General features: G+C 31.2%; 7 protein-coding genes across 10 annotated transcripts; 4 read left to right on the top strand and 3 right to left on the bottom strand.

Annotated features, from left to right (window-relative positions):
• Window positions 1–3,846: 3,846 nt before the first annotated feature.
• Window positions 3,847–5,945, top strand: LOC134723416 (uncharacterized). Its single transcript, XM_063587032.1, has 2 exons — window positions 3,847–3,980; window positions 5,463–5,945. Exons 1-2 carry the CDS (start codon window positions 3,896–3,898, stop codon window positions 5,852–5,854), a joined length of 477 nt encoding a protein of 158 aa, XP_063443102.1. The 5' UTR covers window positions 3,847–3,895; the 3' UTR covers window positions 5,855–5,945.
• A 27,080-nt stretch (window positions 5,946–33,025) lies between these two features.
• On the top strand, window positions 33,026–70,930 carry LOC134721289 (uncharacterized). 2 transcript variants are annotated; one of them, XM_063584171.1, is made up of 7 exons: window positions 33,026–33,270; window positions 50,493–50,601; window positions 53,846–53,968; window positions 62,423–62,520; window positions 65,094–65,229; window positions 68,204–68,259; window positions 68,876–70,930. In XM_063584171.1, exons 2-7 carry the CDS (start codon window positions 50,513–50,515, stop codon window positions 69,604–69,606), a joined length of 1,233 nt encoding a protein of 410 aa, XP_063440241.1. In that variant the 5' UTR covers window positions 33,026–33,270; window positions 50,493–50,512; the 3' UTR covers window positions 69,607–70,930. The 2 variants fall into 2 exon arrangements, with proteins under 2 accessions (XP_063440241.1, XP_063440240.1); XM_063584170.1 differs by lacking the exon at window positions 33,026–33,270 and adding an exon at window positions 49,606–49,719.
• Window positions 70,931–79,119: 8,189 nt separating this feature from the next.
• LOC134721291 (uncharacterized protein F13E9.13, mitochondrial-like) lies at window positions 79,120–110,408 on the bottom strand. The gene is made up of 6 exons (XM_063584174.1): window positions 110,285–110,408; window positions 106,532–106,614; window positions 95,079–95,265; window positions 93,750–93,900; window positions 80,581–80,708; window positions 79,120–79,331 (listed from the first exon to the last, which is right to left on the bottom strand). Exons 1-6 carry the CDS (start codon window positions 110,358–110,360, stop codon window positions 79,135–79,137), a joined length of 822 nt encoding a protein of 273 aa, XP_063440244.1. The 5' UTR covers window positions 110,361–110,408; the 3' UTR covers window positions 79,120–79,134.
• On the top strand, window positions 108,484–121,736 carry LOC134721290 (G1/S-specific cyclin-E-like). Of its 2 annotated transcripts, none has more exons than XM_063584172.1 (11): window positions 108,484–108,514; window positions 111,520–111,564; window positions 111,685–111,772; window positions 111,901–111,954; window positions 113,524–113,844; window positions 114,098–114,244; window positions 114,657–114,752; window positions 115,105–115,251; window positions 115,538–115,649; window positions 116,083–116,240; window positions 116,565–121,736. In XM_063584172.1, the coding sequence occupies exons 1-11, from the start codon at window positions 108,504–108,506 to the stop codon at window positions 116,757–116,759; spliced, it is 1,374 nt and encodes a 457-aa protein (XP_063440242.1). In that variant the 5' UTR covers window positions 108,484–108,503; the 3' UTR covers window positions 116,760–121,736. The 2 variants fall into 2 exon arrangements, with proteins under 2 accessions (XP_063440242.1, XP_063440243.1); XM_063584173.1 differs by lacking the exon at window positions 108,484–108,514 and adding an exon at window positions 110,997–111,142.
• Window positions 121,737–134,341: 12,605 nt separating this feature from the next.
• On the bottom strand, window positions 134,342–151,270 carry LOC134721292 (unconventional prefoldin RPB5 interactor-like). The gene is made up of 9 exons (XM_063584175.1): window positions 151,122–151,270; window positions 146,264–146,342; window positions 143,285–143,420; window positions 139,068–139,153; window positions 138,506–138,566; window positions 136,562–136,715; window positions 135,698–135,914; window positions 134,923–135,135; window positions 134,342–134,530 (listed from the first exon to the last, which is right to left on the bottom strand). Exons 1-9 carry the CDS (start codon window positions 151,199–151,201, stop codon window positions 134,396–134,398), a joined length of 1,161 nt encoding a protein of 386 aa, XP_063440245.1. The 5' UTR covers window positions 151,202–151,270; the 3' UTR covers window positions 134,342–134,395.
• A 202-nt stretch (window positions 151,271–151,472) lies between these two features.
• On the top strand, window positions 151,473–182,600 carry LOC134721293 (phosphorylase b kinase regulatory subunit beta-like). Its single transcript, XM_063584176.1, has 23 exons — window positions 151,473–151,760; window positions 153,609–153,753; window positions 155,493–155,592; window positions 156,055–156,162; window positions 159,629–159,688; window positions 160,411–160,547; window positions 161,258–161,417; window positions 161,687–161,884; window positions 162,033–162,090; window positions 164,256–164,333; window positions 165,252–165,401; window positions 165,734–165,837; window positions 166,119–166,349; window positions 167,100–167,204; window positions 169,796–169,878; window positions 171,250–171,340; window positions 172,330–172,497; window positions 173,583–173,858; window positions 174,405–174,607; window positions 177,212–177,479; window positions 178,471–178,578; window positions 180,457–180,531; window positions 182,002–182,600. The coding sequence occupies exons 1-23, from the start codon at window positions 151,562–151,564 to the stop codon at window positions 182,203–182,205; spliced, it is 3,309 nt and encodes a 1,102-aa protein (XP_063440246.1). The 5' UTR covers window positions 151,473–151,561; the 3' UTR covers window positions 182,206–182,600.
• Window positions 182,601–194,170: 11,570 nt separating this feature from the next.
• Window positions 194,171–199,924, bottom strand: LOC134721294 (tumor protein p53-inducible nuclear protein 1-like). Of its 2 annotated transcripts, none has more exons than XM_063584178.1 (3): window positions 199,703–199,924; window positions 198,713–198,841; window positions 194,171–197,682 (listed from the first exon to the last, which is right to left on the bottom strand). In XM_063584178.1, exons 2-3 carry the CDS (start codon window positions 198,834–198,836, stop codon window positions 197,243–197,245), a joined length of 564 nt encoding a protein of 187 aa, XP_063440248.1. In that variant the 5' UTR covers window positions 198,837–198,841; window positions 199,703–199,924; the 3' UTR covers window positions 194,171–197,242. The 2 variants fall into 2 exon arrangements, with proteins under 2 accessions (XP_063440248.1, XP_063440247.1); XM_063584177.1 differs by having other exon boundaries at window positions 194,171–197,868.
• Window positions 199,925–211,890: the final 11,966 nt, after the last annotated feature.

Here is a 211,890-nt window from a genome sequence, read left to right on the forward strand (position 1 = left end):
TGTATGTTATACCTATAAATATGTCTCAATAAGTGAGAATTCTACGATAGATACATCCATTGAATCACCAGTGAAGGTATATGTATACATACATGTTAGAAAATTGATAAAAGATAATGACCGTTTCATTTTCTGAATACATTTATTTTAGATCATTTAAGAACACGTATGTTTTGTTATGAACACACAATATCTTCCAATTTAATGAATAGATTTAGAGCGTAGTTGAGACATATGCTATTTGGCCCTTTAATTTTCCTATAGTATTTCATCTCATATCTAAGGCAAAGAGAATTGATAAAAAAGTTGAAGTCAAATTATCCTGGAATAACTTCATTACATTTGTCTAAAATGTTTCAGAATGTATTCTTGAAATGTTCACACAACAACCGTTATAAATCTGTTACCGGAATGCTTTCTATCAAGGATATGTGAACAGATATATGTACATCTAATGAATAATTAAATGTTTGTCAATGAAATTTCCTACATGTACCCAAGTCTGAATTAAAAGAGGGACACATGATACTAGAGAGACATTCAAACCCATTGATCAAAAATATGCTGACAACACCATGGCTACAAAAGACAAACAATATTACACACGACACAACACAACATAGAAAACTAAAAATAAAGCAACACGAACCCCATCAAAAACTTGGGTTGATTTCAGGTTCTTCGGAAGGATAAGTAGATTCTGATCCACATGTGGCACCCATTGTGTTGCTCGTGTTATTACAAACCCGGTAAATAGTATAATTTCGAACTGATGTTTACTATAACGCATCAAAAGCGAAGATTTAGACATTCTGCATCTTCGAATGCAGTAAATAAAATTCATGAACACGTAAGCTCATTTTAAGAACCTAACTTCTTTTCGGTTTTTCTTTTCTCTTTTTAAATTATTCTATTTAAACTCCTTGAAAGTATGGTAAAGCCCTGATTTCAAGGTTTACTTCTTATCATACGTTTGCACTATTTATACCGATTTATAAACAGCTTTTAAATTTATCACGAAATTAAAATTCGTGACAAACAGACAAAATGATCGATCTATTACTGTATCTTTAAGTTAGATCATAGAAGGTTCACGGACAAGTGATAAGCCGATGCAAAAAATTAAACAATGCGTTATCATATTTATCATTTCTGTTTAACAGTAATAAAATTAAGACGTCCGTCATTTATTTTCAAGGGGGCATTGTTTTTTAAGCAATTATATGTTTTATGATCGTTAATTTCGTATGTTTTAAAGATGACTTTGTAGCTTTTTCAATATGTTTTTTCATGCTTGTATAAAAACAAATAACTATAACATTAAAGTTTTATTTACTTATGCATCCTTTTGCTGCTATTTATTTGCTATCTATGTACCGATAGTTTGAATTTCTGTTTTTCAAACACTCATTCTACAAGAACAAAAATCAGCAATCTTTTGTTGACATCTATTGAAGGGAATTATAGTATATTTGGTTTGTAGAAAGATAACGTTCAGTTGTAGCATGTTGTCAATGTAAACACCTGCCGTATGGTCACTTCCTATTTCGAAACTTTACAACACGCATTATTCTTCAAAGTTTTTCTTGACTTCAATGACTCTATGAAATATTTTGATATGCGTCAGTACATAAAACCTCAATCAATTGTATTTATTGACACAGGTCCACCACCACCGCAAGAAGTGGCAGTTGTGTTGGTGGTTTGAAATGAAAGAGATGCATACATACTGGTGAGGATGATGGTAGTAGTAGTAGTAATAGTAATAGTAGTCAGGATGGGGGTAATACGTAGTAGCTGTATTTGTTTTTTGTGGAAGAAAATGTTAGTACCTGGTTATGATAATGGTAGCACAGTGAAGTGATAGCATATATAAGTAGTAGTAGCTGTTGAAAAGAGGAAGAAGATACGCATGCTGTGACGATATTGGTAGTTCTAGATGCAAAGAAGAAATATCATTTGTAAGTGGCGATGATGGACGACGGATGACGGACGCCAAGTGATGAAAAAACCTCACTTGTACCTTTGTACCAGGTGAGATAAAGAAGTTTACCGCTAAATTAAGTAAATGTAGAAATACACTGTACTCAATACATAGAAAACATAGTCAAAATGTGTTTGCTACTACTTGAAGATCGTCGCGGTTTTGCAAAAAACACTTAGACAGTAGCGCAATTAAAAAAAAATGTCAATTCTGTTCATGCTCCTTTGTTTGATAATATAATGATAAGGACAGGCCTTAAAAAAATATCAACACAAACAATTCAGAGATACATTTGATAAATCTTTAGTACAAGAGTTCTTTTGTTGAATTTAATAGGACCTAGTTATCAGGTCTATTTGTCCAGAGTTATTTCAGGACAAAGGTGTTTACCAAGAGATAAACTAATTATTACAAGTAAGACAATACATTTAAAAACATGGATCTAGTACAAGTACTAAGATTTGTTCGTCGGTCCTTCGGTTTTTAACTCACCACTAAGGATTCGGACTTTGTCACGTCATTTGGGATAGCAATTCGGTACATTTGAACTAGTGATCCTTTTTTGTACTGAAACGACAATCTTCATCAGAACAGCTATTAACACTTTATTGTCTGACTCTTTTCACAAATAATCTTACGACTAAAATTAGTGTTAGTTATACAAAAATGTTCATGACTAACGTGTACCTTTTTGATTTTCTAAATTTATTTCACGATATGACGATATGTCAAATTCATACGAAACTTATTGTCAAAATGTCAAATTCTTTAATACTTAAAAGAAAGGCGAAAGATGCCAAAATGACATTTGTTTTTTACTAGGGGTCAGCTGAAGGACGCCTCTGGGTGCATGAGTTTCTCGCTACATTGAAGACCCATTGGTGGCCTTCGGCTGTTGTCTGCTCTATGGTTAGGTTGTTGTCGCTTTGACACATTCCACATTTCCATTCTCAATGTTATGTACAACAATTCCAAAACTTTGGTTTCATTTGGTTATATAAATTACAAAATAATGTTCTTTTTTTTTTTACCTGTATCAAAAATAGCTTTTTTCAGTTAGCATCTGCTGGCCAATGCTGTCTTCTTAGTTTCATTTGTTCTGCTAACATTCTGAACCCCATGCACAGTATATCTCTATCGTAGGTTACATCATATATTGCAATTGACCAGGTCCGAAACGTTGTGGAATAAATGTCTTGTAAAACAAAAATTCATCAGCGAGGTGTTTTAGCTTATTTAAACAAAATTTTACCAAATTGTTTGCTAACAGCGAGATATTATTTTATGATAATACCGGTAGCATATTTTTTTCATGATATACATGATATACCGCCGTTTTAAACCTGTTCCCTAAAGGAAATTACCGTAGGGTTATCTATCATTAAAATATAACCTGATGCAGGGTACCAGTATCAGTAACACTTTTAATCATCAGTATGAAATTTTTAACATTTACATAGCAACAGAGATTTTTTTCTTAGAAAACAATTAGATTTGAATTATTTCAAAATAAATCCAAAATTAATTTACAGTCAAACGAAATCGTGATTCGAAGAATAAAATCTCCCTTACAATTTATTAATCAATGTATATGCATATATTTCAATGAATAACCATAATGTTCACTGTATTATTTATTAAATTGTTATATTTGGTGATTAATTTGCTTGCAACTATTCACATCCCACTGTTTGGGTCTTTATAGATACAAACTTCAACTTGAAACTTGTAGCAGAATATATAGGTTGTAGAAAATTTCACAATAATTTAGTCCTTCACATTTTCAAGGTAACTTAAGGAATGTAGAAAGCGTTTATCAATCATGCCTTATCATATCTGAGATAAACTAGTTTTATGTTATATATAAGCTTGTTCGTTTGCTTAGTATAGACAAAATCAAAATATTACAACATGAATTTCCTCCAGTTTGTAGTTCTTGGTAGTTTGGCTGTAGCATGCTCGGCACATTTGTGTTTATTGAGCCCTCCTCAACGAGGTAAGTAGTGAAACGTATTGTTTTATTCAGATTTTTTTTTCAAATTGCAACTGTAAAATTGGTCATGCCTTACTTTAAGTTTAAAACATTTTAATCGTTTACAATAAGCAAACTAGCTAGAACGAGCTATGGGTGCTTACTATAGATAGATGAGTATCTTTGACTATTAATAAGCTACAACTTTATAATTGTGTCTTATTTATATTTATCATTCTAAGCATTAATGATGTCTCGTTCTCTTTCAATTTTATTTGTTGTGCCAAATTTTACAACGAAAATTCTGCATGCTAATTCTTTCCATCTTTTTCCACGAACCTTTATCAAACTTTTAAACAAGTAAAAAATAAAAAGCACAAAAGCAAACATTTACCCATTTTAGTCTTTACAAGTTTGTTTTTGCCTTGTTTTGCGCTCTTTGGAAACTACCATCCGAATGAAATTAAAAAACAGTCCTTTCAAATCCAATTGATTGAAAAATAAAAATAAAAATACGCTCAATACATATTTTATACGACGAGATAACTATAACTGAACTTTTTATGTTCAGGTTTAGAGAAAAAAAAACCTTCTTGTTTTGTCATCCGATTTACAAAAATCGATCTTTTCATAGTTCGCCAACTATAAATATTGAGCAATCTTAAACGATACAAACGATATAAAGTGTTCCGGAAACAATACATTTCGCAGTTCCTGTTTCGCTAGTGGAAACCATTGAATTTGTCTAAAACTGTCTTAATACAATATTCTTTATTAAAAAAAACCAATGACGATGTATAATGAAATAATCAAAATACAAATGTATCAGCTATCTGTACTTCTGAATATAAGTTCAGACGATAGTTTCCAAGAATAGATATACGAGAATTATTTTTTTGCTTACTTAGTCATTTTCATCATAACCTATATATTACTAAAATTAAGACGAGACAGTTATCAATAGAATTTATATATGGCCTATATATTTAAATAAAATGTAGCTAACCATTGTTGAACTGTTCTGATGTTGCATATAAAGTCAAGAAAATGTGATATGATTCAAATTGAGACAACTTTCCAAAATGATTCAAATGACGTAGATTGTCCACATGACTTTTTATTTTATGGTCCACATTTTAGTATTAGTATACTAGTATTCGAGTTATTTTTATCGTTGAAAACCGTATGGTCACGTATAGTCCATAAAGCTATGTCGTTTGTTCTCTGCTAGACAATGGTCCCGTAATATTAACATTCATATGACAACTCTTATTATTTCATTTAGGAATATCAAAACTGACAAACGTGTTAAAAACCGTCACATTCCTTCCCATGCTTTAGTTTTATGACTGTGTTATTATTTGGTTCTCTGCTTGATCAAATATTGCAACATTGCTTACTTACGTGGATGTGTGTCTTATAAGAAAAAAGAAACAACTCCTCAGCTGAAAATAGAATGGAACATTTCTTTTAAAGCCTTAAGTTATTTGTTGTTGCTTTTTATAGGTACAATGATGGGTATCAACAAAGCCGGTGCTAATGATTGCGGTTTAACTGCTTCACCATGTGGAGGTCGAATGGCCGGAATGAACCCAACTTACTTCAAAACAGGGGAAAATGTAACAGTTGTCATTCAGAAGAATCTTGATCATTATTCAAAACCTACTCCAGGAAATTTTAAGGTAAACCTTATGATGGACAACGCCTCCACAGCAACAGCTACTGCGACCATAATGGATATGGGTGAACCATCTCTGTCAATATATTCTACTTCAATGATGATTCCACATACAGCATCGAAAGGAAAATACATGATCCAAGTAGTCTACAATACGATGAATCCAGATACAGGGGTTCCACCACAGTTTTACCAGTGTACAGATGTAATGCTTCATTGAATAACGTTTTTTTAAATGATAATAGCCTATTAGTTTACAGGTGTACCGAGGGAATTAAATATGAAATAAAATATATAGTATCAAATAGTCATTAATGTTTTTGTTAGTCCATGGAACACAAGTATTACTAGTATCCATCTAGATCTTATTAGGTGCTCATGCTTTCAAAACTAGGTAGACTAAGATGGCTTTCTTTTTGTTTTTAGTAGGATCAATTTTGCTAGTGGACAATTAGCTGTAAATACGAATTCGACATATCTTAGATATTTTACCTGCGATATTATTCTGCTTGGTCAAAACGGTTGTTGAAATTGAGAGTTGCTTTTCTTTAGTAGCTAATTTGTTTGTACGTGATTACCAATCATTCTGTAAAAGGCAGAAGATTTCTAATTCAACTTGTTTATAATCAATGTTTTAATTGGATGACTTCACATATTTTTATGGCATAAAATCCATGGTGTACCAGTCTGAAATCAATGAAAACTGGAATTATAAGTTACAGGATTTATTTGTATCAACAATTGACAAAAAACCAAGCATCTAACATACAATTATCCTTCATTTCGAATTTATTTCATTTTGCGCGTGTTCTTTTTAAAAAATGCAGAACGACATCAAAGTGCATACTCATACTTGAAACAAATTTCCGTTCATTAAAGAATGGCCTTGTGGTGAGTTTGAGTGGTTGAACTTTACCAAACTAATTTGAAGAATTTGTTCTGAGTATATTACACGACCATGATTGACGTTACAACAACCAATCAGTGAGTGTAAAATGACATGTCTTGCATCAGCAGGTAATAATTTTGTGAAACTGTTAGAATACTTAAATACGTTATTCTTTTTCATTGTTTTGCTTGTACTTGTTTTTCGATATACTTTAATTATAAAAGTCCAGGTCTGAGTTATTTAGATTAAATTCATTGAAAGTATGAAAAGGCCTTGATTTCCCAGTTTATTTCCTATCAGACTTTTCCACTATTCATACCGAATTATAAATAGTCCAGTCATTCTAGCCAAAATATGACCAAACCTCAAACTAATTGCAACAGAATGTTCTTCTATTTTTTCAAGCTGATTTAGGTGTACTGTTGAACATAAAAAAAATCGAGAATGATTTGATGAAGGGAAATTGTTAATTTTGGATGAAAACCTTGATTTTTGGTGAAAAATCGCTGAAAACTGGTAATTTGCCGTAACTCAAAAACAAAAATAGCAACTTGCATAATTTTTAATGAAGTCAATAGGTATTATTACAGTAATGATTTATTTAAACGTTGATGAACTGCAAAGATCAGGAAATTGAAAATTTTGGGCGAAAACCTTGAAATTTGATGAAAAATCGCCGAAAACTGGAAATTTGTTATAACTAAGAAACGAAAATAGCAACGTACATACTTTTGAATCAAGTCAATACATCTTATAACAATGATAAAACATATTAAACTATGATGACTTTTGAAGTATAGGAAGTAATAATTTTGTGTGAAAATGTAGTATTTTTGATAAAAACTGGGAATTTATGTTTTCTTAATAAAAATCAAATTATATTATGAGTCTTCAAATTAATTTAAATATATATGTTAAGTGTTTAGATCGATCAAATAATGACCAATTCGTAAATTCAATAGATCTTATAACAACAATAAAAAACGATTGACCGGTATGATACTTTTTTTTAAAACCAAAATATTTACTTAATATGATAACAAAACCATGCAATTGTTTTACCGAAAGCCCTTAATTATGCTTATTATGTTTTTGCGTATTCTACATAAATCTTTAGAAGTTGATTGTCACTTAATCGTCCATATCAACTGTTTTGCACGAATTTGTACAACCAGTTCCTTTACATTCGCCACAAGCTACTGAACATTCAAGTCCGTTTTTTCTACAAGTACATCTTTTGGTGTCACAGTTTGTTTTAAAACCGCATTCAACGTTATCATGATATTTAATTTCGTGATAAACAGACAAAACTGTCGATCTATTATTATATCTTAAAGTTAGATCGAAGATAGTTCATGGACAAGTGATAAGCCAATACACAAAATTAGAAAATGCTTAGTCATTTTAATCAGTTCTAGTCTACAGTAACACATTTTACACACCGGTCATTTATCTTTAAGGGTACATTGTTTATTAAGCAACTAAAAGTTTTATGATTTATAGTTTCGTATACTTTTAAAAAGATGAAATTGTAGCTTTTTCAATTTGCTAAAAACATGACTTTAAAACAAATAACAAAAATTTTACAGTCGTGTTTTCTTTGTTCCTTTTGCTGTTATGTTTTACTCCCGTTGCAATCAGTAATTCTGACCGTCATTATGTCCGCAAAACACTGGTAGAACAGTTTCGGAATGTATTCTTTGCTCCTATGGAAGGCGATGACAGCGCCATTGCTAAAAAAAGAAAGAGAATAAAAGAAGGACGAAAGATACCGAAGGGACAGTCAAACTCATATAATGATATTCACAAAACTCAACATAGAAAACATAAAGACTAAACAACATGAAGTCAACCAAAACGTTGGAGTGATAGCAGGTGATCCGGCAGGGTTAACAGCTTCTGTTCCACATGTGGAACCCTTCGTGGTGCTTATGTTAGTACAAACCGGGTAACAAGTCTTGTTCGATAGGTCACATTCGTGAAAAGGGGCGCGATTAGAGTTACGACATAAGGAAAAAGTTAAATCACAAAAATACTGAACTCAGAGGAAATCCAATCGGAAAGTCCATAATCACAGGCAAAATCAAATGACAAAACAAATCAAAAACGAATGGACAAGAACTGTCATATTCCTGACTTGGTACAGGAACATATACGCTATCATCTGTGAATAGGTTATTCCCTAATGGTCAAACAACTCGTGATGATGTCCGTAAAATTTACGAAGGAATTATTTCAACCATTTGGAACTCTTGGTTTAATAGCCTCCTTGTGATCAACAATCCTCTCTCTATCATACCAACCCTGATAAAAATTACCCGGAAATATCGAATCAATTAGGTTAAATTTACTCCGTATGTGGTCGCTGCTGGAATCTTGCTACATAGAAATGGAAAGTTTGCAATTGGGAAGCTTAAATCATCTCTTAAGTAGTTTATTTCAATCGAACCTTGTTGTCAATTTCTAGGTAACAGTCAAGATACGAGGAGGACTTAACTGTATCTAATGTATCCTTTATCTCAAGTGCGATTGTAAATATGCGTTCAACATAGTCACCAGAATTTGAATTATTTAGTGAGAGAACATCATCAATATAGCGGGAAATAAAGTTTAAGGGTTCTTTAAATTCCTTTTTCGTCCTAAAAACTTCCTACATGAAGTCAGCCTCATAAGAATAAAGGAGCAAGCCGGCTCGAAAAAAGGCACAATTGGTTCTAAAAGGAATGCCGATAGTTTGTTGAAAAAAACGTCCTCCAAACGTAACAAGATGCTGTCAATCAAGAAAGAAAGCATTTTGATAGTGATAGTTTCAAAGATTTCTTTGTTTGAATCCGAGTTAATTTTTGCAAGGTAGAATTGATTCCTCCCTTAGACAATGTACTTGGATCTACATTGGTCACACCGCCATTTTTCTGAAAAGACGGCTTTGTTGGTTTTTAGAAAAAAGAGAAGACATGAAAGCATATTGGTGGTGTTTGTGATGGTAGTAGTAGAAGTAGTAGTAGTTGTAAAAGAAAAAGTAAACACTAGTGATGAAGGTAGTCCGAAGTAGTAGTAGTAACGTTGGCGTAGTATTGGTAAAAGTAGTAGTAGTTTGTGTGGTGGTGGAAAAAATGCCTATGACGGTTTTCATAGTAGAAGATTTGAAGCAGTTGTACTTGGAGTTGAAATTAATCACTCAAAGAAATGTTTTTATTGTATTACATGTTACTTTAAAAGAAATAATCAAAGATTGTGACATGCCCTTTTCCATAGTGGCCCTGGTATTATCCCGAGACTCCCATATCAGTCCGAAACTTTAGCCGAGGTCCGATATGGGTCAAGGGATGATACCAGGGCTAATACAGAAAAGACATGTGATAATCTATTTATCACATAATGTAAGTTCTGCAGATTATAACCATCTGATACACAACAAAATTGCTTGCCACAGATTTCAATTATTCACTCAACAACACAACTGAACCGCACCAAAGTATGATAGACTACATGAAAACATCAACGAATAGATAAACTGTCTTCTTACCATCTCTTCAAATGCCATAAGCAGTAGTTAATTTTTAAAAAGGTTAAACGCTTAATGAAACGTAGTCACTTGATGACTTAATCAACAAAGGCTCATTGAAACAACATCTGAAACATAAATCAAGTAACACATTTTGTATGAAAAATTTGCTTTCAATAATGACGAATTTTGTTTGTTCACTAATAAGATCTATCCAGCCTAGACCGTTGGTTTTCCCGTTTGAATGGTTTTACACTAGCAATTTTGGGCCCTTTACAGCTTGCTGTTCAGTGTGATCCAATGATCCGTGTTGAAGGCCGTACATTGACCTATAATGTTCTATTTTTATAAATTGTTATTTGGATGGAGAGTTGTCTCATTGGCACTCACACCACATCTTCCTACGTCTACTAACTGACTTTAAATAAAACTTTCAATTAACAGTGTCCGTGCCTGGATCTTGATAAAAAAAAAGATGTGGTATGATTGCCAATGAGACAATTCTCCACAAGAGACTAAATGACACAGAAATTATAACAACTATAAGTCACCGAACGGCCTTCGACAGGGTCTTATAAGCCGTTGTATATCTAACGACAACCTCTAATCAAAATTTACGATGAAAAATTAGTTTTCGTTTCCTATATCTATTATCAATTTTAAGACTGTGACATACCCTTGTCATCATCTCACGCGTGGTGTTTATAAATCTGAACTCGGTCGATTCGCTCAAGTATGTAACAACGTATTTGATTTTATCGAAAAGATCGATACAAGGAAATTGTTCGTAACTATAAATCATCATGCAGGCATCTTCTATATTCAGGTATTTCACATCCTATCAATATAGTTGTATCTTATATAAAACAAAATTTGTTAAAAAGCTAACTAAACCTTTAAACAGATTTATTCAGAAGGCATACAGTCGTAATGCTACTATTAAATAAAAAAAATCTGTACAGGCATTTGTTGATACAGTTTTATTATGTCGTCTTATCTTTTAATTACCAAACGTGACTTATTCCCGATTGTGACTGTTTTGCTGAATGTGAATTCGTATTACTATAAGACGTGTTTCTGCACTTGTTTATCCCAAATTAATGTATTTAGTTTATATGTTTAATGTTATATTTGAAATTCTCATCTTCTCATTTTGTCAAATGTGTTAACGTCTTTTTATTATATTTAGGTGTTACGGATAGAAAAATTAATCACCGCCTCTATTAATTATATTTAATTTTGTACGATTAATTACGTTTGAAGTTGGATTCATAACAAACTGGACATATATATATATATATTACAGTTAATTGCTATTAATAAGTATTGCAATATGCATTTTGTTTTAATGAATTATCAGTATTTAGTTCTAATATAATCTTAAAGCAATCCTAATTCTAGCTCACTTTTAAATTATAGTTTTTCATAGTTATCAAAAGTACCAGGATTCATGTGTGACGTCATGCTGTTTCTAAATTTCATAAATTCAAATGTAGCATAACGTTTGCATTTTCGCCATCGTATGTGACGTCATTTTTTTTAATTGCGTTGACGCCTGGACTCATTCTGGTGTGTCTATGCTGTATTGAACTTGGCATCATGTATTCGGGTTTAGTTTTCTGTAATAAGTTAATACTTCAGTTTCATTATGAATATATCTTTCACATTCATTTGTTAAAATTTACTGTTTGCAATAGCATGAATCGTTCTATATAATAGTGTTCTTATCCCGGGCATAAAAACAATGCCGTATTTAGCAAAACCTTTTCAACTTTTGATCTTCAGTGCTGTACAACTTTTTACTTTTTTCACTTTCGATCTTGTATATCTGGGCGTTATGTATTCGGGTTTAGTTTTCTGTAATTAGTATTTACTTCAGTTTCATTATGTATATCTCTTTCATATTCATTTGTTAAAATTTACTGTTTGCAATAGCGTGAATTGTTTTATATAATATGAATGTTCTTATCCTGGGCATACAAACAATGCCGTATTTGGCAAAACCTTTTCAACTTTTGATCTTCAGTGCTGTACAATTTTGTATTTTTTTCACTTTCGACCTTTTATATCTGGGCGTCACTGGTGAGTCTCGTGTGGACTAGACGCGTTTTTGGCGTATTGAATTTTAAACCTGATGCTTTTTGTTATTTATTAAGCATGCTTTTCTTTGTCTAATATGTTCTGCTTTTTATTTGTATTGTAGTCCTGTAATTTTTTGTTTTCATTTCAATGTTATATTTAACTGTGCCATTAAAGTGCGAGGTTTGGCATGCCATAAAACCAGGTGATACCCACCACTTTTATTCCCCTTTAAAAGTGTCCTGTACCAAGTCAGGAAGATGGCCATTGTTATAATATTGTTCGTTTCTGTGTGTGTGTTGCATTTTTACGTTGAGTCGTTTGTGTTTTCTCTTATTTTTGAGATAAGACGTGGCACGGTACTTGTCTATCCCAAATTCATATATTTAGTTTTGATGTTATATTTGTTATTCTCGTGGTGTTTTGTCTGTTGCTTGGTCCGTTTCTGTGTGCTGTTGCGTTTCGGTGTTGTGTCGTTGTTCTCCTCTTATATTTAATGCGTTTCCCTCGGTTTTAGTTTGTTACCCCGATTTTGTTTTTTGTCCATGGATTTATGAGTTTTGAACAGCGGTATACCACTGTTGCCTTTATTTAAGGACATGCAAATAAAAACGAATGAACTAACACATAGAATACAGAACTCATGACATAGGATTTTGGACAGGAACATTAAAAAACGGGTTTTTTTAACAGAGAAAATTGAGAGCTGAGTACTCTAATTGAAAAGTTTAGAAATGTAATAGGACCTAGTTATAAGGTCTACTAGTATTTGTCAAAAGGCATTTCAGGGCAAAGAGGTTTACAAAGAGATAAACTAATTATTACAAGCAAGACAACACATTTAGTACAATGAAACTAGTGCAAGTACTAAACCTTGTGCACCGGTCATTCTATTTTAAATCGCCACTTAAGGAATCGGTATTTGTCACGTCATTTGTGATAGCAATCCGGTTCATACGCACTAGTAAACCTTTTTGAACTGAAACGATAATTTTCATCTGAACAGCTCTTTAAAGATAGAACAGTACGTTATAATAAGTCATGATCATGCTCAGTCCTTAAGTGAATTCTAAAACTTAACCACAGTGAAATATTCTGTACTGTTTAAATAATTCTTCAGCAGCCTTTTGGAATATGTTCAGATAATTTTCAGACTATCCTGTTCACAAATACAACAACCTGAATTGTCTGCAAAACAACTGGAGCTCTATTTACAAATAATCTTACGACTGACATGATCGAAAGTTCTACTGAAACGTTTATAACTTTCTTTCATCGTGAGATTTTTGTTTTTTGTTTGTTAAATAATCAGCTGGATAGTACTTAATTTACTGCAAGAAATTATCTAAAATTATCCTTACAAGACATAATGTTTTAGTTTCAGTTTGTTTCAGTTTGTTGAGATCATGTTAAGACCAAACTTATGATTTATTGTCAATTTGTCAAAATAGGCTTTGTCACATATTTTGTAAAATAATTAAAGAACCTTAGTGAGCACGCTAACAAATACTCATAACTCGAACAAAATGCAAATAATAATAATTTCTTGTAGGTATAATCATCTTTTTATATTATCTACAAAGTTTCATGAAATTCTGTCGTGTAGATTCAGAGAAATTGCAATGACAAACTGTTACAGAAGTAAATTAAGGGAAAAATTCTAAATTCAAAGGGGCCATACTCCTGCAAAAAAATAATCTTTACGTTACGCGTATCTACAAAGCACTAGTATGTCAGACTTATCTTCACAGTTTCATGAAATTATATTGTGTGGTTTTAAAGGAGTTGCAATGGAAAAAAGGACTGTAGGACAGACTGACTGATAGACGGATGGACGGTACGACGGACGGACGGACGGAACAAAAACATTATGCCATACGAAACTTTCTTCCTCGGGTATAAAATTAGGCACATCGACTTCTCGCGGATTTAATTTGCTTGAATTTGGTCAATGTCAAATTATGTCATACTAAACAGACCGGCAAAAGATACCAACGTGAAATTAAAACCCGTAAGTCTTTATATACTGACAACGCAATGACAAAAATAGAAAACAGACAAAAACACCGGTTTGTCACAATTATAGTGTATTATGTACAATTGGAACATATCCGTCTTCAACTGTGAAGTAGATATTCCAGAATGGTCAACCAACTAATGATGGCGTTTGTCAACTTTAAGAAGGGGTGATTTCAACATCGATAACTTCGTAGTGAGGAGCAACCCTCTATCACGGTATCATATATGGGAAATGCAAGCCCTGGAATTTGGAATTAACTACCTATAATGTTTACTGCATTAATTGTTATTTTGTTAAAGGTGCTTATTATTTTTTTTCTATTTACATAGCCCTGTTTGGGTCTTTTAAAAAAAAAAAAAATTGTACTTGAAACTTGTACCAGAATATATGGGTTATAGAAAATTTCACAATAAATTTAGTCCTTCACATTTTGAAGGTAACGTAAGCAATGTAGAAATTATTAGATCAATCATGCCTTATCGTATTCGAGATAAACTGGTTTTTAGTTTATATATAAGCTTGTTCGTTTGCCTAGCATAGAAAAAAAACAAACATTGTAATATGAGTTTCCTCCAGTTTGTAGTTATTTGTAGCTTGGTCGTAGCAAATTCGGCACATGTGTGTTTATTCAGCCCTCCTTTCCTAGTTTGAAGAGTGCTTCTACATATATAAAATTTCAATCCTTGTATCTATGATGCGTGTTTTTACAAAAGTCAGCACTCATGTGTTAACATGAATTATTATTGGTATGGTAAAATGAACAAATTTTTTTTTTACAAATAAAGGCAACAGTACTATACCGCTGTTCAAAACTCATAAATCCATGGACAAAAAAGAACAAAATCAGGGTTACAAACTAAAACTGAAGAGAACAATGACACAACATTAAAATGTAACACACACAGAAACGGACTAAGCACTAGACAAAATCCTATGAGAATAAAAATATAACATCAAAACCAAAGACATGAATTTAGGATAGATAAGTACCGTTACACGTCTTATAGAAATGGGAATTCACACTCAAAATTAAGAGAAAACAAACAACACAACGGAAACACAACGCTAAAATGTAACACACACAGAAACGAACTATAATATAACAATGGCCATATTCCTGATTGGGTACAGGACATTTTTAAAGGAAAAAATGATGGGTTGAACCTGGTTTTGTGGCATGCCAAACCTCTCTCATTTATGGCCATGTGAAATATAACATTAAAATGACAACACAACATTACAGGACTACAATATAAATAAATAGGAGAACACAATTGACAAAGAAACACACGAATAATAGCTAACAAAAGGCAACAAGTTTATTTTGATACGCCAGAAGTGCATTTTGTCCACACAAGACTTACTAGTGACGCCAAGATACAAAAGTTTGAAAGCCGAAACAAGTATAAGTTGAACAGTATCGAGGACCAAATGTTCAAAAAAGTTGTGCCAAAAACGGCCACGGTTTTCTGTTAGGTACCAGAACATCCCTATTATTAAGTATAATTTATACTTTTGCAAACAGTAAATTTTATAAAATGACTATACAAAAGATATTCATGATAAAACTGAAATATTAACTAATTACAGGAAACAACCGAAATACATTACATAACCCGACAAAATGCAACACAAAAAATAGACACATCCAAATAAGTGAAAACCTTAACGCCAAGTGACGTCATATTTGAAATTGTAAAAAATGACAAAAAAATGACGTCACATTTGAATTTGTAAAACAGATCATCAAAAAATGAAAAATGACGTCACAATTGTATGAATAAGATAGAATTAGGATTTATTTAAGATTATATTGGAACTAAATACTGATATTTCATTGAATAACAATGCACATTTCAATTCTTATTAATAGCAAACTAAGGTAGCAATTAACTATATTATTAACTATATCCGGTTTGTTTTGAATTTTAACTTCAAACGTAAAACATCGTACAGATTACGTTGAACAAAAGCAAATCTACTAAATGAAGGCGGTGATTAATTTTCTTTAACCATTACACATGAATATAATAAAAAAAAAGACGTCAACACATTTGACAAAATCCGATGAGAATTACAAATATAACAATTAACATTTAAACTAAATACAAAACTTTGAATTGTTCATGATAAAAACGATGTTATACCTCAGGAATATATTATCTTTACTGTATTTGGCTAAGCCTTTTAAAATTTTTGGTCCTCGTTGATCTTCAGCTTGATCTTTGAGTTATTAGCCGGGCATAACTAATTATGTCTCGTTGTGTTTTTAGCTTTTTTGAAACTGGATTATAAAAATATATATATATGTTCAATACTTTCTTATAATTTTAATACGACGAGCTAATTATAATTATCCTTTTTCGTTCAATATTTTGGTTTTGTTAATTGCTGAAGGCCATACGGTCAACTATTGTTCATAACTGCTTCCTCATTTGCTGTCTGATGGATAATGGTCCCAAAGGAAATCATACGACATCTTTTTAATTTGATATAGTTTTATAAACTCTGACAAACTTGTTTAAACCCTTGAAAACATTCCAAGCTAGTCTTTTTCGTGTATGCTTTTCATTTAATGACTTAATGACATATTCGGTTATCTGCTTGACCGAATTTGTACTTTATTTGTTATTAATATAAATAGTGTCTTAAAATATTTAAAAAATGAAACATTTGTTAAGGCTTATTTTTTTTGTTTTTATAGGTACAATGTACAATGATGGGTATTAACAAAGCCGGTGATAACGATTGCGGTTTAACTACCTCACCATTTGGAAGTCGAATGGTGGGAATGAATCCAGCTTCCTTCAAAACAGGAGAAAATATTACAGTTGTCATTCACAAGAATCTTGATCATTTTTCAAAACCAACTCCAGGAAATTTTAAAATCAAACTTATGACAATGCATCCACAGCAATAACAATTGCAACCATAACCATTTAACCCCGCCGCAGTTTTGCGCCTGTCCCAAGTTAGGAGTCTCTGGCCTTTGTTAATCATGTATAGACTTTAACTTTAGTTTCTTGTGTGTATAATTCGGAGTTTAGTATGACGTCCAATTTCACTGAAACTAGTATATATATTTGTTTAGGGGCCAGCTGAAGGACACCTCCGAGTGCGGGAGTTTCTCGCCTCATGCGTCTGGCGTAAAGATAAAATTTAGAAGCTGATATCTATGATGAGATTATTTGCAATTACTGGGTCAATGCCACTGCTGGTTGAGATTATTTCCCCCTTTTTTGACACATTCTCCATTTCCATTCTCAATTTCATAATGAATAAGGGTTAACAATCTGTATCATTCTATTCTACTTCCATAATGATTCCAACTACAGCAACGAAAGGAAAATACATGACCCAAGTAATCTATAACACGATGAATCCATGCAGATACAGGGGTTCGATTACAATTTTACCAGTGTATGGATGGAATGCTTCATTAAATAATAGACAAAGGAGATAACTTAAAGGAATAACGACGGGAGAAAAATACAATGAAATATAATAATGGTATCAAATGGTCATGTATGTTACGTTTTTTTAAAGTTTTTTTTCTAGTAAATTTAAAGTTTGACATGCGACAATATTCTGCTGGTAAAACGTTTGTTAAAATTGAGAGTTGCTTTTCTTTGCTTGCTTCTATTTCACAATTTTACCATTATCATTAATTCTAATGCTTGTTGTAGTAATCAATTTTTTAACTGGATGAACACACATATTTGAGGGTATTAAACCCGTGGTTTACCAGTTGTAACTGAGGAATGCCGCTATTTTGAATTATGTAATTGTCATAGGATTTGTTCATTGGTCAGTAATAAATAAAAACGAATATATCTTATGTAGACGAAACGCGCGTATGGCGTATTAAATTATAATCATGGTACCTTTGATAACTATTTACAACACTGGGTCGATGCCACTGCTGGTGGACGTTTCGTCCCCGAGGGTATCACCAGCACAGTAGTCAGCACTTCGGTGTTGACATGAATATCAATTATATGGTCATTTTTATAAATTTTCTGTTTACAAAACATTGATTTTTTGAAAAACTAAGGATTTTCTTACCTCCAGGAGTAGATTACCTTAGCCGTATTTGGCACAACTTTTCGGAATTTTGGGTCCTCAATGCTCTTCGACTTTGTATTTGTTTGGCTTTTTAACTGTTTTGATCTGAGCGTCACTGATGAGTCTTATGTAGACGAAACGCGCGTATGACGTATTAAATTATACTCCTAGTACCTTTGATTACTATTTACAACACTGGGTCGATGCCACTGCTGGTGAACGTTTCGTCCCCGAGGGTATCACCAGCCCAGTAGTCAGCACTTCGGTGTTGACATGAATATCAATTATATGGTCATTTTTATAAATTTTCTGTTTACAAAACATTGATTTTTTGAAAAACTAAGGATTTTCTTACCTCCAGGAGTAGATTACCTTAGCCGTATTTGGTACAACTTTTTGGAATTTTGGGTCCTCAATGCTCTTCGACTTTGTATTTGTTTGGCTTTTTAACTGTTTTGATCTGAGCGTCACTGATGAGTCTTATGTAGACGAAACGCGCGTATGGCGTATTAAATTATAATTCTGGTACCTTTGATAACTATATTACCAAATTATCCTTTTTGGTGATTTCTATTTCATTTTGAAGAGTGAAGTACCTTAACTAACGAGCTACATCCAAGAGTATGCATATTTTCAACAGAAAAAAAAACACGTTATTTACTTAAATTAATTTCAGATCCCTCATAATGTGAGCTGCATGTCACATCAACCTTCCCTGTTCATTCGCGAAACTTCGTTTTTGGTGAGTTTAAGTGGTCAAATTTTCCTAAAATAGTTCTTAAGATCCTGTTTTTTCCAAAATATTGAAAACACTGTTTGCTTTTGTGCGAACTTTATAGTGTGTTCACAAGTTTGAAAAAGATTCTCTCCTAGTTCAGATTATACATAGATTTGTAATAACACTGCCAATTTCCTTCCATTCTGTTTCAGTGAAACTCTGATACAGAATTTCGACAAACCTTCTAATCCTACCAAATCTGATTGTAAAATCGATGAATCATTTTTAAAGAAAGTTTTCAAATACCTTGTAATATCATTGAAAACAATGTCCTTGTTGTTTTTGTTTTTTCGGAATTTAAATTCCAAAGAGTTTTGTCTGGGTATTACAGAAACCTTAGCTTTGTGTACTGATAGTACTGTTGTTGTTTGAAATCGAGGTCGGTATTTTTGTATCTTTACTTTTTATATATACAATTCTTTATGAAGACTTGAGGGAATTGCATTAGGAGCGAGCGTCGACCGCAATGCGAATACACATCTAGTTAAAATAGCACAATAGGTAATATTGAACAATTCGAAAATTTACAATTCAGACTTCTCTTTTGGTATCAAAACATCTAAGGTTGCGAATGCATAAGTATATTTACAGTATAGTTCAGGGATGTGTTTTTGCCGCTGTTTTTACTTGTCAATCCTGTTCAACTGTGAATTGAAGTGTCAACAAAACGAAAATGATCTGAGACAAATGTAACTGATATGAAAACACTAAGAAATGGTTCATCTCGCAATAAAGACCATATTTAGGTAAAAGTATAATGTTAATTCAAAGTTACTACCCAGATCTTAAATTTGCCATAACATAAGAAAAAGGAAATGGCATTCAGAAGTTAAACACATTGAACAAATGATAAGTTATAAAAGCATAAAACCATGTTGAAATGTATATGTTCAAAATTTCTTGATTTTCCTTGTTTGTAATTTTTTTTTTTGGCTCTATTTTGTTGATCACTTGTATTTTATAAATAGTTATGCTCCTAACTGCATAGCAAAAAATATTAAAGTTTAATTTACTGGAGAAAGTTGTAACCTGATGCCTTTTGTTAGCTATTATTCATGTGTTTCTTTGTCTAATATGTTCTCCTATTTATTCGTATTGTAGTCCTGTAATAGTATGTTGACATTTTAATGTTATATTTAACATTGCCATTAAAGTGCGAGGTTTGGCATGACACAAAAAACAGGTTCAACCCACCTTTATTATATGTCCTGTACCAAGTCAGGAATATGGCCATTTTTATATTATAGTTCGTTCCTGTGTGTGTTACATTTTAACGTTGTATTTCCGTTGTGTCGTTTGCTTTTTCTTATATTTGAGTGTGAATTCACATTACTATAAATGAATTTGGAATAGGAAAATACCGTGACACGTTATTTAGGTGTTGAGAACCGTTTGGGGACCCCACAGATTCAGTGTCTTTAAAAAGTACATAGTGAGCAGTGATTGTTACCGACAAACGTTCACCTAATCTGTCCCAGTCAATGGGATAATTTAGGTCGTCAATCAATGGCCAGGACCACACTGTTTTGAATATGATTCTATTCTCGTAAAATAACCAATACCTAAATAAAACAATTCGAAAAACGAATCCGGAATAATACGATGTGTTGATTTATAACAATAATATAAATCAAAACATAAAGTTATTCCTGAATAATTTTTCGAATTATTTTGTTATTAAAGGCGTTAAGAACCTTTGGTGACCCCACAGTTTAAATTCTATGATAAGTAAGAAGTGAGCAATGGTCGTTACAGACAAACGTTCACCTAATCTGTCACAGTCAATGGGATAATTTAGGTCGTCAATCAATGGCCAGGACCACACTGTTTTGAATATGATTCTATATCATAAAAATACCGATACGTTTTGTTCAAATTTTCAACCATATGGAATTTAGACGAGTGTTCACTAATTTGGCTCACTCTGCTATTAAAGGGGAGCGATTGATACCAAAAGGGCATTTGACACTTTCCATCGAGAAATTTTAAAAAGTAATGAATTATCAGTGTTGTTATATGAGGCAGAATACTGAAAGATAAGCAAGAGAGATAGAGAAAGACTTATGCTTTTAATGCTAGGAACTTGCGTTGAACAATAATTTCCAACGCAAAACTGCTGTGAACAGCAAACATGTGCAGCATTAAGACCAGGAGATGGAATTGGATGGGTCACATCCTGAGGATGGACCAATGCAATGATTGTCGAATAGCCTTGACGTGGACACCACCAGGAAATAGAAATGTAAGAAGATCAAAGGAAACTTGGAGACGAATGGTAGACAAGGAAAGAACAGAATTTGAATTGAGGACATGAGGAGAAGCACAACAACAAGCAGCAGACAAGCTCAGATGGAAGGGTTTCATCCTCGTCGTGTGCGAAGCATGGCGCAAACGGGAGATGTAAGTTGTAAGTAATTGTTACCCAAATACCAAGAATACATAAAACCTGTTGATAAATTGTATTGCCGAAATTTACAGATCTTTTCATCTCATCACCCCTCCCTTAAGTATATCCAGCTTATTGACCTTTCTCGTTAGAAAAGAAGGTTTATATGAGTTGCAGCAAATGCATTTGCAATCAGATTTTTCAAACGACCTTTATTTAAGTATGAAAACTTTTGTTTGATAACATTATGTGGAAGTGTAACTTTTAAAGAGTTTAAATGCCATAACTGTCAACCGAATGAAAGCATGCATTTTATCTCAAACACCAGAGAGTTTTTTTACTCATCAAAACCATTTAATTCAACTGAACAATAATTTCCAACGCAAAACTGCTGTAAAGAGCCAACATGTGCAGCATTAAGACCAGGAGATGGAATTGGATGGGTCACATCCTGAGGATGGACCAATGCAATGATTGTCGAATAGCCTTGACGTGGACACCACCAGGAAATAGAAATGTAAAAAGATCAAAGGAAACTTGGAGACGAATGGTAGACAAGGAAAGAACAGAATTTGAATTGAGGACATGGGGAGAAGCACAACAACAAGCAGCAGACAAGCTCAGATTGAAGGCTTCCATCCGCGCCGTATGTGACACATGGCGCAAACGGGAGATGTAAGTTGTAAGTAATTGTTAACCAAATGCCAAGAATACATAAAACCTGTCGATAAATTGTATTGCCGAAATTTACAGATCTTTTCATCTCATTACCCCTCCCGTAAGTATATCCAGCTTATTAACCTTTCTCGTTAGAGAAGAAGGTTTATATGAGTTGCAGCAAATGCATTTGCAATCAGATTTTTCAAACGACCTTTAATTAAGTATGAAAACTTTTGTTTGATAACATTATGTGGAAGTGTAACTTTTGAAGAGTTTAAATGCCATAACTGTCAACCGAATGAAAGCATGCATTTTATCTCAAACACCAGAGAGGTTTTTTACTCATCAAAAACATTTAATTCAACTATTTTCTTATGTGAAAAATCTGTTACTTGAACGTCATTTGGTCTGTGGTGTAGAATTGTCTCCTGTACAATCCTATCACATCTTCCTATTTTTTACTCAAAAATTGTCAGTAATTGTTCGGTGTTTTTCTTCACTGTAACCAGAGGCTACTTTTAATGGAGCAAAACATACTTTCATGGTATCAAATAAGGCATCAATAATTATATAAGTGCTTTGCTGATGCAAGTTAATTAGGCGTCAAATTAAGATAACTACCCAGCTTTGGGATGCAGTGAGATATTTTCAAACCGATTTGCTCAGATGATAATTACGCCTTAACAAGATAGTTGAACATCAGGCGTATGGCACAAGCAGAAACAACTTAAACAACCAAGGCATTGAGAGTAAAAATAAAAATGAATACGAAATTAAAACAAAGAATAAATCCGTTTATCTAGTTGAAAAAAAGACAATCTGTCACATAAGACACAAGAAAACGGGATATCAATGACCATAATATGAATGGTAGAACAGATATATATATTAAAAAGTAAAGGACACTGCCAGAACTATACATCTAAAGGCATGATAGACACATTTCAAACGTTTTACAATTCGTTGTATTAATTACTGTCGACACAGATGTATTTAAACTTTTGAAGTGCTTCTTCGATTGCATTTTTTATATTATATTAACTCTCATTTTTCAATGAATACATGTCACAAAAAACAGTCCTGTGTAATCGAGTACATTCTGGGCTGTTAGTTGATCGGCTGAATATCAAGATCTGTAAGTTTCAGTGTAAAACACTGAGCTAGAATCAGAGATTTTTTATCAAATTATAGATTTCTGCGACAACAACATAGATCTCTTTTGTATATAACTGAATAAAAGGACACCTCGCCTTTTATTTCATTATTTGTGAATAATCTTCTTAAAGGTAAATATAATAAAGCCGTCAGGCAGAAATAATCGAAATTAATGAAACATAATGTAGGATCCTTGCTGTTCATTAAAACATTAGCGATCTCCGCTTTGAACGTAATGGCATTTGGCTGTTAATAACTATTATGTTCGTCATGGATAAAAAATAAATTACTTAAGAAGTGCTAATGCTATTCCATGTCGACGAAAGGCTTTAAAAGCATCCTATAGATTTGTCATTGTTCAAAAATGAAATTTCTGTACATTACCAGTATCTTTTTAACAAATATCAAACTGCAAGCTTTCCTGAAATAAATCAAAAGGTATTAAGATTTATTTGTGGTTTTGAAGAATAAAATAAATCATTAGAGATTACCAGCAGCATACTACATGTAAGTCATTTGTTCGTGTACCATTACCTGTAATAAAATAGAGGCTGAACATAACAAAGGTAAACTGGCCCGCCATTCCATCTAAAATTTCCGCGCCGTTATTGTAGCGATAAGTGAAGACAATAGGGATCCAGTTAGAATTCAAAACACATAATTAGAAGTGAGACCAAGAAAATAAACTAATAAAATCTAAACTGTAAATTAACACGAATCCAACAAAATATCCAAGATTATATCAGGTGTTCAGAGAGAGAAGGAAACTCCTGCTCCGTATCTGTGACATCCGTCGTGATGTTTATAGTAAGTACAAAGTCGATGTTAAGTATCATTATTTCACAACCGAGAAGAACTGACAATTGGATTGCAACGACTATCAATAAACCCATTGACATATATGTGAAAAGGATAGTCCTGGTCATATCGGTCGACCATCTCATAATCGTGCCTATAAAACGTTTGTAGGGATTACTTTAAATTAACCAAAAGAATTCTTAGCTCAATAGCTTCCTTGTAGGTAGTGAGCCACTATCCCGGAAATCCTGACACGAAAGGAAGCGCCAGTTTGAAAATATCGTATCAATTTAGATAATCAAAATAAAAAAATACATAATGGTTGTCCAGCGAGTTATAAGTGTCTAAATATCCAAAAACCAATAACACACTGATATAAGAATATCCACTAATGATTTACTTTGCTGATATCATTTATTAATGTTAAAAGGGTCTGTCCACTTTGTGTACACATGTCGCTGTAATCTATTTTTATGGGGTTTATTTTTTCTTGCAAGTAGCAAAGGTGACAAGGAACCTATAATATTGCTAGTCAACTTTCGGGATACATTAACCAAGAAGTCATTGTGGTGGGTAGAACTTCCTCAGCAATATGGATTCTAACTGATTTAATTACAACAATGTTTTTATTCCAATACAAATACAGCATATGGCATTTCTGAAGGAACACAATATCATATTAAATGGAAAAAATTAACAATCGTATTTAAATCATGTTGCCTTTAAAAAAAAGTTATGGAGTGGCTTTACAAAACGAAAATGTTCGTTTTTCTATTGATTTGGTACCTGCTTTATAAACAACAACAAAAATAAAACTAATTTGAATTGCAATTAATCTAAAAAAAAAAAAAAAAAAAAGATCAAAGTGTGATATTACAACAAATGATGAAGCCTCACTTCAGTGGTACTTCCGTAACATCGTTAGTAATAACAGAAATACATTTAAAGTCGATATCACCTTTTGCAAATGCTATTAACCGTGTCCTATCTGCAGATCCCAAACGTTGTTGACGTTGAAATTCATCAGTCTCGAGTGTTTTTTCATGGATTCCGAGATTGACAATTTATCGGAAAACCCTGAATTCGGTCGATATTCGAGAGAGTGTTCGATGGAGATAAACAAAAAACTATTACATGTTATTCTTTAAAACAGAAAGGGTAATCAAAATGCTCTTCAAATTTGTATTGTCGGAGTAATCATATCATGTTCTTCTCACATTTTGTTTGTGTTGGGTAAACTATAATTATAAAATCATTGAAAAGGACATGGAACTTTTATGTATACAAGTATCATAATGAAATTCTAAGCAAGTTATATTATTCCAATTCAAACAATGGACGAGGAAACGTGCTATTTTCCTTTATAGAAAGTAATAATTATTTAAATTAATTTTTCAAATATGCTACAATCAATAAGACATTTTCATATAATTTTCAAGACAATAATTATATTGAATATTTTTTTTAGTATGACTGTGATGTTGGTTATTAAATAAGGTTTACTTGGTTATAAGTAATGTTTCATAAAATCTTATCGTCCAGCGGCAAATATTACACGTCAATCAAAGAAACAAAGAGACATCCTAGAGAAAAATTAGAGTCAATGGCACTTATCGAAAAAAGTGTTAAAAAATACAAAGATACCCACATGATTGGAGTCTGCTGACTTATAACAGGCAGGTATATTGGCGAGGCTTCTCATATGTATGATTCCTCATCTTCAAACAAAATGAGGTAGCGGTGTTTCAACAAAGAGATACGACTAAACTAAGATCGAAAAGACGATGCTTAAAACTCTCCTAGTCATGTACAACTTTTATTCATCGTCGCATTATTTAACTCTTGCTTTTCTGATTTTCATTCAAGCTTTTGTCGTAATAATGAAATGAATAAATAAATTACCATCTAAGCATTTTGACTACAAATTTCAAAAACAAATCGAAGATGAAATTCATTTATTTTTATTTTGACCATAATGATAAAAAAAAGTTTATTTTGATTTTTTGATAAATGAGAATATGTAGTTTTATGGCAATAAAGATTTGATTTGAATTGAATTGAATTGATTGTTTTGAAAACATAATCATACGAAGATTGACGTCTCAGACGGTCATAAATAGTATAACCCAAGATAATCGTTAGAATATTTTTTCTGATTTGTAACGCAAAGGTAGGACAAAGTCAACTAGCATTTAAAAGGTTACATTTTGACATATGTTTTCATTAGAAGTAAATAGTATTTCTCAAAAACTCAAAGTTCAAGTATTAAACATTATTAGGGAATATTTAAAAAAAAACACCACTGCCCTAAAATGAATTGCGAAACGTTACCGAGTTATTGAACACAGGGGTCAAATTTATTTTGCGGAAAAATGATTACAAAAATAGGCACTATATCAATTTTTGATATCTAATATGAATTTTTGGGTAAAAAATACGAATTTTAAATAACAAAATTTTTAGAAAAAAAACGATCGAGGAATCATAAATTTTCGCGTATTTGCCTTATATCAATGGTTTTGATCAAAAAAATAATACTCTGTACTTGATACAGTGTATTTAATTTCATTTATATGGAAGAGGGACGAAAGATACCAAAGGGATGTAGTCAAACTCATAAATCTAAAACAAACTGACAACGCCATGGCTAAAAATGAAAAAGACAAACAGACAAACAATAGTACACATGACACAACATAGAAAACTAAAGAATAAGCAACACGAACCCAACCAAAACTATTTTTCTTCATTTTCTTCAAAAATAATATTTTTCCGTCTGTTTATTTACCATTCTACATCAGAAATGTTTGGCATATACAGTGAAAATGGTATTTTAGGATCCGCACTTTACATACACTGAATATGTAGTTTTATGGCAATAAAGATTTGAATTAAATTGAATAGAATTGAATTGATTGTTTTGAAAACATAATCATACGAAGATTGACGTCTCATGCGGTCATAAATAGTATAACCGAATACCTAGAGGTGATCTCAGGTGCTCCGGAAAATGCATTGCCTTGTATCGTTTCTTTTGTTGACTTATATATAGTTTAACCCAGCTATATTTTGCGAAGAGTTTGACAGTTCTTCTTAAAACTTCTCGGGTAGGTCGTTCTAATGCCATTACAAAATAATTGATTAATGGGCTAGAGATACCATGGGGAGTTGCAATGCATTAGCAAATGCACCGATCCAATGGTACAAGATTCTTAGATACCGAACACAATCTTATTCCCCATATGTGCTCAATTCCTTCAGAAGAAAAGAAAAGCAACTTGAAATTGAAATTAAAGGAAAACGTTGAAAATCAATTATTTCATATGCTAGATCTACGAAACAGGACATCATATCAAGCACGTGCAGTGAAACAGAGGAAAACAAGAACTTTAACATCATTTTGTCAACGACAAATCCTTAAGTACATTACAAAACCGCGTCGGTATTTTCGTGGTAGATGCTTATTTTTAGTACCACCAGCAGAACATGGTTTCGATTATAAAACCAAAGATTTGTAATTGCTGCTTCTCATTTTCCTGTTTCCAAGCCTTATCCTTGTATCATTATTATATCTAGGTAATACATTAATGACTATCATCATCTAGAAACAATTCACTTTTTCAAATATTACAAATCTCTTCATCACCTAGAGACAAATAAAGAAACGAACTATATATGTTTCTTTTGTTAATTTCTTATTACGAATGCTTTTCTATAGTAAAGCTAAATCACAACCATTGTCTAATAAAACCATCACTCTAACAATAAATATGCAACGGTTTCTACAAACATATTATTTTATAGAAAACAGATGAATTTTCTAATTTGGATTTTCAATAAATCCTATCTTATTTCTCGTCAGTTTAGGATTAAAATGCAATTACATGGGAAGCAATAGTCACTCCAATTCTAAGCTTTGAACAAAATTAATTTCCGCTTAAATCAATTTCAATTTCACGTGTTCGTCTTTAAGCCGAAAAAACCTATATCCCATGTGTAACATCACAAAAGATCTAAAAATGAAGGGAACATTTCGTGTTTGTAAAATCCGATGATGTCAAATGTGTTTCATTAAGGATATTGAAATATGAACACATGACAATAAGGCACCTCATGCAAGTTGCTTATTACAGTACAAATCGTAATTTTGTAGCATTGTTGTCCAATTTTCCAGCACGTCACCAAGTAAACATCATTAACTTTTCCTCAAGATCTCATCTTCTTTCGCAGTTTGATTAATCTTGTGACATTTATCGAAAATGAATAGTATTCTCTGTCGTTTGGGTTGATGAATTCAGTGTTATCACTGATACTGGTAAATAAAAATAAGAGAAAGACAATACATAGCATAGCATCTCTTGGAACTATTTTCTGTTTGATATTTTTCGATTTTGATTTGAATTTGAATTTCTATTTTTATTTTTTATTACCTATTTTTGAAGAAAGAAAACACAAACATTTTGAAGCTATGTGGAATATTCCGGCATTTTTTGGGAATACCGTATAAGTCTTAAATTTGTACTAATCGAAAGGGTTCTTATTAATTAGAATCAGAGGTACGAGAAAACAGAAACGTATCTAAAACAAATTCTTTAAACAAACATGTTTTAACTTAATGTTCTCAATTGATTTGTAAATTGTTGTTTGATAAAAGTCCAGTGGCAAATATTTCATTTCATGTGATAGATCTATTGAGAATCGAAGTTCTAAATCTTAGATGTTCATAACAACACGTTCTCTTCAGAATCCAGATACAACTTTTACTTGATCAAATGTATTTAGAACCCAGAGGTTAACCGAAATATAAATAACAACCAATAAGGGAAAAAATTATATCACCTTTAACAAATGTTGTACTATGAATAGTTGTAGTTTCAGTAAAGATGGAGAAGACGATACTTAGTTGAAAAACTTGTGTCTAATCCATTTGTCATTTTTTAATAATAAAAAATGTTTAAACTAACTAGTAAAGATTATGTAATTTATTTGTTGTTTTCAAACAACATGCTTGTCTTGAATCAACATCTACGTAACAGAATGGATGACAAAATACAGTTTTGCGTGTTGCTGTTTACGAGAATGCAAGAATGATACCAGTTTTGTAATATAATGCAGTGCTCTAAATATCAACTTTAGCCTAGATTATATGAATAAATGTCGGTTACAACAAAAGCGAATTATAGAGTCAGTATTCATAAATGTTTAAAATGCAACCATATAAAAGTTGCTTATTCTCTATAGTATGGAATTAAATTATTCACTGATATAGTTCACATCAATATGATATTGTGGTAAAAACCAATATTCTGTATATGAAAAATTATAAACCAAATAGATCATTTTACAATAGGTGATACTGATAAGCAATTTTGTATATCAAATTCCAATAATCTGTATAAATTTTAATGTTAAAACGATTTACGTAGGAATAATCTTTTTGCTTTTGTAAAACACTGCAGACAGATCTTTTTAAAAAAACCACGGCAAAACTGTTTTTCAACAGTCAGCCGCACGAGCACTTATGACCACCAACAGTGTAATATTATGTATTATCTTACCCTTAAAGGCTCAAAATTTTAAATCAATGAGACAGTTTTAAAACATGTCTAGATGTTAACCACATTACCATATATACCATTATAGGCTTTACAGTTATCGTAACAAGATTATCATGGCAGTTGATCAGATGATTCAGTACAATAAACTAGGAGAGGAAAAGAAGCAAGCATAAATAAGAAAATTCTTGGACAGCACAATTCTGACGCAACAAATACATGTATAATATAACATCGTATTTGCTAAGAGTAATAATTTGACTCGAAATGCAGAAGTTGTCATCAATAGTAAAGTATGTTTTTATTGGTTTGCAAAACTCGGCCGACTCACTCATGATTGAATAATACACACTAAATGTGGCCTAATAAATAGCACTGAATTCATCTCACTGGAATATGGTGTTTCGATACGGGTTTGTACGTTTAAAAGAGGGACGAAAGATACCAAAGGGACAGTCAAACTCATAAATCTAAAATAAACTGACAACGCCATGGCTAAAAATGAAAAAGACAAACAGACAAACAATAGTACACATGACACATCACAGAAAACCAAAGAATAGACAACAAGATGCCTTAAAACTTATCAAATCCAATGGATAAAAGACTTCGAATAAAGAGAAACTTTTATTTTTTCGTTGATTTAACCAAAACTTGATTTTTTGATACGCCCGTCAAAATTTTGATGGGACGTATTATGGTATACAAATGTCCGGCGCCAGTTTGTCTGTCCGTCTATCTGTCTCTGAGTGTCCGGCGTAAACATGTTGCACCTTAACTTGAGAACAACTTATCTAAATTTCATGAAACTTAACATAGTTGTTTCTTATGAAAACAATCTGTATACTTTTTGGTGAAAATAAGATTAAAACTTTTTGAGTTACAGAACTTTGTAATTTAAACAGGGGGTGGTTTTTTTTCACATGTCGCGCCGTATCTCAGGCTAAGACGATTTATGATTATTGCTTAAAACTTTACACACTTCTTAGTTATATTAATCTGGAGATCTGTATACTTTTTGGTGATGATTCAAAATATTAATTTGGGGTTATTGAGTATTTTGTGTAAAAAAAAAAGCAGGTTTTTTTTTCATGTCGCGCCATATCTTAAGAAAGATGTATGCATATTGCTTTAAACTTTACACACTTCTTAGTTAAAAAGATCTGTATAATTTTTTGTGATGATTCAAAATTTTATTTTAGAGTTATAGAGTTTTTTGTTAAAAGAAAGGGGGTTTTCACATGTCGTACCGTATGTCAGATACTATTTATGATTATTGAATATTCACACACAAGACGACGGGCGTATCATGCGCTTATGGCGCAGCTGTTTATTATCTTTTATTATGTAAAGTCTTCACAAAAGATTTCAATTTTCTAGCAAACAAATGTTTGAAAGCAACAAATTCAGATCTTTAATTACCAACAGACAGTCATCATACTAGTACATCATAAAAACTTGCGCCTAAACGAACAGTTTCATTAACATCTTAAATCGAAGAGTTTGGTTATGAATTTGATGTCATAAATATGTATATTTGTACTTATATTAAAAGCTTGATTTTTGTTGCTATAATATTATGATTCTGCTTTGCTATACATGGGAATTTGTCGAATAATGCACAAACGACCATACATATTCCAACACTGAAAAGAAGGAGTGAAAAAGGTTTCTGGAGAATAATCGTACCGTATCTTACGTGTCACCCAAAAGATGTTAGGGCTGGCCCAAGCAGAAATATATTCTACCAGTACTGGGATTGTTTTTAGAAAAACTCTTAGAAAATCGCGAATCAATAATGAAATTCATTCTGAAACTGAGTCATTTCAAAACAAATTTAAAAACTATGTAAAACAATAGCCACGATTATAATGTAAGCCCTAGTTTTACAAATAAATTATGAATTTAAACGTTGTTAATGTCTGTCAATGTCTTTATCTTTCTCGTTTGTTATATGAGTAGTGATAAATTTATTGTGATATGCATTGCGTTTTATCTCTGGAATGTCATTAATAAGTACCTTATCAAGTGTGTTTATTAAAAATGTATGAAATATTCGATTTCAGAAGTGAACTTAGATAAAAGTATACAATATAAAAGTAGCATAGATATGTGCATCTTACTTTTTGAGAAATAAAAATAATCGATCACTGTCTAACTTAGTAAATTTAGTATGACATCTTTGAAAACATATACTATATAGAATTTGCGCAATATCTTACTGTGCATGAAATTGAAAAATAGTTTAACGTGTTCTGTTTTAAACAACTATACAAGTGGATGTAAGCAATTATAGGCAACCGTACGTCTTTCAACAATGGGGAATATCAATACCTTATGATCAGCTAAAAAAGAGTCCGACATGTAAAATATGAAACAATTCAATTTAAAAAACTGTATAACGGCCTACTGTATAAGAACACAAGTTTCGGTCAGATGTATGAAGCAGGTCACAGTTGGATTATCAAAAGTGCTATTTCGATATAATTTTGATTTGAGATTAAAAAGATGGACTGGATGAATGTAAATTCGGCACAAGTCTAATAAAACACTATGAAATACACAACATATTATTATAAATATGTCGGGGCTTCATTGTACAGTTTATTTTTTATTCTATATCCCTTATAGTAGTTTGCCTCAAAACTAAACCTGTATACATACAGAAAATGTTTGAATGAGAACAGTTTTATTTAATCGGCAGTTCAGTAAAAGACTATGCAATACATTATACCATTTCTCCAGGCAGAAATATTGTTTGTTAATCGTTCTGTCTTTTTGTCATGTCGATTGTTGTCCTGTACATCGATTTAACATACATCACTAATTAATTAGTTTCCTCATATTTTGCCCGTTATTTTCTTTAACAAGCAAACCTATAGAATTCTAAAATAAATGTAATTGCATTTGACTTTTGAATCGGGTGTATTGATAAGTTATACTTTATGGTGATTAGTCTGAACAAAGGTTGTGCTTGTTGGCAGTTTTTTGTTTCCTGGCATTGAATGCTTCCATTAGAGGCATTGCGTCCTGCGTAGATCTGTTGAATGTCTCGTTTCCCTCGATAATGACGAAGTCGTGTAGCTTTTGTATTTAATCAGCTTACGAACGAAGTAGACAATGGCCGATATTGAATATGATGTTTAATTATAAATTGGTAGGCAACACAATAGTGCTGCTCATGTGATGCCATTCGAGATAACTTGATTTGTTCCGAAACGAAAATGATAAGCTACGAGCTTTCAAACAATTTTGCCTTAACCAGAACAAATAGTGTCGGAAATTAAAAGGTAATTATTTCAGCACATACTTTAAGATATCACTAATGGTTTTCAACAAACAAATCAATGCATTTTTTTCTAGTGTCATTGTGCCTAACACTTCAATATAATCAAAGTCACTCGAACGTATTTAACTGCTAAAAGCCAAGCGACTTCTGCAAATGATCCCAAAATTCCAAACTGTCACGCAGGCGCAATATTCCAAACTGTAATACCATAGAATCAAAATATTAACCAAAACGTTCACTTTTAAAACATTCGGATGATTGAATTACGACACAAACAGCGGATATTAATTCCGATCGATATTGGATAAATGCACATGGTACTTCGGATATTGAGAGTCATTTAAAGAGATTCATCATTGGATGCTTGACGGAACTATTTAGTGATTTCAGTCTCCACGTTTATATTTAAAAACAATATCGCATATGACTTTGTAGAAAAAAATCTTTAATATAACAGGTAAGTCAGTCATGAATGTTGTTATTGTATATTTTTACCTTTTTTTAATTCTAAAAAGATCTTCAAAACGCTATGAAAACTTCCTGCTCTCTGTAAAAAAATATACTTTTCATGCTCTTTATTAAAATATTGTGTCAAAAAATGCTGCAGTTATCGTGAATTAATTTTAAAACATATGGCATATGATAATTTCCTTTTGCGGTGGAGTTATGAAATAGAAAATTTTAGCTTTTAAAGGAAAAAATGTTTTTTGACAGTATCGATGAATTCCAAACTGATTTCATTTTGTTATTATGGAAATAGTTTTTGTCAGTTTTACCTTGAATATGTTTAACATTGATGTCCAATTTTTGACGGGTACTTGGTGATAGGTATTAACTGATTTTTTTTTGTTTCAGTAATTGTGTGTTACAATTTACGTAAAGTTAGAAATGAAATTTATTCCGTGAGTTAAAAAGTAAATATATATGTATAGTTCACAGGTGATGAAACATTTTCTAATGTTAGTTATCTTTGCACTTTTTCAAATGTTTCATATGATGTATATGCAATTCAAATTCAAATCGCTTTATTCCTAAACAAAGGGCCCATAATATATTTCTTTTTTTCTAAAAAAAAAAAGTTATTGTGTTCAGCATTGTCATTACAAGATGGCCATAAACATCCAAGCAAAGCATTGGAAATCTTTCAAGAACTGAAGCAGAACAAACCATCGTCCTTTATCACTTTTCTAGCTTTTAAACAAAAATGAAGTTAGGAGAGATTTATCTTCTTTTTCTTTACTACAAGAGCATTTTAGCAGAATGTCGAACAGAGACCGCCAGACCTTCCACCGGAAGGAAGAAATGTTTAATACATCTATAACAAGAAAATGACTACTTGTGGTTCTGTGCTGATTGGAGTTAATGGAAAATCGCGGACCGCTTTAACTATGTATACTTAATTCAATATCGTCAGGAATTATACGCTGCCTTGATGTTCAATATGCAGTTATCTAATTAAATGTACATCGGAAAAGGGAATTGGAATAGGTTGGTCGAACGTTTCATTAATGTGTACAATTTAACGGTTAAACATGACATTTTATCATTAAATAGATGTGTAGCTGACTTCAGAGAGATCCAGGCTGCCGTCTCGGAACGGCCTTTGGTCGATTGCGAGTTTAAATGAAGTTTTAGTTGATAAAATTTGCATGGTTCCTCAGTATCATGATATGGATTTTTGATTGAGAAACACTTTGAAAACCAATCTCACAATTTAATTGAAATTGAAAATTCGCAATGTCGATGGGGTAACATAAAGGTGGTTAAAGAAATTCAAACTTGCACACAGACCCAAGATTATATACTCATCATCACATCATATTAATAGACATAAATAGTATCCTTATACACTTAAATTCGTTAATAAGCTTTATATAGCGAAATTTAAACAAATTCTTCAAATCTCACTATATTTGTATTCATATAATAACGACAATTCAGACTATAAGAGACTGACAATAAGAGTAACACATCTGCTTAAACTGTAGTAAATGTGCTTACTTTCTTTTCACCTCAAAAGTTTTTCAAAATTCGACAGGATTGCTAAAATGGTAAAACAAATCATAAATATTGCTTAAAAATGCAATTTGAAATGGAAATAGAAGTGTCTCCAAATAATTATGTTAAAATCATGCAATGCCTTCATCTTTCAATTCTTAGAATAAGGTATTATATATACAAGAATAAAATGAACAACTGTGAAAAAGATGCAACTAAATGGGGTTTTTTTTATAATTCAGCCAATTAAATGCTTGTCTGGCAAAACAGGTAATGCAGTTATTTCAATGTATGAAAAACAAGTTCTTGGTCTGCAAAAACTGTTGAAATGTTTTGGATTTGTTTAGATTTCTAATGGACAATTCAAAATTTAAATTGAAAATATTTCAAACCACGTTTAAATGTTGCCCTACACTTTCTACAGACACCTGCGCGTCTCTTATGTCAACTCGATTGTATTTCATAAAAGATATACCTTTGAAATAAAATCATAAAACGATTTCCGTTAAACGAAATGATTTAGTTAGCAATCGAATGCAGATAAAACATTAACACTACAAGGCCATGCAGCCAAGGTTTTAAAATAAGCAATATAATTTTAAAGGAGTTGATACAAATGGTATCATAAAACACACAAATAAAACAGTGCGTTTGTATGACTATTAAATCGTTTTTATAATTTTTATGATATGGTCAAATAAACAAAACAAATAATAGTTTAAGTTCAATTGAAACATGCCAGTTTATATCTAAGATATAGTCATGAATATTTATCCTACTTTTACGACAAGAGAAGGTTGTTGTAATTATGGTCTCCATCTTTGTATGGAAATATTTTTTACATGTTTCTCATTGAAAACTAAATAAAAGAATTGCGCCACCTACGTGTAGTATATATGAAGACGTATGAACATGCAAAAGCTTGTGTTTTCAGGGTTGTATAAGTGCATGTTTATCAATGTGTGCGGCGCTTGTGAGATCCGTTGTGTTTTAATCTGTCAGTCTTTTCATTTGGGTTTTCGATTTTTACGGTTTTTAATACATTTGGTTTGGTACTTTTTTATAAGATAAAGTTGTAAGCTTTGAACATTTCATGCCCTTACTTGTTCAATAGAAAACAAATAAATAAAACGAATACTAAGTTAAATTTTAGACATAACACATGCCAGTTTATATACGTGTATAAGATTGTATTGTACTGAGTTCTATATAGTGTTGTTGTTAAATACCTGAAAATGTTCCAAAATTACAGCGTTATGAGAAAAATCAAATGTAGAAAACCAACAACAAAAAATGAACAAGATCGAAGTTTGACTTGACACTGAGTTTTGATCGGACTCCTTTGTATCTTCAGTATTATTCTGCTCACGTCTTTTCAAACCTTTAACAGACCCCAAATACTGTGTAAAAAAAAGTTTGACCTGCCGCTTAACCTTTTAGATATTTAGTATTACCAAGTACATTCATGTCAAAATTGTTATTCCACAAAAAATAAACATAATAAACGAACTTCGAATCCAACGAATCCGCATTTAAAATGTAATTGATTTTTTTTTCTCTTTGACATATTGACTAATAGACTCTTTTATATTTCATAGAACAGGAAATCGTTTACATTGGTTTTAATTTCCACTATTATGACACATAAAAATAGCAGGACTTCCTCATTTATGCATCAAGCTTTATATTAATATGAACGACAAAACGGTTCGTGTCGAAGAAAAATCGCCTCTAGAAAAACTTATTCACAACATATCTTTTCAGATGCAAATAAAGCCTTTGAAAATATAAAATTTCCAGTTTATTGTAACAAGAAACCGAATGACAAATAGGATTTTTGATCAGCTTAGAAATTGACTACCATGCAGAAGAATTAGGCGAGTAAAACTCATCCAATAAAAATAAGGCTGTGAAATTAAATTCATCAAAAACGCATCCTTGGCTTGTAATTGAAATTAATGTAAAATCAGTTGAATCTTCTAGGCTATAATCCAATTATTGTAATGTTTACAAAATATGATGAATTGTAGCAGTAGTGGATTTCAGTGTAAGGTACTGCAATAGAATAACATGCAGATACATATCTTCACTAGCAAAGCAAGGGTTATAATCAAGTCCCTGTTACTTTCCAGATGGGGACTGGATCGTTACCCTTAGCTAGCAAAGATGGCAAATACCATAGTGTTAAATTTCTGTATATGTTCTCGTATAGTCTTATTGTGTTGAAAACTTCCAAGGAAGAGGCGGATTTAGAGGGGGACCCGTCCCCCCTTTTTCTGTTAAAAATTTGGTTGATTATATGGGAAATCACTGAAGCATGACTAGGGCGGGCCCCTCTTATGCAGTCAGTGGGCCCCCACTTATGAAAATTTCTAGATCCACCACTGCAAGGTACACGAGGAGCACATTTATTTTAGAATGATGAATAAAGGGGAACTTGGACCATATTTACTTCTTTTAACAACACAAAGTAAACCCTCCAGAGGCTAACATGTAATAAATGTCTTTTGTCTTCGAAAATGTATGTCATGTCTTTCGTCAATGCACGGTTCAGTATATAAAACCCTGCGGTTTGTCAGTTTGAATATTCAGTCTTGTTCAGGATATAAAACATATCAGACTGTAATAAGATAGTTTTACAGTCAGTAACAGAAAGAACTAGTATTGTGTTTCTATATGAAAAGTTTAAGGTACATTTTTCCAGAAGTGTTAAAATTCCTCACAACACAATGTCATGCAGTTGTAATATTTTTGAAAAGATTGAAATTTAGTTTTTCCACAACATTTCATCTCATCTTCAGCATAAGGTTCTAATAATCTCGTGTAAAGGATGACACAAAAGGCACCATTCAGAGATGTTTACCTATTTATTATAAGGAAGACGATGGACCCCACTGATGACAATGTCTTACCTTCTGGATCACCCATTGTTATACCTCCGTTCTTTTTGGTAGGGATGATCATAAAATAAGGAGATATATGGAATGATTTTGAATGAGACAACTATCATCCACATTTCGAATGAACTGCATGTTGCTGTTATATGTTTCTGTGCAATGTTTTATCGACTGCGGTTCGGTACCTCGTCATTTTTCCTTTGGCTATGATGTTGTATATCTTTTTAGCTTTTTACATCGATACTATTTGTTTTTTTTCTCACCTTTTCATTTTTTTTGGTTCACAACCTTAACTTGATGGTATTTCCAAAATAAGTCATCTGAAGTGGTTGGTCACATCAGATATTTTCGTTATAATTTGTTTGGCATTGGCTGTTGTTACTCTATCAATGAAGATCGCGAACCTATTTGGATGGAACATGCGGTTAAGGCAAATCAGAACAGTGAGTGAGTGTCTCTACTTTAGATTCTTTTATATGATAGCGTTGGAAACAGATAGAAATAGTTCTGGTCTGAACAATGCCAGACAGTGGAAGAACATTTATAGATATCACTTAAAAACGATTTGTCAAATTGATTTTGTCGATGGACATATCATTTCCTTGTGTCTTTTCGTAAGCATTCTTAACAGTTAATTTGAACATTAAATGATGCAAGAAAAATGCATCTGTTATCTTTGGAAAATGAGAATATGTATTGTTTTGGAATCTTTGGGTTTTAATGGCAGATCTTTGATAGTCTCAGTGTTTATAAATGAGGTTTTAAGACTCGTGTCGATTAAGTTAGCCCAAGACTGATAAAATTACCGTTGACCCCTGTGTCTGTGCATCTTAGCTTTCAAATAAGTCAAAGACTGGTAAAATGACCTATGACTCGTGTTTGCATCTTGGCTTTATACTGTGCCAAAGACTAGGTATAATGACCATTGACTCCTTCGCTCATCTTGGCTTTACACTAAGCGAAAGACTGATATAATGGCCATTGACTCCTACGTGTATCTTGGCTCTTCACTTTTTCGAAGACAGCTACTGAAATGACCGTTGACTGTAGTGTGCATCTTAGCTTTGAACTTAATCTAAGAAGGGCAGAATTGCGAAAAACAGAAGCACAACGGTAAGAAAGACAGTGAATGTGCAATCAACGTCGTAACAAGATTTTCAAACAGAAAACAAAATCACGAATTTCTCACTACAACAGACAGAGATATTCAATTTATCACTGTGGCATTCTTCACTTGTAATTGATCTAATTGAAATTGATGCGAAATTAGTAGGATCTTCAAAGCTTTAATAGAATTACAGAAAATTTCTTCAAACCATTAACGTTAAGCGTAAGCAATTTCAATTTATGATTATGAGTTAGGACCATAAAATTGATAATCTTTGAAACATGAAGAAAAGGGGATGCTTAATCTCATGGAAACTCGATCAGATTGACATTGTAAACAATACTTATGGTGGGAGATTCCTGTTTTCGAGGTATTGCATGATAATAAATTTTAATTGACGTGAAATGGCTTCTTGATTAAATCTTACTGAGGCAAGTTCTAGTATTTCCATGGTAATCGGTAACTGCATGTTCACTGTCTCTTTTTTTAATAATACATATTTCATGATGATATTTTTGCCACTATTTTTACCTATCCTATTACCAGTATATTCGGTAGTTACAGAGAACCAATGAGAACAACCATCAATATAGAGAAGTTGCTTCATTCTAGTACTAAACAAGAATGTGTCCAGTAACTCTGGAATTCCGAAATTCCCCCCAAAATGTACTGTGATTCCTCATTTTTACTGCTCAGTTATGAAATGTGCCCTATCTATGCACAGGTCTCATTTTGCTTCTGTAATACATATCAAGAGACTAAAAAAATACATGCTATCAATCTTTCTGTCGTTCATAGGTTCAACTGCACACGTCAGTTCTCATAACAACATAAGATTTGGTATAGGAAAACAAATGAAAACGATGTTGTTCAGTTTCGAAATTGACATGTTGTCACCGAGTTGCGTCGTTGTACTGTACTTAAGATTAAAAAAAAAAAAAAAAGTTACAACAAATTAGTCATCTATTCGTGAAATGGATATACTCAAGATACAAGATTAATTTAACATAAAAAAAATTTCGGTTGATTTAACATACTTAAATTGCTATCGTTTCTGCCAATTGTATTAAAATTTAAAGAACCCTACAGTTTAGTTCGAACATAATAGATAACTTTTTGTTTATCTTACCTTATTTTGATTTGCTTTACTAGATTTTTTTATCAGTAAATGGGCAATCATTTCTAAGGAGCGGGTCAATAAATTTTTAATTAAAGCTATAACTTGAATTTCCAACGTATTTTTGCAGATAAAAAGCAGCTTAGATTTAAGCCTTTTCCAGTATAGGAAATATATAACATCTTGTCATTTTTATCGGAGATAACGTTCCGTGTACCCTGATTGAAAAAGTTTTGTAAGTCTTTTCATATCAGGTCTTTGCATTTCTATGGCTTATCTTGTCTTTTTGTTCCTTAATTAAATCCGGTGGCTGACAAAAAGGCTAGCACTCTAGACACGACAAGGTAGCCTTTTACAGCTTTATAACATCCACAATATGTTTTAATTTTGAATGAACACAATTTAACCGCCATTACGCACGCCATCACTATGTAATTAATTAATGGAGCGAGAGACCGACTCGTATTTTAAGATTTTCTTAGTAATGAGTTCATTATGGAGTTATACGGAAAGCGGTTTTCCTTAAGATAGTGTATTAGTAACGATTTACGTGACATCCCATCCATAACAAAGTCAATCTCGAAGACATGTTTGGTATAATTGGACATTTTACATTTAAAGATTCTTGATTTTTCTTCCTTAAAAAGAACAATTAGCTCATCAGTTTTAACGAACGTGTTGATTTAAATTCTCTCAAACGTAAAATGTGCGAAATTTTATAGATCGATCGATGCAACCTCCCTTAAAAAATATCAGAAAATCAGGGAATTAACTAGTATTAACTAGTTTACAACAAACTGTAATTGAAAACTCATCGAAATGAATCGAGCAGCTTCTGCAAGATTCAGTTTAAAAAATGAAGAAAAATTGAATCCACCGTTGACAGTTTGAAAATGACCCAACAAAATGTCTATACCAAAATAAAGAAGTGTTGTGTGATTACCAATAAGACAATTATACAGCAAAGACCAAATGATATGGGTGTTAATAGCTACAGATCACGGAACAATGAGCAAGACCTTTACAGTTGACCGAGGATAACTATATCATAAAATGTTCATTGGAATCGACATACCAACAACCCGCAATAAAACATGTACACGTTACAATTGCTTTGTAGAGAAAATGCATATATAGTTTGTCAAATTATATGCATTGAGTGTCTAAGTAAAGGTAAAATCTTTGGTTTGCTTGCTTGCTCGCTGAACATGTACAGTGAAGGTATTATTAGGTTAGGTATACTATCCTCCTCTAAGAGAAGACTAACCAATATATCTGCATGTCTGTATGACTAGACTACTCCAAAAGAAGTGCAGTATACATAACCTTATAATGACTTCAAGGTTCAGCTAACAAGTAAGCCGAGCTAGCCAAAGAAATTACCTTAACCTACTCACTCCATGCATTTTGCAGTAATTCGATATATTTGCAAGTTTCAATTATAAGGAGATTTTGTAGTGAATTTTGCCTAGAAGCATGTCAATGCCTAAAAGCATGTCAATTTTACATATATGCTCATTGGTTTGCCATGTTTGCATAATGATTATTCCGTAAACGACTTAAACACTCGTCATTATATATTTTCTATGCTATAAATGCAATGTGAATGTATTATTTTCTAACCCCGTGATGCGCGTTTGCCTTATTTTTCCTATATTTAAACGTATAATTCCAGGATAATGGCGTGATGAAAAGCACTTGAACTGTATCTTTCAATATTAGATAACTAGGTGCAGAGCAGGTTTAATCAGATCAAGAGATTGATTAAAATCTTCCATATTATGTCATTAAATACCGCTTGTAAATAATTAAACATAGTCTGTGTTGAGTTCAAAATTCCCCGAAAGTTTGATGATATTTGGCTGTGTAGACGCCTTGATTTTCAGGTACACAACAAAGAAGAAATTTTAACACAAATGAAGTCTGTAAATGCAACTATAGATAAATTTATGCCGAATGGCCTCTTTTTACGAACTTCATGTAGGATAATGCTATATATATATATATATGTTCGTTTGATGCTGTCGTTAGTTCATAGTTCACTGGTTTGGACAGAGAGCGAGAGAGGGCTATTAACTGGCTAACGTATTTGTATCAAGCTGTTTGTTATTTATTGCTGGTTCATTTTAGAAAGAAGTTAAGAGACGTGTTACCTTAGATTGATTTGGTTATCATTTAAGGTCTTATTTGGTCTTACAGTTTGTTCTTATACATCTAAAATTGGAAATGATTCCTTAATAATAGTACAAATTAATGATTTTAATGAACTACAAAATAATGATTAAAAAAATATATGCCATTATAGCACTAATAATAATAATAAAAAAAACCATAAGAAATATAACAGAATCAAAGAGCAGAATGCTCTGAGGGATACGATTGCCATAGTTTTCATTGACACATGTATAGCAGTTCTGCCAAATTTTCATTAAACAAATGCATGAGATTTGGCCAAAATTGAAAAGATCAAAGAGGAAAAAAATAGATCCAAGAATACTGTTGCAAAAAAAGCATGAACATGCGTGAGTCTCAAGCATTTTTGGCCGGTAACCCTGGTACAGGGTTGGATAGTATTATTCTCTAAACTAATTCAACTGCACATGCAAAATGTAACAATCTGAATAGTCACTCAACTTAAAGAATAGCCAATCCCCGTTACAAGTGTATGAGCCATGTACTTATTGTGTTTTATCGAATTATAGTTATCCTGTACCATTGTAAACTCGTACCACTAAAAAAAACCTTGTACCAATGCAAACTCGTACCATTGCTAACTCGTACCAACTTATTTAAATGCATTCAAATGGTGTTAAATGATGAATATACATGATTTACGTTACTTTCACCCAATACCTCTTAAGTCTGTAAAATGTATATAATTTGAAAGTACAATGACCAATTTGTAGCTTATGTTCCTTGTATATGGGATAGAAAATACTGTTGCAGATGTAGATAATTAAGGTATATACATGTACAGTTTCACCTGAAGAAAATTTTTCATGAATAATTAAATCTTAGCAGTTAGTCAAAATGATTGCCAAAATTATTTTTACTGTCTATAAATAAATGTAACAATGAAATTTAACTGATTCCTGTTAAGGGGGTCCGCATTTTCCCCACCAAAAAAGCACATGGCTTTTAACAATAATTTATTGTAAACATAGCATTCAATTTGTGATCATGGATTACAGCTTTAATTAACTTAAATTGGATATATACATATTCAACATGTTCAATTTTAATAAGGTACAGTTAAAGCAATGTTTTAACTTTCCTCTGGATTAAGTTCTACAGTGGCGGATCCAGAACTTTTCCTAAGGGGGAGCCCGCTGACTGACATAAGAGGGGCCCGCTCCAGTCATGCTTCAATGATTCCCTTTATAATCAACCAAATTTTTTCCACAAAAAAAGGGGGGAGCTGGATCCGCCTATGTTCTAGTTTGAAAGATCAGTTACTAAAAAGAGTAAAACATTAATGCTTTAAAACATTCTTTATTTTTGTCTAAGTTTTCATTTAACTCCTGAGTAAAATTCAAGTAATTCAACTTTATTTCTATTAAGTTTACAAACAGAAACCCATAAAACATCATATTTGTTATATATTTTTCTGAATGTTACGACTTCCCAGTAGTACAAAATAACTTTTTTGGTTCCAATGCCGTGGTACGAGTTAACTTGCTTCCGTATCTTATCACCGTAATTCTAGGAGGAACCCTAAACTGGACCCCTGTTGTGTTCACTTATCGCTACACTGACCTTCAATGCGAAGCTATATATAGAACGGCGGACCAGTTTAGGAGGAACCCCATTTCTTACTCTTTAATTATTGAAGTTCCTTTGGGTCAGAGGGCATGACTCCTTTCCGTACACACTCCTCTGTTTACATTGAGATCGTTCTTAATATAATACGACGTTTACCGGCATTAACGAGTTAATTCTTCTTGACGAATACTTCGAAAAGGGAGACAACTCGAAACGATAACATGGAAGATTCCATTTCTGCTGAAGGGGTGTTATAGGTAATTTTTACGATGAAACATTTATTTTAATTTAAATTATGCATGTGATTTAAAATTATGCAACAACAATAGCCCTCCATATGCAGACAGACATAGAAAGAATCCCATGAGTTTCAAATTAATCAATGAAGCGGGGAATCACTCAATCTGATACCCCTTGAAATTAGGAAAACTACACGCATGTGGGGTCTCACTAATTACCGACAAAAAGCGTCAAGAAGCGACAAGAAGAACAATAATAAGTGACAAAAAGCAACAAGAAGCTATTTAGCGACAAGAATACATTTTGTTATCACATACATTAAAATAATTTTTTAGGATTATATTGAAAGATGAAGAAATAAAAAAAAATTGATGAAGAGATTGTGTACTTTTTATTATCATATTGATAGATGTAGAAATTAAACATGTGTTAAAGCAAAGGAAATGTAAACGCTATAAAATGAAAATAAAAACAAAGATTTGTCACCTTCCTTTTGAAGGATTTAATAAAACAAAAACATGAAATATTATTTCCTTCCTAACTGTACAATTAATTTTCCTGATAGGACCAACATTAGCTGTGGCTTCACTCTAAGGTAATACACAATTAAGAGCAACAAATGAGATTAACTAGGTGCGTGTCCTTTGTTTTATTGCAACAATAACATCCATTAACACCTTCATCAATTACACGCACCAGAATATACAATTATTGTACCGAATAGTGAACACCTGTTGAAAACTCAAGATTGTCATCAGATTCCTTTAATCTTCAATCTATATGCATAAACATGATAAATATCGTTAAATGAGACAATACACTAAATAAAATGATGAAAAATATTCACATTTTAATTATGTTTTCCTCTTGTTTGATTTCAGTTCTTAATTTGTATTTCACAATTTGTGTATGTATTTTCTGGACAATTATGCACAAATAATGCATTTTGCAAGTTAATTATATACATGTATTGTACAAAAATGGTTTTAAAAACAAACCAGATGCTTCGCAGGGCGTAGCTTTATACGACCGCAGAGGTTGAACCCTGAACGGTTGGGGCAAGTATGGACACAACACTCAAGCTGGATTCAGCTCTAAATTTGGATTGTGATTAAATAGTTGACACAGCATAGGTTTCTGACACAGAATGAATGTGTTCTAATGAACTTAAAATTTTTGTTTTCTCTTAGAGCAATTCACTATGCTGTTCAATATTAATCCTCTCAAAAAATGTTTGAAGAAATTTTCTTTTTATTTATGAAATTTCAAATGAGAAAAATTGAACCCAATATTTTAATCACATCCCCCTTTCCCTTATTCCAAAACTAATCTCAATTAAAATATTCTAATGGAGTTTGCAACAATAACTACTCATTTAAATACATCATAAAATATTAAGATGTAAAAAAACTGCTTGTTAACACTGAATGGTAAAGATTATTTAAATTTACCAGTTGGTAGTAAAAAGTGAATATACATTGTATATTGTATATAACAAAGATTTAAGTTGATTCTGGACAAAGAAAGATAACTCCAATTAAAAAGAATTCTTGCAATAAGATATTTCTTGCTTACTATTTTGGACAAAGAAAGATAACTCTAATTAAAAAAAAAATTGCTATTTCACAATATTGTGAAATAAGATATTTCTTGCCATTGCACAATACTGTGCAATTGAAAAGACTTGCTATTGCACAATACTTAATATAATAATTTTAGATCCTGATTTGGACCAACTTGAAAACTGGGCCCATAATAAAAAATCTAAGTACATGTTTAGATTCAGCATATCAAAGAGGCCCAAGAATTTAATTTTTGTTAAAATCAAACTTAGTTTAATTTTGGACCCTTTGGACCTTAATGTAGGCCAATTTGAAAACGGGACCAAAAATGAAGAATCTACATACACAGTTAGATTTGGCATATCAAAGAACCCCATTTATTCAATTTTTGATGAAATCAAAAAAGTTTAATTTTGGACCCAGATTTGGACCAACTTGAAAACTGGGCCAATAATCAAGAATCTAAGTACATTTTTAGATTCAACATATCAAAGAACCCAACCGATTCATTTTTTGTCAAAATCAAACTAAGTTTAATTTTGGACCCTTTGGACCTTAATGTAGACCATTTTGAAAACATGACCAAAAGTTAAGAATCTACATACACAGTTAGATTCGGCATATCAAAGAACCCCAATTGTTCAATTTTGATGAAATCAAACAAAGTTTAATTTTGGACCCTTTGGGCCCCTTTTTCCTAAACTGTTGGGACCAAAACTCCCAAAATCAATACCAACCTTCCTTTTATGGTCATTAACCTTGTGTTTAAATTTCATAGATTTCTATTTACTTATACTAACGTTATGGTGCGAAAACCAAGAAAAATGCTTATTTGGGTCCCTTTTTGGCCCCTAATTCCTAAACTGTTGGGACCTAAACTCCCAAAATCAATACCAATCTTCCTTTTGTGGTCATACACATTATGTTTTAATTTCATTGATTTCTATTTACTTAAACTAAAGTTATTGTGCGAAAACAAAGAATAATGCTTATTTGGGCCCTTTTTTGGCCCCTAATTCTTAAACTGTTGAAACCAAAACTCCCAAAATCAATCCCAACCTTTATTTTGTGGTCATCAACCTTGTGTCAAAATTTCATAGATTTCTATTTACTTAAACTAAAGTTATAGTGCGAAAACCAAGAAAATGCTTATTTGGGCCCTTTTTGGCCCCTAATTCCTAAAATGTTGGGACCAAAACTCCCAAAATCAATACCAACCTTCCTTTTATGGTCATAAACCTTGTGTTAAAATTTCATAGATTTCTATTCGCTTTTACTAAAGTTAGAGTGCGAAAACTAAAAGTATTCGGACGACGACGACGACGACGACGACGACGACAACGACGACGCAGACGACGACGCCAACGTGATAGCAATATACGACGAAATTTTTTTCAAAATTTGCGGTCGTATAATAAAAAGACAAAATATATTATTGTTCTAAAACACAAGTAAAAGTAATACCATAAAACAACAGGGTAAAGGTAATACTTCCTGTGATACCTTATAAAATATCATGTAAATAAATGTAGCAACTGAATTAGATTTACAAGTTTCATTTTTTCCCCTATCAAAATTAACTTTCCTGTCGTTGAAATTGTTTTCTTTTGCATATTTTTTTAATATTTATTTCGAATAAGTAATATAAATAAAAAATGTTTTCTTGTCGCTAAATAGTTTCATGTTGCTAATATTATTCTTCTTGTCGCTTCTTGACGCTTTTTGTCTCTACAATTCTTTTTGTCTCTAATTAGTGAGACCACGCATGGACATTAATACATAAACAAACCGCGACTTGCGATTTGGAACAAGAACGTTTATTAAATGATATGATGAATGGTTCTCCATTTCTTTATGAGAGTACAGTATCAAATATCAGTTTCATAACGGTAAAATATAGAAATACTCCACTTCAGTTCTTGTGACAGAAATAGAATTATCGATCGGCTTTCAGAGAACTCTCGCAAGTTATCAAAATTTGGGAATTCCCTCTGACGTGTTTCTAAATTTATAAAAACACTAAATATAAATACTGTTTGATTCTGATTTTCCGTATTGTTAAAAACACGCATATAAGTCAAGGAAAATATCACACATGAAGATTATGAGTAAAACATTACAGGAAAGTTGTTTATGATCAATTGTTTTGCTTGTTTTTACCTTTTAAAGCAAGACAATCATAAGAATCTGAGATGTTGCTGAATGTTTAGAATAAAACGAATGACGTGAGGGAGTGTATCATAGGGTCAATGGTAAAAGTCTACAGATTGCTTGACAGCAATCGTATCCCAAAAATAAAGACTACGTTTAAAATCGAAGAGGTTTCAGTCATGCATTTGAAGGCTCCATTGCGAATATCACTCACCCATCAATGCGAAGGTATATACCAGGGCATAGAAATGCGTCTTAGACTAAGAGCTATATAACTCCATGACAAAAGGCTGTGTGCTGTATAAATCCACAACCATTACCGTTCGTTGACATAAAGAGGTTAAAATCGTTGCTATTTTGACACGGTGGAAGGTGTCACGCTATCAAAATTTCGCTGCTTACATTTTCCCCTATCCAACATGGTATCATTTTCATATGGTTGTCCGAAGACCCACTTTGAAGAGACTATCTTTTGTAAGATATATTAAACGTATTTTTGTCCTCAATATGCATGAAATATTTTCGACTGAACGTCAAGAAAAAAATCATATATAGGCCAATCAAAAAAAAAAAAAAATCAATCAATGATCAATCAATAATTTTATAAAATATGTTTAGTAGATACTTCAAAAACTTCAATCTAAATTACTTTAATGATAATGCACCGAATTGATGTTCTACAACATGAATAATAAAACAAATGGTCTGATCCTTTTTCGAGATAATCCTTATCTGCTTCATCTTCGTCGCAAATTACAAAAAAATAATGTTGTGCACATGCAGGTACAGATTAATAATTCATTATTCTTTCACTCAGCTTCAATATAGCATATCTATGTACGCAGACGTTTAAAATATTCTACCTATAGTTTTTGTTAAAAATCGATGGTGGGGAACGAATAAGATTTTTTTATTAGAAATTTAACAAATTCCTATTGATTTTTATTGAATTTTAGGGTATTTAGCAGAAGGTTTCTATGACATAACCACATGCCACGGTGACAGGTCCTATCGCCTCTATAATTCTGTCAATACCCTTTTCTCTAAAACATTTGAAACTTATGATTTCCTGTTGCTAATAAAACATTGATAAAAATAATTACATCTTTTTTTAATGAATAATCGCTTCAGTGCTTGAAGCAAATGAAATTGATTTAGTTTTTAGAAATAATGCAATAACGGGAAATGAATTACTTTTAACACGTATGACATTAGAATATCTTCTTTTTGATCTGAAGTGAACTCGAATTTATTAGAGACTCCACTGTGCAGATACTTATCATTGTAATTACTTAATAGACCATTAAACAATCGCTTTGATTTCTGTTTTCACTAGATACATATTCAAACTCTCGACTTGAAAATTTTGAAAATAATTAGATCACACAAAGAAAAATAAGCTGATAGTGGAGGCTAGGATTTGCCAAAACAATCAAATAACAATTCATGAATACAATACCTATCACAGTGCCTAGCTTTCGTGGATATTGTAGCCCTACTTTCGTAAAACTGAAAATGTACCACGCCGTATTATATGACCGCGCCATAGTTTCCTTTGTACCACTGATAAGTTTTGTGTCTCCTTTAATTCATCAATATAAATCAAAATAATCTACACTGACATTGTTTTTTTATAAATTGTTCTACCCCTCGTTTGGTTGTATATTTTTTTGACAACAATCATATGAGGATCCAGGAAGAATACTCTAATCTAGGAGATTTATGTTTTTGAAGTTATTCTGTTGCTTTTGGTAATTGAGGTGAAAATAGTGAAACGAACATATTTCCCTATTGTTCCTCAATTACGTCAAACTACTAAATTTTTCAAGTTTATATTTTTTTTTTCTTTTTAAAATTCATAATAGAAAACTTTTAAAAAACAAACGAACACACCCGCCCACCATATCAATAACCTCCCCTTTCTACCAATCTTGTCAAAAGAGGTACGAATATTGCTATGAAGATGAAAAATCAATCATTTTTTTAGTTTTTGTACCCATAATTTCTATTTTATGCAAAAAGTCAAGAATATGAGACTATTGTATATGAAGATGCATACGTGCTTAGCAATGTATATCAATTTGGCTTAAAAAGTAGAGATACCAGATTACCTTGTTTTCCTATAAAAAAAAAAAACTTCATGCAGACGACACACAGGCACTTGTTTCTATCCTAGTCCAAATAATTATGACGTCTTGAAAGGCTATTATAATTTTTTTCTTTGATGCCTGACTTCGATGTAAGGCGTCAAAGAAAAAACATTATAATAGCCTTTCAAGACGTCATAATTATTTGGACTATTTCTATCCATACGTTATATGGATAGTCGACCTTCGTATGGATAGAAACAAGTGCCTGTGAGACGACATACAAACATCAAAAATAGCAACAGCAGCAGACAAGACATGACAGATAGAAAAGAAAACATACATTTGCCATATAAAAGAAATAGATTACTGCAAATTTCAATTTTACACTTCTATTCATTCTGTAAATTAAATTCTAAAGAGGTCATTTTTTCCCCCAAATGTATCATGTTATTTTACAACAAATATATATAAAAAAAACAAACGTGCAATGCCTTTTATAACTGCCAGTGGGCTGAATCATGAATGCAAGTTAAAAAATGCATATTTTTGGTCTGTCTTGTGTTTGACTTTAAACTTTCAGTCCCTTCACAAAGGGAAACTGGTTTCATGAGCAGTTCCCTGGAACAAAAAGTTTTGAGCTGCTGAAATTTCAAAAGAAAAGCAGTTTTGTACTAAATCTATATTAAAACAATATGTTGATAAGTAATAAAATAACAGGATAGACCATTACCAACACTTTTTTTATCTTTTTCAGGTGATAATATTATATGAAGAATGGTGTTGAAGATGGCAGTTTACAAATGCTTGATCATAGGATGCATTGTACATGTTATACATGCTCAGAGCTGTACACAAAAAGTTTTGTAAGTGTAATTAATTGAAACATACATTTTAATTATTTTTGTTTCAGTATACTTTAACATAAACTTTAAAATGAAACATTTTGTAACAACAATTGTAATACCGGTACATTACAATTTCAAAAATTTTCAAAAGCAAATCTGCTCTTTTCAGATTTGTTGAAAATACACATATATATATTTTATGTACAAGTTGCAAGTTTGTACAAATTATAATTACAATTAATCATATAGTGAGGGGGTAGGACCTTTATCAGGACTCCAGGATCGACTGTTTTTTAAGCTCAGGATTTCAGGATTGACCTTTCTGGGATCAGGGAATTTTTTTTTTTGAATTTCTGGAAATGAGGATACCTAAATGGTTTTAATTCTAATTTTGTTTTTCTCCTTATACCATATTCATATACATAAAAAGTCTTAAATGATTTTTGTATAATGCTCAACATAAGACTGTATCACGTAGTTGTGAAAATCTGACAGAAATGTGCGAAACAATAGACTGTGTGCTTTCATCATCCATTTGTGTTGAGCAGTTCATAAAACACTGATAATGTGTACAAAAAATCTGTACAAACTATAATTTGTACAACATTACAACTTGTAAATAACATATATATATATAAAAAGAAGATGTGGTATGATTGCTTATGAAAAAACTCTACAAGAGACCAAAATAACACAGAAATTAACTAAATAGGTCAACGTATGGCCTTCAACAATGAGAAAAGCCCATACTGCATAGTCAGCTATTAAAGGCCCCAAATTGACAATGTAAAACAATTCAAAAGAGAAAACTAGAGGCCTTATTATATATATTTGTTTGGCAGATATGTCAAAATCACATAGGGTTATTGAAAAAAAATTGGCAATTCTTGTCCAAACAAAACCCATATTTGTCAGACTCTTGTCAGACATGTCAGGTGATCATATTTTGAGACCTCTGAGGACAAGACATGTAGTTGAAGAAATAGACACGAATTGTACATAAAAAAATAGATACAAAATGTACTTTAATATCTACTTGACCCAAAATGTACATTGAAAGATAGAGCTAAAACATCAGAAAAATGATAATACACAGATAACGGTTGCCCCATCAAAAGATTGGCACTTAAAGTCAGAAAATGTTCATATTTAGATACTGTTAGCCGTATTTACTGCATCAGTGATGCTGAATTTGAGTTTAATCTGTATTAGGTTAACTCTAATGAAAATACAGTCAAATGACAGGAAATTTCTGTTCTGGATACTTGTCCTTTTTACAGAAATGAACATTAATAATCCAATGTTAATTAAAACCAGAGTCAAGCAGGGAAATTGAGGAATTGGTATTTACATCTTTCAATAATTGAGAACTCTGGAGATTTGTGTATTCCTTTATTAATTTCTAAGGATTAAAAGATTTTTCCTACCTGTAACCAGGTGTTGTTGGAAGGATTCATTAGTGTTTGGAAAATTGAGATGTTTTTTATGGTAATCAATTTTCAATAAACCCTCTTCAAATTAATCTTGGTATAATAAAAGTATTGAAATAGGATATTTAGTCTGTTCTATTGATTTGTACAGAATGTTTTAAAAGCTTTGGAATCATGGTTAATATCAGTCACTGTTTAAACAATTTGAACGTCAAGCTTTGAAAGAGAAAGCATGCACTGGCATCATTACATGCTTTGGTGATGGTTGAATTTTTCGACTCAATTTAATTAAGTTTTCCTGTGGGAAATAACATTACATGATAAATAAAATTCCTTACTCTCTTTGGACCACAAATTAAAATATGAATAATATCTTCGATGAAGTTCAATTAATGCATTTTAGCATATCAATTAATCATAATTTTATAATCTAGATACTTTGAATAATTTGTAACATGTTTTTTAATTATACATTCAGGATGCATTTTAATTTTGGGTGTTTTCAGATTCAAAGGTCTTAATTAAATATTGGGAAAATTTCTAATACATTTTATTTATTGATTTGTATAATTTTCGTTTGATTCTTGTTTTAAGCTTGATATCAGATATGGTTGTATTTAACTTGAAATATGTGAGTTTATTAATTAAATTGCAAAATTGCTTTTTAGTCAGAAAATCTAAAGTTAAGAGAGGAAATACCTAATTCTAAAACTTTAAAAAGAAAAATTAATTTAATATTACAATTTTATTTGTTTATTTGTGATTTTACCAAAAGATAAACCCTCACCATTAAAATTAAATACCTTTTTTTTACTCGATTTTTACAAAGTCCAATAAAATTTATCAGGTATTTGGTGATATCAGATCAATGATTTGGAAATATGCAGATCATTTTATGCATGTTTCTGATATTGTCTCTCAATTTTGATCAATGATTTTGATGGATTGTTGTTTAATTAAAGTCTTGGGTCAAATTAAATGCATATTCAGGACAACCATTTAAATGAGTTCGCATTGTACTTAAACAACATGCTTTTCAGATTTTAAACAAGCTAGTTCACAAGGTATAAGTCTGCATAGATCATGTAAAAATATGCATGTCACTCTTCCCAGACAAATGGTTCTGACTCCAGTCTTTGCTCTTACTTCTAAATCCTGCATCCTTGGGAGATTGAACCTCTTTGTTTCTAAAAAAGAAATCACTTATCCATAAACTTTGCAATGAGTTTTGGCATGTTACTACAAATCTCCCACAGCATTACTTATATCTTCAAAAATGCATTAAAATTTTGCAAAGGAACGTAGCTGTTTTGGTGTTTTGCAATAGAATTATAATATTGAGGACAGGCCGATTTTCTTCATAGACAGCCAGGGAATTTATATTTTCAAGAACTCTGTCCTCTCTAATATTTATTAAACTTAAAATAATGAAACATGTAATAATAATTCTTTATTTTCAATGTCCATCAGAAGTTATGTTTTGTTTTGTATAAAACTGTTCATGATTTGCTATAAAAAAAAGTCTAAAACGTTTTTATCTAGCTGTTTTATTAGGCAAAATGAGTATCCTTTTTTGTTTATGGAATGTCTTCATGAAAAACATTTTGATCTTCAAGCCCAAAAACCAGTCTATCATATTTATTTAAAATTCAAATGGCTTGCAAGGCTTCAATTCAGGAAATGTTTACCAGTCTGAAAACATTATGACTGGCCTAGGCTGAAGGACTTAAGGTAAATCATAAAGGCAACAGCAAAAGTTCCATTCTTTCAAGGAATTCTCTGTTTGAAAGTGTCACTATCTTTTATAGATATTTATCACATTAAATTTACAGGGTTGAAGAAGGTACTGGACGGCACAAGAAAGTTACCATGGTCAGAAAGATACCAGCAAAATGTTCTAATTGGGATAAAGCATGGGTTTGGATAACTGGAATGGACTGTGGAACAAAATATGTGTAAGAAATATTTCCATTAATTTATGATTCTAGGTTTAGTGCTTAGAGCTTATACATGTACCTTGAACAAATAGATGGGAGGATTGGACAATACATTATATAACTTTATTTGGATAATTTAGGTGAAAGCAAATAATTTCTGTTACAATTTAAATTAAAAAATGGGGATGGTGAGGTATTATAAAATATGTTGTCCAATTCCCTCATATATTTTTTCCTGGAATTGTCTGTACTTCAAACACTGTCTTAATGCAAAGTTCTTTGAGAAATAGATATATGGAAATTTTTGAACAAGTAGTTTTTAATATATATGGAAAGTTTAGAAATGTTTAATTTACACAATTAATAGATTTCAGTTATTTTAAAATCATAAATCAGCAAATATAAATATCTTGTATGCCTTTAGGTATTGAAGACATTTGAATTCTAACTTTGGAATAATAATTCCTAAAATACTACCAGACCTTGAAAAAGAATCTAAACACTAAGTTAAACTTTATCTAAAGGGCAAAAGAAAAATAGTTAATGTATGAATATTTAATAAAGTTTCAGAAGATTATGATTTCATCTTTGGGGGTCATAAAGTCAGTATTATATGTTTATATATATATGTCATTAAATTTGACAATACAGATTCAAATTTTTGGGATATATTTTTTATAATCAAGTGGTGCATTTTCTATTTCAATGTACCAATATTGTATGCATGTTTGTCGGATTTATTGTGAATTGATTCATTTTCTTGGATCCTTATTTTTGTGGATTATGGAATAATTGTATATTCATAGATTTATTTTTTTGTTTAAACAAATTCTGAATAAAATGCTCCCCCCCCCCCCCACACACAAAAAATAAATAAAATAAATAATAATAAAGTTAGTACCCCTGAATCCATTGTAAGTCATATGGTTTTCATTACAAAGTACTTTCAATTGCCATAAATGAAAAAGACAGCAAAGTTTAAGAATTGCTTCACTTTGAAATATAATGTAAACTTCAAAGTTGGTTTGTTATGAAACTTGGTGATACTTATATAAATGTATAATGTTAGAAATTCAAACATGGAAACGAAATACCAAAAGATGATTAAAAGAGGCAATATTCTAAGTTGTGGGTCCTAAAATTTATATTAAACCTTCACTCTAATATTAATGTGTCAAAAATGTCTTTTTGGTGCCATAAATTGAACAGATTTAAATAAATCCTTTATTCCGAAGTCATGGAACCATTGACAGTTTAATTGACTTTTATGCAATTCGAGAGAAAAGCAGAAAATTGAATCCTTTTGTTCATTTAAATGGGTTTTAGCATTTTACGCCTGTTTTTGCAAAAGAGCAAATGGAATGCTTATTTTTCTCATTCCAATTAAGCTTGATGGCCATGATATCAGTTGACTATTTGTGTTGGTAAAATGAAGTGCGGTTATTGTTTGCATGAATAGGCTGACAATCTTCTGTCGTACAGATATTCTAATACCATGTACTATCTGGGAATCATTTATCAGGGATGCTCAATCTAAAGTCTCATCAAAATGTCAACGATAAAACAAATAAGTCTCATCAGAGACAAAAGATAAGCTGGAAATGCAAATATTTAGTTGGAGAATAAAAAATACAACATCTCGCTCTTAAGGAATGACAGTGATATCACAATTTTATGTTTATTCAAGCATTATCTAAACTCTACAATGTCTATGACCAATTTTCACTGCCTTAGTAATGGCAGTGTATTTCGGAAAGAAAATCAATTCTCGGAATAAATAGTCAAACAATTTCCAAACTGGTTCTCTAGAGATAAAAGTTGCTGTAATGGAAAGGATATCTGGATTACATAGTCTCCCAATGGAAAGCTTTTATAATCTTTTCCCATTAATGACTATCTTTTTGTTTAGCAAACATTTTGGGTAACATTATAAAGATAATTTTATAGCTTTCAAAGTGTGCAGTAAAGTTTTATTCATTACTTTTAATCAATAAACTCTGTTCTAATGGGGATTCTTTAATACATGTGCTTCATTATAAAAAGTCAACATTAATGTCATTAATCTAGAAATAAAATCAGGGACTTGATTAAAAAGTAAATTGGTAGAAGTATAAATAAATGGTTGATTTGCTTGTTTGAACCATTACTTCATTTTTCAGAGGACTGTTAAACCAAAGTTAATTTTCCTTGGTAATTACTTTTGCGACAGTTTTCATACGAGTAGCCCACATAGCTGAGATTGTGATTAGAAATTAACAGATCTTCTTAACAAAATATTCTCGACTCATTTCACATTTATCTAAGAGCAAAATTGCTTATATAATGATACATTTCAGCACTCATTTTTTATTGAAAATATTTTTGTTGAAAAGGCCTTGACTTTTACCTAATATTTAAAAGGCTATACATAGTGTACAAACATTTGCATTTCCACTTATTGCCATAATATTGGAGACACTTTTGTGACAATTTTTCACTAAAAAGTTGATTTAGTTTGGTCAACTTGACAAAATGACATATCCAGACAATTACATCTTTCAGTGTTATGTCTAAACTTGCACTGTTCACTTCCTGGGTTTCTTGCATTTCATTATGGGCCGGCCCTCAGTCCATCCATCATATGATATGGGTTTGAGATTGTTACATGAGTTTCTGCGGTATATAAAAATCAAAGATTTTAGGTAATTGAAATAAATACATTTTTATTAATTTTTAAATGAAAAGAAAATTTCAAATTTTTATAACTTGTTAGCATATATTTTAAGTTGCCAGTTTAAGATCCCAAACTACCAGAAAGTGTGACAATTATCCCCCTTTTCAATAAGAGTACATACTTTTTCCATATTGATCAAAATATGGTTACTTTTCTCCATTTTATTTTTTGCTACAGGGAAAAAAAGTTGAATCTATTATCTAAACCATCCAGATGGATTTTCATGAAAATCGGGCTTGCTGTCATAAAATTGTGAATCCAATTATCTTTCTCAGATTTGGAAATCATTCTGACTAAATTTAAATTGATGTTTCATGCACAAGTTTTTAGTACTTTTAGAGTAAAATTTTACTGCTCATTTGTTAATAATGGAAACAAACTAGAGGCTTTTAGTTTAGTCATTCCAAGTAAACTTACTGCATCAATATTCATTCATTATTGAAGGTAAAAAATAAACAAATATCAATTTTTGAGTTTTTTGTGGTTTTCACAATATTTTTTTCTATTTTATTACAGACAAGCCTTTGTTTTTACCAATACTAGTTGTATGCTTAGCTGTAAGCACTAAACTTATAGTATAAATTCTGGTTTGACCTGGCTATGGATAGAACAACTGACCTTGCACAGTTAAGGAAAACACACTGCCATGACCGATAAAATAAAATGAATTTGATAAACCAAATTTTAAGTAAAAAGAAAAAATTATTAAAATCATTCTACAATTTTAGAAATTGAGATACAATGCAATTAAACTGAATTAATCTAAGATATTGGACACCATTTCATTATTTAATATTAATATTTCATATAATATTCTAAAAGCATTGATCTTCAGGGGTAAAACATTGATTATTAATCATATAAAAAAAGCTTCTGTATCTTTTAAAATCAAATGAGACAGTTATTTGAAATCAGCTGTTCAAATATTGTTTTGCTATATAATAAATAATTGATCAGGTTTACCAATTAGTTTCCATATTTATTTTATGCCTCATAAATTCTTCTAAATATCAGCTGTGATAAGGACTGGTTAATTTCACCAGATTTATGAAATTTTAATTTTGTATTTTATTTTATATTTGTGACAATAAAGGATTTGTTTTAGAATTTTTACATTAAGGGACTTTCCTTTCTGTCAATATAAAACTTTGCTAAATTAGAAGTCCTACAGACCATGTAGAATATCTGATGAATTGAGCTTTGAGATTTAATTCCTTTGAGAAACTGCTTTTATGGTCCTTCCATTTATGTTGTTACACAAAAATGTAATAACTTTTAGAATAAAATAAAGTCTTGTAGTATTAATTGAATGCAGGTTTTCCTCAAATCTAAATAATAAATTTAGCATTTTATTATAAAAATATGATGAGGTATAAAAAAAAGTTGCACTTACGGATACGTGTCTTTATGAATTTTATGGTTTATATGTAAATTTGTATTTGTTACAAGCACTCCATATCTGGTTTGTTTTTATTTCATAGACTAAAGACGCCTATGATGCATCTTTCAGGTTACAATAAAGAATTCATTTTTTATATGGTAAAGTTTCAAGAGCCATGCACATATTTTGACTATTTAGGTTGCTTTTTAAATTCGCCTTTAATATGTTATGTAAGCAATTTTAAAATGCCCATGGTAGATGTCACACCACCATCTGTTTTGTTTAAATTTAGTTATTTAATTAAATTCCAAAAAATTACAATAATTTGGGTTGAGGAAAACTTGTATATTCATACTTATTTCATTTCCTGAAGTCTGCATACAAGCATAAAGATAATTGGCCCTTTTTGAACATCTAATTTCATGGTTTAACTTAACCCACAAAATTTATTGTTAAGCAATTGTCGTCAAAAATGTGAGATTTATTGTCATCTGGAACTGCTGACAACACATAACCCTATAAAAATTTAAAATATGAGTTTAATTTTAGCGAATCTATGCTGTATTTTTTATTAGCTCACCTGGCCCGAAGGGCCAAGTGAGCTTTTCTCATCACTTTGCGTCCGGCGTCTGTCGTCGTCCGTCGTCGTCGTCCGTCGTCGTCGTCCGTCGTCGTCCTGCGTTAACTTTTACAAAAATCTTCTCCTCTGAAACTACCAGGCCAAATTAAACCAAACTTGGCCACAATCATCATTGGGGTATCTAGTTTAAAAATTGTGTCCGGTGACTTGGTCAACCAACCAAGATGGCCGCCATGGCTAAAAATAGAACATAGGGGTAAAATGCAGTTTTTGGCTTATAACTCAAAAACCAAAGCATTTAGAGCAATTCTGACATGGGGTAAAATTATTTATCAGGTCAAGATCTATCTGCCCTGAAAATTTCAGATGAATCGAACAACCTGTTGTTGGGTTGCTACCCCTAAATTGGTAATTTTAAGGAAATTTTGCTGTTTTTGGTTATTATCTTGAAAAATATTATAGATAGAGATAAACTGTAAACAGCAATAATGTTCAGCAAAATAAGATTTACAAATAAGTCAACATTACCGAAATGGTCAAATGACCCCTTTAGGAGTTATTGCCCTTTATAGTCAATTTTTAACCATTTTTTGTAAATCTTAATTATCTTTTACAAAAATCTTCTCCTCTGAAACTACTGCGCCATATTAAACCAAACTTGGCCACAATCATCATTGGGGTATCTAGTTTAAAAATTGTGTCCGGTGACCCGGTCAACCTACCAAGATGGCCGCCATGGCTAAAAATAGAACATAGGGGTAAAATGCATTTTTTGGCTTATAACTCAAAAACCAAAGCATTTAGAGCAATTCTGACATGGGGTAAAATTGTTTATCAGGTCAAGATCTATCTGCCCTGAAAATTTCAGATGAATCGAACAACCTGTTGTTGGGTTGCTACCCCTAAATTGGTAATTTTAAGGAAATTTTGCTGTTTTTGGTTATTATCTTGAAAAATATTATAGATAGAGATAAACTGTAAGCAGCAATAATGTTCAGCAAAATAAGATTTACAAATAAGTCAACATTACCGAAATGGTCAAATGACCCCTTTAGGAGTTATTGCCCTTTATAGTCAATTTTTAACCATTTTTCGTAAATCTTAGTTATCTTTTACAAAAATCTTCTCCTCTGAAACTACTGCGCCATATTAAACCAAACTTGGCCACAATCATCATTGGGGTATCTAGTTTAAAAATTGTGTCTGTTGACCTGGTCAACCTACCAAGATGGCTGCCATGGCTAAAAATAGAACATGGGATAAAATGCAGTTTTTGGCTTATAACTCAAAAACAAAAGCATTAAGAGGAAAACTGGCATGGGTTAAATTGTTTATCAGGTCAAGATCTATCTGCCCTGAAAATTTCAGACAAATCGATAGTCAATTTTTAACAATTTTCATAAAATTTGTAAATTTTTACTAACACTTTTAACTGAAACTACTGGGCCAATCATTATAGATGGGGATATATGTACGCAGCAAGAATGTTCAGTAAAGTTAGATATACAAACATATCACCATCACCAAAACACAATTTTGTCACGAATCCATCTGTGTCCTTTGTTGAATATTCACATATACAAATGTACCAAGGTGAGCGACACAGGCTCTTTAGAGCCTCTAGTTTCAATTACAAAACCATCACAAAAATTTCTCAATTCATAGTAATTTAAAAATTCCGATTTGAACAAAGTTTATCCTATTTCTTAGATATAATTTCAGATTATTTATAAATGTTGGTTCTATGACAAACAAAGGCAATTTTTTCCTGCATATTTGTAATTTAAATTAAAAACTCCCAACAAACACAGATGGACAACAACTTCTGACCATCAATGTGGTAGATAGAGAGTTTGAGTTTAAATGAGAATGCAAAAAACAACCAAACTATTTAATTGTCATGGCCTTAAACAACCAAACCATTTAATTGTCTAGGCCTTAATAAAGTGTCAAAAGCCAACTACATAGCAGTTTTCAAGCCTGACTTAATGTCCATTGGATAGATATTATGGGATAAAATTCATCTTTCTAATGGTTTTTAGGGAACATTGGTCTCAGAGCATTGATCTTGGTTAATGTAATTACTATAAACAAACTAATGTTAGAGTGTTTTGATAATTATTCTGCTGCATTAACTAATTAATCCAGTATTTCATTGGGACATAAACTTAAATTATTGAATGGAAGGATAATTTCCTAATGTAGATTTTACTGCAACAGGATGTATAATGTTTTTTGTTGGGCTGGATTGATGCTTAAGGGATTATAAAAAATAAAATAAGAAATATTCAGCAAGGATTTTGCAAGTTGGGGTTTAATACAGGATATCTTCTGTACTGTAAATTTGAAATAAATGAAAATTTATTACATTTTTTTTTATGATTGACAAAAAAACATTATTGAATTTTTAGTTAAACAATAAACATGCCATATTTTCTGGGTCAATTCTCATAAGGAATGCTCACAATCTAGATAAGATTTTTGAACATTTTAGGATTCAGGTTTCAGTGTAAAATATATTCAATTCAATTCAATATTTTATTGGAAAGAGCACAATAGAGGCGTGATCCAAATACAGACAATTATAATATTAAAACAACATATAAATGAAATAAAGATTCATGTAACAAGTCATGAGCCAATTCTATGTATACAAATACCTTATAGACTGATATTGATACCATAGACTTATATTTCAGTATTATTATAGATTTTCGTATATTTACTTAAAACACACAATACAAGATATTTATATATATATATATGTATATGCACAAACTACTGTAAAAGATTATTATCTGATGAAACGGTATGGTGGTCTCTCAAATCAAGAGCTTCTTCAATATACATACAAATAGATTTTAATTCCTTTTCAGACATAGGATTTAACATTTTGGTAAAATTTTCATCCAAATTATTTGAATTAATATCATTTATTTTATAATTAGATCTAATGTTTTTATATTGTGGACATTCAATCAAGAAATGAATCTCATTTTCAATTTTTTCTGTGCAAAATTTACAAAATCTCTCATTAGATGGTATTTTTGGTCTTGCATACCTCCCAGTTTATATATACCAATATAATAGCCAAAACCATCCAAGGTTAGGATATTGAAAACATAGTTTTGGAAAAACTCTTTATTCATCTGAATTAGGATTTTTGGGAAAGGAATAATCATAAAAATGTGCACAATTTTTATTCAAAAGTTCAAATTAGGATGTTCTTGAATCAAACTTAGAAAGAGGACAGCTGTATTTATGAAATTAAGAGAAGAATTTATAGAAAGGCTTTAGGTCTCAATGTCAATTTTGTTCCAGTAGGGTTATTGTACTAAAACTAAAGACTCAGAAAACAACCATAAAAAATACTGGAATTGGTGTTTTTAGCAAAAATTTTATACTCTGAATACTGTCAGCAAAGTTTTATGACTTAAAGTCTAGGCGTCATGAATCTTAACAATTACTAACCATTATGACAAGACATTAGTCTAGGAAATCAATAATAGTATATTTAATCTTAATGTTTCCTTACATATATGCTGTTTTAAAAAAAAATCATTTGGGGAAAAGGTTTTAGCTGCCATGCTTTGATGATGTCTTATCAATAGATATGATATTAGCAACTCATTCTAACACTATAAGATATTTTACTACAAGACTTCATTTTTAGGTGGCATTGGTTTCATTTTGCTTTTAATGTCTTAAAACTTGCCAAAAAATCACATGTTTTTTGCAGGGTGCATAGACTAGCTTTTGAAAAAGCGTTGATTAAATCCATTTTTTTACATTTAACAGGTTAGAAACAGTGAACTTTCCTAGTGCAAAGACTCAAGTATATAAAGAACAGAAAGTTTGTTGTCAGCATGAACTGAATTGTAAAAATCCTGGATCAGGTATGTATAATAAAATACATGGAAATAAATTGACCAGCACTCTCAGTATATTATGAATAGGACTAGAATCTTCTGTTCTTGCAAAACATTCTTTTGAAATTGCTCATAAAAGATCACTAGACAAAAAGTATAAACACACTCTGGTATTTTGTTAATAGACTAATGTTAATCAATAAATTTTGAGACCAAGTAAAAATATTATTTTTAAGGACATCAACTTTAAGTCTATGTAGAATGATCTAGTACCACAATATGAAGATGTTATAACAACAAAATCTGCTATTGATTTCCTTTGGTGCAACTGCATCATACCCATAAGAAAAAATCCTTTTATCAAAAGACTGACAAATTATGGTTGAAGTTTAAGGACGATAAAATATTTCTTTTAAATATTTAATGAGGATTAGAAAAATTCAATTTACTTGTTGTTTTTTTTTGTTTTATTAAATTATATTTTTTACACCAAAATTTGAAGGCAAATTGGTATAACACTTCTGTCATATGAAAGTTGATAATATGAAATTTTGGGAGAACATAAATACAAATTTGCTATTAGAAATTACACGGCACTCATCAAAGTGACAAAAGCAATCATTTAATGGAGCAGAATAATTGAATTTTGGTTTGAAACATAATAGTTGACTAGAGAATACAAACTAATTTTACACCATATAATGATATATTAATTTAAAAAATGAACTAATGCTTGGTTAGCACCCTCAGTTTACATGTCTGAACAAAATTTATGATGCAATCTTTTTGTTATTTTCTCCATAACCAATCATAAAAATGATACCGAAGTGACAAGATTCATTGCTTGTTTCAGGAAAAATTATTAAATTTACCCAAGAAACAAAACATGCCCTGTCGATAAAACAAGAAGATGTTTAATATAATAATGTTTTAGACTTAATGGAGGCAGAAAATTGTGTTAGGGAATGTATCATCAAAACTCCATCAATGGTTTATAACAAGTTTTCTTGGAATTTAGCCATTACTTCAGACAGATAGAATCCTAAGGGTCTGAACCTCATCCTCAACGGATTAGCTATTATTTAGATAATATTCAGTGATATTTCTGAGACAAATTACATTTCACAACCAACTAGAGTCCACAGGGCATTCAAGATTGACACGTAATTGATTATATTTTTCAGCTTTTACTTAATCTAGTAACAATTTAGGAAGTATTCTTATATCATTTTGTTCATTAAGGCTCTGTATGGGACATGTACATTAAATAGTGAAAACACACTTCTTTTTAACAACTTATATATATGAATTAAAGGTATGGGGTAAACACCAAAAGGACAGCAACCCAAGGGCTTACATACATTTTTAAAGTTATTTGCTTGCAATAAGCATTTAGTTTGTGATTTGTAAGTAAGAATTAGAAAGATAACCTAACAGGGAATTTAAGAGTTGAAGTTAATCATAATCAAAAACATGCACTGATGTAGAAAATAGGATTCAAATGAATCTCCTGAAATTAATAATAGTCTACAGGATTAAATACAGCTTATAGAAGCAATCTGTATGAACTTTTCTGATACCACCAAATGGAGTTCATTGTTGAAGACTGGTTGCTGACTATTAAATGCCTGAAGATTTTTAGTTGTTAGGTTCCTGTCTTATTGGTGTATCCCTCAATTCACTTTTTATTCATTAAAATGATAAAATTAGGTCCAACTGAAAATGATATTTACACCCTCACTAAATCTTTTGCTAAGTACTTTTTATATTTTCCAAGCAACCCCAATATTTATGTACCTAATCATTTGGTTGTCGTGATTTCATCAATCATATCATATCTCTACTGAAGGAGATAATACATAATTAGAAATTATTGGTAATAGAAAATGATGGAATGTCACAAGGGGATTATATTGTCACATCACAGGCCATTTAGTCAATACAGAATATAATATAGCTTCAAAAATACATTAAATCCTAGACAATACTGTGGAATTGTTCAAATGGACTTTTTCTTGATGTTTAATTAAGGAATGAAACCATGTGTTTGAAAGATATTTCAAGATTTATTTAATTTTACTTTATAATCTTCAACAGATACAATAAATCTTATTGGTACAAATGTACTTCTATTTACTGTTTCGAAAAGTTAATGATAATATCCTTTTTCACATCATCCATTTATTTTTTGTTTTTCAAATGTCTTAAGTACTCAGTTCTTGCAATTTCTGTTACTTGTATTGATTTGTATATGGTGGACTATTTCATTCATCTTATTCAGTATCTAACTTTGGTTTTAAAAGTAGATCACTATAAAGTTTTACTTTGCAATTACTAAGTAGATTTATTCGCCACTTTAGATACAGGCCATCTTATGACATCTATTACACATTGAAAGTAAATATCATACAGCATAAATACAGTGAGTTAGATGAATCAGCATATATCAAGGTTGCAATGATTTCAAAAATGAATGAAAACATTTATGGTAATGTTTATTTTAACATTTAAAACAAAATCCTAGTAGTCTCCCTTATTTTACTGTTTTTATTTTTTATTTAAGCTCATCAGAATAATGAATATGTTTTATGTCATTGTAGAAGCCCAAAAGGGAAAAAGTGGTCTAGATGAAAATGATCAGAAGTTCCTGGCTATAACATTTGGATCAGCAACAGCAGCTCTAGTTATCATATTGCTGATAATTGTAATAAGTTTTTGTCGTAAAAAACAACCAAGGTATGTTATTGTTACAAAACACTAAGTAAGAAAACTCAAGTACCATTTATAATTTAATTTAGTGATGGATCCAGCAACTTATGAAAATTGATTCAGCTTGTTAAAGAGGGGAAAGCAATCTGACTTTTGATGATTTTTACTTTAGTTACAAACAAGAATGTATCCCCAGTACACAGATGGTCCGAGACCACAATTGTCGTCCCTTGATTTTCATTGTTCACGAATATAGTCCCTAGTGTTAACAGTGGGTTACTTGCCAATAATTTTTATACCCCTTCCAAATTTCTTTCTCCGAGTTTAATGCCTCAAATTGTAAGTAAGGAGGTGAAATTACACTGTAAAAAAATTTGGGTCCAGAATTTTACAGGAAAGTAGTGATTTGGTCCAGCTAAAAAAGGTTAAAAATTAGCACTTCGGAAGCTGTCAAAAGATCTCAAGACAGACACCCTAAATACAAAATTGTCCATATTTTGAGTTAGAGGCAATGAAGTTTTCTATAATTTTGATATAATTTGTCCCAAAAGTAGTACAACACACTGTAAAAGTTTCATTGAGAAAGCGCAGGTGGGATTTTTTTTATTTTCATTTATGTTCTTAAAGAAATGTACTACGAATTAATTGTGTTCTCGGACCTAAGAGGTGAAGTCTGTAAATATAGAATCTGTACTTTGGCAACTTCCCTAAATGATTTGGTGGTGTCACTTTGTCAAATAGCATGAAACTAAAGGATTTAAACTTTTATTTTATAGAATTTCTGCAAAAATTACCAATTTTGGCATTTTATGGTCAAAATAGGCATTTTAAGGCTTTTTCAATATTGATGCATTCATGGCATCCTGACTTTCTATCTGACAGGTTTTCATTTGTCAATCCTTGTGTTTCTATGTCTTTATCTAGTTCTTTTACTTGTTTATGAACTCAGAATCTACAGAAAAGTAGATTATCTCAGAGAATATGTACAAAATGTGTTGTATAAATGACCCTTGTCTTACGCCCTGTTTGGATGAAGTCAAAAGTGGGGTTCTTGGTACATAAAATTTGAAGTCTACAATAAAGACCTCACTAAATTTGTATCAAAAGCACTTTACAATGTCTAATGTACCTGTTCCATTTCACATAATATCTTTCTTTTCTTCTGTAGGATAGCAAGTGGTTTAAATATAAGCCTGTTGAGACTAAAATTGCATTCAAGTTTTTCATTAAAAAGGCAAAAATCTTTGTATCAGACCATACTATCTGTAAAAAAAAGTTAATTGCAAGAGCCTTTTTGTGCTCAGATTTGTTGTATCATGTCACATGAGTATAGAAATGATAAAAAGGACACAATTTTTTATAGCCTCAATATGCATTTTTTAATGTAAATATGTGGCACAGCCTAAATTGACCCTTATTTTTTTCCAGTCTTGCTTGGCTTAAGATCCTTTTAAAGTAATATGATATGTTATTTGTAACTTTTCTTTCTATTTAAAGTACATTCAATACATATATGTAAGGATTATTTATAGCCAAAAAGCTTCACAAATTTAAAATTGCTGGAATATATTACTTCTTCATTTAAGGCCCCCTTTCATTGAAAAACTAAATTTTTAGGCCCAGACTGATATAATTTTGACTTTTGAATAATTATGCTAAGTCTGATAAATCAAATGAGTACTCAATTGCTTTTAGTACATAATAAATGATATTTTAGGGCATTTGAAAAGTATTTTTTTGCAAAATTTAACACACAAAGATGAGTATAGAATTTAACATATTGTCTGTAATATATATCCTATTGTTATGAAACTTTGCAAGCAGTGTTACAATTTATTAAGCTTTGGTCATACCAAGTTTTTTTAAGATTTGTCAACTCTTTCTATCCTATAAGGTCAGAGACCACAATTGTCGTCCCTTGATTTTCGTTGTTCACGAATATAGTCCCTAGTGTTAACAGTGGGTTACTTGCCAATAATTTTTATACCCCTTCCAAATTTCTTTCTCCGAGTTTAATGCCTCAAATTGTAAGAAGGGGGGTGAAATTACACTGTAAAAAAATTTTGGTCCAGAATTTTACAGGAAAGTAGTGATTTGGTCCAGGTGAAAAAGGTTAAAAATTAGCTCTTCGGAAGCTGTCAAAAGATCTCAAGACACCCTAAACACAAAATTGTCCATATTTTGAGTTAGAGGCGATGAAGTTTTCTATAATTTTAATATAATTTGTCCCAAAAGTAGTACAACACACTGTAAAAGTTTCATTGAGAAAGGGATTTTTTTTATTTTCATTTATGTTCTAAAAGAAATGCACTACGAATTAATTGTGTTCTCGGACCAGATGCCCCATCCGCACTGTTATTTTCTATGTTCAGTGGACTGTGAAAATTGGGCAAAATCTCTTGTTTGGCATTAAAATAAGAAAGGGAACATGTATACTAAGTTTGAAATTGATTGGACTTCAACTTCATCAAAAACTTCCTCAACCAAAAACTTTGACCTGAAGCTGGACAGACGGACAAATGGAACAAATGAAGGTTTTGAGTCTTTTGACCTCTTATGTTGCTCCCAATATTGCTCTGAAATTGATTATTACATGAGTGAAATTTTCATTAAAATGATGGAAACAAGTAAACTGTAGTGCATCATTTTCTCTTATCATATTTGATAGCCATGAAATAAAATAAATCTACAGTCCTTATCTTGACCACCAGACGCTTACAAAATCTTTTTAGGCCATTTCATAATACAAAGTTCCAACAGATTTTTTATATGTACATAATGAGAAGTAGAGTCAAGAGACTGCAAGTAGCAAGAGAATAAAAACAGGTTCAACAAAAAGAACTTATTGCATGTTTCAGTGTGACCGTCAACAAGTAAAGCTTAGTTTAAAGATTCAGTAGTGACAAAAGTTATCAGAAATCACCAAAATAACTAGAAGTGCTGTACATCTTTTTTGTTTAAAACAAAATGTTAATTTTTCCCTTCCTATTTTTTCTTACAGATTTATCGAAAATTTCTTTAACAGAAGACACAGAATGTATGAAGAAGATATAATAGGTAAAATAAAGTTTTTAAATTAGCAAAACAGGTACCTATATAGAATATAATAGCAGTTTACAGTAGTTGATAGTGTAACAAAAATTCAAAGATTTTCAGACCAAAAAATCAAGGCATACATTATATGTTGTTTAGGGTAATGTATGTCCAAACATGACATGATTTCTAATTTCTAGAGGTTGACAACTGTGGTTGGTCAGCAAATTCAATACATACATGCATAAAAGCCTGTGGTAGGGAACGTAGGGTAGATAATTTTGACTAAAACATTCACTTAAAAGCAAGAACATATTGGGTAGGTCATGAAAAATACTTGGTAGGTGAATTACATACTCTTATCTTCTAGGAGAAAGGAATATGACACTATTCTAACACATGCTTTGGATGTAGAATCCTAAGTATGACCAGGACCCGGTTGTTCATCCCTCGGTAAAATACAACCCTGCGTTAAACTCTCTGTTACATAAAACCTAATAACACTAAATATTAAATATAACCCAGTGTTAAATATTTTATCTGACAGATCAAATTGTCTTTTAAAATCAAAGTAAAGTTGATTGAAATATTTGATAATTTTTCATTTGATTTTGAATTGAAAAAATTGTTTCTATTGTAGGTGTTGAACCATCAGCTCCTTATTTAGAAGGACAAGGTGATTATCACTACAAAAATGGATGTTCAAGATTGATCGAGTCAGAATATGAAGAAATACCAGAATATCATGCCAAGGATAAGTACCCGATTGTTGATAGTGTGTCTGAAGGTAACGACTATGTACAAGAATTTCCACCACCTGAGCAACATTCAAACAATAACCATTATACAAGAGATGTGTTAATATCACTAGCTTCTGGGAATAATGAAAGTGAAACAATAGAGAAAACAATGGAAAGCATTGAAAAATGTCCTTCACTGGATAGTAATTCTGGTTCTTACGAAAATGCAGCCATTAAAATGCTACAACCTGTGCAAGAAACAGGTGCTACAGTTAATGGAAGACTTTCGCAAAATTCTAATGACAATATCAGATTAGATAGTTTGCAGCATTGTAATAGAGCTGATAGCTCTGTAAATAGCAATGTAGACATTTGTGCAAGAAGTGACACAAATGGATATAACAGTCCGTCAAAATGCTCAGAAAACAGTGTCTCAAACGATTATATAGATTTTAGCAATGTTGTTGTGCCGAATAATGAACAAAATCCAGCAGCACCACCAGCAAAAGTACATTCCTATGAGCAACTTGATGTGTCAGCTCGTGAAAAAGACAACCTTGAACAAACATATGATGCCTTAAAAGTGTCCGTCAACGAATGCAATTTGTCAACAACGGGAAGTGGTTCCTGACTTTCTTATCCTATGCCAGGTTGTGCTTTTATCTCTTTGTGCAAATCATACTGACTTGCCTATGGATTTTTTAACATGTTATCATATTAACTTTTAGAATGTAAATATACAAATAAGCTTTTGACATGCTGTGAATTCTGGGAAATTCAAAATCTGCTTGCAGAATTGGGGTCTTTTTATATGGTATTAAATTATTGTAGTGATAGATATTTTGGATTATAAAAGTCACCTTTACTGATTTTTCTAGAAAAATTTACAGAATTTAAAAATGCAGGTCATATTTGCAGTAAACAGGAATATATTCTACATCAAGTAGTGTTAATGTCAAGTTTGTTAACTTTTTATGTGGTAACATTGGTCAGTGATTGGGAAATAAGGTAAATATCATAAAAAATTCAATAACTCGAGCTTACATTTAAATGCAAAGAATTTGATATTTGAAATTCTATCTTTGGTATAAAAAATAAATGTGGTTATTGTTATTTGAGTATGATCTGAAATTAATGTGATTTTAAATAGTTTAACTTCTCAATACTGGTATAACAAACATCACCAATAAAGGTTTAATAATCATTAACATATACTGATTCTCAAATTTGCTAATTACAATAATTATTACCTAAAGCTGAGTATAGCTGTACTAGGTAATTGTATGCTTTGAAAAGGATGAATAACCAGATAATGGCCAAAATTGGCCAATTTCAAAAACATTTTTGCCAAATAAAAAAAGTTCACAAGTTTCAACCAAAACAATTTATGTCAGCAAGTTCTGGTAGATGACTATTTTACTGGCTTGAGCTACAGTCTGACATTCTCTATTGTAGGTCAATATAATTCATTTCATATCTTTCAGAAATACAAGTGCATATTAATTATTCATTAAGCATATCATAATGCAAATGTAATCAGATCATCATTTTGAGTCTGATTAGATGAACTTTTAAAGGTCGTAAAAGTGGATCATCATGGATGATCTTTGGTCTTAAAAAGATGAAACGATGGTCTTTGGGTTAAATGTAAGCCAAGCAATTATCAAAATATAATAAATAGTTTAATTACAACTGTCATGCATCATGTTTCTGAATCTTAAAATTAGTTAATCATTTAACTTTATTGAACATATTTTTTAAGGGGGAGGGGGAGGGGTGAAGCTATTATTATCAAGGGATAAATATTATATTATTATTGATCATTGATAAGTAACATTGTTTTGATGCAATACATGCCATTGTAACTAAGCAAAAGACCAGTTATCAACATTCAATTACACATTAAGAATTATTTATTTGTTACATCATTCTAATAAATAAATGGCATTAAATTAAATGTAACACGTACATTTATCCATATAATGGATGCAATATATCTTGCTTTTTGTACATATACATATGGTCTTTTTGAGTTTATTGGATTTTTTGGTTTTTTTTTCAAATATTCTTCTCTCTTAGTGACAAAACCATAATTTTTACATGATACTGTAGAAGTCTTTTTTCTTAAAAAAAAAAAAGTATTTTTTCTTTAAAAAAAATTAGTATTTTTTTAAAGATAAAACAGACTTTTTAAAGATAAAATAGACTTTTTATGATTCATAAACTTGTCTATTTCAAACTGTTATTATTCTTTCAACAGTGGTATTATTAATACAATTACATATACCAATATCTACAGATATAACTTGATAATAAAACTATCTGTGTACTTCTTATAATTTTATAGCTATATATAAAAGGTGTGGTATTAGTAATACATATAACAATATCTACATCTACAGATATAAAATGATAAAAAAAACTATCTTGTGTACTTCTTATAATTGTATAATTTAATAGCTATATATAAAAGGTTGCAAGCAGCTTTCATTTTACTGAAATCATTTTCAGGTTTCGTACAATATTTTGTGTTATAAAAACATTTAAAAAAATACATTTATCAAAAAGACATAAAAGATATTTAAGATCATATATAATGGTAAACAAAAGGTTCCTCAAATGATGTCATATATGTTCCATAGCAGGCAAAGTATTATAAAAAAATTTTATTCTATTTCAGCAGATATATGTTTAAAAATAATAAATAATTCCAGTTGAAGCAATTTCTCTTATTGATATTATATAGATATCAATTGAATATAATAGTAAAGCGACATAGCAAATCTATTTTTTAGGCAAACTTGAAAAGGTAATTTCATGTTTTCCCTCTGTTTTCTTTGCAAAATATTCACTTTTTACCTGGAAGGTAAAAACAAAAGGTTCACCATTTTTTTTTAAATGGAAGTTTTCAATTATTTTCATAGCATAAAAAGATGAATAAAAAGGATTTTCAGAAATAATATCAATTACCAGCCAATTGTAAATAAATTTTATAAATACAACTAAAATATAAAAAAAATAAAAATGACATGACTTAAATCTTTAGCATCAATTAGCTTTAAAAAAAAAGTCAACATTCTAAGGTAATCATTGCTGCGCTAAGATAACCTAAATTTTTTCAACCAAAATGTCTATATGCTATTGCATAAATTCTATTCAGTGTTTCTTTTGTATATCATGTTTTATTTTCATTTGCCTGTGATAAAACTATATTAGTTTATATTTGTTTATCTGTATTTTTTCTGATTATTTCTTGATGTTCATTACATTTATTGTTTTATTTATTTATAATTGTTGTTCAAATTTTAAGATATGAAATGTACAAAGAAAAGTGTTTTGCTTAAGTATGTGTCTTTATAAAAATAAACATAAATGAAAAATGTTATACTGTTCTTATTTGAAAAGACTAACACCTGCAGAAATTTCACAATATAAAACAATCAGTACATCTCTTCTTTTCACCATTATCTTCAACGCTTATACCGCTAACCCATAGTTAACCTGACAGGGAATGGCTTGATCAAACAATTTTTGAGAGACGTTATATTCAACAAAAGAAAAACTCACGTAAACTGATGTTAATTCATCACCATCAAAATATTTTATTGTTCTTTTAAACTTCATAAACATGAATGTTTCAGAGCAAACTCAATGTAATTCAAAATATAACTTATATTGCCAAGGGGAATAATTCTTTCAAAAATATTTTGATTGGCTCTTATACATTGCTTATATAAACCTATGATGCAAGTTTTATAAAATTCTGGTAAGAATTATACACATGAGAGAGCTGACGATGCAATTTTCCATGTATTCAATGTTTCCAAGGAGCATATTTCATAATTGATTGTCACTGATTTTCTGACTTGTTCAAGACATTGCTAATATAAACCTACATGAATAACAGTTTCATAAAATTCTGGCAAGAATTGTGTAAATAATATTGTTAATGATGCAATTTGTCATAAAATGAATGTTGCCAAGGAGCATAACGCTTTAATATTGTTTTTAGAAATCTTATCACCTACAGATTGAATAGTATTTTTAAAGGATGCCTTCCACATCTTTTTGCAATAGTTTTATCTTTTGAACCAGGAAATTATTTTGATTCAAATTAAAAATCACACGCATCAGACAAACCATAAATGGCATTCCCTATCTGTATAAATAAGATAATAAACTTAAATTGGCTGCATGTCAATCTTTTTTTAATCAGTTACAGTTACCCAAAGATTCGGGTTTCTAAAAATCAGGCGTTAAATTAATAAGATATCAAGTAAACTATTTTTGGTTGGTGTGATTTAATTCCCTGTTGGCGCTGCAGACTTTCTTAATATATTTCCTATGTTTATACAGTGTAACCTTTGCACCAAAATTGGACAATGTAATTATTTTTTCCAATAAATACTATCAAAGTTGGATCAAGTAATTTGTCAAGCTGGACACATGTCATTCCATTTGAGATCACATGACCTCTCTGTCATGTGGTAGATTAATCCTGTAAGAGAGACTGCCAACTGTATCTAGATGTGATCAAAATGAAATAATATCATTACTTGACAGAGCACTGTACCATGCTATAGGATTTTTATATGGCAGTTCTTAGTAGGGATCAATAGAAAAGTTTCCAATTTTGATTTTATGAATGAACTACCCCATGACCTAGGTTCATTTTGAGAAAATACATTCTAGGACATTTTGTCATGTAGATTTGTGCTTTGACACATCAAAATTTTCTGGGGAAAATACCAGTTAGAAGATCATGTCTTTTACCACTATATGACAAGAAAAAATCAAAAGTAGACTGAAAAGGTTAAATTTTTCAGTAAATTAAAAAGAAGAGATATAGTGCAATAATTCCTGACGCAGAATTCATTTTGCATATAACAAAACATAAACCAACGGAACAGCGTTTTTATTGCTATTCTTCATTTTGAAGTAATAGTGGAGACTGCAACAGAGGGCAAAAAATAGTACCAACAAGAATGTGTCCCTAGTCCATGGATGCCCCATCTGCATTATCATTTTCTATGTTCAGTGGACCGTGAAAATTGGGTAAAAACTCTAATTCGGCATTAAACTTAGAAAGATAGTATCATAAGGAACATGTATACCCAGTTTAAAATTGATTGGACTACAACTTCATCAAAAACTACATCAACCAAAAACTTTAATCTGAAGCAGGAGAGACGGGTGAATGAACCAACAAACAGATGAAACAGAAGCACATATCCTTAGTACCAGGTTAGTCTATTCTAGGTTGGATGTCAATATCATTTCATTTGTGTTAGTGTGTTTTGAGGAACACATGAGATTATATCAACTAATCTCCTATTCAAATTGTCAAAGAAGTAGTGACATAATGCTGTGGATTATATCACTTGTGTATCTGTTGGCAATTGGAATTTGATTGTTTTGATTGATTGATAGGTTGTTAATGTCACTATCAGCATTATTAGTTATTTTCGTGGCAGTCAGGTTTTCTCAGCAGAAGAAGCTGGAGCGCCAGGAAAGAACCACTGACCTTTGACAGGAAAACTGGCAATCCTAAGTTATTGATATTGGTATTTGATTGCAGGGAGGAGATACTGAACTGAGAATGTTAAATGGCAATCGAAAATCAACATCACAGTTAAAAATCAAAAGCAGAGAGAAGTGTACCAATAAATAAGGCATTTCCTCACGAAGTCACAAGAGAAAATTCAGAAGAAACAAAGAAAATTTGACACCATTATTAAATTTTAACCAATCAATTTTGCTAAGAACAGATAATTCCAGTGAAGAAAAATATCTCTCTCACACAGATTAAGAAATGTGAAAATGACACCTACAAAAATAGAAAAACAAGAAATATGTATACATAAATCTGCTATGGCAAGATACCTAAGAACTTGTTATTATCTTTCTGATTTAAAAATAAGCAAAATGATTGGTGAATCAGGAACTTTTTACCCTTCCTGAGCACATGAGTTTACAAAAACCTTCAGCGAGATTTGTGTTTCGCAATTCTTATTTTGGTTGTATGTTGTTGTTTGTCACATATGAAAGTGAAAGTTAGAGAACAAGAATTACCAATAATTAAGTTTTGTAGCAAATAGAACCAGATGCTCCGCAGGGCGTAGCTTTATACGACCGCAGAGGTTGAACCCTGAACGGTTGGGGCAAGTATGGACAAAACATTCAAGCTGGATTCCGCTCTAAATTTGGATTGTGATTAAATAGTTGACACAGCATAGGTTTCTGACACAGAATGAATGTATTCAAATGAACTTAAAATTTTTGTTTTCTCTTAGAGCAATTCACTATGCTGTTGAATATTAATCCTCTCAAAAAAATGTTTGAAGAAATTTTCTTTTTATTTATGAAATTTCAAATGAGAAAAATTGAACCCAATTTTTTAATCACATCCCCCTTTCCTTTATTCCAAAACTAATTTCAATTTAAATATTCTAATGGAATTTGCAACAATTACTACTCATTTAAATACATCATAAAATATTAAGATGTAAAAAAACTGCTTGTTATCACTGAATGGTAAAGATTATTTAAATTTATCAGTTGGTAGTAAAAAGTGAATATACATTGTATATTGTATATAACAAAGATTTAAGTTGATTCGGGACAAAGAAAGATAACTCCAATTAAAAAAATTCTTGCAGATATTTCTTGCTTACTATACTGGACAAAGAAAGATAACTCTTAATTAAAAAAAAAATTTGCTATTTCACAATATTGTGAAATTAGATATTTCTTGCCATTGCACAATACTGTGCAATTGAAAAGACTTGCTATTGCACAATACTTAATATAATAATTTTAGATCCTGATTTGGACCAACTTGAAAACTGGGCCCATAATCAAAAATCTAAGTACATGTTTAGATTCAGCATATCAAAGAGGCCCAAGAATTTAATTTTTGTTAAAATCAAACTTAGTTTAATTTTGGACCCTTTGCACTTTAATTTAGACCAATTTTAAAACTGGACCAAAAATTAAGAATCTACATACACAGTTAGATTTGGCATATCAAAGAACCCCAATTATTCAATTTTTGATGAAATCAAACAATGTTTAATTTTGGACCTCGATTTGGGCCAACTTGAAAACTGGGCCAATAATCAAAAATCTAAGTACATTTTTAGATTCAGCATATCAAAGAACCCCAAGGTTTCAATTTTTGTTAAAATCAAACTAAGTTTAATTTTGGACCCTTTGGACCTTAATGTAGACCAATTTGAAAACGGGACCAAAAATTAAGAATCTACATACACAGTTAGATTCGGCATATTAAAGAACCCCAATTATTCAATTTTGATGAAATCAAACAAAGTTTAATTTTGGACCCTTTGGGCCCCTTTTTCCTTAACTGTTGGGACCAAAACTCCCAAAATCAATACCAACCTTCCTTTTATAGTCATAAACCTTGTGTTTAAATTTCATAGATTTCTATTTACTTATACTAACGCTATGGTGCGAAAACCAAGAAAAATGCTTATTTGGGTCCCTTTTTGGCCCCTAATTCCTAAACTGTTGGGACCGAAACTCCCAAAATCAATACCAACCTTTCTTTTGTGGTCATAAACATTGTGTTTAAATTTCATTGATTTCTATTTACTTTAACTAAAGTTATTGTGCGAAAACCAAGAATAATGCTTATTTGGGCCCTTTTTTGGCCCCTAATTCCTAAACTGTTGAAACCAAAACTCCCAAAATCAATCCCAACCTTTCTTTTGTGGTCATAAACCTTGTGTCAAAATTTCATAGATTTCTATTAACTTAAACTAAAGTTATAGTGCGAAAACCAAGAAAATGCTTATTTGGGCCCTTTTTGGCCCCTAATTCCTAAAATGTTGGGACCAAAACTTCCAAAATCAATACCAGCCTTCCTTTTATGGTCATAAACCTTGTGTTAAAATTTCATAGATTTCTATTCACTTTTACTAAAGTTAGAGTGCGAAAACTAAAAGTATTCGGACGACGACGACGACGACGACGACGACGACGACGACGCCAACGTGATAGCAATATACGACGAAAATTTTTTTAAAATTTGCGGTCGTATAAAAACACAAAAACACATTTCTTATATGTGAAAATCTTTCTGGGCTATTTTTGTGGTCTTGTTGTAAATACTCAGCATGCTTATACAAGAAGTGATAATTGTCTAATATCACTGAGTTACTAACATTAGATAGGTATGAAGCCTATGAAATGCAATATTTTAAACAAAATAAATGGGGTTTGTGTCCAATGGACACAGATAATTCCCCTGATTGCATATAACTTTATAAAGGGACATAACACAAAAACAGTAAAAGTGATGCTACCCTAATTCGTGCTTGATCTGAGTATTGAGGAAATAAGCATTTTGTATAATTTTCATACCATTTTGGAGAGGCAAACTCAAGTATGAAAACAGAAACAAATAAGTAAAACTTTGAGCTACTGCTCACTGATGATACCCTGACGCAAGTGGATAATTTTAATAGTGTAAAAATGTGCAAGTGTTCAGTAAACAGGAAGTTGTTGAGAGATGAATCTGAAAATGCATCACACGGCATAGCTGACATGTATAAATCCTGAAACCAAATTTAAGAAATCCTTGTATTTTAGTTCCTGGGAAAAATTGAATGAAAATTTTCAACTTTGGAATCATGTGTAAAATCATACAAGTAGATATAGGAAGATGTGGTGTGAGTGCCAATGAGACAACTCTCCATCCAAATAACAATTTAAAAATTAAACCATTATAGGTTAAAGTACGGCCTTCAACACGGAGCCTTGGCTCACACCGAACAACAAGCTATAAAGGGCCCCAAAATTACTAGTGTAAAACCATTCAAACGGGAAAACCAACGGTCTAATCTATATAAACAAAACGAGAAACGAGAAACACGTATATGTTACATAAACAAACCACAACTACTGTACATCAGATTCCTGACTTAGGACAGGTGCAAACATTTGCAGCGGGATTAAACGTTTTAATGGGCCCAAACCTTCTCCCTTTTTCTGAAACAATAGCATAACATCACAACATATAAAAACATACGATAAAATATCAATTGGCAGACTTAACTCAATCAAAAAACGTATGATTACACAAAGAACGAATAAATTTGATCTGCGATATCTGAATACAAATGCACAGTTAATTAAATATTAGAGACAAACAGTCATGACCAAAAGGCTATCAAACAAATTCAAACACACTGAGAAATTTTTAACCAATCAATGTTCACTTTAGAAAAAAAATGTTTTTTTATAATCTTGAAGTTTATACAAATGTTGTAAGAATAAGTGAAAAATTGAAGATATTACAAATAATCAAAGCTGGTATACAGCCAAGATCCATATAAATAAAAAATGACAAAAAAGCATTATAAACAGTATCAACAGGTCGAATTAACAAGAAAATACGATTTGAGAGTGTTTGATAAACAGGAAGTTGTCGGATGATGAATTTGAAAATGCATTACACGGTATAGCTGACTTATATAAACCCTGAAACTAAATTTCAGAAATCCTTGTATTGTAGTTCCTGAGAAAAATGTGACAAAAAATATTCTTGAGATGGACTGATGGATGGACTGACGGACAGATGGATGGATGGACAGACAGAGGTAAAACAGTATACCCCCCTTTTTCAAAGCAGGGGCATAATAATATAAATACAGCAATTTTCCCAATTGAAAACAGATAAGGTGAAAGTGACGTCACCCAATTTTGAACATGATCTGTGTTTAATAGAAATTAGCATTGTGTATAAATTCATTGCCAATTTAAGGATGTACACAATAGACCTAGGGTAATTCTTCATGCCCCCTTCCCCAGCCACAGGGGCATAATAACTAAATTATTTTATCAGAAGAGTCAATTTTAATTTTGTCACTGGGTTATTTAAAATTCTTACAATTAATAGGCCAATCTTGCTCAGAGTCCTTTATTCCCTTTACCAGGACTATAAAAATCAAAGTCAATGCGAGTTCCAAGTTGAGAAATTGGTTGGGAAAATTTGTGTATGTCTAGAAACCTTATTCATTATACCCAATTTCTTTGCATTATGTGTAGCAAAATATATTACCGAAACTTCTATAAGAAAAAATTTGTCAGATATAACTGGATTCTAGAAAAAAGAAACACAATAGTTTTCTAATTTTTAAATAACTGTTCTAAGTGATTTTACACTATTCATAAATGTTTTAAGTCTGTCATTATCCAAATCATTGTTCCAATGTCCATCTTTCTTAAAATAAGAGCCTACTATCAATCCATGGGCTGATTTATACTGTTCTACATTATCATTGGTTATACCTGATCCAATCAAAACTGGTATATCAACAGCCTTCTGGACATCTGAAAAAGTAAAAGCCTCATTAATTACAAAAGCTAATCACAAATGAATGACTAGATTAATTATAAAGCCATTTAATACTCATAATACTTTCAAAGAGGAGTCTTTCATTTTTTCTGACATATACATTTTTAATATTATCAGTGATTATGGTTATGGATACAGACAAATAAGATTTTAACATACACTTTGTTTTTATTGCAATTAATTTGGTATAAAGTCCAGACAGAAAATAAGTCATAAATGAATATTAAGTACCATACTCTATTCTATGAAAATAATTTAATGACAAAAAGCAATTTTTCATAATGTGTATTCTACTGATAAAAAATTGAATATACTATTAAATATATATATATATGAAGTAAATTTCAAATAAATATCTGACTATGAAGGCTTTTACTTTCATTGTTTTTTTCTAATCTTTTCTCTATATAACTTTTTTAAGTTTCAATACATTTAATATTTGAACAACAAGTTTGAACAAGATGCAAAAAATTATTTCACATACTGTGTATTCATTTATTTTCCTGTGTACCCATTTTCATTGATTGAGGACACCTTGTAAATGTTCATGGATTTGTCAAAGTCTGCATATGGAAAAAGTAAAATAACAAAAATCTCAACTTGAAAAGAAAATTCAAAATGAAAAGTCCCTTATCAAATGGCAAAATCAAAAGCTCAAACACATGAAACAAATGGACAACAATTGTAACAGTCATATTCCTGACTTAGTACAGTATTTTATCCAAGGACACAAATTTTATCCTTTGGTTTTCGTTGTCTACAAATATAGTCCCTAATGTGAACAGTGTATAACTTGATTTTTTTTATACATTTTCCCAAATTTCGTTTTTTGATATGGAATGCATGAAATATTTTAAAGTAGGGAGTATGAAATTGCACGTTAAAAAAAATTGGGTGCTGAATCTTTAAATTAAGCAGTTGCAAGTTTTTTAATTTGAATTCATTGTCTAAAAGAAATGCACTACAAAATAACTGTGTTCTTGGGCCTGGCATTTCCTGAGGTAGCAATACACAGTTTGAAGCTTAGTTTCGCATTATAGCCATGGTGAATTTTAAATATTTTAATAAGTTCATGTACAATTTAATTAATTTTTAGATAATTGAAGAATATTATAGCCTTCGAAGTGGGTTTATAAGGTAATGGTAATCATACTAATAGCACATATTCCATGAATTTATAATCTTGAAAAAGTTATATTAACATGCATGGTCTGCTGGTCTAACCTATTAATTCTGATACATCAGCAGCCTGACCAGTCTGACTTCCTGTTACTATGACGCCATCACTCAGGAAAAATTCTGCTGCTTTAACTGTGTCAGCAATGTTGACATCTGATGTTATTGCATGGGCACTAAAACATAAATATCAAATAATGAAACAAGATATGGATGATATATATATTTTGACTGTTGGCAACCAAAATTAAAATGTCCATTAAATATTGAAAAGTAACAAGTCAGGAATATGACAGTTGTTGTCAATTCTTTTGATGTGTTTTTTCATTTGATTTTGCCAATTGATTAGGGACTTTCTGATTGAATTTTCCTCGGAGTTCAGTATTTTTGTTATTTTACTTTTTAATGGTGCTATAATGTATATACATTGTGTGTGCATGGTTACTAGTGTAAATTTTCTAAAATAAGCATATTCAAGAATATACATGTGTATTTGGCACCATGTCAAAACCTCTATTTGGAATATATTGTAGATAGTTCCAATAATAATGTTTGAGTGCACAACAAACAAACCAACAGATAGCAAGGTTAGTATATTAATATGAAGGGTTTGCCACTCTTTTCATTAGCTTTTCCAATAAAGTTATATTTAAGATAATGCGGAAGAATATTTAACTACAAAAATAATCTGTGTAAGTTCCATAAACAGGAATGATGTTGAAGGAAAGTTGACTAACCTATCTAAAATGTGGAAGCAATGATTTGTAGATGCTGAGGAACATGTGACAGAAAATTGTTATGCCGTCAACAGATGGAAGGAGTATTAAATACCCTTCTTTTGGAAATATTGCATAATCAACTGTTCTCTGAAGTTCTATAAAAATCATATTTCATAGACTTTTCTTTTCACAAAGTTTCTTCTTCAAAGACCTCTTCCAACTGTGATTCAAAAGCATGTGGTATAGATACCAGAGTGAAAAGCAATGCCAAGCATGGCAGAACTATAGCTTATCACAATGCCAAGCATGGCAGACCTATAGCTGATTACAATGCCAAGCATGGCAGACCTATAGCTAATTGCAATGTCAAGCATGGCAGACCTATAGCTTATTACAATGTCTGTAATTGGTAATGTTGAAAACTGACATGTGGTATAGATACCAGAGTGAAAAGCAATGCCAAGCATGGCAGAACTATAGCTTATTACAATGCCAAGCATGGCAGACCTATAGCTTATTACAATACCAAGCATGGCAGACCTATAGCTTATTACAATGCCAAGCATGGCAGACCTATAGCTAAGGAAGAAAGATAAGAAGTTAGCAATATCCTTTAACTCTACTTTCCGCTATAAAGATGACGTTCTTTCACTAAACAATTCAAAATTTGGTGACTATGTGGATCGCATCTATCCCATCGAATTGGAGATAAAGGATACTACAGATACAGTTAAGTCGGCTTCATATCTTGACTTACATTTAGAAATTGACAATGAGGGTCGTTTGAAGACAAAACTTTACGACAAAAGAGATGATTTCAGCTTTCCAATTGTGAACTTTCCATTTCTAAGTAGCAACATTCCAGCAGCACCTGCATACGGGGTATATATCTCCCAATTGATACGATATTCCCGTGCTTGCATTTCCTATCGTAATTTTCTTGATAGAGGGTTACTGCTCACAAGGAAGCTATTAAACCAAGAGTTCCAAATGGTGAAGTTGAAATCATCCCTTCGTAAATTTTACGGACGCCATCGCGAGTTGGTTGACCGTTATGGAATAACCGTATCACAAATGATATCGGATATGTTCCTTACGTCGTAACTACAATCCCCTTCCCTTTCATGAATTTGACCTACCGAATTAGACTATTTACCAGACCCTTCCGGAGCACCTGAGATCACCCCTAGTTTTTAGTTGGGTTCGTGGTGTTTGTTCTTTAGTTTTCTATGTTGTGTCATTTGTACTGTTGTTTTTCTGTTTGTCTTTTTCATTTTTAGCCATGGCGTTGTCAGTTTGTTTTGGATTTACGAGTTTGACTGTCCCTTTGGTATCTTTCGTCCCTCTTTTATTGCAATGCCAAGCATGGCAGACCTATAGCTTATTACAATGCCTGTAATTGGTAATGTTGAAAACTGACTTCAAGTACTCAGTAGTCATTAAACACTAGGTTTCATAAAGCATAAAAAATATAATTGATGAAATAATATCTTGGGGATATCTAAATGATTTTTGAAGTTTTGAGAATTTGTTGATTAGATGTTTGAGAGTACATGTTAAATCAATTCAACAAAACCTTTTTTACTTGGTGCTTTATAGAGCTTAACTTACTTCCCAGACATTGTCTATTGTTGCAGAGCTTATGTTGACCTATAGATGTCTTATAATAGTTTCATCAAGTAAATGTCACATTGAGGAGCCTTGGTGGCCAAGTGGTCTTAGTAGTTCTACAACTGTAATCACTAGCCAGTCAACAGTCAACACAGAGGTTGGGAGATCAAACCCTGCACTTGGAAGGGCACTCAACTACAATCTTTATTGACTATGATGGTCAGTTTTCCTATATAAGCTTGGTGGTTTTCTCTGGGCCTTCCCCACCCATAAACACTGACGGCCACAAAATCGCCCAAAAGTGAAAGCTTTAAAGTGGTGTTAAATCAGAAACAATCAATCAGTAATGCCCCATTGAGTCATTGAGATATGATTTCCAAATATTTTTTGTTCAAATTCAATAATATGTGTAGACCTGTTTTAATTTTTTTTTGTATGAAAGTAAAGAAGATTGAGAACTTGTTTAAATTATTTAAATTTCTCTACTTGTTTTCAATAAAACATGAGAGATATCTACCCAATGAAGCTAGTCATTATTATCTGGGAAATATCCTCTAATGGAATATAGCATTTTAATACACAAAAATGGTGAAGATTATTTCCAAATAAATGTCAAGCCTCATCCGATTAGCATATTGATTTGTAAGAGGATTTAAATTTCCCTAACAGATGTACATTAAAGATACCAAGTTACATTAAATGTGTTTCTAAAATATAATTACTTTATCATGTATCTTTATAATCCAACATCTCTTGGTGTAATCCCATTGGAAACAAAATCAATGTTTTATCATAACGCTACTGTACAGCTTAAAGCATCTCATACTTAAAACAAGTTTTAGCCTTTTAGCAAATACTTTGCTGCTCATCTAATGAAAGCAGATAATAGGCTTCCATATCAAAAGAATCCTTTGACATGAGTTACATAGGAATGCATTTAGAGGATTCCCCATTAGTGGTTGATATTTCCTTGTTTTCAAAAATGATATTCCATATGAGGAAAATTCATTTTTGTTTCTGTTTTAATCTTGATGTTACTAGAATCTCTCTGTTCTTTTTTCATTTGTTTTCCAAGAACTGGCACTTGGAAATCTGTTTATAATTCTTTTGAAGACATTTTCTTGAAACCACCAAAAAATTGAGGATGGTAGAAATCAGAGGGCATAGTGCAGATGGTGGTAACGGATTATTTTGTGCAACGTGATCACTGTTTTTTATTTCAGATTCAACGTGTTTGTACCTTCTTTTTTTTGACATTCAGTGGTGCAGGACAGATTCCTCGTTTATTGTGTTCTGCTTATTTAATTTTATGTGCATCGTAATTTTCAAAGTCTTATTTTGCATGCTCGGGTTTTTCAAATAAAATTCAAACACTTGGCAAGGTTCGTCAAGAAATACTTTTTAAAAGGTGTAAACCAATTATATCATAAATGTGTATACTAAATCGGGAATATCAAGTAAAACAAAGAGTTGATATATACAAGAAGACAATGACTCAGTCACAAAAGGTTCACATAAAAGTATTTATTTTTTGTGCAACGTTCATTACAGAAATTATTTCACGTTCAACAATAAATTATGTCTTATTTCACGTTTTTTTTCGTGCAAGCACCCCACCCTTTACCACCCTCATTGCATAAGAATATCGTGATCAAAGTCACATAACTCCCATATAAAATGTTGTACAATATGGTCAACAACAAATTATAAAAAGACAAAACGTTAAGAAATACAAATTTACAGGTACAAATGACTAATGAAATTAGAGAGGTATATATGTGTCAATGAAACAGGCAAACCTCTGATTCATTTTCTTTTCAGTGACAGTAACCGAACTGAGTTTATAGAGGTAAAATAAATGAAAATGAAAAAAAATCTTGTCAATGAAAAGCCAGAGGTGAAACAATAGTGAGAATCTCAATGGATTGGAAACAAGAATGTGTCCATAGTACACAGATGCCCCACTCCCATTATCATTTTCTATATTCAGTGGCCCATGAAATTGGGATAAACAAGAATGTGTCCACAGTACATGGATGCCCCACTTGCACTATCATTTTTATGTTTACTGGACGTGAAATTGGAATAAATTCTCTAATTTGGCATTAAAATTAGAATGATCTTATCAAAGGGAACATGTATACTGAGTTTCAAGTTGATTGGACTTCAACTTCATCAAAAACTACATGGACCAAAAACTTTAACCTGAAGTGTAACAGACGGATGAACAAACAGACGGATGCACAGACCAGAAAACATAATGCCCCTCTACTATCGTTAGGTGGGGCATAAAAACTATCCATATGAGTATCTATTTGCGTGATATTTCAAGCTTTATGAAATTACAATAGAGTAACATGCTTTATTCATGGTTGGGTTATCATTTAAAATTCATAAAGAAGACAAAGAGTCTAATTCTATTTAGGGCATTTTATAGGCCTAGTGGCAGCCAGATTGAAGGTGAGGTGTTGCTACCCTACCCCAACCTTACAAATATGATTGACTGTTGGTGTTTAATACCAGTTTTTCAAAACTCTTAGCTACACTTTTGGTGGAAAAAGCCCAGATAAAGATGCCCCCCCCCCCCCCCCCCCCCCCCCCCCATTTACTTGTAAAAATTAAGTTGACGATATAGAGAATCACTGAAGCATGATGGAAGCAGGCCACCCCTTCAGCCATAAGCCAAAAAACTGTTTAAAGCTAATATATTTGACGGTTATATAAAGCCCCTGGTGAGGTTTAACTGTAATACCATAAATTGCAGCTCAATATCCATTTATCTCAATTAATTAAGAACAGAACAAAACATCCCATAATTACCTTATCATCATCAATTTTTCAGATCATCACAAAGCAAAATTATACAAACAGCCCGAAGATACAGAAAAATGCTATGATCACATAATCAATATTTATGCAAAAACTAATAAAACTAATTCCTTTCTTCATTTATATTCATACACAGAACTAAATACCACTGGGAACTTAACTTGTCAAAATTATTGACATTTCTTTGGACGATAATGTGCAGTTCTTAGTTCAACCATCAAATGTTGTCCCATCATCTGATAATCAATCATAAAAATATCTATATTCATTTGCTGTCTCTTTTTTCATATTCCCTGAACTAATACCGGAGTGTTTATATAACCTTCCGGGTGTAAAACCCCATCAGAGCCTGAGTACCATGATGTCATGCATTAAGCCGTTCTCATCACCTGACTGACAGTGGAATCATGGACAAATCCGTTATAAGCCATCATATTTGATCAAACTTGTCTTTTCAGTAAATTATTTTCTCCCTTTTTTGTTGACTTTGGGTAATGAGAATGTTTTATCAATAATTTTGCCTTTAAGAGAAAATTGATAATATAAAAGGCTATCATAATGAAAATCAGTGACTGTAATCGTTCTTTAAGAAGCTATAAATAATCTCCACAATCGTTCAGATCTTAATTGAATTGGTGCCAATTTTTTACCAGAAATTTCTCATCATTTCTAAAATTCTTAATTAAACAGCAATGATTAAATCTTTTAAAGATTTCCTGGAATGTTTTTCAAATTTTCTGTACATTTTATGAAGCAGAAAGATGGCAGTCTATTTAAAGAAGTTCAAGCAGAATCTATCATATGAAATGATCATCTATATCTAAGAAATGATAATCAATCAACCCTCATCTGTTTAGATACAAATATGGTATTTTGTATAATAAAACAATGAATTGTCAGAAAACTTACCAAAGCACATTTTTCACAAGATTATCTTAATAAGGAATGCATACCATCATTTTAGGGATTCTCCATATTTTAGAATAAGGAGGTATAAAAGGTGTGATTCTTGCGATCTAAACACCATGATATAGAGAACGCTCTGAATAGAGGACAATTATTTTTCGCGTTTATCTACATGTAAACTACGATTATACTACTTAAATATATATAGAGACTCTCTGTATTCTGTCTACTTTTTTCTTTGAAATGTTTACTATTTAAGGGGTCATACCAGTTGCATATATAATAAAATAAGTAAAAAATGTGACACAAGTACAACCAATCGTATGATAGATAACAAAAATAAATAAGCCATTCAGAGCGTTCTCTATATCATGGTGTTTAGATCGCAAGAATCACACCTTTTATACCTCGAGGTATAATAGTTGTGGTTCTTGCGGTCTAAAAACCATGATATGGAGAATGCTCTGATTCGCTTATCTATTTTTCATTTTTGTAATCTATCATATGATTGGTTGTATTTGTGCATGTTTCAAACCAGAAGTCTTAGCTATGACTAAAATTTAGTCTGATGACGGAATCATATACAGACTCCTTTTTTGTCGTTTTTCTCCCAAAAATAACACAGCATGATGATTGATTTATTGTGGAAGGAAGAGAAGCTATACACAAAATGATGTCTTCTCGTTTAATAGTATAGATTTGATGCAACTCTTTTATAATTACAGTGGATTCATTAATTTTCGCAGGTATTAATTTCCGTGGATTGCTGAGAAGTTTTATGTTAAAGGATATTTGATTTTATGGTTTTGTAAAAGTCTGCATACAAGACTAAAGAAATTTTGTACTTCTTCGAAAGTTTAATTTGTTGTGCAACTTTGTCCACAACTTCTATGAAAATTAGTATTGCACGAATATTATTGAGTCTGCAGTAAACAAAATTTATCTTTAGAATGGGATATTATGTTTTTGTTTTTACCATGTTTCCCTGTTGTCCTACACTTACTTCTTTGTCCTTAAATTAATGATACATCAACAAAATTTTGTTTCTTGTTGCTCTTTAATTTTTCTCATGTGTGTATTTCATATGCTGGAAATTACAAAAGATTTCTTTTTTTTAATTGCTGTTTAGTTTTCTGGTGCATCTATCTAAGAGTAAGAGTACAATGACAGTTAACTTGACTAAGTTACATGAATCAACTTCAACTTTCTTTTTTAAGCCCTATGGGAGTTGAATTATTATCTCCCCATGGTAACTCTATTATGAATAGGTAAATAAATATATTCGTTTTAGGCCAAATAAATTATATAATTTTAAATAAGTAAATTCTGATCCATCCCTCCGATCACTAAATTTTTTAGAGATTTTTTTTTCATTCTTATTTTTCCAGTCTTGCAATATCTTTACTTTTAAGGTAGCACATCTTTCTCCATGCTAAAGTGAACACATTCTTAGCTGACAAAATGTTTCCATTACAAACCAACAATACATCTTAACATTAAGCAAAGGTTAGTTGTATAAACATAATTTATTTTCACTCTATGCTGAAAATGGAAAAGGATGTCCATTTATGAGTGTTTACTAGATATCCTATTAAGTTTTAACCTAATTTATGGAAACAGATTCAATTAAACTGTCAACTACAAACACACACAGATCAATGCTAAATATTGAATATAGGGTTTTCACTCAAAACCAATATACTGGTAGAAGCATTAGAATTGTCAATACTGTTTAATTAGATTTGTATGGCAATTCTACCAAAGTTTGTTTAACTTCTATTTATGTGAATACCAGAAATTGCAGATATCATATTCTGATGATGATCATTAAACAATGAAACTTAATTAAGAAATTTAAAACAGAAACTAAATCAATAACTATTGTTATTTGAAAACACCTTCTCTTAAAACTAAATTACAAAAATAAATTTGATTGCAAATTTAAAAGTGCAAAAAACAGTTTCAATTTTGAAAACAGAAAGTCATTTTAGTCATAAGTTAATTACAAACAGACATAATTATGGCACTGTCCATGTTCTTTAATCAGAACCTTTGATCTTAACTTGTACACGATTCTAAACATTATTAGTCACACATATCTCTTCATTATAACTATCCAGGTGAAAATCAAATCCAATTTCCGTCAATTATCAGATTTCAACAAGAAATTGCTAGTTATTTATTTGTTCCTGGAATGCAATGTTTAGTAGATACAATCTTTAATTCAATCTATTATTGATTAAGCAATAATTGATAACAATTATTACAAAATAGGCATGTTTGATTCAAACTGTTGATAAAGCTCTGTTAATGTTGGAAAAGTGGAAAATTTGTAACCATTGAATTATCAATATTCTGTATTTTAAAGACCTTCAGAGGAGAAAGGATAACATAATGGCTGTTAAACGGATACAAACTAGATTATACATGTGTTAGACATAGTTCTCTGACCTAAAAAGAAATAAAACTGTTTATGAAGGAAAACAGTCTAACTTTTTGAAGACAAAGGCAAAATAAAATACAGTAATTCAATAAAGAGTAATAGTTTGCATGTACATTCAAGCAGATACCCCCAGCAGAAAACTTCATATCAAATTCAGTCTAGCAAAACTGTAAAGTTAGGCACCACAATAAGCTAAGAATCAAGATACATCTGAACAATGTAGAAACACCATAGGCACTGAAGAATGACTACGGTAGTATCCTTTTAAACATAAAACAAACCATTATTGTACAGTTAAACTACTTCTTCACAAACACATCCATTTGGAAAACTTAAATTTCAACTGTACAAAAATTCTCAATTAACTGAAACATCTCTAAAGGAACAAGCATTGATAATACTGTACACAAATCAAATATCAATGGTCAAGTATATATATTTCTGTTTGAATATTCTCAATCAGAAAACCTTTCACTTATGAATAATTGAAAAATTCAAGTCATTGAAATATGACTAAGGGGCAGAATCTCCTAATTCCCTGAAACTGAAAAACATAAGACATTTAAGACATGTGAATACTAGTTCTAATGACATAATCTTAACTATAGTGAACAACCTGAGATGTCTCTCAAGAACAATAGACATATGCCAGAGTAAAACTTATCAACATAAGGCATCTGTATACAAGGTATGAAAAATCTAGATCTTCTACCTTCTGAAATATACAGCTTTATACAAGGTATGAAATATCTTCTACCTTCTGAAATATACAGCTTTATACAAGGTATGAAATATCTAGATCTTCTACATTCTGAAATATACAGCTTTATACAAGGTATGAAATATAGATCTTCTACATTCTGAAATATACAGCTTTATACAAGGTATGAAATATAGATCTTCTACCTTCTGAAATATACAGCTTTATACAAGGTATGAAATATCTAGATCTTCTACCTTCTGAAATATACAGCTTTATACAAGGTATGAAATATCTAGATCTTCTACCTTCTGAATTATACAGCTTTATACAAGGTATGACATATCTTCTACCTTCTGAAATATACAGCTTTATACAAGGTATGAAATATCTAGATCTTCTACTTTCTGAAATATACAGCTTTATACAAGGTATCAAATATCTAGATCTTCTACCTTCTGAAATATACAGCTTTATACAAGGTATGAAATATCTAGATCTTCTACATTCTGAAATATACAGCTTTATACAAGGTATGAAATATCTAGATCTTCTACCTTCTGAAATATACAGCTTTATACAAGGTATGAAATTTACAGTCCGCCAAAAGTTAAGCACCACCTATTTTTATTGCATAGATTTTTTTTCAAATTCAAAAAATCAATTATTCCACGAAAAAAAGAAAGCAATCATATAGCAATTTTGCTAATGTATACCATAAACAAACCAGAAATGTAATTTTAGTCACTTATGAAGATTCTATGCATGTAGGTTTTCCGTTCATAGAAATAGTGTAAATTACACAATTCAGAAACCGAATTTAAGTTTTACTGTGATTTTATTTTTTTACAACAATTGATCACCCAATATTATTAAAATTTTCTACACATAAGCTTTGGTATGGGTGGCAAATTTAATGTCAATATTTGAGTCAATAGCATGTGTAACAACCTCACTTCCGTTACAGTTTCAAAACACGACGTATCATTCTCGGTGCAAGCCTTCAATCTTTAGTTTAGGAAAATCTGTTGCATTAAACAACAAATACCACTTTTAGATCGACAAAATATTGTGAAGGTGGATCTCTGTGATTGAGATTTCCGCCAATGGCATCTCAGACATGTTTGATAGGGCTTATGTATGGGGACATGGAAGGCTAAAAAAAGTGAACATGGCTTGTTGTTCTTTGGATTCGGTTAAAATCCTTGCACAATGTGTTCTAGCGTTTTCGTCCATGTACAAGGGTCTTGGCAATGTAGACGCAAGTTGGGGATCATTAAAATGAGGGACTACAATGTTTTGAGGCACCAAATCTCTGTATGTCTGTCCGTTTAGGTTACCCTGCAGAATATGCATACCCAGCTTATAAGGGTATAAGAAGCAACCCCGTGCTGGAACACCACCAGCACTGAATGCAGTTCTTGTGCAAACATTGTTTTTGGTCATATGCCGTTTTGTTTCCCCGCGAAATTCGTATAATGGCGTCTACTGGCAGTAAAAGAAACTGACTACCATCTGAACAATGAGTGTTTTCTCAGCTTCTTATGTTCAAGCATAGATAGTCATTATCCCATTAAAACCTTACGATAGAGTGCCTACCTGTAAGAACAGGTCTCTATACACCAAGACTTGCTCTTCGGTTGCCTCTGAGAAGTCGACTGACCAATGTACGAACATTAACACGACCACCTGGAGAAACAGTGAATTAGTAAACACGCAGATGACTTTTGATAAAAGGTTGCTTGACTGCTTTATCGGAGTTCAATCTTTTTGGTCGTACTGGATTTTCTTAGGGTATGTTGAAGGTAATTCATAACACCAAACATTAATATTTTTTTCGCAATAGTTATAAAAATATTGCCAGTTATATTTCGGTGGTGCTAAACTTTTGGCAGACTGTATATCTAGATCTTCTACCTTCTGAAATATACAGCTTTATACAAGGTATGAAATATCTAGATCTTCTACCTTCTGAAATATACAGCTTTATACAAGGTATGAAATATCTAGATCTTCTACCTTCTGAAATATACAGCTTTATACAAGGTATGAAATATCTAGATCTTCTACCTTCTGAAATAATCAGCTTTATACAAATATTGAAAATTTAGAAATTATTATAAAATAATGCAACTTGGTGATAATCTGATACATATATCATTATAAAGATTTTCCTGCATTTGCAACAATATTTCTCGCAATTTTGTCAAATCTTCAAAATTTCCAACAATAAATGCACACAATAATTTCTGAATTTACAAAATATAGTTGGCATGTCATTGCTGTCTGATTAGTGATTAGCATCTGTAAGTCTTGTGTTCTCCCAATTTTATTTCAGATGAGTCAAAAAACCACATCAACTACATTTCAAATCATAAATTTTGAAGATGAAATACATTTCAAATTTTAAAAAGTTCCATGTTAAGAATTATCTTAATGCCAGCATTAATAAGAGATATGAACAATCGTTTCTGTGTAATCTGTCACGTGGGAAATAAAACAGCATTTACTAATGTTTGATAAACTTATTCAGATGTTTTGTTGTCAGAAACAACTTCATATGCCTGATGTAGGAGAACAGTAATTTCAATGTGAGTCTCAAAGGAAAAGGGAAACTTGCTTTAAATATAAAACAGTCTCCATAATGGCAGGAATCCATAACATAGTGATGTTCTCATCAATAGTAGATAGCTACGATTACAAAAAGTGTCTGCCTTATTTGTAGACTGAAATGGCATAATATTTGCCATATATGTTTTCCTGTATTGACCATTCAGCGGTAATTTTGACAGTTTTATATGTGTACTAGATTGAGTTCAATGTATACAGTGTAGTAAGTTTGAAAATGTCCATTACATCTATATCAATATTCATGTTGTACCACCAAACTGGTCATATAGTAAGAAAAGTGAAGGTTTTTACACTAACATGTTTTGGCAATTAGCAGAAAATAATAGAAGTTTATCAAATAAGCTTGGCTTGAATCAGCCAAACATAAGTGTATTGAACTGATATTACAGACAAAGGCTGATATAAAATTCATGATAAATAAAAACCTTGGGGAATACATGTACATTTATTAGGATTTAAATTTAGATGAAGGTCAATATGTACTAGGTACATGCTTTATTTAATACATATGATACATATGATATGCATAAGAATATATATCATGACAAAAACAGTACATTTGCATATTCAATAATTGTTCCAGTCAAGGTATATCTTATTACCTTACATGATGATTGATCATAATTAACACATTTAAATTTTGTGAACTGTGGATCTTTACAATTGCACAACTATTCTCTATAGTATTTTTTAATAAGCTTAACTTTAATTGAATTCAATATTTTCAATCACTCAAGAACTGTAAAAGTGATGCACCCCCAATGTGTAAATGAAATTTTTTTTTTGTAATAAGCATTGTGTATAAATTTTTTAAATTTTAGTTGAGGCAAACTTAAGTAAGAGAATGGATACAAAAAATTCAGCAATTTTTCCATTTGTAAAAGGGTATAACTCTAGAACAGTAAAAAGTGATGTCATCAAAATTCAAATTTGATTTGTGTTAATTGTGTATAAGGTTTCATAACATTTAGTTGAGCAAACTTAAATAAGAGAACAGAAACTAAAATTCAAACAAGATCTTTGTTTTATGGAATAAAGCATAACCATAAGTTTCATAACATTTGGTTGAGGCAAACTAAAGATAGAGAACGAAAACCAACTTTAAGACGTACAGACATAAGTCATACTGATGTACAGATGGACAGACAAGGGTAAAATTTCAGGCCCTCTCCAATAGGGCAGGGGCATAAAAAATTTATATAGAGTGAGAAAAACTGAAGTCTAAAAACTTGCTTTTACAACATATAGAAATGCCATTTAGGACAAAGAACCAAGACAGAATCTGTATCTGTTTTTGCTCATTTTAGATAATAATGAGCCAAACATGAATCCACTAAGAAATCTAACCCTAAATGTCCATTCATTGTCAGATAGTTACCTGTGCTTCTTTTTTATGTCAGTAAATACAAGAATGTCTTCAGCATCTATCTGTTTCCTGTATCTTAACAGGTCACCAGCACATGCATTCATAATACCCTCATCTGCTACATGTGAAAACACAAAACCTTCTGCTCTGATGAAATCTAGACCTAAAATATTAATTTCTGAAATATTCAAATGTTACTTATTCATAAATAGGACTTGGACTTCTTTTGAACTGAGTTTTACTGTGTGAATGTTTATTTTACATTGGCTAAAAGTATAGGGGGATTAAGATCTCACAAATATGTTTAACCCTGCCACAAATTGTACCTGTCCCTAGTCAGGAGCCTCTGGCCTTTGTAAGTCTTGTATGTTTTTAAAAAATTTTAGTTCATTTACTGTGGATTCATTCATTTTCGTGGGAATCAATTTACGTGGATTGAGGAAAACTTGCATGTTTGTGAATATTTAATTTCTTGGTTTTGCAAAATCTGCATTCACACCTTTGGAAAATTTGTAATTCGTTGAACATTTAAATTTGTGGTTCCCCTGTACCCATGAAATCCTCAAATATTGGTATCCAACCAATATAAATGAATCCACAGTATATGTTTTGGATAATTTAGTGTGACATTCACTTTCACTGAACTAGTACACATTTTTGTTTTGGAGCCTGCTGAAGACAACCACTAGTTGCAGAATTTTCTAGCTTTGCTGAAGACCCATTGGTGGCCATGGGCTGTTATCTGGCTTTACTCTTTAGTCTTGTTGTTTTCTCATTGACACATTCCCTATTTCCATTCTTAATTCTAATCAGAAAGAAAAATTAGATCTTGTATCATGAAATAGAGATTTTCTTTTACCAATCTCAAAATCTAGTTGTTGGGTGATATGTCATTCATGTTATGTATCCCATAATTTGTATTTTTGAAGATTAGCTTGTGTTTGAAAAAATTATATTCAAAGTTGTAATGCACTTGTGAACCTATAAACAATTTCTGAAATACAACAACTTCTGGAACATGTTATGTTACAATATTACACATTAAGTTAAGTAAGCTTTGGACAGATCAAGCATTTACAGGCTGAGTTTCTCTATGCCAGCTGCCTTGTATAGTGATGCCTTATGAGTCCAAGGTAAGCTTGTATCCAAACATCTTAAAAAAGTAACATAAAAACAATTACACATAATTTCTAAAATGGCTGTTTTGAGAGCCATGAGATAGAATAATCATACACAAATGTCTCACAATTTGTTAGGCTTAATGAATAATTTCCAGTAAATCAAAAAGATGTCCATGGTTGAACAGAAAACATACATGTACAATCATGAAACATACCACACCTGCAGCCTTGGCAACAGCTAAAGCTTGTTTATTAGCACCAGCTAATATCTGGACACCAACAGGACCAGATGTGAAGAGTTTCTTTATCTGATGGCAGATAACAGCCATACTAGCAGTTATTTCTGGTCCAACTTTATCTGTATGCATATATGGTATGTCATGCATGTTCTCTATGATCAGACCATCCTGGAAATATATAAACAATAATAAAATTAGTTTATCTGGCCTGAATCAGCGAAATATATAACTATTGGGGTAAATTCAGTACATAAATATACATCATCAGGGACTGCCCATATTGGGGAGAGCTTTCTGTATAAAACTGAAGTCATGTGCTCTTCTGATTGGTTGATAATGTTTGTAATAAATATTTTTTGATAGAATGATCAAAACTAGAGTTGAAAAAAACAAAACATGCTGAATGGACTATTTTTTTTACTACACGGTTGAAAAGTTATGGGGGTCAGTTAAGGAATTAAGTGTGAATTTACAGTGTTTGTAAACATGGCCATGTGAATGCCCAAAAATGGGGCATGACCCTATGTTTTTATTGTTGCAAAAGATAGGGCTACATTTGTTATTCCATAAATGATATATATGTAATTTTCTAATTTCTAAAGGTAAATCAGGTATAAATTTAATTCAAGACATAGTTTAGCATTAAAGTCAATGGGAGATTTGTTACTGAATTTACCCCTATTCACAACTAAGGCAAAAGGGAAGTAACTACAACAATAATTATTAGACCCAAAATTAAATATGAATGAAAAGGGAAGTAACTATTATTTAAAATTTGTCAATTTATCAAGTAAAGTTTTTACCTTATTATCATAATGATTAAATAAGTTAATTTCTTACATAAAATTAAAATATACTAATATGATATTGACCATGTTATATTATATTTTTTAAAGGAAAAATATTAATAGGCAAAAGTTTGTAATAAAATTTGTATGCTTAGGGAAGCAACTGTAACAGAAATATGGCCAACCACTTCAGTACTCTTCAAATATTTTTTGTCAAATGACAGTTAAAAAAAATATTTCCTGGCTGTCAAATGTACAAGTGCATTTCAAATGACAATTTCCTGTGTAACAATTAATGCTGAAGTGTGCCAAAAAAAGTGTATATTTATTGAAACATGTAATTCAAATAATTTAAGAGAATAAACAAAGGTTAACATCCTAATTATAAAGTTGGTCAAAATTCTGAATACATAGAAAGTACATATAGTTTATATAAAACCACATACGCAATAATAAAAGTTTATACTTTAATTTTACATTACCACGGCAATATTCTCTTTACTTATCATTCTGACAGATATCTAAGCCAGCTGAGTGTAAACTGTAGAGCCTATCAGTAGCTTGCAACACTCAATGTTAAAGTTATTTACTATAAAACTCAAGTTGCATCCTTATTGATTTAAAATGCCAATTCTTAATAAAAAAACTGTAAAGTATACACTTCTGGAGCAAGAAATACTTGTCCTTCTACATCACCTCAGTTTATCACCAGTTTTGGGTGGATGAGTTGCAGTTTTTTTATGTTGTGCTTTTTAAGACTGCACTATTGTTTTTATTATATTGATGATAGTTAAATTGTCCCTGATTCTTTGATATGGAATCTCCTCACTAATGAATGATATGGCAACTGTACACCAAATATCAATTATCTATTATTATCTTTTATTTGTTTAAGTACTAAAAACATCTCTTCAGAAAACATAAAATTTGAGCACGGTAAAACTCAAAAACTCAATGAAACAAAACTTTGACAGGAGAATCTCATAATCTGAATGGATGCCTATTGGAAACAAACTATCAATGAACTTATCTAAAAATAACTTATTCATAAATAAGGACTCTTATTTAGGTCACTGAATTAAACTCATCATTTAGTGTGATTTCAACTGCTTTACAGGTTCTTTAGAATTCTTTAAAATGTAAAACATTATGACCTCTTTTGAGTTCTTAGGAGCAATATTGCCTTGGCATTGTAGAAGAACAAAAAATGCACTAATAACAATATTAAGAACATTCCTGCAAAGTTTCATTTTATTTCCCTTAAATCTTGTCACAACAATAAAATCAAAATATAATTCAACAATGTAAATTTAAATCTCATAAAAATATAGTATACTAGAACACACCCGTGATATTGTGGGTCTGTGACTGAATTAAAGAAAATAACTTTGCGTAAGCCTTATTTTAGTATTGGTATTGTCATCTGTTAAGTCATGCCGATTATAAGATGCACAGTTCTCTCTGCTTTCAACATCTTTCTGTTTGAACCCGTCGACCTGGAACTTATCAATTGTTGGTATTATTAATTTTATTTGGAAAACAAAAGGGCCTGGAAAGGAGTATTTTTTAATCAACAGCAGTAAATAAAGTTGAATTATTTGATTCGCTGTTTTACGTCATTCCGGCTAACAAATTGAAAACTGTACATGCTGTACATATACGCCTTATTTTAAGTCCAGATTTTTATTATTCGTATTGTCATCTTAGAAAGTCATACTGATTAAAATACTACAATCGGGAAAAATGTGACAATGATTGAAATTTAGTAGTGTCAACCCTGTGATTACGACCCGTGTAAATAGCAAAATCCTAAATACAGCGTTTGGTGGTGCGCCTGTCAGATGCGGAACTTACAGATAAGGTAATAGTTAACAGGTGAATATACTATTGGTATCAGTATCGGATTCGACCCGGAACTTCTTAATTATTGGCAATATTAATTATGTGGAAAACAAAAGGGTCTGGAGTGGTGTAATTTTTAATCAACAGCATTGTACTATATTAGTTATATATAAAGTTGAATTCTTTGATTCATCGTTTTTACGTGATGACGGCTGACAAATTGGACCTCGTAATTTTAGTATTATAGATATACCAATACACATAATTAACAGCGCCTGGTGATGTTTCATAGCCTGACCGGTTTCGGTCCAAAAAGGACCTTCATCAGAGGCAGAATGGTGGATTAATGTTTGCACCCTATTTATATAGATATGGTAACTGGCGATTGAGTTAACCGGCGGTAGAGTAAACCGGCGGTTCACTGATACACATAGTTAATATGTCTTCTACTAACGAAAGCTCCATTTGGAGTTATTGTGTTTAGAGACTACTTATGTCAGTACACCTTTCCTATATTGCCTAAATTTAAATATTGACAGCTATTTATATTTTTTTCTAAAAAAAAGTACCAAAACCAAACACTTGCATCTGTCAAGTTAGATTAAATAAAGTGGTTCTTTAAAAGAAGATAATTAAATTTTTACCAATCTGCCCATCTGCTCTTTCCATTAAGATTTCGACTAAACATTCATACTAAAGTAACAACACTTGTTATGAGCCTTATAAAGATAGTCATTGCTTAGTTTTATGCCTTTCAACACAGTCAATATGTCATGTATGTTCTTGAAAATAATAATAAAAAAAATTTAAAAAAAATCCTACAAGATTTTAGCTTATTGCAGTTTCCAAGTAATAGACCTAAACAGAAACAAATTTATTTAGTTTGATTCCAATTTATAAAGTGTTTACCATTGAAGGGATTCTTTGCAAATTGTATAAAAATTGAGTTGTCCCCCTTTGACTGTAAATTTACTTGATCTTCTCAATAATCCTAAGAAAGTTAAAATAAGATGGCAATGACAAGGAAAACCTGGAGGATGTTTTTACAATCATTTTCAGTGAAATTAAAAATGAATCATTGACTTATATTACACAGAAACTTTCTAGATATATGTCCTACAATAATCTGGTCCAATTCATCTCAAAAGGTTTTTTTAAGAGCATTGAAATTGTTATCACCAATCAGAACAAATAATCTGTGGTAATATTGCGTTATCTTGGTAATCTTAAAAGATTATTTCAAAATATTAAGATCAGGTGTTCTGTGCTGTAGGAAGAGCTCAGGATATTTTTTAAGGTCTGTAGAATTATCTGTGAAAATGTGAAAACAGTGTGCAGTTACAGTCATTATATGGTATTCTGTGATGAAAACATGCCTTCCCCACGACAAAAATACATTTGAATGCATGTATGGATATTTTTCTTTCATATTATCACCAAGTGAATCACAAATTTGAAGGATTGTTTAAAAACTTCAACAGAGCACAGAAAATCAAGCAAGTGAGAGAGAAATATCTAGTTGAAAGGTATTTAAATGTTACACATTTCTTGATATAAGAAAACAGATCATCCATTTAAAAATACATAAAAAAAATAAGATAATCATTCGACTAAAAATAGTTGAAGCGTTCATTTCCAAGAAATTCTTTTTAAGTTATTTAATATTTTTAAAGGTAAGTACAATATTATATGTTAACTTTAAATTTCTTTCAGACTAAAATAATCACTTTCCATATACTGGATGCAATGTACCTGGGAAAACCTCCCAAAACAATCTGAGACCAGTATATAAATTATATTTCCCTTAACAATGCAAAATGCATCTTCCATAAAATCTGTTAAATAAAATTAATGCTGGAATATTCCAGAATGGATACGTAGACTAACTTTTTTTCAGTTTGCTAACTTTTCTTTTGCTAGACTGGCTTATTGGTTGATTAATTGTGTAAAAAAAACACTTTTACAAATAATATCAAATTTAAAAAATAAATAAAACCACATGCGAGCAACAGTTCTTTCAGGGAAAACATGATCAGTAGGAAGACCAAATATGCAGCCATATACTAGTAAATCATATTCCTTAGAAATGAAGAGATATTTTGTAGAATCCCAAACCTCTATGCTATAGCATAGATTTAAAAGCAATTAGGTGGCCAAGTTTTTAAGAGGTTAAATCAATAAGGATATACAAAAGAAGATGTGATATAATTGCCAATGAGACAACTCTCAACAAGAGACTAAATGACACAAAAATTAACAACTATATGTCATTGTAAGCCCTTCAACAATGAGCAAACCCATACATTTATGGGCTTAACAGGATAGTCTGCTTTCCTACAGAAGGTTGGTGATTGTTACCAAGCACAGCAGCTTCCTACACCAATAAAAAATGACCACCACTAAATAACACAATAGTGTTGAAAGTGGCATTAAACACCAATCATTCAGTCAATCAAAATATGGACAAAATATGTGTATCATTACACCAAAACCAGAGCTTCCAACAGGGCCTCTAAAACAGAAAGTTAAACAGGACAATTCAGATCCTTGTAAGCCAAGTTTGGAAAAAGGATCTGTATTTCATTTAGATTGCATAACTTTCTAATACATCAGTCAGAGAAAATGAATGAATTTCACCCCACGTTGTTTCCTTGCATCATCATCTAGTCCTGCATAGAGAATATTAAGAAATTGTTACTGGTAATTAGAAATATGTTTCACTATAAAAATCTGCAGGACATCTGTGATAACTGAAAAAGTTCACACTTATCTAATAAAAAGATAACATTTATGTTCTTAATTCCAAACTCAGTTATACAAACATTTTTGACAAAGTCCCTACCAGATAACAACTAAAAACTTTGCATTCACAGGCATCAGAGATCATCTACACCTAAAAACAGAGTGATCTTCTAAACCAAAACCTTTGCCTACTTTTGAGTGGCATTTAGTTTACATTGGTGTAAAAAGCCTGAATGTCCTGAGAGAAGCACTGGTCTTTGGTAAGAGAACTGACATTCATAATTAATTAAGATTGGAGTTGAGCACACTTGCTACATGCAGGATTCAAACTCACAACATCAGTGTTCATAGGCTAGTGATACAGTATTTTGTGATACAATGTAATGGAATTTGATGCGACTGTCATACAAGTGAGAGGTTTAGCTAGCTATAAAACCAGGTTTAATCCACCATTTTCTACATTAGAAAATGCCTGTACCAAGTCAGGAATATGACAGTTGTTATCCATTCGTTTGATGTGTTTGGACTTTTGATTTTGCCTTTTGATTTTTGATTTTCCTTTTTGAATATTCCTCGGAGTTCAGTATTTTTGTGTTTTTACTTTTGACTACTAATAGATCCATCAGCCACTAATGTCCCATGTAAATAAACGGGACTTGTGGGTACAAGTTAATGAGAGAGAAACCTAACAACATTATGGTCAAAACAGTCTGAAAAAATAACGAAGAGTATTTTAGAATATGTAAAGCTCTAAAATCCTGATATGAAATTTTCATTATTTTTTTCTGTTGCAATATAAACACCAAATTTCCCTAGAAAACAAAAACAATCAGAATGGAAAACATCAATCAATGCTGTGTTCCTTTGTTTTTTACTTTATCTAGTACATGAATGGATTTTGTCTCATGAATTAATGGCCCAATCCCTTCTTTTCTGTTATTTTAACATCATAAGCATGTTATATGGGTTATTTTCCCAAGTACATGTTATACCTGTAATACTTCAAGAAGTTTAAAATCAAAACAACATGCAGGGCATTTACCCTTGATCTAAAATGATGACTCAAAAGACTTCAAAGGTTAATTATCTTACTAATTTACCTATCAGAACTTATCATACCTATGACAACACCTGTCTATGGATTACTTATCTGATTTATTACATCTTTTATGGAGTAATTAAAATCACAATTACTCAAAGATTAACATAATTGTGTTGTTAATCTTTGTAAAAAATTAAAAGGAAGCTTATAGGAGTTTTGTCCAGTGTAGGTGTCAAAATTCTGAGATTCAAAAGATGTTATGTAATATGATGACTTTTCAAACATTTCTCATGGTCTGTTCAGGAACCACTCCAATTGAGATTATTTTCAAAGTCATGTAGAATTCTTAAAATTATCTACCTGCACCCTTAACTTTAATAACTAAATGGTTTTTTTCCTAAATTTAAAAGTTTTAAAAAGGGTTATGTTCTCAAAAGCCTTTGAACACAAAACCCTTCATATGTGCATCTTTACCTAATAAATGAGTTTGAATGTAAATATGCTTATTTTTCCTACAACAAGAGCTGTGAATGTAAATAATAACAATCTGAACTTGAACAAATCATGGTGAATAAAAAATACACTAATGGAAATGTTTATATCCAAGAATATCATAAAGGAGTAGGTCCGGTAAGGACCAATTTTGGCCTCAAATTTCAGGTTCATCTGACGAAAGATTTTGACCACTTTTTAAATACTTAAGTGTCTATTTTATTGGAATTAATTAGTTTATGGGAAAGATTTTAACTGATTTAGTCATTAAAAACGAACCGATTCAAGCTCAAATATGAAAAATCTACCAATTACCGGTATGCCGAAAAATGTCACTTTTCAGATGGTTTTTGGAAAAAATGGAAGTGGCTGCATCCGTGTTCATCCTCAACCTTTATATATGTTATGTTTTATCATTAAATACAACTTACATTTCAATATTAAGGATGAACACGAATGCGGCCACTTTCGTTTTACACGAAAACCGTCTAAAATTTAACTAAAATGCTAGAATTGTGAAGATTTCAGTAATTTAGCATGACTTAATGGTGCTAGTACCAGATATATATGCATTGTATTGTCAAAAACAGCCCATATTTATGTAGCAGAAGCATTCTACTGTCCAATAAATAACTAAGTTTACATTTTAACAATTTTGTAAAACTGTTATATTTTGGGGCCAAAAAGGGGTCTTACTGAACCTACTCCTTTCAGTGGCGGATCCAGAACTTTTCCTAAGGGGGGCCCGCTGACTGACCTAAGGGGGGGGGGGGGGGCGCTCCAGTCATGCTTCAATGATTCCCTATATAATCAACCAAATTTTTCCCACGAAAGGGGGGGCCTGCTGACTGACCTAAGGGGGGGGGCCGCTCCAGTCATGCTTCAATGATTCCCTATATAATCAACCAAATTTTTCCCACGAAAGGGGGGGGCCCCCCCTGGATCCGCCTATGAATTTGATATAAGACATTAATTCAAACTAATGTTACAATCTTACTCCAGTCTCTTCAGGTCAGACTGGTCTTAAACTGTGGATACATTAAAATTTATAAGAAATTCTAATATGACGTTCTTCTTTAGCTTTGGGTACAAAGCCGTGTTCTAATTCGAATAGAACATGGTCTGTACATGATTAACGTCAAAATTGAAATTGCAACGTCAGATGAATTTAGAACAACGCCAGAGATCAAAATGGACATTTTTGTTGGTGTTGCTCGCAAGGTAAATTAAATAAAAACATTCTAAAAGTAAGTTTAAATGTTTCTGTTCTTTTTTTTATTGCTAAACTGTTGATTTTCTATAACGTTTTTGTTCACCAAATCAAAATGGTAACATTTCCAGCGTCTACTATAGGTCCTCTTCAAAGTACAAAAGTTCAAAATATTCCTATTAGAATCTAAATAATTCTATCATGCCATACTCTATGCTCATTTTAACATGGGTATGCATTATATTTGTAAACATTTAATACCTCGCTAACGCTCGGTATTAAGATATTAACAAATATAATGCCTACCCATGTTAAAATGAGCATAGAGCATGGCATGAAAGAATAATTTCTTAATCAATTTTCTTGATTTTTCATGGATAATGGGGAACCACAATTTTTAAATTTCAATGAATCACAAATCTTTTATATAAAAGATATATGAAGACTTTGGAAAAGAGGAAATCATTAACTCATGAAAAGACAAGTTTTCCTCAATCCATAAAAATTGGTACAAATGTAAATAAATGAATTCAGTAATGCAGGAATTTTATATGTACGTAATACCTTTAAATTTTTTGATTTTTTATCTTTCTTATTTTTTAATTAAAATATCCATACTTGAAATGATCAATTGTAAAAAATTATGGTGTTGTGCAAATTATGTGGAAAAGTTTTATTTTCAAAATACCTTCTTTCTTGGATTATTACACTTCCTTTATGTAAATACATAAGTTTTAGCTTCTAAATATTGTTTCAAGACTGTAAATTTAGTGTTTTGTTCAAATAAAATATGGTTATGTGAAAACAAAAACATTCATGAACTCAAGACCTGTGTCATTTGAGTCTTCTTATAGAAGTCAACAGACTGACCAATTTCCATAGGATTTGTCTAAATACTTAAGTACATTTTTATTAGGATTTTTGTTTAAATAAATTAACTATTCTCAAATCTTTTAAATAAATTTTCTAAATACTAAAAATCTTACTAATTAACTAATTAATATCAAATGTTAGCATATGTTTGGTCCTGACATAATCAAGTTCTAATCACTTGTCCAACCAACTTTCTCAACCTGTTCTATGACACTGAGCTTGGGTTCATTTGACAGAAAGTAAAAACAATCAGATGGTGTCATCTGTCACCTTTAATATAAAATTCCCCAAACCATCATGTCTGTTATCAAACTGTGTGAGACAAAAAAGAGGACAAGGTTAGTTTTTAATGATTTTTCTTATCATAATATTTAAAGAAAGATTTTTCAAAAGTGATACAATATTTTAAATGTGAATTTTTACTTTAAATGCAGGGCTCACGTTAGTATGTGCTTGGGGCGACAAAGTCGCTTTCCCATCTGTCACTTCTCTTTGCCCTACAGTCAAAAGCAAAATCTAGTTGCCCTGTTGATCATGATACTTGCTTTCAGTTGCTTTCGACATCAGCAAATTATATTCAATATTTATCATGTGGATGAAACATCAATTTTACATTTAAAAAAAAAAAAAGAAATTCAAAGACATAAATGTTTAATTTTCTTAAAAGAGCACTAATTTTACATCGGTTACATGTTATTTTCATTTGAAATATATGCATAGCTAGTGGTATTTATAAATTGGAAAACTTATAGTACATGCTCATAAGAAAATTGATTTTAAGTTGAATGATGTATGGATTACAGAAGCTTGATTACAGTGTTCTGATATCTCTGTGACATCCAGAGCACCAGAACAATCTGTGATTAGGATTACAGATACCCTTCATACCCTTCTTTTCTCCAGTCGTGTTTTCAATGCAGATATCTTCATCCAATGCATATCTAATCAAACTAGAATGAACTTAACTTGTGATTTAAAGATTTATTCATAATATGGAACTTAAAATTCCAAATTTCAATTAAAAAAATGCCTTTACTCAGCAACAGAATAAACCACAAGTGAAAAAATATAAGCTGCTTGAGATTTGTGATACAAGATATCAGATTTATTTCAAAATTTAAAAACATTAAGCATGTTAGGTGTAGGAATACTTTATTCATGATGCAACTTCCTTAGCAATTTTCCTATTAAATCAGTAGAGAACAGCATATGGCAAAAATTAAATTCCAAACTATATTCATTTTGTACATTTTATGAAACACTTTGAAACAGAGAAGACTGAGTTTACTTAAAGGAGGAGGGGCAATAAGGACCTTATTTGGCCCAAAAAATTACTGTAAATTCAAAAGTTGTCAAACATACCTTTAAATTACTGTACAGTATCTAAGATAAAAGGTATTCAGAAAAACAAAACAATTTTGGACATTGAACAAGTTACCATGGCAAAAAATCATGACTTAATTTGCATAATTTGTAAAATTTCGTGATTTTCTTTGTTTTTTGTCAAATTTTTAAGAATATTTTAGATTGAAAAAATATGTGCGCACCCAAGAAACAACTTTATATTTGGTGATTCTTTGTTAATAGTTATAATAAAGCATTTGTTAAATTACTTTGTTGTTTCTTGGCTGCGCACAATGTTTCCAAAAACAGAAATAAAGATAGAAAACTGCAAAAATTCTGTATTTTTCATCCTTTTTGTGAAAACAGTACATATTATGACGTGATTGTGACGTCATCACATAAAAATCCTAATGTTTTTTATTGATATTTCTTGATCCTATGCATTTCTAAACATTATGTGCCAACTTGAGAAAGTTATCCAAAATTTTATTTTCTTGGGCCAAAACCAAGCTTTAATGCCCCTACTGCTTTCCTTCATTTCAATTAAGGTGTGGGATGCTAATCACTGTGATTAATGTCTAAACAAGTCTTGATATTGTTAAAAAAAAATAAAGTTGACATTTTTTGTTTAGAATATATTTAAAAGTAATCAAAACTGATTAAAGATCTTCAGCACACAGAGTAGTGTCTGACATATCAAATCATCAATAAATGCTAACATTGATCATATAAAACTTTTGAACTACAGACAGATGTTATATTTCAACAAAACACTCTCATGACCATGATGATATGTAAGTCATCTTGCTACAAATAATGCTTTGTATCTTCCTTATGAGGATAGTTGCAGTAATGTTTATGGAATGAGTATTTTTTTTTATGTAGCTATCTTATTTTTGTTGAAAATTAATTTTCCTGATGTGACCTGGTTTTTTTTTTTAAATATCTATGTAATTCTTTTAAAAAAATTAGATAAGATAACACTTGTTAAGGTGATTGATGAACAATAGTATATAAAACTACAAAAATTCCAGAAGATTTGAAAGGCAGGAAATATTCACATTAAAAACATGCTTGAATGTATAGAAGTTAATAAAATACCACATGATTGTCTTTGTAAATCTTCACTTCTGATAATGCTTTGTTCAGAATTTCTGGTACTGATAGTTTATTTCTTGGCGTTCCTGAAAAAGATGAGAATGTTTTGATGAACACAGTGAATTGTGGAAATTGATCTTTTAGCAAGAAAGGCAATTTTATTGAAAAACAACATATTTTATTGACACTTTTTAGAAAGTTCCTGGTTGCAAACCCTCATAGTTTTTATTTTTTGTATGGCTGGGTTACTGTCTCATATGATGAAGATGTGCCTGATTAAATTGTCGATTTCAATTTTCATATGCAAAGTTTTAAAATTGAAGCACTTACAAAAAGGAATTGCTTTCGAAGTTCAACCCCAAGCTATCATGAATATTGACTTAACATGACCACAAAAAGGCTTTAAAATATTTTCAGTGATGGGAACATGAGAAGTCAGATGTAAGTGTGATTTCAGGAGAACATAATGTTTTTCCTAGTCTTGGACTTTTCCCTTATCAAACAGTGAATGAAAACTGTCAAAAAGTGCTCCCTGAAAATAACCAAATGCATGTATTTTGGAAAGAAACTTGAATACCCGTACAGGTCATTTAAGTTCATATCTAACATGTCAAAGGGCAAATTCCATCATTCACATTACTACATTATAATAAAGATACAAACAATCTATTTGATTTATGATATTTCATTTAGAAAAAAATATTACAATTTTCTCTCAAGAACTCTTTTGGTCAAATATTAAAAAAAAAATGTAACAGGTTTGACACTTTTTAGTTATCTGTTTAAAGACTTAATTCCATTGTCTTTGGATAAAATGAATAAGATAAAGATTATCACAAGACTGACCAAACAAGTAGGACATGATCTTATCTTTAGGACAACAAGTTGACAAGGATATCACCTTAACAAACAGACAGGAAGACATATTTTCCTTCTAGCCAAAACAATAGTGTCAATGTTTATTATTCTGTGACCATTGTTTTTATTTAAGGACAAAACTTAAAGACTGAAATAAAAATAAAATCACAACAAAATCTTCAGAAGTGACATTTTTATCACTTTAACAAATTATCTACTAATCTAGTCCTGAGCAAATTCACTACTGATTTAAAAAAAAAAACATGTTACAAATGTATGTCTGAAGTTTACATATTAGAAAATGTAGTGTTTTTTTTACGTTTTAACAGAGGAAAAAGTTTTAACATTCAAAATAGTGCTATTTCTTTACTGTAAAGATTAACTAAGTAATGTAAGTAGAAATGAACCATTTACACAGAAAACAATCATAAATGGAATGATGTTTCAAACCAAGTTTAATTTTATTGGTTATCAATGGTATTTTAACTTCTTTTTCTTTCAACAGCTGTCATATTTGTACTCAAAATAGAACTAGACATTGACCTAAAACTTTTGCAAACAAAAGATTTAAAGAATATTTTGGTTGAAAGCTGTTAAACATTTCTGGATTTCTAGATGCATTCAAACACAAAGTAAATATTCAGTCTTATTAAGTAGAAGAGAACTTCATACTAAACAAATTCAGTTAGGAACTTCATAACAGTTAACCATTAAACAAGTAAAAAAAGACCCTGGTACTTTTAGTCCAGGCCATTGAAGAACAATTTCTACTATTTTGGCCTGCTCAGATTCAAATTATATTGTGTTATTGTTATTGTAATTCTAATATTACTTGTTTTTGTTAACATGCAATTTCTGTGATAAATGCAAAATCCTAAGGGTATTTAGTAATAATGAACAGTTATCTTTTATCATCTTAGGGCCAACAAGATGACAACTATATGAATGCATAAAGGAAATGAGATGATCTTTTAATTAAATTTTAATAACTGATGGCATGATAACTGTTTTAACCAATTAAATATTTTCCTATAGTATATATAGTACATATCCCAACTGAATATGATATACTCATATACTATTCACATCTTAAGTTGTAATATTCAAGGATAAAAGAATGCTACCCAGGTATAACATGTTGAAAGACTAAATCATTTTTTATTTTTTTTATTTGTAAATTTAACAGCAGGGGATGGATAAATGCATATTTAAAATTCATAACTCTTATGATGGAAGGGACTTATATAAATTGGCTAGAAATTTTGTTCCATCCTTTTAACTGGGACTAATTTCACAAATTTCAGTAAAATAAATAATTTATACCAGCGATTTTTGACTCTTTTTTTTTTAAATGTATTACTTTCATTTGACTTTTGGCACATGTCCTATGCATATAACTTATATGCCATTTGATAAGCAGGACATTCATATCATTATACATTTAAAACAACTTACACTTACAAGCATTTACCTTATTTCAACTGTTATTTATTACTAATTTATTTTATCTGACTTATGAGTACTATATGTTATAGTAGCTAGTGAAACCACCTGTTTTTATCCAATTTTAATTGCACTTGTAAATACTGAGCACGCAGGTTGACGTTTGCACAGCAGTATCTGCGTTATGGATTTCCACTGCAGATCAATAGTATAGATGTAGATGTAGTCTCAGATTTTAACCAAATAATCAAGTACCCAGGATAATTAAATAAAATTCTTTAGTAGCAATATTGCACAATGTATAACGCTTGCAAAAGTGTAAAGATCTGTAAAGGTAGATATTAAAAAAATATATATAAATATGCACTTATCGTCGTGTCATATGTTTTCGTATGTCATATGTTTTCGTATCAACCACATTTCGTCGGTTTCGGCTGCATACGCGTACATTGTGGCGTGTTTTTCGGTTTCTATATTTAGAACAACAACACCACTACAACTTGACATATTTAAAACATATTCAATGTCGCTTTTTAAAGATGTTAGAACAAATTAAATAAAACTGACCTATTTAGCCATTTTTATTTAATGTCAAAAATATGCATCACTAGAATAGCTATAGAAAAAAAATCTGAAGGGTTAAAATAAAGTCCAGATATGTTTTTTGCAAGTCAGATACCGGATCTTCAAGACATATGAGTGTCATGTGTTTTTTGGGCCGTTTTAATTACAAACCAGCGAGTTAAAATTAGTAGGGTTCTTATATAAAATGGTTGTTCAAAATCTAATTATTCAATATTTCATTTATAATTTTTTTGTATACATCCTTGATTCATGAAGATGAAACAGTCTTGACTTTTTATATTTAATCCTAAATTTTGAAAACTGCATTTTATTTTAGAAAAAATAATGCATTTTGTACAAACCAGGTGCCAATCTGAAATTAATCAAAATCTTAAAATTTCAGCACACAATTTACCAACCTAAAACTATTTACTAGTAATTTTTAGTACTGAAAAGTATTTATTTACTTTTTTTATGATTCAAACGATCATTAGAACCACGACTTTAGAAAATATTAATTTCTGGATTTTGTAGTCATTTCCTGTCCGTGTACTGATCCAATTTTTATTTCATACGAAAACATATGACGCCGTTTTTTTGACATACAAAAATCGCAAAGTAATCGGAAACAGTAAAAAATCGTAGTAAGCATTGAAAAAAAATCTAGATACCTTAAATCAATCTACAGGACATGCTTTTTAAATTTGAGTAAACACCGGAATAAAAACTCAACAGTGAAAACTGTAAGCAGTGAAAATTGTTATTAGTACGAAAACACATTACACGATGATAATTATGTTTGAATCAATGATTTGAACGTTAAATAAGTAATTGAAATTAGTATAGTTTTTGCAGGCGCTTGACAGAAAAGTATGCGACATAATTTTGAACCTGGCAAAGCTTGAATATGTATCATTCCCAGAACATTCAAATTATTTGCTAAAAATATTTTTCTAAAACAGTCCATGTTGTTTTCACCGGAAGTGTACGAAATAAGAGGGCGGTGTTTCTCAAACTCATATTATCCAATCAAATATCTCTGCCCTGGGATCAAAGGGTAAAGTGCATGCACTTTGTGTATTCCACATGGCGGTAAATGTTTCTTTGTTTACGTTTTTTAATTAGGTATATTTTTGTTATTTTAATACCGCATTTACAACTTACAAATTTCATTGATTACTCGAATCTTTCCTGAATAATTTGGTATGCAGCTTTTATGGTAAATTTCAGTGAAAATATTCTTTATAAAGTATTTTGAAAGCTCTATCGCAAAATATTTTTTTTTCTGACACATGAAGAAAAATCTTGAAAAATATATAAAAGGAGAACATAAAGAAATGATATGAGACACTCAAAACGCCTGAATTATTTTAATTGTTGAATTAAATTGTATGGTTTTACTTTTTTAGTTTTTTTTATTATAAAACTTGTTCTCTAAATTTTGTGTTTCGCGCGTTACGCTGTAAAGGAAGTTTCATCTACAGTAAGGTATTTCATTTGAATTAAAAAATAAAAATGCTCGTCCAATGGATCGCATTTTATTGACCAACCTTATATAACTAAAAAGAATTGGTATATTTGTTTATTTGATATGTTTGTTTAGTGCTAAATCCCCCTTGGCGGGATGTCGCGAACATAGGGGGCATTTCTTCACAGTTCAGTTGGCCATTGAACGTCGAAGGATGAACACGGGTATTGCAATGGATTAACAAAAAATAGAGAAAATAGCCAATGAATGTTATAATTACAGTAAGAATTAAGTAACAGATGCATTGTTTTACGTTGTTTATCATGCATTATTGAATTTTGAGGAAAATTACAGCCGATCGTGGAAAGTTCGTTTGGCGCGTTGGCAGGTGAAAGATGATTGGAAAAATATTGTTCTATTGAATGAAATCAAGTGAATTCGAACTAAAATTTGAAGGAATATTGGAGATATAATTCTACTTATTTTATATATTGCGTATTTGGACGCATTTTTGTTATTTCTAATATTATAGCGGACATCCGTGTGCCAACTCCCGATGGCCAGTGTGCTTCTATTTGGAGGTCATATCATAGCAAAAAAATGAACAAATAGTATTGAATCGAGTGTTTTTATAACCAATAACCATTTTTCTTTTCAGACAGAGAAGGATAAAGGAATCTGCGACGAGAATGTCAAGGAAAAGGTTAGTTTATTTCTAGTACCCATTGAATTTTCGTCCCGCGCCATCTTGACAAAGATCAATCAGTCATTGACCCCTTTTGGTGGGAACGTAAAATAAACAAATTGTTTTTCTTTGTTTCAGTGCTCGATTGCAGTCAAGAGTTAGCATTGAAAGTTCTTCATCATCAATTGCTGTTTCTACTGTGAGTCGAAAAAGAAAGGCAGAAGAGGTAAGCCATAAAAAAACCTCGCGGCAAAACTAAATGTCATTTCTTTGTTCATTCATTTGGACGCGAGCATCGGAATTCGTATTGAATAACTTTATGTAACAATCGAACAAATTTGTTTTCCATTACAGGATTTAGAAGATGAAATGATTGGAAGTAAAAGGAGTAGGAACTACCGAATTGAGGTATATTTTATTTCCAAAATTGATTTTTTAAGGTGTTGAAAATTTCTCTTGTGATATGAAGGAATTTATATAAAAAATAACAAAAATTACACAAGTCAAGATGAAATTGTATATGGCAAATAAAAGATAATAATTATATCTATAACTAGACAGTGAATTAGAAAGTTATTTTATATTAAACTATTTTTTATCAATTTTTCTTGTTATTTTATTTCTTGACCTACTTTTAAGAAAGCCTCCATATTAAAAGCAGTCTAATTTTAGAAAGCATTTTATTTACATTTATTTTTATCTGAAATTGATCAGAAGACAATTATGATAGAAAAAAGTAAAAAAGAAAATACAAAGTTTCTTGACACCATGCCTTAGAAAAACAAGATTTAGTTAATTGTATTGTACAAATTTATTGTTATGACAAACAATGTCCAAGCTCTGATATAATTGAATTGACCAAGAATGTTTATTTAGCTCCATATACAAGCTTTGTTCATATTGAAAATACAATAAATTACATCATACCCAAGCCCAATTTATTTTACTTACAAAATAACAACTTATGGTAAATGGTTTTATTGTACAATATTTTAATAGTAAAATGTTTTTTTCCTGATTAGATTATTTAAAATGAGCTTTAACCTGATGTATATATATATATTTTAATCATGATTTCTTACAGATTTTATTTTAACAAATGAGTTATACTTGAATTTATGAAGAATAGTAAAAACCTACATGACAAAATAAAAGTTTTATAAACAATTTTTTATTTATACAAGAAATGAATATGCATTTTTTATGTACTATTAGTAAAACAAAAAAAATCATATTTATTATATAAATTGTGCAGTTATACTTTGCCATTACTAGCACAAGCAAACTAAGCCACGGTGGGCAACTCCTTTATTATATTATTATTATAACTTTAAACTTATTAAAAAAATATTTACAATGTAGCTGTATATTTAGAAAAGAAGAAAAAAATCATTTTCAAATTCAAGTTGGAAAGGATTTTTTCTGGTTTAAAAAATAATGTCGCGTGCTGTAATGCAGTTTTATGCTTTGTATAAATAATTGGGGAATTTTAGTATAAATAAAAGTAGTTATAACATCAGAATCACCTTTATTTGAGATAAGCTTTTTATACACTACATATGTATGGAATATTCTAAGTGGTAAAGTACTCCCTTCCCTGTAAATGTAAGATACTTTAAAAGTTAAAAACTAGAAAAAAAGTATGTATGTTTTATGGACGAGTGGAGATTTTTTATCTTGTCTTAAAATATAGTCAATATTTAGGTATGCTGATTCCATCGGCAGCTTTGCTGGATTTGTTTGTGATGAGGTCAGTTTAAGGGGAATCACTTACGATTAGTACTTATAATTGGTATGCAATGATTTAGATGCTGGCACATCTCATTTCCTTGGAATTTATTTGGCCCCTGTCCTTTATACCCTATTGGTTTCATATGGAAAAATCTTATCATTTGAGAATTTTGATATTATTAGTTTTGATGTTAAGATTTAAACATTAAATTAAAAGTAACATATTCTTTTTATTTTCTTCTTTAGAACACCTGGATTCCTATTTCTCATGAGAGTTCAATAACAACATGTACATTGGTGCCTACCAGTGAACCTTTGTCTCCTGTTTCTGATAGAAGTTCATCACCAGATTTGACATTAGGAGCCAAGTTCCGATTCCGAAATTACTTTACACCTACCGTCTCTCGACATTCTCCTCTGCCAAGATTTAGTTGGGCTGACTCCAGAGAAGTATGGCAAAACATGATGACCAAAGAACAGCACTATGCAAGAAACCCAAATGTGTTCGACAAACATCCTATGTTACAACCAAGAATGAGAACAATTCTTTTAGATTGGTTAATAGAGGTAAAGTGGCAAAATTTTCAACTTTGATTGACTTCAAAAGGAAAAACAAGAATGAAAGTTTACTTGATGTCAGATAAAAACTGGATATTGTGAAAAGTGAAAAGATCTACATTGATTTGACTCAGAATTAACTTTTTTACAAACTCGGGGAAAACAAATTTAATGATTATTGTTATGAAATCAAAGACAAGTTTTGGGTTTTAAAATAATAAATGAATATTTATGTTAAATATTATATTTTTTTGTCTTTTAGGTGTGTGAAGTATACAGGTTACATAGAGAAACATTCTACCTCGCTACAGATTTTTTGGATAGATTTCTTTGTTCGTCACACAATGCACAGAAACACCAACTACAGCTAGTTGGTATAACATGTTTGTTTATTGGTGCCAAATTAGAGGTAAATACTATAACCGGCAGTTATAAATGTATAATTTCATTCACAAAGAAACCTACTCTACTTGTAGCCTTAATTCAACCTTTTCATAAAATTTTACAAAGCCTTGAGTCTTTAAAAGCTGTGAATAAATTTTAAGAGAAACAATCAAAGATCTTCATCTAATTCAGAAAATGGTATAAAAAAATTTGTTGAGATGTTTATAAAACAATCAAATATCATTGAAGAGGCCTCCAACTTTGAAAAGACACATGAACATGTGGCAGGTTAAAAGTTTTTTTCAATGCAAACAGGTAAAAGTGGTTGGTCCTTTATATTTCATTAAGTTAACATCAAAACGAAAACTTTTTGGATTTGTTCCATTTTTCATGTTGACAAACTGGCATTAATAATAGTTATTAAACTTTTTTTTCAGGAAATTTATCCGCCCAAACTTGCTGAATTTGCTTATGTTACTGATGGTGCTTGTACAGAGGAAGAGATCATGGATCAAGAACTTGTAATAATCAAGGTTAATAACGTTACTTATACATCTTTTTTCATTACAATAGATGAATGAAAGCATAGTACATTTACACTTTCAATGAGAATTGATATAAATTATATATATACAAGCTCAAAAAAAAAAAAAATTAGTAATACTATTGATTTCAAAACTTGCGCAATTACACATTAAAAAAACAATTTTTAGGTAGAAAATATTTTGCTTTGTTTTTCTATGAAATCCACATGTAAAATGGTTAAACAAAACAACAATTGCATTTTTTAAAGTTACATGATTTTCCAAAAGAATAATGTTTGCTTTGTTGTAACATAGTTCTAATGTAACCTAATTGTTAAATGTATTTGATGTTTCTTTTCAGGCTTTGAACTGGGATCTGTCTCCTGTCACTGCTAATGGTTGGTTAAATGTCTACCTCCAAGTTGCCAATATAGAGTATATTACAGATACTGAACATGGTTTTGTTTTTCCTCAATACTCATCACATGCTTTTGTTCAAATCGCTCAGGTAATAATTGCTTGTTGTTAAAGTTAAACAAAGTATGCAGTTTTAAAAGATAAAAATGTCCTAGCAGACATGGTTAACACAGTTTTTTTAAAGGATTTTTTATAAAACTCGTTTTTACATTTCTTAAAATGTTGTATTATCAAAGAAGATATTTGAAGTTATGATTTTTTTGGGGGTCAGGGGGTTGTTATATGTACTGAATTCAAACTAACAAAGACCATGCATGTATGTAATCAATTGCACATTTATTCAGTGAAATTAATTTTTTGTGTTTTTTCTTTTTCAGTTGATAGACTTATGTACATTAGATATTGGTTGTTTAGCGTTTACCTATAGTGCTATTGCTGCTGCTGCTTTATATCACCTCACTGATCAAGATGTAGCATTATCTGTCTCAGGTAAATTAAACTTTATTTTCTGCTCTTACAATCAACAGCTTCCCAAAGATCCTTTTGTTCATTAGCCTGATAAATTGTGAATAAGACACAACAGCGAGTAAATGTATGGATATTAGAAATGCTCTTTTTGTATCAAACATTATAAGACACTGCAAGAATATACATCTTAAAAATTCATATACCAAGTTCATAGAAAAAAAACCCAACTGTATGCTTTTCTTAGATTGTGGAAATGACCGGATTAAGCTAAACTGCAATTTCCTGATACATGTAGTAATTAAATAAAATTGAGAATGGAAATGGGAAACAACCCGACCATAGAGCAGACAACTGCCGAAGGCCACCAATGGGTCTTCAATGTAGTGAGAAACTCCGGCACCCAGAGGCGTGAACATATGAAATGTTTTATTAACTGCAAATTCTTTATACACAGGGTACAAATGGCAAGATATTTTACCGTGTGTTAACTGGATGACACCTTTTGCACAAACTACACGGGAGAAAGGTCATGTGGAGGTCAAGTTTTTCAGTAATGTTGCCACAGAAGACTGTCATAACATACAGACACATGAAATAGATATTAATCTTTTGGTAAGTAAAAGTTTATTTTAGCTTTTCATGAAAAAAAGGTATTATATTTATCTTTTCACTTTTTAAAAAAACTTCTATACTCTGTTCTTCACCAGTAATTTTTAAAATGAACATTTGAACAAAAGTTCTTTTTCCGTAGGCTATTTCATCATTTTATATAATGTATTTGTATTGACCTGTAAATGGCTTTGCTGTAAGTGACTTTTGGGTTGCTGTCTCAATTATGGATACATTGGATGAAAAAGAAATTTTAATATTTAATTCTGAGCTAACGAAAAACAATATTCATTAAGTAGATATCTAAAATATTTTTTTTTACTACAGGAAAGAGCTCAAGAAATACAGGAACAGCTGATGACGTTACATAGATCTTCAAGTCCTGACATTCAAGCTCAAGTTATAACACAATTAACACCACCCAGTAGTAATAAAAAGGGCAACAATATTGTATCAGAAGACAAAGAAAATAAAGAACAGACTTCAATTGACGTAGAATATCAACATCAGACAGTAACGTGAAGTCAATCTATTAATGAAACCTAATTTCTTCTGTGCCAAGGTCAGTGTTAACCAGGGAAAGAAATCGACGTTCAATGGCTGTTCTCTAAATTATAGAGTAATGATTGAATGAAATGGAGTAAATGGTGTCGCTAATGAATGAATTGAATGTTTGAGATAATATATTATTTAAGTCTTATAAAAGTAATATATGTGTTGGAAGCGAGATAAATTGCATATTCATTTATGGACATTATAAAGTGCAATACACAGATGACTTTGTTCTTTTGAAGAACAATTCCCATAGCCAAACAGGGCTAATAGTGCTTTTATTTTTGTTGTTTGTATTAAATGTATTATTTAGAAGTAAACATAGAATGAAATGTTTGACATGTGTAGATACATGTTAAAAATGTGTGTCTTAGATATTGATTTAAATAAGCAATTTTATCTTGGATATATTTATCCAATGTGCCACTATCTAATGGGAAGTGTCACTGCTAACATATTCAAAGTTTTCTTACTCTAATGGTTAAGTCAATTAGAACTTTGCCAAAGATTAAATCAAAATGTGTTCATGAAATATACTTTTTGTTTACTCACCAAATGTGTTCAAATTTGTTGACATTTTTACCATATTGTGTTCATTATGTGTATGGATGATTGCATTTTGATTAATTGAAAGCAGATTGTATGTGTATGTTTCTATTCCTTATTTATGAATTTTAATAGAGATGATGCTGTTTTTATTGTTTAAAATGTATATTTTTTTAAAACCACAAAACAAGTAAAAAAATTAATAAAAAACTTCAAAAATATCTTTAAAATGTGTTATGATCATGTATAGGTAACTATTAAGTTGCTTAGTACAAAATATGCCATACATTTAATATGTGTAAAAGTATTACACATTATAAGTACATTGTCAATTGCTTAGTAGTTTAGAACAGACTGGTACATATTACATATCGTGCCATCCCGAAAAATGAAATATCAAGTCTTTGAACAACCTCAATGTTTCAAAATTGGTCCATTGGACAATTCTTAAAATTATAGTTCAAACAGAAAAGTTAAACCAATGTTGAGTTTTGCTTATGAAAATATAAATAACACTAAATTTAATTTGCAGTTTCACTAACATATCTTTTACTTTTGGGATTTTCACTTTTGAGTGGTGTAGGCATTGTCATGAGTCTTGTTATCTGCACAGTAAAAGTAGAAAAGTCCAGAGTAAAAAAGCATCTGTTTGTAATGAAACTAGACATAACTAAATTGTTCATATAAGTCTGCACTGTTACGATTAGGCAAATATTACAGTATGTGTGTTTAGTGTAACAGCTGTTTCATTAAAGCATACTTGGAACCCAGAGAAGGCTCTTGTAAAATTACTTGTCATCAACCTATTGATGGAATTGAAATGTGCCTTCCCTGGTTCTAATTCATGGTTTTTATGGATCAGCTCAAAACTTACCAACCCTAGTCCACAACCTTCAAATTTTTGTCTATACTGTATTACAAATTGGAAGTAACCACTATTAACATGTTTAACTACACAACATAACAATCATAAATACCCTATCAAGTCATATGTGCATTGCCAGATTACAAATTGCTAACATTCTGCTATTAGAATAAAATGAACATATTTGCAAATCACTATTCCAGCTAGTATTTCTAAAAAAAAAAACACCACCATATCCAAAAATCATTGGAAAGAAACAACTAAGCACACATGCTTTGTTTGTTTTGCCTTTATGTAGCAGAATGCAAAAACTTTAGGCTGTCTTCCTTTCATAAAGAAAATCATAAAAGTAGCTTGATAAGATGATATGTACTGGTTTTGTTTTCAAATCCTGTAGATCATAAGTTAATAACATATATCATTAGTTAATCATAACTGAATGTGCAAGCTATGAAAAAGAATTCAATATAATGTGTAACAGGAGTTTAAGAAAGGGTTTAATAATTCCATATATATATATATATTAAGTATAGAAAATGCACTAAAAATGGTGAAAAGCATATTATATTTTGTAATTTTTAAAGATATTGCACATCTTCAGTTAATTATAGGTTTGGTTTATTATAATCTTTTGTGCAGTGTGGATTTTACTAATTTGTTAGATCGCAAGGTTATAGGGCAGGTTTGCTGTGTTTTTTTGTGGGAATAAATGGGATCTGTATGTTTTTTGAGTGGAAAAGCAGTTGTTAGAATATTTTATGAATATTTCTGTTATATGATCGTGTAATGTGTATTCTGGTTGTAAAAGTTTTGTTAAATTTGATGGTTGAAAGACTTGTTATCTTTGGATGAAAACTTGATGAAATTCGATTGTTACTGTTATTCTGCAATGAATGGCATTGCTTGTTATTTAAATTCAGGTTATAAGATATTTTTTTACACCATAAGTGTTCAGTATAGTATTTTGAAATTTGTGACTACCATCAATTTGGTTTTATCTAATCAAATCCTATCCAGGAAAACTAGATAAGTCCATTCATCTCTGCTTAAGATGAATATAAAACCGTGATTTTTTTTTAAATTGTAAGATTATTCTCTTATCTGTTTTTCCCTGAAGTTAATACCCTATAAGTACATTTCCTTTTGAGGAAATAGAATTATTCTGTATCTTGATTGATATACCCTCTAAACTATACTATAACTTATAAATAATAGTCAAGATTTTTTTTAAAGAAAGATTACAGGGAAATTGTATTACGTGTTTAATAGAAAAAAGAAACTAAGTATGGATTGAAGGTGGGTCTCCAAAGTACTTACATTATATTTTTCTATATTTTCTTTGCTATTTCCTATAGGTTTCTAATGGATAAATGTCTACTAGTCCTCAAAACATTGATATTAATAAAATCTATCTCAATATTTAAATGAATTGTCTCTAGTCTTGAATCTTTAGTGATTGTCTGTTGAAGTAGAATGGCAAACATAGAACTATATGTAAAAGGTCCAATGTTTTCTTCAGCTCTTGCAATAATTTTGTTCAGTCAAAATAGTGACATTTTGTAGCATCTAAAAAGATTGTCCAAGATTTTTTTTTAAATGAAAGAAAACTTTGAATTTATGCTTGTCCTCTGTTTTGAATTTAAGGTTCTACTTCTATAAAATGAACTTTCTTGATAACAAGTATATGTGATGACAAACTTGTATGTAAAATACAAAAAAGAGATGTTGCAAAGTAGAAAGTTATACAATGTCCTAAATGTATAAAAGTATAATATGAATAGGGAGGTGTCCCCAATGAATTGTAATATACTACTGGCTGTTACAAATACTGTTATCTGTTTATGCATTCTTCAATTAACCTTTGTCAAGCACTTTTAAGGTAAAAGCACAAAATGCTTGTTTATTCAATTGAATATTTGGACATCAAGGTTTTCTGTGGAAACGAAATTTAATACACCTTCGCTTCAAAGAAGCGAAGTGTATTTTTAAATGGAATTTTGTAAACCTAGTTCCTTAGGCTGATTTCAATATATTTTTATAAAGCTACAAAGAGGCTTGAAGTAGATGAACAGTTTTACATCTTTTATTTTCGAGCTAAAGTTGTAGAATTGAAATAAAAAGCAGGGGGTGAAAACAAACTTCAAGTTTTCATAAAATTTATTAAATAGTTCACTTCATAAATGATAAAGCATTGAGTATTCTATGAATACTGATTTTTTTCATATTTGTAGATACTGTATTTTGTAACAGCCTGAAAGATGTTTGGAAATATACACTTTCTTCTTGATCTATATCTCATTTTTATTTATTTTTAATGAATTTGTGAACATTTATTTTAATTAATTTAAAAACTATTTAAAAGGAGAACAATTTTGTGTCTTGTACAAAGTGTTTTAAAGTATTTTATTTATTTTTATTTATGGAGTTATTGACTGGGTTTTAACATATCATTTGGAGCTTGAGTGTTGAGAATATTTTATGATGGTTTAAATTTCTATCACAATTAAATTTTCGTGTTGAAGTAAAAAAAAAAAAGAAACTATTTTTTCCCCATAATTTGGAATCTTGTTGAAATGATATTGCAGTTTCTCTCATAATCCATCAATAAAGAGACTTTTGGAAAATTTATGATATAACAATATAGAAATATTTCCTTTTATCTCAAAATCATTTGGAAGAAATTAAAAAATCTTTTTCATGTCAATATTGTAACTAGTGGAATTTTATTGTGATAGAAATTATAAAACAAAAAATACAACTCTTTGGGTTATCCTTAGTATCAAGTATTCTTGATTTTTTTCTTTTTAAACCTGTCAGATTTTATTTGAGTTAACAATTTTCTATTCATTTATTGCTTTAAGCAAACCTAACTTCTTTTTATATTTTTGCCTTGAGGAAGGTTCAAAATCTTTCATTTTTCATGTTATTAAGTTATTTTTGTACATCATTGAATATATAAAATTACAAAAAGCTATATTTAAAAAATATTTTTGTACTTGATGAAATATATTTAATCAAATTTAAATACTAAATAAAAATTGTGACATTTGTGGTAACAATCGTATATCTTTATGAAAATTTAAAATTTAAAAAAATGATGAAATAAAAATCTAGAAAAATTGAAATAACCAATATTGAATTTGAACCATATATTTGTGAAGAAATGGTATACAGTTGTCACATATTGTATGACATACATCTATTAAGATTTATGTATGTACAATATTTGCTTTAAACAGTTATAAAGTTCATACTAAAATATATTATCCATGATATAATACAAACAATAATATTTGTAAGTATGTTATATGAAAAACTATCACAATTTTTATCTAAAAAAAAAAATGTTATGGGTTTTTTTTTATTAAGGAAAAAATGGATTCTTCAATACACACAATACATTGTATACAGTCACCATGTAGCCAGGACTTGAACATTTGTCAATTGTTAAATGTTAAGTTTTAAAATCTTAAAAAAACTTATTTTTAGAGTATTGTAATATATACACATTACTAATAAATGTTGTAAATCCAGAATATTTTTATGTTTCGTGCTTTCCTTTCGTTGTTTATTGGGACATTTTAAGTACATGTACTAGTTGAATATACAAAAACATCCATATCAAGACCAGTTGGAATGTATTTGATTATACTAAATGCAAGATTTGCTCAATGTTTATGGCCTAAACCTCCTATATAAAAAGAAGATGAGGTATGATTGCCAATGAGACAACTACAGTATCCACAAAAGAACAAAATGACACAAACATCAACAACTATAGGTAACTGTATGACCTTCAACAATGAGCAAAGCCCATACCGCATTGTCTGCCATAAAAGGCCCCGATAAGACAATGTAAAACAATGTAAAACAATTCAAACGAGAAAACTAAGGGCCTTATTTATGTAAAAAAATGAACGAAAAACATATATGTAACACATAAACAAACGACAACCACTAAATTACAGGCTCCTGATTTAAGTGAAAAAGAATATAAATTAAGATCTTTAGCAACGTCAATTTAAAGATTTAATAAGCAGCTACTCAGCTTATTGATAACTATATAACAAGAGATTTGTTTTCCAGCAGATTGTTTCCTCGTAAGCTAACACATCAATTTAAGTTTTGTTTCCCTGTGTAGTACAAACATGAATGTAATATTATGTGCAGAATATAAAGCTGTCATTCACCAAATATGATAGTAATAGATAACGGTAGTCCATTATAACCTGCTTTTTCTTGGAAAGGACCTTTGCTAATATCTGCGTGGTATCTGTATCCATTTCAACGAATCAGTTACATGATTAAAAAAAAATCACAGTTACACGGACTTTTTTCTAAACACTTTCAGATATTGGGCTGATTTTTTATTTGTGAGTTACTCATGATGAGTTACAGATCAAGTTTAAGTTTCGTTCCACTCGCTTAATTTTAGCTGTAATTACGGGCTATGGACTTTGATAAATTGTTGAAAATCAGTTAGAATCATATTCAAAACAGTGTGGTCTTGGCCATTGATTGACGACCTAAATTATCCCATTGACTGGGACAGATTAGGTGAACGTTTGTCTGTAACGACCATTGCTCACTTCTTACTTATTATAGAATTTAAACTGTGGGGTCACCAAAGGTTCTTAACGCCTTTAATAATAAAATAATTCGAAAAATTATTCAGGAATAACCTTTATGTTTTGATTTATGTTATTGATATAAATCAACACATCGTATTATTCCGGATTCGTTTTTCGAATTGCTTTATTTAGGTGTTGAGAACCTTTGGTGACCCCACAGATTCAGTCTTTAAAAAGTACATAGAGAGCAGTGATTGTTACCGACAAACGTTCACCTAATCTGTCCCAGTCAATGGGATAATTGAGGTCGCCAATCAATGGCCAGGACCACACTGTTTTGAATATGATTCTATACAACCTTTCTTTCTATACCCCTCCAGATTTTCAGCTGATTTTTGATATGTGAGACTATCAATGGTTATTAAAGAAGGCGAGACATTTCAGCGTGTGCACTCTTGTTAGAATTATGTTAATTTCTTGGGCACCTTTAAGCAAGTACCATCATGATGATAACAAAAGGTCAATCTTTAAAAATGGGTCACTTATATGTTGTGCTTTGTTTTCAAGATACCATCATTATTTTTCTATATATAGTGCAATGGTCGTATGATTAAAACGTCGATGACACAAAAAAACGTCAACCACGGACAGAACCTGGTAAATAAAAAAGTGTATGCTCTATTGCCTTTATTCTGAATGCCTGTTTTCATTTTAGAAAACAGTACACAGATGCATTTGTTCAATTTAGTGCTTTATAAGAACGTTTCTTAGTACTGTCACGTATCATAGATTTCAAAGTATAGTTCATAATTATAGACTGGTTTGTCTGAGATATACAAGTATTTACTCTGAACAATCAACTGAAAGGAGGTTTAAAAATTTACATTAAACGTAGAAAAATGGGTACATTTTATTCAGATATAAAAAAAAAAAAAGTATTAAGAATCAGATATTAGAGGACTGCATCGTACCTGGCTAGCGAAGATGCATGAAAGAATACATAAACCCGTTTTAATTCCTTAATCCACACCAGATATTGCTACCATTGAGTATAACAAAAAAATGACGTTTAATTGGAACAAGCACTATATATATCTATTTTTTCTGCTTTTCATTAATTCGAGGGGCACACGAATAAAACGGAACTCTTTTCTTTGCTTGACTTAAAGAAGAAATAAAATTAAGAATTGAATTGGAGAATGTGTCAAAGAGACAACAACCCGACCATAGAATAGACAACATCAGAAGATCACCAATAGGTCTTCAATGCAGCGAGAAATTCCCTCACCCGGAGGCGTCCTTCAGCTGGTCCCTAAACAAATGTATATACTAGTACAGTGATAATGAACGCCATACTAAACTCCAAATTATACACAAGAAACTTAATTAAAAATAATGCAAAACTAACAAAGGCCAGAGGCTCCTGACTTGGAACAGGCGCAAAAATGTGGCGGGGTTTAACATTCTTATGAGATCTCAACCCTCCCCCTATACCTCTAGCCAATGTGGAAAAGTATTTAAAACGCAAAACAATATACGCACATTAAATTTCATTTCAAGAGATGTCCGAGTCTGATGTCAGAAGATGTAACAAAAGAAAAATAAACAAAATGACAAGTATACATAAATAACAACAGAATACTAGCAGTTGACCTTCATGCCATCTCCAGACCTCAATTAAACTGATTGAAAGATTATGTCTTCATCATATGAATACAAAAGTCCTTAGACTATTTAGACATAAGAGTACTATAAATTATAAGAGTCATCAGTGGTGCAGTTGGAACGTCAAATTAAATGCTTGAATCAATAACAGCCAGGGATACTAGCATTCCATTTGTAAAGCACAACGATGCGCTTTCGTTGTCATCCAACAGGCACAATACCGATTAAAATAAAACGAGCATAGACATATACGCAATCGATGAACATCAGCAGGCATTTTGAACTAAAGTTAAACTAAAAGAAAGAAAATGCTTTTGAAGAGGGAATGAACAACAAGATAGTATGCCGGCCATTTTGCCTCTCGTTAGACAAACATAATTTAACCCTACTTAAGGTCACAAGAAGATTGTTAAACGACATTTGTTGTATGTATAACAGCTTTATTTATAACATAACATAACCGGCATTGCGTTTAGATGAAACTGTTCTTGAGACATTTGCGATTCTGTTTACGACCAAAGTACAGCTATAGTTTGTCAGTGACTTTCCAAATTCATATTACTTATCATAAATAACGTTATAGACATAAACCATCACATTTTTATTAAATTTTAATAAATAATCTAAATGAATTAGGTCAGAATATATGAAATTACACAATTTTATACCGATCTTCTCACCCTGCCAAGTCATAAGATAACAGGTTCATGTGTATTTCTAATAATCTAGACAGTCTAAGAGGATGATGAGTGGTGGTATAAGCTGTCAAGTTAAGCTCTTGACGGAGACCAGCTACTCTTCTGTTGTGTCAATTTATCGTTCATATGATTATAAACCCGGACAATGTCGGCATGAAAAGGGATATATAACCGCTCATATTATGCAACCGAAAATCCGATTAGCTTTCCCTTTTATTATCAATGTTGTATACAGGTTTATACAATCTGGGAAAATCTGGGGGAATCTGTCAACTGTCATTGGTCCCAATATTCCTTTTCGTAATTAAACATTCAGAGAAGACGTTGGATTCATTTGGTGTTTATTTCTTTGGTAATCGTAAAAAATAGCCGATTAAAATGACGTTTGTTTAAAGGTGTAAAGATAGTGGGATTTTTGCACATTAATTTTCAATAAGTGTTTAATATAACACACCAAGCTGTCTTATACTTAGTCGAAAGACTAATTACATATTATGAATGGGATTAGTCAATGTTCCACACACGGTTTCTAGGTAGATACGTGGTTTAGAAGATTTAAGTTCAGATTTGACACAGACCTTCCAGCTAACACAACAGATCATGTCAACAGCTGTAACGTTGATTTCCAAGTTTATCACACCACATAAGCTTAAATCCAATATAGGTGCTCGAGGTTCTTGAAGCTAAGTCACAAGACAATCGGGACAATTAAATGACTACAACTGACAGGGTTTCGTTATTCTCAAAATAAAACAACTTTGGAGCGTAAAATGCCATGCAAGTTATACTATTTGCAATTAATTTGGAAGATGCAGTTTTACATCAGTTTTAAAAAAATATCTTTGTCAAACCATGGTCTTACCATGCAAGTATTATACTATAAAACATTGACCTATAATGGTTTTACTTTTTTTTAAACTTTGATAGAGAGTTGTCTCCTTGACACTCATATCATACCATCTTATATATCTTTATTCTTATATGTATATGTATAATCCCAGATTCGTCAGTTGTTATAGAAGTGTATTTGTAGTCAAGAACATGTATCCGTTTGTTCACAACTTGCTTCTGTATAAAAATAAAGAAATGTAATATTATCGCTTAAAGCTTCCGTGTCGATTTATATCGTAAAGGACAACTGATACGGAAACTGACCAGACCATGGAAGTATTATTTGGACTGTTATCACAAAAAAAAAGCTTCTTATAAAATTACATTAAAAAGTGTGATATTAAGGGAATCTCACTTGTCAGCCTTGTACGGCAAACTAGGCTATCCCCTTTAACTAAAGAATTTTTATTTATTTAGATTTAGGAAGATTTGTATATTTGTTCATATGCACCCTCAGATGCACCATGGTCAACGTTGTTTTACTTATATCGATATGGAATCTTTATGTTTGGGTGTGTGTGCGTGTGTAAGGGCATAAGGGTGTTCTCTTTATATTTAATTCATTGATAGACATCATAATAAAGAACGATTTCAATACCTTAATCCTTGAAACTATTGAAATTAAATTCCACATGACATGATCTACAGTCAGATTAATCGGTCAATCAAAGATTAATGCTATCAAAGCGTTTCATCGGACAGCATACAATGTTAACAATAAAGATAAAACCCGTTTAAACGCTTTGATCTTGTTTTCTAAATGATAATAAGTTGCATCATTTTTCATTTATATTATTGCCAACAGGTTAAGGGCTCTTCATGTCCTTATGCAACGAAATTTAAATTCATTCATCAATTATCCTTAGGACTTTTAAATACATCAATGTATTTTTCAGTATACGCCAGGGTTGTCAAATGTCGGCGCTTTTATGTCGACGAAGGTAGATCTGAACTTTTGGCAGATCGATAAACATGATCAGTAAAACGTTGCTTTATATAAACTATTTGTGTATACTGACAGCAAATCAAAAAAAGATTATTTGATAGCTCTTTAAACCAGTAAATAACTGCTAAATAAATACAAATATTTGTCAGCTAAGTAGACAAAAGATGATAAATAAAGACAGGACACTATTAAGAAAATATTTCCGATACCATTCTTTGTCATACTGCCGCTAAATATATCTAAAATACTAAAGTAAACACAGATAGGTTATGTCTGGCGATAAGGGTGATATTGATACGTGTCATCACTAATGGCCATGCTTCTGTTAATTGCCCCTGCCGGATAACTAGATAGAGTCCAGCAAGACTGGAAAAATCAGTTTAAAAAATCTAAAGATAATAAAAATTAAAACAGCATTACATAAGGATATTTTTTTTCAAACCTTTCAGAAAGCAGACTAGATAAACACTTATGAGGTTGCTAATTTCTGTCTATTTGTAAACCGCAACTCAACAGTTAAACCTTGTTCCGATCTTGCATTAGTCTTTTCAATGAAGTTTATTATTTGTTTATTCGAATTCAGTGACGTCCTAAACATCCATGACATATTTGCTACTGGACGTTAAGCATCCAACAATTATCCATCGAATGGCAGTGTTTCTGACTAATGTAACTTTTCAAAACACATTTTAGAGGAGGATCACAGTTGAACTCCTTTCTGTTCGTGAAAAACTCTGAGTGCCGATTAAACTCGTGTTCCGTCGGTTTTTTTTAGTTTCTTTTGTACCAAATCTGTATTGCAGGCGTTTTTATCGTCTTTTTATAATTATATACCTAATATAAAATGGTATATCATATAATACAGACTTCATAACCCCTCCTATTCTTTCTTCCGATACAGCAGACGAACAACCAAACGCGAAGATGCACTCAAAGGCAGGGTCCGTCGGCTCTATTTAGTTATTACTTATTAGTTATGAGTATCTGAAAATTTGATCTCATCTTGGTTACAGGCATAAATTGGGTCTACATATAATTATCCACTTTTATATACAAAAGTATAAGACAGGAAAATATATATTGATGATACACTGTTCCAAGTATAACATAAGGGTACAATTGATTTTTGGACATTCCAAATACCCTCAACCCCCTAAAAAGTTTGCAAATTAATCTAGAGGCTACACGGAGACGTGTAGTTATCAGTTTAATCATGGAAGTATTATATTGACAGGAACTCCAACGAAAAATTAGCACATTCGGATCCCACTGATTTCTTTAAGAAAATAAAAGCTTCCGACTCAGTTTGTCAAGTACGTGATAACTCCTTTGTGGGGTATCTGCGATGCCGCTGTCGCCTGTTTAGTTTACAGAAACTGATCTTATCACGTGATCTGTTATCGAAGGGCTTGTCTACCTACCAATGTAAATAAACACGGAAACTCCTGTGGCTTTTTTTCGAATCGCTACATGGACAACGACACCTGTTTCTGTTCAATAAATAAAAACTACAGCTGAAACAATCTAAAAAATCGGTCCACATTTAACAGAATGACAAAAGAAAATTAACTATATTTGGAAAGAAGTTGAGATTATTTTTGGTTTTGTTAGATATTTTTTTATCAATATAACTAGAAAATCGGAAAATATCGTGTTATAAAAACTAAATGAGTCTGTAGTAGAGTGTAAGCAGAAAATAATGTGATGCGCGTGAAGTGTGCCAGATGGCGCCAGATAACTTAAATTTCAAGTAAAAGATCGTAAACTCTTATCGAGTGTAGCGCAAAAATATATGGTTTTCTCTATCGTAAAATATCGTAAAATGATATTAACTTACTTATCAAGTATATTTTAAAGACTAAAAGATGTTAATAATTACACACATGTGATGTCCTCTATATAGCAATATCAGGTTACGAGTCAATCAGATTCATTTTTACACCTTTTATGATAACTCGTTGTAAACAAATCTTAACATTCAACCTAGTCCGAGAATATTCTGATGTTTGACAGATCCATTTTTACTGATGGCTTTAAATATTTCTGAATGCATTTAAAGAACGATCACTTTAATTCGGTCTGAGTAGTTATTTTTTTTTATCATGGAAATCACATTTGAATTTATTGGTGTGTTTTTAAAAAAGCTAAACAGTTCCGAAATATCAATAATTATTACTGATAACTTTTCCGTTTATTTTACACGAAAATTTTATGATTTTCAAGCTTAAGATATACAGTTACGGGTGATTAGCCTACGACCCTCTTATGAATAAAATATACTACTATTTTAAAGATTGATTGTTACATTTGTACTTATACTTAAATGTGTATTGCTTCTGAGTATTTTTACTCCTCAGGTTTTTTCTATATTTTTTTTCTATGTGTTGAAAACAGTTGCGAGAATTTCGTTTCATTTCTTTTTTATTTGTTTTTAAGCAGCAAAACCCGTAAATATTGATATTCACACTGTCAGTAAAGGTCATTTCCTTGAAAATTAAGTACACATCCGTTTATTTCGGTATGTTCCGTAATTACGATCTTTCACGAGGTTCAAAAAATTTGATAGGATCCCATGCATCCATAAGACAGGTCGAGTTAATTAACAGATACTTAAAGATTTTGCGGCATCGCACTATAAACGTTTGAAGTCTGCTTGTTGGAGTTCCTGTCAATATAATACTTCCATGGTTTAATGATTATCTACCTTTTCTTAAAAAGTGTCCGCTTTAGTAGTTTGACCATTTTGAAAAACACCCAGAGGGTCCCACGCGACTAGTTTTGTGATAAGATTATGAGATAACAGCTTTATTATCATTTAACTTTATATCTTCCTTAATTAAAACTGGTTTAATTTTCTTTTCAGGAAGAAAATATATATTTTAGGTTGAGATAAAATAGTTTGTTTTTTACCGTTGTTGAAACGTGCGTTCTCTGCTTTATCAGGAAAATCTACGACTAGAAAAGTTGTTTTTCGTAAATTGTTTTGTTATAAATTAAGCTGTTATATTTTTCATTAGATTTTCCCTTTTTACATGTCGGTGCCTTTTATAGTCGTCTATACGGTACGGGGTTTTCCTATTTTCCAAGGCCGTATATACGATTGCCTATGCCCTTTATTTGCTTACATCCACTTCATTTGAACTATGTTGGATAGTTAGGCAATCATACCACATCTCCTTATTTTCATTTCAAAAATAACCCCAAGGATTGATGTTTATAAATAATCTGGGAAGTAAGTCATAACAATTAAGAAGGAAGCTGTGATTGAAAGTGTTGAAAATCTCAGGTAAAATAATCCTATAAGCACCAATAACAAACAGGGATATAACATGATTATCCTAGGTGTGGTAGATTTCCTACTATTATTGAATATGATATAACAATATTGATCCCTGTGTTGCATCAGAGCCAATATTTCACACGTGTAATACTAGTATAGACATTTCCGACAACTGACATAATGACATTGATGCTATTATCCTCGAGCTCGTATTCTCGGTGGATAGGTTGAGGTGTGTTATACTATTATCTTAATAATACAAAATTATAAAATTATAAAATCTTTTATATTCAAAGTATGTATATTAGTTTCGGTTGTACTTTCATCTACTAGCCTAACCAGTGTATACCTTTTAACTGTAGTACCTTGACCTATAATGGTTTACTTTTATAAATTGTGACTTGGATGCAGAGTTGTCTCATTGGCACTCATACCACATCTTCTTATATCTATATATGTTATCCAATTGTATTTTTTGTCTATCTGATGAGTTAAGCCTTTTTCAACTGATTTTTATAGTTCGTTCTTTACCACTGTCACAGGTTAGGGGGAGGGTTGGGATCCCGCTAACATGTTTAACCCCGCCACATTATGTATGTATGTGCCTGTCCCAAGTCATGAGCCTGTAATTCAGTGGTTGTCGATTGTTTATGTGTTACATATTTGTTTTTCGTTCATTTTTTTCACAAATTAAATAAGGCCGTTAGTTTTCTCGGTTGAATTGTTTTACATTGTCTTATCGGGGCCTTTTATAGCTGTCTATGCGGTATGGGCTTTGCTCATTGTTGAAGGCCGTACGGTGACCTATAGTTGTTAATGTTTGTGTCATTTTGGTCGTTTGTGGTTAGTTGTCTCAATGGCAATCATACCACATCTACTTTTTTATATTATATTTTCATTTACACAGCAGGGGCGAATAAAAATGAAAATAAAGTCATGCAAATGTGATCGGTGCCACTCGCATCTTGTAATAAAATAAAATTTTAATATCATTATGAAACTTTCGAACAGCTCGATAATTAACATGCCACCGCTAAGTGGAAATCCTACGTGGCGCTGCACCACGTGCACCGTGAAAATCAATCATCTACAATCAACGATTGTGAAAATAAATTAATTATCAAATTTATGACAATTTGAAACGGATGTCATAAATCTAAAGAGTCAACAGGGGCTATTTGTTAATTTAATTAACTTCTCAATACCACCATAGTTATTAAATGATTTATTGCGTGTTAAGTGATGGAAACAATTGTACGGCTGTCCAGGAATCTCCCAAGGGGGCGGAGACGTTTCTGTCATACACTACAGGATTTGCGTTATTTCAAAATTAAGTGGCAAAAATCGATCTTGTCATTTTTTATATGCCTAAAGGACAACGCTGTCGCGCGCACTGGTTTTACAACATTATCAGTATTTACTCTGTGACGTGAAGCAAAACATTAGAATTTTTTTTTTTTTTTTTTTTTAATTCTTCAGAAAAAATTAATTATATAGTGATTCATTCATCAACACTGAAACAAACAGCAAGAACAGATGAGGCAAACAACTTCTTTTTGATGATCTTTGATAACTGTTTCCACCATCATTGTGATCAAAATATGTTTTTTCAGTTAAAAAGAATTATCGTATTTCAAATAAATAGCTTTCCAAGTTCGTTGGAGTGAATGCAGACTATGAAGTAATTTTCAAATTGCCTGCAGCACCAGTTCACACGCTAACCTGACTCGCCTGCTTCATTGACCATCATTTTATGTTAAAAATGTCTAAGATAAAGATCTACAAGTATATTAAACCTAGACACACAACAGTATATCTAACAAAATATAATGTTCCTGGTTGGTATAACAAAAACTAAACATTTGTAAAGATAATGACAATGAGGTCAAGGTCAGAAAACGCTGTAAAGCAGACATATACCCCTTACAATTATCCCATACACCAAATATACCTTACCTTTGGTTATTTGTTTTTGAAAAACAGACAAAAATACAAAAACTTAACCTTCACCCATATACAATGAAAATGAGGTCAAGGTCAGATTAAAACTACCAGTTCACCGCCATAACTTTCCTATTGCTATTTGTATTTTAAATCTTTAACAAGTCAGTCGATGTGAGCATGTTCAGGTGAGCATTTAAAAGGACAAAAATTAGAATCAGTTTAAAATGGGAACTAAAAACCAATGGGAACTTAAAACCAAGGGAAATAACTCCTATAATAATGTTGAAATGGTTTTAGTCATATAGGTATTTTTGTAGATCATTTGTTCTGGTAACATTTTCTGTATATCTATGATTTAGATAACAGAAACTGACATCATTATTTAAAGGCAATAGTTCATACAAGGCTTTAATTTAAAATAACTGTTTCAGTCACATTAGAACTTAAATAGATCTTGCATCAGCCATCATTTTTATCTGTTTACAGTTACTGTCTATCTATTATAGTTTCAACATATAAGGCAAAACAAAGAAATTTGTAAAAACAAATGATTTTTGAAGGACAATAACTCCTACTAGAAGGAGTTCATCTGATACTCTTGGTGCTAACAGGAAGTGGATAAATCTTCACAATCTGAGCATTTTTTACCCATTATATTTTCTCTGTATCTAATGGTTTTTGATATTTAAGAAAAAAAATGCATTTTACTCTTAATATGTTCTATTTTGTTCTATTTGTAGCCATGGTGGCCATATTGATTGCTTGACAGAAAAAAAATAAAAATGTTTATACATTTTTGTACTACTTTTTCAAGATTATGAAGAAGATTGCTTGAAATTGATCACATAGTTTCATAGCAGGAGATGTTTGAAATAGTTTTTAATGGATACCCAGTAAGGCAAGGCCTTAAATAGCCTAGGAGAGTTAAAATGTGTATTGTGACAGCCCATGTCTATAAATTGTCCAGGTTATATATTCCTGTAATGTATCCCAATCTCTTATATGCATAAAAAGACTATTGTTTACATCTAAATACACATTTGTCTGGTTCAACCCTCAATTTTATATATTTCTAGTGGTTCTAGGAATTTCTTACCATAATTGATTACAAATGAGCTCCTGCGATACTAACATACTCTTGTGAAAAAGGTGAATCCAGTGGAGCAAAAATACTGATAAATCATGCATCAAATATTTCATGGAATTTCAAATTCTCAAGTTTGGCTGTTGTCTGCAGGATGAAGATGCAAAATAAATGATCTACCAGTGTACTTACAACTTGGTTATCCATGATTTATTTTAATTAAATTTTTTAGTTCATAACAACACTTCTGGATTTCAAATGGTTTTTTCATGAATTTTATGAAAACAAATATTTCAAAATCTTGTTCTGGATACTGAACTTTGGTCATACATAACCAAGCTTTCTGTCCAAATTTCATCTAATTCCATGTAGATTTGAGAAGTAATTGATGCCCAATTTTTTTTTAACCATAGACTGAACTTAAATGTTTACAGCCCTGATGACAGAACTAAGAACTAGCTATATGTCTTGCTTTTCAAGAAATAAATTTCACTGGCTCGACAAAAATAACTGTAAATACCTTCACAAAAAGAAAACACTTAAGAATATAATTTTAATTGTGTTTAATTATCATAACATGTTGACACAATATAAGTTACATAGAAAACTTCAAAATTTTGTTGTTCTGTGAAAGCTTAAATTCTATTTATTGTGTAACAAAAACCTAAGCATACATTTCTAGAATTGTGACTTATTGTGTGTATAAAGTTTTGGTTCAATTAGTATTTGATAAAAAACAAAAAATGTGTACATAGTATATACAGATACTGGCACTATCATTTTTTATGTTCAGTGGACAGTAAAATTGGGGTCAAAACTCTAATTTGGCATTACATATCATAAGGAACATATGTACTAAGTTTTCACTTAATTGGACTTCAACTTCATCAAAAACTACCATAACCAAATACTTTTACCTGAACCAGGACAGAGAGATGAATGGACGCACAGACTGAAAACATAATGTCCCTCTACTATCATACGTGGGGCATAGAAGTATATTCTTGTTTTGCACAGACCACAATTTACAACACTTTCTAATTATAAACAACAAATCAAATGTTATTTTAATTTTAATATATGATAGTGATGATTTAAAATATGATGCTCTGATTTTCATGTTTGATCTAAACCTTGTTGTCTAGCTTTAAACCTTGACATTCTTACTGGTTTGTCTTGTACGATTCCTACATTAATGTCACTGGAGGATTTCATTTGAGTTGACCGCTCAACAACAGAATCTGAAAATGCCTGGAAAAGAAAAAATAAATAGTATAAAATAATTCTTATGTCCTCATGGTGACAACCTCTATTAAAGATAGAGATATAAGAAACTTGTACTAATTTTATAACCAATTATACATCCAGTTCATTTTTCATATCAAGAATAAAATTGTCTACGTAGTATGACACTTATTTTGGACATCAAAACGCCAAACATTATATACTGCATGAAAATTGCTTGAAAATTGAATATTCTTGTAAATTTTGAAAAACTTTACAATATTGCAGATTCGTTGACACTGGTGCCTGTTCTGAGCTATGAGTCAGCTGAATGTCAAGTTGTCAAAAAATAACCATAATCACTTGAAAAATATTTTCTTGACCAATGTTTCAAATTTGGAGCATTTAAAAAAACTTACAACAGGAGCAGGGACAGGCACTTCATCTTTACTATCATTGGGCATCAACCTGACACTTTTCTTTGTCTGATGTTTCTCCCCATCATCCTTTAGAATAGACCTTGGTCCTGATGTAGGATAGAACTGGGAGTATATGTCTGCTGGAGATTTGATATCAGTCTCATTTATCTCCATGTCATCATCATCATCTGTACTATCTTCTCGAGAAGCAGTCTAAAATAGAAAAGTAATATATTGTATGATCCTAATTAATACCAAACAAATATCCAAAGCTGCTTCTTTTGATGATTGTGTTGTAGTATTTATGAGGACTCCATTGTTACTTGACACAATACAATAATACAGCCCGAAATTTCATCATAATCTGTCCATATAAACCCTCAGAAAAATAGCAATTTACTTAAGTTTTCAGCTGTGTGAACATGCAATACATTGTACATATTAAAAACAAAAATTATTCATTTGGAATAACAAATACCAAGACTTTCTTACATTTCAATGCCATAGGTGCTGTGCAGCAGTGTATTACTTCAGGATGATCAAAGCTATCTTAAATCAAAAAGTTTGTGTAAAGTCTGTAATTTGAGAATATTTGGTCCAACAACATGATCCATCACAGGTAAATGATCAGATATATAATGTTATTTTAAGAATTAGTGTTAGATATCAGCCAAGAGACTGTCTTGATATAGATTAGTTGTCAAGTTTCCAAATATCAAAAAAGAAAGTCTGAAGTAAAAGTATATCATTCCTCCAAAGAAGACTGTTTATTTACCTTTTTTGTTGCGGTATGTGAAAATTTGATTATTTTTGTCACAGATCCAGGTTCACTTCCCTCGTCATCTGATTCTGCACTTTCTGATGATGATTCCTGAGCCTCTGCGTCATCGATGTCAGCATCTCCAGAATCTGATCCACTTCCAGTGTCAATACTGAGAATGCTATCATCACTATCATAACTTTTGTGTAGTAGTATTTCATCACTTGTAACCCTATGAAGAAATAATAACACGGTAACTTTTTGAAGTTCAGCTTATTAGTTGGTTATAAATTATATACATATATTTTTCATAACCTATCAATTAAGGTAACAGGGACAATAACAACATTGTTAAAATCACGAAAATGATTTCAACTTAACACTGAAATTTTCATTTATATCATGGTGGTTGTAAAGTTTTACGTAAACACATGTGCTTGTACATTCATGACAGGTTTTCTAATTCAATGAACTTTTAATTAGAAATAACAAGTCAAATCTTCAAGCATTACAAAAAAAGTGTTGACAACTGATCATTTAAGTGAACTCTTTAAGTCAACGGACTATAACTTTGCACAAAAACATTTGACCTGAACAAAATTCGAATTTGAGCTGTAATTTGTCACGGTTAAACTATCATACTATATACCAGTTAAAGTTATATTTTTTAATGAAAATTGTTAGATATAATGACCTTTTTAAAATTCACAAAACAAACCAAAGCTTTATAAACTAATCGTCTGGTTGTCAATTATTAGTCGATGTAACTTGAGTTAATTTTTTCAGGGAATGATAAAATAATGGCAATAATCTGAGTTGTTTAAGAAAAGGTGAGTAATTTTATAAATAAATAAATAAATAAAGATTCTGTAATTTTACTTGTGCATTTCTCTTTTCTCTGATTCAATTCTCTCTAATTCATCTAGTCTATCCCATAATTCTTTATCTGTCATAGTCTTGCCTATTTCTGATGATTCATCTGCCTTTTTTTTAACATTTTTTTTGTAATCCTTGACATTTTTCTTGTGTTGTGCTGTTGATATACATAAATAAAATTATGTGAGCAAACACTAAGAGATAAGATATGGCATTCAGAAACATCACTCAAAAAGAAGCTACAATGTATATGGACCAATTGATGCTTACAGAAAAACACCAGATTAGTTGAGGAGGCTGGTATTCAAATGTAAATGCAAAAGATGAAAAGAAAAGTCAAAACCCTGTTTCAAATGTCTTTATGCAGAAAAAGTAACCCCATCTTGTCACTGTACAATGTATTTATTTCTAAAACAATGTTTAAATCTATAGGAAAAATAATATAAAATCAAAGTGTATCAGTTGTAGTAAATATTTTTTTCAGGTGTTTTTTTTCTTTCTCGAAGTGAAAAATCATTACCATTATCTATATTTGTTTTATGTTTCAATTTGAGCATTAACAGATTAAAAGTTTTCATGGAATTTCTTACCTAACAGTTAGGTAAGAAATTCCATGAAAACTTTAACTTTTAAATGATACCAAAGAAAGTTTTTATTACAAATCTAGGATAAGAAATTTTCACACAAAACACTGAAATCCATCTCCTTCAATTTGAATTGCATTTCATGAATTCTTTGAGGTATTAATCAACGAACAATTATTTTTCAAATTGACCTAAGTTATCATAGAACCAACAACCTGATTAAAAACTTTCTTTGACTAAAAGATTATCTCCCCATTAAAAATGACTTATCCAATTAACAACATTTATTTACAGATTAAAATGGTGTTACATAGAAGCATGCATTATCATTGTAACCACAGCAATTATCAAATTATCTCTTAATTAATTCACACAGGTGCTTTTAAAATATGTTCAATTACAGGTATAAAATTGTCACACTGTTTACACTTGTACTGTAAATATTTGGAAAGGGAAAAATCAGATTTTTACATAAATTGTCAAAACAATCTGACATTTACAAATAGTATGACTTACAAACAAACAAATAAAGTTAAAAGGTATTACAGATCAATATATAAATAAAACTAATGGAATTATATGGATTGCATAAATATATACCTTTAATAGTATGTCTTTGTTCAAATATTGTTAAATATTACCAAAATTAATACTTTAAACGTCATGGTCACACTTTTGGTCAATTATGACAACAATTTAAGAGTAGCAGATGGGTCTCAATTATATTTACTTAGTCTTAACTACCATTGGTTTATACCTATGACATTATTCAATTGTTGAGAAAAATTCTATAAATATAGATCAGAGAAAATACTACTGTATATAAATATTGTATATTTTGCTACTGAAATAATGTCAGTTGCTCAGCATTCACTATACTATTTCTATCAAAATTTACATATGAAAATACTGTAAATTCAGAAATTATTGCACTGTTTTTATTATTGCAAAACATCTGACAGGGTTATAATTGCAATAATCTAAATTACATTTTGATTTTTTTTAAATGAATTAAACAGGATTGTTCTGAATTTCCCCAAAAAGGATAAAATCACAATAATAAATGCATGCAATAATTTCTGAATCTAAAGTAGTTAATGTATGGCCATGTGAACAATGCTAACTGGAAATTACTAAACCAAACAGTGGTCTTTTGAGGATAGTGTCATAAGCAGTCATACCATATCTAATTATTTTCATATTCTAAACTCGTAAAATTTTACAATAATACAATTTGCACACAAGACAGAAACTGTAGTAGTACATATTTAGGGATAAGCACAAGCATGCAACCTAAGATTAGTTCTGCTTTTGTTTACACATAAAGAAATATATGCATTAGACTTATATACAACAAATTCACCTTTCCATTTTTGTTCTTTTTCTTCATTGTATTCCTCAACTATATCAAATGTATCTGTTTCCTGCAAGACAAAACTCATTAGTTAAAAGACACATCTTCCCTGCTGATAATACAAGATCCATCTAACTTTTTGTAAACTGTTTCTAATGTGTCCATCTTTTACATGCTTGTTTATAAGTAAATAGGCCACAGGAAGACATGTCACCTTACGTGACACATCATTCTTACTCCAAGCCAACCAGTCTTTGCTCCTTAATGCAACATGATAAGCGGAGAAGCAGTAAAAAACAATTTAAAACTCTTTGATTTGACTAAGCCAAGGTTGGAACCTACAACCAACAGCACTTGAGGCAAACACCCTACCAAGAGACCTCAGGGGCAATAAAAAAAAACATAGACTTAGCCTTCTTTCATTTCCTAAATTCATCATGTAGGAATTATTTTCAAATATAATATTTAGTTTTGTTTTCTTAGAGTCAAAATTTATGATATAGAGTTCCATTACATCCAAAAAAATTTAAAGAAAATATCAAAATACTGTAAAACTTCAAAGTTAAAATACCTTTGAAAATTGTCCTTTGACAGCATCAAGTCTTGGTTGAAGTAAATCCTTCTGTTTATGTAAGTTTTCTATCTGCTTATGAATTGCTTGAATGAAATATATAATAAGAAGGATCTGGTTATTACAAGCATTTACATAAAATTATTTTATAGACAAAAGGATGTACAATGTATGTTTAACTTTTATAACATAAGCATAATAAGTATGAATTTAATCTAACAGCTTCAAATTTTCTATTACTGTTTTTCTCTTTCAGCCAAAGTGATGTAAATACAGATTTTGGTTTATAATCTTTGCATATGTTTTTTCCCAATGTCAAATTTATTTGGTTCAAATTGGTCTTATTTCTATTAGAAGGGAGACTACTCTTCTTCCTTTTTAACCAAAGCAAACTGTCCAATGAAATGCTCGAATGTATAAATACATAAGAATTTTCAAATACCTGACAAATGATAAAACAGTGAACTTTTATTTCCCTATAATTATTACAAAAATTAAGTATCGTTTTTAGGTCATATTAAACATACTTTAGTCATCTAAATCTATCAAACTTATTTCGGACAAAATCTCACTCTTATGTTTAGAGACACAATCTTATTTCACTATTTATTCTCTACGTGTTTCAAAAATTGAGAATTATAAACAATTATTTTTTGTGTGTGGTAGAGTTACTGTCTAATTGATCTATATATAAAGAATAATTTTATTCATGTTATAATAGTATTACTACATTCATACATTTTTAATCTCTATTCACCCCACTTACATAATGATATGCAAAGAGAGATAACTCTAAATCAAATCAACTTTTGTGTTTAAAACATCAATATAAAATTTTACTAAATTATCATCAATGTCTCATTGAAGTATACATAGAAGGATCTTTTATTCCTGTAATGGTATAACCAAATTCTTACATTTCTGCATCTCCATTAACTGCACTTACATAATGATGTGGGATAATAATGAACCATGTAAAAAGCGATAACTCTATATAAAATCAAGTTTTGTTTAAAAACATCAAATATAAAATTTAACTACTGTGGATTCATTTATTTTCGTGGGTATCAATTTTCGTGGATTGCTGAAAACTTGCATATTCGTGGATATTTGATTTCCTGGTTTTGGTAATCTCTGTATATAAAGCCTACTGAAAATATTATATTCATTGAACATTTGAATTCGTGGTTCACTTGTACCCACGAAACCCACGAAAATTGGTATCCAACGAATAAAAATGAATCCACAGTAAATTATAATTGGTGTCTCATTACTTAAAACAGAAGGAATTTTTATTCATATTATAGTATAACCACATTCATAACTTTTTTTATAATCTCCTTCTTCTGCACTAACATAATGATATGGTTAATGTACAAAGAGAAATCAATTAAAAAAAAATTAAAAAATAATGAAATCAATATTCAATTTTCTAAATTGTAATTGGTGTCTCGTTGAAGTATATGCAGAATTATTAGTTATTCATAAGATAGTATAACCATATTCATACATTATGTATCTCCTGTCACCACACTAACATAATGAGGAAAATTAACCATGTAAAGAGGGATAACTCTATTTCAAATCAATGCTTATTTTTAACCTGGCATCTATATCATTTGTTTCTAAATTATGATAGCGGTCTCATTGACTTTAAGAATGATCTTTTATTCATGTAAGAGTATAACCACTAAATTATGACTGGTGTCTCATTGAAGTGTACACAGAAGGATCTTTTATTCATGTATTAGTATCACCTCATTCACACATTTTTGCACCTCATACACCGCACTAACAAGATATGGACAATGTACAAAGAGAGATAACTCTTATTCAAATAACTATTTTTATAACATCAATATTCAATTTTGCTAATTTATAATTGCTGTCTTGTTGAAGTATACACACACGGATCTTTTATTCAGATATAATAGAATAACTACATTAATACATTTTTGTTACTCTATTTTACATAATCATTAATGAAATGGATAATGTACAGTATAAGGAGAGATAACTCAAATTCAAATATTTTTTTTTGTAACTTTAATAGATTTATCTATGATTGCTGTCTCATTGACAGATCTTTTATTCATTAAAAATATAACTTCATTCATACAACTTTATTTGAAATGAGTTTGATTCACATTTCTGGGAAAGAAAGGAATTCATTCAATATAACCATTAAACTCAACCTTCATTAATGATTAAATGGAATTCAATTTATTCACATAATGTTTAAAAATATTCAATATCTTCAGGAGTTGCAAATAAGTTTATGTCTACAAATGTACATATTCAAATGTATCTTCGTAAATACATGTAACTTGTTTAAGCTGTGTAAGTAGGAAAAAATTAAACTAGAGGCTCCAAAGAGCCTGTGTCGCTCACCGTGGTCTATGTGAATATTAAACAAAGGAAGCAGATGGATTCATGACAAAATTGTGTTTTGGTGATGGTGATGTGTTTGTAAATCTTACTTTACTAGTCTTGCTGCTTACATTTATCTCTATCTATAATGAACTTGGCCCAGTAGTTTCAGTGGAAAATATTAATAAAAATTTACAAATTTTATGAAAATTGTTAAAAATTGACTATAAAGGACAATAACTCCTTAGGGGGTCAATTGACAATTTCGGTCATGTTGACTTATTTGTAAATCTTACTTTGCTGAACATAATTGCTCTTTACAGTTTATCTCTATCTATAATAAAATTTAAGATAATAACCAAAAACAGCAAAATTTCCTTAAAATTACCGATTCAGGGGCAGCAACCCAACAATGGGTTGTCAGATTCATCTGAAAATTTTAGGGCAGATAGATCTTGATCTGATTAATAATTTTACCCCCGTGTTGGATTTGCTCTAAATGCTTTGGTTTTTGAGTTATAAGCCAAAAACTGCATTTTACCCCTATGTTCTATTTTTAGCTGTGGCAGCCATCTTGATTTGATAGTCGGGTCACCAGACACATTTTTAAAACAAGGTACCCCAAAGATGATGATTGCCAAGTCTGGATTAATTTGGCCCAGTAGTTTCAGAGGAGAAGATTTTTGTAAAAGATAACTAAGATTTACGAAAAATGGTTAAAAATTGACTATAAAGGGCAATAACTCCTAAACGGGTCAACTGACCATTTCGGTCATGTTGACTTATTTGTAAATCCTACTTTAATTAACATTATTGCTGTTTACAGTTTATCTCTATCTATAATAATATTCAAGATAATAACCAAAAACTGCAAAATTTCCACAAAATTACCAATTCAGGGGTAGCAACCCAACAACGGGTTGACCGATTCATCTGAAAATTTCAGGGCAGATAGATCTTGACCTGATAAACATTTTTACTCCTGTCAGATTTCCTCTAAATGCCTTGGTTTTTGAGTTATAAGCCAAAAACTGCAGTTTACCCCTATGTTCTATTTTTAGCCGTGGCGGCCATCTTGGTTGGTTGACCGGGTCACGCCACACATTTTTTAAACTAGATACCCCAATGATGATTGTGGCCAAGTTTGGTTCAATTTGGCCCAGTAGTTTCAGAGGAGAAGATTTTTGTAAAAGATAACTAAGATTTACGAAAAATGGTTAAAAATTGACTATAAAGGGCAATAACTCCTAAACGGGTCAACTGACCATTTCTGTCATGTTGACTTATTTGTAAATCCTACTTTACTAAACATTATTGCTGTTTACAGTTTATCTCTATCTATAATAATATTCAAGATAATAACCAAAAACTGCAAAATTTCCACAAAATTACCAATTCAGGGGCAGCAACCCAACAACGGGTTGACCGATTCATCTGAAAATTTCAGGGCAGATAGATCTTGACCTGATATACATTTTTACCCCATGTCAGATTTCCTCTAAATGCTTTGGTTTTTGAGTTATAAGCCAAAAACTGCATTTTACCCCTATGTTCTATTTTTAGCCGTGGCGGCCATCTTGGTTGGTTGACCGGGTCACGCCACACATTTTTTAAACTAGATACCCCAATGATGATTGTGGCCAAGTTTGGTTCAATTTGGCCCAGTAGTTTCAGAGGAGAAGATTTTTCTAAAAGTTAACGACGACGGACGACGGACGACGGACGCAAAGTGATGGGAAAAGCTCACTTGGCCCTTCGGGCCAGGTGAGCTAAAAAACAAGAAATTAAAAAAAAATCTGCAAGAGCACAATAATCCTTTGAAAGCAAGTCAGTGCAATTCAACTTACATTTGGCTCTTCTGTCAATAATTCCACATGCTTGCTTTGCTGATCTTTCAACAAACCAGTTTTCACCAAGAAGGACAAGAATTTCATTGGTATGGACTAACTTTCCAGGCATGAAAGCCAGAGGACCAAATGGAACCTGTAATCAATAAAAGTTGGAAATAAAACAAAATAGCAGTGCTACTCTGCTTAAATTGATTGATACACTTTAATCATGCCATGTTATCCAAGTTTTTTGTCATAGTGTAGTACTGTATATACTTTCTGATTTAAATTAAATAATTTGCAATGGTAAATTAAGCAGTAACCAGATGCTCCACAGGGCGCAGCTTTATACGACCGCACAGGTTGAACCCTGAACAGTTGGGGCAAGTATGGACACAATATTTAAGCTGGATTCAGCTCTAAATTTGGATTGTGATTAAATAGTTGACACAGCATAGGTTTCTGACACAGAATGAATGTGGTCTAATGAACTTTAAAAAAATAAATTGCCTTTGAGCAATTCACTATGCTGTTGAATATTAATCCTCTCAAAAAAATGTTTGAAGAAATTTTCTTTTTATTTATGAAATCTGAAATGAAAAAAAATGACCCCTCCCAATTTTTTTTTCACATCCCCCTTTCCCTTATTTCAAAACTGATCTCAATTCAAATTTCTAATGAAGTTTGCAACAATAACTACTCATTTAAATACATCATAAAATATTAAAATGTAAAAAAGTGCTTGTTATCACTGACAATGACTGAATGGTAAAGATTGTTTTAATCTATCAGTTGGTAGTAAAAGTGAATATACATTGTATATAGTATAAAACAATAATTTAAGTTGATTCAACTACTATTCTGGACAAAGAAAGATAACTCCAATTGAAATCCAATTGGAATTTCTTGCTATTGCACAATATTGTGCAATTAGATATTTCTTGCTATTGTGCAATACTGTGCAATTGAAAATATTTGCTATTGCACAATATTGTGCAATTGAAGATTTCTTGCTATTGCACAATACTGTGCAATTGAAGATTTCTTGCTAATGCTGAATTTATAACTGTGCAATTGAAAATTTCTTGCTATTGCACAATACTTTATATAATTATTTTGGATCCTGATTTAGACCAACTTAAAAACTAGGCCCATAATCAAAAATCTAAGTACATATTTAGATTCAGCATATCAAAGAGGCCCAAGAATTCAATTTTTGTTAAAATCAAACTTAGTTTAATTTTGGACCCTTTGAACTTTGATGTAGACCAATTTTAAAACGGGACCAAAAATTAAGAATCTGCATACACAGTTAGATTTGTCATATCAAAGAACCCCAATTATTCAATTTTTGATGAAATCAAACAAAGTTTAATTTTGGACCCCGATTTGGGCCAACTTGAAAACTGGGCAAATAGTAAAAAATCTAAGTACATTTTTAGATTAAGCATATCACAGAACCCCGAGGATTCAATTTTTGTTAAAATCAAACTAAGTTTAAGTTTGGACGCTTTGGACCTTAATGTAGACCAATTTGAAAGTGGGACCAAAAATTAAGAATCTACATACAACAGTTAGATTCAGCATATCAAAGAACCCTAATTATTCAATTTTTGATGAAATCAAACAAAGTATAAATTTGGACTCTTTGGGCCCTTTTTTCCTAAACTGTTGGGACCAAAACTCCCAAAATCAATACCAACCTTCCTTTTATGGTCATAAAGCTTATGTTTAAATTTCATAGATTTCTATTTATAAATACTAAAGTTATGGTGCGAAAACTAAGAAAAATGCTTATTTGGGTCACTTTTTGGCCCCTAATTCCTAAACTGTTGGGACCTAAACTCCCAAAATCAATACCAACCTTCCTTTTGTGGTCATAAACCTTATGTTTAAATTTCATAGATTTCTATTTATAAATACTAAAGTTATGGTGCGAAAACCAAGAAAAATGCTTATTTGGGTCATTTTTTGGCCCCTAATTCCTAAACTGTTGGGACCTTAACTCCCAAAATCAATACCAACCTTCCTTTTGTGGTCATAAACATTGTTTTTAAATTTCAATAATTTCTATTTACTTAAACTAAAGTTATTGTGCGAAAACCAAGAATAATGCTTATTTGGACCCTTTTTTGGCCCCTAATTCCTAAGCTGTTTGAACCAAAACTCCCAAAATCAATCCCAACCTTTCTTTTGTGGTCATAAACCTTGTGTCAACATTTCATAGATTTCTATTAACTTAAACTAAAGTTATAGTGCGAAAACCAAGAAAATGCTTATTTGGGCCCTTTTTGGCCCCTTTTTCCTAAAATGTTGGGACCAAAACTCCCAAAATCAATCCCAACCTTCCTTTTGTGGTCATAAACCTTGTGTTAAAATTTCATAGATTTCTATTCACTTTTACTAAAGTAAGAGTGCGAAAACTAAAAGTATTCGGACGACGACGACGACGACGACGCCAACGTGATAGCAATATACGACGATTTTTAAAAAAAATTTTGCGGTCCTATAAAAACCAACTGTCTAATCTATATTAAAAAAACTGAAACCAGAAACATTTATGAATCATCAACAAACTAAAGCCACTGAACTTGGCTTTTAATAATACTTTTGTGTTGATTTGACCTGTATGTTTACACATGAAACCATTAGATAAATATTAGAAGATGACAGTGAAAAATGAACACATATGTCAGAGGTTTGTACCAGATTATGTTGAAACCACTTCTTATCAATTTAAAACATTCATTTTCCATGGTTAATTTTAATCATTATCTGTACTGTAAAATTTTAGAAGAAATGTATACACTGAAAGTCCTGATCATAACCTGAAAAAAATCCTCTGAATTAACCAGAGTGATTAGCATTGATTAATTTGAATCTTCTGACGATGTTATTACATCTTTATCTTGTTCACTTAAACTTCACTCTAGTTATAAAAATGAAACCAATGTGTCTTTTAAAAAGCGAATAATTCTTGATATAAACTAAACTGACCATAACATCATGAGTTACTTTGTCTGGTAATGTCTTCAGTCGAGTTTTTAATGCTTTGTAATCTGTTCTAAACTTCTCCCTGAAAAGATAATCACTGGTATTAAAGTTCACTTAGAATAGTAATGTATGTTAAAAGCAGCAAATAATTTTATTTTAATTACTGCTAATAAAGTTCCCTATGTATTATCATGTCAGTGAAAGTATAGGCAAACATGTCTACTTATCTAATATAATAGATATAGGAACATGAGGAAGATGTGGTATGAGTGCCAATAAGACAACTCTCCATCCAAGTAACAATTTATAAAAGTAAACCATTATAGGTCAGGTACAGCCTTCAACACGGAGCCTTGGCTCACATCGAACAGCAAGCTATAAAGGGTATCAAAAATCACTAATGTAAAACCATTCACTTAAAATGAATGTTTAAAAAGCAAGATTATCTTTGTAAGTTGGAAACTTATATGATATTCATGATGATAGAATCTTTGAACAACATGTAAACTTTCTTAAAAATTTGAAACTTTTAAAAGACTTTAGAAGTTTCATTTAACAACTTGTTAATGTCCCTGTTTGTAGTTGTGTTTTAAAGTTAGGGATTTCATGTTTCCACAAGTTAATTCAAACATTTCCAAATTCTTTCATAAATACAAAGACTCAGTCTTATCTTAAACTTGTTTTTTCTACATTGGCTAGAGGTATAGGGGGAGGGTTGAGATCTCAAAAAATATGTTTAACCCTGCCACAATTTTGCGCCTGTCCTAAGTCAGGAGACTCTGGCCTTTGTAAGTCTTGTATGATTTTTAATTAAGTTTCTTGTGTATATTTCAGAGTTTAGTATGACCATGATGACGTCCATTATCACTGAAATAGTATACATATTTTTTAGCGGCCACTCCGGCCAGCTGAAATACGCATCCGGATGCAGGAGTTTATCTCCCTCCATTGAAGACCCATTAGTGGCCATTGGCCGTTGTCTGCTCTATGGTCGGGTTGTTGTCGCTTTGACACATTCCCCATTTCCATTCTCAATTTTAAATATTGGAATAATGAGGAAGTTTGAGTATTTATCAAAAAACAGGATATTTGAAGTTTGTATTTTTACTGTCATAGTGTTTATAAAACTTGTAAAATTATATCTGATCAATGTAGACGAATCAATCCTGACCTCTGATTGAACTTATTCTTAAAGGTTATCAATTAAACACAGTAGTAAAATATTTAAATATTTTTATTTTTGCTAGTTCTGTTAACTTCTTTTGAAAAATTAAAACATGATTAAATATTTATTGCAACAAGTATAGAATAGAGAATGGAAACAGGGAATGTGTCAGAGTGTAAAAAAACAAAGAGCAGAAATCAAACCAAGGTCACCAATGAGTGTTCAATGCAATGAAAAAATCCTGCACCAAAGTCCTCTAAATAATGTATAATTAGTTCACTAAAATTGACTCCTTACTAGCCTTTAAAGCATACAAATGAACCAAAATTAAAAAACAAAACAACAGACTAGAGGTTTCTAGCTTAGGACATGCGCAAAAAATCAAAACCCTCCCCTCATACATTTAGCCAAGGTGGAATCAAAAATGATTTTGGGATGTATAAATAAACATCGGACTCGGACTTCTCTTGAACTGAATTTTAATGTGCGTATTGTTATTCTTTTACTTTTCTACATTGGCTAGAGGTATAGGGAGAGGGTTGAGATCTCATAAACATGTTTAACCCCGCCGCAATTTTGCGCCTGTCCCAAGTCAGGAGCCTCTGGCCTTTGTTAGTCTTGTATGATTTTAAATTTTAGTTTCTTGTGTATAGTTCGGAGTTTAGTATGACGTCCATTATCACTGTACTATTATGCATATTTTTAGGGGCCAGCTGAAGGACACCTACGGGTGCGGGAATTCTCGCTACATTGAAGACCCATTGGTTGCCTTCGGCTGTTATCTGCTCTATGGTCGGGTGGTTTTTGGTGATGGTGATGTGTTTGTAGATCTAACTTTACTGAACATTCTTGCTGAATTTACAAAATTTACAAAATTTATGAAAATTGTTAAAAATTTACCAAAAAGGGCAATAACTCCTGAAGGAGTCAATTGAACATTTTAATCATTTGACTTATTTGTAGGTCTTACTGCTGTACATTATTGCTATTTACAGTTTATCTCTATCAATAATAATATGCAAGATAATAACCAAAAACGGCAAAATTTCCCTAAAATTACCAATTCAGGGGCAGCAACCAAACAATGGGTTATCAGATTCATCTGAAAATTTCAGGGCAGATAAATCTTGACTTGATAAACAATTTAACCACATGTCAGATTTGCTCTAAATGCTCTAATTTCAGAGATATAAGCCAAAATCTACATTTACCCATATATTCTATTTTTAGCAGTGGAGGCCATCTTGGTTGGTTGGCCCCGTCACAGGACACATTTTTTAAACAAAGATACCCAAATGATGATTGTGGCCAAGTTTGGTTAAATTTGGCCCAGTAGTCTCAGAGGAGAAGATTTTTATAAAAGTTAACGACAACGGACGATGGACGCCAAGTAATAAAAAAGTACACTTGAAGGACCAGGTGAGCTAAAAAAGATGTGGTATGATTGAAATTGAGAAAACTCTTCACAAGAGACCAAAAGACACAGAAAATAAAAAACTATAGGTCAACACTCTGCCTTTTAACAATGAGCAAAGCCCATACTGTAAAGTCAGCTAGAAAAGGCCCTGAAATGACAAATGTAAAACATTTAGTATGTTTTTTATGTGGGCCTTTATGTTTTTTTACCAGATAGAGGGTATAGCCTGTATCCCTGCACTATATCAGTTCATCATCTTCATGATGATTGATCAGAGCTGATTAACAATTATACGAATTTAATTTGTTGGATGAGTCTTGCAAGGGGGTTTCATTGGGGGGTTTTGATCCCAGATCCCACTTAGTGTTTTGTCAGATTCCTGTATCCCACTTACACATGTACACTATGTGCAGGGGTGGATCCAGCCATTTTAAAAAGTGGGGGGTTCCCAACCCAGGACAAAGGGGGTGTTGAGAATATAATGCAAATGTTAACGAGATGTTTCCCGTATTTACGTCTTATGTTTATGACGTTACTTTGTATGGGGCCTTCGATATAGATTTTGAGCATAAAATTTAAAAGTAACACAATGCAAAGTATCGACTTTAAGTCGTTTATTACAATACATTTTGGTGCTGTGACCCCATGGAAAGTAAACTGAAAGTGATGAGAGCAGGCCATAAAAGTGCTGTGATAAGATTTTCGAGCAAAACGGAAGAAGAGCAGGATTTGGAGATTGAATAAAGTACAGAACTATTAGAAACAATTCGCAAAAACAGAAGATTATTAGTGCTTTGAATGAAGAAATTCTTAATTTAAGAAAGGATGAGGATGTTGAGGATAAAATTCTACAGACAGATGAGTATAAATTCTTTCTGAATACTAAAATTAGACACATACCTAAAAAATACTCAAATTCACCAACTTCCAATATTACCACCTTGCCTTATAAAACAACGGCAAATATGAGCATAGTTCAGTAGAAAACACATATAGCTCTGTTCAACAACAAATGTACCATGTTTCGCCCAACGTTACGCAAAATCTCCAACTTCTGAAACTCACTGTACCTACATAAATAGGAGAAACACTCATGTGGCAAACTTTTAGGAAATCATTTGATTCATCTGTACACTATAATCTCACAGACGTACAGAATTTCACATATTTGAAATCGCAACTTAATAATGAAGCTGTTCGATGCTTTGATGGACTACCGCTCACAAAGTTTAATTATACGGAAGCTATAAAATTGTAAAAGAAGGTTTTGGTCAGCCACATAAAATCACAAATGCCTACATGCAAGCCCTGTTAGACCTTCCCGCACCACAATACAATCTTATCAGCCTCCATAATTATTATGGAAAACAAGAAGCATATCTAAGAGGTCTAGAATCGTTAGGCAGATCGGGAGATTCATATGGCGCACTGCTTCTCCCAATTATCTTAAATAAGCTACCCTCAGCTGTAAGAAAAAACTTAGCCAGGGAAAACAGAACCGATAATTGGGAATTAAAAGGATTAAGGCACAGGATATTGAAAGAAATCACAATTTAAGAAGCTGGAGTGAAACACACCGATGTAATAATTGACACCTTACAATCAACAGCATCATTTTTTACTATCGCCAATAATAGAGATTACACACACATACAAGATAGATTTGAAACCAATGAAGTTAATGAAAATTTACTGTCTATAGCATCATTTTTGACAAGCACTGATAAGAGAGATAACCCGCGAATAACAGATAGATTAAATATGGAGCATAAAAGTAACACAAAGCAATGTATCAAGTTTTAGTCGTTTATTACAATACAGGGAGGGGTTCCAACTATATGCCCCCATTCAAATGCATTGATCGTCCCCCCAAAAAAGGGGTTCCAACCCCCTCGAATCCTCCCCCTGGATCCGCCAGTCCACTGATGTGCATAAGCAATTCTCTTTTTTTGTAATTTCCTGTGTCCTGCTACACTTCATTTCTGTTTTCTTGGCACAATAATTTGACTTTGACTTTCAATATATTTTTTCAACCGCTCACTCCACATGGGAGGATGTGAGTATGCCCCCAAAAGCACAAATGAAGTTTATGAAAATCGGCGAACAATCCAAACTATAGCAATAAGTTATATTTTTTTCTGTTATTTGCACTACATATACTTTTATACCATTTGGGTAGTGCTCCACATTTTTTTTTTTTTTTTTATTAATTATGGATACAAGAAGGTGATGCTTGCTGCTAGGTTTATGTGAGTCATTGAATTTAAAAAGCTTATTACCACTGATTAATATTTGCATTTGTTTCTTCTAATGCTATTTCCTGTTCTTGTTTCAACCGATCTAAATTTTGGGGATTCATTTTTAATTTATTTTTTTTGCTTTCGTCTTTAGTAGCTTACACCATTGAAAAATTTTCCGCGAAAAAGTAAAACCCGAAACATTTTCGGATTTTTCCCGACATGAAATTTGACATTTTATTTTATTTTTACTATCAAATATGACAGCACATAAAAGCATGTCTTTCATGTACACACTTGGAGCTAGATTTTTTTTGTTTAAGGGTTAGTAAAGGTTATATTTGTATTATTAAAAACTTCCCGTAGTAATGCTTTACTTCCGGTTAGCCGCTTACGCTAACGAAAATTAAGAGGTGAAAAATGATTGAAGCCCCATAATATTTTTCTTTTAATAACCCTTCTGTGTCCAATGTAAGTCTACAATGGGCGATATTAGAAGAGGAACAGCAGCTGGGCGCAGAAGTTCTTCGTCAGACAACATGACTTTTCGGCGTCTTTCAAGAATGGACAGTCGATCATTGTCTGGGATTTACTCTTATATCCCAACTCATGCTGCAGTGAACATTAACGCAGAAGCCCAAGAAGAAGATCTTAGAAAGTTAAACATCCATTATTCAACATGTATGTGAAATACTAACTCAATAATAGTCACTGCTGAACATAACAAACTCATGACAACAGACGTCTTGTTATTTTTTATTTTTTTTGTACCTGGATTTCTTGGTATCAAGTTCGTTTGCGCCCAATACACTTTCGCACCCTACACATTCGCACCCAAGGTCCTTTCGCACTCTACAAGTTCATGCTCAATTTTAATTTAAATTCCATTTGAATAATTAGAAAATCATGAATGTTAATGTTGTTACAAATTGCTTTGGTGTAAATAAAACATTCAAGACTTTAAATGAAAAACACAAAAGATTAACAGCTTGGTCCTTTTGATATGAAGCAATAAAATATAGCAATACACTATTATAACCAAAACATGATAAAATTTATTCAACACACAAAAAAACCGTAGTCAGAATCTCACTTTATTTTGAAACAAGTCAATGAAACAAAGTTATAGCAATACAATAACCAAAACATGATTAAGAGTTATTCAACTCAAAATAAAACGTTGACAGAATCCCACTTTATTAAGAAAGGATTAATTTTTTGTTTAACAATTCACTATCCATAACATGATTAAGATTTATTCAACACAAAAAAATAATGCTGTCTCACTTTATTTTGAGATAATGACAGCAAATATAAGAATGCATGCACTTGCCAAAACTTGATTACAAAGCTATAGTTATTAAACACAAAACCAATTAAAATTGGGCATGAACATGTAGGGTGCAAAAATGAAAGGGGGCGAACATGAGTGGTTGTGAACCTGAATGGGCGCGAATGAACCCAGATTCAGATTTCTTCGCCACCAGTCAAGTGCTCTGAATTAGTAAACACAATAATAGTCACTGCTGAACATAACAAACTTATGACGACAGATGACTTAATTAGTAAACACAATAATAGTCATTGCTGAATATAACAAACTCATGAGGACAGACATCTTAATAAGTAAACACAATAATAGTCACTGCTGAACATAACAAACTCATGACGACAGACGTCTTAATAAGTAAACACAATAATAGTCACTGCTGAACATAACAAACTCATGACGGCAGACATCTTAATTAGTAAACACAATAATAGTCACTGCTGATTTCTTCGCCACCAGTCAAGTGCTCTTAAGGTGGTACCCAACACTTTAACTAAAATTAATTTGGCTTGTTTAATTTTTGTAAAATTTTGACAAAGTATTTACTTTGACCCTTTGACAAAAATATAAAAATTTCAAAATATTTGAACCAACCGTTTTATTAGAAAATATACACTGGTTATATAGCAGATTGACAAACACTAATTTTGATCATTGAGAAGCTTAATATTCCGTTAACAACACAAGGTAATTAAAACATTTAGCTGATTTTACAGAGTTATCTCCCTGTAGTGTTAGGTACCACCTTAATTAGCGACAAGAATTAGAATTAAGCATCAAGAAGACAAAATAAGAATGTTTATATTCTATTTTTAAAATAATAATGTTAAAGATTATTTATTGTTTTATAAACTGAGCCAAAAATTTATGTAGACCATATGATGAAAAATTTCTCCAGCTTTTTTTTAGTTATAATCTGGAGCTCTGTCTCCATTTTTCAGATTTCTCCCTAGCCCTGTTATTCATGCTACTCCATAGTTTTGTTATTCAAATCACAGTTGGTACATGGTTGTGATATGATCTTCAGATTGCAAGTAATTCCGCTTAAATCATTGCTAGGGGTTGTCTTTAACTTTCAGTTTAACATATTAAAAATATTGAGGCAGTGTAAAGCAAACACCGATCAATCATATTAAATATTGCAGGAGAAGTACATGTTGGTACTCATACAGACTGATTCATATAAGTTCTCTTTTTAGTAAAGCGTCAGATACTATGTTACCAGAGCAGTACTTTAGGAATGTTTCCCAGCATTGGTAATGACCAAAAGCCATCCAATATAGCAAGAGTCAGAGAAAGTATCTATTGTGCTACTGCAGCTTGGGCACTTTCACAGGCATACAGGTAAAAAAAGTGTACACTTTCATATGATTAAAATTATACATTGCTATAGAGAATTTATAAGAGCTCAGAAATTAAAAATTCAATATTGAATTAAAAAAATGAAGCAAAGTTCTGTTTAGTGTAAAATAAAATGTGTTAATAAAAAAAACATGTTTTTTTGTCCTCAATCATAAGGTTTTCTTGAAACTGTTTAGATCTTAAATTTGATGTTACTTAATAGTTATTTTTTTTAATTTTCTTTAGATTTAAGCAAATGCGATTCACAATTTGTTTACATGCCTTTTTGTTCTTCATGTGAAACTAATGAACTGTTAAAGTCAACATGATCATGTAAAGAATTTTGAAATTTGAATAATAGTTTTTGTCGAGCCTGCAACTTTTGTTGCAGAAAGCTCGACATAGGGATAGTGATCTGGCGGCGGCTACGGCTGCTGCGGCGTAAGCTAACTTCTTAAAAGCTTTATATTTTAGAAGCTGGAAGACCTGTATGCTTCATACTTTGTATATAGATGCCTCATGTTACGAAGTTTCCGTCAGTCACATGTCCAATGTCCTTGACCTCATTTTCATGGTTCAGTGACCACTTGAAAAAAAAGTTCCGATTTTTTGTAATGTTGAATTCTCTCTTATTATAAGTAATAGGATTACTATATTTGGTATGTGGGTACCTTGCAAGGTCCTCATGCCCGTCAGACAGTTTTCACTTGACCTCGACCTCATTTCATGGATCAGTGAACAAGGTTAAGTTTTGGTGGTCAAGTCCATATCTCAGATATTATAAGCAATAGGACTAGTATATTCGGTGTATGGAAGGACTGTAAGGTGTACATGTCCAACTGGCAGGTGTCATCTGACCTTGACCTCATTTTCATGGTTCAGTGGTTATAGTTTAGTTTTTGTGTTTTGGTCTGTTTTTCCTATAATTTATGCAATAGGTCTACAATATTTGTTGTATGGAATGATTGTAAGGTGTACATGTCTAGCAGGCAGATGTCATTTGACCTTGACCTCATTTTCATGGTTCAGTGGTTATAGTTAAGTTTTTGTGTTTTGGTCTGTTTTTCTTATACTTTATGCAATAGGTCTACTATATTTATTGTATGGAATGATTGTAAGGTGTATATGTCTAGCAGGCAGATGTCATTTGACCTTGACCTCATTTTCATGGTTCAGTGGTTATAGTTAAGTTTTTGTGTTTTGGTCTGTTTTTCTTATACTTTATGCAATAGGTCTACTATATTTATTGTATGGAATGATTGTAAGGTGTGTATGTCTAGTGGGCAGATGTCATTTGACCTTGACCTCATTTTCATGGTTCAGTGGTTATAGTTAAGTTTTTGAGTTTTGGCGTTTTTATGTAATATTATATGCCAAAGGTCAACTATATTTGGTGTATGGAAATATTTTATGATCTATATGTCAGTCCCGCACGTTTTATTTGACCATGACCTTAATTTTATGGTTCATTGCACAGTGTTAAGTTTTTGTGTTTTGGTCTATTTTTTTAAACTATAAGTAATATATTAAATGTATGGAAGCATTGTTAGCTGTACATGTCTGCCTGGCATGGTTCATCTGACCTTGACCTCATTTTCATGGTTCATTAGTCTTTGTTAAGCTGTCTTGGTTAATGTTAAGTTCATGTGACAGCTTTATACTTAGGACTATCAACATAATATCAATGATTAGTAAAGAAGGCGAGACATTTCAGTGTGTGCACTCTTGTTTTACCATTTTAGAAAAATTGATGATGATCAAGGAAAAACTGTTGAACTTGCTCAGACTGCTGTTAAATGTATGAGAGGTATACTGTTCTGTTGGTTCAGACAAGCTGATAAGGTAACACAATATCATAATCTACATTTTTGTAAAGACTCTTATTTAAAAAAGAAATGAATGTTGTTAGTATCAGTGCAGCAAAGAAATGAAGAAAAGGTACATTATAAAAAGAAATTTATATATATTTAATGCCTTGAAGACTACCTTTTGACCTCTGGGTTTTGCTGTCTTATTTCTTTTTATTCATATGATCATTTGAATGGATCTTGAAAAAAGGGTTAATTACCTTTAGGAGCAATTATAAGGAAAATATGCACAACCTAGAAAAGGCCATGACAGCTGAGTGGGAGATTTTGCAAGAATGAAATTTTCAAGTGTTATATATGACCTGTTTATTTACTCAGGAGGTTCCTTCTCAAAACAGGGGGGGGGGGGGGGGGGGGCACTAACTGGCAGGTATGAATGCTTATAGTTTTTTTTGGTTTATTTTAAAAAATAATTTACATCTCCGTTTATTTGTAGGTAGAGAAATTTAAATTAAATCAAAGTCCAGATTTTGCATTACATTCATCATTTGACATGGTGACAGGAGATCCAGTGTATGGAGATCAGGATTATCCTCATTTACAGGTAAGAAATAAAATAGATATTTATATGATGGCTGATCACTTTATCTTGAACTATATATATAATGAATGAATATTTGAAATATCATCTATTTCCATCAAGTAAAAATGGCTATGCAGGTGTTTAAAAGTATAGAATCGTTAACAAAAAAACTAAGAGCTAAAAAAACACCTGATTCCAGAGTCCTGATAAAGGTCCCTGTCCCCCCCCCCCCTCCCCCAAATCATCAAAAAGTTCATGGAAAATTACATAATTTGTGCATGTTGTGAACTTATCTGTTCTACATACAAAAAAAGGTTTAACAACAACATCAATAATGGACAAAGGTAGATAACTCAAATTAAATTAAATGCATTTCTTTGCAATACAATACATATGTACAATGTTTGAGTACTTTAGATAGCAGCCCAATATGTTTTTGTGCTCTTATTAGCCACTGAATAAAAATGGTCATATATAGTTAACATTCTTTAGATATAGTTTGGATATAGTTTCTAAAACTGTTCGTAAAAAACGTTCTTACGGTTGTAGAACAATTCGCAATCAAAGAAAATTTCGGGCCAATCATACCAATATTTCGGACCTAATTTCTATTTCAAAAAACAACGACAATTATCTGTTAACTAAACTCTGTTCGTTACCGGTTTATAAGTTAAATAAAATTTTGGAGGATTGCAACACAATTTCATATAGCAGTCCTAAGTATGAAATTGTTCAAATTATTATTGCATATTGTTATTCTAAATATTTCCCAAAATTGATCACCCTGAAGACCATAAAAAACATTTTATTAAAATTAAGTATGTCAATAAAGGCTTTGATTTTGTAAATATTGCCGGTATATTTAACGACCATTCTGTTAAAGAACAAGTTCCTGGATATTTTGACAATACTGAGCTACCTCTTATTTGTTATATTTACAAGAAATCTACCTGGAAATTTGTGTTTAATTATAGTCAATTGTGTAAATATTGTGTATATCAGTGAAAATACACCTACTTCATGTAATTGCAGTAATTCCGAATACATTTATGGACCAATTTCCCATGTTATAACAGGAGATCTTAACATCGTTCAAGACCGAGAGTTAAAATCATTCCTCAGTAAAGGACCTAATAATTGTCCCCCGTCAATACATACTGTATGAAATGGATAAAACGGGAAAAAGCTGACAAAAATCTTTGGACTCTTTTTTTAATTCAGTAATGAAGATAGTTAATATACGTATTCAACATTTTAAAGAACATTTTACTATTAACAATAACCACAATAAACCTATGTCTCGTATCAAACATAAACTAAAAGAACTAGCCAAGGAATTTGTTTTTGTCCCGGCCAATAAAGCTGCTCATAATATTATTATTGTTTGACGTAAATTTTACATAGAGGTTCTGAAAAAGGAACTCACCAATTCACCAACATTCCAACTAACTCTATTTTCAGAAAACGAAATCTGTAACAAACATAAACTTTTAGCCACCGCTTTACAAGCAGAGCCAAATACAATGAAAGTCCCAACTATGTATTGGCTTCCGAAGCTACACAAAATCCCTTACAAATATAGATTTATTTCGTCTTCAAGCTATTGTTCAACTACTAAATTGTCTATTCTTCTTACCAGCACACTTGGTACAATTAAAAACCTGATAATAAATTGTTCAAATAAGGCCTTCGAAAATAGTGGATCAAATTACTTTCGGAGTGTCAAGAACTCGTTTGAAGTACATTTTGTACTTGATAAATTGCATGCTTATATTGTTGATTTTGAATCTGTTCAAAGTTTTGATTTTTCTACCCTGTATACCACATTGCCTCACATTCTCATAAGAAAAAATTCACACACCTAATTAAATGGGCATTCAAAAAATCAGAATGTGAATATATATGTTCAAACTCTTTTAGGTCATTTTTTAGTAGCAATAAAACAAAAAACTATGTTAATTGGACATGCTTTGATACTATATATGCCCTTGAAATTTTACTAGATAACATTTTTGTTCGCTTTGGGGATTCCGTATATCGTCAGATTATCGGAATTCCAATGGGGACTAACTGTGCACCACTTATTGCGGACCTGTTTTTGTATTGTTATGAGTTACAATTTATGACAAAAATAAGCAAAGACCCATCGAAACAACATCTGATAAACAAATTTAATAATACTTTTAGATATTTGGATGATATTTTGGCTCTCAATAATGACGACTTCAGTATGTATATTAATGAAATTTATTCTGTTGAACTTACTTTAAATAAAGCTAATACAAACAATGACCACTGCCCTTTCCTCGATCTTGATATCTATATCACTAATGGAAAGCTGAATACTAAAATTTATGATAAAAGGGATGATTTTTCATTTCCTATCGTTAATTATCTGTTTTTAGATGGTGACGTTCCCTTGTCATCATCTTACCGTGTTTATATATCTCAAAATGTACGATTCGCTCGTGTATGTAACAATACTTTAGATTTTAACAAGAGAAATTTATGTGTTACTGAAAAATTATTACACCAGGGTTTTCGATATCACAAACTAGTCAAAACATTTACTAAATTTTATCATCGGTATAAAGACATCATTCGTAAATATAGCTTCACATGCAGACTTCTTATAAGTTTAGGTATTTCACATCCAATTTTTTTTGGAAATATTTTTATAAAGCACAGTCAGTATTCACCTCAGAAACTTACAAAACCTTTGAATAGACTTATTAAGAAGGGATATGATTACGATACTGTTGTCAAGTCATTAAAGATTGCATATTTTGGCGTTAATATTGAGTCACTGATAAGGTCTTTGCATCGGAACTAAACACATTTATTCTAAAAACAGTTGTTGGCATGACACAGGTTATGTTCTTCTCATATATGTTATGATGGTATGATACTAAAGTCCTAACGGGAAGGATTATGCCTGATGGTCATATGATGAAATCATAATCTTTCAGTCAGTTTAATTGAAGTCTGGAGCTGGCATGTCAGTTAACTGCTAGTAGTCTGTTGTTATTTATGTATTATTGTCATTTTGTTTATTTTCTTTGGTTACATCTTCTGACATCAGACTCAGACTTCTCTTGAACTGAATTTTAATGTGCGTATTGTTATGCGTTTACTTTTCCACATTGGTTAGTCTTGTATTATTTTAATTTTAGTTTCTTGTGTACAATTTGGAAATTAGTATGGCGTTCATTATCACTGAACTAGTATATATTTGTGTAGGGGCCAGCTGAAGGACGCTTCCCTTGCGGGAATTTCTCGCTACATTGAAGACCTGTTGGTGACCTTCTGCTGTTGTTTTTTTATTTGGTCGGGTTGTTGTCTTTTTGACACATTCTCCATTTCCATTCTCAATTTTATTTAACAGATATTTTTGGAGTAATGAATTCTTATGTAATGGTACTACTGAATTATAAGAAAATTACCTTACCAGTTTGAATGCTATTTCATCTGTGTATTTTTTTTTCAGATTGATGTGGTTGGACTGTATTTGCTGTTTTTAGTGCAAATGATCGCATCTGGTTTAAAGGTAATCTTGAAAATAATGTTAGATGTAATTATCACATGACTTCATAATTCTTTTTCTCATTGGCCAAAAACATAGGGAATCTTCTTTTGTAAACACATTGCATTCATTAAAGGAAAAGTTGTGAGAGGTTTATAAAAGTATTTGTCCCTAAATAGTAATTTTCTTAGACACCATCTTCTTTTTCAGGTCAATAATTGTAAACTACAATTTTCATGGATTGAAGAAAACATGCGTTTTCAACGAAAAACCATGCGTTTTCAACGAAAAACCATGAAACATTGTATCCAACAAATGATAATGAATTCATAGAAAAGAAAAACACCAAGATGTTGATCTAATTACAAATAATTTAATTTTGAATGTAACGCGTCTTCTGATTGGCTGACGTTAATTTGTCATCAGCCCATAGACATAATTTAGTTATGTGACCATGACATCATGAACGTTTTTTCATGGTTTTCTACGGTTTAAAATGGAATTTTGAATTAAATTATAAGAAATGACTGTAATATTCTTCTGTCTCTTCAAAATAACATAAAAAATGTGGTGCACACTGTCAAATAACCAGCTACACTCGTTATTCAGTGTACACCAAATTTTTATTGTTATTTCTTCATAGACAAAAAAAATATTACAGTCGTTTCTTAAATGTTTTCATATAAACAGTTAATCTTTTAAGCAGGTTTGACTGTACATTTACATATACACATGTATTATAACAGATTGTGTACACAACAGATGAAGTCAATTTTATACAGAACTTAGTATTTTATGTTGAGAGAGCCTACAGAACACCAGATTATGGAATGTGGGAGAGAGGTAGTAAATATTACAATGGATCGACTGAAGTTCATGCCAGGTTTGTTGTATTATTAGATGATGGACAAATAAAACTTATTTGTGCTAGGCTATTTCCTAATTTATTTTCCAAAAGGAAACAAATGATATGTTTTAATTATAAATGATTTTTGGAAAATGCTTTAAATTGTTTTGAATATTATTGCATTAGCCTTGAAATATTATGGTAAAAGGGAAAATACTGTTACTCTTGTATTTATACTTTAAAGAGAATTACTAGTAGTTCAATGATAGATCGTATGGAAAATATATTAGTGTTGTTGCGAGATATACTTTGTTATTGTTGTTACTGTTGTGCAATCCTTCCAACTTATATATCAGCCAAATGGGATTTATTTTTATAATCCAACCATGTGGCACATTTTTTTCATATCTGCTGAATAAGAGGAACCTAGATGGAGGAATGTTAATTGTGATGTATACTACAGTCACTCCCCTTGTAACACAAAATATTTTGATACCTGTTTAGTATTAATGGCAGTGAGATTGTTTGGTTGTTGTTGCTGTTTATTATTGAGCTTTCTTTAATCAAATATTTTGTATTTCATATTGTATTGACCATGTGTTTAAAGAGTTTCTTTTGCTATGGTTGTTTTCTTAAGGTCATATTCGTTCTTCAATATTAGGTTCTATGGTGGATTAAACATACTTGTTAATAGACAATTAGACATATGGTTGTTTATTTAAACTTTAACATTCAATCTTACACAGTTCAATTGGAATAGCCAAAGCAGCATTAGAAGCCATTAATGGGGTAAACTTGTTTGGAGACCAAGGAGCATCATGGTCTGTGATATATGTTGATATTGATGCTCACAACAGAAACAGAACTATTTTTGAAAGTATTTTACCTAGAGAATCAAATTCTAAGGTATGAAATATACATAAAACAGTCTGATATTAGAATTGTTATCTGATTTTTTTTTTAGATTTACATTTGCATGACCTGGAGTCTATGGACTTTGACAAGATAAAGATTATTGTCCAAACAAGAACTAAAAAATGCTTGACCCAATCTTTTTAAATTAAAATATGTTGTTTCCTGTGACTAAATGAAGGTCATGTTGGATTGTCACGATTTTTGCTTTTATCTTTGTGGAGTTGTTACATAAACTTTGAATAGAATTATTTATCTTTCAGAACATAGATGCCTCATTATTACCTACTATTTACTGGCCATCCTTTGCAATACATGAGAAACATATAACAGACAGAACAGAAGATAAGGTCTTGAGGAGATTGAAAGGCAAGTTTGGAATCAAACGATTTCTGAGAGATGGATATAGAACTGTGCTAGAGGATAAAAATAGAACGTTTTATAGACCAGCTGAAATAAAAGTAAGTGTCTAATTTGATGCTGAAATCATAATTCATATTTATGTTATTTTAGATTTCCAAGAATAAAAGGTTTTTTAAGTAGTTGTTTTTTTAATTCTTTATACTGACATGTAAAACTTGCTTTTATATATTTGTATTTACATTTCAGACATTTGATGGTATTGAATGTGAGTGGCCCATGTTCTACATATATATTATAATCACAAGTAGGTATAAAATGTAACTATAAGTATGCAAGATTTTCACAATCTGAACCATGATAATGAACCTCTTCCAACAATGTCAATGAAAATAAACCTCACCAATACTAGATGTATTATAAACAGGTCACAACTTTGAAATAAAACTGGTACCAATTGATTAAACTCCTTGATTTCGAAATAAAACTGCTACCAATTGATTAAACTCCTTGATTTCGAAATAAAACTGGTACTAATTGATTAAACTCCTTGATTTCGAAATAAAACTGGTACCAATTGATTAAACTCCTTGATTTCGAAATAAAACTGGTACCAATTGATTAAACTCCTTGGTTTCGAAATAAAACTGGTACCAATTGATTAAACTCCTTGATTTCCCAAAGATATTGGAATCTCATCCTCATACAACTGAGCTTGGGGTTCTATGATGAAAAAAATGTATACTTTATAGAACTTAATTAAAAGTAGACTTGCTAGGTTAATGATCTGTGATGAATGACAGAATCCATGATTTGTTTTATTTGGGATTTCTATACTGATTACCTTTTTTTTTAATTTCTGGTATGCGCCATGATTGTGACTTCATTAGTTTCAGATTTTGTTTTGTTTAAGTCCTTTATTTTCATGTTTATTCACCTAGCAAACAAGTGTTTGGCATACTAGTAATTAGTTTAACTGTCTTCACAACTAAACACTGAAATGACCTGATAAGCTCCTAATTGACTAGGTTACCTTATACTATTCACTCTTTTCTGTTTGTTATCAATTCTTGTTTTTACATGTCATGATTTGTCCTACTAAAAAGCTCCCGGGAGCGCCCGAGAGCGCCTGGGAAAAGAAAAAGGGCCTGGAGAAGGGAAATTAGCGCCCCGAGGAGAAAATTATAAATAAGAATAAAATTTTATAAGAGTATAAAGAAGAATCATGCGGAACGATAATGTCCTCGATCATAATGTATATTTTGTTATTCAAAAATAATCAGTGCCTGAGGTGTAATATTTTCGCAACTGCATGATGAACACTTTCTTATTCAGATACTGATACAGATTTATTATATCTTTTTATAAAGCTAAAACTGTTACAATGGCTATGCTTATCAGGGTTTTAATGCAAAGTTTTAAATTTACACCAAACTCCTGCTCTTTATCCCCGTGTTTTAATTACGGTACATGTATAGTACTGCTTTATTTGCTGATTTATTATGTGTAACTCTTTCAAGTTAATTTTGATTAAATTAATATTTATCTGTGACTTGAATTTAAGTGTTGTTTTTTTTTTACATTTTTCATGTTGATATCGTTTTTTAAAAACATGTCTCTTGACGTCTTACATTTTATAAATCTTCCGCATTAACTGTGATATATTGTTTGTCTCTCGAAACAGACTGAGTATTTATATATTATTGTTGAAAATGAAACATTCATTCTTGTTTTTGTGCTGTATTACCAATAAATGTCTATTATCTGAATTTGAAATAACTTGTCTAAAATTAAAAAAAAATCAATGTTCATAACTGATTTTATCAACACAAAGTTGTCTCATGCCAATAAAATATTTTTGAAATATTCCACGGGCGCTTTATCTTTTCCCCGGGCGCTATTTTTTCTTCTCCAGGGGCTTTTTCTTTTCCACGGACGCTTTTTCTTCACCCGGGCGCATTTTAGTAGGACCCATCAAGATTGCTCAAACCATTTCCAAAGCTTCAATACAAAGAGTTAGTACCTATAAAAGGAAGGTGTCTTTTATTTCTTATGATATTTGTTAAAAAATTGTCACCAAAAAAATAGTTTTTGCACCAAAACTTTAGCATTCAAGTTATGATATGCTATTCTTAATGAAAAAAAAAGTTGTGAAAAGTTAGGAGGTAGTAATTTTACTGTAAAAATGTTATTTTGTAAACAAATTCCCTCTAGTTATGAAACCTTTGAGCTGGTGAAAATATATATATATATATTAAACGTATGATAAGGGATTCACAATTGTTTCAATATGTCTAATGTATCAATTTGCGAAGTAAGAAAAATGAAATAGACGCAGTTATATATTTCCTAATGATAAAGATAATGTGTCATTGCTTTAAGAGCAGACAATATGTGAAATTTTCAGACATTTATTACCTAGGCAATAGTTTATTTCTAAGTTACACTTTTTCTACTGACATTTGTTTGTAGGTATTATTCAGGGTGACAAAAAGGTTGCAGAAAAATATCAAAAAGAACTTGAACCATTGCTCATCAAAAACAACGAAGGTAAATACAGGCTCTTTAGAATTAAATAAAAATAGTAACTTGCTTTAGTTCAATAAATTAAGAATACAAAGGGACTTGTAATATGTTATATGATCAAAAGGACATGTGTAATACTTCTTCAAAACACAGCAATCCAACTTAATGATAAAAACAAAATGACAATAGACAATATACAGTCTGTAGTGTATCAATGGGCAAGTGTTTATACTATATGTGAAGATTTAGTTTGAATAAATTCTATAAAAGTTAATACATTTAGCAAAGACTACCCATGATAGACCACAAATGCAGGCAACATTGGAACTCTGTTCTTTTATTTGATAAACATTTGGTTGGTTTAAGAAGGAAAATGTTCGGGCTTTTCTCAAAATTTGATTCTGTGATGCACAAAAAAGGCAAACATGTCTGTCGAATTTTCATTAGACAGTAAAATTTTGAATATTTAAAAGCTTTGCAAGCCTCCCATTTTAAATTTGAAAATTTAATCTCAATTGGAAAATATTGTATCACACTCAATGCAGTGATAGAATTTGTATCTACAATCTAAACTTAATGATTATTGTAGAAAGTTTTCAGTTGTGGAAAGCTTGCTTTAAATCTTTAATCTGTTGATACAAAAATCATGCTTTCTTCCATGCTAATGCTATAACTTACTTAATCCTCTTCATGCTTTGATGCACATAGGCTGACACTTGGCTAAAGCTACAACTTACTTACTTAATCCTCTTCGTGCTCTGATGCACATAGGCCAACACTAGGCTAATGCTATAAGCTGGTCTGTATATGGATTTTTTACAGCATCATCATGAACAGTATTGAAAAAAAACAAGATATTTTGCAATGCAAAGTATTTTTTAAAATTTATTCTAGATACCTTTAAAAAAAATAATGTTCATTACATGTTTTCTCTTGAAATAGGTGTACTGGTACCAATGTTGTACTATGTGCCAAAGGAAGAACTTGATCACAGACACAAACAGAATTTACACAAACTACCAAGTGCTGAGGGAAACACTGATGGTGTTTTCTTGTGGGGTCAATCTTTATATTTCATCTCTCAGCTATTAAGTAAGTAATTGTGTTCAGTCTTTCTATTTTATAAAATAATTCTTCCTTAACTGGCATAAGGTTAAAAACAACTGGAAAAAGTGGTATTACCCTCTGTTTGAACACTTTTTGGTACACATATTATTTACCGTAATCAGAATTATTTGGAACCTTATTTGAAAGATCACCTCTCTGGAGAGGTCACTTTTAATATTTTCCATGAGTGAATGCTTGTTGCAGTATTCTTTTGCTAAACCTTTCACTTTTTGTTTGATTGCCATAATTTTCACTTGAAAATGGGAGGCTGTGAGATTACAATATAGAATTTTCATCGGAAATTCTTTCTGTTTTAGTTCATGATTTATTGAAGCCTGGAGATCTTGATCCTATTTTACGACATTTACCAGCTTCTGAAAGACCAAAGTCAATGATAAATACTAGATACTCTACATTTCAAGTAAGTCAAATTAGATATTTGTTGTAGTTGACCTTTATACTGATATCTTATTATGAGCATTGGTAATTGCCACACAAAGCAAGTGCTTTTTGGAAAGTAGAATAAATTATTTGCTGCTGTTTACACAATATGTAATGAATGATTTATAACAGAAATACAGCTTTTGCTAAATATATGAAAATGTCCAGCAAAGGGATCAGTTTTATAAAATAAGAAGCAACAACAAATGGCCTTTGACAATGTCAGTTTTCAGTCATTTTTAAACACTTTTCACTTTCCAGGTTACTCCCCCTGATCTAGTAACACAGGTTGTGCTGATTGCAGAAAGTGCTAGACTACAGCAGTTACTAGCAACCTATGGTATACAGACACAGACTCCACACCAAGTAGAACCTATACAGATCTGGTCTCCTAAAGAATTATCTAAAGCTTATGAATATTTAGGGATCAACAAGAAATTAAAGTTGACAGGAAGGCCAAAAAGACCATTTGGTGTTCTTAGTACTTCCAAGGTAATAATTGTGTGTAACATTCATTTATATCCAAATTTATGCTTTTCCTACCATATTATAATTAGAGAGGCAGTATGTTTTCAGGTCTGTATTCATATATCATTCAAGTCCCTTTGTCTGTTTTGTTTGTGGGTAGGTTAAGTTTTTGTTCATTTGGATCTTTTTATGGTGAAATATACTTAATAAACTGATATAAATATATATTTTATTTCACATATGAATTGTGCTTGAAAAAAATAAACAAGAAACTAAAGAAAAATTGAGTTAACAGTTTTAAACTTTTTATTTATGATCTGTTGAAATTTATAGCATGATGTGTTTAAAAATTTAAATGCAAAGATTATAATCGAAAATCATTAAATTCTACAGATATTAGTTCGTTATTGGCGTTGTCAATTCATATGTCTTTTGTTCATTTGCATTTTGTGTGGGTTTTTTTTTGTGTGCATGTACTGATTTTGTGGCATGGATACCCCATATCCTTTGTTTTTGTATTACATTTTTTCAAAATGACTAGTAAATCTATTTGTGCAACCAGGCTTGTTGTTAAGCTATATCCTATGAAAGTTATTTTTTTTATACATTGTTGTTGTCTGTGTCACTTGTAAGATTTTTAACCAAGCGGTATTTTGGTAATTATTGCAATAGTTCAAAAATATTGAAATTTAGGAAAATATATAGTTGTTACAATCAAATTTTAAAGGACATTTTTTTTTTATTTAAAAAGTGATTTTGATACATATATTACAGATATACAGAGTATGTGGCCAGACAGTTCTATGTTATCCATTGTTGTTTGAAGTCAGTGATTTTTACCTAGCACAAGATATGTCAGTAGTGTTAGATGATTTAAAGGTATGTTATCCTGTTATATATATATTTTTTTAGTTGTGGCATGTTATCTATTTCTCTCATGAAGAGATATTTCTGGTATCACACTGCACATATTGTGATGATATGAAAAAATAAAATGCATATAGCGTTAATTTTAAACAAGCGAATGAAAGTATATTACAAATATTTGTTGGCTTTTCTATAGGTCATTGATGACTTTCAAAGGTCCAAAATGATGAATATTTCTTCCATGGAGATATGGGATGTTTTCAATGATATACAAAACGCTCATACTTTTCACCTGAATTTCTTTTACATTCTGAAACAAACAAATAGTTTTTGAGTGTCTGATGTTAAAGTTTAATTCCAGAATAGGACATATGATGTCATACCGGTATGTGCAAAGGACTTATCAATGAGTTGCAAAATTTCGTGTTTAACACCAAGAGTATTGAGTCTATGGACCATAGGAGAAATAGGTTGAATAACTTGTGAGAATTTGATATCACTTGATACAAACCTTTGTTATTTAATCTTAATAGTTATAATAACCTTGCCATAGACTTGCTTATTATTAAATTGAAATAACTTGATGTCAACAGTAGAAGAACAACGTGAATATGTAAAACTTGGATCTCCCCTTATTTAATAACTGCATCAAGTAAATTAGAATCTTGCGAAATTAAATTCAGAAAAGTTGACTAGAAAGGGCTAAACACAAATAAAGTATCCCCAAAAATGAATTTGTTTAAAGCATCTATGTCATTTGTTTAATAAAAAAAAATTATTTTGTTTCATTTCTTGTATTAATAATTGAAAAGTTATAGATTTTTTTCTAAGATACCTATCTGCCTATCATGATAATGAAATATGAATAACTAATTTACTTTGATTATAACAATTTCTATTTTAAATGATGGTAAGAGAAGATGTTGTACATATGTTATACATAATCATAATAGTTGTCATTACCTATATCTGCATATATTACATGTAATCAAAATTATTGTCGTCACCCATACCTGCATATATTATACATTATCTCTATTTTACAAAATTTTCCTTTGATCTTTCTGACTGATAATTTCCTTTCTCAGCACAGCCCTGTGATATGAAGAATTATCGCTTAAAATTAAGGGAGAACATGGCCGGTGTCAATGAAATTAACTACATCATCATAGGTAAAATAGCGATAAACAGATTATCATTGGTCATCTCAATTCCATTGCTTTTCTCACTTTCACCGTACCGACTCAAGGAAGAAAATCAATCTTGTTGAGATGAACAAAGATAATCTATAATTATCAAAGTTATTGTCATTACCCATATTGCATATATTAATCATAGTTATAGTAATGCCATTATACATATTATCTGAATGTGCTGTTACTAACATTGGTTTTTTTCCATACCCTTTGGATGATTCCTTAAGGAGTTATTGCTATAAATGATGATGTTTTAGTAAATTTTGTGTGTTTGCCTATTATATGTGTGTGACTGAGGCTTTTAGTGGCCTATAATTGTTCAATAGAAAAGTCTTATCAAGATATTTGAAGGATATCTTTTTTTGTCTCGCCTTGACGGAGTCAAAAAGGCGAGACATAGGTATGCTGTTTCTGGCGAAGGCGGCTTCAACAATGTATTAGTTTGTGATTAGGTCTAGTTTATGGTGAACCACAAGTGGTAGGTCAATCATATTTGGTATGCAGTTGTATAAGCATTGGCACATCTCATTTCCATGGAGATTATTTGGCCCTACCCCCTCAGTCATGGTCTATTGACTTTGAAACTTTTGCTTATTTTACATGTATTAGTTTGTGATTAGGTCAGTTTATGGGGAACCACAAGTGGTAGGTCAATGATATTTGGTATGCAGTTGTATAAGCATTGGCATATCTCATTTCCATGGAGATAATTTGGCTCCGCCCCCTTAGTCATGGTCTATTGACTTCGAAAATTTTGCTAAGTTATTGTGTATTAGTTTGTGATTAGGTCAGTTCAAGGTTCAAGGGGAACCATTAGTGGTAGGTCAATGTTAGTTGGTATTCAGTTGTATAAGCATTGGCACATCTCATTTCCATGGAGAATATTTGGCCTCGTTCCCTCAGTCATGGTCTATCGACTTTGAAACTTATCTTAGTTTACATGTATTAGTTTGTGATTAGATCAGTTTAAGATGAACTGCTAATGTTAAGTCAATGATATTTGTTATTCATATTTATTGGCATTTGCAAGTATCGTTTCCATGGAAATTATATAGCCCCACCCCCTCTTCATGGTTCATTGACTTTGAAACTTTTACATAGTTTACAAGTTAATGTTTGTGTTTAGGTTTGGGAACAACTTATAATAAGACAATGATATTTGAATGGAGTTGTATTAGCATTGGCACATCTCATTTACATGGAGATTGTTTAGCCATGTAACTCAGTCATTGTTCCTTGACTTTGAATATTTGAATAACTTGTGTAAGATGTTTAAGTATTGCTATTTTGATTTCAACATTTGCATAATCAAAATTACAAAAAGGCGAGACATATCTCTGTGATAATAGTTTATTTTATTCAGAATTGCAGTGAATTGTAAAGCTTCATTATAATTTTATTTTTCAGAATGATTTAGCATTTTTATCCAGTTGTTGGAAGTTAGCAGGAAGGCCCACATTTTGTATGTTAATTAGAGAAAATAACATAAGGTACGGGGATAGTTCCATACTTTGAACATTTTTTGCTCTGAGTAAAGTAAAAGAGAAGATAAAATCATTATAGACTATCAGAGACATGCCACCAAAATTCTTATAAGAACAAAAACACTTGATATACACACAGAATCCAAGGTTAATACTTGAGACCAGGGGTCGAATTTAAGCTTTTTTGTGTACTGGCCAGCCGGACCAGTGGACTGAAAACTCTACTGGTCCGGCTCCAAATCTACTGGTCCTGCAAAAATGACATTAATTTGACAAACACTAATATAAATGACAGAGGTTTAATTTTATTTTGATGCTTTTGTTTACATAAGTTAGACAGTAACAAAGGAATAGTCTTTATTCTGATTTTGATAAAGGCTTTGGTAATCTCAATGATTTTCCTTATCAAAATCAGGATCAAGAAGGAAAAAATATCAACATTGTCTTCCACGTCTACAATCAGAAATTTGACGATCCAGTTACGAAAATACATTTCCTATCTAGGTCTGTCACTGCAAAATTTTTCACATATTGTACTGTTCATTAAATTCCGATCTACTATATAATGCAACCATTCATGATCTTTTTCCCATGATTTTTGGTATTTGCGTTTCCTTTTGTCACTTTCGTATACCTTATTTCGATCTTCTTTTTGATTTTCAGTTATCTTATTTTTTTGTCCGGCGGTTTAACTCCTTCCAAAAATTTCCACATTTTATATTGTTGTGAAGGACGCTAAACCGAGATATTAATTTACTTGATCAATTGTAATACCCCCCAGTACCGTGTAGTTGACTTCACAGGCAAATTGTTTTGTAAACAAACGGAGATTGCGATGCAATCAGTGATTTTTATCGACAAATTTCTACTGGTCCACCGGACCACCAGCTGACAAAATCTACTGGTCCGATGCAAATTTTACTAGTCCTGGACTACAGGACTAGCGCTAATTTCGACCCCTGCTTGAGACTGACAAATAAGATGAGCTTCAAGACAAATCTTTCAATAAGTGTCCTTCTACAGTGAAACCTGTCTTAATAGAATTCTGACTAGACAGGTAACCTGTCTTAACCAGACTTTCTCTCAACTTCTTTTATACAGACTTCAATATATTTGAACTTTTATAATCAAAACATATGAAAAGAAGATGTGATATGATTGCCAATAGGACAACTCTCCTCAAGAGACCAAATGACATAGAAAAACAACTATAGGTCACAGTGCCGCCTTCAATAATGAGAAAAGCCAATACCCCATAGTCAGCTATAAAACAAAACACTTTAAAGTGAACAAATTCTTTTGTCATAAACATCTTTTTTTTTAGTAGTTTAATGTAAAGTAGGGCTGTATATTGATATTTGCACTTTTCCATTGTAGAGGTCCAAACTTCCCAGAATTTTTAGACTTATTATCCATGTTTAAAAGAGGTGATGTGGATGGCGTGAGGGTTAGAGTAGGGAAGCTCCAGGTAGGTAATGATGATACATGTATAGTGAAAACTGATCAACGGTATCATATATCTACTGTGGTGTAATATATACCCATTGAAGGCCATACTTAGACCTATAATTGTTTACTTTTTACACATTGTGACTTGGATGGAAATTTGTCTCATTGGCACTCATACCACATCTTCTTATTTCTACATAAGGACTTATTAAGGATTTTGACTGGATTGGTTGGCTCATTGACATACATAAATCATTCCACATATCCTTTCATTCTTATCAATCATACCAAACAACACATTTTTGAATATATAAATAAGGAGATGTGGCATGACTGCCAATGAGACAACTCCCCACCAAAGTTCAGATGAAGTAGATGTAAGCAATTATAGACAACTGTAAGGCCTTCAACAATTAGAAAAACCCTTACGGTATGGTCGACTTTAAAAGGTCCCTACATGAAAATTTGAAACATTTCAATTGAGAAAACTAATGGCCCAATTAATAACAAAACAGTTTACAAAAAAACATACGGCAAACATGAGCCAACGGTAACTACTGAACTACAGGCTCCTGACTTCACTGTGCCTGACTTGGGACAGGCACATAAAGAATTTAACAGGGTTAAACATATGTGTGAGTACTCAACCCAAAAAGTCTGTCATTCAAGTCTGTATTGTGACCTATAGATGCTAACATCCACTTAGTTTTGTCTCTGTCAGAAAGTTATCTAGTTGGTAATTCATACCACATCTGCTTATTTTGATATGTTCTTTAATGAGAGACAAATGTCTATGTCATATGCCTAGATCTTAAGAATAATTGCTCAAGTCTAGTAGACTTGTTATGAATGAACTCAACATGTAACGTTAACAAGATTATTCCTCAATACTAAATTCATTGTTGAAATTGTCGAAAAAGTCTTATACTAAAGGTAAAGAATTGGAAATATAGTTTAAACCTATAAAAATAATGGCAAAATGGTAATTATTTGGGTCTTTCTTTTCAGTCAATGATAACTTCAGCATGTACAGAACATCTAGATTTCTTAGATACTGTAGGGGATGAAGTCTTTCAAAGGTTTGAGGAAAAAGCAGTCACTCAAAGCTTCAAAAGCTTGACAGAAATTCCAAAACTTCCAGAAATTTTAGATGATGGAGAAGTAGTCCGTGAAGAGGTAATATAAATATTTATGATAAAAATAAATAATATTCAACTTTGCAGTTGATTAATGTTTTACCTGGCTCTATGGCTGATGTGAGTAAAAGCTATCATTAAGCATCAGTCATAACAGACTTATCTCAAAAATCTTCTTTAATCTATGAAACCATAGAAATATAGATTCCACAACTGCAAAAAGTGTATTACAATATTTCTCCGCTCGAGACAGTTCAATTTTAATATTTAAAGCGCGAGGCTTGCCAAGCTTTTTAAATAATTAAAATTTAACTGTTGATAGTTGGTGGAATCTGTTTCTCTTATGATTTGTATCCTTCCTTTTCAAAGATTTGAGGAAAGTTGTGTACTTTTGATGTGACGTAATCAGGCATGGTCGCCTTTTTTCATGACGTCACAATAAGAAAATTCAGAATAAAACAAGAAAATTCAACGTCACAATTAAATTTCAACCAATCATTTGCCGAGAACGATTTTTCACTAGTGAAGAGAAATATTTTTCTCACACCGGTCAGGAAATGTGAAAATAGCACAAAAATTAGAGAATCAATTTAAACAAACTTTGGCTGTTAGGATATCCTTATGATTTGAATTAAGGTGGCATTGCTTTCACCTTTCTTCAGTTGTGTTGCTTTATAAAATGGAAAAAATACTGAATTAGTGGTTTCCACATTCTGACTTTACTTTGCCTTAACAAAATGTTAAAAACTTATGCACAATGCTTTTTACCATAAAATAGAGGTCAATTGTAGATTTGGGTGGCGTCGCTTTCACCTTTCTAGAATTATGTCCCTTTTTAAATAAAAAAATTGCTGAATTTGCTGTACATTTACAAGCAGAGGTATCTGCGTGTCATGAACACATTCTTCCTGTATTTCAAAAAGATAAAAATGGGAAAGGAAATGGGGAATGTGTCAAAGGGACAACAACCCGACCATAGAGCAGACAACAGCCGAAGGCCACCAATGAGTTTGTTTCTCAGTAACTGCATTGAAGGCCAATAACATTTGGAAGATAGATAACATAAGATAAATCAATATATTAAATCTGTGAATAAATAATAACTAGTACACAATTTCTGTGCAGGATCTGCTATTCAAGGCCACCTGGGATTTAGTGGAGAAGTATAAATTTACACCAGGGATACAATCTAGAAGTATAATACTCAAGGTTTTATATCAACGAGAAGGGCCAGATTTCTACATCAATGAACAAAAAATCACTGAAAAAATAGACAAACTTATTAATAAGGCAGGAGTGTATAAAGAATGGAGAGCTGTACGATTGTTATCCTCATTACTTGGGAAGTTAGTGGATAGTTTAGCACCTTCTATAACTACTATATTAGTAAGAGGGAAACAGGTCAGTGTATATGTATGAAATTCTTTATACCCCCTCCAATGGAGGAGCATTACACTGTTTTACCACTGCTTGTCTGCACATCAGTCCCATGAAACTTATTTTGAAATTTTTGAAGTATTTTGGTATCAAGCTTTATGTTAGCATTCTATATCCTGTGATAGTATACAGATTCATCTCTCCTCATCTAACTGTTAACTGAAATAATAAGAGAGTCCTGAAATTTCTTTAAAAAGGGCTTCATGTGAATCATACTTGACCATGCAAAATCAGATTCATCTCTGAACAATATTTATAAAAAGATGTGATTCATATATCAATCTTTTGGGGTGCTCCTGCTTCCTCAACGAACAAAAACTGACCACCATGAAGTAGCACAATAGTGTTGAATGTGGCTTTAAACACCAATCAATCAATCAACCCAAAGAGAATGCAATTACCCTCAAAATACCCACCCAAAAAAATTGTCTTGCGTATTATTACTAAAGACAATGAAATAATTTGCGCTGAATTTATACTCCTGTCATTTATGATTAAATTATATTTTAGGTTACAGTTGGAGTATTTGGTCATGAAGAGGAAGTAATAGATAAACCCATCAGTCCTGGAGAAGTAAAGAACATTTTGTATAGTCGCTGTGCTCAATATGATCTACTTCAGGCAGTGTTACAACAGGAACTTATTCTTGGAATTGGCAAATTGATAGCTGCCTCACCTGAATTGTTTGATGGTATACTGAAGATTCGAATAGGGTAAAATGATTTAAAGTTTGATGATATATATATATATGTCCCTATTGTAGGCAACTTGGGCATCCTTCCTTCTTCCCGTTCTTCTGACTTTCTGTCTTTCAATTCATCCCATTTTACTTTCTGCACTTTAGCTTATGTTTGCCTATTGCAAATTTTATGAAACTCATACATAATGCTTAAAACCAAAACCTGCAGACAGCTGAGTTCAGACTAGGGCAGTAAGTCACTTGCTGTTTTAGAACTATGTCCCTTTTTAACTTGGAAAATAGATTTTTTTTTGGTTTGTGCACTCTTACTCTCATCCAAATTTTATCAATCAATACATAATGGAAAGAACCTAAACTTGCAGACAGAGTCCATAATTTGGCAGCGAGTCACTCAATTTTCTAGACTTATGCCCTTTTATAAGTGAAAAATGCATTTTTTTTCTTTTCAGTACTCTAACTTAGGTTTGTTTCATCTTAATTTTATGTAACTCATACACAATGCTAAGAGCCATGTAGACAGAGTTGGGTTGTTAGTCATTTACCATTTTGCAGTTATGTCTGGTTTAGCTTGGAAAATTTGAGAGCTTGAGTGAGGACAATCGTATTCTTATCCACAATCTTCTTCTATTTTTAACTGGTTTTCAAAAGAAAAAACGGTTATTGATTTGGGGATGAACAGTTGGCTTGCTGGGGCAGGGGATGGCTGCCAAACAGTGTCCGTTCATTTACAAAATAAGCTTTGAAGAAATCTTTTCAAATTTAAATAAGTTGTACTCTGTGACTAAATGAGGGACAAATACAATTTTCACAATTGTATCTGTTCTCTTTGTTGAGTTTTAGAATTTCCAGAAGAATTTTAAGTAGCAAAATTTATTTTTATTATATGAATTTGAGTTATTTCCCTTTGAACAGATATAATAATTAATTTCTTTGTCATTTGGTCTCTTGTTAGATTTTATTGTCGAGCCTTCGACTTTAGTCGAAAAAGCGAGACTAAGCGATCCTACATTCCGTCGTCGTCGGTGTCGTCGGTGTCGTCGGCGGCGTCAACAAATATTCACTCTGTGGTTAAAGTTTTTGAAATTTTAATAACTTTCTTAAACTATACTGGATTTCTACCATACTTTGACAGAAGCTTGTTTATGATCATAAGATAGTATCCAGAAGTAAATTTTGTAAAAATAAAATTCCATTTTTTCCATATTTTACTTCAAATGGACTTAATTTTTTCTGCGGGGAAACAAAACATTCACTCTGTGGTTAAAGTTTTTAGAATTTTGATAAATTTCTCAAACTATCCTGGGTTTGTACCAAACTTGGACAGAAGCTTGTTTATGATCATAAGATAGTATCCAGAAGTAAATTTTGTAGAAATAAAATTTCCTTTTTTTCCGTATTTTACTATAAATGGACTTAGGTTTTTTTCTGCGGGGAAACAAAACATTCACTCTGTGGTTAAAGTTTTTAGAATTTTAATAACTTTCTCAAACTATCCTGGGTTTGTACCAAACTTGGACAGATGCTTGTTTATGATCATAAGATAATATCCAGAAGTAAATTTTGTAAAAATAAAATTCCATTTTTTCTGTATTTTACTATAAATGGACTTAGTTTTTTCTGCGGGGAAACAAAACATTCACTCTGTGGTTAAAGTCTTTAGAATTTTAATAACTTTCTTAAAATATCCTGGGTTTGTACCAAACTTGGACAGAAGCTTATTTATGATCATAAGAGTGTTTCCAGAAGTAAAGTTTGTAAAAAGATTACTCCGTTTTTTTGTGTAATTTACTTTTAAATGGACTTAGATTTTCTTACAATCATAAAATAGTAACAAGAGGAATATTTTTATTGATTGTTTTCCTCATTATTGTTGAGCCTGCAATTTACAGCAAAAATACGCGAGACACTGGGTTCCACGGAACCCTTACAATTTTTTTTATTTTGAGGCATGTCTTCAAATTGGTCAACATTTAGGTTCCCATGTCCAAAATACATTTTGTTTTAAAAAAAATCGATGTGTTATCATGGTAATTGGGATTGATTAAGTGAAAGTTTTGATTTTGAACTATTTGGGTTTGTTTCTTAGAGTTACAGGACTTTAACTGTCATATTTAGATTATTTTTTTGTGCAATTTCTTGTGAATGCTTGCAAATCTACTTGAAACACAGATGCTGGTATTGATAAAAGTATGTACCTATTGATTTAAAAAAAAATCCTATTTTTATTGTAGACTTTAATATTTAGATTTAGGGTAATTGTTCACATGTCACAGTCTTTCTCTAGAATGCTTACATATAATAAATACAAATTTTACAGTGTTGTTTGGATTGGTGAATGTAGGCTCCAATATTGAATTTTGAACATTTTCTTGAAATTTGTTAAGATCTGGTGTTCATGAATTAGTCAAACATGTAAATAAGACAAACAGAGGTCAACCTACAGTTTTCATTTAAACATACAGGTTCTAGTCACTTTTTGGGCCCTCTATATCATGCTGTTCAGTGTCTCTGTGTTGACCCATAAATGTACTTTTTATACATTGTAACTTGGATTGAGAGTTGTCTCATTGTCATTCATACCACATCTTCTTATTTCTATCATATATATACATTTAAGTTGGTTTATCCGAGCTATACAGATAGAGAAAGAGCAAGAAGAAGGTGGTCCTATAGATATACACTCACAATCACCTAGTGATATTAAAGAGATGATACTCCAAGTCCTGGTGCAGAATGTATTTGAGACAGATTGTAGGACTCCCTTACAACAAAGACAGATCGATGGGGCCTTGAACAGGACTCCCAAAGACTTTTATGATAGAGTTTGGGAAATATTGGAAAAAACACCTAATGGTATTAAATTAGCTGGATATCATTTACCTCAGGTAATTAAAGATTCAATATAAAATATTATTGTATTGCAAAATATGATATTTCCAATGGAACACAGAATGTAATAATAACTGAGAGTGCAGCATTCTATATTATTATACCTCAATATTTATTTTTCTATATAAAACTATATAAAAAAATAGACAAATAAATGTACTATGTTTACAAAAATATCTGAAAAAGAACTTCAGTATGCGAAGGGACAACAAACTTGCTATTACCCGCACAACCAGTCATTAGGAGTTTTATTATACTGAACAACACAATCATTAAGTGTTTATTATACCAAGCCAACTAACTTTCTAAAAGTGTACATATATAATCTGAAAGAAAAGAAAAATGTCACATAACTTGACATACACAAGATGTACTATACATTTGTTTTTTATAGTTCGTGTTGTATTTGTAAATATTTCATTAATTGCAATCAAGACTAGGAATACTTGTGTTAAACTTTCCGTGCATATAATGAATTCTAGATAGTAGAACAAATGCAAATACAGGTCTAGGAGACGACGACAGACCCATATTATAAATTAAGTACTATATTATATTTAATATCTTTAAAATATGCGTCGCTAAGATTTTCTTTCTCTTTTATAAGAGAAATTACGATCGCCACAAACATATTATACCATTTACGATATTAAAGTTTGACGTTGCCAAGCACACAAAATCCAAGCAGAATAGTTAATGACGTCATTATTGTCCAATGAAAAATAAGCATGAAAAAGTATGGGAAATAGGATTATAAAACGATTAACCAGGGTAATAGTCTTTGAAACTATTGACTGGCAAATAGTCTGTGAAATGAAATAGCACAACTATTTCATTATTTTTCATATAGAAAAAACATACTGAGGTATAATAAAAGTCTTTATTTATGAGTAATTATACGATCAGTAACACCTTACAACAAAATCAAGACTGTAAATGTCTTAATGTGTAATTTCTGAAATAATTAATAAATATTTATTTTTTCAGCAACCCACCTTGTCAGATATGACAATGTATGAATTAAACTTTTCCCTACTAGTAGAACAGATGTTGAGTAAGATAGCTGATCCTGCTTACAGACAGATTATAGTAGAGGTACAGTTTTCAGTACTATAAGGTTGATATTGATAGAACTATTTAATGTAAATTTATTGTTGAGTCTGCAACTTTTGTCGCAGAAAGCTCGACATAGGGATAGTGATCCGGCGGCGGCGTTAGCTAACTTCTTAAAAGCATTATATTTTAGAAGGTGGAAGACCTGGATGCTTCATACTTTGTATATGGATGCCTCATGTTACGAAGTTTCCGTCAGTCACATGTCCCATGTCCTTGACCTCATTTTCATGGTTCAGTGACTACTTGAAAAAAAAGTTAAGATTTTTTGTAATGTTGAATTCTCTCTTATTATAAGTAATAGGATAACTATATTTGATATGTGCGTACCTTGCAAGGTCCTCATGCCCGTCAGATAGTTTTCACTTGACCTAGACCTCATTTCATGGATCAGTGAACAAGGTTAAGTTTTAGTGGTCAAGTCCATATCTCCGATACTATAAGCAATAGGTCTAGTATATTAGGTGTATGGAAGGACTGTAAGGTGTACATGTCCAACTGGCAGGTGTCATCTGACCTTGACCTCATTTTCATGGTTCAGTGGTTATAGTTTAGTTTTTGTGTTTTGGTCTGTTTTTCCTATACTGTATGCATTAGGTCAACTATATTTGGTCTATGGAATGATTGTAAGGTGTAAATGTCTAGCTGGCAGGTGTCATCTGACCTTGAACTCATTTTCATGGTTCAGTGGTCAAAGTTAAGTTTTTTGAGTTTTGGTCTTTTTTTCTAATACTATATGCAATAGGTCAACTATATTTGGTGTATGGAAATATTTTATGATGTATAATTCAGTCGTGCAGGTTTTATTTGACCTTGACCTCATTTTCACGGTTCATTGCTCTTTGTTAAGTTTTTGTGTTTTGGTCTGTTTTTCTTTAACTATAAGCAATATGTCAACTATATTTGTTGTATGGAAGAATTGTTAGCTGAACATGCCTGCCTGGCATGGTTCATCTGACCTTGACCTCATTTTCATGGTTCATTGGTCAATGTTTAGTTTTCTTGATTAATGTTAAGTTTATGTGACAGTTGTAATAAAGCTTTATATTTAGGGCTATCAACATAATATCAATAATTAGTAAAGAAGGCGAGACATTTCAGTGTGTGCACTCTTGTTTACTTTTAGTAGCTGCAATTTTCATGGTTTAGGAGGTTATTGTTGTATTTGAATCTGAAGATAGTTATAGACTTTAAAGATAAATGTTATTTAAAGACTTAAACCAATGTTGTTAAATGACTTATATAAATGTTATAAAATGACTTATATAAATGTTTTTAAATGACTTATATAAATGTTATTGAATGACTTATATATATGTTATTAATGACTTACCATTATATAAATGGTATTAAATGACTAACCAGTATATAAATGGTATTAAATGACTTATTAGTGCATTTATTTAGACTAATACATGTCTTCATCAAAGAAATTTGCTTTAAAAGAGTAAAATTAAACATAAAGAATAACACACATCAAAGTTCATAATGTTAATATAACATGCATTAGTTTACAACAGTGTTATAGGTCAAATGAATAAAAATCAAAACTTTAATGGCCATTCAATATCTTGAAAAGGAGTGCAAGATTATCATTGATGAGTTTATAGCATAGATGCAACGAGTTCCAGACGTTAACTTCACTTAATTTGATTGGATCTTACCAATCATTGCCATGAGTAAGTTAGGCCAAATAACCTCACACAACTTTATGAAATAAATTGAAAATAAAAATCATATCTATTTATCTTGAATCATTTTGAATATAAGATTTGAGATTGACATTGACTTCTTGATATAATTCCTTCATAGTACTCTGTAATATGATGCTTCTAACAATGGATGGTTTGTTTATTTCAGGCATTTATGGTTGTGTCCACCATGTTAAAACGAAACCCAGAAGTTACCTTTGATCAGGCTGCTAATATGGATAAGGTATTGTAAACTATTTAATATTTCTTTTGTTAATTCTTTAGCAATTTGACCTATTGTTTAAAACCATAACATCAAAGTGTGGTTGCCAATGATCTCAGTAGATGATTGACTGAGTTTAAGGGTCATAACCTCATGAATCTAAATGTGCTAGGTGTTAGAGAAATTGACAACCATGCGGAATGCAGAAGGCACTCTAAGGGAATTTTTTTTCAATAAAAATGAAAAATTATGTGATTATCATTAGAGAAACAGATTCTTACACAGTAGCTCATGGATTATTGGATTTTAACTAGATCGATAGTTAAATTATCAAATTTAAATATCTCAGGATAAATCTGATAATCCACTGGTAAGAATCTTTATCTTACCTCCTATACATTTCTAGAAATATGATTGGTTTAAAGCCACCACATGGAGACCGTGTATATTCCATATTAGGTTAGTAGGGAGACAGGGCTTATTTCAATACACGGTTAGTAGTGGTGTTACGTCCCTTTATAAAACAACACGATGTTGTTGAGGAAAAATCTATAAAGGTTTCAACAGACAATGCAATCATGATGATGAAAGATTGAAATAAATTCATAAAACACATTTAAAGCTAATAAGTTGTTATTGTTGGCATTTGTTTTTGTATAGACCAATGGAAGTAGCTTCTTAATACTAACAGTATTGAAGAGTTGATCACTTTTATAGGCCACTTGTCTAAATACTACATGTCAAGATAGTCGGTAAGATAAATTTGTTACATAGTGTGCTTGTGACCTAAAACAATATATATGGGGTCACCCCATATGGAATTTACTGACCCCATATATATCGTATTAGGTCACTAGCACACTATGTAACTAATAATATCAAGCAAATCATACACCAAATATATGCAACTGTTAACCATAGGATACTGAAAATATGTTTATGAACACAGTTTGGGTTATAGTTACTTATCTGTGAAGTTTGAGTCAGAATTTTTTTATGTCTAAGCTCATATCCCTACAATTCAGAGGTCACAATGGCACTTATTGACATTATCAAAGTGTCTTTAGAATACACTTTCAGATATTTGTCAGAGTAAAATTGAGAATGGAAATGGGGAATGTGTCAAAGAGACAACAACCCGACCATAGAACAGACAACAGCAGAAGGTCACCAAAAGGTCTTCAATGCAGCGAGAAATTCCCGCACCCGCAGGCGTCCTTCAGCTGGCCCCTAAAAAAATATATATACATGTACTAGTTCAGTGATAATGAACGCCATACTAAACTCCAAATTGTACTCAAGAAACTAAAATTAAAAATAATACAAGACTAACAAAGGCTAGAGGCTCCTGACTTGGGACAGGCGCAAAAATGAGTCTTTATTTTAATTGAGCTCAAACTGTAAGCACAATACTATGTACATGTACAGAAATTACACCAATCTGTGATTCTGAGATGAAGGCACTTAAGTGTTCTTGTTATTTTTTTGCAGATTATTCAAGACTCTTTTGAAGATTTCCAGAGAGATGAAGCTAGGGACAAAGAATCTGAAAAACAAGATGACATGAGAATTTTCTTTAACACTCCTCCAAATGTTAAACATGGTACAACCAGCTACATAACCAAAGCTGTACTCAGAACTCTTCTAGAAGGAGAAATCAAATTTGTAAATGAAGAAATGTGTCATATTACTTAATGTGTAGTTGATGCCTTAATCATACAAATATCAACGAATCTCAGAAAATATCAAATATATAAAATTGAACATGATACATTTGCATGAGTGTCACATCAGGATCATGCAAAAAGAATATCACTTCAAAGAACTACTGTGAAAGTTTTTTTAAATTTAGACTCATTCTAGCAGAATGAAGAGAAATGAAAGATGGTAAAACCACCAACATTTTTTTCTCATTTTTTAATTAAATAGAACCAAATTGTTTACTAGCTTTAGAACAAATTCAGGAATGAAAGGCCCACAACCTTCCATATGTCTGTCTTGTAACATTTTTGTGAACATTTTTTTTATTTTATAGATTTTTTATTTGCAAGTGCTTTTTTATAACCAGTTTTATGGTTCCAATGCAATGTATATTTAATATTTAAGCATATATGTGATTGTGGTAAATGTTTGTCATGTAATAAGAACAAATGTGATGGCACAGAGACTGTGCTATACATTCTAACATATTAAATCCCTGGATACCTGCATCTATGGGATGATATTATGTCCATGAATTTATTTGTCGCCTGGCATAATGATTATTCAGGTCATTATTTTCCTTGTGATAAACTTTGCATAAGCACAAATGTAGAAATGATATAAAAAAAAAAAAAGAAGACAAAAATCCTTTTTAATATGATATTGTTTGTGCTGTTGGTTTTTGCAAACAAAGAGTTATTAAGATCATGGGAAAGAGATTCAAAATCTTTTAGTCAGAGTAATTAAATGTTCGATACCAGTTTTATTATGCAAGACACATGAAACACTTTCCTCATATATGCTCAAAACCAAATGTATCTGGGAAACTAAATATTAAAATGTTTGGGAGCATATGAACTGAAACGGCCTAACCAGAATAGTCAGACCATTTAAGGTCAACATTACCTGAATGTGTAAACAATGATATAATTTAACTCTATATTAACTATTCAAATCATGATTATCATGCCAGAGAAGATAAGCTCTCTACTTACTGTTTAAACAGGCATGTTGTTTACGAATAGGAATAATCTTTATTTGGTATTATGAAGACTTAAAAGGTTGAAAATCGGAATGCATAACAAATTAAAAAGTATCCAAATAATAATATCTGATTGAAGACTTTGTAATTTGAGGATATCAAAAATAGATACTGGTGTCGTACTTACAGTGTTGTCAATTTTTTCCTAAAAAATGAACTGATTGAAATTTTGATTTATAGTAAACACTTTGTTGTTAAGTGTTTTTTTTACAAATTCAGATATACAGTGCCAATATGATAAATATTGTTTCTTACAAAGGAAGCTTAATAGTGCAGCTTAACTTCAAAATTCATGTTTAGAAGAATTGGAAATGAAAGTATCCAAGATAGCCAAAAACTTATAGTAAAGGTGAAATATGACCAGATATGAAAGTTGAAACTTAAAGAATTGTCAGATTTTTACAAAAATTATGAATTTGACCTTGGCATCAAAGCAATAGTTCCTATATTTGTACAAAAACATACAGTAAGTTCATAAAGAAATTTGCATTTCTTGATTATTGATTTGAAGATCTATTTTTTTACGTTAAAATTTAAAAAAAAACCAACAGTTTTAATAGCTTTAATGCTGAATTATAGTTAGCTGTTCTGATTCTGAGGTTGCCTGAAATTTGTTGTTTTGGTTTAAAAAAAAAAAATACAAAATGTATGGTAAATTGAAATAGCTCTCATCATGTCTGTTTTATTCGGCTTGAATAATTATAATTGATTTTGTTTAAAGATTGGCAAATTATGTCCTCCCATATCATTTTGCCAAAGAAAAAAATACTGGATTACGGTAGGCAAACAAATAACTGATATTGGACTATATGATGATCCTTGAGAACATGCAAATCTTCCTCTGAAGTGAATTGTATACTTCCTCAGGTTATTATTTTTATGCATACGGGCCCTGTATTCAATAAAAGTATTATTCATTTGGAAATCTTTATCAAATTTTATATCATGAATCCCTTTCAATAGTAAGTTTTAAACTGTTGTCAATGATCAAAGTCAACTGTATATGTAAGAATTGTAACCAAGAACAACATTTTAACCATAAGTCTTTTATCTGATTATAGGTGCTAATAGTGTATTTGTTATCTTATGCAATATAGCTAAGATCATAAAATACTCAATCCACAAAACAAAAAAAAACAATCCCAAGACACACAAAGACTGGTTAGATTTGTCAGTTGTTTGCTGCTGTGACAATCTCCTATCTTGAACATTTAATCATAGATAAATTATCTTTTTTTTCAAAGTTTAACTTTTATTTGGAGTCCTTGTAGATGTCATTAACAAACCAAGCTTAAACTTTTCATCATAAAGGGTAATAAATATGAAGTTATGCACCTTATTTAAAAAACAAGTTGGATGATATAGATATTTATATATATATCTATATTTGATCAAACAAATAACTACTGCACTAAATAGAATGGCCAAATCTTGCTTATTTTTCAGGTAATGTGCTTGTACCCCAGTATTTCTAGGGTTTCTCACGTATTTAACCTAGTCATTTTCAATTATTTGATCTGGCAGGTGACATCTAACATCTCACTAAGAGAATCACAGCTAAGGGTGTTTATTTTATTTCGATCCTTACTGCCAACCTTGTCATCAATTAACAAATCAATTTGACCTTTTTTTCTAGATATATTAACATACAAAGGAATTGAAAAATATTCAAAATGACTAACTTTAGAAAGATGATCTCACTTTCATGTGTATCTGATCTGGTATTAGCTGTTATATTTCTTAAAAATGATAGTATTTTAGAATGTGTGACCAATGAATCATTTTCCATCTGATAATACCATCACTGAGATTATTAAATGAAATACTAACGGATAATTTCTATAAACAATTTTGTATATCTTACAAAGCAGTCCCCTTACCTTAAGTGTTTTTTTCTGATTAATTCTAAAGATTTCATACTTTAAAAGTTGTATATATTGTTCCTGCCTTTAACAAATTGAGCTTGCATAATGCCATAATGCTAATTGATTTATAATGGCTCTTGGAACCCTCAACACTATAAACCGAATAATGTCAGCCGTTATATTCCGCCGATCTCTGTCTAATCTCCGATTGCTACATACATCGATAGGCTAGAGGGCGCAGAATTATTTGAGTTATCAACACTAGTCAAAATACAGATGATTATATATCTTCAATTATCACCCTTCACAGGGCATCTGTTTGATCTCCATATAAATAAAAAATTGCTAATTTCTTCAAACATATAGGTTTTCATTGAACTTAAACTACAGAATAAATACATTCTATTATTTTCTCATTTTGACTTTAATAAATCAGATATGAGCAACAGTAGTACCTAACAAAATATTTGATGCAAGATATATTTTCTAAATATGAATAGTAGTTTTTATACGCCCGTCTTTTAGACGGCCGTATTATGGTATACCGTTGTCCGGCCGTCTGTCCGTCCGTCCTTCGTCCACATTTCGGACAATAACTCAAAAACACTTCCACCAATTTCCATGAAACTTAAGTGAATTGTTTATATCTATTGATGTAAGCTCCCTTTGGTTTTTTTTTAATTTCAGATTTTAAGTTTTGGATTTATGGGGCTATATTCATAAAAAAGGGGGGATTTTCAACACTTCGGACAATAACTCAAAAAGGCTTTCACCAATGTCCATGAAACTGTGGTGAATTGTTTATATCTATTGATGTAAGCTCCCTTTCAATTTTTATAAATTTCAGATTTTAAGTTTTGGATTTATGGGGCTTTATTCATAAAAAAAGGGGGATTTTTAACACTTCGGACAATAACTCAAAAAGTCTTTCACCAATGTCCATGAAACTTTGGTGAATTGTTTATATCTATTGATGTAAGCTCCCTTTCAATTTTATAAATTTCAGATTTTACATTTCCGTGTTATGAATTTTTATGCTTAAAAAAGGGGGGATACAATAAAAGGTACTTGGTACTCAGAAAGTGTGTTGTGAACAAGATAGAATGTATGGATGAAAAATTAAGACAACAAACTTAGTTAAATTTGAGTTAGCCTTAATAGTGCCAATTTTTTTGTGCATTTTTAACCGGATTTTTGTGACAAAAATGTTGGTTATTGATTTGGGGATGCCGAGCGGCCGGGTGGCCGGTCGGTCGGCAATCAAATGTTGTCCGTGTATTAACTCATGAACCGTTCAACCAAAGCTTTTAAAATTTTAATATGTTGTTACTGACAACTAAATGAAGGTCAAGTTCAATAATGGCGATTTTGACTTTTACCGTTCAGGAGTTATGGTTCTTGAAAGATTGAAAAATGGCGTTTCCAGTTGTGTCCGTGCATTTACGCATGAACTGTTCTACCAAAGCTTCCCAAATTTAATATGTTGTTACTGGTGACAAAATGGAGGTCAAGTTCAATAATGTCGATTTTGACTTTTACCGTTCAGGAGTTATGGTTCTTGAAAGATTGAAAAATGGTGTTTCCAGTCATGTCCGTGCATTTTCTCATGAACCATTCAACCAAAGCTTTTCAAATTCTAATATGTTGTTACTAATGACAAAATAGAGGTCAAGTTCAATAATGATGATTTTGACTTTTACCGTTCAGTAGTTATGGTTCTTGAAAGATCGTAAAAATGGCGTTTCCAGTCATGTCCTTGCATTTACGCATGAACTGTTCTACCAAAGCTTCCCAAATTTTAATATGTTGTTACTGATGACTAAATGGAGGTCAAGTTCAATAATGACGATTTTGACTTTTACCGTTCAGGAGTTATGGTTCTTGAAAGATTGAAAAATGGTGTTTCCAGTCGTGTCCGTGCATTTTCTCATGAACCATTCAACCAAAGCTTTTCAAATTTTATTATGTTGTTACTGACGACAAAATAGAGGTCAAGTTCAATAATGACGATTTTGACTTTTACCGTTCAGGAGTTATGGTTCTTGAAAGATTGAAAAATGGTGTTTCCAGTCATGTCCGTGCATTTTCTCATGAACCATTCAACCAAAGCTTTTCAAATTCTAATATGTTGTTACTAATGACAAAATAGAGGTCAAGTTCAATAATGATGATTTTGACTTTTACCGTTCAGTAGTTATGGTTCTTGAAAGATCGTAAAAATGGCGTTTCCAGTCATGTCCGTGCATTTACGCATGAACTGTTCTACCAAAGCTTCCCAAATTTTAATATGTTGTTACTGATGACTAAATGGAGGTCAAGTTCAATAATGACGATTTTGACTTTTACCGTTCAGGAGTTATGGTTCTTGAAAGATTGAAAAATGGTGTTTCCAGTCGTGTCCGTGCATTTTCTCATGAACCATTCAACCAAAGCTTTTCAAATTTTATTATGTTGTTACTGACGACAAAATAGAGGTCAAGTTCAATAATGACGATTTTGACTTTTACCGTTCAGGAGTTATGGTTCTTGAAAGATTGAAAAATGGTGTTTCCAGTCGTGTCCGTGCATTTTCTCATGAACCATTCAACCAAAGCTTTTCAAATTCTTATATGTTGTTACTAATGACAAAATAGAGGTCAAGTTCAATAATGATGATTTTGACTTTTACCGTTCAGGAGTTATGGTTCTTGAAAGATCGTAAAATGGTGTTTCCATTCATGTTGTTGCATTTACTCACGAACCATTCAATCTAAGCTTTTCAAATTTTAATATGTTGATACTGATGACAAAATAAAGGTCAAATTTGATATTGACGATTTTCACTTTCACCAATCATCAGTAATGGTTCTTGTGATATTGCCAGGACACAAATAAATGTTAATAAATCCGGTTTGCTGTCGTTGTGACAGCCTCTTGTTATTTATTATAAAAATGTAGCATAAAAGACAAGTTTAAAGAGCAACGGGTGTATCATGCGCTAAAGCTCAGCCCTTTATTAAGTATCTGTTTTACTCCAATACCTGTCAGGGTCAAACTGTTGCTCATACTTGAAGTATTTGTGAGTATTTGTCAAGTTCTAGTTTGTCTGTATATTGTTAGTTATTTTTATTACTAGTCTAATTTGTTAAACTTGTTCTATAATTATTGTAATGCTAGGAAGAATTACTTTTTCCATACATAAATGTAATCGGACAATTCCTAATGACTTTTGACCTTTGCCCTGTAGCAAAATTGGCAGACATAACTTACTGAGTCGTTTACGGTATTATTAAAAGTATTAGTACCTGGTCATTCATGGTCAATGACATGTTTGAAGGTAATATTACAACACTATTACATGTACATGTAGTAGATTACCTGATAAACCACTTTTTTTTTCATTCATAAATTGTTATTTGTACATTTTATGTAATTCTTACATTTTCTAATTTCTGATCGAAATCCATTTATTTATTTTTCCCATTTTTATGAAAAAAGTAAAATTATTTGTAATAGACCATACTTTTAAGCTTGCTCATCTTGAAGTTTTTTTTATTTAAAATAAAGGAAATGTCAAAACTACAATTTTTTTTAAAATTTTGTTTTGGGGAAGGTGTTACTGTCTATCAGTGATTTTTCATTTAAAAAAATTCATAAGCTGTTTTCTTATTGAATTTTGAATGCTTTTCTTGAATTTAATAAAGATAATGCTGAATTGTTTGCTGAGGATAACACTTCTTAGAAGATTTCTTTTTCTTTTTATTGAAAAATGACAATGTGTTTTTTTTTTTAACTGTATGTCCATACTTCAATACTAAGTTATGGGGCGTAAAAAAAATGGCACTGCATTGCTTATTTAAATGAGAATTTATTTATCTGCGCAAATATTTTGTCATGTGTTCTTATTTTTATACAAACATATGCTAGTAACTTAAAAGTAAAATTAATAAATAAATGCGCTTAAAAATGAAAATTTGATTAAAATCCCAAATCCCCTCAATTTTGCTTCTTTATTTTAATTTTTTAAAACAAAATTTATTACAGCTATTAACTAACATTCAATTTAGATAAAAATGAAAATGATATCACAATCCCCTCTAATATTCAATCTTCTTATTTGAAACTGTATTACATATGATCTCATGATAAATAGGGGGAGTGGATCCCAAGTTAAGAAATGCCAAAACCTGAATTCAAGTGGATATGATAGGTCCATTTCTGCATCATGATATAACTAGATCCCAAATTCCTGAATTTCTGACAATTAACAGACTTTTCATGAATCCCTAAATATGATCCTTCCTCTCCTTATAAATGTCAATGAGAAATTTACTGATTTTTTTTTCCCAATCCTAATTTATTATTTTTATTTTTTTTGAAAACTGCAATGAATATATTCAACTATTTCTAGGATAAAAGTATATTTTGAGAGCTGTTTTTGTAACCTTTAAATGTAAGTTGCTATCAGTGAATTGATTATTAAATTATGTATGTAAATGTAATATTATTGATTTTTTAGTTATAATTTATACATGTATTGTCAAATGTCATTGTATGTAAATTTGACAGTTTGTTTTTAAGTTGTTATCTGATATTAACAGATAATGTCAGTTTGTTGGGTTGTTTTTATTTTTAGTTTGTTATTATCTATAATTAAATTGAATAATCAGAATTAATTGTGTCAAATTTTATTACATTAAGCATAAAATTAACATATTGTGTATACCACCATTGAAAATTACATAAATTTTCTCAGTATAATGAGAATTATCTTTGACAGAGAAGAAAGGTAATTAGACCTATTGTTGAAAGTCAGAGGTGTCATAAGTTTGTAGGGGAAAACTGGTTTTAAAAACATTAGTTTGATGAAATGGGATAATTTAATTAAATCCCTTCCTTTCAATAGTTAAGATTCTAATTTGTTTGGGATCAAGCAAGTTTGGATTTACAGTTGTTAAGATTGTTTCATACAGCTAGCTTTGTGTATTTGTTGTTGTGTAATGGTATTTTTCTCAAATATTGCAGCCACACCTTTCTTTTTTAGCAGTTGATGGAATTCATTGAATATTTCAGACGCTCCAAATTCTGCATTGCATATGTCATCTTACTCTATAATTTCATCAGGTTGAGTTTGTAGGTTTACAGTAATTAAACACAAAGTTTTGAGAAAGGGATCTTATATATTAAATTCCCTTGGATAAACAAAAATGGATTTCAATGAAACTTTCACAAAATCATCTTTACACAAAAAAAGTCAAGTCCTCCCTTTGCAGTGCACAATATATTTCTGTAATTTCATAATTTATGTTATATAAATATATACTGTGAAAGTATGGTTGCATGTAAGGTTGTATCAGCTTCAATTTACTCCTTACCTCTATGAAATGTCAGATTGAGAATATGATCAGATTTAGAAAATCTATTTTTTATGACAACCAAGTTTTTGACGAGCCTGCAACTTTTGTTGCAGAAAGCTTGACATAGGGATAGTGATCCAGCGGCTGCTACTGCTACGGCGGCAGCGGTGTTAGCTCACTTCTAAAAAGCTTTATATTTTAGAAGGAAGAAGACCTGGATGCTTCATACTTTGTATGTGGATGCCTCTTGTTACAAAGTTTCCGTCAGTCACATGTCCAATGTCCTTGACCCAATTGTCATGGTTCAGTAACTACTTGAAAAAAATGTTCAGATTTTTTGTAATGTTAAATTCTCTCTTATTATAAGTAATAGGATAACTATATTTGATATGTGCGTACCTTGCAAGGTCCTCATACCCGTCAGACAGTTTTCACTTGACCTCGACCTCATTTCATGGATCAGTGAACAAGGTCAAGTTTTGGTGGTCAAGTCCATATCTCAAATACTATAAGCAGTAGGTCTAGTATATTTGGTGTATGGAAGCATTGTAAGGTGTACATGTCCAACTGGCAGGTGTCATCTGACCTTGACCTCATTTTCATGGTTCAGTGGTTATAGTTAAGTTTTTGTGTTTTGGTCCGTTTTTCTTATTCTGTATGCAGTAGGTCTACTATATTTGGTGTATGAAATGATTGTAAGGTGTACATGTCTAGTTGGTCGGTGTCATTTGACCTTGACCTCATTTTCATGGTTGAATGGTCAAAGTTAAGTTTTTGAGTTTTGGTCTTTTTTTCTAATACTATATGCAATATGTCAACTTTATTTGGTGTGTGGAAATATTTTATGATCTTTATTTCAGTCGTGCAGGTTTTATTTGACCTTGACCTCATTTTCACGGTTCATTGCTCTGTGTTAAGTTTTTGTGTTTTAGTCTGTTTTTCTTAAACTATAAGCAATAGGTCAACTATATTTGTTGTTTGGAAGAATTGTTAGATGAACATGTCTGCCTGGCATGGTTCATCTGACCTTGACCTCATTTTCATGGTTCAAAGGTCAATTTTAGATTACTTGGTTTATGTGACAGTTGTAATAAAGCTTTATTTATATTTAGGACTTTCAACATAATATCAATGATTATCGGACCACAGATGAATTATCACGTTGTGATTGGTTAAACTCCGTCACGTGGTGACCCCCTATGAGACCGTATGGGGTTAGTAAGTTTCATATGGGGTTCGTGACGCGTTAATGGCGACGTCATCTATTAATGTTGTTCTGTTTCATTGTTTATTTTTAAACAAAACGCCGCAGAAAAAGTTCAGCGTCCGATAAATTCGTTATACGGTTAACTACTGACCCCCTACGGATCCATAGAGGGTAAATAAAATTCATAGGGGACTCGGCCTCCGGCCTCACCCCCTATGGATTTTACTAACCCTCTATGGATCCGTACGGGGTCAGTAGCGAACCATATAACTTATATTAGTAAAGAAGGAGAGACATTTCAGTGTTTGCACTCTTGTTTACTACAACCATAAAATTGAGGACTATTGAGAAAGACAAAATCAACCAGTGAGAACTGTAGTGCAATCCTACATGTACTTTCCATTTTTATTTTGGATGACAAAAATAATTTCTGCAGTCATGGTATGGGTCTACTGTCTGTAGTACTAGTATTACTATAAATTTTGTTTTAAAATTTGTATCTTTTCTGGAAGAAGGCTTTTTCTATCAGTTGTCCTTAGTTACTTAACTGGTTCAGAGATCTTATCCTCAACCACTAAACCAATTGGAATAAAACTTTAAAGATTGATTTTTAACGTGATAATTTTTACTTCTGTCAATCAACAACAATGGCCATCATAGCTAAATATAGAACATAGAGGTAAAGTCCAAGTATGTGTCTATCATCTTAAAAACTGTAATAGATACTGAAACTCTGACTGGGAGAGAAATATTCGTAATGGTCCATGACATTGTATTCAGATTTCAAAAGATTTGGTCTTGTGAAGTTGTGGTACTTTAATTGTCATTGAAAATTTAAAAAAAAAACTAGCTTAAAGGTAATGAAACTGAATATCTTATAAACTGTTCATGTCAGAACCACCAAAATTGAAATTGACCTGAGATTTATTGTCAACCACTGAGTGTTCCTTTTAAAAGATTTGGTCAAGTACAAAGAAATTTTCATCCAATAAAAAAACTTGTCAAGGAAGAAAGACAGACATGTGCATCTCAATATGGAGTTTTGATTCTTAGTTTTTATATAAATTTCAGAATTGTATTATGATCTATGTATTAGGTCCTCATGACTTAAATAAGAATAATGTGTTAAATGAAGACAGTGTCTAACATTTCCAAAGGTCAGTAACCAGTTTACATGGCAGCATCGTTGTGAATTCATCAAACTGTCAAATCCAATATTTCTCACAAGTATGTCGACACTTTTCATCTTAGAAAATACAACACTATTCAAACATATGGCCTATTGGTCACCATCAAAATCTTTGACATTTAGAATAGCATTGTCCATACAAAATAATCCAATACAAAGCTTCTCCTTTGAAACCATGATTCAAATCAAAACTGAACTTGAATGATCCCAAAGTGTTGAAAGATTACATGTATATATGATAAAAATGTAGTACTATTCTTATCAATTCCTTGAGAAGACCTCTGGTATTTTTTCTTCAACAGATTGGTGTAGCTCTTGTGGAATGCAAGAGATAAACAAATACCACTTTCAGATGTAGATTTCATTATACATTTAATTGTTTGTTGAGTAATTTTCATATAAAAACTCAGATCAATCTTAGTCTTGTAAATGGATACAGCATACCTCTAAAGGTGACTTAGGTCTGTTAATTATAACTTCCATGGGTGTGAAAATGTCAGGATCCTGTGGTACAGGAGTTGTATGTTCATGTCTGTCTTCTTTTTTTTTGCATTTTTTTGGTTTAAAATATAGGTGCTAAAGTTATCTTGTTCAAATATCTTCACATTTTCTTGTCTGGGCTTTTATAGCTGACAAAATGGTATGAGTTTTTCTCATTGTTCAAGACTGTACTGTAGCCTAACATTTTTTTGTTACTTCATTTTAACACTAGTGGATAGCTGTCTCATTGGCAATCATACTTTGTCTCCTCCTTTCCAAATGGTGTATGTTTATTTATTGAATATGACTCATGTTAGATCTCTGGTAATATCTGCTGTTATTTCACAACTGACCATTTTTAAATTGGAGCTCCATATCATCAATAAAGATATTGTGACCACTATATTTGTTTTCAGGTTGCCATGTGATGTTGGTCACCTGCTCCAATAATATTTACTCCATACATTGTTTTATCCATAGCAATTTCAATTGATTTTACACTTTTTAACATGTGGACTAAATTATAATCCTGGTACCTTTGATACTATTTACACTTATAACATATGGACACACTTGGTGGAGAGCTGATTCATCGAACAATCATACCACATCTTCTTTTTAATATACACAACATCTGTTTTCATAATATTGTGCATTTATTTTCTAAACCAATTCCAAAGTTCAACTGTGGAATGAGGTACTGGAGGCATGATATATTTAAATGCATAGAGTTATTTTTTCCACAGGCATGTATAATTTGTACTTTTTTTTCTGATATAGCTAAATTGCACTCTGTTTTGTAAATGAGTTGTCAAAATGATGAATAATAAAAGCAAAAGATAAACTGCAACAAGTTTATTGTTGTGTTAACAATAAAATACACATTTAGTAATTTCCTAATATCTCTCTCACAACATCATACACAAATTAACATCACTTTATCAAAAGGAACAGATTTAGCCCTAATAAAAATGTCTAAAATCTACTGATGATCAAAATTCAGTTTAAGACTTTTAAACTTGACAAGATTGACATTACTTTATGATTTTGACAAAATAACAGAACTACATTTTTCAATGAAGAAAAAAAATAACGACCACATATTGTTTCAATTTCAACTTTGATAACCATAATTATTTGTATTATCCAAAATTATTCTGTAACTTTGCTACAAAAGACTACATTAATTTTGGTACCTCTGAGGAAAAAGCCAAAAAGGTTTCTTGAAATCAGGTGTTTAGGATAAATCCTGTTAGACAGTGGTGACTGGACAATGGACCACCTTAAAAATTTATTCAATTAATGTTGAAGTAATTCATTCAAGTTTTGGCCATGATTTTACAAAATTTAGTACATATAAATAAAATAAATTTGTGATTTTATTACCTATGACAAAGCCAGGAATTGTATTTACTCAATAGTAACTAAGCTTGTAAAGGTTATAAAAAAAACAGTTAGCTAACTTTGTACTGGTATCCAATACAATAACTTTCTTTGAGGATTGGAGACAGTAGTGTGTGTATGTATACAAAAAACATGTATGTTTAAATTCTATGACAAATATTTTGGATTTTTTATTACATTTTTATTACATTTTTTCTCATTTTTTTTATACTATTTTACCTTTTTCCATTTTTGTCACAATTGTTTCTGATTTTAATTTATTTTTTATTTTTGTTAATATCTTTTATTCATTTTTTTTGTGTTAAAAAATGGAACATGCAATTATAGAATATATCATATTTTTAAAATGTAAAAAAAAAATCTGCATTTACATAATTTGGACGTTTCAAATTGACTGCTGGCTTACTTAGATTTTTAATGTTAAGATTATTCACTCATTGTTACATTTTCACATTTTAACAAATTCTTTCAGACATTTCTTGGCCACATAACTATTTCTCGCAACTCTGGACCTCACTAAAAGTATGCACCAAACAAAAAAGACTGAGATCTTTTACCGTGTTGTTGAAGCTATAGTCTGACTAAAGATTGGATAAAAATAAGACAGATTGGATATTTTAACATAACACATGTTACATATATTGCTACCTTAGTCTTTGAGACTTTTTTGCCCATTCAAGACATAAGAGTATCTCATATTCCTTAACTTTTAGAAATTTTGAAATGCATTTTGATAAAAAAAAAAAAAAAAATGCATTCTACAACAGCAAAAAGAAGGAAAAAGTTTCGGACTGTAAAACCCTTAGTCAATTTCACAGACCACAAAACTTATTTGAGAATTGCCATTTGATTCCACCAGAAGATCTTAGAAAATTGTGTTCCAACTGTCAAACATACCAGTTACAATATATTAAATCAGGATATTTTCTGGAACATATCTGACTTTAAAAATATAAAAAAAATATCTACTAAAGCTCTATAAATGGTCAACACCTTAGTATAACAAGTGCAATTAATGTTTCTCTTATACTTTTATCCAATCTTTAACGCAGTATTAAAAAGATGTATTTCTCAACTCTCTGAGTCTCTTATCTTCTGCTGTTAGTAGAGACATTGAAGTTCAATATTTACAAGAATTTAGCTAATTATTTACATTTTAGACCCGCATATATTCTTATACCCATTGTGGAGAATATTTTGAATGAATTTTATATCATATATCACAGATTCGATCATAATCTGACGATGTAAAGCTGCATAGATGATTTATATTTACATGTGTGATGGTAAAATTATGATATTTTATTCACAATGGGATGGCATTTAAGTCATTAAAATTACTGGCATCATATGGTTAAAAAACATGTGGAGAATTGTACATGATTTTTTAAAATTAAAAAGTAAGCAAAATAAATGATTTGGCGATGGTTTGAAATTCAAAACGTGTCAGCTTCTATTTCTAAAACATTACTAGTTCATACGGTGGTTTGAAATTTAACACAAATCTAGTTTTAATAGAGCTGGTATAAACATTTTCTTAACTCAACAATTTGAATAAAGGTTAGCTGGTGGGTGATATACATTTTTATGAGTTTGAATCCTCAATCTAATTTACATAAAACAATTTAGTTGTTGTCAGGTTTTCACCACAAAAATTACAATGATTTCTGTACAAAAAAACATTCTGAGATTAAAAACTTCCTGATAACATACATAGTATTTTCAAATTCTACTCTACCTTAAAAGATATAAATATATTAGAATTTAATTGTAATAAAATCTATTTATTGCACACATTTAGCATCAAATTCAATTAGTTTAAAATTATTTGTAACACGCGTAGTTTAAAATAAATATATACAGCTTATATTTGTCATACTGAATATGATTTTCATAAGCAAATTTCCTATCATCTTTTCTTAGCATTATTTAAATCAATACATAAGTTCTTATTAATATGTTCTTTTACATGCATGTACATTGTCTTATAACATACTTAAAAAAAAAATGACAAATGCAGATATTTCTTTTCATTATTTACATCTGTACAATATACATGTACAACAAATATACCTTTCAGTAAAATTCTTATTACATGGATGTTACATCGTCACTGATCAGACACACAGAAAAAAATGATTTACCGATAACAAACGTTACATGTACAATGTATTAAGTAAGCGTTTCCACTTGAACATTTAATGATTACTTAATTAAGCAATGAAAATAAAAATAAATCATAAAGTTGCAAGATTTAATACAGATCAAAAAGCATTCTAAGTCATGACTATACTGCAGACTACACAAAAGTTTAAAATTTATGCATTTAAACTGAGGTTATTTTATAACACTGTAAAAACTGATACAAATAACAACATAATCTAACAGGATCAAAGTGTATGTCAACAATAATAAAATAACTTACACAAATTGGAATAAAATATCTACTTTCTTACACCTTAAAAACTAAAATTTAACATTTATTGCTAACATTTTGGAAGAGTTCAATCAGTGCTTCATCTGAGCGTTGCTACGTCCAGCTGGACAATGAATGCGTCCTGATTTGTTGTAGGGTTTACCACCTCCGATCTGGTGGTTTAAGGATTTATTGAGTCGTTGAAGATTATGACGTGAAAGTTTTTTGCTGTCGGATTGTTTCAGAGATCTTTGAGAACTTTTAACCATTTGGATCTGTGATACCAATCCAGCTCTAGCTGCCACTGCATTCGGTTTCCTTGGATCTTGTCGTGCCATTGCAGTCTTGACTTTTCTTGGAAGGATTTTTCTTGTTGCTGATGGCGACTGATCATCGTTGGATGATTCAGATAAGTCACTTGCATCACCTGTGCTGCCTGAACATCGGCTGTTGTAGACTGACATACTTGGATGTTCTATTAATAAATTTTCCATTGGTGTCATCTCTACATTTGATGAGTTACTTCCCCCTGCTAGAAAACATGGTGGAGGTGTGATTATCCAATTTTCATTATAACAACCTTTTTTAGAATGTAAACAGTATCGTGATACAGGTGAACCCTGAGAACACGGAGAACCATTGTTTGAGCTTCGTTGGTTGTCCGATTCACTATCACTACATACTGGTGTGTGTATTATAGAAGGCACAGGTGATTTCTCTGCAATCAACAATGATACTGTGCAGTTTTGATACCAAAATAATTTCACCATTATCTTTCACAAGAATTTACAACATATATAGAATTTCATTTGACTACTTTTTAGAATGTTCCATATACAAAAAAAATGTATTAGTGATTTCTTTTTTCAATAAATTTCTGGCAGAATTAAAATCAATTTACTTTGACTACATTAATGATTGTAACTCAATCGCTCAAGAAGTTATCAAAATGCTTGTACATTAAAATTTTGGATATAAAAGGGGAGTTAACATGTACATTGTAAATGTTTTTTTTAAATCTTTTTTTGTATGTCTGTCTGCATGGTCTGTCTGGTGGGTTTTTTCCCTAATATTAACGTATTGTTAGAAATAAACTGCTTGCTAGTTTTTTTGTTGTTTTTTTAAAACATGCAACAGAATGTTACATCACCACATTTAGTTTTGCTATTGATAATGATATATTTAAAATTTTGACTCAGGGTTCTCTCTAAGGTGAGTCCATGAGTCCTTGCCTCACGGTCATAAAACTTTCCAGCATGATTTTTGTACTCAGACTCGAGAACCAACCAATCAAATTGCTGGATTTCATGTTTCGAGCATGATTTTTGTGCTCCGAACACTGAGCAAAGTTTTATGCCTTCAAGGCCAGGACCCATGAAATCTCATTTTCAAAACTGGTGAGTCCAAAGATGTATCAATAATTTATTGCAATTAAATATCCTCTTCTTTAACTGTTGGACTCACTAAGACCAAAAATGATGAGTCCCTAATAACAATGAACCCGCCTTCAAAAATACTTAGTGAGAACCCTGATTTATATTTTAATTATTTTTTCCAATTACCTGGTAAATCGACAAGAATCCAGTCTTGATCTTTCTCTGGTGCTGGCTTTGTCTGGAGATCAACATCGTTCTGCTCTGAATCAGTTGATCCACCAAAGAAATAACTTGTTACACTGCTGAACATTGTCTCTGAAGAGAAAAATAATAAAAATGGCTTTTGAAGTTGTCAACTTCTGTCATTTGGTCTCTAGTGAAGTCAGCTGCCTTATTGGCAATCAGACCACATCTTCTTATATTTTAATAGTTTTAGTGTATTGCAGGCTATGATGAAACCACTTTCTATAGATTGGCTTAAAGTTATGCAATGTTTGAAATATGCACTTGAAAATTCAATAGCAATAATTTCTTCTTAAAAGTGTAATGAATGTTCATAAATTAAAGAGCTGATTGTAAGCAGAACAAATAATGATGATAGCATAGAAAGATATTGATTCAATAAGAATATATTAGATAGCTGATGTACGGTTCATGAATATTTATCATATCGAATACATAATTTACTAAAATTAGAACTCTATTTTAAACTATCATGAACTGACCTTGGCAATATACGAAAAGTGATTGATCAGCTGTTTTAATAATAACATCAGTCCTGATTTACATTTTGTAATTTTCATTTAGGAAAATCACAATACAGATTTTCAAAATTCGATTATTTCATTTTGAAAAAAAATCAATGAAGAAGCGTTACCGCCCTCTGTCGTTCCCAAAAGATCCATAAACATAAACAAAGGGATTTGTTATGTTGTGAAATTTGCAAAAATTAAAATCAAATTTCTTGTTTAAAAAATCTTCTTTTCAATAACATATTAGAATGTATCATGCATTAATATTTAATCAAATAAGTCCGTTAAGTTTGCAAGAATGTTTCTATTTCCCGATGTTGTCAGTTTTGCTCGAAGCCATTATAAAAACAAGGTCACAACTGTCAAACTCTTTCGACGCAAATTTCTCCAAATCTAACAATTATTTTCATAAAATATGACTTACCGATTCTTTCTTAAGCTAAGTTCTGTTACAATTAAGGTGAACTGTCGAAAATGTAATCCAAATAAACGTACAGGATCTGAATAATGTACCTGCGTCACCTTCTGCTCAGCTGTTCAACCCAAACACCAGTCACAACGCATTCACTGGTTCACAAGGCAGCTGTGTTTACGTTTTTGAAATGGATTTTGATTGGTTTATTTTCCTTTGTTCTCACCATATTTGGAATATCATGAATATTTATGATGGTTAATAAGGCCCTATATGGCAACCAAAATGCGTGCGCATCTAAATGACACGTGTTATTGTTGTGTTCGACGAATGCAATGTACATGGCTCAGGGCACCCTTATTATTAACCAAGTGAACTTGAACTGCAGTTAAAAATTGATTGTAAATTTCGAAGAGTATATATAAATTTGAAGCAAATCTAATATTAAAACCAATAAGTGTCATATCAAACAAATTATACGGTTAAAATCAAGAGTTTTACGAATTTCTTCCATTGTTTTGACAGATGGCCCCAAACCTGCAATTTTGTAGTTATTTTTATCACAAGTGAAGAACAACAATGTCATGTGATTGGAAAAAAAGACGAGACTTAGGGAGGGGGGGGTCGAAACCCTCCTATTTTTATTTTATTTGCTTTGACATCTTAAAGTATTGCGACGCCTTTTTAATTTTTTTTTCTCTTCGCTTTGCTGAGTTGCATGAATCAATTGCATGCCTTAAATTTATACTGCGACGCAAGGCATGATAAAAAATAATAGCTTTTCAAACTTGAACCACCCCGGCGTAATAATTATCAAAAACTAATTAACACCACGGATCTTTCTATTTGCTAACACTTATATATAATTCTAATGCAATTTGGATGTAACAATATTTTTCATTGGCTAACAGTTGCCGTCAAATCCACAGTTGACCAGGCGTAACTAAGGAGAGACCCGCCATTTTGAAATGATGAATCAACAAATGTTCGATTACTACTATATAATCAAAAATAAAACAACACCTACCTCGAATTTGACGTTTTAATGTAATTTTATCCAAATTTGAAGCGTACAGGTAACGAAATAACCTCCAGTTTGTATATTTTTGTTTGTATGACGTCACGTTTAGCCATGACGTCTTTGTGCCAAAATTATTCATGAAGTTTCGCGGATTTTTTTTTATTTGACAAATTTAGACATTTTTTCAAGTTTTATCGTATTTTTTTCTTTTTGTAATGCATTAGATTTGGAATAACAGTACTGTAGTTGAAGAGTTGCCACCGTCAATTTTGATTTGACGGTCGCAAATCTCCGTTTTACTGTCTCCGCTCCGCGTCGCCAGTAATACTGCATTTGCGACCGTCAAATCTACAATTGACGGTGGCAACTCTTCAACTACAGTACTGTTATTCCTTAAATCGTATGAAAAAGAGCAAGTACACATTAAAGCAGTTTAACAAGATGAAATTCACTGTATTGAAACATAAAAAGAAAAATCATAAGAAAGAAAACGTTGTCAATTTCTTAGTTTTTTGTTCTCCTATTCCAGTTTTGGCTTGAATTGTCCAGATAATCATGGTGTCTGCTGACAGTGCTGGGGGTATTTTTTGATTTTTACAAGACGTCATAATGAAAATCAATGAGTGTCATATCAAACTGACAAATTATACGGTTGGTTAAAAACGAATTTTACGAATTTCTTCCCTTGTTATGACAGATGACCCAAACCTGCAATTTTGAAGTTATCTGTTAAGTTTTAAGATTTACTGAGCATATAATGTTTTCAATTGCTCAATCATATTTATCATAGACTATATCGTTTCGGTTTTTATAAGTCTGTGTATGTTTGCTTAATTTGTTTGCGTTCAGTCAAATTTATAAAACCCACAAGGCAGACCATGGAGAAGGAAGGAATTCAGATTTGAAAAACATTTGAGCTTAACACAATCTCCGGCGCAGAGATCACATATCCGTTCCGTTCAATACTTTGTAACACTACACTCAATATGACCTCTGCCATACCTTTTTTTGCGTACTTTTTTGTTCCCAATCTCTAATCAAAATCTACATTACTGTTTATTTAATTAAGATACTTTTATGGAGAAAAACATAGAAATTCTCATTTTTGCAAAGATAAGTATATCAAACAGAAAATTTTGCTATGTTTATTAACGTAATACTAAAAGTTGCATTTTCGTTAGAGATTACATTTTTTTCGTAAACACAGCCGGTTGTGAAGGGACTATTTTGTCACCGTAATTACCATTTTTTACTATTTTACATTAATTTTATATTAATTTTATATTAATTTCTACCTATAATTGCAATTACTATTATGTTCTGTAATGCCTGTAATAGTACAGATTCCCGGAGACATCATTTTAAATATTTACCCTGCCACGTTTTTTTTTGCCGGCGAAAAAACAACATGGTGCTTGTTTTGTTTTGTCATAGTGAAGTTTGATGTAACCCCATGTTTTCTGACATGAGCCCACCCTGAAGAAGATGGAGCAAAGACAAAAATGTATTATGCAGAAAAATGTAAATCAGTATCAGCCATTTGATAAGCAGAATAATTATTGACAGGGGTTATTTTACCAACTTAGGTCTTAGCATCAGTTATCAAAGGGTCATCAAATAATGTAGGGGTGGGGGTTATGTGTACAAAACCACAATACTTATAACAACAACAATTGTTCACCTGTAAAAACTAACCTGCTAGCCATTAAAAGGTCTTAAACAAAAATACCCCACATCCATAAGTGGACTTCATCAGCTGGCCTCTACATAGTCCAAATAATTATGACTTCTACAAAGGCTATTATATTTTTTTCTTTGACGCCTTACTTCGACATAAGGCGTCAAAGAAAAAAAATATAATAGCCTTTCAAGACGTCATAATTATTTGAACTAGCCTCTACATTTCTATTGATACATTTGTAAATCAAGATATATGTCACATGTATGTAGGTTGTAACTTACTTTAAAAGTTTACAATCTTATTCTTTGATATAACTTCTCCACATTCACACCTACACAATTAAGTCCTTATAACTATGATGTCATGCAAGTATATTTTTATTTTTTTTCTGTCAGGATGAAGATGTTTTTATAATTATTTTGACTACATTCAATACCCATAGATTTATTTTATCATCAGCTAGTGGGCCCCCACTTATAAAAATTTCTGAATCTGCCACTGATTATCAAATTTGTACTTTGTTTCTCACCAGTTCCATGTTGAACAGTTTGTCCATTTCAGCAGGGGATGCAAGCACAACCGACAAAACAGAGTAATTTAAGTAAAAGTACTTGCATATCATTCTGTTTTCTAGCAAGGACTAGAGAGTGAAGTGTTTAGAAAGCTACAATTTATATATGATAGTAAAAAAAATTAAATGATAGTAGGTCATGATGCATAACTAATCAATACTTAAATCTTTCTTAGATTCACCGTAGTTTTATTTAAAGTCAATCTTTTTCTGCAATCTAATTAAAATTAGCAGAACAGGAGCAATTAAAGGATTTAATTTTAATTAGATTGTCTTTTTCTGTTAGGTACAAATGTGTTAGTTTTCCTTACAGTTTTGCAAACAAATGCACACAAAGAAAGGATAGATAGGGACATAGGCTCATACAAACAGCTGGTGAAAGTTTTGCCTATTTATTTGAATCTGTTTTTTTTTTATTATTCATTTTAAAGATAGAAATCATAGTGATGTATACAAAAGAATATGTGGTATGATTGCCAATGAGACAAATATCCACAAAAGACAAAAATTACACAGACATTTAAAAACTATAGGTCACATTATGGCCTTCAACAATGAGATGTAGTTTAAGTCTATGTGACATTATCAGACACAAAAAAATATTCCCTGAATTTGTTACAAAGGCCAAGTGATACCATGATGGATTGCTTGAATGTAAGCTGTCAATATAATGAACACACTGAAATTATTGACACTTAAAGTTCTAGACAATCAAACAAATAATATTTGAATAAGTACGAATGTGTTCTTTATACTGAACATGAAAAATGATATATATTATATAAACTCTTGTTGAATGTTTATGACTTAAACAGAAATGTGGTTATAATTCTCATTAGAGCTAATTTCCTAATGCTTGTAAAATAAGACTTTGGTAGACTTGCCTGCAATGTAGCTCAAGAATTGTGATTAAGATTGACATCTGCAAACAATGTAGATAGGAATAGTTATTTAAACTTGTATATTATATTTCAATTTAATTGAATGTTATCCCAATAACAATTGTACAATATACAAACAAAACAAGCAAGCTAACCAAATTCTTACTCTACATACATTAGGAAATTATCTCTAACTACTGCTTCTATATATATTTTCCTTTCATTTTAGCAGTGAAGACAATGTTATGCCAAAAGATGACTTAAAGGGGCATCTGGAGTAAAAAGACAGACTACTGAGTATAACATGAAATTAATTATATCAATCAAATTATAAAATATTTGACAATTTTATTTTCAATTAAAGTTTAACACAAATGTTTAAGACTGATTAACTTCTCTTATATAGTGCATTACATAATGTCAAAGTTTTCTTCACAAAATTCATAATGCTACAAAGTACTGAAGTTTTAAATAGTTTGTAAATGTTGTGCTATTCATATACATCTGCTGTGTAATTACTCTATTTACATGCAAACACAGGATCATACAAATCATACATAGTAAACATTGTAAAAAGATGTTCATACATGTACAGTGTATTTAGAAATTGAGTCAATATCTAGCTATACATATACCATACATTTTCTATAGGAGTAATTAAACACTTTTAAAAATACTGTCTTTACTTTTAAGTTACCATTCATCTAAATTGCAGTTCTTCAAATGACCATGAGAACAGTTATAAATTGTTAATGAAAGAAGAGGAAGAAGTGGATGGACAGGAATCAGACTAAAACAATTATGCATATATGTTGAATGTAACAATTGTTTTTTTTTTAATTATGCCAATTTATAAAGATAAGACCTGATTTGTATATACATGATAAAGATAAATACACCATAAACATATTTAATTTTGCTTTATTCTTTTGCAGGAAACCAAGTATGAAATTGAGAGGGTTTCAGTATTTCTAGCATATTATAGTATTCATTTATACTTGGGATTGGTATACAACTATACAAACAACTGATCAAGCACAAGCCACCATTTGTTACTCTGTAACTCACTAATTGCTTTATCTTTTGTTTTTGCTACAATTTACATATTTGGGCCCATGTTGCTTCTAGCCTCTTTTTTTTTTGCTTAAAGATAAAATGTATGCTCTATAATAACAAAGTTCATTATATAAAGTCTGTAAATAAGGGAAATACACTTGTTGTATGTTGGTTCGAATCCAACTGCAGACTAACAAATGTGAGCTTTGTAACTCACTAATTGCTTTATCTTTTGTTTTTTCTTCAATTTACATATTTGGGCCTATGTTGCTTCTAGCCTTTTTTTTGCTTGAAGATAAAATTTATGCTCTATAATAACAAAGTTCATTATATAAAGTCTGTAAATAAGGGAAATACACTTGTTGTATGTTGGTTGGAATCCAACTGCAGACGAACAAATGTAAGCTAGTTAAGCTTATGAAAGCATTTTTTTTTTTATCATTTTACAAAATAGCAATGATTTTTAGGATAATAGTTTCTTTACTAATAATTGGAAAAATAACTTGTATATTTTCCTATAGACTTTTGTTTTTTAATTTCAAATAAATAAAGGAACACAATTCATTTAATTGGCATTTATGAAAAAAAATAATTAGAAAATAAAATATAATACATGTTTATTCATGATATTGATATTAAAGAATGCTTTCACATTTTGCTTTTCACCTCTTATAGTGTTGAAATCACTATGATTTTCTACATATTGGTGTTGGTGTTAAGTTGGTGTTTAAACTACCAGATAATATACCAAAATGAACACATTTCTATCCTGTAAAAGTTACTCTCCATCTGGATGAGATAGTAACACAGACTTATTTGTAGATTTTTATACAAAATGCATATGATAGGAAAAAAAAATCATGTACCATCTGTTTAGCATAAATTAAAATGCACAGACACTGCAAAGTCTTATAAACTTACAGTTTGGTTAACACATTTTATAAAAAGGCTGTAACTTATTAGTTTTCAGTAAACAATTACTGTAGTTGTAGCCATAATTTGCCACCTTTTACAATTATGAGTAGACTAATATTGCCATATTATAGTCAACAGGGAAGACTTTTAACTGCAGAAACTGAAATTGAAATACAAAATGGTTCATATTTATTGGTTCTTAACCTGATTTTGAAGACTGTTCCTAAACTTTTAAGTTCTTGTTACTCCTCAGGTTCATACATGTAGTTCATATGCATACCATCGACAGGAAGCTTGAGATTGATTTTGGTCCCTATGGTTTAGGAATTAGGGGCCAAAAAGGGGCTTAAATAATCATTTTTATTTGTTTTTGCACAATAACTTTAGTACAAGTGAATAAAAATTTATAAAATTTAAACATAAGCTTCATGACTTTAAAAGAAAGGTTGAGATTGATTATAGAGGTTTTTGAAAAAGGGTCCAGAAAGGGGCTCAAATACATCTTTTAAGCAGTTGATTTTGGTTTTGGCTCAATCACTTTAGAATAAGTAAATAGAAATCTATGAAATTTAAAGGCAAGGTTTATGACCACAAAACGGAAGGTTGGGATTGATTTGGGGGGTTTGGGTCTCAAAGATTAGGAATTATATAGGGGCAAAAAAAGGGGCATAAATAAGCAATTCTGTTGGTTTTCACTCAATAACTTAAGTATTTATGAGTAAATAGAAATCTATTAATTTTAAACACAAGGTTCATGACCACAAAAGTTAGGTTGCGATTTATTTTTGGGGTTTTTGGTCCCAACAGTTTATGAATAAGGGACCAAAAGGGTCCAAAATTAAACTTTGATCTAAAATTGAAATATATTTGCTTAATTTGATATGCTGAATCTAACTGTGTAATTATATTTTTATTTTTTTAAATTTTGGTCCTGTTTTCAAACTGGTCTACATTAAGGTCCAAAGGGTCCAAAATTAAACTTAGTTTGAGTTTATCAAAAAATGATTTCTTTGGGTTCTTTGATATGCCAAACCTAAACATGTACTTAGATTTTCGATTATGGGCCCAGTTTTCAAACTCGTCTAAATCGAGGTCCAAAATTTAAAAAAAAATGAATATATGGATATACATTGAAGACTAAAAGGTTCAAAATGGAACTTTATTAGATTTCTTCAAAAACTGAATTCTTGGGGTTATTTCATATGCTGAATCTAACAATGTATTTTGATTTTGGATGTTGGACAATAATAGGTAAATTTCCAATTCAATTTAAGACCACATTCATTCCTTGTCAGAAACCTGTTTTGTGTCAACTATTTATTCACAATCCAAATTCAGAGCTATATCAAGCTTGAATGTTGTGTCAATACTTGCCCAACTGTTCAGGATTGGACATCTGCGGTCTTATACAGCTGTTCCCTGCAGAGCATATGGTTAAAGTTATACTTATTTTATTATTTTAGCTCCTTAGTCTAGATTGTACAAATTTCTAAATGTTTAGGATTAAGATGACTTTTAAATTTGCAGCAATATTAATTTGAGTCAAATAAGGGTCTTTTATGCCCCTACTCCTTTAAGATATTGAATAAAGTGTTGACATTGAAACGGCTGGATTGACAAACAATGGCATACAATTATGTTAACCTGATCATAGAAACATGAGAAGCATTACAAACCTGCATAGATTATACACACAAATGGAATAGACTCTCACTTTAAAAGAACTTACAAACAAGACTTAAGAACTCATAAAAAAATGATTCATGTTTCAATGAGTGAATTGGAGTGATTCTAATTGCACATCCAAATTTGTGTGCATTTCATACATGTATTAATTACAATGAGTTTTATTAATTGCTGTTTTGAAAATTTTGTATGTCTTCTTAAATCTATCATGAACATATTGTTGTTAGCAATTAAAATAGAAATAAAGAATACATTTTATCAGTTTTAGCCAAGTAGTATGTAAATATGAATGTCCTTCACATTGTTTACATTTTTAAAACTTCCCAAAAAGCCTTTTGCTTTATACTACTCATAACTTCAGTAATTTACAGATAAAACTGATTTAACTTTTTACCTAAGATTTGAGATTTAAGCATATGAATTCAAGGAAATAATTTGTATGAGTCAATTGGACAGCATTCCAAAACACAAAAATCTTAATAAAATACTTCAGTTACAAATAAAGATCTGCCATCAACAAAAAGAAAGCAGTAATAACAGTTGTCTTGCAAATGAATTATAATGGGTTAAATGCATCACACACTGGATACATGTACATATTGTCTGTGCTTGATTTAATAAATGGTTGTATTGATGCATGAGAAAGTTCAGTATTATTACCTCTTACAATGACAATTATTTCATGACCCCACACAATGAACTTGCAGAGGGGGATAATGTTTTTGACCCATGCATTTGTCTGTCTGTCATTCCTGGTCTTCAACAACTTGTCATCACAACTCCTCTGAAAACACACTTGTAAGAGAACTTCATATAATTTTATAGATGTGCATATCAACAAGAAATTGTGATTCAATTCTTTTTCTAGAAGTTATTCCCCTTTGAACTTATTGGCCTCAATTATACTTCTACAATATAGTTTTTCATTGCAAATTCTATGAAACCTCACAAGAGAATCTTATTAAGCTTTGTAGACAACAAGGACATACTAGATAGATGTTTGTCCAGTGACAATGTGGGGACATGGGGTATGTGAATGTGCTGACAATGGTTTTTGAATTTATTCTGAATTCAATATGGCATGTAAAATGTTTAACTAGTTGATAAATTTAAGCTCAATGTAGCTTCCATGTTTTGTTGGCTTACTGAATAAAAAATATGAGATGTGTTTGTTGCTAGTGAGACATTATTTTTTTAGCAGTGATAATGGATCCAGAATTTTTTTCAACTTGAAATAATAACAATTGATTAACAGTACATACATTCATCACTGGTTTAGTGCACATAACTCCAATATCAATTATTGATAATGCCAAGAGTATCAGGACATAATTTGGGTGTAACATCTACCAAGGTATCTGCTAGCTTAAAACCCAGTCCCCAATCATGTATATTAAATAATAGACATTGGTTTATGTGCAGTAAAAGTCCAGATTATATGATACATTAGAGAAGGGGTATAATGCAAGAATAAAAGTAGAGTAATAAAACCATTGTCAAGTGTTATACTGCAAGATTCAGATCGAATTTGAAAGAATTATTTCATATACATGTAGGTGTCTATGTACTTTAGAATGCTTGCACAAGAATAGGCTTCATGGAAGCAAAGCAATATATTTTTCTCATTTGGTAGCAGGAATTTTTATAAGGTAAGGTACAACCCCATCAAGCTATGAGAGGCTTTCCCTCTGACAAAGGGTTGTGCTGTTTAATATACAGGTATCACAGAGGTTTGTTAATATTTGCCATGTACCTTTTTTAATGGAAGTTTAATGGATTCCTAATGGTAAGGATGCATTGGACCATAAAAAGGAATATGTTTGCTTGCCCTAACCCTTAGCCTACCTACCCAGAAAATAGCTGCCTAATAAAAATATTTTTATTGTCCTGATTTGAAGAAGTTTCTTTTTTTATCAGATAGGCAGGAAGACTAATAAACAGCTGATACTTCAATTTCTTTTTGGTTGAAAAAAGGAAATGTCTACCTACCCACTGTCTCAGCCATTTAATGTAGGGTTTGGGCAAACCAACCAATTTTTAAGTGTGGCCTTTTAGCAATGTTTAGTAATACCTAGCACTTTATTCCAGAAATCCCAACCTTAGATTTTCTTCATTTCTAATTTTTTTCTTTTTGCAAAAACAATTGGAACACAGGGAGGGGTTTTACAAAAAACCGGAAAAATACAAGGGTAGAACCCCCTTAGCAACTGTGTTTCAAATCATTGTATCAATTTAATATAATGATTTGAAACACATATAAGACTTTCACTTACATGTACTTTGTTTCCACTTAATTTGTCTCCTCAGTGGCGTATCCAGAAATTTTCATAAAGGGGGGTATCTGACTGACCAAAGGGAGCCCACTCTAGTCAGGCTTCAGCGAATCCCTATAAAATCAACCATTTTTTTTCTCAAGAAAAGGGAGGGCCCCTGGATCCGCCTATGCTTCTATTTTAAAATATGTCTATCACGGCACTATGACATGTATGATGTAAAATAAAGTGTGATTTTTAGGGGTTTCTTATGTATGAACCCGGCAAATTGTAACAAACCCATGTGGAGTACTACATAAAGCTATACTGAATGGACAACTACCATCCTAGACCAGGATCAAAAGTGCTAACCGAGTGATAAAATACTTGAAAGACTCAAGATTGCCGTAGCCTACATGTAGCCTGTCTGCAAAATTCATAAAATTTCTTCTTTTTTCGCTTCAAATATACTCCTCATAGTTACCAGGATTGAAATTTTGTGTTTACGTCAGATGCACGTTTCGTCAAAGTAATTTTTAAACTTCAATTTGGCGACAATCCTAGTTGAAGGAGATGAAGCGATGAGATGATTCTCATAATTTCCGCCATCGCCACTTTACCTCATTACTCCTAACCTTCCGCAAATATTTTTTCGACAATCCTCGCTAAATTGTGTATCACGCAAGGGACTTTGCAGAGAATACCGAATGCTTGTCGGCCATGAGGAAATTTCCTCATGGAGTCGGACAATGTGTGGCAGAGGTCATATTAAGTGCAGTATTGCAAAGCATGTATGGAACGGATATGAACTCTGCGCCGGAGATTGAGCTTAACACTAATCATATAACATATGCATGATGGTAATGGATGGTCATCTACCAATAAACCTAATGTTGGGAAAAAACATTGGTGAACCCATGTTAACATTCGTCCGATTGGTAATGAAAAAGCATTGCAGCATTGCAGCTACCATTTTCAAATGTAAAAGCCACTATACCCTTTCTGTTCTGTCCTAATGTTTTGTAACAATATCTCAACTGCACGAAGAAACATATTTCAAAATGCGAAGGTTGGTGATAGAGTGTATTCTAAATTCTTCAAACAATTGCAACATATGTTCTTTAAAATTAGAAAAAAAACCTTTGCAATACCTTCAGCGCTTTTGGGTGTTTCAGCAAATATGTGAAATACATTTTGTTCAATATTAATTAACGATTTTCGTCTTAACACCAATTGAAGAATGCTTTTAAATTAAACAAAATAGCCATGAAAGCTAGCCTCATATACCAAAGTTCATCCTCGAACACGTATGGAATAGACCATTTTACATTTGGGCAACAGCATACAATTAATTGTCAAATTTTTGCACAGCATATTGTTTTAACATATCTAAACATTGTTTCATAGTTGTAAATGCTATTGCCATGTCCGAGGCTTGGCATCTATAACCGGAGCATATAGGCTACAGTCGAAATTTCAGATTTAGCTTTTTGTAAGAACTGGTCCAAAATGGAACAATTTGTTCTGCAGAAAATGGAAACATTGGTATTCAAATCATTCAAAGTCAAAGATCTTTCTAATCCCCGTTTAACCTTTAGGGAACTCATGTGGGCGTTTGATGATTCGTTTTTGTCGAGCATGCGACTTTTATCGCAGAAAGCTCAACATAGAAATAGTGATCCGGCTTTATGGTTCAGTGGTAAAAGTTAAGTGTTTAGTAATAGTATTTTTTTCTAAAACCATATGCAATAGATTATCTATATTTGGTGTATGGAAATATTTTATGATCTATATGACTGTCGCGCAAGTTTTAATTGACCTTCAAAGAGGGGGGCAAGGGGTTTAACTGTTATGCTGTTATGGGGCAATTTAATTCTTTGTTATCTGTTATTTTGAAAATATATTTGCTGTTAGCTGTTATTGTCTTATTCTTTGTTAGCTGTTATTAGGCTTTTAGTTTTTTTGTTATCTGTTATTGTGATAATGTATTTGCTGTTAACTGTTATTGAAAATTGGAATGTTAGCATTTTTTTTTTACAGTCAATATTCGGTATAAAATTGAAGATCATTAGACATTGGGGTCTACCACTACTAATATGTTTGTCCCGTATTCAGAGAAGGATTCCATTAACATATA

Source organism: Mytilus trossulus, chromosome 6, assembly GCF_036588685.1.
Source record: "Mytilus trossulus isolate FHL-02 chromosome 6, PNRI_Mtr1.1.1.hap1, whole genome shotgun sequence".
Taxonomy (NCBI): Eukaryota; Metazoa; Mollusca; class Bivalvia; order Mytilida; family Mytilidae; genus Mytilus; species Mytilus trossulus.

What these genes read in the sequence shown, in the direction of transcription:
- LOC134723416 (XM_063587032.1), top strand. Translation starts at nt 3,896, where the DNA reads ATGAATTTCCTCCAGTTTGTAGTTCTTGGTAGTTTGGCTGTAGCATGC. An exon ending in ATTGAGCCCTCCTCAACGAG is followed by an intron (nt 3,981 to 5,462) that starts GTAAGTAGTGAA and finishes TGCTTTTTATAG; the next exon opens with GTACAATGATGGGTATCAAC.
- LOC134721289 (XM_063584171.1), top strand. Translation starts at nt 50,513, where the DNA reads ATGGTGTTGAAGATGGCAGTTTACAAATGCTTGATCATAGGATGCATT. An exon ending in GACTGTGGAACAAAATATGT is followed by an intron (nt 53,969 to 62,422) that starts GTAAGAAATATT and finishes TACATTTAACAG; the next exon opens with GTTAGAAACAGTGAACTTTC. An exon ending in TGTCGTAAAAAACAACCAAG is followed by an intron (nt 65,230 to 68,203) that starts GTATGTTATTGT and finishes TTTTTCTTACAG; the next exon opens with ATTTATCGAAAATTTCTTTA.
- LOC134721290 (XM_063584172.1), top strand. An exon ending in TTTTAGATTGGTTAATAGAG is followed by an intron (nt 113,845 to 114,097) that starts GTAAAGTGGCAA and finishes TTTGTCTTTTAG; the next exon opens with GTGTGTGAAGTATACAGGTT. An exon ending in CTTTTGTTCAAATCGCTCAG is followed by an intron (nt 115,252 to 115,537) that starts GTAATAATTGCT and finishes TTTCTTTTTCAG; the next exon opens with TTGATAGACTTATGTACATT.
- LOC134721291 (XM_063584174.1), bottom strand. Translation starts at nt 110,360, where the DNA reads ATGGACTGTTTTAGAAAAATATTTTTAGCAAATAATTTGAATGTTCTG. An exon ending in GACATAAAAAAGAAGCACAG is followed by an intron (nt 80,709 to 93,749) that starts GTAACTATCTGA and finishes TTTATGTTTTAG; the next exon opens with TGCCCATGCAATAACATCAG. An exon ending in TGATGTATCAGAATTAATAG is followed by an intron (nt 79,332 to 80,580) that starts GTTAGACCAGCA and finishes TTACTTTTTCAG; the next exon opens with ATGTCCAGAAGGCTGTTGAT.
- LOC134721292 (XM_063584175.1), bottom strand. Translation starts at nt 151,201, where the DNA reads ATGAATCCCCAAAATTTAGATCGGTTGAAACAAGAACAGGAAATAGCA. An exon ending in AATGCAAATATTAATCAGTG is followed by an intron (nt 146,343 to 151,121) that starts GTAATAAGCTTT and finishes TTATCTTTTCAG; the next exon opens with GGAGAAGTTTAGAACAGATT. An exon ending in TCAAAGGACAATTTTCAAAG is followed by an intron (nt 138,567 to 139,067) that starts GTATTTTAACTT and finishes TTTGTCTTGCAG; the next exon opens with GAAACAGATACATTTGATAT.
- LOC134721293 (XM_063584176.1), top strand. Translation starts at nt 151,562, where the DNA reads ATGGGCGATATTAGAAGAGGAACAGCAGCTGGGCGCAGAAGTTCTTCG. An exon ending in AGGATTATCCTCATTTACAG is followed by an intron (nt 156,163 to 159,628) that starts GTAAGAAATAAA and finishes TTTTTTTTTCAG; the next exon opens with ATTGATGTGGTTGGACTGTA. An exon ending in ATAGACCAGCTGAAATAAAA is followed by an intron (nt 161,885 to 162,032) that starts GTAAGTGTCTAA and finishes TTTACATTTCAG; the next exon opens with ACATTTGATGGTATTGAATG.
- LOC134721294 (XM_063584177.1), bottom strand. Translation starts at nt 198,836, where the DNA reads ATGTTCAGCAGTGTAACAAGTTATTTCTTTGGTGGATCAACTGATTCA. An exon ending in GATTCTTGTCGATTTACCAG is followed by an intron (nt 197,869 to 198,712) that starts GTAATTGGAAAA and finishes TGTTGATTGCAG; the next exon opens with AGAAATCACCTGTGCCTTCT.